This window comes from Copadichromis virginalis, linkage group LG5 (assembly GCF_057382275.1).
Source record: "Copadichromis virginalis isolate Kocher_CV1m ecotype Utaka linkage group LG5, C_Virginalis_male_GT1.1, whole genome shotgun sequence".
Classification (NCBI taxonomy): Eukaryota; Metazoa; Chordata; class Actinopteri; order Cichliformes; family Cichlidae; genus Copadichromis; species Copadichromis virginalis.
Genome location: NC_140622.1, coordinates 16766485 through 17006591, shown reverse-complemented (window position 1 = coordinate 17006591; position 240107 = coordinate 16766485). Strand labels below are relative to the sequence as shown.

At 41.8% G+C, this 240107-nt stretch overlaps 11 protein-coding genes and 2 long non-coding RNA genes across 26 annotated transcripts; 6 read left to right on the top strand and 7 right to left on the bottom strand.

The window, feature by feature from the left end:
* The first annotated feature begins 15331 nt into the window (after positions 1-15331).
* Positions 15332-22340, top strand: ddx19b (DEAD-box helicase 19b). Its single transcript, XM_085456264.1, has 12 exons — positions 15332-15550; positions 15936-15975; positions 16069-16143; positions 16263-16398; positions 17294-17386; positions 17510-17612; positions 17775-17889; positions 17994-18171; positions 18270-18507; positions 18801-18963; positions 19853-20044; positions 20151-22340. The coding sequence occupies exons 1-12, from the start codon at positions 15494-15496 to the stop codon at positions 20210-20212; spliced, it is 1452 nt and encodes a 483-aa protein (XP_085312390.1). The 5' UTR covers positions 15332-15493; the 3' UTR covers positions 20213-22340.
* A 93-nt stretch (positions 22341-22433) lies between these two features.
* On the bottom strand, positions 22434-36657 carry pusl1 (pseudouridine synthase like 1). The gene is made up of 8 exons (XM_085456265.1): positions 36156-36657; positions 36015-36075; positions 34306-34493; positions 28945-29094; positions 27297-27467; positions 24466-24520; positions 24111-24273; positions 22434-22568 (listed from the first exon to the last, which is right to left on the bottom strand). Exons 1-8 carry the CDS (start codon positions 36209-36211, stop codon positions 22510-22512), a joined length of 903 nt encoding a protein of 300 aa, XP_085312391.1. The 5' UTR covers positions 36212-36657; the 3' UTR covers positions 22434-22509.
* A 1350-nt stretch (positions 36658-38007) lies between these two features.
* LOC146709237 (arf-GAP with coiled-coil, ANK repeat and PH domain-containing protein 3-like) lies at positions 38008-99045 on the top strand. The gene is made up of 26 exons (XM_085456258.1): positions 38008-38263; positions 69939-69996; positions 74036-74155; positions 74512-74565; positions 77344-77402; positions 77694-77877; positions 78044-78088; positions 78201-78296; positions 78438-78512; positions 79853-79864; positions 84828-84940; positions 85251-85302; positions 85510-85610; positions 85732-85843; positions 85962-86194; positions 88965-89034; positions 89216-89310; positions 89393-89613; positions 89705-89798; positions 90026-90126; positions 90241-90464; positions 91849-91958; positions 93054-93164; positions 93581-93645; positions 96662-96711; positions 98233-99045. Exons 1-26 carry the CDS (start codon positions 38217-38219, stop codon positions 98299-98301), a joined length of 2571 nt encoding a protein of 856 aa, XP_085312384.1. The 5' UTR covers positions 38008-38216; the 3' UTR covers positions 98302-99045.
* Positions 97910-101358, bottom strand: LOC146709236 (uncharacterized). 2 transcript variants are annotated; one of them, XR_014920438.1, is made up of 3 exons: positions 101046-101358; positions 98374-98453; positions 97910-98289 (listed from the first exon to the last, which is right to left on the bottom strand). It is a non-coding gene; the product is annotated as an uncharacterized LOC146709236 (long non-coding RNA). The 2 variants fall into 2 exon arrangements; XR_014920437.1 differs by having other exon boundaries at positions 97910-98453.
* Positions 99351-106715, top strand: ube2j2 (ubiquitin-conjugating enzyme E2, J2 (UBC6 homolog, yeast)). Of its 4 annotated transcripts, none has more exons than XM_085456261.1 (7): positions 99351-99496; positions 101944-102074; positions 104950-104990; positions 105196-105298; positions 105407-105545; positions 105644-105724; positions 105837-106715. In XM_085456261.1, exons 2-7 carry the CDS (start codon positions 101944-101946, stop codon positions 106125-106127), a joined length of 786 nt encoding a protein of 261 aa, XP_085312387.1. In that variant the 5' UTR covers positions 99351-99496; the 3' UTR covers positions 106128-106715. The 4 variants fall into 4 exon arrangements, with proteins under 4 accessions (XP_085312387.1, XP_085312385.1, XP_085312386.1 ...); XM_085456259.1 differs by lacking the exon at positions 99351-99496 and adding an exon at positions 99519-99689; XM_085456260.1 differs by lacking the exon at positions 99351-99496 and adding an exon at positions 99521-99799.
* Positions 106716-108111: 1396 nt separating this feature from the next.
* On the top strand, positions 108112-110080 carry LOC146709234 (uncharacterized). Its single transcript, XM_085456263.1, has 3 exons — positions 108112-108710; positions 108868-109238; positions 109370-110080. Exons 2-3 carry the CDS (start codon positions 108916-108918, stop codon positions 109446-109448), a joined length of 402 nt encoding a protein of 133 aa, XP_085312389.1. The 5' UTR covers positions 108112-108710; positions 108868-108915; the 3' UTR covers positions 109449-110080.
* A 2106-nt stretch (positions 110081-112186) lies between these two features.
* Positions 112187-128532, bottom strand: LOC146709233 (homeodomain-interacting protein kinase 1-like). Its single transcript, XM_085457939.1, has 11 exons — positions 128527-128532; positions 128043-128229; positions 127713-127831; positions 126376-126510; positions 125139-125299; positions 124688-124753; positions 124147-124314; positions 123705-123919; positions 123499-123611; positions 113810-114139; positions 112187-113372 (listed from the first exon to the last, which is right to left on the bottom strand). The coding sequence occupies exons 1-11, from the start codon at positions 128530-128532 to the stop codon at positions 113256-113258; spliced, it is 1617 nt and encodes a 538-aa protein (XP_085314065.1). The 3' UTR covers positions 112187-113255.
* A 327-nt stretch (positions 128533-128859) lies between these two features.
* Positions 128860-130699, top strand: LOC146709232 (uncharacterized). The gene is made up of 3 exons (XM_085456257.1): positions 128860-129333; positions 129491-129861; positions 129989-130699. Exons 2-3 carry the CDS (start codon positions 129539-129541, stop codon positions 130065-130067), a joined length of 402 nt encoding a protein of 133 aa, XP_085312383.1. The 5' UTR covers positions 128860-129333; positions 129491-129538; the 3' UTR covers positions 130068-130699.
* A 2114-nt stretch (positions 130700-132813) lies between these two features.
* Positions 132814-151464, bottom strand: LOC146709231 (homeodomain-interacting protein kinase 1-like). Of its 6 annotated transcripts, XM_085456254.1 has the most exons (20): positions 151342-151464; positions 150308-150395; positions 143104-143837; positions 142751-142942; positions 142487-142668; positions 142237-142360; positions 141756-141875; positions 141513-141599; positions 141216-141400; positions 140985-141135; positions 140724-140910; positions 140394-140512; positions 139040-139174; positions 137806-137966; positions 137355-137420; positions 136814-136981; positions 136372-136586; positions 136166-136278; positions 134433-134762; positions 132814-133997 (listed from the first exon to the last, which is right to left on the bottom strand). In XM_085456254.1, the coding sequence occupies exons 3-20, from the start codon at positions 143833-143835 to the stop codon at positions 133881-133883; spliced, it is 3384 nt and encodes a 1127-aa protein (XP_085312380.1). In that variant the 5' UTR covers positions 143836-143837; positions 150308-150395; positions 151342-151464; the 3' UTR covers positions 132814-133880. The 6 variants fall into 6 exon arrangements, with proteins under 6 accessions (XP_085312380.1, XP_085312377.1, XP_085312379.1 ...); XM_085456251.1 differs by having other exon boundaries at positions 133930-134762; XM_085456253.1 differs by having other exon boundaries at positions 133930-134762; positions 137806-137963.
* Positions 151465-158732: 7268 nt separating this feature from the next.
* On the bottom strand, positions 158733-215476 carry LOC146709230 (calmodulin-binding transcription activator 1-like). Of its 4 annotated transcripts, none has more exons than XM_085456247.1 (21): positions 215120-215469; positions 212594-212689; positions 207465-207568; positions 179385-179452; positions 176584-176719; positions 174448-174519; positions 172384-172537; positions 169140-171004; positions 167704-167830; positions 167065-167199; positions 163904-164052; positions 163093-163277; positions 162928-163006; positions 162575-162842; positions 161426-161946; positions 160991-161139; positions 160637-160883; positions 160389-160457; positions 159726-159871; positions 159576-159647; positions 158733-158883 (listed from the first exon to the last, which is right to left on the bottom strand). In XM_085456247.1, the coding sequence occupies exons 1-21, from the start codon at positions 215142-215144 to the stop codon at positions 158808-158810; spliced, it is 4743 nt and encodes a 1580-aa protein (XP_085312373.1). In that variant the 5' UTR covers positions 215145-215469; the 3' UTR covers positions 158733-158807. The 4 variants fall into 4 exon arrangements, with proteins under 4 accessions (XP_085312373.1, XP_085312374.1, XP_085312371.1 ...); XM_085456248.1 differs by having other exon boundaries at positions 159576-159644; XM_085456245.1 differs by having other exon boundaries at positions 158808-159429; positions 215120-215476.
* Positions 215477-216839: 1363 nt separating this feature from the next.
* LOC146709229 (uncharacterized) lies at positions 216840-220479 on the bottom strand. 2 transcript variants are annotated; one of them, XR_014920436.1, is made up of 5 exons: positions 220214-220479; positions 219736-219771; positions 219210-219362; positions 218752-218839; positions 216840-218162 (listed from the first exon to the last, which is right to left on the bottom strand). It is a non-coding gene; the product is annotated as an uncharacterized LOC146709229 (long non-coding RNA). The 2 variants fall into 2 exon arrangements; XR_014920435.1 differs by having other exon boundaries at positions 216841-218162; positions 219736-220478.
* A 2442-nt stretch (positions 220480-222921) lies between these two features.
* On the top strand, positions 222922-231111 carry dnajc11b (DnaJ (Hsp40) homolog, subfamily C, member 11b). Its single transcript, XM_085456244.1, has 16 exons — positions 222922-223054; positions 223689-223818; positions 223913-223986; positions 224066-224167; positions 224291-224419; positions 224514-224636; positions 225104-225177; positions 225275-225464; positions 225601-225686; positions 226089-226205; positions 226303-226458; positions 226827-226896; positions 227105-227162; positions 227398-227540; positions 227624-227753; positions 227861-231111. Exons 1-16 carry the CDS (start codon positions 222980-222982, stop codon positions 227884-227886), a joined length of 1683 nt encoding a protein of 560 aa, XP_085312370.1. The 5' UTR covers positions 222922-222979; the 3' UTR covers positions 227887-231111.
* A 92-nt stretch (positions 231112-231203) lies between these two features.
* On the bottom strand, positions 231204-239697 carry phf13 (PHD finger protein 13). Its single transcript, XM_085456243.1, has 5 exons — positions 239229-239697; positions 238289-238390; positions 236643-236822; positions 233999-234410; positions 231204-233901 (listed from the first exon to the last, which is right to left on the bottom strand). Exons 1-5 carry the CDS (start codon positions 239271-239273, stop codon positions 233669-233671), a joined length of 972 nt encoding a protein of 323 aa, XP_085312369.1. The 5' UTR covers positions 239274-239697; the 3' UTR covers positions 231204-233668.
* Positions 239698-240107: the final 410 nt, after the last annotated feature.

The following is a 240107-nucleotide window of genomic DNA, read 5'->3' as shown; positions in this document are numbered from 1 at the left end:
TTTTACATTTGCCAGTTAGGTCAGATGACATGGTTTGGGGTGGCACAGTGGTGAACTGTGTTGCCTCACAGTAGCATGGTCCTAGGTTTGAATCCACAACAAACAGCTGGGATAGGCTCTAGTCCGACCCTGAATTGGGCAAGTATTAATTTTCTTTTTTATTAGCAACCTCGGTTGATTTCATAGAAATGTAACAAGACGTAGGGTCAGCTTGGCTGAACTTGATCTTAATTTAATTAACCAGGTCTGAATCTCGATGCAGGAATTTCTATGATTACAACTTTGGATAAAATTGGGCATTTTGTGTCCCAATATCAAGGATCAAGGTATTTCTTTCTAAGAAACAAGCAAGCTTTATTCGTCACCAGAGATGGGCAAGTAACGCGTTACTGTAATCTGATTACTGTTTTCAAGTAACGAGTATAGTAAGGGATTACTATTGCAAAAACGGTAATTAGATTACCGTTACTTTCCCGTAGGAACGCTGCGTTACTGCGTTACTAAAACCGTGATTTTTTTGCGAGAATGTCTCATGACAGTGACGTAAGCGAGTGCGACGTTCGTGGCAACAGCTGTGTGCAGATCAACAATGGATAATATATCGAGTGCAGGAGAGAGTATGAGCTTGCAGCGTTTAAAGCGTGGAAGTACTGACCTTACTTTGAGTTTGATTCCATAAAAAGTGACAAAAACATTAGCGTCCGTTGTGCGTGAGAAGAAAACTTCTTTTTACAGCGAAAAAAACCCCTAAACTTCCAAGCAAGCACCGAGTGCGCTACCATGTAATGGGAAACTCACAGAGAAACTCGCGGATTCTTCCACTGACCGCTGCGGCACACCTGCACCAGGGCAAACCTCTGCCTATCCCACTCCTGCTTTACAGTGAAAATAGAGCAACAGGACCGCTAGTCTTTGACTTTATTTATTTTCTACTGCGTTTTACTTGCATCTATTTGAAAGAGTGAGTGTAAACACAAAAAAATATTTTATTTTATGTGCTGGAATGTGCAGAAAATAGCTTTAAATATTAAACAAATTTCACATAATTACATTTTTGCTTCATGCATAAAGTTAAAAGATTAAAACTAATAAAACAAGTTTTAAAAAGAGACTTTTCCATTTAATTACATTTTGTATGACAGATTATGCAGAAAAAGTAGGATTGGGCTGAAAGATCTATTGCTTTATCACCTATTCAGGTTGTAAATCGTATAAAAGTAACTAAGTAATTAATTACTTTTGAAAATAAGTAATCAGTAAAGTAATGGGATTACTTATTGGGGGGAGTAATAAGTAATTAGTTACTGATTACTTTTTTCAAGTAACTTGACCAACACTGTTCGTCACATACACAGTCATACAGAGTACAACATGCAGTGAAATGTTTTGTGTCCGAGCTGGCTGCAGACGTAGCCGTGCCATTCAAGGGTTTGGTATTTAGCGGGCGGGGGGGGTCTAGCCAGTATCCTGGTCCTGGCTCACAAACTGTTCCCACTCAATCGAACTTGCAACTCCTGCTCCAAAGGTGTGTAGTCATACCCCTATCCAGCTGTGCATGTGGAGGGAAAGTTAAGGGGGATTTAACCAAAGAACAGGTTCAAAATGAATACAATCCATGTGCAGGAGGTTAAAAGGGAACCAGCCAATCCAGGTATACAAGGAACATAGCCTATATATTAGAGATATACAGTATCCCAGAATAGCATTTACAGAACACAGTCAAGCAAACAAAACTCTTATAGCTGCAACAAATGTCTCTCTTTCAGCATTAGAAGAAAACCTAGTTTTATCTTCTCGTTTCCCACAAGTTGTGAAGCTTAAAGATGAGCTGAATCTATGAAGTATTTCTGAAAAGAGAGGTTTTCCCTTCATTTGGACCAAAATGTTGAGCGAGTTCTTTCATCAGCATTAAAGACAAGTTTTGCAAGTCATGCAAAGCTTTGTGAACGGTGTCAAAGCTGAAAGGAAGTTCTGGGAGATTCCACATTCATGTGGGTGCAGAGCAATAAATAACAGATCTGTGTGCATAAAAATAGCTTTTAACTTCATTATGTATGGTGCAAGGTTAGAAATAGAAAGTGAGGTTGTATATGTGTTGGACTAAAACCAGATACATGATCAGAGTGAAAGGTAACTGCCCCGAGGCATTACCAAAGTGGTGAGACGGAGCTGTCACAGTTTAGCATTTTTATATTCGTTTTTATTTTGTATTTATATTGAGAAATTAATATTTAACGGTATTATTTATGAGATTTTTTTTAATAAAAAAAAGTTCAACACAGGTACCACAATAGAAACAGCACAAACTGTGAAGGTAGCTTACTCAGAGTCGTGTAAACATGAAGTCATCCCATAGAACAGGGGTGTCAAACATCAGGCCCGGGGGCCGGAAACAAAGCCTGGCCGCTGAAGGTGGGCAAGCTTTTGAAGTTTGTGTGTTTGACACGCTTTACAGCTTTTTGTATTGACCAAGACCCTGCTCTCAGTTGGCATTCATACCACACCAAAGTAATCAAGAAACAGATTCTTATATTCCTGTTTTTCCGCAATCTACAAGTTTGTTTTTCACAGTATAAAAAAAAAGAAGACATTTCTGAAAAAATGTCTGTCTTTCACCGTTTATTTCAGCTTTTCTCACCTGGTTTGGTTTTTAAGATCATATTAGTTGACTATAATTGTCACGGCTGGGGCAGCAGTCGTGTTGTGGAATGAATGAGGAGCCAAGATGCAGATGGCGGTGGAGATGCGAATGAAGATTTATTTACAGTGGAAAAGAACCAAAGCCAGGACAGAACTAAACATAAACCTAGACTAGGGAAACTAATAACAAACCAAACCTGAAACCATAACTCACAGAAAAACATAAGGAAATGACACTGGTGATGGCGAGCAGGAATAAAGGACAGAGAGACACTGGGATTAACAAGAAACACAGACGGCACAATGAGGGACACAGGCAGAAACACCCTATAAATACACAGAAGGTAATGAGGGAAAGGCACACAGGAGGGGAGCACAGCTGAACCTAATTCACCAGACAAGACACGAACCTTCAAAGTAAAACAGGAAACACACAGACTGTTTTACAACACAAACACGAGGACACGAACAGAGCAGCGAGGACAGACACAGGTAGGGCTGATAAAACACTAAACTCCAGGTTCAACCCTAAACTGATACAAAATCAGAATGAACACAAAATGAAATCCAAGGAAACACAAAACGCTGGGTCAAAATAACCCAGGATCATGACAATAATAAACTTACTCAGTTGTCATTCTGGAATATTTTAACGCATAGATCCAGCAAAACACTGGATAAATAGCACAACTTACAACTCTGGGGGCCTCATTGTGCATCGCAATAGAAATCCTTTAGCCATTTTATATTATACAGTTTATCGCTGCTAGCTTACGCAGCTAATACTTACTTACTTAGAACTTAGTTCCTCCTACGGCGGGTGGCGCATCGGGCAGCTAGTGATCTCCATCGATGTCGGTCAGCTTCAGCTTCATCCCAGGCAATGTCGACAGTTCTCAGATCGTCCATGAATGTTTGACGCCATGTGGTCTTTGGTTGGCCTTGCTTTCGGACACAGCTAATACACGCTCACAGATAAACGTGCAGTTTTGACTCACTCTGGGGATATATCTTTAGCCGGGGCTGAAATGTCTCTGTGCAGTTATTTGGGCAGTTACTATAAAATATTATATAAATTGTCAATGGCCACTGTGATATAAAAACGGCCTTTATAGAATCAGCCGGTCAAGCCTGATAAAGTTTGCTGGCTTTGCTCGCAAAATAAGGTTTTTAAATCTTTTTACCTCTGGAAATTGCATTTCAACCACCTTCTTTCTCTGCAGGACTCTCTCTCTCTCTCTTATGTTGTAGTTCAGCAGAACTAGAACTCCTGATGCAGAGAGGTGCAGGAGATGTTGCCCAGACTTTTCCTGTGTGGCCATCACTGTTAAAAGATGCTCAAAAGATGACACGTACGATTCAACAGATTCTTTATTATTGTCATTAACAGTTTAATATGCTTAGTTGCTTCTTGGATGATATTGTGGCAGTTGAGTTTTGTGATGAGCACTCATGAGAAAGTAATCACCAGTGCTGTGACGGGGGGGGGGGCAGATGAAAGTCAAACTCAGCGTAGCTGTTAGGTTACATAAGCTCCAACAGGTGAAGAAGACAAGGCAGAAAGAGTATGAAGAGGAGCACTGTGAAGGACAGGAAGAGACAATCCAGAGAGAATGAGAGAGAACATTCACAGGTCGCTGGCAGAAAGTGGAGGAAAAAAGAAACCACACCCTGCTAGCTGCGGCACACACACACACACACACACACACACACACACACACACACTCGGGCAGTTTCTCACACGGCTGTCCCCCTCGGAAATCCCAAACTATGCTGCTCTCCACTGCAACCCTGAATCTGACCTTTGTTTCTGCCAGGGAAATACCCAGTGTGACCTGACATGCTGAACCACTCCCTGGGAAAATCACCCGCTCTGTTGGTTTTGGCGTGAATCAGTGGGCGCTATATGGCTCAGCAATATAATGTGTGCGCATGCAAATGGCTGAGGCGACATTTGCATTTGGTTCCACTGCGTGTGTGCGGTTATACATGCATGTGTTGATGTTTCTTTTTATTTTGTGGTGTGTGTGTGTGTGTGTGTGTGTGTGTGTGTGTGTGTGTGTGTGTGTGTGTGTGTGTGTGTGTGTGGACGCAAAAAATATCAGTGGGCATTGGGGTCAGGTATTCTCTTGCTGATTGAGACTCTGCTGGGAAATCACAAGGACAACTGCTGATAAGAAGGAAAAGGGGGGAAATGCAGGCAGCTCTGGTTGGAAAAATAAAATAAATATCCCTTTAGACCACTCCAGAATATTCTGTTTGCTCCCGAGTGGAGTTACACGTCACATTTTTAAAGAGATCTATCCAAAAAAGCAACTCTCCTCAATGATATGATGGTAAAAACACGCTTTGTTTGCATCTAAATCGTGATTACAGATGACGTCAATCGTTCAAGCAAGTTTGCGCTTAGATATCAGTCCAGCTTCTGCTCAGCTCTTCTGGCTGTACGAATTGAGTTCTCCCCCCCCCCTTTTTTTTTTTTTTCTTTTTCTTTTTTTTGAAAAGGTCCAGGATTAACAGATGGGTCTGTCAGGGCAGGGTGATTAAAAAATGGACGGACAGCCAAAAGGACAGAGATGGAATGACCACTGCGCATTTAACATTAAACATTCTCCATCTCCGACTGCTTTGCAACAAAAGTGAGGAGAACCGGAGGAGAAAAGGGGAGGAGGAGGAAGCCAGGCAGCTTGGAAAGAGTGGGAGAGCGGCACGAGATGGGAATCAGGAGATAAGAGAGATGGAGGGGAAAAAAGAGAGGGATAAACAAAAGTGAGAGTAGACGTACAGAGAGAGAGAGAGAGCGGAGAGAGAGACAGGGGCTCGATATGATGAAATGAATGCCAGGGAGAAACAGTTCAGACCCACCAGATGGTTACTATAGCAACCACATACCCCAGTCTCTCTCCCTCTCTATCTCTCACTCTCCGTCTCTCTGTCTAGTTGCTTTGTTGCTGCTTTAAGTCTGTGGAGGGAAACCAACGGCTGAGAGAGACAGCTTTTTACATTTTGGTGCAGTGGCAACATCAGCTTTAAAACCAACTTTACATACTTTTGTAGCCACTTGTATACATTATTTTTCATACGGTAAAGGTGTTGGGTTTTTTTGTTGTTTTTTTTAAAGCTATGTAAAACAACACACCAGCCGATGCGTCCAAGGCACAAGCCTCCTACAAAGGCGTAGATGCTGGGAGCAGCAGTGCAGTGTCAGGCACAGTTTAAGAAATGACCTTCATAAATGTTTAGTCCATGACCCTTCCTCATGCAAAGAGGCATAGATACCTGCTGCACATGTAGAGGTATGAATGAAAAAGTGTGCATTGCTATAAAGGCCAAAGCCGGAGATGTGCTTTGAGCTCAGCAGCAGACCACTGAGTGGGGCATCGGATGTCTCCATCAGGATTGCATTTTCCTCTGCTCAGAGCAAAATCCCCCATTAAACACATTCTTAGACACACAGGCAATATGCACGCTCATGCACAGATGCAGCTCGCCGCCACGGATGCACGCCCTGCACGTGCACACTCCCAGCACACTCGCACAGACACCAACCGGGAAAATCCAAACTGGGATGCACAACAAAGGGAAGAGCTCGCGGGCCCCCCAGCTAATCTCATGCATGGAGATCATTTTCAAAACAGAACAAAATGGTGGACCATCTCTCTATGGCAGAGTGGGTCTCCGCAGGGCCCCCAGGGCGGGATGGCATGTAACTGTGTACGCATGACTCCTGAATAAAAGATGCTGACCTAGATGGAAATCCGCCATTGGTCACTTAATTTGTCCTACACGCGTGATTGGCTCATGCCCAAACCCACAGTATAGCTGCCCAATCGAAGACCAAGACAAGCGTCGAGGAAATGCACGCGTGCAAACTTTCTTTCTGCATGTATGGAGAGAAAGAGCGTGCAACAATATAAAGAATGTATATTATTACAGCATCACGCTTGTATCACTTTACACAGCGATTGCTTTGTCATTGTTCTTCATATCAGTGTCTTTGTAGTTGATCTGCTATTCTGTCCCAGCCCCCACATGAAAAGCTTAATTCTTCTTCTCCTCCTCCTCTGAGGTTTTATCCTGAAACATGAAAACATGAGAGGCCTTTTTTTTTAGATGCTCTATCATCAACTAGACTTACACAGCTCACAGAAACAGATTGTATTCATGCAACGTGCCAGCGCCGGACCACGTGGGACTAAACACGGTACATATGTCTGCAGGTCTGTGAGCATGAATGAGCCCAGCTGAAAGGGTATTTCGTATCAACATTGTACTGAGCCCTTGTACATTATTGATATGCAATTTGACTGCCCGCCATCAATAAATTATTAAGGAATTGAAAATTGTTGAGCCGGGGCTTGACAGCCTTGAAGCTCTTTGGCCCCGGTAGATGAATGAACATGGCCGCACGATTGTCAATGACTGTTGAACTCCAAACTGCATGAGCAAATTAGAAGTCTGCCTAATCTTTTCTCTCTTTTTTTTTTTCAGGTTTTTCAAAGAACTTGGGGCTATTAAGCCCTCGCCGTGTCTTATGTAATAATCCAGCTGTTTATTGAGTGAATTGGTTGGGTTTAGGGAGAGCTAGGTTTCCCCCTTGAGAAAGGAGGGAGGCTGGATCCAGATGCTTATTGCTGCCTGGCCGACGTTGGGGCTGAGACTGTGCCGTGTGCTGGAGGCTCAGCCCCGAACGCTGATTCTTTCGTCTTAACTCTCGTAAATCCCAATCATAAGTTCATCTGCCTAACTGATTTTTGTACATAAATTGGTGAAATACTCATACAGATCACTGCAAATCGCTTTCTTAACAGGACAGGAAAATGAAGATCAAAATCAATTGAAACAATAACAGCTGCAGAAGTGCTCGCCTCTTCTTGACTACAGGGCGACTCGTCTGTGCCCAAAAAAGTAGATTTGAAAAAACCAAACAAAACAGCTGCACTGACTCAAAAACACATTTGCCTCGTCGTCTTATAAAACTTGCTGTATAACAGGAAAATGCACAATGTGAAGTACGATTAATGTGTTAAAATGATATTTTATGCTGATGAGGTAATGAGGGACGATCTCATGTTGTTTAATGTTAACCACTTCAGTGTGTCGTTTGTAGACACTACTATAAAAGGTTTGAAAACTGCAAGCCATTGCATCCACATTGAAATTCCTTGTTGATGTCCACTCTGCACCATCAGCCTCTCTGGCTAAGCCTCAGGAATACCAACCAGCAGTCAGCCCCGAACTCTCTCGCTCTCTCCCTCTTCTTCTTGTGCTATCTCACTCTCTCTTTCTCGCTCTCTTTTTCAGTATGTTCACTCTTGTTGACAGAAAACAAGTGCTGCATCACCATTTTAATTCTGGCGTGGGCGTCCAGGTTCTGTCTAGTTTTTATTTTTTTTGCTTGCTAGAGATGCACGGTGCGAGCAGCGGAGGAGCCGCACAGAGTAAAGGATCAGGGGTATGAATCCTAATGACTTCTACCAGAAGAAAGTGGGAAGAAGACGTCTGGGGAGAATCCTTCCTTAATCTCCTTTTCTCCCCCTCTGCTTGTCTCTCTCTTACCTATGGACCCGCGCTCACAGCTCGTGTGTGTTTATGGGATTTGTCTCCCTTTGATTTTGATTAATTAGTTGTCAATGGACAACCAAGGACTTGAATTCCGTCGTGTTAAAGCAAACAGTAACAGAGAAGAGAGAGTCCTGCTGCTGCTCAGTCTCACACATGACCTTGCCTTTACTACACAGCAGAGTCATATTTGGCTCTTTTACATATTGGTAACCATATTGAGTGGGATGATTACTGTGCATTAATTAAAGGTGGCAATGTGTGTGCGACTATTACGAGTTCTCTGGGGAACGAGCACAGTGTGATATGGTGGTTCTTTCAGGTAAAGAAAGAAATTATATTAGCAGGGTAGCAGTTTAGTCTTCAACTCCACTGCTTCTGTTCTTTGCCTCATGTTAGGTAGTATGTGAAAGCCTATTCATAGTACTCATAGTTCATGCCAGACCACTCTGTACCATTTGACGATGTAACTTTAGTATTAAGATATAATATATTATAGACACCAGTCTACTTGGAACAGCAGTGCAGGGATACTGATTCCTGTTTCAAAGTGAAAACACTCAACTGCACAAAGCCAAATAAAGAAAAATGGTGTGAAAAGAAACACCGTAAACAGATCTTTGCTCTCAATAAAATTAAATAAAGGCCAGAAAGTCCTGATGATATGATAATAGATTGATCTGCACATTAACAGCTCCCATTAATGGATTTTACTGCCTCTTCCTCAGACTTTCTCAGACTTCATTATTGAGCTCCTGGGTCCTGTGTGATGATAAGTTTCAGTTTTATGATGTGGTGTTTTTTATTTCATTTCTGTCTTGATTTTATTATTCTTATAGTCGCGCCACTGTTTCCCTCTCTCTCTCTCTCTTTGTTACCATGTGACTTTGAACATGGCATTGCTGTTGGTTCCAGACGGGCTGGTCAAAGTGTTTCAGAAGCTGCAACAGTAAATCAAATAACCACTCATTGCAAGGAATGCAGAACCTTGATGCAGATGGGCTACAGCAGCAGAAGGCCACACTGGGTGCCATTCCTGTCAGCTAGGAACAGGAAACTGAGACTGCAGTTTGCTTGGGCTCACCCAACCTGCGCTATCATCACTATCATGTCAATGTATTAAGGCAGATATGAAGGCAAAAGGAGGGCCAACCCAGTGCTACCAAGGTGTACCAAATAATACAGTTCTGCCTTGCCTTTGTCATTTGTTCCTCCTTTTGACAATAAACCAATGTACATTAAAAAAATGTATACACACACACTTGATACCTATGTGTTTATACAGAATAGGAATGTCTCCAGCATTCCCACTCTGTACCCATCCAACAGCTGTCACTACAGAGTCTCGACCTCACATATCCCTTCATCTGTCACTGCAGCAGCTCCTCAGCCCCACTATGTATCAAGAAAAAGCCATTACTTATTTTCTCCCAGATCATCAGCCGAGTCGTCTAAGCCTGTTACCTCTTGTTCAGTTCTGCCTGTCTGTACTTGTTACGGCTTGAGGGCAGCCTGTTGTCTACTGTCAGTCTGCACTGCAGTCCTCAGTAAAAGGATATCTTTGTCTTTGCCGCCTGTAAGATTACCACGCGAAGCAAAAACCCCAAAAATACCAATATTATCGCACGTTTTCTGCTTCTTTACACTGTATTCGTTTGTTGTACGTTATAACGGATCTCTACCATCCGCTGTGGTCAGCCAATCACAAGACAGTGTAAAAACAGATCAGTCATTTTGTTTCATTTGTTTACTAATAGCGTCTTAGTGGTTATAGTTGCTCCATTTTATCCAACAGGGTCACATTTTTGCATTTGCTTTCGAAGCTGAAGTGGTGCCTGATCACCCGCGAGCCGCCTGTTTATCACTTCACAGTCCACGATGCACAACACAACATATAAATACATGATTCATAAAAAAAAACTCCCAGTGGTCGACGCTTGTTCTAAAAAAAGTAAATACTTCCTGCTCACTTTGCATTTTCCAAAAAAAGCAAAGAAAGTAAAGGAAGCAAACATATGCAAACACACTGGCTAACCTTACCAGCACTACACCCACGCAGTATATAGTCTCCTGTCAAAAAACCCCCAAAAGAAAATGAGAAAAAAAAAGCAATCTTAATATCGACATAATGTTCAGTTTGCAGATGAAGCGGTAAAACACAACACCTCTTGCAAAAGGAACTCTGAGGTTTGAATTTTCCCGTGCCTGGCGATGCTTTTGCATTTGCATCACTTGCATTTTTAAATAACGAAGGAAGAGGAGGAGGCAGATCCCTGTTTAACCCTAGAAGACAAGTTCCAGCTTGCGCCTTGCTGAAGTGTTGAAGTGTAATTTTATGGAGCATATATATTATACTTCCTACCTAAACACTGACACATTGTCAATGTGGGAGCATGGAGGAGCGTTTGAGTGATCTTACATTATGCATTTGTGGGCTGCGTGTTTATCTCTCCTCAGATCGCTCGCACCACGACCACTCTACTTTTCTACTTTCATATCCCTTCTGTCATATTCAGCTCTTGAAATGAGTGCTACATGGAAATACAAAGTCCTTCTCTCTGTCTCTTCCAAATCCTCTGGAGACCTCAAACCTTACTTTTACTCTTTCAGTTGCCATGGATACCTCTGCTAAGGCAGCTGATTGGAGGCAACAATAAACTCTACTCTATCAAGCCCCCGACAAAAATTTGTCTCCAAACTGAAGATCTGAGAGTCTCCCTGTATCCTTTCTCACATGCTAACACGCCCACTAACATACATATAAACTCAAACTGATGCACACGCAGGGGAATTAAGTGCTGGGTGTCAGAACAGAACAGAGATCAGTGCAATCTGCTCCAGCAAAGTCCAAAGCCACAGTCACCATCTAGCTATCCCAGCGGAGGAGACAAAATGTGCGAAATCCATTCTGCAATCAATTAAGGAGCAGTCAGCCACAGCACTCCTGCTCCAGATGTGACCCCCAGTGCTCCTGAATGATCCTTAGTGGAGTTCAACTCTGGTTAATAGCCTAGTTTCCACTAAAGCACTAAACTGGGATAACTTTGCCACAGCACTAATTGTGCAACAACAAAAAGTCTGCTCTGCAGGACCAGAAGAAAAGCAGAAATACTCTTTCTAACAACAGTCTTCCTATTGTGCTTTATGTTATTTGGTAAAAAAAAAAAAAACCTACAATAATACATAAATGATTACTAAATGATCACTGGCACTCATTAGAAACCTTTACTTGCATTTCAGGTTCAGATTTACTGAGTGACTCACTTTCACTTCACTGTGTTCCTGCTACTTTAAACAAATCTAGTTTAGAGGCTTTGGTTAATGCCAGTTCCAGAAATGCTGGCAACCCCCAGTGTTTCCACTCCGTCTCCTAGTCGAGACACTTAGTCCTAGGTCACCTTATTCTCAAATTATCACAAGATTTTCAGACTTACTTACTCTGATCTTGAGGTTACTGAGATCCAAACTCCTCTGAGATTTTTAATAGTTGTGCCTATGGTATCAATTTGAAAATCTTGGTTGACTTCCTTCTAGAGTTGTTTGCATAAAACTTTACCTTTGACCCTAACCTTGAGATCGACTTCACTGAGATTCAAACTCATCCATGCTTTTTTCAATTTGAAGCTCGTTGCCTCGTTCTTGAGTTATCACATTGACAAACTCAGGTGTCCACACCAACCATGCCAGCTCTTTAGGGCTGAGGGGTAAAAAATTTGGGACGCAGTTGATTTGAAAAATCTCACAAACCCAGATTTTCGTCACAGAAGAGCATAGAAAACATCAAATGTTCAAGCTGTGAAAATGCACACTTTGAGTAAGTCTAAGTCTGTAATGTGACTGGGTGTTTACATCTTTACTTTCAGATGTAAAGATTTGCAGAGGTTCACCAATCTGCATCTACAAATTATGGTAGAGCTACTTTTGGCAGCTTTCTTATTCACAAGGGGTCTATGCAGCAGGTAGCTCCATATGTTTGAGTTGGCAGATTTTTATGCTAGATGTCCTTCCCAAAGGGAGTTGCGTCTCCTCGTGGGACTGATTAAGGGATCTTTTGCTTGTTAGGTAAATGTGTAAAGCACGACACTATGGAGACACGCAAATTGAAATTATGGAAAAAGTTCATAAATATGTCTATTCAATGTAACATTGCAAGGACTTTGAATATCTCGTCATTTTCATTTCATATCATTATCAAATGTGAAGAAATCTCTGTGCGCACGGGACAAGGTCGAAAGTCAACACTGGATGCCTGATCTTCAGGCTCTTGGGTGGCACTGCATTAAAAACAGGCATGAATCGGTCATGGAAATCACTGCACTGGCTCAGGAACACTTCCAGAAATCTTAGTCGTGAGCACAGTTGGTGAACTGTGCTCAGCTCCATCCACACATGAAGGTTAAAGATTCTACATGCAAAGACGTAGTTGTAAGTGAGTATGATCCAATATGGTCCTTGGCCAAATCTCATTTAAAATACACTGAGATAAAGAGGAAAACTATTATGTGGGCAGATGAAAGAAAATTTAAAATTATTTTTGAAAAACACCAGCGCTGAATCTCTGAACTAAAGGGGAGAGACCACATCCAGCTTATTAAGTCCAAGTTCAAAAGCTGCATCTCTGATTGTATGGGGGTACATTAGTGCCTATAGAACTAGCACATCTGGAAAGACACCATCATTCCTAAAAGATATATGCAGATTTTAGAGTAACATCTGCTCCCATCCTGACGACATTGTTTTAAGGAAGGATTTGCTGAACTGGCCGGCCTGCAGTCAATTCATCTTTCAAAGGTCCAGCAGATGGACTCCTCAGTTCGCAGACATTTCAGACTGTTGTTGATGCTACTAAGTTGTGAACATTGCCCTGTCCTAATTTTTTTTCCAAAATGGAAAAAAACAGAAAGAAGATTGTACATTTTCTCAGTTAAAACATTTTATTTGTGTTCTTGTTCTACTGTGAATAAAAATTGGCCTTATGAGATTTTACAAATCATCGCTTTTTGTTTTTATTTAAATTCTACACAGTGTGCCAACTTTTTGGGAATTTGAATTGCACAGAAACTTGTGAAATGCAGTGATTTAAACTTTCAAAGGGATTTTGTTTAATCTTGGAATCCAGTCTCTCTCACTCACTCAGTACTGCTTCTTCCTCTTTAATGATACTGGTACAGTCACTGCACCACAGCAGAGGCTCATTCATGCTTCTGAGGTTCTTAATTTGGTGGTCTTGGTATCTGGGGCTTTCTCTTTGATTACTTCAGTGAGGCTGTCAATAACAACCCTGGACTCGGTTTTGATACACCAAAGTGAAATCAGTGGAGATGAGCGGTATTTTAGAATTTTAAAATCACTCGGACACTAATTTGGAAGAGAATGTCTATATTTATTAGCAAACCACAGCAGGTATATTGACATATGCATGCATGATTTACAGCACTAAAATCACTAATATAACTAATGATCGTTTAAGTCTAAAAATGGCATTTTCTCTACTGACCAGCAGGGGCAACTCCACTATATGGTGACGTTAGGCTGCAGAAACAAGTCAGTTTGAACAGAAGTTAACTCTCAATTTAGTTTAAACATCATTCTAAAAGGTTATTCATCTCAATTGTCAGTTTAAAAAATTCTTAAGATGTACTTTAGGATGTGGCCACAGAGATTATGACGGTACTGAAAAACACATATAGGGCTTGCCTGTTTATTAATTTTTACTGCTTTCACTTTGTCTTTTTTAATTCTATTTATTTATTTTCCCCAAGCCAACATTAGTCATTAAAATATCACAATTAAGGCTCATAAATGTTACTAATCTTGCTTCCCAGCCAAGTAGCAGTTTCCTTCTGAATAATAGTGAGGTTTCCAGCCACCATACAAAAAGAAAATTGGTCACTTGGCTATTTTCCTATTATTCCCATCAGTACACTGAATGCTCATTGGCTCAATGACTTGTGACTATCAATTTGTTAGCAGATGAGCATACTTTGGACAAAACCGCATTTGTGATTCTAACTACAATTAACTTCATAAGTTATTCAAATATGACTTGAAAGTAGTGATTTGATATTTTCTCATACACATCTGTGTAACTGGAAGTTTTTGCAAGATATTGGACGTTTCAGCCCCTGTAGGCTTTCAAAGGAATGGAAGTTCAGACCTGGAAGCAAAGTCAAAGTAGCTACCATGATGTCCTCCGTTGGTTTCTTAAGTCTCATATTGAAGATTAGCATTTCAAAGTCACCATCTTAGAAAACCACACACATACCTTTCTGGAGATCCAGAAGTCTTTGTGCAGCCACAGCTTTTGCCTTATGATGGCCTCCAGACAGGCTACAGTTTTCACCTTTCCAACCTTGAAAAGTGTCTTGAAGCTATGTCTATATTTTATATGCAGTCTATAGGCCCCATTAATTTTGGATTATTCAACATGCAATGAGACTGGAAATCCAGTGAACAGAGATGGGACAAAGTTAGTTTTACATGTTTTTCTGTAAGGCTGTCTAAGATTTGGGTAAGTTTTTAAGGCATTTTAATCCATGATCTTTCCCTCCACCTAACCAAATACTTGTGTTGCCTAAGCTGAACCCAACTGTGATTGAAAGCTAAAAACTGTCTAAAAGAAAAGAAGGCGCACGTCTCTCAAGAGCAACTTGGGCAGAGGAGGCTGGTAAAGTCTGGTAAACTTCACAAACAAACACACCCACTTTCCTTAATAATGCATTTAATTGAACAGCACGCACCCTGAGTCTGACCTTAATCTAACCCCATCGTAACGTCGACCTAACCTTTATAAAGCTAACCAAAGAATATTTTACCTGAGAATGTCATTTTTCACACAGATAAGGATGTTGCATACAAGGCCTACTGTGAATACATAGTAGCTGTGGGCCTATAGAGAGCAGTGTGGCACCCTCTAGAGGCTAAGAAGAGTATAGTGATTTTCTTTTTTTTCTTTTAGCAAATCCGATTCCAATCATCTGATTTTCAACAAGAGTTCATGACTTTTTTTTATTCCCAACATTTAATGTTTTTTCTTCACATTTTAACTATGAGAGCCCGTCATAGCTGAGGCTTCAGTGAGGTGTGTATGAAATTTCAGGAAGCTGGGAACTATTATTTCTTGGAGCTTGTGTTGTACCCGGTGACGTAATCAGTTGCGCATGTGTCCAGATTCAGGTTCTGCACGCCATTGTGGAAAATAGTTACTTACACATTATTGACTCTTAAGCCTGAGCTAGAATTCCTAGTTGACTTCCCCGAGTATAATAACTGAAGAAGAAACTGTCCCACAATGGCTACGGACTCCTGGGCTGAGGCAGTGGACAAGCAAGAAGCTGCGTTGGACTCGGTAAGGCTTAACTTACGCAACACGGGCTAACCTGTTGTTAGCCTGCTTGGTAAATGCTTTGGCCTGGTCTGGCACACTGTTGAAGAAATTCGGTAGTCTGTTTTTAACGTGGACAGCTGAAATTATTCAGTGAGAGCGCCATCAGTGAATAAAGTGGCTCCCGGTGACGCCCGTCTCTGTAGAGTTTCATTAGGTCGAAAACGAAACTACCGGCTTGGCTTCAGAGCTAAGTTGAATTAGCTCGTGAAGAGCTGCTGCGTGCTCAGCGGTTTGATAGCTTTAGCAGCTAACTGGCTAACCGGCATATGAAGGAGGGGGGCTTTGGAAAAGTCAGACTAATTATTTAGCCCCAGACGAACTCAGTTTATTTTGTTCTTCCTCGCAGATGGGAAAACTTCAATTAAAAGAGAAGCCAGAAGAAAATGGTAAGCATCCATGTGCAGCTGAATTGGGGTAAGAGCCAGTATCCATAAAACAAGGAAACCCAAGCATGTACATATTGGCATTATTTATTGCAGGCACAAACGCAAACGCAAAAGACTCAGCACCTGCAAAGTCAGAAGGAGAGAAGGCGGCAGATGATGACGAAATTGGTATGCGGTAAATTATCTACATGTGTTGAAAATATGTGTGCATTCATTATTGTCTTGTAGTTGGATGCTTGGTTGGCTCTTGTTCTAAAAGAGACATCTCCCCTATCTTGTTGTTTCAGAGGACGTAGGGGCACAGTCTTTGTTAAACAAACTGATTCGAAATAATCTGGTCAATACAACAAATCAAGTGGAAGTTCTTCAGAAGGATCCGAACTCTCCGCTTTACTCCGTCAAGTCTTTTGAAGAATTAAGGCTGTGAGTGAGATCTGTTTGTCTGTCTCGGTAGCCTAATCACTTAATATGTCATGTTTAACAGTATTGACACATGTATCTGTTGAGAGTTCCCAGCAAGGACCTGTGTTTAAAGATGCACCGATGCACCAGTCTTTTGGGCTGATTCAGATTTCTCACTTTTCTCTTTAAGTGTGACCTGCCTGTTTTTGCAGATTCCAGTTTTCTTTCTGAGAGCTAAAACTGACCGCACATACAAGTATTCATCAATTCAAAATAGTATTTTTTTAGGTACTATTTCAGTAGGTTTCTCATCTGAAATAACTGAAAGTAAAGTCCTCTGATACTGGAAAGAGGATAAAATAACTGAAAATAAGTTGTTGTTTTTTTTACCAAACAAAACCAGGTGCAACTGATTTATATAATAGAGCTACTGTCAGGTATTTACCCCTGTCTTTATAATGTCGCCAGATAATGTGACACAGACCCTTTTATTTTTCTCACTCATCTCCATAATTCACCTCTTAACTACGTTGATCCTTTGCTCATAAGAGGCTGCTGGTGCTCTGAGAACTGGATAGCTTCAGCTGTAGCCCTGTTTTTAGGGAAGTTTTTGCCCACACTTTACCTCAGAACTTTGTCTTCACTCACTTCCACACTAACACCGTAGCACGTGTCGTGAGTGTCATGCGCGACTGTCCGCGCTGCATGAAACAGGCTGGGTCATAATCGGTCAAACAGGAGGCTGATCAGCCGGTCACTGGTCCGGGCTGATTCCAGTCCCCGGCTGGTGAATCGGTGCATCTCTAGTTGTGGTGTCTCTTTTATGCCCATCTTCACCACGGTGAGTTTACACAGACTGATTGTGACTGATGCTTCACAATCCTGGCATTTATTTTATTTTTTCCTCTCTGTACAGTAAACCACAGCTGCTTCAGGGAGTGTATGGTATGGGTTTCAATCGGCCATCAAAAATCCAGGAAACTGCCTTACCGATGATGCTGGCTGAACCGTGAGTGTCCTTTAAATAATGATATGCAGACATTAGACTTACTGAATCACTTAACCCTGAATAACATTCTGATATCCATCATATTTATTACCACCCGTACATCTAATTTCCTGTTTCCTGTAGTCCACAGAATCTGATTGCTCAGTCTCAGTCAGGAACAGGGAAAACGGCTGCCTTTGTTTTGGCTATGCTCAGCCATGTCGATCCCAACAACAAATACCCCCAGGTGAGTGTCAACTTTCTTTACTGTACTATAAAGTCACCATTGAAATCCAAGTGATAAGCATGACTTGTCTTGGACAAAAACATTCCTCTTGTCTCTCATTGACGGACATGTGTTCTCTCTCAGTATTAATGTTTAATGTTTGCTCTCTTTTCTCGTCGTCAGTGCTTGTGCGTGTCACCCACCTATGAGCTGGCGCTTCAGACTGGCAAAGTGATTGAACAGATGGGCAAATATTACCCTGAAGTCAAACTAGTCTACGCCATTAGAGGAAATAAATGTAAGGCGCTTGTGCTTTCTGCTGTGCTGCATGTGTACTGTTATGTACCGAATTGTTGTTAGAACCTTTTGTGCGTGTATGAGCACGTCTGTCTTTTTTTCCAGTGCAGCGGGGCATGAAACTGCAGGAACAGATAGTTATTGGCACACCTGGTACCATGTTGGACTGGTGCAGTAAATTCAAGTTTATTGATCCCAAGAAAATTAAGGTGTTTGTGCTTGACGAGGCTGATGTTATGATCGCCACGCAGGGTCACCAGGACCAGAGTATACGCATCCAGAGGTCAGCCGAAGCAAATTAAAATAAGACTTGAGAACCATGTGGCTTTTTAAAATTTTTTAAATTGTGCATGTTTCATGCCTCATTTCTTTGCCACACAGGATGCTGCCCAAAAACTGCCAGATGTTGCTGTTCTCAGCCACATTTGAAGAGTCGGTGTGGAACTTTGCTCAGCGCATTGTGCCTGATCCCAACATAATCAAGCTGAAGAGAGAGGAGGAAACACTGGACACCATTAAACAGTACTATGTGTTGTGTAACAGCAAAGAAGAAAAATTCCAGGCTCTCTCTAACATCTACGGCGCCATCACCATCGCTCAGGCCATGATCTTCTGCCATGTGAGTTGATCTTTAATTTTAAAAAAAACAGCGACTCTGGCTGAATTTTATTTCTTCTTACATAAGCTTACACATTCTTTTGCTGTTTGTCATCATTTGTTGCCAAGCTGTTCCTCTTTAATCCAGAAGTGAAAAGAGAGCTCTGCAGCATGAGCTAACTTAAACAGAATAGTCTGTTTTTTATTTAACCAGGGAAGGGCCAAACTCAATCCTTTTATACTTGGACTCTTTGTATACACACCTGGCATGTTGGTTAACTGACTGAAGCGCACCCTTTCCTCTGTTCAATTCAGACAAGGAAGACAGCAGGCTGGCTGGCAGGGGAGCTGTCCAGAGAAGGCCACCAGGTAGCGCTGCTTAGTGGAGAAATGCAAGTGGAGCAGAGGGCTGCAGTCATTGAACGCTTTAGAGATGGAAAGGAGAAGGTCCTGGTCACCACAAATGTTTGCGCTCGAGGTAATGATGTTCAGATGTTTGTCATATGAGTTTTATCTGTTTACATTTGAAAACACTTTTTTTCCCCTTACTTTTGCAGTTACGTTAGCACAATATATATGTGGGTTTACAAAGTAAGTTGCAAAAAAATATGTTTGAGGTGTAAAGTTTGGTTTAAAAAGCTGTCTCAGCCTGAATGCAAGCTGCTAGAGATCAGCTTTAATGAATTTGGCTCACCACTTAGGATAACCATAGGTCACCAGGATACCATACTTGCATCTACTCACTCTGACCCATTGTATCAGAGGGAGGCAATTAATGGATTTTTGAAGGAATTGCAGATTTATTTTTTTTTTTTTGTCCTAGGTATTATAAAAAAGGCTTGGGGTTAGTTTCTGCCCACAATATCCTGAAATTGTTTTCATACTTATTTCAGTTTTCAGCAGTTTTTCTAAATTCTACACTGTACGGCCTAACATGCAATTTAGAGGAAGCCTTAATCCACCGCCAAAGATTATCATACACTGTATGTAAAAGATGGAAATAGCCTCCAGAGTCAATGTGTTACTGCCTTTAAACCTGCACAAAAAGGTCAGTTACTGACCATGTGACTCTTTTTGTTATGATATAGTCTCAGTGGATAGTTTTTTTGGATTGATTTAAGGTGGGGGTTTTTTTGTGATTGACAGGTTTATGCTTCATGAGTGTGCCGTGTACTCATTCATTCTGTGCTCAATATAAATAAATAAAAATCAAAGACACTTTTTACAGCAGTGCAAGTGTGAATGTGTTTGATGTCAGACTGTATGAAATTAATTGGATTTCTACAGTCAAATTAAAACATTGGTGTCCTGCACATGTACATTGTTTTCTAGTAACTCTTTATTCCTCCCATCTTCTTTACAAACAGGTATTGATGTAGAGCAGGTTTCTGTGGTGATTAACTTCGACCTGCCAATTGACAAGGATGGTAACCCTGACAACGAGACATACCTGCACAGGATTGGCCGCACAGGTCGATTTGGGAAAAGGGGACTGGCCATTAATATGGTGGACAGCAAGATGAGCATGAACATCCTCTACAGGATCCAGGAGCACTTCAGTAAGCAGCTGTTTAAAATAAAAACAAAACATGTACTTAGCCCTTCTTCCAGCCAAATCTCAGCCCCTCTCTGAACCCCTCTCTTCTGTGTGCTCTTCCTCTGCAGATAAAAAAATTGAAAAACTGGACACTGATGATCTGGATGAAATTGAGAAAATTGCCAGCTAAGAAGGTGTGTTCACGCGACGGACGCTCGCTTCCCTCCCCCACGTCTTTGCTCTCCAAGGACTGTACGCTCCTACAATTTTATTGCTTTTATTATTTTTTTTAGCTGTCGGAGAAAAGAGCAAAACCACACACAGCATATGTTTACATGTGGATATGTCTCCTCTCAGACACGTGTTTTGTAAGTCTCTGATACATACCCTATTTCACTCTTTGTACTCCTTTAAATAAAGTGTATGAGTTTAATGCTGTGTATTGTGATGCTGTAAAAGCAGGCATAGTCGACTCATTTATTATTATTTTTTAAATGGGGGGGGGGAGGGGCGGGACTAAATTTTAAGCCACTGGTGGCTGTAGTGGTGGCATGATACAAGCTATTCTGTAAAGAGATTCACAAAAACCCTAAGAGAAAAACAAAAATACTCATTTTATGTGCCGCAAATGTTTTAAAATATCACTGAATGTAACCGTATCATGTGGACTATTACAGCTTTTATCGTGCTTTGTTATGACTACCAAAATCAGTACAAAGGGTGAAGTTGGGTATGCTGCTCCGAGTTGTAGTTTTAATTGATTGTGTCATTGAAATGGTGATGGTTGGGGTTCAAGGGTCTATGCAAACTTATCAACCTGTGATAGCTACTATCGAACACTTATCAACCTGTATTCACGTGACACAAATTAATCCTGAAATAACCTCAGCTTTAGCATCAGGGTGTGTAGTCTAGTCAAATGCCAAAAAAAAAGGCTGCCTAGAGTGATAACGCATTACTAACTCCAAGTCATGGACATTTAGATGTTTCTGTGTTTAGTCTGTCATCGGCCAACCACACATCTCACACGCATGCTATTTATATCCTTTTTTTTTTTAAATTTAAACATGAGGACGAGCTTGGCGTCACTGCTGAGCATTAATCATTCGTCTTCTTCCTTCATCGCTCATAAAAATCAGATTTTTAACTGAAAATGTGACCATTACGGTGATGTTTCCTTTGTGTATCACTGTCCCCACTCAATCGTTACAATCAGGGTTTCAAGTTTGACTTTAGCTCAGCTACATTTCTTCACCCAGACTGTGCTGTTATTAAGGATTGTGAGTTTAAAAAAAAATTACGCAATGCCTTCCTCAAGTGCATTATATACATATGATTTTGTTATTAATATTTAAGCTATTGGGCTTACATTTCTGACTGACACTTGAAATTTTGATTATATATTGAATTATGGGCGTCTTTAGGATGTGTGAATTATCTTCTTGAAACCAAATGCTGAATTGACTTGAGGACCTATGCTAATCAGATTTACTATGTTGCTCTGACATGGTCGCCTGGATAGGAAATGTGTACTTGTGTACATATTTACAGAAAAATTGTTTAAAAAAAATAGTTACTGAATTTTTGAGATTGTCACTTCTAAGAAGTGCAGAAACATTCCTCACGAGGTTCGATTTTGACAGACGCAGCACTTCAAATCAGTTAAGCTTGCAACAGTTGGGTGACTGTACAAAAATCAAGAAAAACAAATGTGTGATGTTTGGTGTATTTGATCACTGCACTGGAAGATTAAGATCGGTGACTGGTCAATCTAAACCTTCTACAAACCTCATCTGGCTCCCAGCTGCACAGAGAAGACTGTCGGTGGTAGTGCGGATTTTATGGACTATTTATGGACAACTTGATGAAAAATCACTTAATGAACACATGCAGCCAAATTGGAAGGAACTGACCTCAAGCGTGAGAATCCGTAGGAATGGTCTGTGAAGACTTTTGGGTAAAGAATAAGTGTATGCAGTTTTATCGGACACTCGGATGTATACGTTATCAGTGAGTGTGTGCACTTTGTTGATCCATAATGTAACACCACTGTATGAGACCCATGGACACAAAGCAGTTTTGGCTATAGAACGTCACACTTTTGCCCACATGTATACCTTGTTAGATAATTTTCAATAACCTACAAAATTCATAATTGTACACATTGCCTAATCGGGTTTAGGGCAAGTAGCCTGTTGTAACCTAAAGATCTATGTAGACAATGACAGGTTCAAGGTGTGTGGTCTTCTGTAGCTGAGCTGCGTTCATGGACAGTTATGTACTCTTAATATGTTGAATTAAAAGAACATCTAGCTGTTCATATGTATGTCCCCTTAATGCTTATTCATATAGGTCGAACTAGAGTACAATCACTGTTTTTAGTACATGAGTGAACACACAGCATATTATACATTAAATCACAAACTTTATTATATTCGTTTTATAAGGACATTTGGAAATGCATACAAATAGAATATTCAAGTAGCATCAATCCTTCCTGGTGGAGGTGAGCAGTTCCTCTGACAGCTGTGGTGAAAGCTGCAGGTCTGAGGAGACAAACAGAACTTGAGACAGGAAGAATTCATAAAAATGTTCCTTTTGTTTTCTTTTCCCAAAAGATGAAAATATGAGTAAAAATATTTTCCTATCCATCAGTTTTCTGCTGCTTATCCAATTCCAACATTGCATGGAGGCTGGAGGGTATCCTAGTTACCATAGAGTACACATAATGGAAAAAATTTTGCTTTATAAGCTGGAATAGTTTCAAGTTACTTTTAACTCGAGGAGTTACTAAAGTGTGGTTAGTTGAAAATCGTGTGGCATGATTATGTATTTCATCTGGATACTGCAAATACAAGTAAGCCATAGTATAATTTAGCTTGTACAGAAAGCCAAGAAAGTTTATCGTGCATTTTATCAATACTTGTATAATATGAACACCTTAACACTAATCTGGCCGCCCTATTTTGGACTAACTGAAGTCTGTTCAGATCTGTCTTATTAGCTGCTGACCAAATGATTGAGCAGTACTCTAGATGAGATAATACTAGTGCATTAATGACATCTTTCATAATTGAAGAAGTGATATAAAAAGAGCATTTCCTAGCTATAGCTATGCCCTGTCCCATTTTCTTAATAACAGAGTTGATGTGCTGAGACCATGAAAGGTGGTGGTTTATGGTAACACCAAGTAATTTAATCTGGGTGACCTGTTCTAATACCGATCCAGCTATGGAAAGATTTAGTTGTGGGCTGTTGACTAAGCGTACTCTACTTCCTATTAACATGGATTTGGATTTCGACACGTTTAAAATCATGTTGTTTTTACTTATCCAATCAAACACGTTCAGCAAATCTAGTTGTAATACGCTTGTCAATTCAGAGTAGCTACTGGCTGAATAAAACATGGTGGAATCATCAGCATACATTACAAGATGAGATTTATCCAGGACATACGGCAAATCATTTGTAAAGACTGAGTAGAGAAGTGGACCGAGGCAGCTGCCTTGGGGTAGACCACAGTTCATTTCACAGCCCTCCGAGAAATAACCATTATAATAAACCTTTTGCCTTCTTCCAGACAAATAACTTTCCATCCAGCACAAAGCAGCTGGTGAAAATCCATAACATTTTAGTTTATCTATCAAAAGATCATGATTTATCAAATTAAATGCAGCACTAAAATCCAAAAATACCACCCCGGCCAGATTCCCATTATCTAGATATTTGTACCAGTTATCTGTCATGTGAATAAGAGCTGAACTGGTGGAATAACCAGGTTTGTAGGCATGTTGAAACTGAGTGAGTAACAGATTTTCTGTTAGGTAATGTTGAATTTGTTCATAGACAATCCTCTCCATAATTTTACTTAGAACGGGGAGTAGACTAACAGGTCTGCTATTGACACCATTAAAAACGTCATTCTTGTTTTTAGGAATGGGAATTATTTTCGATTCTTTCCACTGCAATGGAAATAAGCTGCATGCCAAAGATCTATTAAGTATGTGACATATAGAAAGGGACACAAACTTGGCTGCAACTTTGAGCAGTTTCCTGTCTATGTTATCAGAGTTGGTTTTTATTCTCACCTGTATCCCTGTAGTCCACTCTGGTGAGGAAAAGGCCGCGGGCTGGAGCAGCCATACCCTGTGGGTAGGCCAGAGAGTCTCTCGCTTCCAGTATTTTCTTCAGCTGGGGTACTGAGAGCAGCCCCTGGCCCACTGCCACCATTGCCCCCGTCATCCTCCGCACCTGGAGGAAAAGGCCAGATAAAGAGGTTTTACACAGAAGCATGCACAGCTTGCTTTAAGAGATTTAATGTTTACTTTATTCTAAATAAAGTTTCAGTCACCACCAGCAGATGTCGCTACTGGCTCGTAATCTCACACGCACAGAAATGGAAATATAACTTGAAAGAAAATCTGAAGAAGATTATCAACAAACCTGCTTATATAGAAAAGATTTACTTGTGAAAGTCAGCTCCCAGGATGGTATCTCTCTGGAAAAAGGAAATAAAATTTGTGTCTTAGCCACATTCAAAGCACTACACATGAAATGTTAGATTAATGAGACCAAGGCCAGCAGGCATGAAGTCTACATGGAATCACGGAGAAAATGTGTAAGGATAAAGAAAGGTTAAATGTTGCCACAGGAGTTGAAACATCGCACTGCTGTCTAAAGCACATTGTGAATGGTTGTCAGATGTAATGTAATATTATTTAGTCTGATAAAAACCACTAAGCAAGAGTGTGGATCCAAAGCACACCTACTCATTTATTCCTCTGAGTGAAAAAAATATTACTAATTAAATAAAAAATAAAAAAAAAATTTAAAAAAAGAAAATAATCCAGCCTCATATCTTTACATCTTAAGTCACTCTTGTGCAGCAGTGCTGTTCCCGCCTGTGTGAATATAACTGATGTGACATTCATGCCAGGCATCAAATGAAGCCTGGGTTTGTCATCATGCGCAGATTTGTTTAAATGTCACACACTAAATATGGCACTGCAGCTTAGCCCCAACAGGATTATGTGTGATGCCACATAAAATATTATTATTATTATTATTATTTTGCCCCTGCCCTCAAAAGGGAAAAAAGAAAGGAAGAAAAAAAACCTCTCCCTGATTCTTATTTTGGGAAGGACAGGGTGAACTAAGGAAACAGGCACATGGGAAGAATTGGGTCAAATGCAAATTTGACTCAGTGCTTGCTGTCTGATTACATTCGACATGTAGGAAATGTAGAGACAGATTTATAGAGCAGGGCTTTTAGCCCGTGGACTTGGAGGTCAGTATCTTCAGATGAGAATAAAGCACTGCTGGGCCTCTTGTTGCACATTTGCAGCGCTGTGTTATTATTATAAAGCCAGGCTGCTTTAAGCTGGTAGGAAGCCAACAGTAACTCACAGAAACACTCATTATAACCAAAGTTTGCAGAAGAGCACAAAGCATGTGGAACTGTGAAGCAGATGGGCTCCAGCAGCAGAAGACCGCACCAGGTGCCCCTCCTGTGAGCTAATTTTCATTTCACCCTGTTTACTGAACATGACAATGAGTTGAGTGTACTCAGATGATGTCCGCAGTCACCAGATCTCAACCCCAAAGAGACCCTTTGGGATGTGCTGGAAATGGAGAGCCACATCACGGATGTGCAGTCAGGAAATCTGCAGCGACTGTGTGATGCTGCGGTTTTCCGCTCAGTCTGAATTTTTAGTTGTTAATTTTGCTCAGATGGGCGGACAAGCTGGTAGCATTGACATGATAAGTCAGTTAACTATTTTATTATTTATTAATAGACTTAATCAAGCAGTAAGCGTTATGCTAGCTTTATGATGTCCTTTATGAACAACGGTGCTTTGTCCTTAACGCTAGCATGCTAATGATTATAACTGTAACAGGACAACAGCTAGGTGCTCTGTTAAGCTGTGCTTAATGTAATCATATGAATTTTTGTACACCTACCAAATTTTATGGGATTGTGGCAACACCTCTCGATTGGATTAGATGCTGGTGTGGCTTAAACTAATGGTAAACAAACAAATTAGGGATGTCACACTTCCTGCTGCGGCACGGTTTGAATTCTGCATATATTAATTTCAAAATGTGAAGACTTGTTTTAAAATGCACACCTACCAAATGTTAGCATGTTAACATGAAAACAGAGTCAAGGCTACACAAGGCCCTAAAATAAATAAATCTCTGTTCACTTATGCATGAAAATAAGATCAAATATTTCGGGAGGTTAGAAAAAAGCCCTTTTTTTCAACTTTGAATGGAGACCAAAGTAGTCAGCCTCACAGACCACATTTCCCCGTTTTAGGATCAAAACTTTAGTTGAACCTTAGACTCCTCAATAATTCATCAGTCAGTTTCTTTTCATTTTATCACCGTTTCTTAGAATAGTGACCCTCATGAAAAAATAAACACAGCTCAGCTGTAGGCTTTCAAAACCCGACAGAGACCAATGTGGGCCACATTGGATCATTCATGGGAATTCTGCAGAGGGTAGAAGAAGGGAAAACAAAATCCAGCAAAGACCTGACACAGCACCTGAGAGATGAATCTGGCCTGTCAGTTGATCCATTTACTGTTTACCAAAGCCTCATCAGAAATTTAATCCAAATTTGTCATTACTTGTTCAAATTGTTGGCAACATGTACGGAGGAGGAAGTCAGAAGTAAAGTACAACAGTGAGTGTCTAAAGCCATCTGCAAAATATAATGGAGGCTCTGTCATGGTTTGGGTCAACATTTCAGCCAGCAGTGTTGGAGATTTGTCAGAACTGATGGAAACATGACTGCAGAAAAGCGCCATCAGGCTTTGATCCACCGTGTAACAGCATCTGGAAAGCAAATGACTGGTGACAGCTTCATTTCTCAGGATGACAATTATCCCAAACACACCGCCAATGCAATAAAAGTGTACCTGAATAGAAAAATACACAATGAAACACAGTCTGACCAGAGCCTGGACCTCAACATTATTGAAGCAGTGTGGGATCATCTTGACAGAGAACAGAACACAATTCAACCAACATCCAAAGAAAAGCTTTGAATGTCCTTCAAGATGCCAGGAGAACTATTCCCGAAGACTACTTAAAGGAATTACAGGGATGTTTGCCTGAGAGAGGTAAAGGTGTTTGTACCAAGCATTGACTTTGTGGTTAAAAAGCTGCATAAAATTGTACAAACCTTGTTTTTTGCCTTACATAATGTATCCAATTCCACAATAACTTGGTCGTAGGTATTGTGGTCTCAATACATACTGTGGCCTACCTGTGGAAGTGAGCATATGCAAAGGAGTTTCCCTGCTGTATACTGATCACATCCATCGTCTTCACAGGATTTTTGAAAGGCAGATCAGAGTTGACGGCCCTAAAGCTGCTGAAATCGTGAGTCCCAAGCAGTAGGGAAGCTGCCTCGTGCATAGCGTCCACGTTTAGCTCTCTGATGAAAGACAGAATAAAGAAAAACGCTTTTTATACAAGTGACCATTTACAGTATTACAATGCATTTGAAAACCGGGAAAATGTGAAGATTCTGAGGTCATCAGAGCTCCTGAATCAAGATTCGAAAGCTAACTCTTGATATTGCAGCGTCACTCAAGAGTGACCTGGCTGAACAGCGAGGTCAGCCACAAATGTACACATGAAGTACATCTTTTCAGAACTCCATGAATAATTTAGTGGAAAACTTATGTAACAGAAAGATAATGCCACGTGAGCGAGCAGAGCATGCCCACGACCAGCTCATTTAAGGCAGAGAACCAGAGCGAGCCGGTGATTAGATTCTCTCCAGTCTCACGCTTCATTTGCTGCTTAAATATGATCTGACAAAGAGAGAGGGAGGAGAGAGAGTGAGCGGGAAAAGGGAGAAGTGTGCTGAGTAATAAAAATTTTAACATAAGAATCAGGAATGAATGAAGATGTGCAAAAAATATCTTAACGGTCTAATTAACAAATCATTAAGTCCTTACTTTTCGCTATGTTGGGAGGGGGGCAGCTGTGACCAGTTGGTAAGAGGGAAGGAAGACAGAACTGACTGATGACCAATGATAACGTGGTCACTGAATTCCAACATTCAAATAATCTTAAAAAATTGTTTAAAAAAAAAAAGTAACTTTTTTTTATTGCAGTGGGAGAAATGGAGCGAGTGTGATGACGCTGGAGAGGCGCATCAAAGAGAGGAAAAGAGAGACGCTGCTGAGGCTGAGACGCTCAGGGGTGTGAAGAGCAACATGAATGTTGAACATGAGAGAGCGATAACAAAGCAGAAGATCCAGAGAAAGAAGTTAGTGAAGGAAGGAAGGAGAAAAAGAAAGAGATTGAGAGAAAAAAATGGACAGAAGCAGAAAAGAAGGGAAAGAAAGGATGAAATGCGTGGGTGTTGTTCTGCACGTATAAAAGCCCGCAGCTTATCTTGCCCTACTTTTCCCCAAAAAAGTGAGGAGAAAAAAAGATACAAACGCTCAAACACAAACTAAAATGTTTCTCTTTGTGGCCAGTTTTTCCAATCACAGCTACAAGAACCTTGTGTAAGCTTCGAAGCCAACGCCATTTAATCTCTTTCCTACTTTTTACACTCTATGCATCCTCTCTCCTCTCCTTCCTCCTCCTTTGTTTGCATTTTGCGCATCAGCTCAGATAAAACACTTCGTTTGGCTGTCTCTAATGTGCACCTCCTGCATGGTGCATGTGGACTATTCATGTGTTCAATGTGCCATTTTTCTGGTCTGAGTCTCCATTACACAGAAAGAGTGTGTCTCTGCTTTTACACATATACACAGTCAGATTCAGCTTCAGACTGAGCCCTTATTTATTTCTTTTTTTAAGGCAGACATCATGCACATGCACACTAACACATGAAAAAGAAAAAGACATGACTGAGAAAAGGGAGGGGTGGTGCATAAACTGGGATAACTCACGTGTTGCGGAGGCTCCAGCACAGATCCCAGTCTGTGAGGGGAAGGAGAGAGTGGTGGGAGATTCCTAACGCTATTCGGTAGACGTAGGTCCGAGACTGGGCACGGAAACGGGCATGGAAGTCATGAGGAACACGGTGGGCACGGGTGATCCTGAAATAAAATGGACAAAGAGAAGTGAAACCTAGGATTTAGGATGAAGAAACTTGAAACATGCACATTCATAAATATTCTTATACATCTGCACTGAAGCCTGGAGGTGATCTTTAAACATTCAGTCTGGCTGTTCAGTGAGAACAAAACTATCTCTGATTCTTTCTTTGTAGAGGCAGTCCCATAGCAAAGATGGTGTCAATGCTCCTTTTTGTACTCCCAGCTAGAAAAACTGTGTACAAGCCATGCTCCAAAGTGCCAGCATTGCAGCTTTTAACACAAAGACACACCAACAGAGTCCTAAAAAGGCTGCCAAGAGCTTATTTTAACACAGTTAACATCAGAGCAGAATCTCAGGCTGAGCCTCTCTGATGCGATTCCAGCAGGATAACACGAGACACTTCCTGTGTTTTTGCGCGCAGAGGCAGGGACTGATGTAATAAGTAACAGACTGGATCAATTCCTGATTCTGCGAGACGTCTTAAAGTAGACTGAAGAATGACACTGGCATTTCTGGCTACAGGTTCTGCACGTACAATTGAATTACTCTGCTGTGTGCAGTGTCGTTACTAAAACAATGAACCAAACTGAGATTTACAGAGAGTTTGAACAAAAAGGGGATTCCCCCCCCCCTTTTTAGTAGTTTCAAGCTGTCCTCGTGCCTGATTGATGCTACAGCAGTAATGAAAATATCTGAATCATTTTTGATTAAGATCAAGAATTTATTGTCAGATTGCACAGAAATTCACTATTTCTATCGATTTAATGCAATGCAGGGCAAATCTTTCCTCCTTTGTCTCATCACAGTATTACAGTCAGTTATAACAACAGCTGCTATGCATACTATTACATTTAATCAATAGCCAAGCTTATAATCTGCACTGACACATACTCAAAAAGCCATGTTTTACCATTTAAGAGACGTAATACTTAACTCGCAACCACTGGCCATTTTATTAAGTACACATTGCGAGCATCAAGGTGGACCCACTTTTGTCTTTAGAGCTTCTTCATTCTGATGCTGTTTGAACTTCACGATGTCAGCAGCGCTGTGAAAAACGACTTCTCCTTGTTCCTGATTTCATGCTTGCTTCCCGATTTACACACTTACAAGTTTCAGATCATCAAACAGCTTTTATTATTTGACAAAGCTAACCTGAGTAAATGCAGTTTTTAAATGATGATTTCATTTATTGAGGGAAAAAAGCTATCCAAAGCTACCTGGCTCTATGCAGAAACAAGTCCAGCAAACCACGGCGAGAGCCATTATCCAGAAATGGGAACAACTTTCCCAGCCAACCAGTTATTATGTTTAGGAACCAATTTTTTCCCCACATAGGGCCTTTTTTTTTTTTTAATTAACAAACGAGGGTCATCATCTAAAAACTGCATTTTGTGTTTACTCTGTTATCTTTGTCTAATATTTAAATTTATTTGATGATCTGAAGCAAAATTAGCAAATCCCAGGGCAAATACTTTTTCACAGCACTTTATATGCTTAATTGCACGGAGTTTATGCCAGTTACTGATTAAACAAGCAGCTAAACAGGTGTGGCTAACAAAGTGCCCAATGAGTATTTATAGCTGTTACAGCGGTTCAGCTTGCTAAAATTTGCGATTTAGATGTAAAACCAAATAACACCTAAAGCTGATGTCAATGTTCGTCTTCAAGCTTTTGTTCATGTACCGAAAGCACCGCACAACAAATGTATTCTAATTCATGTTAATTCATCTTGTTCCACAACATATAAGAAGGCAAAGATGTAAAAATTTACACTAATAATGACAATAAAACAAGTGGCTCCATATTGCACAAGGTTTACACATTTGCCTGGTTCAATCCTGGTGACACAGATCCCGCTGGGCTTATCTCAAGGAGGGCACATGGCATACAAATCTGCCAAATCAAATATGTGGAGCTACCTGCTGTGGTGACCCCCTTGACCCCTTTTAATAATAAAACACTTATAATTACAATACTGTGACAGATGAGGTTCCTTAATTCATGTCTCTGTAACCTTCAAGAACAAAGAGCTGCATTCACCTGCATCAGTGTAAAAAGGACTGCACAAAGCACATTAGCACCCTATAGTGTTTGATCACATGTTTGTGCCAGCACACAGAGCACGCATTCAGTCACGCATGTGCTTGAGAATGTGTGCGACGGCAATCGGTATCTGCACATGTGTATGTCTATGTAAGCGTGTGTTTGTGCGCAACCGGGGAAACTAGGTTAGGTTTCCAGGGGAGGAGATTGGTTGTGACACGTGGCAGAGGAAACCCTTGCATCTGCCTTCAGCGGCCGCACCAATGTGAAGTGACAGCCTTTCGATGGCCTCCAAACCCCACACACACACACACACACACACACACACACACACACACACACACGTAAAATTTTCATTAGCAGTGTACAAAGCATGGTGTCACACATTTGGGAGCTGGGGCATTGTTTAGCATGGCACTATTTTGCTATTCAGCAGTTTCCTTTTATGCAAAAAGAGCCGGTAGTTTTAGGCTAATTGAGGCCAATTTTCACAGCAGCTCAGAAGACAAATGAAGCTGAAGGAGAAGAGAGATTTTTTACAGTGTGCAGGCTGTGCTCAAATCTCGCCTTGGCTCTCTGTCTCTGGAAGCAGCAGATGAGCCGTATCGTCATTGTAGCTGTAACAAAAGCTCTTCCCGCTGTGCAAGATGGGAAAAGATAGTTTGGGATGTCAGATCTGACACCACAAACTGCTTTTCTTTCACATCAACAGTAAAACGTTCTATCTAAAACATATGAAGTGTGTTTGTGTATGAAACACTTTTACATTTTAAGTGTCAGCTGAAAACAAAAAGTGTATATAGAGTGACGAATGATGCAGTGTGTATCCACGTGTGTGCATGTGCGTGCTAAACAGATGCTATACACCAAAAAAGCAGAGCAAAGATAATCCTTTCTAACCTTCTCTCTGCAGGTTTGGGGATTAGCAGTTTCTCTCTCCCCTCTTTCTTTCTCCCAGCGTGCGCTGTTCAAACTCACTCTCTTTATTCAGACTCATCTTTCCACGCCCTCTCTCACTGGCACTGACTGCATTTACCCAATACCATCTCTTTATCTATTGCTTTGTTCTGTACTTCTTCTCTCCAATCCTGACTAAGGAACAGAATGCCACAGCAGCCCAAACCAAAACAGCCTTAAGCAAACTATGGCTTTGAATAATGTAAATGTATGTAATGAAGGGATTACAAGGGGAGGAGATGAAGAAAACACAGGAAAAAAATGAGTCGGCAGATACTCGTTTGCAGCAGTATTTAAAGATGCCCTTTTCCATTACATATTCAACAGGTGAACTTATGGCATTTCACCACAGCTATGTATATCCCAACTGTTGAGGCAGATGTTTAAGTCAGTCATACTTCTTTCTGGGATTTATTTACCACTGTATGCCCCTCAGGATATGTATCTGTGTATCTACGCTCAACACGTACTGCTGCTCCCTGCTTGTTATCATAAATATCTAATCAGCCAATCAAATGGCAGCAAAAGGCATACAGACATGGTTGAGATGACCTTTTGAAGTTCAAGCATCATAATTGGGAGGGTAAGTGATTTATGTGACTTTGAAGGTAGTATGGTTGTTGGTGCCAGACAGGCTGGTCTGAGTATTTATGAAACTGCTGATCTGCTGAGATTTTCCTGCACATCCATCTCTCGGGTTTACAGTAAATGGTTCAGAAAAGATCAAATATCCAGGAAGCAGAGGTTCTCTGGGCAATATTGACTCAGTGATGTCAGAAAAGCATTGCCAGACTGCTTTAAACTGTCCGGAAGGCAACAGTAACCAATATAAACACTTGCTACAAGCAGAAAATGTATGAGCACAACCCTTTGAACCCTGCAGCAGATGGCCTACAGCAGCAGAAGACCACACCAGGTCTTACTACTCTGAGCTAAGAACAGGAAACTGAGACTACAACTCAAACAGCCTCCTCTGAATTGGACAACAGGTGACTGAAAAACATTGCCTGGTCTGATTTCCGCTTTGATTCAGATGGTAAGGTCAGAATTAGCCAGACACAGCATGAAAGAGTGGATCCTCTATGGTGGTTTAATGGTGTGGGGAATATTTTTGACAGACTTTTAATACCATCTGGGCATCATTTAAACACCACAGCCAACCTGAGTATCGTTGCTTTTATGCTTTCATGACCACAGTGAACTCTTCTTCAGATGGCACAAACCTCAAACCATCACAAACTGGTTTCTTTAGCATGACAATGTGTTCACTGTACACAAATAAGCCCCGCAGTCCCCAGATCTCAATCCAATAGAGCACCTTTGGGATGTGATGGACTGAGAAACTCTCATCATGGATGTGCAACTGATAAACTCTGCAATAACTGTGTGATGTTTACATATCAATATGGACCAAATTGCTTCCAGCACCTTGTTGAATCTACGCTTGAAGAATTAAAGCAGTTCTGAAGGCAAAAGGGACTCTAACCTGGTACTAGCAAGGTGTACCTAACGAAACAACCAGTGAATGTACGTCTGCATATGTTTGGCCATATCCTGTGTGTCTCCATAGTAAACATTTCTATTTTTATTTCTCATTGGTGTTATTTATGGAGCAGTCAATCAGGTTAAATTGTGCCAATTATAAAAATTCATAATAGCTTTTTGAAAACTATTTTGATCAGGCAAAAATAATGCCAGGAATGGTTTCTATTTATTAAAAAGTACAGTGCAGTTAATAAATAAAAATCCTGCTTGGTTTGACCACCTATTGCCAACAACAGAGAACACACTGGCACTTGCACACTGTTTGTCAAGCTACTTGACAGGTCAGTTGTTACAAGATGGCAACACCATCTATCAGAGAAAACACAAGGCTGCTGCTTCACCAGCTGACTAAACTGCATTCACTCAGTGTAAGAGGATTAAAAAAGAAAAGTCACATTTAGGTCAATTTCTTGGCGGGGGGGGGGGGGGGGGGGCGCAAGATCAAGTAGTGCTAAAGGAAACTACTTTAGCACTCATCCAGGTTATGTTCACATACCTTTTGATGTCTCACTGTTGCTATAATGTGTTCAGAGAAAACTGATCTCAGAGACAGAGAAATGTGTTTTTATTTGGCTTAAGTGGCTTAATTACATAACTCAGAGACTTACAAAGTCATAAAAGCACTCATGCACTCACCAAGATTTTCAAGACCCTTTACTCACCTGATCTGTTCTGTCCCGAGGTGGAAATTGAGCGCCTGAACAAGAACATCTTCAGTGAACGGCAGCTTGTCATTCTTGCGTTGCAGGTCAAAGTGTGCGGAGTTAGAGAGGGCGTGGACACCCGTGTCCGTCCTGCTGGAAACTGACAGGGATACAGGATTGACTGGCCTCAGTCGCTGGATTGCATCCTACACAAAGACGAAAAGATCTTTTTAGATATTAATAGCTTTGGGTTGATAGCCTAGAAAACAAATAACTTTTTTAAAGCTCACTTTCAAACTTCTGAAGCCACTCACAGCCTTGTCTGCCTCAAATAGTTATCAAACAGAGCTGTGAACAGAGGCATGATGTGACAAGAAAGACTGATCTTTTTTTTGCCCTGTAATCTGTGTTTCCTTCTCTCTGTGCTTATTTTTGGGCTTTTTATGCCTTTATTAGAAACAGTAGACAGTAGAGAGCTGACAAGAAAACAAGGAACAGACAGTGATCAAGAAAGACATGCAACAATCCACGAAGCAGCTGGATGTGAAACAGGAACCTTGTTTATGCGTCATATCATAAGTTTGGTGATTGTAGTGCTCAACCCAGGTGTGGAGTGCCACACCAATAAGCTGAACTTCATTATTCACCCTCTGGAGTCAATGGGCATGTTGGCACGTCCAAAACAAATGACTGATTTTTGACAACTTAGAAGCACGATGGAGCCTCGCTTAGTCCATGTTTGGAAAGAGCAGAAAGTACGGACTTCAAACTGTATGCCAGGTTTTATTCCTAACAGTGCAGTTATATGGATTTTTATGACAGTTTGATGCATATAAGTCCTACACCACAAAAACAGATTAAAGCCAACAAATTAACAGTGTTTCTGTTGTGAACACATCTTACTGTAAATAACACAGAAGCTATTTAGATATTTAATGATGTGATAACTATGAAAAATAACATATCCAAAAGCAAAAATGTTCTAAATCACATTTAATGGTATATTTTAGATCATCTCTAAAGATATTTGGGATTCAGGCATTTAGGGTTTGCGCTTATGATCCCAAGGGGTGGATGTAGCTCAGGAGGTAGAGCGGGTCATCTACCAATCTACCAATTGCCTTACCTTTTGCAAGATATTAACCCTAAGTTGCTCTTAGATGCATCCATCGGAGTGTGAATGTTACATAGAAAGGGTGTGAAAGGGAGAATGAGGCGTGTTGTATAAAGTGCTTTGACTGCTCAGGTAGAGTAGAAAAGGACCAGTCCATGACTTAGACCTCAGAGAGTTAGTTTTATTTCTTTATAAGCTTACTGCTGTGGCCCTTAACATTAGTCCCATTTTCTCATGTGGATCCTTGCTGCCTTTGAATCATTTATTGAAACCGCCTTTAATCATCAGACAGCAGTCTGATCATTCTCACTTTTTAGATTTTCAAAAGGCATCGACATAAAGTTGAGATTGTAAAGTTTTTTTATATATACGACAAACAAGCCCAGAAAAAAGGATCCAAGTCAAAGATTAATGAAATGCTTATGCATTACACCATATGACGCTGCTTTTGATGAGTGGATCAGAGACCTAGAGGATTTAAGGCCTATAATGAATTACTAAGCTAAGCAGACTCATAAAGTCATGACACAGCTTTTTAAGCCTAACTACATTTAATACTAGCAGCTCAAAGGCAACTTGTCACCTGATTAGCTTTAAGTGAGTTAAAACATACCTCCAAGTGGTCCTGGACCCCTTTCTTCCCCAGCTGATGTGGAGGGACTTTCACTGCTCCACTGCAATAATGATAACAGTAGTGGTATATTCAAAAATAATAATAATAAGATATAACATCTCAGTGTGCCCTGTAACCTACCGGTATTTTGTTCCGATGTACTGAAAAAATATGAGGTAACGAGCCCGGTTGTGCATGTTGACTCGAAATGTCACTGTGCATGTTCCTCGTTTACGAGAGTGGAAAAACTGCAATGCAGAATCATTTCATGGATCCAGCTGTGACTGATGTCCCTGCAGACTGAACCTCTGGTGAAACGTTCCTGTGCTAGCCAGACACGACCCCTCACCTCCAAGTACCACCGAGAACCCTCTGAAGTGTAGTCCGGAAGTCCACTGGAGACAACAGCTGTTAGAATTCTTCTGTTGACATATGAGAGCGCACGTTACTGTGTCACGAGGCCGTAGTACAGTGCAGACCCGATAAAAGAGCTGTTACAAGCGCCGCGTGATAACTAGCAGTGAGATGGCACGTGCACTGTATGACTCTATCCAAGCTGTGACACCTATGTTCAGTGCACGTTACTACACAGCAACATTTCTGGATGTTTGCCTCCTTCCACATTGTAGTACGTCGCATTTTGATTACGTCGCTCCAGCCGCAGAGCCTTCTTGCTCCAGTCATTGAAGCCAGATACTGTACTCACGTTTAAGATTGGTCGACAGCAAGTAGTCAATGTACCGCTAACAAGAGCAAACGGTCAAGCGGAGTCAAGCAAAAAAGAAAAAAGTTTAATGTTTAAGATAGATTGGCCATAATTAGTTATATCAAATCTACAATATTATTTTATTTATTAAGTTGTCCACTTTTTTAGGTGATTTGTAGGTGTCTAATTTATGATAAGGTTAATAAGGTTAGTAAATTTAAGCTCATTCAAAGGCTCATATGTTTACAAACCACTGTTGCTATTTTCTTTAAGTCTATTCTCTGTGCCCCCCAGAGAATACACATACCTACACATTTTCCACATAGATGATGTTTAAGCTGATGCTAATCATGAGTGAAATATCACATGCTTAAGCCAGTTTTTGTGTTTACAAACACTGTATAGACAAAAGTACAGGACCACCTACACATTACACCCACAGTAGCTTTTAATTCAGTTCAATTCGGTTTTATTTGTATAGCGCAAAATCACAACAGCAGTTGCCTCAAGGTGATTTGCGCTGTTAAGGTAAAGACTCTACAATAATATAGACAAATCCCAACAATGATGGGCATACGGAAAGGAAAAAATCACTTTTAACAGGAAGAAACCTCCTGGAGAACCAACAACCAGCCTAAGAGCACAGAGAAAGAAAGAGAGACACTTTAATGATCAAACACAAATTGATGTATAAATACAGAGAATGAAAACATGCCAGTGAAGAAAAAACTTTCAAAGCATCATGGGAAGCCCCCACCAGCTGCTACAATCTATTGCAGCATATACAAGGTTCAGAGTTCACCCGATACAGTCCGAGCTAAAAGTTTAATACAAAAAGTTTTAAGACTAATCTTAATATCACAGAGATTACCTGTCTCCTGAATCCTAACTGGGAGAATCCACAGGAGAGGGGCCTGGAAGCTGAAGGCTCAGCCTCCCATTCTACTTTAAAAAACTGCTACAACCATAAATAAGCATGCAGTTTGAAAGCAAAGTGCTCTGTTAGGATAAAATGGTACTGTGGGGTATTTAATATCTATCTATCTATCTATCTATCTATCTATCTATCTATCTATCTATCTATCTATCTATCTATCTATCTATCTATCTATCTATCTATCTATCTATCTATCTATCTATCTATCTATCTATCTATCTATCTATCTATCTATCTATCTATCTATCTCCCATGATTCCTTGTGCTCCTCCTGGGTTGTTACGGAAGCTTGTGTCTGCTCGGCGCTCTTCTCTCCTTCACCGGTGCTCACGGTGCAGCTACGCCTCCCGCCTGTCTGGGCAGCAGCGGCAGTAGTGTAGTAGTAATCTGCGTGCCGCGTACTCGGCTCGCATTTTGTGTCACCGTGCCACCAGAAGAGGGGCGACAGACTGCTGCGCGTCAAGGGGATACCAGTCATCATCCACACGGTTCAAGCTACATCCCGTTGGGGGCAATGACATTGGCAGCCTGACGTGGGAATTAACGAGAAAACGCAAAAATGACTGTGGACTTTGAAGAATGTATAAAAGATTCGCCCCGATTCAGGTAGGAGCTCCTCTCGGGCACATAGTAGCTTTGCGCAAAAAAAATGGCACACCTTATTTTAGGCTACGGGATTTCTTTTTTCTGAAGGGGGGATAGCACGCTTCGCCCATGCGGAATGTAACAGTGGTATCAACAGGGTAAAATGAAAGGACGTTGAAAGAGCTGGATGGCGATTCTCTATCCATATTTTCTTTATTGCATTTTTATTCATTGATTGTAATTTTCATATGGCATCTTTGTGATACATCAGCTGGATGTGTAATGGTGTGATTTTTATTTTATTTTTATTTTTTAACGTGGGCTGTCTATCAGCCCAGTGCAAATGAGGAGATGAGGGACACCCACTGCCACGCACAATGAGGATCCATATTGCCGAAATGTAAAATTACAAGTGGTTTTCTAGTGATCACATCATTCCCTTAACCTTCTTACAAGGGGCACACATACATTTTGAGGGTATAAGGGGAACACTGAAGTACAGTTTGGGTGCAGTCTTTTCTTTAGTCATACAGAAGGGCATGCAGTCCTCTAATGTGTGTCATTTTGCACAGTGGAGAGGAGAGACCCTTGCAGCAGCTGCAGCAGCACCAACAATAGTGGCCCTGGCTTGCAAAGAAGCAGCAGGGAGTGGAGTACACACTCTCTGCAAGAAGGGAGTTTGTATCCTGGGCACAAAGCCAGCTGTGCTTATCCGCTGGAGGTTTGTAGCCTCACTAGGTCCACGTGCCAATCTGGCTGCACTCCTGTACAGGCCAGTGGGGGAGAATAAAAGAAAGCAAGCAACATGTAGGCCAGGAATCCCCTGTTAAATATGCCAGTTAGAGGCGTTGCAGATATGTGGGCATGCCTTCTACTTAGTGTTTTCAACTTAAAGGACCAAATTATGAATTATTTAGTTTGTAGAGAAATAAAAAAATGCCACAGATCGGTTATTAAGTCATCCCCTCTGTATCTCCATGTCAGCATTGGTTGCGTGTTTAGTTGCAGTTCTCTATGTTTGTCATTTTGTTGCTTCCCTCTTGCTCTTCCCCTGTGTCTCCCTCTCACAGTCAGCTCATCTGGTTTCTTCACTGTTGTATATGTCCTCAGAATAATAGTTAGTAAATCAAATGAGAAGGCAGGCAGGGAAATGTAAGAAAGAGGGCGAGGGGAGACGGACATCCAGTTGGCTCCATAAATCTCATGCTGATTTATGGATGATAGATGGCTGAGAGAGAATGCCAGGAAGAGAAAGAGAAGCAGAACAGACTCAGAAACTTTCCCTTCTCTCTCCCAGTTCACTGGACGAGTTCCAGACCTGCTGTTTCCTTAGATCATAGGACACACGTCATGTGTATGACTGTAATTGTGATAAAGAAGATGGGGATCATTATTTTGTAAGTGCTGTTTGGACCATAGGATGCCTTCACTTTCATGTCCCTGTTCTCATTATCCATTCATCAGGATAATTTCAGCTGTACTCAGCACGGTTAGTTAAGTCACATGTGGAGCTCAGTTTTATATAACAATGATGCAACATATAGATACTAAAAGAACTACTGGATAAGGGCAGCAGTGCCCAAAGGGCAAATTCATGTGACAAAACTAACAGTGAAAGTGAGGGTGACCCGAGTGACAGTGAGAGGGAGAGACGCTCATCTTGAGGACATCAAGGTTGAGACAGTGTTGCTGTAAGAAGTTTTGAATGAAAACAATGTATGTGTGCTGGTGTTTCACTGAGTGTGTCATAACTTAATCCTAAAGACTGATTTGTTTGAAAAATAAAGTGACAGGTCAGAGTTGCGTGACTAAGCCATCCAATTAAAGATCATCACTGCAGAAATTTCCATTATATTGAAGCGTGTTGTGATCCAGCTGCCTGTCTCCCCCTCCTTGTTGGGTCATTCTGTAGAAACAGAGCAATCCTGTCTATCTTCCCACACACAGGCCTATAACAGCTCACACACACCCTCTCGCTGCAGGTCTTAACTTGTGCCAGCGCTGTCTCTGTGTAAGCATCACTGAGTGAGCAGGAAAGAATTTGGAAAGGTATTCGTGCCGGTGTATTTGTAACACATATTTTTGTTCAGCCTCTCTCTGTATACTGAACTCATCACCAGTGCCCTGCCTCCTATTCACCTGCTCTTTCATTCATTCTTCAACAAAGCATGTGTGGCGTGTAAATCTGCCTATAGTTGGTGGCAATGATTGTTTTAAATCAGATTTCCTGGAGCCACGGCCCTATTACATGTTTGTTTGCCTTCGTTTCAGTATTTCTAATCCCAGCACCACTACTGATTCTTTTATTGGTTGATTGGGGAGAAAAAAGTAGGCCTGCACAGGTTTTCAGTGTCACTGCAACAGATTTATTATCTGTGAGTCAGAGAACAGCGCGGAAAAAGAATAGAAAAAGATCTAAATGTGACTCGGGTGTTCAAAAGCTCCACTGCTAAGTGTTTGTTGTCACTGTATCGCAGGTTGGAACATTGAGAAAACATGCCGGTGTTAAAAAAGAAAAACGCTGATGAGCTTAGAGGTGAACAGTTTAGAACCTGCTACAGCTGAGAAGCATCATCTTGTGCTTGTGGTTTCATTTGATTCAGATGTTCAGTTGCTAAAACCAAGTGACATAAACATAAATGTTTCGAAACAGGTAAAATGACCGTGAATCGGCACTTGTTTTACATGTTCAGTCGCAAAAAGGATGCATAACTCGATCTATTTACAGCATGCATTTTGTCCTTTATTTTACTGTTCTGACAGTGTTGTTGTGATATAAGTGTTAATATTCATATGGGTGGGTGTTAGCTGTTGCCTAGCAACAGCTGCTGTAAGCCAGACAGCTGAGATCTGGGAGAAATGAGGACGGAAAATTTAAGAATGGACGAGGCGAGTGGGCACCGTGAAAGACGTCATCTTCATTTTGATTTTCAGTCACAGAGAATTTTTACTATCAAAGAAGTGTGTGTGAAAGTAAAAAAAAACACAGCAAATATTACTGGTGTACTTGAGTTTATTACAGTGGAATTGCTGTTGGATGCCTAAATCCAGTGTCAGAGCGCATTTAGGAATAATATTAAGCTCACGGGAGGTCTGTCTGTGTCATTTGTAAACTGTAAATCAAAATGAGAATACTGAATATGGACTAGTGTTTGTTGACTCCAGCAATGGACGTTTTAGGCCATCGTGTACTGAGAAGCGACTTCTATCCCACGCACAGCGTATACTCAGCATCAAGCTGTCCAGACAGGTTGAGAGAGGGAGTCAATGGCATTTGAAAAGTGGACGCAGCAGATCGAGATGTTCTTTTTGCAAATGTGTCGCACAGACCGAAACTTTATATTTTATTACACAAAACACAAAATACTTTTAGGACAGGGAAAAACCGAAACCTCGTCAAAGCTGCTCAGTCTATAATGTTTAAAACAAAACTAGGGTCCATGTATAATAATTTTCCCATAAGACTGGAGGGATTGTGCTACAGACTGTTGCCAAACCTGCGTGCAAGTTTACCTCATATTTAAATACTCTCTTCAGCTTTCAGGTAGCTGCATGTCATATCCCAGCGTAACAGCTGTTACACACATTCTTAACCTTATTTCAACAGCAGTGTTGCATGTTCAGAACTTAATTTTGGTGATGGCTTCTCGTGGTCTTGCACGTCGTTCTTTGGCTAGCCATCGGTTTGTGGCGTATTCTTTCAAAGCCTTGAACCACAAAGTAGATCCGGCCAGACACGGTGCTTCGGACCTCCCAGCCTACAGGTAAAGGCCCGAGTTCCTCACAGCTCACGCTGGCCAAATCCCGTGGTATTTCACTGACATCCTGGTATTTTGGATCCACAAGAGTCGACATTGAGATGAGAGGGTTGAGTTTCATCAGTTAAAACTTGCACTCTTTGTGACTTGGTTAACAAAGTGCATGCACATACTCTATGGATCTGTTATTTAAATTAATTGCACACTGAGTCATATTATTTTTCTGATAGTTGCAATAAAAAAATGATCTAAAAGGCACCAAAATCACAAAGTCAGACACAAATACCCTAGTTTTTTATGAACATGTGAAAGCTTTAAACAGTGTTATTTCTGCTCTATAGTTGGTTAAGTTGATATTACCTACAGTTTTGAGTGTTTCAGAGTTAACATGGGTAGTAAAAAAGTGTGTTTTTGAGACAACATGAAAACCCCATAGTCTGAGAAAAAGGGTGTGAATGTTTGCTTTAAGCTCCATGGCCATTACGTTATTATATGTCTGGCTGTTTAGAGCTGGAGGAGTTTTATTCAGAAATGAATGTTATTCTAAATCTGTATAGAGAGAGCCCACATGATAATAAATTGCAAAATCGTGGAAGTTCAAAAATATCTCAGGTTTATATAACCTGATGGTGAAGTGGATTTGATAAAAGATTTGATGTGTCTGTATAAAAAGAGGCTTTTAGCTGCCCTTATGTGTGATTTCCTACAATTATTTTTAAAAGCATGTCTCCATTTATTGGCAGATTAAAGTGCTTTTTGATGCTCTAGTTGTCTGTCTGGTGCCCTGGTTTCTTTAACTGTCTGGATTTTTATTCCCTACCTGCATCACCATTACCTCTAATCCTCTCTCTCTCTCTCTCTCTCGTTTTTTCTGACACATCTTGACTTTGCTGTCTATTTGAGATACTGGGTGCTTATTGTTAAGAGCCTGTGAAATGTGTAAATATGCGTCATGCTGTCTTTGCTAGTCAGAGGCGGGAAAATAGCTCTGCTGTTGCCAAGAGTGACCAGTAGGCATTGGCAGGTGTAGACAATACCCTTCTCATCTCGGTATCATGCGTGATGGCAGGAGAGATTCATATCTGTCCCCATCAATGGGAAAATACTCAGTAGTTGTTTGAAGAGTGTGCCAGCGGGCAGGTGTCCCAGCAGAGAAAACAGTCGCGTTATTTGCAGAGGTGAACATCACATGGTGACTAACAGCCCAGATGATTTCAGACTGGATGAGAAAATGCATTAAAGGGCTGAATAAGATTACATGTCGGTTCTCACTGGTTCTCACTGATAAACTGCACATGTGCAGATATGATGTTGTCTGGAAAATGTCCCAGGCTTGTACCTGTTTTTAGTTCTAAGCCCAAAAGGACCCTGTCTAACTGCTTGTAACCTATTTTGGAGAAAAACATCTTTGAGAGTCACCGTGACCGTTTGAACCATCAGGAATAAAGCCTCTTTACAACTTTCAGCTTTTGGCAAAATGTTTAAAAAGGCTCCAGACCGCTTGCATTAAGTAGCTGATGTCTAGACATTCGTTCCCAAACACTTTCTCTAATGCATCCGTGTACATGGGAGATGAGCAGAGGAAGAAAGGAAACAGCCTGGCTGGCCTGAATCACTATTCTATTATACACATGTTCTCCATTCATATTAAAATCTAAACGTTTTTCTTTTCCAGCAGTGTTTGCAACCAAATCTGTTGCATTTGAGCTATAATAAAAGGGATTTTCCCTCCAAGATGGTAGTTTGTCTTTTACAAGGTATAGGAAGGTCATGCAGTTACTAATGCTGGACTTGGTCCTACGTGTTGGGAATTTATGTATTTTAAATATCCCCTGTCACTAATCTGTGAGCATACGTTAAAGCTAAAGCACTTTTTAATCTGTACAATGGAGTCAAATGCAAAAAATATTAAAAACTGCTAAATCTGCTTCAGTTTATGTTATCTTTGCCACTGTGATAAAGGTATGAAGGAATATCAAGGCAGTAATAAATACTTTTCCTTCTTCTTGTGATACTTTATTAATACACTGCGTCCAGAACATGTATCTACTCTAGAGTTAGGCAGCCACCAGAGGATGAGCACACTGCAGTCATTAACGGATGGTCAGCAACAATATTCAGGTAAGCTGTAGTGTTTAAGTGATGTTCAGTTGGTACTAAGTGGTACAAAGTTTGACAAAATATCTATTACACCACCCCGCCCTGATCCTTTGATACGATAAAAGCCACAATGAATCCATATTATTCAAGCCCAGTTCTGACCTGAGCATCTGAAGGTTACAGCGGAAATTGAGACTCATCACATCAGGCAACGTTTTTTAATCTTCTGATGTCAAATTGGTGAGCCCGTGTCAGCTGCATCCACCGTTTCCTGTTCTAAACTAACAGGAGTGGCACCCGGTGTGGTCTGCTGCTGCTGTCGACTTCAAAGTTATACATGTTGTGCATTCAGAGATGTTCCTCTGCATCTGGTTATTCGAGTTATTCCTGCCTTCCTATCAGCTGGAAGCATTCCTTCGACTCTCTTCTGACCTCTGACCTCAGCGAGGCCTTTTCGCCTAGAGAACTGCCGCTCACTGGATAGTTTTTGTTTTTGGAGCATTCTCTGTAAACCCTAGAGATGAGTGGGAAAATCCCAGTAGCTCAGCACTGTCTGAAATGTGATTGGTGGAGTAGACTTTTGTGTTGACAGTTGGACAGATGTCACTAACATAGCGATGTTATGCAGTGTTGTTTAGAACAATAAATGTGAGTATTTTGATTTGAATACAGTTTTGAATATTTGATTAGCCCTGAAAGTGTAATAGGTACATGTGTTGTTGCGCACGTACTGCGTGATATAGCAGCTTTGCTAATACTTTCTTTGCTCTGAAAGGTTCGACTGCAGCAGGTTGAGGATGAAGCAGACGGTGCCATGATGATAAACTCCTAATGATGTTAGTGATTAGATCAGGAAACCCTCACCGGAAAGAAATCCCTTAGCTATATATTGACCTGTTAAACTATTTTAACCTGCAAGTGTTAACAGAAAAAACATGCAGACTGGCAGGGCCATAAAAATATCTCGTAACCCCTGTGAGTTTACATAAATATTTTAGTTCCCCCTGGGTGTGTAAAGGTAGCGTCGGCTGTGAACTGCAGAAAGCTGGCCGGTCTTGTCAGAAGCTTCACAAACTGTTGTTACAACTTAGGAGGAGTGCAGTTTGTGGCAGCGTGGTCTCGATGTATTGTCTAACCCTCTGACAGAGTGATATGAAGTGCTCTTTTTATTGCATCGAAAGACATCAGGTGAACGAAGAGGGCAACCCCGCCTCAGTTGTTTTGCATGTGCGCCTTGAATAGGTGCCCTTACGTGACTCCAGATTTAAAAAAGCGCACTGCGCATTGCATATGATGTGAAAAAGGCGATGCCCCCATTTGCCACCTGCAGATGTTTGCTGTGTTCAGAAATGTTGTAGCCAGTAATACTGTTCCTGTTTTTGTTTTAGGAACAGAGTTGTTGACATCCATCGACTTAGAAGCAGCGTTTCTGCTCTTGCAGCATTTTGTTTGTTTGCTTGGAAACATACTGTACACAGATCGCAGCTGCTGCTCTGCTCACAAATCTGGTATTCCCGCTCTGTTTTGCTCTTACACGAGACTCGGTGTTTGCAAACGTGCAGGATCCGATTCTTTATTTCAGAGGAGCATAGAAGGATGGAAATCAGTAGCGATAATGATAATGATAGGCACTTGAATGGCTTCTGTACTGTGTGGTTTTCATTCTTCTTATCGGATTTGCATTTGTGTCGCACGTGTGTGTCTGCCTCCCGGCCAGCATGTTGGCAAATCACATCATCTCATATTCCTCTTTCTGCCACCGTGCCAAGCACACAGAAGTTGGGCATGTTCATGAGAACATGGGCCCATCACGTGGACACATCCAGTGAATCCACGGAGTGCATGCGCTGCTGGGGGACCTATATGAAATAGGATTATCAGTAAACACACTCTGATTAAATCAGCTGGATAGCCTACAGACCCCGTTAAAGCTCACACACTATCAGCCTCATACCCTGAGAAGCTTTAATACAATTTTCCTTTCTGTAGTGTGAGGGATGAAGAATTACACAAGTACTGTTGACAAACTGCAGTTTAAAGGACTTGCAAGCCTTGGGTCAGAGTACTTCTATGTCCCACTGAAAACTTTTTATAAAACCAATTCACAATGCAGTGGCTTTCATTTTAAGAGGCGTCTCCATGGTTGCCGAGATCATAATGGATGTTGTACAGGAGGATGCTTTAACCGCAGCGCAGTCCTGAATATTCGCAATTCGAATCAAGCAGGTGCAAGGCAGCTCATTTTAGCTCACCGTCCTCAATTTTAAACTTTGTCAGTTATGTATTTTATCCCATAATATAACGTTATCGATTTTCGATTGAGGCGATTTTACAAGTTTGCTCGGCTAACGTAGCATGGTGGCGCATGAGATGAACCCTCTTGTTTGTAGTATTCCCAGAGTATTTTAATTTATTTAATAAAATATTGATATTTGTCCCTGTACCGATACAATATTGCCACATGAAATATCGTGATACTATGCTTTATTACTGTGTTTAACATACAGTACAACTCTGCACACAAATATCAGGAGAAAGAAAAGATCACATTAAGATCTCTTCGTGGTCCAGCTTACTTCTCCTGACATCTTTCATTTTCTAAATGCCCTCCTGACTCTCGTCTAAAACACAAATTTGACTGAGTTACAAACTGAACTCTAATCCTGATAAAACGCAGAGAAACACAGGCACTAACTATTGTAACCCCCGCATTGATTAAGCTGCATCTTAATTCCAGCTCAGTGGATGTGACAGTCAAACAGGCTTTTTCTATAAACTAGAATCCCAAAGTGTAATTATTAATTCTTTGTCTTTGGAAAATAATGCCAATCAAAGTCATAGTTTCATAATGACTGCGACTTGCAGTTTATTTTGGTCCAGAGAGTAATTACCCAGATCAGAGCCTGGGCAGCTGTGATTGAGCAAGTCGTGATTCATGGGAGAGCTTTAGCAGATTCTCATTTAATCTGGATGACTATAAAGCGCCACTTTAAGGTTTCAATTTTGCATTTATAGAGCGACTAAGTCTAACAGGCGGTTGATTTAAAGATGTGGCGATCAACAGCGTCAGCACAGACAACATGAATCATTTGAAAACATCCTTTTGACAAAGTCTGATTTGTGGCAGATGTGTTGGTCTCATCGGAGTCGAGGGTCACTCCTGTCGTGAGTAAGAAGAGTGAAAAATGTGGCACAAATCAGACCTTCTCACGTCTTTCATGCTGTGTCATGGTTTATTGTGAGTAACCTCTCTGTGTAATCATTCAGTCCCACTAAGATCAGCATTTGGTGTGGGAGTTTGTGCAAATGCTGCCAAGGCCTCTTGAAACTCAAATCAAAACTATTAAGTAAATTGGCGTCGTCTTGTTCCTGGGTTTCTTTCTTCATGTTGGTATTACAAGTTGTTTTCCCAGCAAGAAGCATTTGTCTATCCTTTGGCATCCCCCGCAGTTTAAACACATATTTTGCCTCACTTGAGATGTATTTTTTAGACTCTTCCAGAATCAAAACACAGCTTGCTAGTTTTATGTGTTATGGTAGTTACTTGGGGGGTGGAGTTGTTAACCAAACACACAGACTGACTTTTGGTTTAACTGGAAGTCATGTTTGAAGAGAGTTCACAATGCAGGAAGTCATTAAATCACATAAGGGGGAAACCAGCTTCACCGCTTATGTGTAGTTTCTGGAATGCATTTGTGTTTTCCAGACTTTTTGTGCAGAAAGCTACACATGAAACCTTGGGGCACTGTATATGTTTGGACAGACGCATGTAGCTGTACAAACATGCACATTAAAGACAGAATCTGGCACCACAATGTGACACGACAAGGTGATTTTCTGCAGGGTTAAAGGGTCAGTGGTTTCTCACACTTCAAATCAACATTTTGTCTCCAAGATACTTGAAATAATAAAAGTGGTCTTAAAATTGTGTTTTTTGTACAGAAAGAAATAAAACGTTTGACTTCGTGGTGGCTTTCTGTGTGCCAGGAGGTTTTATACACGGTTTTGCATTTTTTTTAATACACTGCAGTTGAAATAGCCATACATGTTTTTTTTTCCTCAACTTGAAAACATTTTTTAAGCCAGGATAAACCACTTAACAACTTCCATAGGATTTAAAGGCTAGTCTTCACTGTTTACATCCTGTTGAGGGGACTCGCATCGAAACCTAAGAGCCTGTTCCACAAGACTGTCGACGCAGTCGGTCTTCCGATGTTTATCCGTCTATAATTCTGGATCGTAGCTAGCCAAAGAAATCGACGCCTCTGACGTCGGCAAGACTAATTCTTGTGTTAAAAATAGAAATTTAAGCTACAAGTGCGTGTTTGTCGTCTACACGCAATGTGGGAATTATCTGGTGTCGCGGGGCTCCGTGCCTTCGATAAACAGCCCAACTGGTTCAACCAAGTGGTGGCCAAAAGACAGGAAGGGAGAGAAAAGAGTTGGGAAATCTTTGTGTGCACACCCACCAGTCGTCTTGTTGTGGTTGCACTCCTCTTCTTCACCTTTATCCATCTTTTTCCTCACTGTACTCTCTCCTCCAGCCTCCTATATTGGCAGTGTGCAGAGTGGATATGAATCAGTGACAGCGCAGCAGCAGCAACACTGACTGAGTTTCAGTATGCTGCCTAAGTCTGTTTTTGCTCTGGTTCTAGTTAAAAGATGGGAATGTAGCATGACTGGAAGGATGATCGATGACTAAACATACAGGGGCAATGACTGATGGGCGGATGTTTGTAGTGGAGGGGGAATATAGAGGAAGAAAGATGGTCCAAAGGGATGGAGTGCACCCAGAGGAAGAAAGACAAAAAAAAAATGGAGACAGATTAATGGCAGCACATACAGACACATAACCGTGTATAAAAACCCACTGTGGTAAAATTTCCCAGAAAAGTATCTTAAAGACACAGAGGACAGCTTCCTTAGGCTGACAAATGATACAGTCTCACAATCATCCTGTTCAAACTGGAATAGAAGGTGTTTGTGTTTGCACGTCTCGCTCTTACATCTGGGGTCCACTTGAGCAGCTGGTTCAGATTTGGCCCAACTTTCTCTGCCTTGGTTTTAATTGTACACACTTGGCTTTATGAACAGTAGTTTTCTTTTGCGTCAGATTATTAGTTTATACTTTGATAGGCTGTTTGTCCTTCCTGTTTACTCTCATGTCTTACTCAGCCCTCACGCTCTTCCTCCACCCACAATCCTGCTGTCCCTCACACCAAATGTGTCAAAATTTTAGACCACCGATACAAATTTCCGGTGCCTTTAGTAAATAGCACAATTCACATAGTTAAGATTTTTTTTTTCCTTCTTCTTACTCTTCAATCTCAGCTACAGTCTGTTGAGACATGCATATCTGACCATTTCTATCAGGTTGTTGATGCTGGCTTGCCGTGTGTTTGGCGCCCCACCAGCCCCAATCCTCGCTGAATCCGTACACCCCTGCAGTGCTGAAACCACAAGTGTGATTGACAAGCCAGTCTTGAGGGACATGAAAAGAAACCGGAACACCTTTTGCTCTTTCTTGGACACTGATGGATTCCCTAGTCATGTTTCCCATCTTTACATTCTTCAGCCTGCATCCGTGCCTGAAATCCCTGAGGAATTCCTCAGGGATTTCCAAATGAAAATATTCCCATCTGCCATGTCAGCAGTCCCACAGTTTCTTGGATTCATAAATCCCACTCCTACAAAGTCACATAAGCATGCACTCTTTCACGAACAGAGTGGTTCTTTCCATTTGTTCAGTGGTTTGCCCACCGCGTACAAGGGTCAAGAAAAAAAATCACAACAGCTGAACCACATTCATCAAATTATAATGGCAATTGATCTTAAAGCAGGCAGGAAGGAAGGAAGACCGTGTCATAGATTGCTTTGGTATGAGGGTGTAGGGATATGGTGGGTATGTGTGTGTGTGCATATGTCACATAGACAGATGTAGCTACCTGAACAGGGTGGTTCTGTCAGAGAGATCTGGCCTGGAGAGCAGGAAGATTAAGGTTCAGCTCGATATGAAACAAGCGTAACCAGAAGTTTCATGGTGACGGCAACTTGCAGTCTACTTTGTACTAGAGTGTAGAAAACCAGATTAGAGTAAAAGCTTCACTTTGACTGCAGCCAAGCACCGTTTTCTCCCACAGTTTCTGAAACCACATCACATAAAAACTAGCTTTGTTAAGTTAAAGTGTTCGATAATTACTGCTGACAATTTTTGAGGTCTAACTCGGGCCAGTCATATAATTAAATTTCATAAATGTTATGTCACCCTACTGCAGTCAAAATGCTCGCATCACAACAAGTCAGCTACATGGGAGCAGATAAGCGATGATCTTAGCTGATCTGTTCATTGTAAAATATTAAGCTCTGAACTGGAAGCATCAGCTGCGTCAGAAGTCCATGTGTATTTACTACCTCATTACCAACATGTTAACATTATGAATTATATTTTACAAATCAAAATCTTTCTAGCACTGAGCTTTATAGGTGAAACCACAACACTTCACTTGCATACTCACGCTGTCTGGCCCAGATTTGTTTCTCTTGCTGTCTCAATGAGCGAGGCTCTTGCGTAAGACCACCCCGAGCGTTAATGTAAACCTGTCTCTTCATTCTGTCTCACCCAGTGGACTTTCCCTCCACTTCATATCCTGCTGCACTTCAGCAATCGACGATTTAATAATGCAGTCGTGTGAGGTGTTGTAATCTTGTTTTCTCGACCGCCGTTGTAGTCTTGGATAAGGATAATGCTTTGGTAGTCCGGTATTAGCAACAACAACAACAACAACAAAAATCTGGCCTTGTGGTTTTGCTGTTGCTTCATTTGGAGATAATGGCTATAATTTGGAGTGAAAGAAAAACGCTGGCCATTTGGAATTACAGTGACAGAATTTGTTCAACAGTGTTCATTAGATGCATAAATGTTTACCCCAAACTAAATTTGTCTGGTCTGTGAGCTCACTTTGTCTGTGGTGCGCCTTCAGCGGATTCCATTCCCATCTTTACGTCGCACATACACACACGCGATTGTTTGTGTGCATGTGAGAGAGTTATTTAACAGCTTGTTGACTGGTCATTGGGAATTTGGAGAGTATGGCTGATTCAAGTTTCCGAGTGGGTAACCGTGGGTGCTTTCTCACATGTTAGCGCATGATAACGGATCCTCTGCCGCTTGTTTTAGGTGAGGGTGCAGGACCATCCAGTGGTAAATTTTCTACACATACCCTGTACCAGCTCTATTTTAATATGGGCTTATTTGGATATTGCGTGTGAAGGTTTGGACAGGTTAACCTGATCTATGTTTTAAGATTTACAGTCTCACATGCAGCTCCTTGCAGCGCACGTGTGAAACCAACTCATGACTTTGTCAAGACTGAGGTCATCAGTGTTTGCTGACAGGCTCCAGTGATGTAAGAAATAATAATCTCTGTAGGTAAACAAAACTCTGACAAGTCATTTCACAGTCAATTCAGCTTGAAAGCTGAAGGTCGATCAGATATAGCCAAACAATAAATGCTGACGTGCTTGGAATAGCAGCAGCAGCTACTCAAACTGCAGCAGACGAATGAGAACTCTGTCATTCAGTTACTTTTGCCATAAATAAACTTCTAATCTGTGCATGTTCTGTGAGCCCAATCGCACTTTATAATTACAGTATGCTGAAAGACATCCCAGCACAAATTGGTTTAAAAGCATAATATTTCCTGGACTGGTAGCCAATGTGTCACAGAGTTCATGTAGGGGAAGCCTGACTCCTGAGCGTGACCCCCTTCCATTTAACTGAACTGCTTTTGTTTTGTTTTTTTAGCACTATTGGCTCAGACCAAGAAGGTCCTGAGTTTGAATCCACCATCTGTTCAAGGCCTTTCAGTTTGCATGTTTGCTTTTTCTCTGTTGGTTCTCGAGCTTTCTCCCACAGTCCAAAGACATGCAGTGCGGTTCCGTTAATTGGTGATTCTAAATTGCCCTTAAGCAAATTAAGGGATGGTTGTTTGTCTCTCTGTGTTAGCCCTGCAACTGACTGGCGACCTGTCCAGAGTGAACCCCGCCTTTCACCCTATGCCAACTGGGATGGGCTCCAGCCCTGGATAAGAACTGGATAAGCAGAAGAAAATGGATGATTTTGTTTTTTAGGAATAATTAAAAATGCAAGCAGGTGGAGTAGAGTAACAACACGAAGATAACAGCATAACTTTAAAATGTTTTCTCTTCCAAAATATCTTTATGCATGACACTAGGATACAGTAACCTACCACAGGAGTCCTGTATATCCAGTCAGAGTACATCAATGTACTGTAGCTAAAGCAAGGAAACTAAAATCCGACCTGGCGGTATTTTTTTGGAAAAGATCGACTTGAGTGAGATGAACATTGTCAGATGATCATTGCCGACCTTCTTGGGGTGTTTGGCAGTGACAGACCGTTCTTAAATGGATAAAAGTGTAAATCTGTGGTTGTTTCCTCTTTGGCACATCTGACTTTTGTGTCAGCAGCAGCCTTATTCCGCTGATGTTCGGCCAGAGCTGCCAAAGATAACAGTGGGAAAGCAGTTTCTTGTGCAGAGCTGAGTTATTTCCTCTTTTGCACAACTGTTTCAAAGAGGCATCTCCTCTCTCTCACACATGGTCTCAATAAAATGCACACACGTGCATGCAGAGCCATAAATAAACACCTTAGCTTAGAGCATAAATGTGTTTCTGTAAGTGTGGGAAGCAAGATGTGATCAGATATTCCCACAAGTTATCACACTGCTTTACCTGACAGTGCTTTACCTGGTGATCAAGTGGGGAAAAACCTAAACATTGTGCTTGAAGGAATTCATGTACAAGTGAGCTTTTCTGGCAAAAGTGTGCTGGAGCTCGTTGATTCAGGCCCAAGACTGATACTGTATGTCTCACTGTGTGTTGTGATGATGTCACTCTACTAGCCAATAGATACAGAGTGCATAAGTGCAAACAAAAATATCAGCTAAGACCAAAATATTTTGAATGCTGAGTTCAGTTGCAATTGCCACACCCAGATCTGATTACTGCCAGACCTCTTCAATCAAGAAATCGCTCAAGCAGAACCTGTCTGACAAAGTGACTTGGCTAAAAGATCTTAAAAAGCAACAGATCATGCCATGATCAAAATAAACTGAACAACTGATGAGCCTTTGACAGCCTGTAAAGTGTTATAAAGCCATTTCTAAGGCTTTGGGACTTCAGTGAACCACAGCGAGAGCCATTATCCACAAATTGAGAAAATATGGATCAGCATTGAACCTTCCCTGGAGTGACCGGTCTACCAAAATTAGTCCAAGAGCACGTTGACGACTCACACAGGAGGTCACAAAAGAACCCAAAACAAGATCTAAAGTACTGCAGACCTCACTTGTCTCAGTTAAGGTCAGAGCTCATGATTGAACAATAAGAAAGAGATGGCATCCATGGGAGAGCTCCAAGGAGAAAACCACTGCTGACCAAAAACAGGACAAAGTTTCGTCTCACATTTGCCAAAAACCGTCTTGATGATAAAGACTTTTGGAGAAAAATTCTGTGAACTGACGAGACAAAAGCTGAACTTTTTGAAAGGGTTGAGTTCTGTTACATCTGGTGTAAAACTAACAGAGTATTTCATAAAAAGAGCATCGTACCAACAGTCAGACATGGTGGTGGTAGTGTGACGGTCTGGGGCTGTTGTGCTACTTCAGGACCTGACGACTTGCCATAATTGATGGAACCATGAAAGCTGCTCTCTGCCAGAAAATCCTGTCTGACCATCCGTTTGTCCCGTAATGCTAAAGCTCACTTGGCTTATGCAGCAAGACAACGATCGTTAAAAAATGGCTTAAGAAACAAAGAAACAAAAAAACCAAAGGTTTTGGAGTGGCCAGGTCAGACTGGACTGGAATTCTATCCAACATCCTTTGGCATGACCTTAAGCAGGCCTTTTGTGCTATGCGTGGCTTATCCATACATACCTACAAGCATGTGTGTGTGCATTTCTGGGGTGGAACAAAAAGCAAGCCTTATCAATGCCAAACATTCATTAAGAATGGAATTATCTGTTGCCCTGTGGAACAAAAACAGACTCTTTGTGTTTAACAAAGCCCAAGGAAGGAATGCACACTTAGCTTACCTGTAAGCCTCTCTGTATCCGTCAGTTAATATCTGTATTGTTTCTTCTACCGTTGAATATAAATATTATACAACCCAGATTAGCACAGTTAGGGCTGACTTTTTTTCTTTGTTACATAATAGTTTCTACATCCTGTGTATTTGATAACACAAACATCAAGCATTTTTTACATTTGCATTAACTTGCATTTACAGGAGTGGAGGCTTTTTCCACCATCTTAATGTACTCCATCTGTTTTGATTTACAGTAAAGTTCTAAATGTCAATGTCCACTTTCATTCTGATTTAGTTTCTTTTTTTGGACTTCAGCTCCAGGCAAGTGGGGGATGTGATACAGATCCTGGTTAGTCACTGGTTAGTCATCACAGCAGCATGATATCAGTTGATGCTGTAACTGTGCAGTGAAAATATGTTTTACAGTAGAAAAACTGGGGTTTCACAATTCATTAGTGTGTTTAGGCAACAGAAAGCTGTATTAGACAGGTAGGTTTAATGTTGTAGCTGAGCAGTAAGGCTAATGCAGGTGCCTGGTTTCAAGTCCTCCCCAGGCCATTTCATGGGTTTCATTCAAGTCGCTCTCTATTAGCAATAATGACTACACCCTAGAGCAGGGCGATATGACCAAAAATATTTATCACGATATACATTTAAAAATTTGCTATAACGATATAACTGACAATATAATTGACACCAGACAAAATACTTTACAACTCCACAACTTTATTAGTGCAAAAAAAACCCCATCAATGTATTTTCACTTAAACAAGCAGCTGTTTTTTATGTGCATTAAAGTCATATAAAAATTTAACAGTGCAAATTCCTCGCTGACAGTTTAACCAAAAGGCATTTCAGTGGAAACTGGCTGACATATCCTCAGCATAACCATGTATAATATGCACAAAACTTAAAAAGAGGTTATACACACACAATACGGTAATATTATGTTTAAGCGCAGTACGTATCACTCCGCCTACGATAGCCGTAATGCTCCGACAATCCATCAAGCGGTGCGGCTTCGTAGCTCAGCAAAGTCGTACTGAAACATTTGACAGATTTTCGAGCGCCGTGCACATAAAATCGTTTCGAGGTCAGTAAACACAACCAGAGTTCATACATAAGGCACACGGGATTATAAGGGGCTCTGTCGACTTTCAGAAAAATCAAAGGATTGATTTTAAGTGCGCCGTATTTTCCAAACAATACGGTAATACCGGCCCGCTAGCATGCGCTACCAAAAATAGTGCTTTGTTGTGTATCTGACGGACGAAAGCTAAACCAGTTCCACACCACTGAAGCTGCAGCATTTTTACAAACCAGTTTTGGTTCATCCGTTTCATTTTACGAAGCTTACTGGAAAAACGACTTAAACCTGTTGGTTAAATCTTTGACTTTAGTTAAAAAGAAAAAGGCTGCTTTTTTTGTTTCCTTTATGGGAGATTTTGATTTAGTGAGTTAATAACCTGTTAAATTATGTGACCCCATCTTTATATTTTATTTTCACTATGTATGAAAGTTGCTAATATGTAAGAAATATCTGTTCTCTGAATCTGTAATATATTGTGCATTTTGTTTGTATGTTTATATTACTAATAAAAAAATAAAATAAAAAAAGTTTCATTTTATGATCCGCTTTCGCTCTTCTCATTCTGCGTCGCCGCAATGTGCGTATGTAAACAAAGGCACTGCGCATGCGCTTTTTACCCATATTCTATCGCGATATTTCATTTTCCTATCGTTGCCCAAAATTACACCGGTATTACCGTGAACGGTATGATATAGCCCAGCCCTACTACACCCTGTGCTATCCTGTCAAAAAAGTCCTAAAGAAATATTGTGACTGGTATATGTATACAAGGCATTCAATATATAGAGGCACATTTGAAAGCGAGACGGCTCTATACGGACACTGTTCCTCTGTAGGAATGGCAGTCCAACTGAACTGTGTGTGTTTTTTTGCAGTGACTAATGGAGAGCCATGTTATGCACTGAATACTGTTTTTTGTGTCTGTCTGAGAAAAGAGGCTTTCCGAGACGTCCTTACATTTATCACACTTTGCCTGCATTCATTCCCTCCCGGACAAATGCACAGATGTAAATATTTAACTGTGGCCTTAACAAAAGACGCTCTGCAGGTCATTGCTGTCTGTTGCACGTTCTTCTCTAAAGAGGATAGCCAATATCTGTCTGCTCCTGTATTATCTTCAAGTGTGACTCCATTTCTGCTGTCTGCTACTTCCTCTGTCATCCCTCACTGTGAACTGGCTCTGGGTGGGATGGATGCAAAGAGCACAGAAGCAAAAGGAGCCCTGGGAACAAAGTGCTTTTAAACCACAGGGGTCTTCTTCCTCCTCTGCATTTCTCATGTAAGCTGCATCCGTGTGCGTGTCGCCCGCTGCTAACACCCTGCTGCGAGGTCAGCGAAGGTTAAAGAGTTTAGAGATTTGGATAAATGTGCAGTCCTGCTATTATACTGTCCTTTTAGGCTTCCTGCTGATTTCGGTCTGTGTTTGGAGAGCTCTGCTGTGTCTTTTTATGTTTTAACTTTTTGTTTTGTAGAGCAGTAGCATCATAGTTTTTCCGACTCCAATACCGCACTTCCTAGACTGTGCTGTATCTAAATTTCTTGGGAAGCTCTCGTGTATTCCTCTAACCCCATAATGTGAGAAGAATCTGTAGTTTAACATGTCCTGTCATGCAGGGGATTTCCACATAAGATAAAAGACACATTAACAGAATGTAGGGCAGGTAGAGGACAAGGCTAAAAGTGCATGCAAATAAATGTTTATTTCGTTTTTCCAGTGACTGGATATGGAAAAGAAAGACCAATTTAAATTATTGGACAAATCCAAACGTGATAGAAAGTCTGTCATGTGATATTACTGGAAAGTGAAACTGTGAGTTCAGATTCTTCTGGGTGTTAACAAAGTATGATCAGACTTTTCCTTCAGGCCCAGGGCACACCTCTCCTACACTTGGACAAAGGGCACATGGGTGTGCGTGTGACCGGGAAGTGTGTCGGATTTAAATTTGGTTGGGTTGCGTGTGTGTGTGCGCTGTGTGCAAATGCATTTCCATATATGTGTCATACCTAGATTGCATGTCATCAGCTTTGTGTTGTATTGTTTCTTCCTCTTCTTTTCTTCCTGTCTGCCAAAAATACAGGAATAACTGACTACCAAATCTAGACCACTTTTACTGATAAAGGCTCGGGCTCTCAGATATAGATTAACCCTAGTCACGGATGATGAACTTTTTTAAGTGGAGGTTTTCATTCATCTTTTTCAGTCTAGGACTAGCCTTATTCTCTCTCTTTGGGAAACCTGCTGGAAGAGTTAGGGTGAAGGTGCAGAAGGTTTGGCACCACTTTTGTGCACAGTGTGGATGCATATTATGATCAGCAGGCTCAAGGGAGACTTTCTTTCCTGCATCTCTTTAAATATGAAATGTAGTTTCGTAGAGCAGATCACGGTGTGTACTCTTTCTAGCTTTCGGCTTTGAGATTTTCTGGAAACAGTGGAAACCATTAGTGTCACTTGATGACGATGATGATGTAATTCAGGCTGCATTTTTCAGCAGAATGGCTTCCTGTGGAACTCAGTTTTCTGTTTCTTACCCGCTCTCCTCTTCTGTTGGCAAGAAAGGCAACAAAAGAAACGGAAAAAAAAAAGAACAATTGCACTTTTCAAGCAAAATCTGTTCCAGCTGGCACGAGTCTTGGATACAAGACATTAGAGAAAAATGATTTTTGTCTGCTTCACACTCGGTACAAGAGGTTTTCCAGCACACTTCCTGCCGGCCTTTAGCTGGAATGTACTCTGGAATGAGATAATGACGTTTCCACATCCCAGACAGCTTCGGCAGAAACATTTAGAAATGCAGTGTGTTTATAGTGTGAGGTGTACAGAATGATGGCTTATGAATAATCATAACAACGATACATTATATTTGGTTGAATGCTTTTTGGGGAATTGTTTTTATTGATGTTAGCACAGAGGTGGTCTGACAGCTGGTGGGAAACAGGGAAACTTCTCTTCTCTCCTTGAGTGAATTTGTGGAAGTCTTTATGTTGCGTTATACAGCTACTGCATGACTGCGAGAGGAACTGTTCTTCTCCATTAACAACTATTCCTCCCAATAATTCAAAGGCATAATCCAAAAGATGAATGATATACTGGTGAGACAGATGGTGAAAATCACACTAAATGAATAATAAAAGCTGCAATGTTAATGTTTCCTGTTTTAAAGGAAAGTGTGAGATTTTTTTGAAACACTACTTGTGCCACAGGCTCTTAACTCTTTTTACTATGAGCCCTGGGGTTGGCCTTGTATTGTAGCTGTAATGTCATGTTCTGTCTTAATAACCCTGCTCTTTGTTTATTCCAGTGTATTTATAATTTGTGATTTGCTCGTGTAATTTAGACGGCTGTGACACCATAGGTGCAGTGGGTTATTTTCTGTGTTAGCCATTTTTTCGCACTTCGACTTTTCTGACTTTTTTTTTTTTTTTTCTTACTAGTTTTGCATTTGGCTTGGGTCAGTGTAACTGGACCCTACAGAGGTTGCACAGGTAGTCCAAATCCTCCAGGACAGCACATCAATATGATGCCAGATGTTTTGCTGTATTTAAGCATGGAGGAGATTCCAGGTGACAGGCATTTACTGGACAGGTCCACAGAAGGTCCTTCTATCAGCCGGACCGCTATGTGCTTTGGACTTATCTCAGTTCCCTCGCTGATGTAGTGAGTCCTGGGTTCCTCCTGGTGTACAACAATGCCCAGCCTAATGTTGCATCAGTATCCAGTTCCTGGAGGATGAGGTAAATTGATACCATTGACTGGCCCCCACGCTTGCCTGAACTAAATCCAATAGCACACCTCTGGGACATTATTTGTTGGTCCATCAAGTTCCACCTCAGAGTCTCTGTGAGTCAGTGATGGCCTGGTCCGGATGTGGAAGGAGATCCCCCAGGACACCATACGTCTCATTAGGAGCATGCCCTGACATTCTCAGGCATGCATACAAGTACGTGGGGGCTATAAAAACCCTGAGTACTATTTTGAGTTTCAACAAAATGGATTACCTGCTGCATCATTTATTCACTTTGATTTTTGGGGTGTCTGAATAGCCAACTATGGACTGATAATTTTCATTTCCATCAAACGACGTGGCATCCTTTCCACTCCTAACACATTACCCAGCCCACATCAGTATAGATATCCAGAATGATTCTTTGCCAATAGGTTTGATGTGTTTTGCCTTTAGTTGTCTCGAGCAGTGTAAAAAATCTTCTGCAGTTATGATATGATCATTATTTAAGAAGGTGATTTGTTCACTGCACAGACATGAGAGAGGTATCAGTCTTTTCGTCTACCTCTCAGCAAGAGACCACTAAAGCATATTTCCAAATGTTGAACTCTTCCAAAATTTAAAATTAACATTAACAAAATGTATCCAAATGTTCGCTACCGCTGTTTTATGAGTGTTGCTTGAAATCATTTGTAATCCAGTTAAACTGAGGCTCAAGGTTACCCGCGAGGCTCGTCCTTTTTGTCTGCATCCTGTTTGGTCTCTTTGTCCGAACAGCCATCGGACCAGTCAAATGTTTTTTCAGGGAATGAGTGTGATGTTTGTTGTGTGTTGGGAGTGAGGGAGGGTTTTGGGAAGCACTGAAGGCATCTTTGTTCTCTGCACATAAGATAGTAGTGTTTGGCTTGGCTGGTTATTGGTGTGAAAAGACAGCCTGTTTAGGAAAATGTGTGAGGATCATTGACTGGAGGCTCTTTTAATGGACTCTGAACACGTGTTTGAGCAATTAGTGGCACAGAGCCTTGAATCGTGTTGTATTTTGTTGAATGTTGGACTGTATGGATCTTTAAACACTTTCTGCCATGAAACTGCAGATTTTGAGATTTATAAATATATAATTACACAGATTGTAAATGCATTTCAGGTTTATCTTTTTATGTATGCTCACGCAGACACACACACACAAAAAAAATAAACACACTGTCTTCGGCTTTGTGCCATCAGCAAACACGGGAGTGTTGCAGACAGGAAGCAGACAGATGGACAGACGCAAGCGTACGCAAATGAAACAAAGAGAGTAAGGAGACTGTGATTTGGGGGATCAGTAATCGACAAAAATTATAATTATTATCTCGGAATATTTATAAACAATACTGTTACTGAACAGTGAATATAAGATGTTTGTGCGATGGGATTGAAATTGATTTTTTAATTAGCTGAATGTGGTCTAGCATGGAAGAACAAAGAGATGACGGCTGGGGCTGCTGTTGCTGTCTCCACCCAAAAACCACCTGCTCCTGATCTCAATGATTTCCATTAGTGTGGACGATTTAAAAAAAACCCTACATCATTTCCTCCTCAAACAAAGTGACCTCGTTTTATATTTCCTTGCGTTTTTACAGCTATACCTTGCAGTTCATTAGTATAAAAGAAATGTAACATTAACTGGGAAATGATCTTGAAAGCTGTTATTCAGCAGAAAAAAAAATAAAAAAAATTTCCACGAACACGTACGACTTGAATAACAGAGCTCAGCTCACTGTGATGGGTGTGTTTGTATTGAGCAGGACTGACCACAGCTTAAAGCTCCTGTGGGATCCGCGTGCTACTCAAGGGCACTTTGCCTGTCACAGCGGGCGCTGCAGATGCATCACAAGCCACACTACAGCCACGAGCTCACCGCTGTAATGCACCGCCTCATCAGTGACAAAGATCGTATCAGCGGGTTGATATGTTTCATCAGGAGGAGAGGAGTCAGTGTAAGAGCACACGTCGATGAATAATGTGCTTTTTAGAAAAGGAAGAAGCTGAAAGGAGTGATGGAGGAGTGGTGGCGGGGGGCGCGCAGGGACAGACACATTAGACAAAGAGGAAATTGGTCAGTAAAAAAAAAAGAAAAAGGGGAGAGTAATGCTGATGCCTGTTGCCATGGTGATGTGGGTCAATGACTGGTTGCCATGGTGATCGCTACTTGGAATTCTGGGAAGGGATATTTTGGCGTGTGCGTGTGGATGAGGGGAGACGTTTATTCAATATAACTGAGAATGTGCAGCATGCGTCTGTGTGTACGGACGGGCACCTTTATAACAGCAAGTGTGGTAACGTGTGCTGCAGTAAGTCAGGCGCAGTGCTGCTCAAAATTCAAAATAAAGAAAGAATATCAAGATAACGGTGCAGCCTGTAACCTGTCATTACTTTGTGTAAGGATGATTTAGTCTCTAAGGTCTGCATATTTGAGACTTTGTGATCAAAGGTCAGAGGTCACTGTGACCTCACTCAAAGATGTACTTGGTATTTATGACCAGTGTTGGTCAACTTACTTGAAAATATTAATTAGTTACTAATTACTGATTACTTCCCAAGAAAGTAATCCCATTACTTTACTGATCACTTACACAACCTGAATACATTCTAAAGCAATAGACAATTCAATTTTTTCTGCATAATCCATCAGATGAAATTTGAATGAAAAAGACTCTTTCTAAAAAAATGTTTTATTAGTTTTCATCACTAACTTTATGCACTTTGCATCAAGCAAGAATTAAATTATATGCAACAGTCTTTGACTTGAAGAAATTTGTTCAAAATTTAAACCTTTTTTCTGCGTATTCCAGCATATAAAATAAAATAATTTTTTGTGTTTACACTCACTCTTTCAAATAGATGCAAGTAAAACACAGCAAAAAAGGAATAAAATCAAAGACTCCTGTCGCTCTTAAATCTATTGTCAACTGTTTAGGAGGAGTGGGGCCGGTGGTCGTACTTGCTCCCACACTCCATATTATCCATTGTTGTTCTACACATTTCTGTTACTACCACAGCGTCGCACGCTCGTACGTCATTGTCATGAGACACTGACAAACAAAATCACAGTTTAGTAACGCAGCGTGCTTATGGGAAAGTAACAGTAAGCTAATTTTTTTTTTTGCAATAGTAATGCCTTACTTGCAGCATTTTATATATATATATATATATATATATATATATATATATATATATATATATATATATATATATATATATATATATATATATGAAAAAGTGACTGATCAAATTCAATCAAAGTTAGATTTATATGCAAATAAATCCATTAATGCACTCGACATAAATCTGGACAAAAACAGCCAAGCTTTAAAATTTCAGAATTTCATATCAGAAACGTTGGTACAGGCATATGGAACGCCAGGACTGCCATAATGAATTAATTAAATACACCATTAAATAATTAATTAAATGTGGCAATAATTAATTAAAATTGGAATTAATTAATTAAATAAATAGTTATGATATATGTAATTAATTAATTATTGACACATTTAATTAATTATTTATGTATTTCACGTTTTAATTAATTATTGACACATTTAATTAATTAATTATTGACATATTTAATTAATTATTTATGTATTTCACATTTTAATTAATTATTGACACATTTAATTAATTATTGACACATTTAATTAATTATTGACACATTTAATTAATTATTTAATGATATATTTATTTATTTCATTTTGGCAGTCCTGACGCCTGGCTCTCATCATGAAATAATTTTATCTGTCAGCCTCACCCATCAAACTCAGGGGGCGGGGTTAACGCTGATCGAGTCAAAACCATTGCTTTGGCCTGGTGGCCATTGTTTCTAGCACACAACAGCATGTGGAAGCTAACAGAACTGAGCTTTGAAAAACCCTGTTTGTGTGTTACCAAATACCGTTTTAATATTTTTTTAGCCGAGAATGTAGTGGTTTAATCTTCATGTGTCTGGTCGGTTTGTCAAGATACAGCCTCTTTGCAAAAGTGTTTCGATGATTTCGGAGATGTCTGCCCAGTCTCACGGCAAAGCGTGGGATAGACCCGCTCGCCTCGCAAGCAATCCCACCGACAAAGCGCAGGCCCCGGTACACAGCTGTAGTAACCCCCGCTGACTTCTTTTACTGAGGTTATATTTATCGGTGTTTTATTTCCTGATGTTCTTATGTGTCCTACGTGTTTCAGTCGCCAATTCTGAATTATAACTAACATTAAAAACATGTTTAAGGAGGAGAGAGAGCAAATAAATCTGTTTAACATCTGATCTTTGGGTTTTTGTTCAGTAATCAGCGTGACCTGTGTATAAACACATAAAAGAGATAACGTTGGTGTTTCCGTCATGTAGTAACTGCTGGCTTTAACTGTACAAAGGTTGTTCGACACTATGAAACACATACAGACTTCATGATGTTCGGCTAATATTTTTATTGTGAATATTAATCATGCTGACCTCGCTCTGTACACCACGCAGCGAGGTCAGCATATCCACGATATCCTCAGCTCCATGAGTTAACACAAAGTTTCCCAGCTGACTATCTAACTGCCAACTATTCCAGAGACGTGAAAATATACAGCATAAAGAAAAGTGTAAGAGACTCAGCAGCAGATTAGAATAACAGTTTGTGGCGTGAATAAGACACGGCGGGACCACGGAGCAACGTTCAGAGTCATCTTTATTTACATCTCACCACACCACAACACCCCCAAACCCTTCAGTCCCCGTGTTTTTAACTAGGCGGGCGTGATTAAGGATGCCGTGCAGGTGCGTCCGCCCTCCCTGCACGGCACCGCAGACCACGCCCCACCACATACCCCCATCGCCCGATTGAGGCCGGGGAGCCATCCGGCCGAACCTACTCCCCCACCGCCAGTGGGAGAGGGAATCAGCCCGGACAGCTGGCACCCCCAGGCCCCGGCCAAGCGACGGGGAGGTTCAGGCGGCCGCCCGCGAATCCAGCGGCGCAGGCAAAGCTGGTTCGGAAGTCGGACACGTGACAGGTGCACCCGGCGCGGCCGGCACAAGCGTGAGCCCCAGCTCACAGGTGGCTGGGCAGAGGTGTGGCGTGTACAGGCCTCTGGTGGTGGTGAGGCCGGTCTGGCGAGCACGGCGATCTCAAGCGTGGCGCCCGCCTCGCTCGCCAGTTCCACTCGAGCAAGCTCCCCTGGCACTGGGACCTCCAGTTCCTTGCGCGGCCCCTCCGTCACCGCTGTCGCTCCCTGCTGGAGCAGCCCATAGCGCGACTCCTCCGTCACTACTGCTCCCTCCGCCGCCACTCCCGGCTCCTCTTTCTCCAACCGGCGCAGACCCTCGCGCACCTCGTCTGCCGCCTCCGGTTGGAGCGGCTCATCCACCACTCCCGGCAGGAGCAGCCCTTCACCTGGCTGTTCCCCCTCCTCCGGCAGGCGCAGATCCCCGCGCGCCTCGTCTGCCACCTCCGGCTGCTGAGGTGCCTCACGCGGCTCCTCCACCGCTTCACTGTCCTCGGGACACACCTGTGGGGGTGGCGCCCAGGCCCAGAGCAGCGCCGCCAGCTCCCCAATCCTTTCCAGGTGCCGCTCGGACTGGTCCTGCAGCTCTTCCTGCTGGCGACGCACCTCCGCCGCCTGCTCCCGCTGGGCGGCCGCCATTTCGGCCACCCTCTGGGCCAGCTCCTCCATTCCCTGGCTCCGATATGGACCCGCCGTGCTGCCTCCTGGGTTTCGGCACCAATGTGGCGTGAATAAGACACGGCGGGACCACGGAGCAACGTTCAGAGTCATCTTTATTTACATCTCACCACACCACAACACCTCCAAACCCCTCAGTCCCCGTGTTTTTAACTAGGCGGGCGTGATTAAGGATGCCGTGCAGGTGCGTCCGCCCTCCCTGCACGGCACCGCAGACCACGCCCCACCACACAGTTATACATTTAATAAATCACCAAATGAATCCAAGAAACGAGCAAACCTGTTCCGACAATTTGAATTTGTATTCCCTCAGCTGCAGACTCGCTGCTGTTTAAATGTTTGAAAAGGAAGATTAGATATAAACAAACGTCAAACATAGACTCAGTCTGCCTTCACATTTGATATGAGGCCAGCACGTATAGTGGCCTCAGCAGGCTATTACTGAAATACACGTGCTATATCATAAACTATGATATAAACAAGGAGGTCCTATTAACATGTTTAGTTTTAAAGAACACCTTCCTGCCTTTAGTCTCATTCATGAGCAGTATTAGTTTTCTTCTAACATCCAGAAGTCTGCACAATGTGTTTCATAGTTTGTAACAAGCCTTTGACAGGTAAACATAACATGACCGAAAAAGCAAAAAAAAAAAAAAAAAAAGAGAGAGAGAGAGAGAGTGTTGACATAAGAAGAGAAAATGCTCTCAATTATGGAGACAGGCAAATGGTTCATTTATGTTTGATGTGTGTTTATTCCTCCCTAAATATCGTCGGTGAAGTTTGCCATGCACGTCAGATTTTCCTGCGCATTTTTATACCTCTGCCAACAGAGAGAGAAAAAAAAATCACATTCTAACAGACAGCTGGTGCTTAGAATACAGTTGAATAACTATTAAAAAACAGATGATATTTAGATGATAGTTCAGTCTAACACATGTGCCAGTGGTTCATTAAACATCTGTGAAACTATGCAGTTATGAAACGTAACTTTAACCTCAGCCAAACCGATTTGCTCAGTTGTAAATAAAACAGCGAAGTAAACGTGACCCGACAGACAGAACCTGAGTGAATGAAGTCCAGCGTTTAACCACTGAGAGCTAAAACTCAGCTGAGGTTTGAAAGCTGTGTGCTGGTTATTGGACATCAGCCGCTGATAAAGCTGTTCGCCTATAAAGTGCTCTGTAAGGAAACGAGCTCCAGCAGCTCTGCGCTCGGGGAAAATACTATATTTACTTATCTTGTGCAGTTAAACTGTGACTATCACCAGGTAACTAGGCGTGTTTCTTGAATTAGCAGCAGGTGTTAAACAGCTGACAGATGAGGAGGAGGATGCATGCAGGTAAACTGAGGGTCTGCTGAGCTGATCGCTGGTTTCGTGAAAAAAATGTCAGCTCGTTCTTTATGTTACAGAAGCACAGAGACACAAGACCAGGCGGAAAGAGACGATCGTTCGGTGAAAATGAGAATCTGCGAATGCAACATGTGGAACACGGAGAGTGGAATATGTAAACAAACCGGTTAATGTACCCCCCTCGGTGCACTCTGCATGCTAACTGTTAGCAGAGCTAGTGAAATCTCTGAAAACATCTGAGCACTTTTGCAAACATGTTCTATGTTGACAACCTGACCAGACATACGTCGCGACATTCGCGGCTAAAACACTGTTAAAAGTGTAGCTGGTGACAGAAAAACGGCCTGTGATTTGATCTGCATTCTGGGATAACTGGCTGCCCCAAGTCTACACAAGCAATCGATTATCTAGGATCGACCTGTTTTGACTTACTTTGCACGGCAACCAATCAAATGTTAGAGAAGCTGCATGGGCAGCGTTAACCCCGCCCCCTGAGTTTGATGGGTGAGGCTGACAGATAAAATTATTTCATGACGAGAGCCAGGCGTCAGGACTGCCAAAATGAAATAAATAAATATATCATTAAATAATTAATTAAATGTGTCAATAATTAATTAAATGTGTCAATAATTAATTAAAATGTGAAATACATAAATAATTAATTAAATGTGTCAATAATTAATTAATTAAATGTGTCAATAATTAATTAAAATGTGAAATACATAAATAATTATTTAAATGTGTCAATAATTAATTAATTACATGTGTCATAACTATTTATTTAATTAATTAATTCCAATTTTAATTAATTATTGCCACATTTAATTAATTATTTAATGGTGTATTTAATTAATTCATTATGGCAGTCCTGGCGTTCCATATAATTTGAGCCTTCTGATGAAACCCTGTTGTTAATGGGTTTCTGGGTCAATGTGTGTCTTCTGTTTTTGTATCTTTGTTTGCATGTGTCTTTGTGTGTCTGTCCAGGTGCGTAATCAACTCCTCATTCATTTGGTGAGTCACACTTTTCTGTATGTATCAGTGAGGGGTGGGAGTGCACTCTCCACATGAAATAGTGAATATGTAGTGAAAACAGGAGTATGCCATTCAGCCCCCACAGCTGCCTGGCTTGATGAGTCATCTGGTAAACAATAAAAAATGTGATACAACAAACTGTTGTAAGAACAGCATGCTCGTTCAGTGAGAAAAATGCTCGCTATGCATGCATTTACAACCCTGCTCACAGTAAAGTTCATGTTCTGATGTAAAGCAAATTTAATTGAAATTCAAAATGAGATTGGTTACTTGGTTTCAACATTAAAACAGTGTTGCCTTCATACTATTTTCTACTAAATTAAGGCATTTAATTAAGGTATTTTAGCTCTTAGGTCTGGGCTTGCCTACTATCAGCAGACGTGATTCCTTTACTTCTGTCCTCCAGGTCCTTGAAGTGATGCTGATGTGAATGCGATGCTGTGTGACAAGCTGAGTCTGGAAGACATGAGGGAAAGCTCAGGGCATTGAAGTGTGTGTGTGTGTGTGTGTGGGGGGCATGAGAAGAGATGTGAGATGACGTAGCGTGCAGGCTGCATGCTACAGTACACCAACAGCATGGGGAACAAGAATAGACTCAGCACACTCGTAGGTTGTAGTTGAGGCTGATGGATGTGCACATGGTGGTAGTGCACGTGAGCCCCCCCCCCCTTCACTAGTGATGTCAGCCCATGTACACCCTGCTAAAACTGGCAGTGCATATAAGCCCATCCCCCTTCTAAATGGCCTGCATTATTGTTGGAGCTACTTTGGGGTGTTTTTGCTACTTTGTCTGTTTACACAAACTGAACACGCACATTGGAAACAAATATATATATATATATATATATATATATATATATATATATATATATATATATAATTTATTTATTTATTCTTTTAAAAAAAATTATTATACATTACATTTCATCAGTCTGTTCTTCCTGTCATAAACATGCAGACATCCACCATTGCAGGATTACCCATAATCGTCCATGGAAGTCTGTCTTACTTGATTCCACTACAATCCCTTGTGGTAAAGGGAAAAATAAGGACAAACCTACATTAACACACACACATGCTTGCTCTCTGTCTCTTGCATACACACATAATTAGCTTGTTAATGCTGTTTATTTACTTAACCTTCACAGAGCTGACAACTTTCTCAGTGAACTGATTTTCAGCGCGTCACCATTATAACCCTACAGGCATGTGTATCGATGCAGAAAACATCCATGCCAAATGCATGCTGCAAAAACCTCTACATGCATCAAACCTGTAACATAAAACAACGGTCCCGCCACACACAAGTGATGTTGTGCTGAACTCGAAAGCTTTGATCAATAGCATATCGACTGCTGCCGCTGTATTATATGTCATCTGAGTCACCCTTGAATCAAATGCCAGTCAATGTTTATTAGGCACACGCCACCAGAGACACAACACCCTTGTAATGAGCTTATCCTCTAAACTGAACAGCTGCTTGACATTGGTGGTGTTCAGTACAGAGTGACTTAATTGAGAAGATGATACTGTTGGATAAACACACAGCTTGGAAGACAAAAAAGCAGAAATTGAACCATTCCTGAGCACATGCAACAAATTACAAAGTCAGCTTAATGAACGATCTGTGCTAACACCTTTTTTTCATCGCTCTCTCTGTGAAACGATAAATACCTGCCATCTTGCAGACCACACACATGCACACATGCTCTGTCAGTGTGATGTTGTGGTAGAGAAAAATTCAGTCTGTCTAAACAGAATGGGTCGTGGGTGAGAGAAAAAGAAATGGGCAAGTGGAAGACAGATGCAAGTCAAGAATCGGCAGCTCGTGGCTTTTTTGGAACTTTCAGGACCAGCATATTCCCAGAAAGTAATCCTGGGATTGCTTTTTTTCTGGATCAGCTGCTAACTGACTAAACTGTCTCGTCCTGTCCCTCCCACTGCGTTTCATCCCTTGTACAACACACATGAGCAAGCCTAAACCTTAATCACATTAACTAGCTGGGCAGCTGCTGGTGCTTTTTTCCCTCTTCTGTGACGTATAAAACCAGCTGCAGGGTGTAAAAGGGCTGAAGGAGCGGGTGGGGTTGAGATTATATGATGAGGTCATCATCTCCTGTGATTTATGGTTTCAGCACGTGATGGGTGGGACGCTGGCTTCTGCGCAAATGCTCCTGATGATCTTTGAAGACTGAACATGGGAAAATGAGATTAAAAGTATTAATTGAAAAATATTATCCTATGAATCTGGGCCAATACCATGTAATTCTAAAATGCTGGTACCAAATATAAGCTCCTCTGTATTGTTGCTGCCTCTTTTATCACCTCACCTCTTTCATACTTAAGTGCGGGCCGATATGTGATCTTACATTGATTTAGTTTGGCTTTTTTCATTGATTTTACAGCTCAGCAGTGGTTACTAATCTTCCAGAGTGATGCCTTTGTCAATCTGATTATCAGGATTAATGTTTAAGTGTGTGAGACTGATATATGGTGACCGATTGCAGCATGGTACAGCTTTACACTGTGATTTTTAAGCCATGTCTTCACATCTGACCTTCCTCTGTTCTGTTTCTTTTAGGTGTTTTCTTTTAGAGCCACAGCCAGTTTAAACTTTTCACCGATATATATGTTTTTTGGGGTTTTTTCTTATTATTCACTCTGATAATGTGGCTTACCGCTAATCCAAGAATCTCTCTGAAACAAGAGTTTAAATCATCCGATTGTGGCTGTAATATTTGTTTTTAGGTTAAGCTGTGGCTCCTTTTCTCAGAAATGGCATTAGTGAAAATCATTTCTGAGTAACCGCCTGACTTTGTGTTCTCTCTACAGGGCTGGAATTGATGATGTGGAGACAGATGTGGTAGAAATTGAAGCGAAGCTCGATAAGGTATGAATCCTTCTAACATGTGGACTGTGCTTCTCATTAAAAGATAAAGTCAGCTGATCCATAAGGGAAAAAAAATCACGTGTCCATTTCTTTCAGTGGTTAGAACACTTTAAACAGGGCATTAGTGGAATTCATTGGCTTTGTTTGAATGCTAAACGCCACCAGATGGGGAGGTTTTCTATGAGTAGTACTTTAGAGTCTACGCTGTAATCAGTTTTCTGTATCGCTGTCTTTCTCGCTCTGCATGTCTGCAGTTCACACACTTGTTATTTAAATGTCAGAGCTATTTAAATAATGAAAACACTCCAGACAGTTAATTAAATGCAGTGGGTTCATGCACCGAACAAGAGGCTGCCCGTTTACAGGGAGAAAAGACTGATTAATGCCAGCGAGGTTGCAAGTAGTAGAAAAGGCTCACATAGTGCAGTTTATTACATTAGTGTGCGCTGAATTTCCCTTTTTTTTTATACAACAATTTATGAGACATGAATTAAAGCACTTTACTTTATTCCATCTCATTTGTTGCTTATGCCTGACAACAAGAAGGTCCTGGGTTTGAATCCTCCCGCTGGCTGGGGCCTTTCTGTTTGGATTTTGCATGTTGTCTCCATGTCTGCCTGGGTACTCGCCGGGTACTCTGACTTCTCCCCACATACCAAAGATGTGCTTGGATTAAGTTAACTGGAGATTCTAAATTAGCTGTAGGTGTGAATGTGAGCGTGTCACAGGGTGCCCACAAAGATGGGCTCCAGTCCCCCTGTGACTATGAATTGGTCAAGCAGAAGAAAATGGATGGATGGATCACTCTGCCCTGAAGTGCAATTTGCCTGAACACAGGAGGTGTTAATTTTAAAGCTGCCGTAGAGACCAAAACTAGGAGGTATATTTATTTTATACATATATTACAGTTCATACTCATGCAGCATTTCATAGTACTATCAGTCAGGTAGCTATATTTGTTTGCCAGAATGAGCCCAGCAAACATACACTATTTGGACAAAAGTACTGCACCTCTTAATCTCTGAATTCAGATGTTTTCGGTTCTATTGCCACATGTGTCTAAAATCAATCAGCTAGCCAATGAAAGAATGGGACGTTCACTGTATTTGAGTGTGGTACTGTAATAGGAGGCAACTACTGGAACAAGTCAAGTATTTTCCCTCCTTGATATTCCACAATCAGCTGTAAGTGGTATTACTTGCAAAGTTGATCTCTTTAGGGATGACAGACACTCAAAAAAGTGGCAGAACACATCAACTTACAGGGTAGGGCCACCGAGTGTGAGGCATAAAAGTTGCCAGCTCTCTTTTGACTCAAGATCTGCAGAGTTCAAACCTCCTCTGGCATCAACATCAGCACAAACACCGATGTTAATACCAAACATGTATCAGCTCCTGTATGTGGCCCAGTACTTTTCTCCACATAGTATATAACAGAATAATTTAGAAAAAGAAGCTTAAGGTAACTCCATAAGTGTAGGCATTCGCATCAGCATCACTGTGATCAGGCTCTGTTCTCTATGGTATTAGTGAGAGGTTAAAGGTTTAAAGGCAAATGGAACGACTGGAATAAATTTTATAGCTGTATCAAACCTAATTAGCTACAGAGATAACTCTTGATGGACCGGATGACTGTCTTGAGGAAGTGAGCTGAAAGGCTTCTTCAGATAAACTAATAGACGTGGAAGTCAAAGAGAATTTAGAGTGGGAGATTGTGTTACTGCAGCTTCTTTCTTCTTCTCTCTGAAGGTGAATCTGAGACAGTTCTTCAAACATCAAACAGCCTGCAGACATAATGAAATGTGGATTAACAAACCTCAGTGTGAACACCTAAGTTTGTTTAAATAATAAAGTTATTATTTAGATGGTTTTGACTTACTTAATATTAAAGTTCATCATTAAGGAGTAATGTGAATAGAGCCCCTTGCTCTCTACACATATAAACATTCCTGCCACCAACTGATAATGCAGGACCTTATGAACTCTGAACTCCAGTTCAGCCTCACTGAAAACTGAAAAGCGTCAGAGGAGATATATTTCCACCAGGGAGGTTTGTTCTGTTCAGCAGGAGTCCTCCACCTGCCCTGAAGCTATCTGTGGTGACAGCAAAGGCTTTCAGGCAAGGACATGGACATGACTGATGAAAGCTGAATCTCTCTGACAAGTGTGAAAACATTTAGTGCTGTCCGTCGGCTAACTGGAATACTGAAATGTTGCTGTTATTGAGAGAACACTAACAGTACTCAGAAACATTTCTAATTAGTTAAAATATTAAAATTCACATTCTTCACCTCATTGCTCAGCAATTCTGCAGTTACGCTGCAAATACAGTATACTGTTATTGTTTGGGTCAATTAACACAGCAAGGTCTGTCGTGTGGCACCAGATGTGGCATTTTGGCTCCAACTCATTTATTATATCCAGACACACAGCTTGTCCCTCTAATGGCCATCCTCAGACCCCTGGGGGGTTCAGGCCTGCACTCAATGAGATCACATTCCCTACATCAACCAATTTGTTGACATATATGTTGTCAGACCAGCCTGGGAGGAGCAGCAGCATCGTGCTTCTTTGGAGTTTCTACAGATTCCTAAAAATGCTGTTAAAATTTGGACTGCATTATGCATCTTAGAAAACATACTGTGTGAACATGAGTGTGAACATTTGGCAACTGATGCTTTTGATCCCAGCAGCCTGTTTTAGCAGCGTTCATGCGGCTGCAGCCCTTACTGTCAGCCACCCAGTAAACCACAGTCACATACAGACAACCTTGGGAACGCTTGCACCAAATGTGATAATTAAAGGTTTACTACACTCTCTCTTAAGCAACCCCCAACCCCACCCCTTTCCAGCAGACACAAACACACACATGTTGTGTTTCGGCATAAGTGCATTGGTAATGACAGTGTAACTTTCTGCACCTTATCATATTACTTGCAAAACGGGAAAGCAGTCACAGTGAAAGTCATGATGTGGCATTCTACTGTCTGCGCTTGTTAATTTACATTTTGTTTAGAATTTCAGTTTACCCTGACATGACTTTGGCTGCATACTATATTATACAATATACTATATTATTTAATTCTCAATGTTGTGTATTGACTCCCAAAGCTTTTTAATACCTAAAGTCTGCTTATCAAGGTTGTATCAACGCTAGTGCCTTGGCTCTGAGGTTAGTCACATTTCTATGAAATTTGGTACTTGAATACATTTGTCTTTGGAGATTCCCCTTCTAGCGCCAACTTAAACTTTAGTAAAAACATCCGTAAAAACATTAACGAGCAGTAAGTTTGCTAATTGCATCTGTCTTTATATTGCTTGCATTAAGCTTTTTTTTTTGCAACAATGTATATTTCAGATATTTCACAGGAAAATGTTTATTTCTTATTTTTTTCAGCAGTAGATTTAAATTGTTTCCAATTCTGTCATAATGCTTAGCAAAAAGGTGATCCAGCCATAAATAAACATTGAGGCACCTCAGAATGCCATGATGACCTCTTCATGCTGTGTAGTGCCATCAAGTGTGTTTTGCAAGAGCTTGCACTCTACTTTTGGAAAATATTGCAGTCACGCAACCTTGCATCTGTCAGTAGAGTTGCACAACACAGAGCTAATTAGAGGAAATTTCAAACACTTGCTATTTATTATGTACCAAGTTGTAAGTAAGTTGGTGTGTGGGATTTGGGACGCCGCTTTAATCATAGTTATGCAATACAGTCAGTGGCCTTTGATCATCTTCTTCATTTCCATCTTTTCATTTGCTCATTTAGTTACTTTCTTAATAAATACATGCTTCTCAGTTGGATTCCTGACACAGCAGCTTCAGTAAGGCCTGCGCTGGCCTCCAAAATTAATATTATTCCAAATTTGAGCATCCTCTTGCATTCAGCATGTGAGCAAAAGATTCTTATAGGCTTTGTTTGATTTACGTCATCATTTTGACTATTAATATCCTCACATCTCATTGTATAAAAAGTCTTTAAATAGAAAGTGTTCTTGTTTTGGGGGCATTAAAGTGATGTTTTTACACCTCCCATTAGTTGGTGAAGCTATGCAGCGGGATGATCGAGGCCGGCAGGGCCTATGTCAGCGCTAACAAGCTCTTTGTTAACGGCATCAGAGACCTGTCCCAGCAGTGCAAGAAAGAGGAGATGATATCGGTGAGTAGAAGCAAGGATATCTTCAACACGGAGTTCAGATTCACTGAGTAATATTTGAGTGCCAGCTTCTTAGCAACTGACTTCTCCTCTGTCTTTGACTTGGACATTCCTGCATGCATTCCTCCAGTTGTTGTGTGCATGGAAGAGGTGACCTGATTTGAACAGGAGACGTTTACACTAAAACTTTACATGCCTGCAAGCATATAGACCTGAAACTGACTTTATAGTTTTTTAGGAAGGCATTTGGTCTCTGTTTCCTGTGTAATGTGTACTCATGTATAGATAAGTTGTTATGTGAGAAAGATTTTGACGTTCATATGGAAATCCATGCTTACACTGTGCACTCTACATCACAGGAATGCCTTGAAAAGTGTGGCGAAAGCCTCCAAGAAATGGTCAATTACCACACGGTAAGACACATCTGCACACACACGCGCACAGACATACTGTATGTTGTAGCCACAGGTGAGAGGTTGAGGTACAGCCCAGGTCTTCTGACATAAATGTAACAGATCTGAAGCTTTCTGTTTTTTATTCCACAGAGTGTGAGTTATCTCTTAGATAAATCTTCTTCAGTTGCACGGTTCTGTTATGATCTCCAACTTCACCTTTTTAAAGTCAAATCAAATCAAATCTCTGCTTATTACATAGGATCCATTAGCCACATCAGACCAATAATTTCCTCTTTTTTTTATAGACGCGGTGTACTCTTTTCCTTTCTATCCATTACAAGTTATGTAATGTCTGCAGTCCTTGCTTATATTACATAGAGCACCAATTTTATGAACGCTGTTTCTTTTCCACTGCCCTTTCACACCATCTCAATGCATCCTCTGTGACGCCTTTTTTCTTGCTTTCCTTTCATTCACCCTTCTAAAGAGTGTTTGTTTAGCAGATTTTGTGAATAAACAAGGGAAGGAAAAAATAAAGGTTAAATTTCTTTGCTAACTTACACTTCCCTGCATCTTATCTACTAACATAGTCCCACGGTTTGCTGTGCCGTCACCCTCATGGAGAAGCTTCAGTTCCCTGAAATATGAGAAGAGGACCAACAGCCATCTCTCTTACACATCCATCATGATGAGGATGATGTGAGGAAGAGATATGAGAAAGAGAATCAAGGAGATGTGTTAGCCTAATAAAAAGCAGCCTTAGTGTCTTTACTTAACCAATCAGTGCCTGTTCCTAAGGCTTTTCAGCTGTCGAGCATAAACAAGGGCATTCAAAAGAAAAACGGATCTCTCAGTAAATTATATAAGCAAATGTGTTTACATTCAAACATGGATCAGTCTCAGCAACAGATTAGGAAGCTTAAAAAAGTGAAACTGAGCAGATTTCTTTTTTTTTTAAAATATTGTCATTTGAGTACCTGTTGACAGCATTGTGCGATTTTCTATACTGTGATATATTTCTGTTGATGATCACTGTTCTTATTTGGCCACAAGCAAAAAAGAGCTTTGGCTTTCCATCCCAGGTACAAGAGGGATGGCTGATGGGGCACGGAGACACGGAGGATCTCTGAATTTCAAGAGAATTGCATGAGGAAATTGAGTGCTGACATCATGTAGGTTGGGCTGGGTGGAGCCCAAGGCATTATAATCAAGTGCAGGCCTGAGTGGAACATTTGGATTAGTTTCTATCAGATGTACAGAAATTGTTTTGGGTTTCATTTCTTACACCCCGTTTTGGAGACTGTCACTATTTTGCTCAACACAATTCAGCGTTGTGCCAGTGCAGTCTGATGACACATCATTTATTAAAAATGTTCTCAGGTAGTTTTCCATTTTCAGCATTTTAATGATGAATGCATGGTAGTACCTCCAAACAATCCCTGGTTCTGTCAAGGGCAGGAGACACAAATCCCCTTTGGGATTGCTTCAGAAAGGGCATTCGGCGTACATCCGGCCAAATCAAACATGCGCCCCCGCAGTGATGACCTCTTGTTAATAAGGGAGCAGGTGAAAGTAGCTTTCTTAAGCATGAATCCATGGTGTGAAAGGATTATACTTCATTTTATTGGGATTATGGGTTATTTCCTCACAATTTCTTAATGATTTATTTTAAATTGTTTATTAGTCACAGAGGGGAACTAGAGGATAATAGATTAATTTCAGTTTAGATTTCAGTTTAGTTAGTTGAGCTGAGTTTAAGGTAAATATTCTCAAAATATCTCGTCATTCTTAGAACAAACGTAATACTTTTATACATTATCTGCTGACTAAAATAATGTAGTCATTTAATTGTGGCTATTTATTGTTGCACTAATTAAACATTGATTGAAGTGTTTCCAGTGAAAGGAGACATGGGAGGAGTTGCAAAGTCTTTCCTCCTTATTTTAAGAATCCATTGCACAATACTTAAAAGACAGGCTCTGCGGGAAGTTCACACATGCTTATGAAGGAATAAATCATTCTATTGCTTGACGTTGTCCACTTCAAATTTCCACACTGAGCGTGCTCTACATTTGCAGAATGACAAGCCACCTCAAGCAAAAAATCGGAGTCTCATCCGCCGTGTGTTATCAGGCCCTGCAGAGATGTCATGTGGTTGGAGGCTTACATGTACACTAAGCCCATAATCCTCAATGTGTATGCTTGCAAACTAGGGATTGCTATAGAAAGTTTAATCCATAGGATACCAAAAGTGATTGTTGTGTACACTGTCCGCATGCGCGTGATTATAAAGCAATTACTGTAAGTCTCTGCGTCTGCGTGAGCTTGTGTGCACGTGTGTTGCACAAAGATAAATCAACAAGGCACACGGTTTCCTTAATATAGTCTAGGATAATATCAACAGCAGTGGCTGGAATATAAAAATGGAAACAAACTCACTTCCTATAGTGGAGAGAAGAGTTGGTTAAAATGCATGAGAAGTGGAGGAAAGAGAGCATGAGACAGTCAGGAAATGGAATCCCATACTTAACAGGAAGTAAAATGTGGGCTCAAATATTGCTAAAAATCTACTGAGGCGGTAGCTGAGTGTGTTCACGTGTGTGCTCGCTTTTCTCATTTCCTTCAGCTCCTCTCTGCTTGTGGCTGAAGCCGTTAAAGTAGTCACATGAAAGGGATCATAATGCCATCTTGTGCCCAGATCGGAGAACTACAGATTTTCAGCTGTATTCATTGCTTGCTCTTTAACTGCTGTGCACTGTATCTCACATGATATCTCTTCCTTCCATCTGCTCGCAGATTTTGTTTGACCAGGCTCAGAGGTCCATCAAACAGCAGCTTCACACCTTCATTAAAGAGTGAGTATCACATCACATTTGAGTAGATTTAAGCACTTAAGAGAGGTGAGGACAAGTGAACAAGATGTTAAACCACTAGCTATATGAAGACTAGATGTCTGTTTTTATAAGTAACTTCATGTTTTAAGATTTCTATCTAGTCCCTTAATTGTTGTGTTAAGTGTGCATTTTTGTACTCACGTGCAGAAATCTCCCAATAATAACAGAAATTAAGAATTTCGATCTCACCGTTTCTGATTTGGCCAAAAATCTGTGAATTCTTACCTTTGTGCTTCATGGTGCTTGTACCAGGGATATACGGAAGTTCAAGGATACCAAGAAGCAGTTTGATCGAGTGCGTGAGGACATGGAGCTGGCGCAGGTGAAGAACGCGCAGGCACCCAGGAACAAGGTGCATGAGGCGGAGGAGGCGACGCAGGCTCTCATCCTCAGCCGCAAAGCTTTTCGGCACCTGGCCCTGGACTATGTGCTACAGGTGAGGCACACAGAACATAGACTCTACTTGTTATTACTAGTGTTTTCCAATAGGTGGCACTGTGAGTCAACTTCTGTTGAACCCATGCACAGACTCTTGATCTGCTCTCAGATCTCTCCTGTACGTCTAAAATGTAGAATTTTCTTTTTCTCTTCGTTTCTGGCAGATTAATGTGCTTCAAGCCAAGAAGAAGTTTGAAATCCTGGATGCAGTGAGTGACTCGGATCCATCTGTATCGTCACATAATTATACATATACAACATATATGTATACCTGTGCAGTGTGTTTTAACTTTGTCATTTGACTTCCTTTGTCTGCTACAGATGCTGTCATTCATGCGAGCCCAGTATACTTTGTTCCAACAAGGCTTTAACATCTTGGATGAGATTGACCCCTATATGAAAAAACTGGCTGCACAGGTAAACAAAACAAGCAAACCTAAAACATAATAACGAAACCATACCATGTGATTTCTAGTTTCATTGTCCTTTAATTTTACAAACATATTTTATTTTTCACTCACTGCTCCTGCTGCATATGTGATCTTGTCTTCTATGCAGCTAGATCAGCTGGTCATTGACTCGGCTGTGGAGAAGAGGGAGCTGGAGCACAAACACGCCCTCATCCAGCAGAGAGTGAGACACCATCACAGCTCTTATCTTTGAGCCCACATTGCCATAACAGTTCATCCCTGTGTCGTTTTCTTCCAAGGAAAACTAGGGCAACCTTACCGTCCACTTCTTATGCTTACTTTTCCCTGGACCAGCATCATTATGATGAAATAGGAGCAACACCAGCACAGGGATGTTAGATACACCGACTCAGGGACAAGCAGCCATCCACCGAGACCGCTTGAGGGTGATGAGACAAGAAACAAACTACTGGAGAGAGATCATTCGTAATGATGCTAATAGATCAGAATACAAAATAAACAGAATGCGTGGAGACTCTACATCATCTGTATTTTCATAAATACTAAAGCTTAGCCTTTTCACGACTATTTCCAGCTTCTCTTTTTGCAGCCACTGCACAGGTCTGTGCAGATTCTCCTGTAGGAGCATAGGAGGACTTGCACTGATAGTGAAATCTGAAGTGCTCATCAGATATTGTCTATGCTGACCAGAATGTTAGATATGTTTCCTTAAAGGTTGCTGAAAGGAATTTCTTTTTGTCATTTAGCATGACAGTCACCACCTAATTCAGTAGAAGTTCAATAAAAGAAAAGTGGTATGTAACTGGCAGCATTAAAATAACAAAGCGAAACAGATCTTACAGAGACCACAGATGCCTTCATGAGGAAAACAAAGCCTTGAACTATTTATGTTTGTTTAGTAAATGCCACTGTCCTGTTTACTGTCTAAGGTTTGCGAGACACTGATAGACGGCATTCTGCGTTTTGCGTTCAGGATTACAGTAAGAACAAGTCCCCTAAACATGCACGGCTCACTCCGCTGGAAGAAAAGCAACTCTTTAACCATCCCCACCCCCGCAGTAGCCACACACATGCACAGATGCATAAAAAAAATCATCCATCTGTTGCCAGAAGAAATGCCAAAAGCATGCCTGTTTTTCTGCCAGAGGCCCTTCCCTCCAGTCAATTTAGTTGCCCAGGGAAGGCATCCTGCCAGACTCGACGAACAGCTTTGTGCATGGATTAATGACCTTTCAGCAACTCGTCCTTTTTAATCCATAAAACGTGCATTGAATTGTGCCACTGGGCTTCATTTCTGATGGTTTTAGAAAAATAACGCTTCACGTGTAACATGCTGTAGTAGATCAAGAACAGCTGTTTTATGTGTATTTCTCAGGAGCTCTCTGATGTCGCCCGCTTGTGACACTCATCAGTTGCACATATTTATTCTTATTTAGTTTGTTCTGGTGAAATTAACGCAGTCATGTTCCTCCTCTAATGCATTTCTTCCCCCTCTCTCACTCTCTCTCTTCGCTGTGTCCTTGCTTGGCCTCTTCCTCACAGACTCTGATGCAGGTGAGTTTGTTTTTTGTTTTTTTTCTCTCGTCTGTACCTTAACCTTGGCTTACTGGTTAAAATGAACCACATATATGTTACATTTTTTTTTGATTTGGGTTTTAAAAGAAAAAAAATGTGTGGAACATTGCAGTAATGGACGGTTCAAGAAACACAGACCTGCTTTGCAATTGTTAGCCCGTATTTTGACCGGGCCTGTTTGGCTCTAGGTGTCAGGTTTCTTGTGTCGACTGGTATAGGTTTTCAGCTGATCCTTGAAGTTTGTACTCTAGCTCTCAAGGGCACATTGTCTGGAAATTAAAAATAAAATGAAAGTAATCTCACTTTCCTGAAAACCTGTAAATTTTCCTGCCCCAGAAGATCTTTGTCTACCAGTCATTGTGTATGTGTAGCAGTGGTAGTAGTTGTTTCACCAGCTCGACTGATGCATAAATCAGTGTGCCTTTTTGTAAGCATAAAGCGAGACTGTGTTTGCGTGGGAGAGACGTTAACGTCAGTATTTGTCTGAAGGCGCTGACGCGTGTCACACCGATGTGCCCTTCTTGAAATTTCTAGCACAGACTTCCTCTTAAACAGTTTTTATAAGAGTGTAAGACTCTAAAATAAGTCACCAAAACAACACAGATTATTATATTCAATTGTTAAATAAATCATTACAGTCTGTGTGTAAAAATATCAAAGCGAAGTGGTGATGATCTGATGATCAAACATCTGTCTATCACCAACACAGTGCCAGCACTGTTTTTTGGAGCCAGCTCTGCCTTTTTGGTGTCTTTGCAGAACCAATCCTCATTCTGACAGGTCAGAAAACCTAAAGTTACAACTGCCAGCTTACAGCCAAAGTCAACAGATGGCATTAAGATGCACAGCCGGGTCTTGAATGTGAAGGCAAGCAATGGAAAAAGATGAAGAGAGAAAAAAAGTGAAAGATCCAGACAACAGGGCGAGACAGATGACGGAGGCCGTCTCTCTCAAAGAGGGAAAAACTCAAAGCTCTTTCAAATCAGATGTCTGGTCTTTCTCAGGAAGTGCTTTTATCAAGAAAAAAACCTGTAGTTACACGAAGACAGAAAAAGCATCACTGCATCAAGAATTTAAAGAGAAAACACTGCCACGAGCCATTTCAATTTATTTTTCCCCACTGAACACTGACGTCTGTTGTTTCTGATATTCCTTCCATATGCAAATGTAGTAGTGTGGGAAGGGGCGCTATGAGACGGCAGAAGCTGTGAATTATAGATGCAATGCATTCTTTATTAACAGTAACTTCAGCACTCAGGGTAAAAATAAGACCGATTCATGGAAGTAGTTAAGCCTGCCTGCTTTATTTGCAGAGAAGTTAATAAGGGATGAGCACAGATAAATATATTAGTGTGGGGTTATGTGAAAGGGGCATTGTTGGCATTAGGATGAAGCAGAAACAGTAATCAGGTGATGAGTGAGAGACCATTTTAGCCATTGCATACTTACACAGTGGGTTCTTCTTCATTACCTCGCGCTTCCTTTGATTGCCCCGGCGGCTCCCTCCCCATCTCAGCCCGTCCTCCTGCACAGATCACACGCTCCCTCGTGCCTTTCTTTCACAGCAGCTCTTTTTTGTGTGTGTGCAGAACATCATTGTGGCTCCCTGGGGAACCAGGGCCTCAACTCTCTCCTCCTTCATTGTCACCACTTTTAACTGTACAACATTTTTAAATCAAGCAAACGCAAAAACACCAGAAAAAAACTAGGGTGTTTACTAAACATTTCCTTAACCGCCTTTATCAATAAATTGCCCAAACTATATCCATTTGTAACACATGTTTGCTTGCAGCGTATTAGGATGAGGTATTTTTTCGTAATAATTTTCTGCTGACTGGTGACAACTGCCGAGGTGTCCCTGTGGTTGATGGTCCCAAACAGGCTCACGACCTTCCTGACAGAAAAGGCAGTTAAAAAAAACATATCTTCAGACTTCGTTTATCTAGTGACTGCTCAGGCTGGGCACCTGTAAAAGCAGTACTTTTCTGTAGGAGCTGCGTTACACAGGTGTTGTTTCAGCTCAGTGTGCGTTGCGTGTCTGTGGTGTGATGTGTTATTACTTAACATGAAGACAATTGCCTGGAATGTTATTCACTATATGCAAATTATCACATGCAGTTTACCTCCAAATGTATGGAAATGTTTCAACATGTCTTACACAGCCTTACTGGTATGTTGCCAAAATTGCATGTTCAGGGTCTCTTTTGTTATGCAGCCTCCTGTTCCTTTAAGCTACTTGTGCACTGCATTCTTGAACAGTCCTGGCTAATTGAAGGTTGTAAGACAGGAGGGGGCATAAATATTTGTATAAAGCTACGCATTATTCTGTGTGTTAGAATTAAGGGCTTCCTTTTGACTCGTAACACTTGTGACTTGTGACAGCTGCAGTGCTTCCAAACAAAAGGTGCTTTTAGGGGGGGAAAAGAGCTGTGTTGTTATTGTTATTGCACATCTTCAGTTTGTATAGCGACTGCTCAGGCTTGGCACCTTTAAAAAAAAAAGTAAAAACTTCTTTGTAGGAATTGTTGTTAGACAGGTGCCGTTCCACTTCAGTGGGTGCCTTATTAAAGGGCTTTACCTGGAATTCACTATATGCAAATACTTGTATTTGTAATATACATATACATATGGAACTGGTTCAACATGTCTCATACAGCCTCACTGCTATGTTTTGGGCCCACTGTTTGACTCAGTGCCATTATGCAGCTCGATGAGTCTTTGGGCTACTTGTGCGCTACATTCTTGCATTACCCATTATCCTCAGCACATTTCCTGTTGTTTTATGATTTAAAACTAAATGCAAAAGCTGATGAATGAGCTCTTTTTAGTCTTCAAAGAGACACGTGGAGTAACATACAAAGTCTGACCAGCACAGGCCCATGGGCTCAGTGTCCTCCTAAGTCATGCTGGGTGCCGCAATTGCTGCAGAATCACTAAACTACTGTGAATGTAATAATAAAACTGAGCTTGCACTGCAATAACTTATCAGTGATTCAATTCAGATTATACTGTAAGGTAAAAACCCTAAAATATTAGAAAGAACAATCACACATTCCCCATGAGCAAGTACTTGGCGACCTTGGGAAGGAAAAGCTCCCTTTTAGCAGGAAGAAACCACTGATGGAACCACAGGAGCAGGGACTGGTTGGGTGTGAGAGGAAAGAGAAGAGCACAGAGGGAGGCAGCACAAAAGGCAAACTACTGGAGAGTCAGAGTTTAAGAATTGCTAATGATTAAATGCTGTAGTTAAAAGACAGAGTGACCAAGTGCATCATGGGAAGCCCCCAGCAGCAGAAGCTTATGTGTGTTTAAGTTTTTCATTACTAAATTGTATCAATTAGTGTAACTTATAATTGAAGCGTATCAGTAGAATTCAGCTGCGGGGTTCACAGTGACTTAATAGGGCAGTTTGGCTCAGTGGCGCTATGCAGCCTCCAGCGCCTTTGGGCTAGTCGCTGCATTCTTGCGCGGTCCCGGCTGATTTAAGGTGGGAAGAGGGTGCTCCGGGCTGGTGTTTGGGGAGCAATAATGTCAGCTTGATTAAGCAGGAAAAAGTTTTAGAGCTGCAGACAGATGGAAAACTAACTCCCACAGAAGACGCTGAAAGGGCAGCCTTAAATCGCGGGTGGGGCGGGGATGAGGTATGGCTACGTTTAGGGCCTCACATGCAGCAGGAAAATGAAACGTTTGATCTTCAGCAGGCGCTGCAGGGGTCATCCCCGCGGGGCGCGAGGACACGGTGACAGCTGTATGCTAATGTGCGCCCGCGCCGGGTCCACGCGGCCGGAGGAGCGGCACGAGCCTGTCGCTGTTCCTCTTTGACAGTGTGTGTCTGGACTCGCATGAGGAGCACATTTGTCTCCTTTATCATCATTTATTTATGAATTTAAGCTTTTATTTTCCTGTCGACATCGTAATGCTGCTGGATGTCAATGTGATAAAGATGAAGATACTTGGCATGCTGAGCTACACGCTGGTGAGCTTTTATTTATTTATTTAACCTGAAGTTTTGATGAGAGCTTCTGTTCGACTCTTGTACGCTGTGTTCCTTTTTCCATTGGTGAACAGACAACAGGTTTAAAAGTTTAAAATGCAACAATTAGCTGCATGAGGGAAAACTGGAGTTAAGGGAAATGCCAACACGGGTGTTCCTCCAAATGTTCTTCTGTCTTTTATTCTGTAAAGTTGGTGCAAAAACGCCCAGTTGGAGAGCCTACAACTAGCCTGCTGCTCTCCAGCAAATGTTGCGCATAAGTGGCTCTTGAATCACTTGGAAACACCTCCAGGTGTTTGGCCGGTGGAGAACCAAGCTGTTGTACCACATCACATCATGTTTTTGCTTTCTAGGGCCTGCATGTTTTGGAAGAATTGTTGCTGAAGAATTTTGTGTTATTATAGTACCTCCGTGTCACATGGCAGTTCACCTACTTATCTTATGTCTGAATCCGTTCGTTTCAGTGAATGGGAGGTGACTTTGTGGCAAGGAATCAGTGAAAAGGCTTTTATGCTTTTAACAAAGCTAAAGGAAAGTGGAAAATTACAGGGTTTCCCTGAGTAGAAAGTATGTGTGCCTACTAGTCTGCCATATGTTTAGTACTCCCTCAGATCAAAGTGTCACCTAAGATAAGCAAACCTGAGCCTCGGCTCTCATTTCACAATCTGTGTGCTTTTGTTCTTCACTTCGCTGAACAGGTGGCATCTGACTTTAGAGACCCTTCTTGGCTAATCTTAGATATACAAATAGGTACAAAAGGTTTAGCTGAATGGTCGAGAAATCCTGACACAATCTTTAAATGTAAACTAATCGTGTTGTAGAGAGGACACTGATTATTGAGGAGGCACGGCTATTGTATGAGCCCGCGATAAGGTTACGCAGACATTTGTTGTGGACTTTACGCTCATTGTTTCACACAAATAATTACTTCATATGTTCTCTTCACAGGATTTTTCCTATGATGACCCTAAGCTGGAATTCAATGTGGATGCACCCAATGGTGTGGTTATGGAGGGCTACCTCTTTAAGAGGGCCAGCAATGCATTCAAGACCTGGAATAGGTAAAATGGAAAGTTACGATATATAACAAAATAGAATCGAGGTTAGCTTACAAATCAGCCATAACCTGTTCATATGGAAAATACACTAATGTGACAAGATGGGGGTAAAAAGCTCATCTTTCTAACTTTATTGCCTGTGAGCTCTCAGATTTCTATGTAGAATAACTGAAGAAGGAATGTGCTTTGTTGAGCTCTACTAAGTTAGTCGATTTCATTCCATTGGTTCAGTACTGAAAGTAGACTTCAGCATTTGAGTCAGCCTATCTCTGTCACTCTAACAATCTGATTTCATACCTTCAACCCCCTCCAGGCGGTGGTTTTCTATACAAAACAGCCAGCTGGTCTACCAAAAGAAACTCAAGGTACACTCTAATTTTGTAAATGTAAATCTACCGTTTTGGGGTCCTTATGCTAGGATTTTGTCACCACTCCAGCTAACCTACACAGTTTAGAGTTCTGAATTCTATTTGCCACCATTTGTATAATAGCAGGTCAACCAGTGTCTTGTCTTTCCTGTCGATCCTGTCACTAAGCTTTGTTTTTCTGGCACTCCCCTTTTTCAATGGCAGGATTCTTTGACAGTGGTTGTTGAGGATTTGAGGTTGTGCTCAGTCAAACCATGTGAAGATAATGAGAGGCGGTTCTGCTTTGAGGTGGTTTCACCCACTAAGTAAGTGTGTGTATTTCACTCCAGAATAAGCTCAACTTTATTTTTTTTCAGATTGCAACAGACTTAAGCTAAAATATTAAACAGATAAAGATGTTTATAACTAGTTTCTATAAACCTTTAGGAGCTGCATGCTGCAGGCTGAGTCTGAGAAGCTGAGGCAGGCATGGATCCAGGCTGTCCAGGCAAGCATCGCTTCTGCTTACAAGGACATCACCGACAACTATTACATCGAGGTGAAAACAAACACATAACCCAATACAATAACACTTACACAATCCTGTAATGCAAGCCTTTATTTTTCCTTAGATTTGATCAAGTCTCCATCGCTAACTTGTAACTCCATCTTCACAGCGATTGGACCGGACTGCCTCACCCTCCACCAGCAGCATTGACTCTGCCAGTGAACCCAGAGAGAGAGGAGAGAGGGCTGATAAGGGAGTTCGGGGAGGAGGAGAAAGCCTCCTCCAGCGGGTGCAGAGCCTGCCAGGCAATGAGCTGTGCAGTGACTGTGGCCAAACGGCTCCCTGCTGGGCTTCTATCAACCTGGGAGTGCTGCTCTGCATTGAGTGCTCAGGGATCCACAGGTGACTGTACACTAAGGGCTGCAGTTATTGTGCAACAATCACACAGACCCTGTGGACTGTAAATCTTTTAAAGACACCGAAATACATGATGTAGGAGGCAGTCAAAATAAACAAGAAGTGAGCCATTTATTTTGGCTGACTTCCAACAGGTGAAGCCACAAAGGGGAGCTCACGCAAGCAAACAAACTGAATACACAGACAGCATGACAAAGAACATAGATGAGACTAAGGCTATAAGTAAACAGAAATTCAAACATATAATGAAGGTCTAAAAAGAAATTAGGAGCTCAGAAGTATACTAACACAATCTAAATGATTGACCCCATCCTCATTCCCCTGCTAGGTTGCACTCACACAGCCCTCAATAACCTTATACAGAGCATTACATTCATAACTTTTTTCTAGTTTGTGACTACATTGTAGAAGTGGTGACACACGTCTGCTCACATATTTATTTGATTACTTAACTTGTTATTGAGGAAGCGTTGGAGAACGGTTTTGAGCATGGGTGACAATCATACCACATGCATACGTGGTCAAATCAAACTGAATGCCTGCAGTGAACAAACTGGACTTTAAACCTGCTTTGTCAGTTTGTTTTCTCTGGTGAGTTTTTCTTGATTGCCCAACCTTAAAATGAAACTGTCCTAGTTTAGTAAGGCTATTTACAAAAAAAAGGTGTTCCTTTCCAGAGAAGAGAACAACACGTCACATGTGACTGACATTTGCCCTGCTTCTGCTTGTTTTTAACACATGCCTGTTTAATCTTCTGCATTCAAGCATCCCGTTACATTCACGTCCACACAAGTGTATCAGTTCTTTTTTGATATGTCAAACTTTCCATCATGTACAGTGGGGCAAAAAAGTATTTAGTCAGCCACCGATTGTGCAAGTTCCCCCACTTAAAATGATGACAGAGGTCAGTAATTTGCACCAGAGGTACACTTCAACTGTGAGAGACAGAATGTGAAAAAAAAATCCATGAATCCACATGGTAGGATTTGTAAAGAATTTATTCGTAAATCAGGGTGGAAAATAAGTATTTGGTCAATAACAAAAATACAACTCAATACTTTGTAACATAACCTTTGTTGGCAATAACAGAGGTCAAACGTTTACTATAGGTCTTTACCAGGTTTGCACACACAGTAGCTGGTATTTTGGCCCATTCCTCCATGCAGATCTTCTCGAGAGCAGTGATGTTTTGGGGCTGTCGCCGAGCAACACGGACTTTCAACTCCCGCCACAGATTTTCTATGGGGTTGAGGTCTGGAGACTGGCTAGGCCACTCCAGGACTTTCAAATGCTTCTTACGGAGCCACTCCTTTGTTGCCCGGGCGGTGTGTTTTGGATCATTGTCATGTTGGAAGACCCAGCCTCGTTTCATCTTCAAAGTTCTCACTGATGGAAGGAGGTTTTGGCTCAAAATCTCACGATACATGGCCCCATTCATTCTGTCCTTAACACGGATCAGTCGTCCTGTCCCCTTGGCAGAAAAACAGCCCCATAGCATGATGTTTCCACCCCCATGCTTCACAGTAGGTATGGTGTTCTTGGGATGCAACTCAGTATTCTTCTTCCTCCAAACACGACGAGTTGAGTTTATACCAAAAAGTTCTACTTTGGTTTCATCTGACCACATGACATTCTCCCAATCCTCTGCTGTATCATCCATGTGCTCTCTGGCAAACTTCAGACGGGCCTGGACATGCACTGGCTTCAGCAGCGGAACACGTCTGGCACTGCGGGATTTGATTCCCTGCCGTTGTAGTGTGTTACTGATGGTGACCTTTGTTACTTTGGTCCCAGCTCTCTGCAGGTCATTCACCAGGTCCCCCCGTGTGGTTCTGGGATCTTTGCTCACCGTTCTCATGATCATTTTGACCCCACGGGATGAGATCTTGCGTGGAGCCCCAGATCGAGGGAGATTATCAGTGGTCTTGTATGTCTTCCATTTTCTGATGATTGCTCCCACTGTTGATTTTTTCACACCAAGCTGCTTGCCTATTGTAGATTCACTCTTCCCAGTCTGGTGCAGGTCTACAATACTTTTCCTGGTGTCCTTCGAAAGCTCTTTGGTCTTGGCCATGGCGGAGTTTGGAGTCTGACTGTTTGAGGCTGTGGACAGGTGTCTTTTATACAGATGATGAGTTCAAACAGGTGCCATTCATACAGGTAACGAGTGGGGGACAGAAAAGCGTCTTACAGAAGACGTTACAGGTCTGTGAGAGTCAGAGATTTTCCTTGTTTGAGGTGACCAAATACTTATTTTCCACCCTGATTTACGAATAAATTCTTTACAAATCCTACCATGTGGATTCATGGATTTTTTTTTTTTTTTTCCACATTCTGTCTCTCACAGTTGAAGTGTACCTCTGGTGCAAATTACTGACCTCTGTCATCATTTTAAGTGGGGGAACTTGCACAATCGGTGGCTGACTAAATACTTTTTTGCCCCACTGTAGCCTTATCAGTCAAAACTGTATCCATAAAAAGGCTGGCTGCACTAGAATTAAAATTAAATAAATGTATATGTAATACTAATAAGAAAAAAAGCACAAATCTATGGTTTTTCATACTGGATTTGTCGCGTTTGTGTATATTTTAAGTAATAAGACAATACTGTTTTTACTCCAGGGTCTTATGAGCATAGCTTCAGACATCTGCCGCCCCAAGCAGTTTAAATAAAAGTAGCAAAAGTAAGATTGTGCTAAGTTCTTCCAGTTGGATAAAAACTCTTTTTAAAGTCTCTTTTTCTTGTTTCTTTCAGGAGTTTAGGGGTCCATTTCTCTAAAGTGCGTTCACTGACGTTAGACTCGTGGGAGCCAGAATTACTTAAGGTGCGCCTTCTTAACGCTTTGCCTACAGCTCATCTTCCCTCTGCCATGCTTTTTCCTCCCAGCAGAGTTACACGTCTTATTCCTTTAGTTCATTGCTAATGCAATTTTAATTAGCCCTTTTAAAAAAATGTTCACTTTCCGTGTTGTCTCTCTCATGTTTGTTCTCTCATCTTATATTTAGCTGATGTGTGAATTGGGGAATACTGTGATCAACCAGATTTATGAGGGATCCTGTGAAGAACTCGGAGCAAAAAAACCAGGCCCCTCCAGTTCAAGGTCAGTTTCTATCCAGCAGAGTAATTTTTCCAAGACTCTAAAGATACCTTTTACCTTCTTTCTTATGATCATTTACCTCCAGACAGGAGAAAGAGGCCTGGATCAAATCTAAATACGTGGAGAAACGCTTCCTGAAGAAGATGAGTGGCAGCGAAGCGCTCGTGCAAGGTGAAAGGAAGTCCCGCCCTTGGACAGTGAAGAAATGCCAGCGACACAACAGCTCTGTTCGGGCACCCAACAAGGCTCGTAGGAAATATCACCGATATGAACCTGGCAGCGCCTCGCCAGCAAACCTCTCAGCAGGTCAGTGTGGGGACTTGTGATGTGGTGATAAAACCAAACACACTGTGAAGCCCAGACTGAGCTCTTGTTCTGATCTTTTATTCTCCTGCAGCAGCTGCAGCAAAGTTTCGCCGGGACTCGCTGTTCTGTCCAGATGAGTTGGACTCATTATTTTCCTACTTTGACACTGGCTCTGGTCCTCGCAGTAAGTCCACTGCACAATGTGTTGATACAGTGCATTGTTATTGTAGACTTTAGAGAAGATTTTAGGTAAAGGCTCCACAGTGAAACAAAATAACTCAGAAACTGAAGTTCTTATAGCAGTTTTCCACATATTTGTGATTTCCTGAGCAATCCAACCAATAACGTGTCTTTATGTAATGCAGTTTGTGCCAAGTAATGATTAACGTGTCCGTGGCTTGGCAATGCTTGGCCCTGCAGGTCTCAGTAGCGACAGCGGCCTGGGAGGAAGTACTGACGGGAGCACAGACGTCCTGGCCTTTGGCTCAGTGGTGGACAGTGTAACAGAGGAAGGTACGTGTGCTTGTGGGCTCTGTGCCACCAGTGTAAGTAGCTACAATTTAAATTAAATCGTGTTACATGTACTTATATTGTCGCTCATTCTCATGTTAAATTATTCACACACAGAAGAGGAGTCAGAGGAGTCCTCCAGTGGTGAGGTGGAAATTGAACAGGAAGTATCCTCAGACCCTGAAGACCCAAGAGAACTCCACCCTGGCGCGCTCCTATACCGATCCTCCCGACTCCACAACTTGCCGCTCATGGCGGAGGCTTTGGCACACGGTGCTGACGTACACGCCGCTTGCGAGGAAGAGGAGGGAAAAACGCCACTCATTCAGGCTGTGATAGGGGTGAGACGCTCTGTAATAAACATGTGTGGGTGTTTTGGTTTGGATAAAGTGATGTGGATGTAAATGAATAATTTCATTTATTAAATTAAGTTTATCTGTTTAATTGTTAAGTGACTTCAGACCAGTGCCCTTGATGTCAAATGTCATGAAGGTGCTGGAGAAACTGGTTCTTGCCGACTTTGCTTGCAGGTGACACATGCTCTCCACCCTTTTAAGCCAGTTTCTGTTGAGGGTGGATATCTACATGCTGCTGCATGTCTTTCCCACCTGGATAGTATGGATGGTACTATTGGCATTATGAGAGAATTGTGGGGTTTGGGGGATTTGTTTTTTTTCCCTCCACATCTTTAATACCATCCAACCACTTCTAAGTGAGAAGCTGCTCAGAATGGGTGTCACCACTTCTACTGTTCTGTCAGAGTGGCTTCAGTTTGCACAGCTGGTGTGGTGGTTTGTAATACTCAGGCATCACAGGGGACAGTCCTGTCTCCATTCCTGTTTACTTTGTTCACCGCAGGTTTCTAGTACAACAGTGAAACATGCCACATGCAGAAGCTTTCTGACACTGCAGTAGTTGGAAATCACCTCCTCCTTCTCAATGTTAGCAAGACAAAAGAAATGGTGTTTGACTTCCGGAGGGAAAAAAAATTGTAATTAGGCCCATTAACATCATGGGTGGAGAGTTAATTCACATCATTGGCCAGAATCTGGAGGGCATTTGAGTCATCAGCTCTCCTCCACACTACAGAGGCAGCACAGCTCCTTCTCCCTCAGACTTATTCAACCCCTTCATATGCGCCTTTTCAGGCAATCATTCCTACCGTTCTCAGTGAAACTGTAGAATAACTCTTCTTGACAGGTGAACATGTTTGTCAGGCACAAGATACTGCACACATATTTCTGCATTATACCTTCTTGAAGGTGTTTCTTGAGTTTAAAATATCCATATTATTTATTAATGCAATTTATACTGCTCCATTACACTCTTTAAAAAAAAAAAAAAAAAACCTTCTTTAAATTAACCTCATTTTTATTTCACTTTTTTATTTGTGTTGTTTTTTTGTTTTTTTTTATCACTGTTGGGTGTGTATATAGTGCAAACTTTCTATCTCACAATATAAGACCCTCACTATGCGGCAGTGGCACTTTTACTATGTTGTGTATTTATTATAGATTGTGCTTTTATTGTAATTTTTTATCCTGCTGCTGTAACACAATAATTTCTCTGTTGGGATAAAGAAAATCTTTTTTATCTGGACTGTCTACATTAAAAAAACATCTGCAGTCATAAACGATTAAAAACAAGAAAGACTCTCCACGTAAATGCATCGTCTGCCATTATGAACACTGTAGACTTGAAATTCTCCATCTGTCTCTTTGTTAGGGCTCCTTGATAGCTTGTGAGTTCTTGCTACAGAATGGGGCCGATGTGAACCAGAGGGACATGAGAGGCAGAGGCCCACTGCACCATGCAACCGACCTGGGGCACACTGGGTAAGAGAGACATGGAAGTAATAAGCTGTGTCTGATAATCATTGTGTTCTAGCCTGTGTATAATGTCATGAAATGTGGAAATTATTAGGTAAAAGCTACTTTCAGCTGCTCCCTTCCCACAAAGTGGTTACCACAGCAGGTGGCTCCCTGTGTTTGAGTTTTGCGCCAGACGTAGTCCAAAGGGGATTTATGTCTCCAGCTAGAATTGAACCACCTTTTCTCTTGCCAGGCGAATGTGTAAACCATTGTTGGTACACCTAATATTAATGTACCAACAGCAGTGAATACCTTTTGTTTTGAATGTTAAGGAATGCATGAAGTAATCTTTCCCTATAACAAAACTGCCTAACCAGTTTTGATAATCATATTATTCTTTGACACTCTATGTTGTTTTAACCAGGAAAAACTACAGGAAGTGTCACTGTTAAAAAAAAAAAAACGCACACAAAAGTCTTCCTCTGGTATGCAGTATAATCCCACGTGATACTTGCCATCACGAGTAACTCATTGCTTTAAAGTATTTGAAGTATTCACATTTGAAACTGCTTAAACTGGAGCTATACGTTCAGACTAAAGTATGGAGCACAGAGATAAACTAAAAGGCATCAGTGAATACCACATCAGTAAGTCATCATGTGTGCATTCCACAAAATCTGCCATGTCACTATTGCTATTGTGGACCATATTTTATTTTTTGACTCTGCTAGGGTGGCATTAAAAACAATCCTTCTTTATTGTACTGCCTGAAACAAGCTGTTATAGCTTCTCTTCTTTTAAGCCAAGCTTCTTGTCATTGGTTACCCTTAATAAACAGATGTTTTGAACAGCAAATAGGTGGAGATATTCCTAACATGATGTGCTTGACATGATCATAATGGGGATATCCACTTTATGATACCATTCAGAGCCTTTGGTGATGTCTTATATAAGAATCAGACAGGAAACGAGGGAATGGGGCGCAGCAAATGCCCACAAGTGAGACTGGGACCCAGGCTGCTACACTTTAGCCTTATAGCATGTGGTCAACCAGTCAGCAAAACTGGGACCCTGTAGGGTAAAGAAATTTTTTTTGTCTTCCCATCTTTGTTTGTACAGCCAGGTGTGTCTGTTCCTGAAAAGAGGAGCATCACAAACAGAGGTGGATGAACAGGGCCATGATCCTTTAAGCATCGCTGTCCAGGCTGCCAATGCAGACATCGTCACCCTGTAAGACACTCTGTGTAATAGTAGCTGATCTGGAAGAACATGTATTACTTCATGGTTTTGCTGAACAAGCAACTAACCTGGCAAAACTTTAACAATTTAAATGCAGTCAGCTGAATTTTTTCTCTCTGTGGACCATATGTTTGTCTTTTGTGGTATTGATCCATGCTTTAATCCATGTGACTAAAAGAATTACTTGCACCAGATTGTTATTCCACTTGTAAGCACTGCGGATAAACAGTTAAAAAATAGTTTAAATCTTTATAATGTTATTATGAAAGCTTGTGTATCCATCATTGGTGGCAAAGTCATAACAGTTCTTTTCTTACCTTCCTCCCTCCTCTCACCCTTACATTATTTTCTCACCTTCTATCATCTCCCTTTGTCCTGCCTCGCTCCTTCCCACTCCTGTCCTCCAGGTTGCGTCTAGCTCGGATGAATGAAGAGATGCGAGCGGCAGAGGCGGCTCCGCTGGGTCAACCAGGTCAATACCCCACAAGCAGTCCCACTGAGCAGCAGTATAGGAAGTGCATCCAGGAATTCATCTGTCTCAACATAGACGAATGCTAGTGGTCACTTCTGTACCGTGGAGCAAAGCCTGTGCTCTATTTATAAATCTTCCTCCTGACTGAGAAAATAACATATTCATGTAAAAGCTGCCCCTACACCCTGATCACAAGTCTGTTACTTCCCCTAGATCTAAGCCTGCAGGCAACTTCTGATAAGCTGGGTGTCTGAATACAGAGTGACTATTGGTTGCTTCGAGTCATAGGGAGCATCCCCGTGATGGACCTTTCTAACTCTACTGACTATCCAGTTACCTTCACCATCTTCCTGCTTCGCCACTATGTTTCTGCTTACCATTACTTGGCACTACCAATCCTAGCTACACAACACAGCCAGTAAAATGACATCAGCTTTCTTGGTGTTTCGCTAACAGGGTTATGCTCTAACTTCATTACATGGTGTGACCTCCTGTATGAGGGTGTGGGTGTTTTTATTTTTGTTGCCTAACAGCTCTTACCTCAGAAGAATCTCGCTGCATTAATCCTGTACACTTTATATCTATCCAGACCATCTGTGTGACATCCAATGTACCCATCTCTCCTTCATCAGAGATGTAAATATGCATATTTAGAAGTTTAGAAACTGTGTACTGTGGCATGAGGTAAAACAATATGGTATTTGTTCCAGTAACTTAAAAGAAAAAGAGTAACTGACAAGCTGCAGTAGAGGTGGGCAGGATAGTTTTACTGTGTATAAAAAGGGGGGTCGGGAAGGAAGAAGTGAAACTGTGACAAAAATGTTGAAGGGCTTGTGGGGAAGAGACCCTCGCCTGCTTTGTAAGATACTTTGTGTCGTCATGAGTGAGTGAGTGAACAGGAGAGTGCATGTGTTAAAGAATACTGAGAGACAGTTAAATAATATGTAAAGGAAAAAAAAGACTCTGCACTTTTCCCATATACAGAATTATCATTTAGCTTTTACATTGTTCTTGTCTAGTCAAGTTGTTGTCGATTTATTGTCTATTTTAATGATGTCTTTTTTATTTATCTTTCCAGAGGACCAGTGCAATGCATTATTGAATGCAGTTTTATATCAGCATTTCTGTTAATGATTGTCATTTCAATCTAAAATCCTTATTCAGAATTTATGATGGAGGTCTTTAGATATATTTTACATTAACAGCAGTCAGAAAACTTTCAAATGGCCTTAGATTACAGAGTACTTTTGTCTTGGCAGTAAAACGTGCCACTTCTCATTAGGTTATGCAAACACATCAATGGAACTTCTGATTTCTCTGAGGAAATTCTGAATTGACAGTGACTCATTATTTGAGCAATAACTGCCAATAGTTCAGAGCAGTGAGAACATGCAGAAATGTAAAATTGCATCATGTTATTCACTTCCATTTATAGAACATAAAACTAAAAAGCTCTTCAGCTTCCTGGCAATGGTAATATTACAGGAAAGTATTCGTGTTATGTTGAAATTATGGAGTATATTTAATCTTTTAAAAACTCGTGTCGTGACAGGACTAGCATATCTACGTCAATGCTAAGAATATCCTCTGTATGCTTTGCTAGATTTTTGGGAAGTTTGACCTTTGCATCTTGAGCATGATGAATATTTTTTCTATAATTTGATCACTTTGTGCAGTGCAGTCCTGTCAAAAAAAGCATGTACCGATATGACCTCTCTGGTGTCAGAAGTTTCTTCCTTTTTCCACCTCTGTGCCATTGTTTCATCCACACACGAATCTGTGGTGACTTTTCTTCTTTTCATTTCTTTCATTTTTTTATACTGTGCTTTTATTTTCCTCTGCCAAAGACTTTTTTTTTTTTTAAGGGAAAGTGTCTGACACTGTTGTATAACATCATGTTAAAAAAAGGAAAAAAAGAAGAATTGTTTTGGGTATATACAGGATACTCTTACCATCCTTTCTGAGTTGTGAGAGTGGTAGAAACACTGTTGGTGCTCACATGTTCAGAAGATGTGACTTACCTGATAGATACAATAGTTCAATGTACTGCAAGTAGAACCAGTCTCGGGGGGTGATGTGAAGCTACTGTGACCAAACTGTTAAGAGCTGTCGCCCTCGCGGAAGTATTAAATGTTGTGTCCATTTGTGTGTAGTATTGGCTTAAGAGTGGTTAAAGGCGCAAACATGCTGTATATAGTACACTTGCATATTTTAACTTAATGCTAACTTCCTGCCTCTCGGCATTCGGTCACAGATTCTGTTTAATGTTTGTTTTTTCATTGTCTTTGAAAAACAGCCGGTCGGGTAGAACTGTGACACGGTTCTGAATTACTTGCGGGGGTTCTTCTGTTTACTGGCATTTGGATATCTTTGGAATACTCCCTTCCATGTCTTTAGAAGCACTAAGGGGAAAAACAAAATACATACAATAAAACTGAGAAACTGAAATGGATCTGTTAACCCAGCTACCTGCTTCTTATTCTCATTGCTGTTCCCTCTCTCATCTTTTCTGTCTAACATTCTCCCAGCATTCTTTTTCCAGATGATAGCTGCTCTAATTATTGAATAATAATATTTACGGCAGTGGTTGTAATCCATAGATATAGCCAGATGCTGGGAGAGTGCTATTTTACAGAATACTCTGGTGTGTCTTTGGTGATTCACAAACTTTTGGTAGCACTTGGCTTATTCAAAGCAATAAACCAATTAGTCTCATGTTGTGAAATATCACTGAGGTGTACACAGACTCTACTATTTAAGAATAACTTAAGCATTCAGAGTCTTATGGGTATTAAAACAGTGCTTCATCTGCTTGCCCGCAGCAGCAACACCGTGCCTTGAATAATTCAGTGTCTCCAGTGTGTAAAACATGTATGTGCTCTCACAAGCATATGTCACACCATCCCTGAATAAAATGTCCTCTCTAATTCCTTTAATTTAACACTAAAGACAAATGACACATGTCCACTTGAGGAAATAACCACTGACTGACATATCATTGCTTCTGTTACCACAGGACATACCCCGAGCAGCAGGAGAGTAAAACCTAAGGATGTTCGGGATAGAGTGAGTGAAGCATCCTGGGCTGTCTTGCTGTGGCACACTAGCGTGATACTATGATTTTTCCTGCTCTGGTGGTTGCGCTTTAACTTGAGGTTCTTGCTCTGTGGCCCTCCCCCCTCCTATTTTTATGGATAAGCTTGGAAAACATTTGCTGTGATAATGCTGCCAGTCTTTTCCCTTTCTTATAAATGAGGCACAGGAACATTGCCTTAAGGAGGATGTGCCAAGATGGCTACAATACAGTATTTATACAGTTAAACTGTAATTTTGACTGAATTCAATGAGAGTTGGTAAGTTTAAAAAAAATGAATGAACAGGATGCTCACCACTACTTCCCTTTAAATTCCACACTTGCTATTAAGTATCCAGGAATCCCATTTAAGAGGAAATAAGGTTTTTTACTTGTACGCCCCATGAGGCTTAGGAGCAACGCAAAAATATGAGGCTGCGGGCACTTTTCTCTTTCGTGGGTATGCAAAGCAAACATTGATCTGATCTTTCTTCCTTATAATCTTGCTTATATACAGTACTGTACAAAAGGCTTGAGTCACCAATTGTTTCTTAATTTGCTTCTAATAAGCCAGACTTTTGTTATTTTAAAAAATGTGGTCAATAGTTCAAAGTTTATCAGCTGCTTTTTCACTGAACTTTACTCCAGTCTTTGTGCCTCACAATTTCCATTCATTCAAGTATAAAAATGCTTCTGACTTCAGGGATGTGCCAGGCTCGTCTTAACAAACAACTTGCCAAACAACTGGTTTTAAATGTTATTTTTAGTCACCGTGTTTCTGATAAATGGTCAACAGCATTTGTTGTAGATAAAACATTATTTTTGTACCAATGAGTTGATTCCTAAATATTAGCTGAAAACTTAACATATGTCCACGTGGCTTTCAGCATGCGCTTAAAATGTTGAGGAAAGGGGACAAGAAAGGATTTGAAAAAAACAGATGAACAGGATCTGAAAGTCATGTGCTTAAGAAACCGGTTAGAAATACAGCATAGACCTGGCACAGGCTCTGAGATATGCACCTGACCCTTCATTTGATCCCTCTACTGTTGACTGAAGCCTCACAGAAATTGTCTCAGTGCAAGGGTAGCTAGATTCTTAGGAAAGGGAAACGGCTAAAGAAGAATGACATACGCCAAATATACAAGAATTGGACTAAAAATCAGTGGCGACATTTTTGAAGGAGTAATGAATTCAAATTTTATATTTTTAGTTGGTGTCAGTGAGTGTCTACAGCATTGTCATGGTTGGATTTTGACCCACCATATAATGATGACAGCTTCATTTTTAATGATTACAATGATCCCGACCACACTTCCAAAGCATTGCTAGATAGAAAAACTCACAATGAAACAGTATCAGGCATAGATTCGTGTTACCAAAAGAAAAAGAAATGAGTGGTGTCTCAAGAGTTTTTTCACAGTAGTGTATCGCATATTCTAAAAGAAGGTTGGTAATTCTCCATGGTGCCCTGCAGTGGGACAAATCCTTGACTTCAGTGTCCACTGTTTCAGGTGACATCTCCTGCACTGATGTCTTTCGCGAGTTTTCTCTCCTCGCGTCTCTCCAGCCTGAAAAGTTGAGAAGAAGGAGCTTACAGTTCAGCAGCTGTAAGAAGCCAAAGTGATCACTGCTGACCCCTCACTTCATCCGACCTCTCTTCAGTCACTTTGGAATCAGGCAGGAGACTGCTGCATTCGATTAGAAGACACGTTGGTCCGCCGAAGTGAATGCTCTGGGAATGAAAAAAGAAAAGTCAAATTCCAGTAGGCACAAGTTAAAACTACAGCAGACTTGTAATAGTTGTAATATTCTCTCGTAAATAAACTTGGTCAAAGACAAACAGTTCTATTGCACTGATGTTTTAGCTGACTTACTCCAGTTTTGATAATGTTAGTCATCCAGCAGAGCTGACATTAACATTTGATGACCTTTAGACATATAACAACAAAACAATTCTCAACCTGTCCAACTAATATTGCATAGGGCCCCATTACAAAGTAAACTCAACCTTGGACCTGTCTGAGCATGAACAATGGGACCTGGAGCTTGAGTTGGATAGGACATCATGTAGATGCATCATCAGATTGGAATCTGGGGAGCCTGGAGGTTCGATCACTGTTCCTATTTCGGTTAACGGGAAGTACAATTTCTTTATGTGCAACAGTTTTTGGACAGATGGTCATATGTGCAAGGAATGTCCTCATGACTCTCAGGACCCGAGTTCTCCCCGGAGAACAGTGCAATGTAAGAGGTGATTATTGTTATTTACTGTAATTTTGAAAAAAAAAAAAAAAAAATCTCAGGAAGCAGTTGAGCTTCCCAAACTGTGGGTCTCACACCCACACCAACAAAATTAAAAAAAAAAAAAAAAAAACACAGATAAAATAATCCGGGTTTGACTGTGTTTACTAATGCTTATGCAAATATTTCCACGGGCTTAATGACGCTCTCTATGATGAGTAAATGAAACTTGACCTTTAAATTAAGTGAAGTAATCCTTTAACATTTCTTCAGCATTTGTGATGAAATTTCTGATAAAATGATTTTAAGTGTTTTGTAACTGATGGCAGAAGTCAAATAAAAAAATCTACTGAAATTATTAAAGGTCTTGTGGAATGTTTTAGCGGACTAAACAATGGTTGTTGTTTAGTCCGTGTTTTGTTGCAAATCCAAATTTAAGCACCAGCATAAAGTACCGGGAGGCCCTCTGAGCCCCTGGCATCAGACAGACCGCTGTGTAGTGTGTCAAGTGCTACTTGGCGATTGACTATAAATGTAAGTACGGATGTTATGATTAAAAGACAGTTACTGAAGGGTGACCATGTTTGTTAGACGGTACTGGACTTCCAGGAGGATCGCGATTGGGCAGCTAGCGACAGTAAAGCACTTGCTAAGTAACGTTTCGACTGCTACAGCAGCGATGAAGAAGAAAACCGGAAGTGTAATTTTTCCTCCTGCTGGCGATAGCGTAAGCTACTTTGGTGTCATCGTCTTATCGGATTGGGGTTGGCAACAGAAATAACAACCTTATTTCGTGTCCAGCCACGAATACATATTTTCGTTGGGGTTTCTGGAGAGGTATGTGTATACTGCACATCCCGTAGTTACTAATAAAAGCGAGAGATGTCGCGGTCAGCTGTCGTTATACAATATACAATACAACTGTTCCTGCTAGTAGCTGCTAACATTAGCCGGTTAGCAGTGGCCTACGTTGGCTAACGTTAGCCACTTGTTCTAAAATGCACTCAAACAGGAACCGACACCGGTTAGCATTAGCAAAGCCACCGTGCCAAGCTAGCTTTCCTGAACTGGCTTTACTGATTAAAGTGTGGTGTGATTAAAGAGTGGTCAGACACATGCAGTCATTCTGTAGCTGAAGCTTGGTCCGTAATAGTTGTTTATTATTTAATTATCAGGCTTTATGACAGGCACTGAATGTGCCAGAAATGTAACGTTAGCCGCTAAGTAGCGGATTAGCCTCAGTCACATAAGTTGCGTTAAGAAGCCTTCCTCTTTATTAGGAAGTGATAATGACATAATTCTAGCACTGTTGCGGTCCACGTACTGCTTATTACATGTCAGCGTTTGTCCCCGTGACACCAGGTCAGTTGACAGTGTTTGTTATTGTCGTAATTTTCAATTACATGGGTTGACAGGGGAAGAAAGTTTAAAGTACAATTATATCCGTTGTGTAAGTATTTGGAACACGATGCGTATTTTAACTTGAACGCAATACATACTATATTCCACTCTCTGCTAAATGCTTACTTTTTCACTTGGCGAGGCAGTGTTGTATGCATATAGCATTAAAGCACCACAGCAGTGCTGTGCATGAGTTACAAAACAAACAGTCACAGCGCCATTAGAGAACAATGAGAGATTGGATAAATTGTTTTTAAAATTCGGTGCTTTTTGTAAGATGTACTAATTGGACAACTTCATCTTTTAGGAAAACAGAGGCGAAGTAATCACTTGATATTTAAACTTCACTCTGCAGCCAGAGTTGAGCTATTTCTGCCTGTTTCTCCAGTTAGCGTTAGCATTTGCTAATAAATAAACAGAAGCCTGACCTGGTTACGTGTTGTTCAGTGTGAGATTTTACTGCCCTTCTCTGCTTTTGTTGTTGTTGTTAATTAACACACTGTTAGTCTTTTCAACCCGATTTCACTCTAGTTGAAACACATTGAACATGTTAGGAACCTTGGCCTTATTTTAGACAGTGGTCTTAGCATTCATAATCATACTAATAAGGCCAACACAACTGCATATGCAGCTTTCTAACAGTATAACCATATGTCAAAAAAAATTCTTATCTCAAACTGACTGGGAAATGGTCCATCCATTCATATCAACCAGGTTACTGCTGTATTTGCAAGATTATCCAAATCATCAGCTAGATAACTTCAGCTTGTTTGAAATTAATTGGCTGCCACTGCAATACAGAAATGCCTTTAAAATGCTTCTATTTGTTCCTAAAGCACTCAGTGGTTTGACCCCCAGTACATCTCGGACTCTGAGACCTCTCAGGTCATCAGGTGCAGGTCTGTAAACTGTTACCAGAATGAGATGAAAGTTTGCTGAGGGTACATTTTGTTATAATGGTTCTCTTCTTTGGAACAACCTTCCCACTGACCTGATGTCAGTTCCAACTGTGTCTACATTCAAAAACAAACTTGGAGCCTCTTTATTCTTGCAGGCATATGATTAATAACTTTGTGTTTGTGTGTGACTGTTAACGTATCTCTCTTATGTTGTTTTTATTGCCTTAAGAGATTGTAGAGCTACATAGTTTTAAAAATATTTTTATCTTTTGTGGCAAGCACATTTAACCTACGTGTAATGAAATGTACTATATAAATAATATTTGCAGTGATATGTTTAAGAGTTTATTAAATATTTAATAGTATTGATATTTAATAGGTCAGGTGACAGTGCTGGATGCAATGTTTTTTGATCTGCTCTAGTTGAAGCTGCAGTTACCTTTCACAGGCATATTAGGGTTAAAGCCTTCCGCTACCCAGAATGATTCATTCATTCAGAGTTCTTCATTCATTCAATCATTCAAATCTATGCAGTCCAGAGTTCAGATCCATAGTAAAACAGGATATGCTTTGATTTCCTAATGTAAAGGAATACATCTGGACAGTGATGTCAGTGTAAATCCAGATTTATGCAATTCACTGTTTTTGTTTTCTCACTGTTTATGTTCTCTCAATCATCAGATGAACAACAACGGGAACAAAAGAGCTCCAACTACAGCCACTCAGAGACTTAAGCAGGATTACCTCAGGATAAAGAAAGACCCCGTGCCTTACATTTGTGCAGAGCCCCTTCCCTCCAACATCCTAGAATGGTAAGTTCCTCATTAGTCAGGAAATATTGGGACTTTTTGACTCTTGAGGTCCAGCCAGGGAAGGGTGTTTAGGGCCATCGACAAAGTTTAAAACCTGTGAATATTCTGTAGAAAAATAATAAACTAAACATTTCATGTGTAAAATCAGGCTAGTGTTTTACACCAACAAAATTGAATCGTGGTTTCCAAGATGAACAGATGAAGAGAATTAAAACTGCATCCACTGCTATATACAAGTGAGTATTTAGCAGTGGATGCAGTTTTAATTCTGTTTTCAGAGCTTTAAAAAATTTACAGTGCTGTGTAAAAGTCTGGAGGCAGTCCTCATTTCTTTATATTTTGCTAAAAAAAAGTGACATTGGTGCAGCAATTTCTGAAACATGTGCAAACTTAAATGGAAATACAGTGTACAAGGCAAAAGTTTGCACAGTTCTGAGTTGAAAGGCTGAAAGTCATTATCCTTCACTATGTCTTGAATTCTTAGGCAAGCTTTTGTGTGCTTTCTTTTTCTTTAGGAATAGTTCTCAGTGCTTCTTGAAGGACATGGTGCAAAACTACTATTTTTATGACTTTTAAATTATGTTATTGTTGTTTTTTGTGTATTTGACTTAAGAAATTGGAAGAAATTGTTCATTGTTGCAACAGGCTTCTACAGAAAGTAGTGAGTCAACTAAAGAAGGGGGAACAAAATATGTTTTTCCAACAGGCTGCTAATAAGAAAGTCATTTCTTTGAAACCATGTGTGTACACAATACTGAGTCATCCCTTTTTATACTGGAATGAATCCTAGGACAGTGTTAAGTAACTTGACAAAAAAGAAAGCAAAAGTTAAAGTGAGTGGAAAAAGCAACCAATGTTCAAACATTTAAAAACACGTCTGTAGAACTATTGCGTCAAGACCACTTTGGTCACGTCAGAAAGACTGGTTCCTTGGAAAGATTTATATTTTTTAGAAGGAAAATGTATAGAAATGAGTGATGAGTAAAGACTGCACACTACTGCACCTCAATAGTGGCAAATACAGGCTTAGATTTGAATGATAATACTGTTAGCTCTATTTCTGCGGTAGAAGGAAACCCATATGAAGAGTGACACTGTACAAATTGTATATATCCCACAGACTATCCTAATGATGATCAGGTATCGTTTCCTGTAAAGCTACGAACAGGTTTTTGTTTTTGTTAATTTTGTTTATACTCATTTTCTTTCTATTGGGAGATGTCTTAAAAATCTAAACCAGTACAAAAAAGACGTATAGATATTGGAGAAAAAGTGCAATTGACCAAAAATGTTCTGAATACGTGACATTTAAATAATGAAAGAAATATGTAATTGAGCACTTTTAGCACTTAGCTAAATATTAGCCATATAATTTGATTAGCATTTCTTGAATGGATGTTTATTAAAGAAATTAATGGTTTTAAATAAAGTCATAATGAGCGCTGGAATGTGACATGGCCCTCAGTAGTGTGTTTAACTCTTAAAAGAAAAAATATATATATATGATATTAAAAAAATATGATATTTTTATTGTAATTATTTAGACATTTGAGCGTGAGTTTAACATGATCAGTGCAGTACTGTGCAAAACTCTAAATTCACCTCTTGGTTTTTATATTTTGCTTCCAAGGAGCCAGACTTTCTTAACATTTTCAAAGTGGTCTGGAGCAGTAGTTCTCAAGACTTTCTGAACATTTTAAAATCTTTAGACACTCGTTGCTTTTTCACTTATTTTCAGTCCAGTTCTTGTTCTTTGTTTTGTTTTGTTTGTTTTCTTGTTTGCCTTTGTGTTAGACCAGCAGTCCCCAACCCCCGGGCCTCGGACTGTGAGTCGTTTGGTACTGGGCAGCGAGAGTTGAGGCTCAGGTGTGAAATGTATGGTTTTCAGGGTTTTTATCGGTTTTCAGCGTTATTTTGTTATCGTTTTTATCGTTAACTCTGTTTTCCTGGGTCTTTTCACGTGTGTTATGAATAAATCTTCTTTTTTTTGGTACCGGTACTAGTTTTATTTTGTTGTATTTATACGCGACACCTTAAAGGCCGGTCCGTGAAAATATTGTCGGGCATAAACAGGTCCGTGGCGCAAAAAAGGTTGGAGACCTCTGTGTTAGACCACTGAGTTAATGCAGCTTGCAGTTAATGTGTATTGTTGAGCCCTCCTGTGCATTTCTTCACTGTAGTTTTTGAATGGAACAGTGAGAGAATAAAAATCACCACCTGATATAAAGAGTAATAAGAGTAGCCTCAATACAAGGATTCACAAAGGTCAGCAAATTCCAGGTGGGAGACAAAACTGTTGGAATTGATGTGAGGGAAGGTGCGGAGAGGTAGAAACGTGAGGAAAAAATTAATTTGGCTCAAAAAATAAAAACAAACAAGACAACAACAAGTAAGGGAGCTAGGAGGGGGCAAAAGTCCCAGCAGTTTGTTTCTTTTGTATCTTGCATCATGTATGAAACACAGGCACACTAATTAACACGTAATTACCTTGTGGCTGCCATTGCCAGCAGCTGCCACTGTGTGCATTCGAGCATGAATGCTGGCGGCGGTGTTGGTTACTAGTGTCGGTTATGTTGAAAGGTCTACAAAGATTCATTGCAGAATAGACAACTTGGCAAAGTAGGCATTTTAAATCATATCTTAGGCGCTTTGTGACTAGCAGCCTGTCATTCATTCATATATCTATCTGTCTGTCTGTCTGTCTGTCTATCTATAAATTTAGATCTTAGATCACAGGATGTGAAAGATCTAAATTTTTAAAAAAAAATTGGAGGAGAAACAGAGTTTGATTCTGGGCCATGCCAGCAAGTCTAGAGATGACTTGTTTAGTCAAATCTGAAATAAGTGATTAACTTTTTTTGTTCCTCTTTTTCAGGCACTATGTAGTCAGAGGTCCTGAGAAAACCCCGTATGAAGGTAAGAAATGCTAAACACTAGAAAAAAACTTGTGTAATGTGTGAGTTTAGATGAGTTAATAACTGATAACATCACCGGAATGATCAGGTGAGTCTTTCTCAGGTTAGCTTCATACAGGTATGACTAATCCTTTGGGGGTCTGTTGCTTTTGATATATCACAGTGTTGTATAACATATATTTATATATGTCATGTCTAATTTATAGGTGGATATTACCATGGAAAACTTATATTTCCCAGAGAATTCCCCTTTAAACCACCAAGTATCTACATGATAACGCCAAACGGGAGATTTAAGTGCAACACAAGGTAGGACTGTAGCTTCTTATTGCGCAGTTAATTTAAGCGTTAAAGCTTTGAAAATGATTTAGGCTGCGTTTTTAGAACTTGGTCATAAATGTTCCCGTTTCTCCACAGGTTATGTTTGTCCATCACAGACTTCCACCCGGATACGTGGAACCCAGCGTGGTCCGTCTCGACAATCCTCACGGGTTTGCTCAGCTTCATGGTGGAAAAAGGACCCACTCTTGGCAGCATTGAGACCTCTGATTACACAGTAATTAAAACAGACTATCCTATTTGCAACATAATGACATAAATGACCTGTTATGTCTCAGGTATTTCATGTCTTCTTTCTTTTCTTTTTTTTTCTAGAAAAGACAACTATCAGCCCAAAGCCTGGCTTTCAACCTCAAAGACAAAGTATTCTGTGAGCTGTTTCCTGATGTAGTTGACGTAAGTATGAGGGCCTTTTTTTTGGGGGGGGGGGGGGGGGGTGGGTTTGGGGAGGGGGGACGTTCATCAGGGACTGATTCCATCCTAACCTTCTCCTCCTCCTTTCTGCCAGGAGATGAAGCAGAAGCAGAAGGCCCAGGAGGAGCTTAACGCCCGTACACAGCCTCTCCCCTTACCTGATGTGGTGCCTGATGGAGACCCCCAGCAAGCCCACTATGGCCTCCCAGCCCTCAACGGTGGTCCTGCCCCACTAGGGGGTGCCAACCCCGCCCCTGGCCAGCAGCAGGCCAATCGTAACCATGGACTACTAGGTGGGGCTCTAGCCAACCTCTTTGTGATTGTAGGCTTTGCAGCGTTTGCCTACACAGTGAAGTACGTGCTGAGGAGCATAGCGCAGGAGTGAGAGGAGCCGGTGTTTTAGGGCAGCGCTCCCCTCCCCCTGCAGGTGAGCCAACTAGTGGACTCGATATTCTACAAACACACTACGTGGGGTGGGGAGGGATGTTCATTCCCGATCAAACCCCTCCACAACCACAACCTCCACCACCACCACTACTACCACTACCAACATGGACTTTGGAAGAAAAAAACTCAAAGCCCACCTAGCCAGGAAGGACTGAGGGGAGGAGGAGGAGGTGGGGGATGGACGGGAGTGGCTGTAGAGCCGGGGCCGGGGAGACTGGAGGGGTTTATTAAAACGGTTGTGATCTACTCTGTGCTTCTGTGGTTTATATCACTTCTAGAAACAAACTTGGCTCATGGGTTGTGGGAGAGTGTAGCTCTGTGGGTCACTTTGTTGCAGACTTTACAGCAGACATATTGATTTCCTTTGTGAAAATGAACTTTGCATAACTGGAAAACTTGTTTGTTGATTCTAAATTGTTTGCCTCTGCCAATCACTTCTTTAGAAAGCATTCCCATCTGCATTGTTTCCTGCTAATTCATTAGAGGAAATAAAATCCTCAGGGGATGAAGAGATGATTTGATCCAGCTCCAAGACTTTTTTTTTTTTTTTTTTTTTAAGAGTGACGTGAAGAGACCAAATACATACAGGTCAAGTTTCATGTAATCAATTTCCTCGGAAAAACCTCAAAGTAGTAGTTATGGTTTCCACTTTCTGTGTCAGGGGTGTTACCGTACGTCTTCTACTTTCTGTTTCCTATGAATGGGTTTGAATGCATTCCTGGTATACCATTCAAAGGCTGCCAGGCTACAGTGCTGGGATACATGCCAAGAATACATTAGTGTAATTTAGTAAAGGTTGGACATGATAATAAGGACTTGCAAGATGAGTCTGTGGCCAAAATAATGATGAATCCATTAATTCCCATCCAAGGAAGTATAAAAGGCAGATTCTGTGAATAGTGTAAGATCAGTAACTTTTAATAATCAGACACAATATGATAAAGAAGCGTATAGCAGCAAAACTATACGTGCACTTATATGAAAATGGGTGTTATAAAAGAAAGCTCATGCTTGTCAGTACTTGTCAGTTTATCTCACTGTCTGAGATTAAGCACCGGTGATGCGTCACTGACTAAGAGACTAGACAAAACTCCAGCCTTGATTTCTATTCATATATGAAGGCAGAGAGCATGAAGAAAACAAAAGTTGGCCTTTGATCCTGTGAAGCAGCTAAAGCTACACGGTCAGAGTTAGATGTTAGTGCAGATGGTCTCTCCAGTCAACCCATGAGCCAAGCATTGTCTGCACAAAAATAAACGGAGACAAGGACCTTTTAATTTGGCTTAGCCAATCAGTATAGCAGCAATCTACATAGGATTAAATGAGGAGACCCATGCAGAGAACCATTTTTTTTTTTTTTTTGTTTCTGTATATTCCTTTTATTTCTTTCTTTCTTTCTTCTTTTTTTTTTTTTTTTAAATCATTTTTTCTCTTTGTGTTTTTGTTCTCTTTTATTTATAGAAATGTCCAGCTTGTCTGTCGTGGCTCTAAGGAAAACACCCAGTGATTTTTCTTAGGGCTGTGCAGTCAAACACGCGGTCGTGTTAGTGGTGCTGGCTCACGCAATTGCTGATGATTTACTGTTGTGCATTGCATTTAGTAAAAGCTGGTTCTACTGTACTGCATCTAATCCTTCCACAGGAAGAAAACTCCGAAAGCAGAAGATTCTCTTGTTCGTTGCTCTTTTCTCGGCGCCATCTCAAAATCAGACCAACATGATGATTATGATGAGAGTGCGTTTGTGTGATTATACAGCAAATGCCCAAATTACCATGCTTCAATTAATCTTGTGTGGCATTGTCTCTGTTTTCATAGTAAAATGCAAATAAATTACCCTGCTCAGTGGGGCATTTAATAATAATATCTCCATTTGCTTAATGATGACGCAGTGGTTCAGTGGTCAGCGCCTCACAGCCAGAAGCTTCTGGGTTTTTGCAACTTCCTGGTGTCTTTCTGTGGGACGTGCCTGTTGTGTTTTCCCCTGAGTGGTTCGGTTTTTCTGCCAGCATAAACAAACGCATGCATGTCAGGTTTTCTTTTTTTTTTAAAATTGGAAGTAAATGCTTATGAAGACCTCAAAGTTTGTAGAGTGAAAAATGTGACTTCCATGTAAAGTTTTTTGAGGGTTTAGACTAAAAATAATACATAGGTGGAAGTCCATTCTCTGACAACATCACATGCTGTTTTTATCTGCTGCACAGATAAAATCAGCTTAACAGTTCAACAAAACTCAAGTTTATTTTCTCTTTAAAAAAAGAAGTCAAATTTAGGTCCTCGTAAAGTTTTAATAGTCAACAAATGGTTAATAAAACAACTATGAAAGATACGTGGACTTGCATGCCCGCACACCCTTTCTATAGAGTGAAGTTCCACAGAATATTATTTACCTGAGGGCAAGACTTCCTTGGAAATGACACGGCCTCGTGATCAGGGAGGGCTTTAAAAAGTGTTCAACCAGTCAAACTGGCACAATACACCTCTTCTACACTCAGAGACGCAACGCTCAGCAGCAAACAAGCAAGTAAGTATTTCAAATGATTCTTAGATGATTTTGTTACTGAGCACCTGTTAAAGAAAAGCTGAATTTCTTCACGTTTCAGTTTTACATTTGTGAATATTTTATATTGTGTCTATTTTTCCCCTCCACTCACCTATTTTGTGTTTTTTCTGTATCGCAGAAAAAGCAGCCTTCCACGCATTGCTTATTCTGCATATCTGATACGAGCATGGTCACCGCCGAGGAGCTCGAGTGCTGCGTGTGCTGCTACGAGTATTCACGCAGCAACAGGATACCGCGGGTCCTCCACTGCAACCACACCTTCTGCGCCCCTTGTCTGGAGAGAATGTCCAAGCTGGAGGGTGCCATCTACACCGTCTCCTGCCCTCTCTGTCGTTGGATTACCTGCACCAGAGCCAGCTTGACTTTGCCAGGGGCTCTGTGGGTCAACACAGAAATCTGGGACCAGATTTCCACGGAGCAAAATCAGAATGAGAACCATTCAATGGAGGATTTAAAAGACCCAAAGTCGCTACTCATCGAGCACTCACTGTAAGTATAAGCTTCAGAACTGCGGTCCAGTTCCTCTGGGGTTTTTTTTTTTTTTTTTTTTTTGAGAGAAGTTATAGTCTGTATCTTACCTAGAGATCTCAATAAATAAAATTTCTCCTCTTTCCTTTTAGACCCGTTTCACAGCATTCACGTTTGAAGTCCACACTCTTGAGGGTTTTCAGCTGCATGCCTCTGCAGAGCAGACACTAAGTGATTAACAGCAGGATTTGTACCTCTTACATGTTGTTTAATCGTAGACTGAAGTGTGCAAGACCGTAAAGTTTGCATGATCTGAGCTCCACGTAATGGACCTGCACACAGGGCTTCAGTGAGAGTTTGCGTCTTGTGAAGAGTGAAGGCCTGAAAGTCTTCCGTGCGGCTTGACTTTGTGTGAACTTGACTGTGATTTGGAAGGCACTGAATCTGCCTCCATTTAAAGTTGTGACTGTGAACCTTTTTGTTGTTTTATATCAGCAACAGCAAATGTACTAATGAAAAAATAAATCAGATCAGCACTGTTTATCTGAACAACGAAGATGATTTAAAGCATGATTTTTATAATATGATTTATTTTATAATGAAACTTTTTTGTCACTTTACCTGTTTTATACATTTTTAAGAAAACAGTGTCATTTTTGTTAATTTTTTTCTATTATAAGAATCACAAAAATGAAGGGTTTTAACTAAATACAGTGAAATGCAAACTGTCTACTATGTATGTAAATAGCCGTCTGTGATACAAACATGTTAATGAACATCATCTGTGAATAAAGTGTTTGGAACTGAAGGAGCACATGTTCAGTTTTCAAATATGGGAACCGTTTAATAAATGTTCAAAAGTATCCAGCACTCATTGTTTTCTTTGAGACTCTACTGTACTCTGCTGTGTTTATTGACACCAAGAGCCAGCTATCTCTGCACATATGTTACTATGTTTCACAATCGTATAAAAACCTTAAATCATTGACCGGTTCTTCAAATTTACCTGTAAAATGGGCCCGCCGGTGGGCCCATGGTCAATAAAGGGTTAACCATCGTAAAAATGTATCACCCTTCTATGCTGTATTCTTTCACACATGTACAGGTCACACTGCTTGTGAGCTTCCTGTTAAAATTAAAGCTCTCATCTCCCCTATTGTCTCCGCTCATGTCAGTTCCTTACTAATAACCAGAGATGGGCAGTAATGCGTTACTTGTAACAAACGTAGCAAACCTCCGCCTACCCCTCTCCTGCTTTACAGGTAAAAATAGAGCACATAATTAAATTTTTGCTTGATGCATAAAGTTAAAAGATTAAAACTGATAAAACAAGTTTTAAAAAGAGACTTCCATTTGATTACATTTTGTATGATGGATTATTCAGAAAAAGTAGAATTGGGCTGAAAGATCTATCGCTTTATCACCTATTCAGGTTGTAAATCGTGTTTTTAAAAAGTAACTAAGTAATTAATTACTTTTGAAATTAAGTAATCTGTAAAGTAATGGGATTACCCTTTGGGGAAGTAATTAGTTACTGATTACTTTTTCAAGTAACTTGACCAACACTGCTAATAACAATCCAGACCTGATAAGACTTACACATGGGGAAAGAATTTACTGATCATTTTACCATTTTTTCAAGTTACTATGAATTTCTCCTCGGTAGTTTCAGTTTAGGAGGAATTTAGATACATGTAGGTAGTTAAATTCATGAATATGGCCGTTACGCCAGGCTGCTCTTTGTTGACTTTAGCTCTGCTTTCAATACGATACTCCCGGACAGACTAATAGTTAAACTGCTGGAAATCGGCCTTCCTTCTACCACCTGCCGCTGGATCAGAGACTTCCTCTCAAACCGTGCACAGAGAGTTAGAGTGGGCCTCATCTTTCCTCACCCCTCAGCCTCAACACTGGCTCTCCACAAGGCTGTGTACTGAGTCCCCTACTGTACACACATGACTGTGTTAGTACCCACCCAGACAACGCAGTCATCAAGTTTGCAGATGATACCACCGTGGTGGGGCTCATCTCTGGGGGAGATGAGACGGCGTACAGAGCTGAAGTTCAGAGGCTGACAGATTGGTGTGTAGATAACAACCTGGACCTCAATACCACCAAGACAAAAGAACTGGTAGTTGACTTCAGAAGGAGGAAGTCTGAGCTGCAGCCTGTCAGCATCAACGGGGAGTGCTTTAAAAGGGTCTCCAGTTTCAAGTTCCTGGGTGTGCACATAGACACAGACCTCCAATGGCGCTCTAACACCTCTGCGGTTTTAATGAAGGCCCAGCAGCATCTCCACTTTCTAAGAATCCTCAGAAGAATGGACCTGAAGAAGGAGCTGCTGACCGTCTTCTACCGCTGCTCCATTGAAAGTGTGCTGACATATTGCATCGGTGTGTGGTTCTCCAGCTGCACCACAGCACACAGAAAGGCACTCCAGAGGGTCATCAATATGGCCCAAAAAAATCATTGGACATCGACTTCCCTCCTTGAAGGACCTGTACAGCACTCGCTGTCTCAAGAGGGCACGCAGCATCCTACGGGACGGTACACACCCAGGACACCGGGTGTTTAAGCTGCTGCCGTCTGGCAGGAGGTTCAGGCTGCTGAGGTCCCGAACAAATAGACTCAAGGACAGCTTTTACAACAGAGCAATAGGCCTGATCAATGCAAATAGCTGACCTGACTGGACTTTTTTTTGGGGGGGAGGTAACAACAGTAAAAACATTAACAATAATAATATTTATATTTATAACAAGGTGCAATAATGACTAATGTGCAATACAAATATACTTATTCTTTTTTTATTACTAAGTTAATATAGTGTGTGTCATATTATATGTAGTGCTGACGTAGGACAGTTTTCCAATTTCATTGTACTATGTATGACTGCGCAATGACAATAAAGAGTTATCTTAGAGAGAAAAAAAAAAAAAAAGAAAAGGAATGAATGAGGAAACGAGTCGCTGTGAATTTGAGGTTATTTTATTGGAAAACAATGAAATTGGATTACTTAGCTGAAACCTTTGTCCCTGAATTAGATCTAACAGCCTCTTTACTATACTATGTTAGGATTAAACACAGACGTTACAACACAAAACTGATGCAAACAAGGGGAAAGGAATTACTTTGGGGGAAAAAAAAAAAGCTGATAATCCAAAGAAACCAAAGATTCACCTCCTTTAAAAATTCAAAAACACAGTGACTGCTGTTCTCCAAACTTTAGTATAGAAAACCTTTCTGAGACGAAGTAAGCTGTACATGTAAAGGACAGCTGCACCTCTGGGCGAGACATAGCAGTATAAAGATCTCTCTTTGAGACACGGGATAATTCATGAGAACGCTAAACTGAGACAGTTTGCATACATTTAATCAGTCAGTCCTTGTGTAGCACAGTGTGCAAGTTTGTTACAACTTCCTAGCAAGCATTTTCAGAGCGTCACAGGGAGAAAAAAGGAAAATCTCCTTTGTTATGGAGAGGCGTGGGAATTTGGGGTGAAATTTGTGTGTTTCATCTTCCCCCCTCTCCCCAGCCCATGTGAGTTTTTTTTTTAAAAATATTTATTTCAAGGACATTTGATTTCCCCGCTCTTACAATTTAAAAACAGTTTTTCACATCATTTCTCAGACTGGGCATCCACTCTGAATTTCATAAATACATTCAGCACTCAGTTATTGTAGGTTTTTTTGTTGTTGTTGTTGTTTTTAAAGAGATTCTATTGCATAAGGACAATCAATCCTGGCTAAAAAACACTGTCACTACATTAACAGACTATCACATGTGCACTTAAATTAACACATATCCATCAGTTTTCACCGTATCTCTTCTTTTAATCCACATCTTCGTGGACCTCGCTCTTCCTACCTCGCACAGACATTAAAACTTAATTTAATAAACAGAAGACATATATGAGTAAACAAACATAAGGTACAGTCATTATTATATCACTAAAAACACAGGGCCTCAGTGGATTAGTGTGAAAACTTTATAATAAGGTTCACAGGAAGGAACAAGAGAAAAAAAAAACTAAAATAAAACTAAAAACTGTCAGCTTCATCAGTCTGGCAAGTCAGCGTCTTGAAGCTCCTCAAGTTTCGTTGCAGCTTGTGATAGGAGGAAAATCTCTCTTCACAGATAACCTCGAGATAAAACAGCTGTAAAATATGTTTCAACAACACCATATTAATACATCAGGATGCAATGGGGATAAAATGTGGACCATAAACAATTTAAAAGGGAAAAAAAGATAAATAATACAGAAGATCATTTCAATAACACTAAGAGTCCGTAAGAGCATATAAATGTGCTAGAGGTGAAACGCTGTCTTGTAGTTCAAAGCAGCAAACAATAAGTGACCAACAGTTACTCTACAGTTTAAAATGTCCCTTTGTGATATCATATGGGGAAGTGACCCCCCCCCCCCCAATTCTTTGTGCGAGATTTCCTACAAATATGGATACTGCGCGAGGCGCCTAGGGCTTAGCTGGTAGGCACTGTAAACCTCGGTTCGGGGCGTCACACTAACATAAGGAGAACCAGTGGCGAACTGATGCTGGTAGGCTGCAGGGAGGCCGTGCAGCAGGCTGCTCACCGAGTCCTTGCGACTGGCCGAGTCTCTCCTGGAGGAGGATGAGGTGTACGTTGCTGCATAAGCGGAGGGGGAGTGTCCGTGGGTGCTGTGACCACGGCCCAGCAGCTGCTCCGTGGCCTGAGAGGCTGAGGAGAGGGCAGTAGAGGCCGGGTAGGTATATAGGCTGGGGGGGGCGGCAGCAGCGGCCGAGCCGGACGCCAGGGCTGCCACCTCGGGGAAGCTGTAGTGAGAGGCTGAGACGGCCTGGTGGAACGTCTGCTGGCGACGTAACGATGAGTCGCTGTGGGAGAGCCCCGAACGCTCCTGAGATGAAGAAACTACTGTGTGAACCTTTGAAAATAAATACATACACTCAATCAGACGCTGGGTACAACATGCAAGAAGATTATAGTCTGCATCTACATCTTTGGTATCGTCAGTTTTTTGTGCCAAATGGGGAGGAACAAACAAACAAACCCCCACTTGTTTTTCCCCTCCCTTTTTTTGTGTTATATAACTGCCAGATAACAGATGAAGGTGCGCGCTTGAATGTTACCTACACCGCAGACAGCTTTGGGCTTATTAAAAGGGCTGCAATTATTCATCGAGTAACTCAATTATAAAAAAAGCGTTACCGTAACTGCCACAACTGTCAAACCACCTACTGAACTTGCTCCAACATGAAGAAAAGCAAACTCTGGATTTGCTCCCATCTACCGCACTTTGTTTTGCACAGTGAAAAATCTTAACAGCTACAGAAGTTAAAATAAACGCATGTGTGTGCAGATGACCTGTTAACATAGTCTGAGTGGGTGGGTCTAAAGGGGGGCATAGGGTGCCCTAGTGCACATTTGACTTTACTAATATTATTTTTAAGATTTACGTTAATATAAAATCTAATGCATGCACAAAACACACATAAAAACACATTAAATCTACCTCAGGAGATAGAATACTGTCACAACCCTTTTGCTCTCTTCTAATGTAAGAAAGCCTTCCAAGAAGCCTGAAAACAAGATTAACTTGGCATGTAAATACAATGAACAAAACAAAAAATATATATATAATCTATCTATATGTGGCACTATGTTAAAGACAGAGACATGAAAATAGTAGCCCCCCATTTTATTTGATGCTCAGAGACATTTTCTTTTAGTAAGGCCACTGCAATGTAAGTTTTACTGTTGTATAAGTTCCGCCAGCAGAGGGCGCTCGGTCCTGTACGCATCGGTAGCTGACGCTACAGTAGAAGAAGTAGTGTCAGTGATGAAGAGGCAGCGTACGGCCTGCGCGCCAAAGATAACTGATTGCCTTATTTTTCTGTTTTTACAGGTAAGCTGGGTGGTTGATAATATAAACAGATGTTATAAAAGTGACAGACAGCAGTGGCGATTAATGATAAATGTCTTGTTTGTGGCGAATGTTAAGCTAAAGAGCTAATTTCCAAGTTGGTCCAGTTGTTAGCCTGTGCCGATCAAAGTGTTAGACTGTACCGAAACTCTGTGAGCTCGGTGCAGGTGTATTGTTGGGTTAAAGCCACAAGATATATATTTTGCACAATAAGAGAAAGTGTGAATTGCTTTATGTTTAGTTCATGAAGAGTGAATGCTATAGAAATATGTTAAGAAAAACATTTATTTGAAAGAGATCTAGTTTATTAAATACAGTTAAGAAGACAGGTCGATAAATAGATTAAAACAGTAGCAAAAACAAGATAAAACTGTAACGAGTTCACTATGTTGTTCATGTGCATAGTAAAATGTATTTGTGTAATTTAACCAGTTTACAAAGGTGGTGCATGTGAATGTGAAACTGTATAAGTTACTTGTATAAAGTAATGTCGGCTACAGTAGAAGAAGTAGTGTCAGTGATGAAGAGGCAGCGTACGGCCTGCGCGCCAAAGATAACTGATTGCCTTATTTTTCTGTTTTTACAGTTTTCTGTAAAAATAAATATGTTGCACGGGAGATGAGTTGGCCCATCATTTCAACAGTGTAACATATTTTGGCGAGCCAGCCAGGAGGTGGCGCTAGTGAGTCAACACCATCACCAACCACCTTCTTTCCCAAGAGACGAACCTTCAACCAAAAGAAATGGAATCTCTGCAACCTCTGCGTGACGAAGTGAGTGCAGCCTTGTGGCAGTTGGAGAGAGAGCATCTTGTGGATGTCTGCAGGCGACTGAAATGTTCCGGCCTGGACAGCGCAGAGTCTCACAGCAAGACCAAGAGGACACTCATCAGGTTGGCAGAGGGCATGTTTGATGATGTGGAGAAAAGTGAGGAAGAGGATCAAGTGAAACAGTTTTATAAAGACATTGCTGTATACATCCAGAGACTAAGCAAAGGGGAGAGTCAGTCAGAAAGGGAACCCCAAGGCATAGAGTCTATGCAAAAGGAAGATCTTGAGAACACCGCATGTGCTACTCCAGTACATATTGCACATTACTCACCCAGAGCCCGACCAGAGGCAACGCGAACTCTTCAAGAGGTAACACTGAAGAGGGAGTTTAAAATCTGTGGGCAGATTGGAGAGCATGGGCAGAAGGACAAGCTATCCTATCTCAGCTTGATTCGCCAGATTGAGAATGGGAGTGAAAAAGGGCACTCGGAGACTGAAATTGTGGAAGCGGTAATTAGGGCCATTAGTCCAGGAACACCCCTAAGAGACATGTTGGAGATTAAACGTGGGTTAACACTTAGCAAACTGCTCACCATATTAAAGGGACACTATAGGGTAGACAGCCCCACTGAGCTTTACCATCAGCTCCTCAATATCTCCCAAGAGCCCAAAGAAACTGCTTTAAACTTTGTATTTCGTGCCATTGAACTTAAAGATAAGTTGTTATGGAAAGCGGCAAATGAGGAGACAGATGAACTGTATAGCAGAGCCACCATCCAGCGCAAATTCCTCCGCTCCATTGAAACTGGGCTGCTCAGTGACTCTATCAAGTATCAGCTACTGCCCCCCCTAAACGACATAACCATAACAGATGAAGAACTGATTGAGAAAGTCAATGAAGCTTCAAAGCTAGAAAATGAAAGATTTGAGAAACGGAAAAGGTCCACTGCAGCCAAGATTCCCAGGGTCCAAGAGCTCCAAACAGAATGCCAAACAGCCCTGACATCTGCTCAGAGCCCCTCCAAACCCAGAGAATCCCCCGCTACAGTGGCCATGACAACAGTGAAAAATAAAGAGACTAAGCCAGACACGCAGCAGATTATAGAAGAACTACGTAAAGAGATGAAACAAATGTTTATGGCTGTTATGGAAACCAGTCCCCGCCCCATGGCACCAAAGCAACGAGAAAAAGGCTGTAAAAAGTGCAAAGAAGAGGGGAAAGGAGAGAACTGCCTGCACTGTTTCAAATGTGGGCGAGAGGGCCACTACTCCCGTGGATGCCGAGCACCGAGACTGCCATCGGGAAACGGGGAGGGACTACTGAGACGGGACCAACAGTAGTCCAAAGCCCATGGTCCCATAATGAACAGTCAAGACCACCAACATCCTCCAAAGAAACTGCAACTGGTGTCCCATCAGCGATAACTGAGGTTCACTATCTACCCCCTCAACGGAAGTCACGGTTAGTAAGCCTGGTGGGAAACAGATGTACTGTGAACTGTTTTATGGACAATCACCCAGCTAAGGTGTTGTGGGATTCAGGGGCACAGTCCAGCATAGTAAATGAAAACTGGCGGCAAAACCACCTCCCTCACACAGTCGTCAGACCTGTTTCAGAACTGTTAGACAATGAGACGCTCACAGTGTTTGCTGCAAATGACACACCCATTCCCTACATTGGTTGGATAGAAGTCAGCTTCAGACTAGGCAGTGATTTGTCCCCAACCAGTGAGCTGCAAGTTCCAATATTGGTATCCAGTGACCCGGCTGTGGCCAGTGATCCCATCATTGGCTACAATGTCATTGAAGCTATCGTGAACCAGGAAGAAGTAAAGACCAAAGGAGGAAGAAAACAGCTAGCACACTATGTGAGTAAAGCATTTGAAATAACTGTACGCACTGCACATAATGTTGTCAAGCTTGTGCAGAACAGCAGTGAAGGCCCAGAGACAGGTGTGGTAAGGACTGGTGTAAGAAGAGTGCCTTTGTCAGCGAACCAAGTCACTACAGTTTATGTACGGGCACACGTTAGTTCACATGCCCGGGGCCAAGACATGCTCTTTCTACCTGATGGAGCTGACCCACAACCAGAGGGCATAATATTCAGTGATGTACTGGTGAAAATCCCAGACAGAAAAGTACCATATGTGCCCATCCCTGTGACTAACACCACAGACCACACCGTTTATCTGGAGAGCCGTAAAGTGATTGGATACCTTGAACCAGTAAAGACTGTATACACAGCTGGCATCCAGACTAAAGTAAATGAGCTGACACAAGAGAACAAAAATGGTACGGAGCTAAAGTCACACAACCCGAGTAACACACAGACACGAGAGAACCCACAGAGACCAAAGTCATGGGACCCACCAGTGGATCTCCAGCATCTGGATGAAAATCAGCGAGCGGCTGCGAGGAAGATGTTGCGAGAGGAATGTGAGGCGTTTGCATATGACAGTGACGATGTCGGCTGCATACCATCCCTGAGGATGCATATAAGCCTCCATGACACAAATCCTGTGAAAAAGACTTACATGTCCATCCCAAAACCCCTGCACAACGAAGTGAAAGAGTATTTGCAAGACCTGCTTAACAAAGGCTGGATCACACCATCACGGTCCCCCTACTCATCACCTGTGGTGTGTGTCCGCAAGAAAGACGGCACTCTCCGCCTTTGTTGTGACTTTAGGGAGCTCAACCGCAAGTCAGTCCCAGATCGCCATCCAATCCCAAGGATCCAAGACATGTTGGATGCTCTGGGCGGGAGCTCCTGGTTTTCTGTGTTAGACCAGGGTAAGGCGTACCACCAGGGTTTCTTGGATGAAGAAAGCCGCCCCTTAACCGCCTTCATCACACCCTGGGGGCTCTATCAGTGGGTACGCATTCCCTTTGGCCTGAGCTCCGCACCCGCCGAGTTCCAGAGAAGCATGGAGCACTGTATGGCAGGCCTCAGAGACACTATCTGCCTCCCATACCTGGACGACAACCTGGTGCACAGCAGCAGCTTTGATGAACACTTGGAACATATCCGCCTTGTCCTCCAGCGTTACAGAGAGCATGGTGTTAAGCTGACCCCAAAGAAATGTGAACTGTTCAGGCGAAGTGTGAAGTTTCTGGGAAAGCTGGTAACAGGTGAAGGCTACACAATGGACCCGGCAGAGTTGGCCCCGGTAATGGCGTTAAAGGAAAAGACACCTGCAACCGTCGGAGAGGTACGTCAAATGCTTGGTTTCCTCTCTTATTACAGGCCTTTCATCCCCAACTTCTCCCGTGTAGCCCATCCACTCTACAGCCTGCTCAGCCCTCCATCTTCTGAGAACTCTGGTCCAGTCTCAGCCGACAAGTGCAAAAAGGAAGTGAAGAAAAGTAAAGGCCACTTACCATCACGGGCGCCCGTCCAGTGGACAACCTCCCACCAGGAGACATTGAACCAGCTTGTAGATGCACTTACAAGACCCCCCATTCTTGGGTACCCCGACTTCACAGAGCCTTTTGTGTTACATTGTGATGCATCACAGGTTGGGCTAGGTGCTGTTTTGTATCAGCGGCAGCAAGGCAAGATGAGAGTCGTAGCATATGGCTCCCGCACCCTGAGTCCAGCAGAGAAAAAGTACCACCTGCACTCTGGCAAATTAGAGTTTTTGGCTATGAAGTGGGCGATTTGTGAACGTTTCCGGGATTATCTGTACCATGCCCCATCGTTCGTGGTGTACACTGATAATAACCCACTAACATATGTGCTCACTACTGCGAAGCTTAACGCCACAGGTCACAGATGGGTCGCGGAGCTGGCCAGCTACAACTTCACCATCCGCTACCGTCCAGGCAAGACCAACGCAGATGCTGATGGGCTGTCGCGAATGCCGCTGGACATTGACAGCTACATGAAGAGCTGTACAGCTGAAGTTGGACAGGAAGCCATAAGCGCATCAATGGAGTCTGTAACGGTGGAGGAGAGAGACCCTTGCCAAGGCGTTGGAGTTATCCAGGTGAGTGCTCTGAAATTAATCAAAGATTCTGACACTACCCAGTCTTTTACACCAGACCAGATACGCAGAGCCCAGGAAGCAGATGAAGTTCTGGCAAGAGTGCTCTGGTATAAGTCGCTGGGTAGAAGACCAAGTAGAACTGAGGTGAAGTCAGAGCATCCTGCAGTAGCTGCACTACTCAAGCAGTGGTTGAAGCTTCACGTCGACCAGAATGGTGTCCTGCGTCGCCAAACATCACGCCGAGAGCAGCTACTGGTCCCTAAAGCCTATCGTCCCCTGGTTTTTAAAGAACTCCACCAAGACATGGGCCATTTAGGGGTGGAAAGAACGCTCGACCTGATTCGAGACAGGTTCTACTGGCCGCAAATGGCGAAAGAGGTTGAACACTTTGTTACAGAAGAATGTGAGTGTCTTAAGAAGAAGAAACCGAGTAAGCAGACCCGTGCACCTTTGTCCTTGATCCAGTCCACTTACCCATTCCAGCTGGTGTCCATAGACTTCCTTCACCTGGAAAAGTGTAAGCAGGGCTACGAGTATATACTTGTTATCATGGATCACTTCACGAGGTTTGCCCAAGCCTATGCAACGAAGAACAAAGCAGCTAAAACAGTCGCTGACAAGCTCTTCAATGACTTTGCACTCAAGTTTGGCTTCCCGACCAGACTACACCACGACATGGGCAAGGAGTTTGAAAACAAACTCATGGCAAGACTGAAAGAACTCTCTGGTATCCAGGGCTCCCACACGACACCCTACCACCCACAGGGTAATGGACAGGTGGAGAGATTCAACCGCACCCTGCTGTCCATGTTGCGGACCCTGGAGGACAAGGAGAAGGATGATTGGAAAGAGTCGCTAGCTAAAGTCGTCCACGCGTACAACTGTACGAAGAATGAGGCAACAGGCTACGCCCCATATTACCTCATCTTCGGACGTTCCCCACGCCTGCCCATCGACTTGCTCTTCAACCTAAAAAGGGATGAAGCTCATGTGGACTATGATGACTATGTTAGCTGCTGGAAAAAGAGAATGCAGGAGGCGTACACAGTGGCTTCTCAAACTGCTACCAAGGAAGCTGCTCGAGGCAAAGCGTACTACGACAAGAAAGTTAAAGGGAGAGATCTTCAGCCTGGGGATAGAGTGCTCCTCCGAAATCTCACTCCTCGTGGTGGTCCCGCGAAGATCCAGTCCTTTTGGGAAAACCAAGTCTACAAAGTGAAGGAGAGGAAAGCAGATGACAGTCCAGTGTATGTCATCAGCCCTGAAAATGGCCAAGGCAGAGATAAAGTGGTGCACAGAAATCTCCTACTGCCCTGTGACTTCCTACCAAGTGAGAAGCCATCAACACAGACTGTTCAGCCCCAAAAAGACTCTCCGACTGTGACAAGGAAGAAGTTCAGACCTCCGCGTAGACAGCAGCAGCCAGGGAATGGCGACACATCGGATGATGACGACAGTGGCACCTTCCAGTGGTACCTCAGGCCGGTTCCAGGGAGACGACAGAGGCAGACTCCGCTTAACCCTTTGGCAGAGTCCTTCCAGCCTCATCTGAGTCTCCACTGTCAAGAAGAGGATTTGCCACTACAGAGCGAAGAGGATTTGCCACTACAGAGCGAAGAGGATTTGCCACTACAGAGCGAAGAGGATTTGCCACTACAAACTGAAGAGACTGGGCCTGGGCAGATCCAAGGCCCTGACTCTGACAATGACAGGCCATTGAGTGGTGATGCTATGACTGACATTCTAGCTGCAACTGGTGGTGAGACTGACTCTGTGAGGCAGCGGCCTCAAAGACAAAGACAGCAACCAACGGTACTGAGCTATGACACTTTAGGTCAGCCAACTTTGGTTCAGAGGAACTGTACAGTGACTATGGCTCAGGTTATTGACTGTAATGGCTTCTGGAGACCATGGGCTGTGGGAGTGTGTTAAAACTATGGTTGAATAGATGATGCACACAGAAATGTCAGGTGACATTTAATTTTGTGGGGGAGAGTGTGGCACTATGTTAAAGACAGAGACATGAAAATAGTAGCCCCCCATTTTATTTGATGCTCAGAGACATTTTCTTTTAGTAAGGCCACTGCAATGTAAGTTTTACTGTTGTATAAGTTCCGCCAGCAGAGGGCGCTCGGTCCTGTACGCATCGGTAGCTGACGCTACAGTAGAAGAAGTAGTGTCAGTGATGAAGAGGCAGCGTACGGCCTGCGCGCCAAAGATAACTGATTGCCTTATTTTTCTGTTTTTACAGGTAAGCTGGGTGGTTGATAATATAAACAGATGTTATAAAAGTGACAGACAGCAGTGGCGATTAATGATAAATGTCTTGTTTGTGGCGAATGTTAAGCTAAAGAGCTAATTTCCAAGTTGGTCCAGTTGTTAGCCTGTGCCGATCAAAGTGTTAGACTGTACCGAAACTCTGTGAGCTCGGTGCAGGTGTATTGTTGGGTTAAAGCCACAAGATATATATTTTGCACAATAAGAGAAAGTGTGAATTGCTTTATGTTTAGTTCATGAAGAGTGAATGCTATAGAAATATGTTAAGAAAAACATTTATTTGAAAGAGATCTAGTTTATTAAATACAGTTAAGAAGACAGGTCGATAAATAGATTAAAACAGTAGCAAAAACAAGATAAAACTGTAACGAGTTCACTATGTTGTTCATGTGCATAGTAAAATGTATTTGTGTAATTTAACCAGTTTACAAAGGTGGTGCATGTGAATGTGAAACTGTATAAGTTACTTGTATAAAGTAATGTCGGCTACAGTAGAAGAAGTAGTGTCAGTGATGAAGAGGCAGCGTACGGCCTGCGCGCCAAAGATAACTGATTGCCTTATTTTTCTGTTTTTACAGTTTTCTGTAAAAATAAATATGTTGCACGGGAGATGAGTTGGCCCATCATTTCAACAGTGTAACATATACACTGTATTATTTTTATTTTTAAATTGTTACAATTTCTAAAATTTATTATTAATTTAATATTTTTATTTACAAAAGTAATTCTGATTACTCAATTGATGGAATAATTAAATTACTAAAAAAACAAACAAACAAAAAAAACCAGCTGCAGCACTAATTGTGTTGTAAAAATAACAGCCGGAGCCTTAAGAGGAAAAAAACGAGGGGAAACTCCTGGTGCTTGACATAATGTGCATATAAAGCAAAACTAATGCTAAAATTAGATACTTTTAGATGTTCAGCTGTCCAATCACTGCATATGGTACAAATGCAAACCTCACCGAAAAAGTTTCAATACACGTTTCCCCCAGCAGAGGGCAGTAAATACACGTAGGCCTTTAATAACAGGATATTAAGAATCCTTGGGAAAAAATGTTTTATACCTTTGCTGGTAAAAGGTGCTAATGTCATAACTTATGACAGATCCTGACCTTTTCACTCAATCACATGATGACATGGTGCACTCTGATGTAGCTTACCTATAACCTTTACTCTCCTCATATTGCTACAATCAAAATAAGGGCCCAGCCTCCTGTAGTTGATTAGTTGCGTGGTTATGGACAAGGATTCTCACAAAACAATGTCCCATTAACACACATTAATTACTTAATGTAAAACCAACAAGATAAAACAAGCCTCACCTGGCTGAGGTTTAAAGGGTGCGACTGGCTTGGCACCAGTCCATGGCGCTCCACACTTTCCCCTGAACTGCACGGCTGTCTGTTAGAGGATCTCTTGGGCTTGATGTAATTCACTGAGAATTCAAAGCAGTAAGACATACTTAATTATGCTTTCACACTTCAGTTAAATACACTGCTAAAACTACAGCAGCACACGGGTGACTCACCAGTCTCCAAGCGTCCTCGGGACTCTGCTCCTCTCTCAGATGCCTGTGTTTTGACTGAAGGTGCCACTACTGCCAGAGACTTGGCCTGGCGAGATGACATAGTGCTTGCTGGGTTAAGAGTGCGTGGAAGGGGAGTCAGGGGGCTGGCGGTAGAGGAGTCCGAGTCGTGTACGGTCACACAGCTGATAACGTTGGTGCGCTGGCTCAGTTCAAGACTGTGGAGGAAGTAAGTAATTTCCCGGGTCATATCAGGCAAACGAGTACGTCAACAGCTTTCATTCTACATGAATTGGGTCCCAGTGCTGTCTATGAGCTCAAAGAAGCCTTGCTTTGCATTTCTCTCATTTACCTTGACATTCTGAAATTTCAACTTAGGAATGAAAGTGATCTGAGAAAGAAACACCACACCACTGTTCAGTGCAGAAGAGCATCCTGTTCTCACCTAGCAGGGTGGAACTTATGCTCATCCTCCGTGTCTGTGTCACTGTGAATCGTAATGATGCTGACCGCTGGGCTCGGCGTGTCCGAGATCACGATCGGCTGTGACAAGGCTGCGCTGGAGCTGGGTGGAGTCACGCCACTACTGACCACTGATGCAGTAGATACACCCCTACGGGAAAGAAAAACACCACCATCACCAACCATTGACTGTGTGTTCAACCCATCAGCTGCGGTACCACGAAGAAGACTTTAAATAAAAATTTAAAAATAACGCCATTTTCTTTGCTTCTAGTTTCAACTAGTTTTTACTCCCATAAGAAGGCTTTTTGTCTGAGTGGCAACACGTATCGTTTAGCAGAATACAGCAGTGGATGCTGTGCCCTCAGTGCAGGTATAAAAAGTGTCCTGTCACTGTTTGCAAGCGAAAGAACCAGTGTGGCAACCGTCACAGGCCCTTTAGCCATCTCTCCCTCGGTATGGTAGCTTAAACCCCAATGAGGACTCTTAAAATTAAACTGGAAGAAGAGCAGAGCTGTACCAACCTGTTTCTGTTCTCTCCACGTCTGGCTTTCACCTTCTTCCTCTCCTGCTGAGTCTTGGTAATGCTCCTATAAGGTCAAAGGTCAGACTAGTTTAGCCTTCATATTTGCCATTTTACTTCACCTTTCAATGCAGTATTTCTCATGTAGTATGAAATTAACCAGTTCTAGTGTTGCTACTCAACTAAACAAAACCCCCAAAAGATTTGTAGCATCTTATTAACTTATCTGAAATGAGTTAATTGGAGGCCAAAGTGTTTGCGTATGAAATAACAATAACATAGCATTTCAGATACTAGTTATGAAAAGCGATAGAAAGTTATTTAATATTTAATCGATTTCATTATTTTTATTCTAATTTAACCTGAAAGAAATAACATTGAAAATGATTCAGCTTTAAATTTGAGAAGCCCATCAGTCTACATGCATCTTTAACAGTTGTTGGTTGACCCACCGCCAGCTGTGTCCCTGCTGCGTGGCAGCATCTGAGTGAATCGTTTCCACAGGTGATTCGGTGACATTTGACTGATGGGCAGAGCCGTGGATGGCTACGCCTGGGACCTGCTGCCATGATGATGGTATGAGGATCTGTTGGGTACCAGTGGGCCAGGCCTGCTGAGAAAAAACAAACAGAAAAGAAAAAAAAAAACACAACAACCAACACTTGAGTACATGTAATATGGAAGACAAATTGTGTATGGATGAAAACAAATTATCTGATTGTTGGAATGGGCCAGACAAACTGAGCCATGCGGACATATAAATTCCAAAGACTGAATACAAAGAGGCAAGCCAATGGCCAATCTCTTCTACAGGCAAGAGCGCAAAGCTAGATAAGCGAGCAACCTTTCCCAAGCCATTCCTTAATTATAACATTGCCCTGCAACAAATCCACAAGATGATAATCATGCAAAGCACAAACAATGAAGCACTGTAAAATGTCAGATCAGGTATAAAGACAAGTAGGCAGAACCATGGTGCCTGTTAAAGAAGAAACACTAAGAGATTAGTTGAGTTCCCTGCTGCTAAACAGTCTGCTGATGATATGTCTTGGGAAAAGGCATGCCACATGTTCTGGGGCTGAAACAAAAACCAAACAAACACAAAAAAGAAAAAAGTATGTGTCAGAGTCAGACAGGCTGTCAGGACAGTTTAGAAGACTTTGTTGCTGCAGCCCCCTCTGCTGAAACCAAGGAAGGACATGACAAGAGAAGCTGCAAGCAAAGCGCAGACCAACTCAGCAACACATGCGCTCCATGCCCTCAGCAGACCTATGGGGAAAGACTGGGGAATGAAACTGTGAATGGTGTGGGGCGAGCATGAGTAAAAACGCAGTGTAAATTTGGTCAATTTTGCACTGTGGAGGGGGTTTATAAAATAAAGTAGTAATATAAAATGTGATGCCAGAACACACACAAAAACGTTTGATTTTCCTATAAAAATTTGCATCAAACGACCATAATTATGAAAGGTGACAAATCCACATGTGAAGAGGAACGATGCTGAAATACGATGTGTAAAACAAAGATGGGCCCCTTACAACGCGTGGCAGAGAGGGAGCGGAACACTTGCAAAGAAAACAAAAAAAAAAGAAAAGAAAAAAAAAGGAGAGCAGGGCAGGAGAGAGATGGCATTGTTAGTGGTAGAGGGAGTGTGCATGTCTTTCTTCGGGTATGTCATCGTTGCTTTACCAGCACTGTGGCTGTGTGTTCCAGGAGGGTAGGCCGACCCACCCCAGTGCCCAGCCCAAGGGGCAGAGAATACTGCGGGGCTAGGCCTGCTGGGGGTGGGTGCAGGGTGGCCACCATCAGGGGTGTGCAGGAACCCTGGAGGAGGGAGGGGCAGTGTTAAGTCATGACGAAAAGTAGCGCCCTTCAAGACTGATACAGATTTTTCTCTTTTTTAAAATAAAAACAGGCAGAGCAGATACACCCAGCTGCACAAGAGATGCACACTGGCACCGCTGGCCATCTGGAGACCTGGTCTCTGCAGAGTGCAGCAATTATTCCTCAATTTAGCAAACAGCAATTAACCAGCTTTTGGAGCCAGATGAGTCTCACTACACATGTGGCCTTTCTCCCACATAAAAAGACTGGGAATAAGAGGCCTGGCCAAAAGTGGTGATCCAGTCAGCTCTTAAAGCAAATTCAAGTGGAGACACACAGTCAACAGAAAAAGAAAAACAAACAGAATACAGTAAAGCCCAGGCCCTCGACTTATTTCAACAATTGCATTTAAGTAGCTAACATCTTATGCCCTAAATTCCTTAGAAGAACCCGATCTGCCTTCCTCCTGGCAGTAAGACCAACAAAAGCAGGGAGAATTTTTAGATGCACTCAGTATATCCACAAAGGAGCAAAACAAGGCATCAGTGCTCCGCAAACTGGTGCAAGTAACAGCGGGATGTTTCCAGATTTTTTACAGTAACCCCTGAGCTGAAATTATTGAATGACAGATTATTCAGAAAAAAAGAAAGAAAAAAAGGTGTATTTATGTACGTTTAAGTTACATCAGATAATAAAGAAAACCCAAATACACCAGACCCCAGTTACAACTTAACCTCATCTCTTCTTCCAGGAAATGTGAATATAACCTCCATCTATGTTCAGTGTTGGACCCATGGTCACAATAAAGACTGAATCCATTCACGGCACAGAAGCATAGAATTACAAATAAAACGGTGAAAAGTGAGCAAATCAGTCAAAGCCGCGGCACTTCTTTCTGCCTGCCCGTGTGTGCACTCCCACTCTCTTGCCAAGTGTGTGGCACGTCTAAAAGCGGAAAAGTTCTCAGGTAAAGGTTGCAAACAGTCACACACAACGCTTTTTTTTTTTTTTTTTTAAACAGTCATAACATCACCCACTGTAAATCCACAATCAAACTCACCCAAAAATAACTAGGGAACAGAAAAGGTTAAAAAAAACAAAAACAAGATGCTGTGTCTCTTGATAGAAAATTCATAAATTAAAAAAAACAACAACACAAAACTCAAGAATTCCTTCAAACGCTGGACCTTCCAAACTCTTACCTGTGTCAGCATACTTGGCTGTATCTGCAAGGACTGAGTAGACTGGTTCTGAGGTACTATCGGTACAGAGTTCTCCACCCTCACCGGGAAACTGGAACTCTTACTGGATGACTGCAGCCCTAGAAAACAAACGATGACAAACATCTCAATTATTAAAGGATTAAAAGGATCTACCATCTACTACAACATCTACAAATATTGTAGTAGATGGTAAAAAAAACAAAAACAAGACTTTGTTGGTACAGAAAGCCTGACACAAACCAGCACAGAGGATTCATACCTTTAATACTGAAATCAAAGTGAATGTTTGTAATCAACTTTATGACTTACCTTGGATAGTGGAGGGTGGACAGACGATGAGTGTCTGCTGGAAGGGTTCCGTCTGGCTACACAGCCCAGCAGGACGCGTTGGGATCGGGACACTCTGCTGAGTCAGCCCGGGAATGTTGATGGTCGCCTGCTGGTACAAAGCTGGCTGGTAGTTCAGCAAAGGCACCGCACCCGCTGCAGAAGGCACCTGTTAAACAACAAACTCTTTGTGTTTTTGTTCTCTTTTATTTATAGAAATGTCCAGCTTGTCTGTCGTGGCTCTAAGGAAAACACCCAGTGATTTTTCTTAGGGCTGTGCAGTCAAACACGCGGTCGTGTTAGTGGTGCTGGCTCACGCAATTGCTGATGATTTACTGTTGTGCATTGCATTTAGTAAAAGCTGGTTCTACTGTACTGCATCTAATCCTTCCACAGGAAGAAAACTCCGAAAGCAGAAGATTCTCTTGTTCGTTGCTCTTTTCTCGGCGCCATCTCAAAATCAGACCAACATGATGATTATGATGAGAGTGCGTTTGTGTGATTATACAGCAAATGCCCAAATTACCATGCTTCAATTAATCTTGTGTGGCATTGTCTCTGTTTTCATAGTAAAATGCAAATAAATTACCCTGCTCAGTGGGGCATTTAATAATAATATCTCCATTTGCTTAATGATGACGCAGTGGTTCAGTGGTCAGCGCCTCACAGCCAGAAGCTTCTGGGTTTTTGCAACTTCCTGGTGTCTTTCTGTGGGACGTGCCTGTTGTGTTTTCCCCTGAGTGGTTCGGTTTTTCTGCCAGCATAAACAAACGCATGCATGTCAGGTTTTCTTTTTTTTTTTTAAATTGGAAGTAAATGCTTATGAAGACCTCAAAGTTTGTAGAGTGAAAAATGTGACTTCCATGTAAAGTTTTTTGAGGGTTTAGACTAAAAATAATACATAGGTGGAAGTCCATTCTCTGACAACATCACATGCTGTTTTTATCTGCTGCACAGATAAAATCAGCTTAACAGTTCAACAAAACTCAAGTTTATTTTCTCTTTAAAAAAAGAAGTCAAATTTAGGTCCTCGTAAAGTTTTAATAGTCAACAAATGGTTAATAAAACAACTATGAAAGATACGTGGACTTGCATGCACGCACACCCTTTCTATAGAGTGAAGTTCCACAGAATGTTATTTACCTGAGGGCAAGACTTCCTTGGAAATGACACGGCCTCGTGATCAGGGAGGGCTTTAAAAAGCGTTCAACCAAACTGGCACAATACACCTCTTCTACACTCAGAGACGCAACGCTCAGCAGCAAACAAGCAAGTAAGTATTTCAAATGATTCTTAGATGATTTTGTTACTGAGCACCTGTTAAAGAAAAGCTGAATTTCTTCACGTTTCAGTTTTACATTTGTGAATATTTTATATTGTGTCTATTTTTCCCCTCCACTCACCTATTTTGTGTTTTTTCTGTATCGCAGAAAAAGCAGCCTTCCACGCATTGCTTATTCTGCATATCTGATACGAGCATGGTCACCGCCGAGGAGCTCGAGTGCTGCGTGTGCTGCTACGAGTATTCACGCAGCAACAGGATACCGCGGGTCCTCCACTGCAACCACACCTTCTGCGCCCCTTGTCTGGAGAGAATGTCCAAGCTGGAGGGTGCCATCTACACCGTCTCCTGCCCTCTCTGTCGTTGGATTACCTGCACCAGAGCCAGCTTGACTTTGCCAGGGGCTCTGTGGGTCAACACAGAAATCTGGGACCAGATTTCCACGGAGCAAAATCAGAATGAGAACCATTCAATGGAGGATTTAAAAGACCCAAAGTCGCTACTCATCGAGCACTCACTGTAAGTATAAGCTTCAGAACTGCGGTCCAGTTCCTCTGGGTTTTTTTGTTTTTTTTTTTGAGAGAAGTTGTAGTCTGTATCTTACCTAGAGATCTCAATAAATAAAATTTCTCCTCTTTCCTTTTAGACCCGTTTCACAGCATTCACGTTTGAAGTCCACACTCTTGAGGGTTTTCAGCTGCATGCCTCTGCAGAGCAGACACTAAGTGATTAACAGCAGGATTTGTACCTCTTACATGTTGTTTAATCGTAGACTGAAGTGTGCAAGACCGTAAAGTTTGCATGATCTGAGCTCCACGTAATGGACCTGCACACAGGGCTTCAGTGAGAGTTTGCGTCTTGTGAAGAGTGAAGGCCTGAAAGTCTTCCGTGCGGCTTGACTTTGTGTGAACTTGACTGTGATTTGGAAGGCACTGAATCTGCCTCCATTTAAAGTTGTGACTGTGAACCTTTTTGTTGTTTTATATCAGCAACAGCAAATGTACTAATGAAAAAATAAATCAGATCAGCACTGTTTATCTGAACAACGAAGATGATTTAAAGCATGATTTTTATAATATGATTTATTTTATAATGAAACTTTTTTGTCACTTTACCTGTTTTATACATTTTTAAGAAAACAGTGTCATTTTTGTTAATTTTTTTCTATTATAAGAATCACAAAAATGAAGGGTTTTAACTAAATACAGTGAAATGCAAACTGTCTACTATGTATGTAAATAGCCGTCTGTGATACAAACATGTTAATGAACATCATCTGTGAATAAAGTGTTTGGAACTGAAGGAGCACATGTTCAGTTTTCAAATATGGGAACCGTTTAATAAATGTTCAAAAGTATCCAGCACTCATTGTTTTCTTTGAGACTCTACTGTACTCTGCTGTGTTTATTGACACCAAGAGCCAGCTATCTCTGCACATATGTTACTATGTTTCACAATCGTATAAAAACCTTAAATCATTGACCGGTTCTTCAAATTTACCTGTAAAATGGGCCCGCCGGTGGGCCCATGGTCAATAAAGGGTTAACCATCGTAAAAATGTATCACCCTTCTATGCTGTATTCTTTCACACATGTACAGGTCACACTGCTTGTGAGCTTCCTGTTAAAATTAAAGCTCTCATCTCCCCTATTGTCTCCGCTCATGTCAGTTCCTTACTAATAACCAGAGATGGGCAGTAATGCGTTACTTGTAACAAACGTAGCAAACCTCCGCCTACCCCTCTCCTGCTTTACAGGTAAAAATAGAGCATATAATTAAATTTTTGCTTGATGCATAAAGTTAAAAGATTAAAACTGATAAAACAAGTTTTAAAAAGAGACTTCCATTTGATTACATTTTGTATGATGGATTATTCAGAAAAAGTAGAATTGGGCTGAAAGATCTATCGCTTTATCACCTATTCAGGTTGTAAATCGTGTTTTTAAAAAGTAACTAAGTAATTAATTACTTTTGAAATTAAGTAATCTGTAAAGTAATGGGATTACCCTTTGGGGAAGTAATTAGTTACTGATTACTTTTTCAAGTAACTTGACCAACACTGCTAATAACAATCCAGACCTGATAAGACTTACACATGGGGAAAGAATTTACTGATCATTTTACCATTTTTTCAAGTTACTATGAATTTCTCCTCGGTAGTTTCAGTTTAGGAGGAATTTAGATACATGTAGGTAGTTAAATTCATGAATATGGCCGTTACGCCAGGCTGCTCTTTGTTGACTTTAGCTCTGCTTTCAATACGATACTCCCGGACAGACTAATAGTTAAACTGCTGGAAATCGGACTTCCTTCTACCACCTGCCGCTGGATCAGAGACTTCCTCTCAAACCGTGCACAGAGAGTTAGAGTGGGCCTCATCTTTCCTCACCCCTCAGCCTCAACACTGGCTCTCCACAAGGCTGTGTACTGAGTCCCCTACTGTACACACATGACTGTGTTAGTACCCACCCAGACAACGCAGTCATCAAGTTTGCAGATGATACCACCGTGGTGGGGCTCATCTCTGGGGGAGATGAGACGGCGTACAGAGCTGAAGTTCAGAGGCTGACAGATTGGTGTGTAGATAACAACCTGGACCTCAATACCACCAAGACAAAAGAACTGGTAGTTGACTTCAGAAGGAGGAAGTCTGAGCTGCAGCCTGTCAGCATCAACGGGGAGTGCTTTAAAAGGGTCTCCAGTTTCAAGTTCCTGGGTGTGCACATAGACACAGACCTCCAATGGCGCTCTAACACCTCTGCGGTTTTAATGAAGGCCCAGCAGCATCTCCACTTTCTAAGAATCCTCAGAAGAATGGACCTGAAGAAGGAGCTGCTGACCGTCTTCTACCGCTGCTCCATTGAAAGTGTGCTGACATATTGCATCGGTGTGTGGTTCTCCAGCTGCACCACAGCACACAGAAAGGCACTCCAGAGGGTCATCAATATGGCCCAAAAAAATCATTGGACATCGACTTCCCTCCTTGAAGGACCTGTACAGCACTCGCTGTCTCAAGAGGGCACGCAGCATCCTACGGGACTGCACACACCCAGGACACCGGGTGTTTAAGCTGCTGCCGTCTGGCAGGAGGTTCAGGCTGCTGAGGTCCCGAACAAATAGACTCAAGGACAGCTTTTACAACAGAGCAATAGGCCTGATCAATGCAAATAGCTGACCTGACTGGCTACCTCCTTGGACTTTTTTTTGGGGGGGGAGGTAACAACAGTAAAAACATTAACAATAATAATATTTATATTTATAACAAGGTGCAATAATGACTAATGTGCAATACAAATATACTTATTCTTTTTTTATTACTAAGTTAATATAGTGTGTGTCATATTATATGTAGTGCTGACGTAGGACAGTTTTCCAATTTCATTGTACTATGTATGACTGCGCAATGACAATAAAGAGTTATCTTAGAGAGAAAAAAAAAAAAAAAGGAATGAATGAGGAAACGAGTCGCTGTGAATTTGAGGTTATTTTATTGGAAAACAATGAAATTGGATTACTTAGCTGAAACCTTTGTCCCTGAATTAGATCTAACAGCCTCTTTACTATACTATGTTAGGATTAAACACAGACGTTACAACACAAAACTGATGCAAACAAGGGGAAAGGAATTACTTTGGGGGAAAAAAAAAAAGCTGATAATCCAAAGAAACCAAAGATTCACCTCCTTTAAAAATTCAAAAACACAGTGACTGCTGTTCTCCAAACTTTAGTATAGAAAACCTTTCTGAGACGAAGTAAGCTGTACATGTAAAGGACAGCTGCACCTCTGGGCGAGACATAGCAGTATAAAGATCTCTCTTTGAGACACGGGATAATTCATGAGAACGCTAAACTGAGACAGTTTGCATACATTTAATCAGTCAGTCCTTGTGTAGCACAGTGTGCAAGTTTGTTACAACTTCCTAGCAAGCATTTTCAGAGCGTCACAGGGAGAAAAAAAGGAAAATCTCCTTTGTTATGGAGAGGCGTGGGAATTTGGGGTGAAATTTGTGTGTTTCATCTTCCCCCCTCTCCCCAGCCCATGTGAGGTTTTTTTTTAAAAAATATTTATTTCAAGGACATTTGATTTCCCCGCTCTTACAATTTAAAAACAGTTTTTCACATCATTTCTCAGACTGGGCATCCACTCTGAATTTCATAAATACATTCAGCACTCAGTTATTGTAGGTTTTTTGTTGTTGTTGTTTTTAAAGAGATTCTATTGCATAAGGACAATCAATCCTGGCTAAAAAACACTGTCACTACATTAACAGACTATCACATGTGCACTTAAATTAACACATATCCATCAGTTTTCACCGTATCTCTTCTTTTAATCCACATCTTCGTGGACCTCGCTCTTCCTACCTCGCACAGACATTAAAACTTAATTTAATAAACAGAAGACATATATGAGTAAACAAACATAAGGTACAGTCATTATTATATCACTAAAAACACAGGGCCTCAGTGGATTAGTGTGAAAACTTTATAATAAGGTTCACAGGAAGGAACAAGAGAAAAAAAAAACTAAAATAAAACTAAAAACTGTCAGCTTCATCAGTCTGGCAAGTCAGCGTCTTGAAGCTCCTCAAGTTTCGTTGCAGCTTGTGATAGGAGGAAAATCTCTCTTCACAGATAACCTCGAGATAAAACAGCTGTAAAATATGTTTCAACAACACCATATTAATACATCAGGATGCAATGGGGATAAAATGTGGACCATAAACAATTTAAAAGGGAAAAAAAGATAAATAATACAGAAGATCATTTCAATAACACTAAGAGTCCGTAAGAGCATATAAATGTGCTAGAGGTGAAACGCTGTCTTGTAGTTCAAAGCAGCAAACAATAAGTGACCAACAGTTACTCTACAGTTTAAAATGTCCCTTTGTGATATCATATGGGGAAGTGACCCCCCCCCCCAATTCTTTGTGCGAGATTTCCTACAAATATGGATACTGCGCGAGGCGCCTAGGGCTTAGCTGGTAGGCACTGTAAACCTCGGTTCGGGGCGTCACACTAACATAAGGAGAACCAGTGGCGAACTGATGCTGGTAGGCTGCAGGGAGGCCGTGCAGCAGGCTGCTCACCGAGTCCTTGCGACTGGCCGAGTCTCTCCTGGAGGAGGATGAGGTGTACGTTGCTGCATAAGCGGAGGGGGAGTGTCCGTGGGTGCTGTGACCACGGCCCAGCAGCTGCTCCGTGGCCTGAGAGGCTGAGGAGAGGGCAGTAGAGGCCGGGTAGGTATATAGGCTGGGGGGGGCGGCAGCAGCGGCCGAGCCGGACGCCAGGGCTGCCACCTCGGGGAAGCTGTAGTGAGAGGCTGAGACGGCCTGGTGGAACGTCTGCTGGCGACGTAACGATGAGTCGCTGTGGGAGAGCCCCGAACGCTCCTGAGATGAAGAAACTACTGTGTGAACCTTTGAAAATAAATACATACACTCAATCAGACGCTGGGTACAACATGCAAGAAGATTATAGTCTGCATCTACATCTTTGGTATCGTCAGTTTTTTGTGCCAAATGGGGAGGAACAAACAAACAAACCCCCACTTGTTTTTCCCCTCCCTTTTTTTGTGTTATATAACTGCCAGATAACAGATGAAGGTGCGCGCTTGAATGTTACCTACACCGCAGACAGCTTTGGGCTTATTAAAAGGGCTGCAATTATTCATCGAGTAACTCAATTATAAAAAAAGCGTTACCGTAACTGCCACAACTGTCAAACCACCTACTGAACTTGCTCCAACATGAAGAAAAGCAAACTCTGGATTTGCTCCCATCTACCGCACTTTGTTTTGCACAGTGAAAAATCTTAACAGCTACAGAAGTTAAAATAAACGCATGTGTGTGCAGATGACCTGTTAACATAGTCTGAGTGGGTGGGTCTAAAGGGGGGCATAGGGTGCCCTAGTGCACATTTGACTTTACTAATATTATTTTTAAGATTTACGTTAATATAAAATCTAATGCATGCACAAAACACACATAAAAACACATTAAATCTACCTCAGGAGATAGAATACTGTCACAACCCTTTTGCTCTCTTCTAATGTAAGAAAGCCTTCCAAGAAGCCTGAAAACAAGATTAACTTGGCATGTAAATACAATGAACAAAACAAAAAATATATATATAATCTATCTATACACTGTATTATTTTTATTTTTAAATTGTTACAATTTCTAAAATTTATTATTAATTTAATATTTTTATTTACAAAAGTAATTCTGATTACTCAATTGATGGAATAATTCAATTACTAAAAAAACAAACAAACAAAAAAACCAGCTGCAGCACTAATTGTGTTGTAAAAATAACAGCCGGAGCCTTAAGAGGAAAAAAACGAGGGGAAACTCCTGGTGCTTGACATAATGTGCATATAAAGCAAAACTAATGCTAAAATTAGATACTTTTAGATGTTCAGCTGTCCAATCGCTGCATATGGTACAAATGCAAACCTCACCGAAAAAGTTTCAATACACGTTTCCCCCAGCAGAGGGCAGTAAATACACGTAGGCCTTTAATAACAGGATATTAAGAATCCTTGGGAAAAAATGTTTTATACCTTTGCTGGTAAAAGGTGCTAATGTCATAACTTATGACAGATCCTGACCTTTTCACTCAATCACATGATGACATGGTGCACTCTGATGTAGCTTACCTATAACCTTTACTCTCCTCATATTGCTACAATCAAAATAAGGGCCCAGCCTCCTGTAGTTGATTAGTTGCGTGGTTATGGACAAGGATTCTCACAAAACAATGTCCCATTAACACACATTAATTACTTAATGTAAAACCAACAAGATAAAACAAGCCTCACCTGGCTGAGGTTTAAAGGGTGCGACTGGCTTGGCACCAGTCCATGGCGCTCCACACTTTCCCCTGAACTGCACGGCTGTCTGTTAGAGGATCTCTTGGGCTTGATGTAATTCACTGAGAATTCAAAGCAGTAAGACATACTTAATTATGCTTTCACACTTCAGTTAAATACACTGCTAAAACTACAGCAGCACACGGGTGACTCACCAGTCTCCAAGCGTCCTCGGGACTCTGCTCCTCTCTCAGATGCCTGTGTTTTGACTGAAGGTGCCACTACTGCCAGAGACTTGGCCTGGCGAGATGACATAGTGCTTGCTGGGTTAAGAGTGCGTGGAAGGGGAGTCAGGGGGCTGGCGGTAGAGGAGTCCGAGTCGTGTACGGTCACACAGCTGATAACGTTGGTGCGCTGGCTCAGTTCAAGACTGTGGAGGAAGTAAGTAATTTCCCGGGTCATATCAGGCAAACGAGTACGTCAACAGCTTTCATTCTACATGAATTGGGTCCCAGTGCTGTCTATGAGCTCAAAGAAGCCTTGCTTTGCATTTCTCTCATTTACCTTGACATTCTGAAATTTCAACTTAGGAATGAAAGTGATCTGAGAAAGAAACACCACACCACTGTTCAGTGCAGAAGAGCATCCTGTTCTCACCTAGCAGGGTGGAACTTATGCTCATCCTCCGTGTCTGTGTCACTGTGAATCGTAATGATGCTGACCGCTGGGCTCGGCGTGTCCGAGATCACGATCGGCTGTGACAAGGCTGCGCTGGAGCTGGGTGGAGTCACGCCACTACTGACCACTGATGCAGTAGATACACCCCTACGGGAAAGAAAAACACCACCATCACCAACCATTGACTGTGTGTTCAACCCATCAGCTGCGGTACCACGAAGAAGACTTTAAATAAAAATTTAAAAATAACGCCATTTTCTTTGCTTCTAGTTTCAACTAGTTTTTACTCCCATAAGAAGGCTTTTTGTCTGAGTGGCAACACGTATCGTTTAGCAGAATACAGCAGTGGATGCTGTGCCCTCAGTGCAGGTATAAAAAGTGTCCTGTCACTGTTTGCAAGCGAAAGAACCAGTGTGGCAACCGTCACAGGCCCTTTAGCCATCTCTCCCTCGGTATGGTAGCTTAAACCCCAATGAGGACTCTTAAAATTAAACTGGAAGAAGAGCAGAGCTGTACCAACCTGTTTCTGTTCTCTCCACGTCTGGCTTTCACCTTCTTCCTCTCCTGCTGAGTCTTGGTAATGCTCCTATAAGGTCAAAGGTCAGACTAGTTTAGCCTTCATATTTGCCATTTTACTTCACCTTTCAATGCAGTATTTCTCATGTAGTATGAAATTAACCAGTTCTAGTGTTGCTACTCAACTAAACAAAACCCCCAAAAGATTTGTAGCATCTTATTAACTTATCTGAAATGAGTTAATTGGAGGCCAAAGTGTTTGCGTATGAAATAACAATAACATAGCATTTCAGATACTAGTTATGAAAAGCGATAGAAAGTTATTTAATATTTAATCGATTTCATTATTTTTATTCTAATTTAACCTGAAAGAAATAACATTGAAAATGATTCAGCTTTAAATTTGAGAAGCCCATCAGTCTACATGCATCTTTAACAGTTGTTGGTTGACCCACCGCCAGCTGTGTCCCTGCTGCGTGGCAGCATCTGAGTGAATCGTTTCCACAGGTGATTCGGTGACATTTGACTGATGGGCAGAGCCGTGGATGGCTACGCCTGGGACCTGCTGCCATGATGATGGTATGAGGATCTGTTGGGTACCAGTGGGCCAGGCCTGCTGAGAAAAAACAAACAGAAAAGAAAAAAAAAACACAACAACCAACACTTGAGTACATGTAATATGGAAGACAAATTGTGTATGGATGAAAACAAATTATCTGATTGTTGGAATGGGCCAGACAAACTGAGCCATGCGGACATATAAATTCCAAAGACTGAATACAAAGAGGCAAGCCAATGGCCAATCTCTTCTACAGGCAAGAGCGCAAAGCTAGATAAGCGAGCAACCTTTCCCAAGCCATTCCTTAATTATAACATTGCCCTGCAACAAATCCACAAGATGATAATCATGCAAAGCACAAACAATGAAGCACTGTAAAATGTCAGATCAGGTATAAAGACAAGTAGGCAGAACCATGGTGCCTGTTAAAGAAGAAACACTAAGAGATTAGTTGAGTTCCCTGCTGCTAAACAGTCTGCTGATGATATGTCTTGGGAAAAGGCATGCCACATGTTCTGGGGCTGAAACAAAAACCAAACAAACACAAAAAAGAAAAAAGTATGTGTCAGAGTCAGACAGGCTGTCAGGACAGTTTAGAAGACTTTGTTGCTGCAGCCCCCTCTGCTGAAACCAAGGAAGGACATGACAAGAGAAGCTGCAAGCAAAGCGCAGACCAACTCAGCAACACATGCGCTCCATGCCCTCAGCAGACCTATGGGGAAAGACTGGGGAATGAAACTGTGAATGGTGTGGGGCGAGCATGAGTAAAAACGCAGTGTAAATTTGGTCAATTTTGCACTGTGGAGGGGGTTTATAAAATAAAGTAGTAATATAAAATGTGATGCCAGAACACACACAAAAACGTTTGATTTTCCTATAAAAATTTGCATCAAACGACCATAATTATGAAAGGTGACAAATCCACATGTGAAGAGGAACGATGCTGAAATACGATGTGTAAAACAAAGATGGGCCCCTTACAACGCGTGGCAGAGAGGGAGCGGAACACTTGCAAAGAAAACAAAAAAAAGAAAAGAAAAAAAAAGGAGAGCAGGGCAGGAGAGAGATGGCATTGTTAGTGGTAGAGGGAGTGTGCATGTCTTTCTTCGGGTATGTCATCGTTGCTTTACCAGCACTGTGGCTGTGTGTTCCAGGAGGGTAGGCCGACCCACCCCAGTGCCCAGCCCAAGGGGCAGAGAATACTGCGGGGCTAGGCCTGCTGGGGGTGGGTGCAGGGTGGCCACCATCAGGGGTGTGCAGGAACCCTGGAGGAGGGAGGGGCAGTGTTAAGTCATGACGAAAAGTAGCGCCCTTCAAGACTGATACAGATTTTTCTCTTTTTTAAAATAAAAACAGGCAGAGCAGATACACCCAGCTGCACAAGAGATGCACACTGGCACCGCTGGCCATCTGGAGACCTGGTCTCTGCAGAGTGCAGCAATTATTCCTCAATTTAGCAAACAGCAATTAACCAGCTTTTGGAGCCAGATGAGTCTCACTACACATGTGGCCTTTCTCCCACATAAAAAGACTGGGAATAAGAGGCCTGGCCAAAAGTGGTGATCCAGTCAGCTCTTAAAGCAAATTCAAGTGGAGACACACAGTCAACAGAAAAACAAACAGAATACAGTAAAGCCCAGGCCCTCGACTTATTTCAACAATTGCATTTAAGTAGCTAACATCTTATGCCCTAAATTCCTTAGAAGAACCCGATCTGCCTTCCTCCTGGCAGTAAGACCAACAAAAGCAGGGAGAATTTTTAGATGCACTCAGTATATCCACAAAGGAGCAAAACAAGGCATCAGTGCTCCACAAACTGGTGCAAGTAACAGCGGGATGTTTCCAGATTTTTTACAGTAACCCCTGAGCTGAAATTATTGAATGACAGATTATTCAGAAAAAAAGAAAGAAAAAAAGGTGTATTTATGTACGTTTAAGTTACATCAGATAATAAAGAAAACCCAAATACACCAGACCCCAGTTACAACTTAACCTCATCTCTTCTTCCAGGAAATGTGAATATAACCTCCATCTATGTTCAGTGTTGGACCCATTCAGAATGCACAGCTGTCACTCGAATGGTCACAATAAAGACTGAATCCATTCACGGCACAGAAGCATAGAATTACAAATAAAACGGTGAAAAGTGAGCAAATCAGTCAAAGCCGCGGCACTTCTTTCTGCCTGCCCGTGTGTGCACTCCCACTCTCTTGCCAAGTGTGTGGCACGTCTAAAAGCGGAAAAGTTCTCAGGTAAAGGTTGCAAACAGTCACACACAACGCTTTTTTTTTTTTTTTAAACAGTCATAACATCACCCACTGTAAATCCACAATCAAACTCACCCAAAAATAACTAGGGAACAGAAAAGGTTAAAAAAAACAAAAACAAGATGCTGTGTCTCTTGATAGAAAATTCATAAATTAAAAAAAACAACAACACAAAACTCAAGAATTCCTTCAAACGCTGGACCTTCCAAACTCTTACCTGTGTCAGCATACTTGGCTGTATCTGCAAGGACTGAGTAGACTGGTTCTGAGGTACTATCGGTACAGAGTTCTCCACCCTCACCGGGAAACTGGAACTCTTACTGGATGACTGCAGCCCTAGAAAACAAACGATGACAAACATCTCAATTATTAAAGGATTAAAAGGATCTACCATCTACTACAACATCTACAAATATTGTAGTAGATGGTAAAAAAACCAAAAACAAGACTTTGTTGGTACAGAAAGCCTGACACAAACCAGCACAGAGGATTCATACCTTTAATACTGAAATCAAAGTGAATGTTTGTAATCAACTTTATGACTTACCTTGGATAGTGGAGGGTGGACAGACGATGAGTGTCTGCTGGAAGGGTTCCGTCTGGCTACACAGCCCAGCAGGACGCGTTGGGATCGGGACACTCTGCTGAGTCAGCCCGGGAATGTTGATGGTCGCCTGCTGGTACAAAGCTGGCTGGTAGTTCAGCAAAGGCACCGCACCCGCTGCAGAAGGCACCTGTTAAACAACAAAGCCCATTAATACCAGCAAAGACTACAGGTTGACAGAAGAGTAAAAATTTAGCATCATACCTGGTTATGCTGGTTTAGTTGGCTACTGAAGGTCACGGTGAGGTTGCCCGCTGCAGCACTGGGGACTGCATTGGTCGAGTAGAGGGATTTGCTGCTTTCATAGGAGCTCCGGCGCTTGCAGATCTCCATATTCTGGAAGCACGACTTCACACTGAAGAGGAATTAATACCATTGCATCAGCAAATGCATTTAAATAGACCAATAACTCTTCATCCTGCTACACACACTTACTGGGAGCTATGGGGATAGTCCATGAGGTGGCTCATCGTGACAAAGGGGTGACCCAGAGTTTTTGTAGGTGTGATCCTTTTGTCAGCATCCAGACGAAGCATTCGCTTCAGGAGGTCTATAAACTCTCTCCTGTCAGCTTTCTCAGCCAACATGTCAGTTCCCTCCAAGTGAGAGGAAAGGTTGACCTGGTAGGTTAATGACAAGAAGGGAAGGACAAAAAAGGAAAAACCTGGTCAGGCAATCACTACATGCCATATTTAAAGCCATTTCCTGGGTTATGCACTTATTTGGATATACCTGCATCATGTCATCCAGACAGTTAAAGATGTACTTTCTAGCCTCCTTAGATTTGATGCCCATCTCCATTTCATGTTCTGACGGGGTCTAAAAAAAGAAGCACAATATCCATTTATGTTTCATAACACTACCATTTACAAACATTAAATCGGTTGAATGGGGACAACCAAAATAAAGGAACCAAATCAAAACGAGCATCAAGTCCCTTTACAGCTTATTCAAGAAGATACTCGTAATATTAACCTTAAGCCTCCAGAGCGGGTAGCTAGAGTCAGGGCCTCGATTGAAGAAGCGGCTAGTCTTTGTGCCGGCACTCAGAAGATACTCAGCAGGTAGGCCTTGAGTCTGGGAAATGTAACGGATCTGGACACAGAAGAAAATATAGAGATAAAGCAATCACTGCAGAACTGCGATGTTTCAAGTAGTGTGTAGTTAAGAGTACTATAACTGACTTATTAAATACGTATACCTGGATTTAGAGCGGCATGGCATTTTAGAACCCTCTCTTGGTTAATAGGTCAATTATAATTTGCCAAAAACACTCAATCTGATGTGAGAAAAACTAAATACCATTCTCTTACAAAGCAGGGTGGTGGCACATTCATGTAGTCATGCTTACTTGAAGAAAAATGTGACCTTTATTCGAAAGGAAGACTTTCCTAGTCTTTCTTTGAGCACTGTTTTTGCTAACTTGTAAGTCCTTGGGACCATGAACATGACTGACCTGGTCATACTCAGAGGCTCCAGGGTACAAAGGCCAACCCAGAAACAGCTCCGCAATCACACACCCTAGAGACCACATGTCAATGGCCTCACAGAAGGGCAGCCCCAAAATGATCTCTGGAGCTCTAAACAAGAAAGATGAGATTTATACATTAATGTGGGGACAGAACTGGGCTACACAACTGAATCACATTAACACAACTCTTACGCATAACACTGCAAACTAAAAAGCACTTAAACGCTCCACTTGCCTGTAGTAACGGGACTGTAAGTAGGTTGAGCACACTGCTTTGGATACATGACTTGCAGAGCCGAAGTCGATGACCTTCACCCTGTAGGGCTGTCTAATGGGGTCCACCAACATGATGTTTTCAGGCTTCAAGTCTGCATGAATTAAACCCAGGCTCTTCAGTTTCATTAGTGCTGTAGCCACCTAAAGACATGAACACATGAGAGTTAGTCTGGGTGAAAAAAAAGAGGAATCAACTTTTTTTCTGCATTCACAGTTTGCCAACCTGCTGCAAAATGGGGCGGATGTGCCGTAGGGGAAGTGGGCTGAACTTGCTCTGCTTGAGAAAGTCGTACAAGTTCTGTTCAAGCATCTCAAAAACCAAGCAGGTGTGACCCTTGTGTTGGAAGCATTCGTACGAACGCACAAAGTTGTACTCATCTGCGTTCTCTGCACTTAGCCGGTTCAGAATGCCCACCTATTAGGAAAGGAAAAAAAAAAAACAACCAAATATGATGAGAAAGACAAACGCTAGTACACCCCTATGAAGGGAATGCAAGTGTAGTGAACAGCAATTTGTGTATGTAACGTAAACTTTTAGAAGAAACTGGTACATCGAACAAAATCCTGTTTACTTACCTCAATTTGGCCCTGCCGAGCATATGAAGGGTGGTTTTTCAGAATTTTGATTGCTACAATCTCATTGGTTCCCCTCTTCCAGCACTTAGCCACTTGTCCAAATGTGCCCCTCCCCAGGAACTCCAGCACTTCATAGCCGCTGGACACGGAGCAGAGGATCTCATGCTGCACAAGCTGATAATCCCCTTCACCATTGGAGCTGCTGCTCTTGGTGGTTGGAGCAGAGTGAGGTATGGACTGGCCTGTGCCCCCGCCTCCACCGCCGCCTGTACGCGTGGAGTAAGTTGCCGCAGGAGCTGAGAGCTCTTCTAATATCTGGACGCTTCCACATCCGCTTCCGCTACAGTCGCTGGCTGCCTCCATCTTTCTCTTCTGCCCATGCCTGTGCCCCCTAGTTTCAGAGGACGTCTCGTGAGCATAAGAGGAGGATGTAGCCTGCTCAGTGACGCGTCGACTGGATCCACGAGGAAGACTGCCGGTGCTATCAGCTGCTCGCACCACCACTTGACCCCTGGAGCCGGGCGCTGTAGGGGGGAAGACCAGAGATGGCGCAAATGGTGGCACAGCCATGGCTGGGGTGAATGTGTATGCGGACTGGCCCGCTATGGATCCGTAAGCCTCAGTGGTGGACACGTCCCAAACGTTGCTTTCCACCTTGAGCTTCTTGACGCGGCAAAAGGCACTGGAGGAGATTGACGGAGGGGAGAACACCTGCAGCTGCTGGGAACTCATAGCTGTAAAGAAATTGAAGAGTGTTAGCCACATGGCCTACCAAACAAAACAAAACAACCCAAACAAATACAGTTGTGTGTCTTACAATAACTGTGATACATTATTGTACTGTGTAAATTTCTCCAGCCAAACCTCATTTCTTTATATTTTGGTACCAAAATGGAAATAGATGCAGTAATTTAATGAAGCATGTACAAACATAAATAGAAATAAAGCATATAAAACAAAAAGAAGTCAGTATTTGGAAGGACCACATTTATTCCTCAGCACAGCCTGAACTCTTAGCCAAGCTTCTTGCCATTTTAAGTAGCCTTCAGGGATAGTTCTCCAGGCATCTTGAAGGACATTCAAAGTTGTTCTCTGGATGTTCACTACCCTTTGTTTTGGTCCGTCAATACGACTTCTTGAGTTACCACATTCACAAGTCAGGAAAAGATTTACCTCTGACCTTAACCTTGAAGTCAATGTCACCAAGATTCAAACTCGTCTGAGATTTTCAGTAAACTCACCTATGGCATTAATTTAAAATCCTACACCGCCATGTTCTCGAGTCATCACATTCACAAACTTGTGTCTATGCTGTCTAGCAGCATTATGACAATGTCCCATCATCCTTTTATGGCTGGAAAAAGCCAATTTTCAAGGGAGAACTCTGAAAGACATTCAGCAAGCCTGTAGAACTATTGCTTAACAAAAAACAAACAAAGAAAAACAAAACACCAAAACCCACAAAGAAATGAGAGATGCCTCAAGAATTTTGCACAGTTCTGTTTTGTTGCAAGTTTATTAGGTGCAGTGAGATAGTGCAGTGCATCAGGCTGCATATTAAATATAAGTCGACACCTCACAGTTTGATCAAATTCAACCCATATCTATATGCCTGCATATTAAGCAATTTCAGGAAGTATGCCTGATGAATGAAAACTGCATGAAACACTTATTTAGCTTTACAACTAGGCAGGATCTTGCGCAAGGGGTAGCTGCATTTCCAAATCCATGCATACCTATTGAGGCATGAGGGGCACCCATGATTAAAATCATATTCTTTTGGAAAGTGGTAAATCATCAAACAAAAACAAAGGGCGGGGGGTGTCTAATGGGTTTTTGAGATTCCAAGTGAACTGAACAATAAGTCTTCTGTAATGCCAGTTTGAATCACATGGTGGTGTAGTGAGTCAATATGGAGTCCAGACTGCAAGAGCCCAGTGTGGAAAGAAGAGGAAATGTAGCTCAAGAGGCAAATGTGAAAGGATGCGTACTGGAGCTAACAATACAGCAATCAGTTCCTTAAGCACCCAGAAAGAGTCATTCCCCTTGTAAAGAAAGGGAATTTAGAAAGAAAAAACAAAAATAGTAAACATCTGAGTGGTACAGGTGGTGGCAGCAATGAAAACTTTTGGTTTTTAACTCTCCCACTTTAACCTTCTGTACGCCACAACTTTGTTCTTCTTCTTGGTTGGGTGACGGACAGCACAAATAAGAGTAGCTTACAGACCGGTTGTACCATATACTTTGGACACAGGGTTGCGACAACTGCACAGACCCTCACGCTTCCTGCCTGATGATGACATTTACTGGAATGCTAGTGGATTCATGGATATGTTAAGTGTAATGCAATCTTAATAATGTTTGTTATTAATTTGCTATAATGCCAAATGTGTGGCATAAAGAAAATACCCATGCAAGTGTAGGCAGCAGCTCTTGCTACTTCTGTGCAAATACAGTTGGCAGTAGCCCAAAAAACCACATGACTGAACAGTGGGAAAACAAATGCCAGACAAAGGCCCCAGCTACAAGACTCCGAGGATGCACGTGCAAACAACCTGAGAACGCTATGCAAAAGATTTTACAGATGCACAATAAAATTTAGCATTATATCTAATACACTTACAGAAGTTACTAAAATAAAATATACATGTGCTGTACTTTGTACTATTCTCAATGTGGTCAGACTAAACTTTTGATGTTTTTGTGACTGGAATATCTACACAGCAGTCCTTCAATTATGTCACTGGCATGATCACGTGACAGTTTAAAAATAATAAAATAAAGTTTAAAAAAGAAAATTATATCGGATATAAAAGTAAAAAAAATTCTGAACAGTTGGGAAAATTTGTGTTACAGCATCCAGAACATATGAAAAACAACTTATATTTGATGTTTTGCAAAGAAAACAACAAAAACAAAGCAAGCTAACAAACAAAAAAACAAACAAACACTAAAATGAAAGCAGCTATTACTGTATGAGGTGGTTTTTTTGTATCTGTCATTCTGGGAAGGGAGCCAGAAGTGCTCAGCTGCATGTCCAGTAAGAGGTGAAGAGGGTAGTTAGGATCCATTCAATAACCACAGCCATTTAAGTGACCTGTTCCAGCTGATTGAAGAATCCGGAAAGTATGTTGACCGAAACTGGATTCAGACAGCAACAGCAATGATGAATTCCTTCAGCAAGTAATATAGATGGATTTTGCAGCTGCCAGTTCAATATTCAGGCCACAGAAATACTATCCTGGAGTAAAGGGTCCGTAATCATACAACTTTTCCATCTCTCTATATTTCTTCCTGCAGCTCAGGTTAATGTCACCATCGACTCGAAACATCCTGAAGTCTGATACCATCCGACAGTGGTCCAGGAAGTATGAGTGTGTCACTTCGTTGCTGCAATGCTCCACGAAGCACATCAAGCTCCAATCACTATCTTAATCAGTTATGACAAGCGATCGCTAGAACAACGACCGCTCTGAAACACCCATTGTTTCCTCAGTAGCTCCTCCAAGATTACAGGCCTCGCTTCTGCCAGTAGAACTGTCACCACAATGAGCTGATGGAAGACTTCCCAATAACTAAAATATGATGCACAAAAAACCCCACTAACAGAGTGGTAAAATGCACCTGGTAAAAGTCATGTTGAAGCAGGGGGTGGGAACTTGTCTGATAAAGTAATTAAAATTGGGGGATCTGCTGTTACTCACCAGAAATAAAAATAAAAATCTTAAGTGAAAAAACAACAACAAACCAGTGATTTTAAAAAAGGAGAGAGAGAGAGAAAAAGCCCTATAACAAATCTACTGCACCACTTATGGCAAATACTGTTATTAATATGGGGACAACTACGGTACATTAAAACTTTCTGGTAAAACACTGCGCCCTAGTGGTGAAACCTTTAGTTAAATTTAGCAAATTCTGATTTTCATTTACTTTTAAGGGAATAAGCCAAAGATTTTTTTTAAAAAAATCTGTTATTTCCATTTTTTAAATTTATGAATGGACCTGTAAAAGCAGTAGCAATGGCCAAATGTATATTCTGAGTAGCCCAATTTTTATAACTGACCTATTTGTATACATTAGAGCCATTCCACATAATAAAATAAATTACTTTTTAATTTCTTGTATCTTTTATTTGTAAGTTGTATCTTATATAATTTATTTCAGTCTGTTACTGTTCTTATTTTCTTGGAGCAACGGTAACCACATAATTTCCTCAGGGATTAATAAGGTATTCTGATTTAAGTTATTCTGTTCAATTAAAAACTTTCCATAAAAAAATAATGTTTCTTCTATAAAATAAATATTATTTTAAAGATTTAAGCCTAAATTATCCGATAAAATAGCTTCAGATCTGCTTTTAAACAATGTCCACGATCTACTTCTTAGTGGAGAGGGAAAAAGTGAACACGCTTGTGTTAATTTAAGTTTATATAGTCATGCGTGTTGCTCATCTAACTGTAGGCAACGCTACCTGGAACTTGAGAGTGAATTTCACTGTAAATAACTGCGAGCTGTGTGTGTGTTTCTGTGCAAGTCAGTAAGCTGGTTTAGGTAAACCGACAAAAGAAACGAAACAGCAAGCAAGCATAGTGACAACATTAAAGGACGGACGTGCTTACGGAAAAGTTTCATAACGGCGTTAACAGGCAGAGACAACACGGAGGACATGACAAACACACCGCCCGGCAGTAGTGATCTGCTCTTTGATATCAGAAGTGTTTGTCGGTTAAATTAAGCTACTGGTCTTGCAAACGAAAACCCGTATTTAACACAAACCTATTGTCAGGCTCTTACACAGACCCACTTCTACTGCAATCTCGATTAATAACCTGCACGACTCGTCCCCGTGTTCTGAAGCTAGTTTTCAATGCTGCATTTACCTCCTAAAAAATCTGACTGACCCCTCACTCGTTTTTCAGTCGACCCTTTGTTACAACAAAAACCCCTCGAACTGCCCTGCTAAGGGTGGAGGGTGGAGATCTTCGACGGATCGGCTCAACCAAATTCTTTAGCTACAGTTTACCATTCACGACTGAAGTTTATAGACAACTGCTGTGTTCAAGCCACTGATGACACATCTCCATATCGCTACTAAAAAAACTAAAATCCTTCATATTTCTGGTAGTTGTTTTTCCTGCTAAAGTAAGAGACTTAAGATCAAATCAACAAGGCAACGATACTTAACTCGCTAATGCTAACATGCTAACGCAGCCACTTTTTTTACAATATGGTGCTTAAAAAACATCTCATCCAAGCAAGCGGGGTCAAATCATTCTCAAGGTGCCCAGAACAGATGGTGAATGTAGAGTGACTTGGAACATACCGGATTTGATGTTAGGACAGCTTGGAAACACAGGCTTCGTCCGAGGTTTAAATCCCACTGCAGTCTGCTGCCAATCCGATTAGCTTCCGCTAGTTAACCTTAAATGCTAGCTAGGCCTGCATTGTGTCTTCAGTCAATGGTGAGCCCGACAGCGAGAGAAGGCCTTACAGCGCAGAACCCCCAGAGGGGAAAAGTTCTCATGGTATCAATAAATGAATTCATCTAATCTTAAAATTTATACAGCAGTTAGTTATAACATGATTTATCCTTCTCTAAAATCGACTGCCTTAAAGCAGCGAAAACCACTTTTCACCGGAACTAACCACGTCCTTATACAGCTACGAATCCGACGTCATTTCCGCGCATTACCGTAATTAGCAGGAATTCTTCATATTTTATCATTAATGAGATATATATATTTGTTAAACAATATGAATAAATAAAAAACATGTACAGACAACAAAGTACCCAACGCTGTTATGATCTCTCTATTGTCAAAAATATAATCAGCCATATTTGGAATCATGTTACACAGCAAGTGAAACAAGAGGGGGAAAAAAGACATGTTACGGTAAAAAAAAAAAAAAAAAAAAAAAAGACATTGCCGTGACGTAACCAGAATATACCAGTAATTTTCCAGCTGTTGTGCTAAACTTTGTTAAACGAAAATTAAAGTTTGATCCGTTTTGGTGTTAGTAAAAATGATGATGACGATAATAACGATAACAACAACAATAATAGCAGTGGTAGTAACAGGGCAAAGAGTGTTATGGGCACATGACAGGGCCTAAACCAGCTAGAGTACAGCAGGGGTGTCAAACATAGGGCTTTGGGCCAAAATTCCCCTGGCAAACCCTCCAACCCAGACCACAGGACAGGTTTGGAAAATGTGAAGGTAGGAATAAACATTAACTTATAACTTTACTTTCAGAAGTTTTACAGCTTTTCCTACTGATGATGACTTTGGCCATGACCATTCATGTTACAAAATAAAAAGGAATGAGATAATGAGATAGGCATGGAGAACACAACAGCAAGCATGTTTTGTTTGAGTTTGCGGCAGTGTGTGGAATTACCAAAATTAAAGAGGAGATAGCCTAACATATGAAACAGGAAAAGACCACTGTGTAATTCATTTATTTCAGCAAAGTAACTATATTCTAATTATCACCTATGTTTATGTGGTAACTGTAACGCAATAGAGATACTCATATTTTGTATTTTAATTACATAATTCTGGTACATATATTCAGTTACTCCCCAACACTGTGTATTGGGTAAGGTTCAAGTACATCATTCTCCAAAATGTTGTCCAGGTGATTTTGTTTTTGGTGCCTGCACTGCATCAGTTCTTCCAATGTCTGTATTGGCTTTGACTATGAGGTCTAACCAGTGTTTTATGTATTGATATGTGTCGCTGAGGCTGGACACTCAAAATCAGAACCCGGAAGAAGTCCAAGTCCTAATTAAACTTCTTAACAGGCTCTGAAATGTACTCAAATGTCACAGTCTGTAGATGTGACAAAGAAAACAGGTGAGCTGTTTATTGAAACGCTTGGAAAAAGTTCAGACAACAAAATAAAGTCCAAATGGGGGGAAATGAAATACTGTGTCCAACTAACTATCAGAATAAAGCAGTAAGTGAGAGGATTGATGAGTGATATTAGATTTACTGGATGCAACTTCAATAATAAATGATTGTTGTTGTTGTTTTTTACATGTTAATAGCATTTCACACTTTCACACTGTTCAGCAAACAAGTAACTTAGAAGAGCAACACATGTAGAGGTCCACACTGTGTTTAGAAAAGTTAAACTTAACATGGACATATACCCTTAAAATGTCCACTTTAGCAACTGTCACTTGCCCAGTGATGCTTACCTTAGAAATTAATCTCTTCTTCCTTTTCTGTCTTCTCTTTTTTTCCCGCTGTAATCCACTGCAAGTGTGTGTAAAATCTGTCAGCACCCTGCAAAATGTTTTCTTCTATTAATGTTATGACAACATTCATTTGAACGAAAAGCATTCTAAAGGCCTCTGATACATTTGCTATGCTCCACCCTGGTTACTGTTGAGTAGCAATAATCAACCTGGCTTGTATATTTTAAAATGTCATCTTTTTGTAACATAACAAATTTTCCAGGAGCGTCTGGAAAGCCACAAATCTCTTTTTTTTTTCCAGGAAAAAGAAGCATTAAGCAGCCAGTCTGTTTTTTTTTACTGATGGACGACCATAGCATGAAATAAAATTAACACACACACACACACACACACACACACACACACACACACACACACACACACACACACACACACACACACGCACGCACGCATAGTTTCCCTAGCTAAACAGCAAAAGATACCAGATCCTAAATTCAAACATTTTCATTCCTCTTTGTTAGATTTTAGTAGTTAGCCTGGAAGATTTTCAAACATGGTTGGTGTAAGAATGGGCTGTAAGAAAGTACTTGCTTTGTTATATCACACTAAAGGAATTACAAAATGTGAGTACCCATGTACAAATGCCTCATTCTCCTAAGCCTAGTCTGACAAAACAAATAAAGAGGGATGCCCATCTGAAACAGTCTTTCATGTCCTTGAGCAGTCAAAGGAGAATTTATTTACTTCAGTAAAAATGATCAATAATCCAATAAGATAATACACCATTGCAATGCAAAAACTTACTGAAGTGGTATATACATGATTCAACTTCTCTTTTGTAACCATAATGCAAAAATTGCATGCACAGTTGTACTCTTAAAAGCATTTCACACTATGCAGCAAGAAGGTACCTTAGAAGAGCAACACATGTACAGGTCCATACTGTGTTTAGAAAAGTTAAACATTAATGTGGACACTGCATGTCACCTTTAAATTTCCACTTTAGCAACTGTCACTTGCCCAGTGGTTCTTACCTTAGAAAATAATCTCTTCTTCCTTTTCTGTCTTCTCCTTTTTTCAACTGTAATCCACTGCAAGTGTGTGTAAAATCTGCCAGCACTCTGCAAAATGTTTTCTTCAGTTAATGCTATGACAACATTCATTTGAACATAAAGCACTCTAAAGGCCTCTGACACATTTGCTAAGCTCCGCCCCCAGTTACTGTTGAGTAGCAATAATCAATCTGGTTTCTATATTTTAAAATGTCATGTTTTTGTAACATAAAAATTTCCCAAGTTTCCAGGAGCCTCTGAGATGGCACAAATCTCACTTTTTTCAGCAGAGAGAAGCCAGTCTGTTTTGTTTTAGTGATGGATGACACAAATTCAAGTGTGCTTACAAGCATGAAATAAAATTAAACAATTTCCCCAAGTCTTGTCCTGAAATGCCATGGTTCACTTTTTTCACAGAAGAGAAGCATCAATCTTTCTTTTTTCTTTTCTTTCCTTTTTTTTAAACTCATGATGACACTGATCCAGAAACGCTGTTAAAAAACAGACTGTACCCTTATGTCATGTCAAACACAGCAGGCAAACGAACCTGTCACCACCTTGCATTGATTCATAAATATCCAATCATATCTAATCAAGTTGCGACTAACTTTAAGTTGTGTAACGGTCAAGCAACTTGACAGCATAGCAAGTCCCTTGTTGTAAAGTACTCATAAAGTTTTCACAAGTATTTATACTTTATATTTAAAAAGTATAAAATAATAAAGATAAATATAATACTCGTGATAATACGCAAAATTTTACTTAAGTAGGATTTTATATGTCAGATTCTTAATTAAAATTATTACATTAGTATTATCCTAATGTACTGTTAATAGTTTTGCTGAAGTAACTATGTTCTCCTGTCATCTTATAAGGACGTGCAGTCGTGTAGGAAAAGACAACAAGGCTGTGGTGTGCTGGGAAAGTACAGCTGAAGTGGTGAGGGAAACTGCCAAGAAGGTGTTTGTTGATTTCTCTGGACAGAGGAGAGAAGGGAAGGGAACTTGGTGGTGGAAGTACAGTAAAGGGTTTAAAGGAAGAGCATGGAAAAGAAGAAAGTCGACAGTACTACTGGGAGACTGGGCAATGAGATGGCAAAGGAAAATCCTTATAGTGAATGTGATGTGCACTAAGGAAGGAAAGAAAGGACTTGTATCAACCGACTAGGCAGCGAGACTGAACCTGAAAGGATGTGCAGCAGATTAGGGTGATTAAATATAGAGATGTAAGTATTCAGTTAGTATATTTGTTCAGTTAGTATATAGTGTTGGAAAGAGTACTTTGATGAGCTGATGAGTCAAGAAAATTATAGAAAGAGGATATAGGAAATTAGTGAATTAGTAAAAAGGGAGTTAGGACAGCTATGAAGAGCATGAAGAGTAGAGAGGATGAAGAGTGGACAGGTAGTTGGTCCAGATGACATACCTGTAGAGGTATGGATATGTGTCCACTCCTTTTGACCACCAGCCGGGTCCTTTGGGGCACTCTGATTGGCTGCTACTTAGCAATACATTTAGGCTAGTGTAACATTCATTGATGTGAAACACCTTGATATAATTATGACCAGAGCATTATGTGTTAAGATTAATTTGGAAATATTTGTTCATTTTATTTTCATAATTATTTGTATTGCTAAGGAACGCTTAGCAGCAGACCACATCATGAAAGATCACTGATGCCACTACAGAGTCACAGAAAGTCTTCAGGACTGATAAATCCATCATCATGAATAAGCAGATTAAAATTTTTAACGCAGTTAACCCATCTGAAGTGCAGAATGACTCAAAATCCCTGACGCGTCTCTGTCAACGCATTTCGGGCAGTTTGTCCAAGGAGAGTTACCTTCGCACATGAGCAAACAGGCAGTTGATCTGGTAGTGACAGGCAGCAGAATTAGTCAACTAAATATGGAAGATGATTGGTCCTCTCGATGGGAAATTTGAGTATAAAAAAACAAAAACAAGACGGAACAGTTGACCGACACAAAGTATTATGCAATTGTGCAAGAAGGAATCTTCTTTTCACCGAAGCACTTCCAGCTTAAAATATCACATTTTAATGCAAAGCATTACTTGAAAGACTGCTGCATGATGAGTCCTCACCTCGACAGACTTGTAATGAGTGAGTCTGTTACAGATGGGCTCAGATTCAGAATCAGATGAGGAGTTTCTGCCTGTATAGAGCAGAGCCGATCATTAGGACTGTCCCTCGGAGTGGTGGTCAGCTCCTTCAGGAGCTCATGACAAGCTGGCACTGCTGGCTTGCAAATATCTGCCCACTCCTGCAACCGCTGTTCTGTGTGAGAGACCGTTCACAGTTGCAAGCAACATTGTAAATAAGAAGCGGTCAGCTCTCCTCTCGGGCAATGTCAAAAAGTTAGTTTGTCTTAGGACCACATTAATGTGGATACATGTTTACAGTTTTTTGTTAACATGAATGTTCAAGGTGCTCAATAAACATTTTAGGTGTGTATATATTCCCTTTTTTCTTGAGTCTGTTTGCTCATGCAAAATGAAATGTGATTAATATAGATTAAAAATGAATGATATTTAATCGTGATTAATCAAAATTAATCCACAGCAACCCTGTGATTAATCCAATTAAAAATTTTAATCGTTTGACAGCAATAGAATAAACATGAACTTTTAACTGTATTTTCATAAGTTTTACAGCTTTTCCTACTGACGAGGATTTCAGCCATGGCCATTCATGTTACACCAAAGTAACAGATAATTAAATGACAGAAACCTTCCTGCTTTTTCTACTATATAAACTTCTATTTTTGATTGTTTTTTTTATAATAGGTCCACGGTATTTAAAAAAAAGAAAGAACATATTCTGTAAATAAACTAAAAACTCTGTTTTTTAATCACAAGACAATCTGGGCAAAGAGCTGGAATGTTAAAATCAATTCTTTTTCTAATACTTATCCCAGCGATCAAGTGTGTAGGTAAACCTGTTTACACTGATAGGAGAGAGAGGAGAGTTTCACTGGTCTGGCCTGCTATATGTCGCCCACAGTGTAAAATGAGTTTGACATCCCTTCAGTAGAGCATCTGCAAGTTTCTCATTAGGGACCCAGTGAGGGATAAATACGAGCCAGGAAATGTGTTAAAGTGCAAATTTTCTTTTTTATTCTGATATCATTTTACAGCAGAAATTATGTAAAGCATTCAGAAGACATTTTCCACATATAAGGGCAATATTCAAAACACTTTGCATGGCCTCAGCAACAAAATATTCTTTTTAAAACATCAACAATTTAGTGATGCTTGTGCATGCATGTTCGTAAAACAAAAGAAGTTAAAAACTAGGCTACAAAATAAAAAGGAATGAGAGACTGAGATAGGCATGGAGAACACAACAGCAGGCAAGGTGGGAATACAGCAGGAGATGAGAGCGGGAGAAAAGCGGGGAGGGCCAGGGGGGAGTGAAAGAAGAGGAAGGCAAGGAGAGGTCTAGCCATAGATTATCTATGAGGGACTACCATTCTAGCATGCAATGTGGTGTTTGGCCACGCCCTCTCAAAACAAGGCCTGAAAGGTTATATACCATTCATTTCTAGGCGGACTTAAGAGAACAGAGGCCATCTCTGCACATGTTAACCAGCTGTTTACTATGGCAACATTTCTTATTTTTATTTATGTATTTATTTCTTTATTTTATTTTTTATTTTTTTACTTCTTCTACTCTACATAATCTTTTTACAGTCACCATCCTCTCCAAAAACGTGAGCATATTGATGGATTTTCTGCAATCTGTGTGTTCAGTTTCGCGTGTGCGTGTAGTCTGTAAGCTTGAGCATTTAGAAGTTGTTGTGTATGTGCGTATGTTCATGTTCATTATAAAAGCAGTGTCCTTTAGTTGTGCTGATGTGAGAGGAAGGGCAGTTTAAGAAGTTATTCATGTGATACCGTATGAACGCTCCTAACAGCACTGTCCAAACCATGGCTGCCTCTCAGTATGATGAAACCTCAGAAAACATATGGAACACAATCGATATCTTCCAGCTGTTAATCTCACAATCTGCTATCTCTTTTCACTTTGTTTTGTTTTTCAGGTGTTCAGGGGCCATTACCTATTTTTTGTATCACTTATGAATTTCTTATATTAAGAATCTTGTGCGTTTAAGACTACAGCAAATGCATAAGTATTTTTTTCCTACCCTATTACTTGCTTTGAATGGAATTCATATTTAAGCGTGTTTTTCACTCTCTTCTCAGATAAGGCAAACAGATCACATTTGCTGCTTCTAGACTATTATAAAGAGTGTGGATACAAGTGGAAGACGTATCCCCGACACATTCAAATATGTACACATACACACCCAAATGTACACAACCTGTCACCTGCAGTGTTACAACTCTGTGCCAGCAGTCATTGCACTCCACATACCATCTCCCTGTTCTTCAACCCTGAGTAAAATCTAAGGGAGAGATTTCATTGTTCCCGAAGACATAAGCACAGAGAGAAAGCGTGTGGCCGTTTTATTTTTGCACCTGTGTGTACATTTGCGTTTATGTGTCTATGCACATCCTTGTGAGACAGGGAGAAAGACAAAGAAAGGAAGTGAGTGAAAGATATTTTTGTCCTCTATGAGGAAAAAAAAGCCCAGTTATGATTTTGTTTAAATGTTGTAAAATATTTTTTTTGTAGGGGAAAAGCAGACAAAGTGAAAGAAAACACAGCTTCCTCTTGGAGGGCGAACATACTCGTGACTGTGCCTTTCATACTTTAGTACACGGAGGCTGAATTCAGCGGTTTTCTCCCTTCTAATTACTGAAAAACGCACACAAAAAGTAGGACTTAACGGCAATAGGGTAATTAATCGCCCGAGCAAGCGACACACAGCGTCAATCAGGCCATGAGCATTCATTCACACCACATTCCCAATTACAGCTTCCAGCTTAGACTAAGGTCAAGTTTAACACTGTCAGATTCATTTGAAAACACACAATTTAGGAAAAAACAAACAGGTTAACTGGAAACCTTTCAGAGGACACACAATAAGATACTTCCTGATATTATTTTGCACTTTTCTGTTATTGAGCAGGCACTTTCTAAACAGAGCTTTCCATAAGTCTAAAGTACATGTAGTATAATTATGGCAGTGACAATGAGGAGAAAATGATATGTCAAAACCAAAACGGGGAAGGACATTCTGTTTGAGGATGGAAAGCTTAGACTGGAGGCCAGGTTGGATCCGCTGTAGGTGTGATAAATGATCTTAATAAAAGCTAGTATGCTGCTGAAGCACAACCACATTGTGAAGAATGTAGCGCCCTCTTCCCTTTTTTTTCTTTTCTTTTGCATCGTCAGTCGTTGCACTCACATTTAAACGATCATCATCGCCATTGGCATCATTTCCCCACGTGCATCGTCACCTATACGTAAGCCTGCCTTGGGCAAACTTCAGAACTTGTAGGAGGTCTACGGCTGCGCTGGCACTACATCTCTTCTGCGGTTTATTGTCTGCGTGTTGCTTCGGTAGATCTTACCGATATCTTTTGGGTGTTGGTTTCGCCAACGTAACATACTGTTAGGCAAAATAGCATTCATAATAATTGGCACTACTGGCAAAAGGAGTTTAATTTTTGCTAGCCAAGAAACGAAAAGCACAAAGTGTAAATGTTTTGTCTGAAAGATCGTTGTTTCAGCTAACTTTGTTTTTCCCACTTATAATTCTAACATTAGAGTTTTCAAGTTGCATGCTTTTTAACAAAATGTTCTTTTCAGTAACACTTATAACTGGATACTCTTAAAGTGAAGCAGTTAAAATCCTCTCACAGTCCATAGCCACTAACATGTTCTTTTTGCTGTTTCTTTGTCTTAAATCTCATGCACGTTAATCCGTTTGTATTATCTACATTATTTACAAGCAATACAGCCATCCTGTGTACCCAGGTTTCTGTCTTAAGTTCTCATTATGGGAGTAAAATAATTTATAATCTTAAATACAGTCCTCTTATGAAAAAGTTTCAGGGTCCTCATATCCCCTTACCTCGTCAGTTTATATACAGGAATATGCAATAGTCCAAAATATGGATTTGATTGCCCGTATGGGCTAATATGGGGACCAGTGCCCTGTATAGGGGCAGGTATAGGACCCATGTCCTGTACAGAGCAAGCATAGAGACCTCTCAGACTCAAGAAGAAGTCAAGGCAATGGTATGTGACTCTCTCCTCAAAACCACAGGTAGGATTTAGAGGTTCACGCAAAGAACAAACTAACAGAGACATTTAACCATTGGAACATGTCGCATTTCATCACATGGGGGGGAAAAAACCAGCCTCGAGCTACAACCACTCTTGAGCCAATTAAATAAATAATCAGACCCTTAAATAAATAAAGTTTTTTTTTTTCCCTTTAAAAAAACAAACAAAACAAAAGCACCCAAAATAAGTAAGTTGTCCTTACACAGTTCACATTACACAGGGCAAGGATAAGTTGATGAGGACGTAAGTGAGACACAATTACACAGAAATACAAAAGAAACAACACTAAAGCAGTTTTGGCAAGCATGCAGGAGCTCGTAGCTCAAACACATGCATTGAATTGAACAAACACGGACACACCACATCGGGCGGGCAAAATGCCGCCTCTGAGAACGACTCCATACAAAGTCCATGTAACAAATTAAGACATCGTTATTCAGACCCCATCCCTTTATCTAACAATGCCCCTCTTACATTCAAGTGCAGTTCCTCCCCTTTTTGATTGGGTGACTGAGTAATAGGTTTGCACGCCTGCGAGTCAGAGTGGTTGGTGATACTGTGGTATACTAAATCGGCAGAATGATTTGCGACTGTAGCTCTTCGGGATTGATGGAGAGGAGGAATAAGCGAAAAACCTTGCATGCAAATGCAACACAGAAGTGAGTTTTTTGGTTTATGTTTTTCTTATTCTTTCATGGATTTTTGTTCGGACACAAAACGCAGCAAGCTTTGTGTGTTTTCTGCATGTCAAAGTAGCCTTTCTCTCGAGCGAGCTGTTCATTACGGGAGCCTTTCGGTGCATCCGGCCACCGCCGTGAACAGCGGTATCCCGTTGTCGGGCGCTTCCTCGTTTTCTCTGGTTTGACTCGTCGACTTGCTCTTGCAAAGAAACATACCCATGAAGAGTGCAAAGAATGCCATGAGGTTAATGTGATGGCCTCCCAGTGAAACTGGGGAGGAGGATCAGTGCTGTGGGCAGAGCCAGGTCCCTGGGCTCTGCCCAGCAGTCTGTCTGTCTGAGCTGCCATGATGGACACCTATCCTGTCCTCAGTCTGTCTGGGAAAAGTTTTTTTTTTTCATCTTGAGAGAAGAGGGGAGAGGGAGTGAGAGAAAAGAGGGGAGACGAGGAAAGAAGAAAGCAAGGGAAAAGGGTCAGGAAAGGGAAGGGAGTTTAGAGAGGGCAGAAGAGAAGAGACAGAAAAAGGAGAAGATGGAGGGGGACATAGATTGCTCACAGGCTGAGGGGGCTCTGTGCGGGGCCTGGTGGTGGGCTCTCAGGACCCCTGGCCTTTCTCTGCTCTCTGGCCCTGAAGAAGAGCAAACACATATTAGTCTCAGAGTCGGAGATTTGTGTAAGTGTGCGTGCAACTGCATGTCTTGTTTTTTCATTTTCATATCCAAAGGCCGCATGTAATTCAGCAAATTCCCAGCAACTCCTTCCAACAGACGCACACATTCTCCCTTCTGCTACTCTCCCCACCCATCAAGGCACAAAAAATAAGACTTGCAGGCCAAGCAATACACTTAAAGTCCCCTTGCAATTACAGTCAGAACATGCCCCTAGGAAAACCATACGCAGGGATCGCTCCTCTAACTATGTCAGTCATGCACAAGTCCTGACATCATTTGGCAGAGAGAGAGAGAGGGAGAGAGAGACAGAGAGAGAGAGAGACAAGGTGATAGGGAGGGAAGAAGAGAGAGAGAGAGCGAGATGGAAGGATGATAATCCAGGATCTCCTCTCCCCCTCCCTCTGCTGACATGCAAACAGGCATCAGCCACCAGGAGAGAGGGAGTGAGAGAAGAGAGCAAGAGAAGACTCACCCGCTTCAGAGGCCTATGGTCCATCAAGGGGCTTCACGTGAACAGTAAAACAACACCAACTATTAGCAATAGTGTAGTGTGTGTATGTGTGGCAGTGGGTTTGTTAAGCGTCAAGCATGTGTCTTTGGATGTGCGTGCGCTTGTGTTTGAATCAGCATTAAGAGTTTTAGGTCTTACCTGTGGCGGCATCGGAGCAGGAACCTCAGGATCTTGCGAGCAGCCTGGTTCTGTTTTTTAGTTAGGAGGCTGCTGCAGGCAAAGATGAGGGGTAAGAGATTATACATAAGATAATTATTCCCTTTGTGTGTGTGCATGTGTGAGACGTGCCTGAGAGAGTGTCTGTAGGAGCGGTAGTATTGCTGGATGAGGACCGCTGCTCTACGACTCTGCTGGAATTTCCTCTGTTCATGGAAACTCCGGAAACGACTCTGGATCAAGATGGCTGCCAGGGTCATCCTCTTATAAAGTGCATACTGGAAGAGAGGACAACAGTGCTGTAAAACTCACTGGGATCAGAAAAGACATACTTTTGCAATATGCAACATGTCTGCACATGATAAGACCCACAGATGCACTACAGACCTGTGAGCTTACTTTTTGCTATATTACATAATGACCAGGAAGCAAGTGAATAAAAATCTCAAGAATACACAAAATCCATCATGTGAACATCTTTTCTTTCAGTTCATGACAGCATTAAGTTACATATATTCCTCTCAGATTGCTATATTAGAACAACAAGGTAAAAAAAAAACCCACAAGAAGTGCATACGTGTACATGCAAGATTTGCTTTTTCAAGTGGACTGAAATCTGTTGTTCTTTACTACAGATTTAGCCACGTATGAGAGAGAATCAAAGTGAAAATTCACCTGATAATTTAGCTTACATCTATGAAGGAAACAACTACAACTGCTGTGTCACTACTTCACTATTGAACTGCAGAGCGACATGTTAGAGGCTAATCTTGGCTACATGTTGTTAACTCTTACCTGCTTGTATCTCTTATAACAGCGCTGAATCACTGCTGCAATCTCTTTGCGTTGTTCCTGAATGGGACCCTGTGGTAGTGACAAGAGTTTGTCTAAATTTTGTATATGTAAAATGGTTTGCAATCATATTGAGCTTGTTTTTTTCAAATGTGGATTATACAACTGAGGATAATACATTGAGTCACTGTAGGCTGAGCATAAAGACAAATTCAGTTTTTTTTTTCTAAAGGAGTTTAGGTTACACTGGCCTTGTGTTTTCTGAGGGAGTGCAGAGCATGCCTGATGGTCTCATACAGCTCTCCCTGCTCTGCCTCAGTCATGGCTAGACAGGAGGAATCTGTTTTCAACCTCTCCTCCTTCATAGCTGCACAAAGAAAGGAGGTCCACTCAGAGGGGGAGGATGGGGCTTGCTTAGCCTGAGGACTTTGCTGATCCTCTGGCCCTGAGAGAGAATTTGGCTTGGGGCTGGGAGTCTGAGGTTTGGAGTTTAGAAACCTGAGGAAAAGAAATATTACTTTTAAAGTATAATAAGATTGAGAATGGTTGTTTGTTAAAAAAACAAAAAAGCAATGCAATAACTTATGCAAATATGTCAACCTCACCTTTCCACCTCACCAAGGTAACCAGACAGTAATCTGACATCACTGCTGATCCCAACCTTCCTGGATTCAATTTCTGCTTCAATAACCTCCTGCTTGAGTCTGCCAGTTGAAGCCTCCACAATGTGATCAGCTAGCATTGTGATGTCCATCTGCAAATCATGAAAAGGAAAGGTTACCTAAATATTTATAAAACCTACTTCCTCTTAGTTTTTTGGGTAAGTTTTGAATAGCTCTTTAAAGTCTCACATAACACTCTATACTTAAATGACTCATCGCAAAGACTTTGAAATCTTATACTTACAGCTTCCTCCTGCACAGTAATACATGATTTACCACTTCCATTTTGAGTACTTTTTGACTTTGCATCAGCTACTCAGTTCATGCATGAATGCTTGGTTAGAGATCGAACTCAACACTGCACATAAAAATCTGTACCTGCAAGTCATCTGCGTTATCCTGATAGGTCAACAGCTCTGTTTCCTCTCCCCTGTCAGACAACACTCTTTGACGCAGGTGAACGGCCAATCGCTCCTTTCCTAGAATCTTCCTGGCGAGGCTACGCTGCCCCAGAGTCTGTCTCAGACTCCACCTGCTGCCCCCTCCAGCTCCCCCTATCCTGGCCTGCAGGTGGGAGAATGGGGCACTAGGAAGCTGAGGCTGGCTGGGGCTGGACCTGGTAAGTGGTGCCTTCTGACAGCTGAGGTTCGTGGGTTGCGTCTGTAGCGGCTTAGAGAGAGGAGACCGTTGAGGATTAGGACCTGGAGAGGAGTTGAGGGGGGTGGTACCAGAGATCGAGTTAGCTAGCTGTTGCTGTGAATCTGGGTTGGGTTTGAGCCTCTTGGCTGGGGGTGGACCTCCCTGTTCTCCCTGGGTTCCCTTGTGGGGTCTGTGTTCTGTTTGGCTCCAGCTCTGGCTCTGGTTGTCTGGCTTGCTTCCTGCCCTGGTTCTCCTCAGCTCTGGGGAAACAAAGATGGTGGAAAAACAGCGACAATAACACTTACACTTACAGCTAAAATCAGAAATAGTGGTGATCATTTACAGTTTTCTGTGTAATGATTTACTGTTGGATTGTCAAACAAAATTTTCAGAATCAGTTTGTATATAAATAAAGTCAGCAGTAGGATAGCTTAGCTCAGGAAAAGAAAGTCTGACTGCCTACCAACACCTTTAAAGCTCCCTCTATACAAACGGAACAAAAACCTAACGTGTAAAACAAAAACTATGAAGTCATAGTTTTTGGGTTATGTTTAAACGATTCCTGGTGCAATTTCTACAAAACCAGTAAAGAGGAAGTTACTACCATCCAAAAAACACCTCACTACATTTTTAAACACTAATGCTAATGAGGAGGGCTTAAGTCATGCTGGGAGGTGGCTCATGTTATCTAGGTACATTTTCTATTCTCTCTATATTAAGTTAAACTAACCAGCTATATATCAGTGAAAATCCATACACTTTCATAATTAAAGGTTGGTGGCTGAAGTTAGTAAATAGAATCTCCACAATAAAAGACAGAGGATAAATAGAACTTTGTTATTTATGAGGGTGAAACAAAACTTTTCCTGTTGTTGAGAAACCACAAACCTGAGTTTGGGTTAGGGCTGGGGCTGTTGTTCATCCCACCCGTCTGTGACTCTCCTCTCCATCTATCCATCCAAGTGTCCGCAGGCTGGCCCTGAGTTTGAGGACTATGTTGCAGTTGCTCTAGGAGCTCAGCCAATCGAGTGTGGCCCCGGGATCGGGCAATGTTTAGCGGCAAGCGTCCCAGTGAATCAGGAATAGCTAGAGCTCTTGGATCCCACTGGTAAAGCACCAATGCCGCCTCAGTATGGCCCAGAGCACAAGCCCACATCTATGGAAGTCCAAGGAAAACAACTGTCACACACACAGAGGAATGGAAAGAAAGCAATATGCACAAAAAAGCACTGGTTGCTCACCAATGGAGTGCAAGAGAAGTGGTCTACGTTCAGAGGATCTACTTCCAGCTCGAGGTCAATACTGTCAGCATGCTTTGTGCTGCGAAGAAACACAAATAGCATTAAAATTACTGGCATTCCAGTTTGTGCCGTCAAGATGGCATGTTGTAATTGTGTGTTCCTCACCGCCAGCGAATGAGTGTCTGAATGAGTCCCGCATAACCCTGAGCTGCAGCCAGATGCAGTAAAGTCATTCCTCTGGAGTTCTTACTGTGGACGAGCTGATTAGAAGAAGCCCAGCACGGCTGAGACATCATCTTCTCACACACCACCACCACACGACCTTCGAATGACCCCTGATCAGGAGAGATCTAGAAGATTGTAAAATAAAACAATAGACTAGGTCAACCTCTTTTCCAAATGCTAAAAATATATTTCAAGGTGTCACTAACTTTTCTGCCATACTGCAACACCTTTGCAATATAAGGAAAACCAGTAAAAAGCCTTGCAACTAATACTGCTTTTGAGCACTTCACTAAAGAATGATCAGTTTTGTATGTGGACAGGGCCAGATTCTTGTATTTGTGTTGTTAAGTAGGCTTTGTAAGTTTGTCTTGTAAATTCAGCTCATTATCAGTCAAGGAAAAACAACTTGTTTTTGTTCCTTTAATTGGCTGACACTTGCAAACAGAAGGTTTGAAGAGCACTCCGAATTGTCACAGCTGCCCCAAGATGACCACATATTAGGGATATCCCCTCTCTTTGACATCATCTAGAGCTCAAAGTAGAAAAATATATGTGAAACAGTGTGTTAGAGGAGTCTGAGCTTTTGGCTTACATGTATTGCTTGTGCATACGATGACTTCACATGGTGCTGCTTTTAAATTTAAACAGTTGAATTTGGTTTCACATGTTTTTCAGCACTTCTCTTATGGTGCGCCTTCACATTTTAAAGCTCTAAAGGGAACTTTCATCGTAAGAGGCACAACAGCCTTACTTGAGACTGCTGATCAGTAGCTCCTCCTCCCTCCACTCCTCCTCCCTTTGTTGCCATGGCTTCTGAGCTGGGATTTTGATTGGTTATCTCAGCCATCCTCTGTTCCATCTGCTCCAAACGCTCCAAGATAGACATCCTGAACTGGGTATCTACAGAAATGAAGGTGGGACATTTAAAGCTGTAAGCACCACCAAACTGTGGCATTAGGGAAATCCATGTGAGAGTTCAATAAATGCTATAGAGAAGCTTAAAAGCAGAAGGGATTCAATACTGGCTGAAATCTAATGACTCCCATTATTATCAACAAGAGTGTAAGAGTGTAAATAAGCATGTATGCAATGCAGATTTATGTCTGTAGCAGGGTTGCATGTGACCCTTTGTTTCAGGGCTGCTGCGGTTTTTGCTGCAGTGCACATTATGTCATTCCACCTGCTGCTCTCTCACAGAGTCTCTATTTCTGCTCTGCTCTCATTTCACTCCTATTTTTCTTTCTGCTGCCTGAAGCACAAAGACTGAACCAGAGGTGGGTGGGGCCATGACAGTGACAGAAGGGCTCAGGCTCCTCCCACTCCACTCTGCCAATCCCAGAGCAAAACAGCTCAGCTGACTACAAGGCAAAAACACTCCAATAGTTTTAGCAGCCAAACACATCAGAAACACCTGTCCTCACCTATTATCACCAACGCATCAGCATGTAAACACTCTCACACACACACAGAAAAAGAATAGACCCTGATATCTGCTACAGTATTAATTTCTGGTTAATAGAAAAAGCTAATACAATAAAATCCCATAATTGAAGATATTAATTGAAAATATGCAGTTAAATGGGTCATTTTATTCCCCTTTTTAACTGTTCAATAAAATCTTGAATTTATTATTTTGTAATTAATTTTCTACTTGGCCTTATAATTACTGCTGCTAATATTAGTCTTATTTCGCACAGTTATTACATTATCTTATAAACAAGAAGCAAGACATAAGCAAGAAACCGCATTTTCATTATATCGACACATTTTCACCTGTTGAACTCTTTTCTTCTCTGATTTTTAAGAGTTTGCTTGACAATAATTATCCCTGGTACCTGTGAATTTACTGTGCTGTTCAGACTTCCTGATTTCCTTTGAGATTTGGCCAAAGTGACAAACAAAAACACCAAATTTGAAAGTCTCCAGTGTTATAGCACATCGCTAAATATGCTTTTGATGATCAAACTTGTGCCAAAACTCTACCAAAAAGTAAAATGCTTTCGGGGTTTTTTATTGTTACACACAGGTCACTGAGAATTCTTGTCATCCAAACATGCCCAAATGTTCCACAAACAACACATCTGCACATCAGCATCCCCACACTCTTCTATATGCTTGTTTTGATCAGGGCCTCTCTACATGAGCTTCTTAGTGTTCAGAGGCTCTGTCCACTCCTGGTGGTGCTGAAACCGAACAGGTCAACCAGACAAGCTTCATCCACAATTCTACAACTCAACTCAAATAGGCTGGGAGCCAGCGTGACGGCATCGTGTGGCAGCTTCACCTGCATTTGTTTAAAATCGACTGGCAGGGCAACCACATGGAAACTACTGAAATTAAAAAAAGAAACTGACAGAAAACGTGGGATGGAAACCTAGCAAAGGCTCCACAGCTCTGAATTAAACTGAAAAATTGGGACGTTTATGTCCATCTACAACACAAGAAAAAAAACTCAGCTGAGCTACAAAGACCAGTGAAAAAACATCAACAAATCAAATAAGCTACGAACCCAAACAGCGAGTCTCTCTCTATCTGCTTCTCTCTTTGTTCTTGTTCCCGCTTCAACCCCGTTAGTTTGAAGTGTGCGACTCACACGTTGCTACTCCAGCCGTGCAAAAAAACACAGCTAAGTGCAGGGAGAGAGCAAGAGAGCGAGCGAGCGACAGAGCAAGAGAGAAGGAGAGAGGGAGCGAGCAGTCTCCACTTTATGTCTGGCAAAACAGCGCGCTTCAAATCCGCCCGCCAGACTCGGAGCTGCAGGAGGCTCGGTCGTCAGCATGTCTGCACACACTGGAGCAACGGCGTGTGACAAAGCCGGGTGCTACGGGTGTTTGATTGTAGTTATTTATCTGTATGCTTCACATACTTTGAGCCTCTGCCAAACAAAGGACAAGAGAGGGGGAAACGCGCCAAGCCCGCTATCTCCGCTCACAGTCAGTCGCAGAGTCTAAATATAGCACGGGCTGCACAGCGCCACTGCCAGCGGTGCCCAGCATTTTGTCTGTCAAATGGTCCGCGATTGTGCCTTTATGTCCTTGCCCTTCATTCTAGCAAGGCAAAAAAAAAAAAAAAAAAAAAAAAAAAAAAAAAAAAAAAGAAATCAGCCAGCCTGCTGCGGGGAGCCGCATTGCCGCATTGCGCAAGGCAGAGACGGGGGCGAACGCAGACCCAGGACATGCCTTTACCGAGGAGACCCGTGCGTTTCCGGACTGCATTTGTATCAAGAGATATATTTTGCACACAAAAGCGCCCCCCCCCCCTTCCTCCAGATCACTCAAAGAAAGTTTCATTTTTCTCTATCACCTTTAAAGTACTTTTTTTTTTTAACTCACAGAGAACATCTACAGCTCAAACAAAACAATCCTTTATGCAAACAAGACTCAGTAATAAGCGACTCTGCCCAAAACAAAGCCAACCAGGCAAAGCCGAACATCTCTATGAATGCTGTCAGTGAAGATGAAAGAGCCTGGTACATGCCTGCGCTATTGAAACAACAGGCATCAAAACAGTTTACTGCTAGATACAATTTGCATGCAGGCGGAGGGTTACGGAAAAAACAGCTGCTTGCTAGAAGAGACGCACTAAAGAAAAGCAGCGGGAAAAACTGGTCAGGATTACACTGAGTACAGAAAAACAAACAAACAAAAAGCATCTCACACCAGGATGTGAGAATCAGGGAATAGAACAGAGTAGCAAAGTGGCAGCATCACACACACACACACACACACACACACACACACACACACACACACACACACACACACACACACACACACACACACACACACACACACCTGAGTTTTTACAAAACTCAGGTTTATATCAGCACTCTGTGTATACAATAAGCCAGTTACATGCTAAAGTCACTGAAACAAGTGCAGCCGTCAGTACACAGAAAATTGTGGTCCTCACCATCCAGGGACAGCCAGTCATGCTGAGAAGATGGGAGGGCTGGAAGGTCACGTGCCTTGTATTCAAACACCACAGAGGAAGAGATGACCTCACCGCCCATAGCTACCTGCAGCATCACTAGTCCTGTGTCATGGGCTGGAAATAGACGGATATCAAAAAGGTGTTGGAGCGTGGAGCAGTGGATGAACTGCAGTGGTAAATGTCAAAGGCTAACTTAAGGAAAGTTTGTTAGTCAATCACAGATTATATATTGTGAATGTTATGCTTATGCAAGTCAGTATTTCCTTGAACTTTACCCCAATCACACTGATCAAACAGCCTGATAGTCAAGTATCATTTACTTAATCCTAAAAAAATAAACAAATAAAAAAACCCCCGTTGTGTTCATTTGTATCATCTTGTAATATTAAAATGATTGCATCTCCTGAAAAGCAACCCTGTCAGGGTCTTCCTTTCTTCAAAAGTTGCTTATTATCAAGGTCAGACCAAGGTTTGAATTTATAAATAAAGGAAAGTGTGAGTTGTGAGAGACTAAAGTAAGTAAAGCTCACAAAGTGCTTTGCAAAGAAATACCAAGGCATTCAAAACAAAAACAAACAAACAGACAAAACAGAGTCTTCACAAGCACAAGTGTGTTACCTGGACAATAGCAGCGCAGCACCCCGGGCTGAATGAGGGCAGCGGGGACGCTGATATGGTCGAAAAGACAGCTGTACTCACTGCTTGACTCCAACCATGGACCTGTTATGAGCACCTTCACTCCACCCTGCAGCAGACAGGTAAATGTCTCAGAGTAATATCACACAGTGTAGCTTTTTGTGTGTGTGTGTTTACAGTACACTGCTACAGAGTATAAGTTTAAACAACAGTCTTAGAGAAATGAGACACTTCACTCGATGTGTGTATGTGTGTTAGTATGCAGAATGCCTTATTTCTATCAAAACCCCCATCTGTGACTAAGACAAATGTCCGGGACCCAGGCGCCTAAATATTTGCTTTCGTCTTCATTCTTCTTCATTCACAAAGTAGGCTACCTGCTACTTTGGCAATGACAGATCCGTGACTGCTAGCAGCCCCTAGAGGCTGTGCTACGCCTTACATCAAAGCAAAGCAAATTAGCTTGAACTGTCTGAATGAAGCTGTTCTGTGTTCCTGCCAGTGTAGCTAAAAATAATGCAATACATAAAGATCATTATTGCCGGCAAATTAAGGAGGCATTTAGTGCAAAAATGGATCACTGGCCTTTGGAGAAAACTGTTGTTGTTTCTTTAGGAAACCTAAACCTGAAAAGGATGTATTGGTGATGATTCAAATGAAAGCTGTAAAAACACAGTAGCAGACTTTTATGGATGATTAAAACTGCCAAAATAATAAATAGTTAAATAAAGGAGTTATTAAATAAATACAAATATGCTTTTAAATGTATGAAAAGTAATATTAAAAGTGCACACAATAAGTCATTAATAAAATGTAAACTGAATTGATTTGCTTTGCCTTTTGTATTTATTTACCTTTGTACAATATTCCTAATTTTAAAATGTACATAAATAAACTGTGATGTCTGTAGTAGATGAGAAAAATACAAATATAGAGAGATGAAAATAAAGGTAAAACTAAAATATCAATTTATGTTACAAAGTCGTTTATGTGGTATTTAACTCAGTTTCTTTATTTCTGATATTTCTTTAATTTAAATTTTGGCAGTTTCAATCTGCCATAAAATTCGGTACACCATAGCTTTTGGAAATGATGGCGGTAAGATGCAGTCTTATCTTAAGTATTTGTGGTAATTATATCACAGACTGGTGTCTGGAATATTAGAAATGGTACATGGGTAAATTAATGAGGCTATCCTGAAGAATCAGTTAAATATTGAAATTTCATCAAAATCCAGTCAGCTGAGTCTGAAATATTCTGTCTCCTTAATGACCACACAAGCAAGCTGGCGGTACAAATTGTGCTCAGCATGATTTCAGTACTTAACGTTCATATGAGCCACCTTCAGTCATGTGCTGCAAAGACTAATTTCACTGTAGGGAATAATTATGAATGACAATCAAGTTGGGTTTACTAACCTCTGGATAAGACCACTCTGGGGAGTAGTCTGTCACGCCAAACAGCCTCCCAGTCTCCTGGAGCAATCCCAAAGCTCCCTGCTCCACCTCAGAGCCTTGCAAGTGGCCTGCTGCTGTGCCCTGCTCCTCTCCTGCTGCCCCCTCCTGGGGCATCAGAACCCCATTGACAGCTGCCCCGACCCCGTTCCCAGACCCTTCAACTGAGATAAAATCATTGATGAGATCAGAAAACTGGCTTCCAAAAGAAGCCTCAAAGCCTTCCAGACTGATGGCTGTTCCTGCTCCAGCTGTTGCAGCTGACACCCCCCCACCTTGCTGAGGAAGTGGAGAGCTGTAGAGCGCCCCCTCAATGGTTGCGCCTGTAGCCATTGACTGAGGACTGGCCACCACTGAGCTGCTTGCCCCTGACAAGCTCACACCATTACAAAGGATCTCATTTTCCCCTCCTCCTCCTCCGCCACCTCCTCCGCCTTCCTCTCCTCCGTTGTCATCTGTGTGTTGGAGGTAGTGCTCTGTGTCAACACTGGCATAAGCTTCACGAGGATCTCCGGTCTTGAGGAGTAACGCTCCCCCATTCTCAGCAGGCTTGTCTAGGCCTCCGACCTCCTGGTGTCCTCTGCTGCCTGACTGGTCGACAGTGGTATCCTGCGGTGTCAGGGGAAAGGAACCCACTGCTGATCCTTTCCCATTCCTTGCACACAGGGCCTGCTGGTCTGTCCTGGGTTGATGGAGGTGTGTATGTGAGTCTCCATTGGCAACTGAAGAGTCTGTTGGCACCGTGGGCAGGCCTATGTAAGCCTGGGCCTCGCCAGATTCCTGGGTTGCCTCAGTACTGTTGGTCTGCAGCTGGGAGGGCTGGCTTGTTTGAGGGGAGGCCTGGAGGAAGAGGCTCGGGGAAGGGTGGTGTGAAGGCTGGGTCAGGGTTGGGACACAGGCTGATGACATGACGGCACTGAAATCCATTTGCTCCAGCGTGGTGCTGGGGCTGAGGCCAGCTCCTTCTCCTACGTAGCTACTCTGAGTGGACAGGGGTTGTTCTAGGGGTGTAGCTTCCGTCTTGATGTTGTTGACGAGGGTTGGGCTGTAGACAAAGCCATTAGAGGAACAGTGGAGGCCTCCATCATCACCGTTACAGCCCTCAGTCTTCCCTCCACCTCCTCCGTATGTCTGGCCCTGCTTGGGATTGTTGAGGAAGCAATCGGGGTCAAAGGTCATGGTGGTTTCAGGAAGGCTGACTGCTCCACCAGAGTCTAAAGAGCTGGACAGAACCAACTCTCCTCCCTCGCCCAATCCTACTCCACCAGGAAACGATGCAAATCTCTGGTTTTCAGGGGCAACAGCTAACAGAATCCCAGCGGTGGCACTGTCGTGGGTAGCTGCCAGCAGGTGGGTGTGGCCGGCGGAATAAACCGAATCCCCAGTGAGCGTGGTGACCTCAGACATGAACACAGCTGTGCTCTGTGATAAGCCCGCTCCAATTGCAAGAGCAGGACTGTCAGCCATGTCACTGGTGATTGACAGCGGGGAGCTCTGTGTGGTGTCAGGGACCTCTACCTGGTTGGTGGAAGTAGAAGAAGACACCTCCATGCTGCTCTGTGGGAGTAAGGAGGGTTTGGTTATCCTGCCATTCCTCCTCTCTCCTCCACCTGCTCTGCTCCTCCCCCCTCCAGGATTGGGCTCTGTCTGGCCCTCTGACACGTCGCTGTTCTGGACCTCGGTGCCATCTGCTTCCTCAGCTCTCTGGCCTGCTGCTACATTGGTACTGACTGCAGTTCCCCCTCCTGCTGCTGCTCCTGACTCCTGCTTGGAGGAGATGATGCGCTGCTTGACACTGGAACATTTCTGATGCAGGCTGCTTCCAGCACCTGGCAGAAAACAAAACAAAACATCAACAAAGAACCAAACATCTGTCATCATTTTCTGTCCTTTCATACTTTCAGGTCAAATTTTCCAGTAACATATTGTAGTATTAACTCATATACATCTAAGAGTGTGTAATGGCACCCTCTAGTGTTCAGAATCTACACTGAAAACTGACTTCATGAAGACTGATACAACTGCTGCAACAACTTTAAGTAAATACCCCTTGAATGTACAATTTGCTTACTTTGCAAGATATTTACTACTCAAAGATATTTCTAAACTTTAAACTAGCTGTATTCATTTACAGGTTCAGTATGTAGCCGGCTCATTTTTTCAGAGAGGATAACAAACGCCAAACACCAGTCTAAGTGTCAGAGGTCTAATGCCAATAAAAACCCCTTTGACCATTGAGGGATCAAGTCAGTGATCAAACCAGAAGTGCTGGGAGGGGGAAAAGGCAGAGAGCTGTGTGAACAAATTAGGACATGTGGAGAAGCGAGAAGAAGAAATGAAGCAGTACTTAAGTCAACAAGCCACTTAGTTTTGGGCAGCTGTCCTTATTTGCCCCTCCAATGCAGATCAAAAGATGGGTGCGATTAGATCTGTGTGTGTGTATATGTGCGCTAGTGTGTGTACTGGAGTTATCTACTCCCTGATGCTCATTTATGAATAATACATGATGGATATTTCAGGCATCCCTGTCTTCTTTCCCTCAATCCCTCAATTTAGTGGTTGCAATTTGTATCTGCCTCTAGGTGGCAGCATGGCGTTGACTGTTGGAGCCATCAAAAACTATATATGTATATAAATAACTGCATAAAGCCTGATAATATGTAGCAGATATCTCTTACTACAATGGATTTTTAAAGAACAAGATTCTTTTTAATGACAGTACATATCATTTATTCACATGTTAATCAACGTACGGTGTTTTGGCACATCCACTCTTCTTTTTTGGATCACTGACTTACAACGAGGAACTAAACAGTAAGCTGCTGCAGTTACATCACATATTTCTTTTCAGTGCAACAGCGAACCCCTCATAGGATCAACAATGAACCACTGCAACACCTGTTGTCTCTTTTGATAAATGATGGCACAGCTCCAGACGGGGCTCCATTCTGCTGCCAAAGATAAAAACAAGCCAGTGAACCAAATGATCTTTGCTTTAGATGTTCCACACTAACTGTCTACTGATTCATTTTCATGCTTGTCTGGGTTCTTCAGCATCTTTGCCAGTGTTACTTGAACACGACAAGTGGAATGATACTGACCCGGGGTTAGCCGCACTCCCGAATTTAGTAAAAGCGCGAGGGCTAAAAACCTGAGTGCTTGAGAGTAGGAGGAAGGTCGTGTAAGTGCTGATGCACAGAGAACTCACACATGGGCTTGAGTTGTCCAATGAGCTCCTCCTTGCTCCACTTTGCCCACTCTTTCCTGTCGGTGTTGATGGAGCAGAGGACAGGGCCGCATGGCTTCCCGCTGTCGTCCACCGCCGGTACATTCAGGTAGTGCACCAGCACAATGTCTGGGTTCTAGCAAACAGTAAGGACACACAAACAAAGACATGTACACATGTGGCATAAGCTCATCATTTCAGCGATTTCACTGTTTTCCCACCTATGGGAGAGAAAAAGAAAAAAATCTTAAAAAAAGATATCAACATCAGGACTGATGGAAGGAGAAGTGCATAAGGAAAGTGAAAGAGAAAGCGGAGGATACGGAGGAGGTCGAACATTGCGTGTCAGATAAGATTCTCTCACCTGCCCATAAAAGATTTATCAGCCTGAGCCCACTCATCACTCTCTCTAACCCTGCAGTGCCTACATGTGTGTTTGTGCATGTATGTGTGTATTACATTTATATATAGAGAGAAACAAAGGACGAGAACAATTCTCACTATATTGCAGGTCACCAGCAGACCTATGGAATTTCTACCCCATGAATGATTCAACAAGTGCATTCACTTGCATGTGTGTATGTGTATGTGTGTGTGTTGGAGAGAGAGTGAGAGAGAGAGAGAGAAGCTCCTCTTGATGAAAGATTCAGTAGACAGACTCAGGTGAGGGGAGGACCTGCTGAGGTGGAACACTTTTCTCTCCGAAAGAGGATAGCACAGTAGGCTGCTACAGCACTTCACTGTGCAATGCAACAGCATTCGTAGACTGATTTATGACCATTTCCACTGATGTGTTTTGATATATGTGTAAAGAGCAGAAAATGGCACATTAAAGATAAAAAAAGTCAAATTTCCCTTCAAAGCCAGAGACCACGAGAGTCTAACTAGTGGGGCGTGTTGCAAAAAAATGTATTGGGTAAGGGCATGTTCGATTTATGCTGATGGCTGAAATTTTCTTGTAAATTTAATGTGACAAATTATGCAAGAAATTCTGGAAATGAATGAATAAATAAGTATACATTTCCATATTTTACATTTCCATAGCCTGGTATTCAATCATTATTTTCTTTCAAATGGACAGAGAGACAGAGGATGAGTATATAAATGTATGCAGGCATGTTATGATGAATCATGTAGCCTGCCATCTGAAGATGATGAGGTCCTGGTGACTATATGTCCCAAAAGAGCGAGTGAGACCTGTATGGGTGTGCGTGGGGAGCGTGCACACAAATGCTGCTCTGTGCTGTCTCTCACATGAGCAGCAGAGTGAGTCCAACGTCTCTGTTGAAAAGCAACACGCTTTCATACACAGTAGACATCTGTACGTGAGTCTGTGTGTGCGCGCGAGTTCGTGAGAGCAGGTTGTGTGTGTGTTGTTTGTAGCTTCGGGGTGTTTTCTTGGAGAGGACCACATGGAGACTAGTGGCTGAGTCCTTCATGCTCGCCATGAGCATCGAGTCTCAGTGTTAGGCATCACACTGTGCTCGAGGAAGTTACAGTCAACTTCTGGAGAAGAAATGCTTTTCCCGCTCTGCAAGGCATGGCATTGTATATGACCCGCTATAGATGCCGAGCCTATTCTAGGTGTAGTCCAGTGGTCTAATTGTGTGTGCAGGAAACTCCTTTTGGCCAAACAACATTAAGTTTTATTGGGAGCCCAGTTTTGTGACAGTATTTCCAGCAGTCCGAGTCTGCCTCATTAATTCAGAAGAGGAGGACTTTTATTGCTGCTTTATGGTTTAGCTTAGTGTTTTGTTTTGAAAATTTAACAGGTGAAGCTCTGTGTAAAACTAATGATATACTAGATAATTTCTAGCAGTCCTTTTTAGGTAGAATGTTAAATAAAAACTAACACAGCTGAAATAAATGCCATGGAGTGGCCATAATGGGAGGGGGAATAGCCCCAAAATGACAAATCTATGGTGCTTTAAATGACAAGTAATAACAAGTCATCACAACACTATGAAATCTTTTTTTAAAGTTTTTTTTAAAAATGTGTATAAATGCTGTGCGATAAGGAAAGGCGGGAAAGGGCAGTGGGCTTACCTGCAGCAGCCAATAGCATCTACGATGGAAGGTGGGGATGATGGAGGAGTGGACGTAGCAGCCATACAGACACTAGAGAGAGGAGAGGAGAGGCGAGGAGAGGAAAAGAGATTACATTGGTTAACGAGAGAAGAAGGGGGATGGCGGAAGCAAGACAAAAACAAAAAAGGAGAAGAGAGGGGGAGAAGACATTGAAGGACAGAACAAGAGAGGAGAACTTAGGTTATACCCACTTAGGTTGTATTGATTGCGGTGCTAAAACTAAATTGCAAACATGCTGTATGCGTTTTTTCCTAATGTCTTTTCTAAAATACCATAAATCTGATGCTGACAATTATAGCACAAGAGATTGTGAAATTTACTGCCTCTGCAAGACTAGGAATTCACAAAAAGTTACAATGTTGTCGTCTTACAGACGTTGCAAGACAGATCAGCAACAGTAAAGGGGACAAAGAAGACGAGGAGGAGGAGGAGAGCAAAGCATAAAGTGTGAGTGGAGCCTCAGCGTGGAAAGTATGACGAAAAGCGGGGTTTGGTATGGACTTCCTCCAGGGCGGGATGCTGACATAGTGCATGTACAAAATAGTGCAAACTGGTGCCAGTAAAACAGTTGAGATTTCTTAAACCCCCCGAAACAAACTGCAATATGATTTTGTAATACCTGAAGTTAAAGAATATGAAATTGTTTTTCAACAGAGCAGTCACAAAAATATGACTTGCACCAGTAAACATCTTATCTTAGAGAATACGTGAACAAGATATAGAGTCTGACCGTGGATTAAGTCAGACTCCAGTTTGGAGCTTTTGACAGCTTTTGATCATCTGCGCAGTGGAAACCTTTTAGTCAATACTCAAAATGTATCGAGGAATCAATACCCGGCCTTAATGAAGTGAGCTTTTCTTTTTGACAGAAGAAGGATGAAATGATGGCAGAAAAGCCTTCTATCAAGGTCAACGCACACAGTACAATCAAGAATCACACACCCACACGATCACACCCACATGCAGCACATAAAGTGGTTGTTTTTGCAGACAATATTGCACACAAACGCAAATATTCAGCAATCTGGCAGTATATAATCCACAGTTAAAACTTGCCCTGTTTTCTTTCTCATATACACACACACTTGTATTTTCTCGCCATTTTGCCTCTTCTCAGAAGTAGCCAGCCCTCTATCTAAAGTGTGTTTTGCCAAAGGCAGAGTGCATTTCCATATATTTCCATTCGATATGAGGAGGCTCTCCATCCAGGGTTATGTTTTTCCTCTCATGCTTCCTGCCGCTCCCCATCCTCCTGCTCCTCTCCCTCTGCTCATCTCGCTGCTTTCCTTGTTCCCTCATTCCCGTGCTCAACACACTGCTTACTTACTTACTTGCTTGAGGGGTCACGGGAAACAGTGACATAAACAATTACTGACCAAGTACCAGGGAGAGAAGTGGCTGCCTTGTGTATGTGTTTGAGCATGTGCATCCATGAACATTTGCAGGGAAATGCATGTGAAATGGGACGTGAGCGTGGAGCTGTGAGTTGCAAAAGGGAATACTTGATCTCAATTATTCCTTTTACGTCTGTGTCTCCAGCTCTCCTTTAATGCAAAACTACTGAGCCCTCCACAAGGATCCATGTGCCTTCTCCTTCGCTCCCCATTCCAAATCATTCTTTCTGTTTCTGACACATGCATGCTCACTCCTCTCACCTCTTGGTATATTCCTGCTGAATAATCAATTTTTGAGCTAGCTGATGTGACTCAAACACACACTCACTCGCACACACACAGACGCTGCCTTGAGACTGGATCGATACCCCTCTCTGTTCTGCTGAAGGAGGCATTGACATCATTCCTGGCCTCAGGCCAAACACACTCTTATCCTTCACAGAGAGAGAGAGGGAGAGAGAGGGGAGACAGAGGGAGGGATTGAGACAGGGACAGGAGGAGGAAGGGAGAGAAAGAAAGATTGGCACCACTTGCTCCCAGGTCACAAAGTGGCCTGTAGCTTCGGCATGTGTGTTCGTTTGTGCTACACGTATGCAGCCCCTCCAAGTGAAGGAGAGTGAGTTAGAGACAAGATTGGCAGTGAAACCACACTCAGCGGCAAACAAGATCATCGACTTGTTTTTCCACTGCAGCCTCTCACCTCTACTCCCTGGACTTTCAGCTTCATGTGATCCTCTCGGGTGGTCTTGCCGTCTTTCCTTTTCTTCCAACAGTACCCATCCTTCCTGTACTTCACCTTTTTACGGTTGTAGAGGATCATAGAGCCATTCTGAGGTCTGACAGGATACAGGATAAAGACGTAGTCAGGTATTAGGTTGGTCATTCAGAATAAATGTCTTTGAAGCTAGCAGCAATGCAGCTCTCTGGGATACTGAACAGAACATGAGTTTTGTGCTGCATTCCTAAAACTTCCCGTAGTACCCAAAAACTTCTGGATTGCTCAACTCAAACAAGAAAAAAAAAAACATGTTCTTGGTGTACACAGTGACATCAGCGTTACTCTCCCACAGTCAAGTGAGCTGGTCTCATGTGCTCCCTCCCCACTCATACATAGACTCCGGCTCCTACATGTTAATATTTTAGTAGGGTGATTTATTGGCACGGCAGGAACATTGGCCTCTAAGCTCCCATTCCATATACACCTATCAGGATGCTCACACACAAACACACAGGCGCACACCAGGAGCCATGCATGTACACGTACACGTGAGACACCGAGGCTATAACGATATCAAAGGTGGCAGGACCCACCGCCGTGCGTTCTTTGGGCTCAATGTCAAACCTGCTACCCAGCAATCAATCATTACACTTTCAAACATTAAGGACAGGTGTGTGTGTGTGTGTGTGTGTGTGTGTGTGTGTGTGTGTGTGTGTGTGTGTGTAGGACGCTGAAAAATGCTTTCTCTGCCTTATCTCACCGCAACAGAGAGAGAACAGACGCATTAACAATCAATAAACTAACATATACTCACAAATGCTCTCTCGCTCTTTCTCTGGCAGTCACATGCACACAAACACACGTTCATACACTTCCTCTTACTGTCCTCGTCTTCATCAACCTCTAGTCTTTATCCCTGTTATCACACCATCTCTTCATTTTCTCTTTTAAGGCTTGTTTGGTTCCCCCATTCTCCCCTCCACTTTTTCTGATCTGCTCATCTCATCTGTTCCCTCTGCTGCTATCTTAACCTGTGCTTCTCCTTTCATCTAATCTCTTTTCCTTTCCTTTCCTTTCCTTTCCTTCCCTTCTCATATATGTATATGGATTTAGATGATTGCAATTTACTCAGAACACTGTGAGCAGTGAAATTGAATTTACTTTGAGCTGATTTTCTTTGACACCTTAAATCTGTTCTGTTTTGGGGGGTGAGCCTGCCAGTTTCTTAGTGGAGTGGAGACCCCCACCCTCCCATCAAAGCCGAGTTTAGTCTCTGTCTCGAGCAGCGTGAGTCATCTTAGAGCTGCTGATTCTAATTATGTTATGGAGAAGATGGATGATTTCAGATGTGTGTGTGCATGTGTGTGTGTGTGGGCGGCACATGCGCACGGGTTCATACGTATGTGTGCATGTGTGTGTGTGTGTGTGTGTGGCGACAGGGGCGCGTGGATGGTGCCCGTACTGCTCACGAACCCTCTGATTCAAGCAGATATAAATGCTATTGATTGTAACTAGGCTGTGATGTGTGGGATATAAAAAGCTTTTCCACTGTTCCACGGTGTAGCAGAGCAAAAACAGCGATTGCGAGGAAAGTGGGAAAAAAAGAAACAAAACAAAAACGCCACAATAAAGAGACAGAGTGGGTAAATCCGGTAAGGGAGGAGAGAAGGAGGAGTTCATTACACTGAACAAATGAGGTATTTCAGTCAAGGGGAAGAAATGAAGGTCATTGATTGTTATCTTAATATCGACCCCCCACAAGTGTGCAAACACATGCACACTTATGAATGCAAACGCACAAGCGTGCACGTGCACGCACGCACAAAAATGTATGCGCTGCACGTAAATGTCACGGGCCCTGTTAGCTGATCTTTCCATCTGATGGGATTAGGTGTAATCTGTTCTAATCGTGCCTCATGTCATGTGTAAATGGGATTATATTTAACTGCTGCTCAATAACACCAATATGACTGCTGCTGCTGCTGCTGCTGGGAGACTGAGGCTATCCGGCAGCACAACCAATCAATGAGAAATCCATCCACAACATAAACTGTGCTGCTGGCCTCCGGCTGCTCCCGAGAAGAGTCCTTTAGCTGGCACAATAGGAGCGCAGAGGCATATCCTGGGGCTCTCAGCGGTGTCAGTAATCAGAAATGGGGCCACGGGGGTGACCATTTCACTTCCTTAACTTTACTTTCTTCTTTCCTTTCTTGCTTCCCCGTCTCTGTCATTTTTCATTCTCTTTCAGTCCTCTACTTACATCTGTATTAACTAGAGTAAATGTCAATAAGGTGATTTATCAATAATTCACACTGCCCTTTCCTTCAGTCTTTTATTTTCTCTTCCTCTTTTTCCTACCCACTTTCCTAGCTATAACCTCTCTCCATTCTAGGAAAAGAGCTGCTTATGTCTCATTCGGATCGATGAATATTCAGTTCTGGCATGTGAATCCCCGTTCACACCCCATCTTATATACACAAACCCCCCTCACCCTCACTCATCTGAATTATACATCACTTATCCTAATACATTTACATTCATTAATACTCCATTTCCAGCTGACTAGGTGCTTTACAGTCCAAGCATGTTCTGGCGCATTCTCTACATGTAGAGCAGGTCGGCTAGAAGGACCCTTTGGAGACAGTCGACGTACATCACTAATGTTTTAATCAAACAGAGGCGCTCAGTCATTGAGATTAAACCAACGTGAGCCACTGACTGATTGAGCAATACTGTGTTTTTGTACGTGTGTGGAAATCATTGTCTGCTCTCTCTCCCCTCACCTGGTTTTCGGCGACGTCGTCAGCCACTCATCGTGTTTCTCAAAAGTGATGAGATATGCAGCAATTTCCTAGAGAGACAGAGACAAGGCAGAAAGGTTATATTGGTATGTGTGCGTGTGTGTATCAGTGTGTGTGTCACAGAGAGATAAAACATAACAGGTATTTCCAGATGACCTGCTGATGCCCACAGAGAGCGTGTCACTATCTTGATTGCCACGGTGAGGTCTGGGCGTCTGATTGGTCACAGTGCAGCCAGTCAGAAGACAGATATAGAGGACAGACCCTCAGGGCCAACAACCAATCACACTCACTGACACACTGATGTTTCCCTCCACTGGGGAGGAAAAGCTATCTCCTAAACACACACACATGCTACATAAACACACACACATGCACAGGGGGTGTGTGTGTGTGTGTGCAGACCTATACACTAGCTGAGAGAGTGCGCTGATAGGAAAAGTTTTCTTGTACTTGGCAGTTTCACAGTTTCCCGGCAGATAAAGCTCGCTCCTAACTCGATTCTTAATTCCTCTGGCTCTCTTTTCATCTCCTCAGCTCTCCTCTCCACATAACTTCTATTCTTCTTCCACACTCAAATGAATCCAATAAGGAAAAAGAAAGTTCAAATCGTACAGGTGCATTCTACCAAGAGTAAGGAAAAACAAAACGCCCGTACACACACACACACACACATACACGGAGACACAGAGATGCAGCCAAAAGAAACTCTTGTTTATACCTCCTGCTTTTTAGTCGCTCACGCAGCATCGCCTTTTCCTTTCTCTCGGTGAACCCTGTAACCCCTGACTTCCTCCTTGAAACATTGTTCTTTCCCCGACTCCCATCTCACCCACTTGCTGTGAAAGACTGTGAAATGTAAATTGTCCTCTTAAGGCAATCAGTGTTTGAAATGTGGCACAAAGCAATAGTGAAGAAGACATCAACACTCCAGCACTCCTTCATCTGCCCCCTCAGCTCAACAGTCTCCTCTCCAGACCTCCTCTGCCTCTTTCTCCGTGTGTGTGTGTGTGTTTAGGTATTTGTCCCAGTTTGGCAAGAGAGTACTCCAGCTCCATACCGATCAGACGAGATGAAGGGAGGGGTGGGGGGTGGGGTAGGGATGGGGATGGGGGGAACAGCTGAAGGGTGCTTGCACTTAACTGGATTGTTTTTATTTTTTTATGTACCCTCCATTCGTTCCTCTCATTCCAACCCCTTACTGCCTCATCCTACATTTATGTGTGTTTATGTGTGCGTGTGTATGTGTAGGCTGGGCTGTTATCACACCCTTAATAATTATCACTCTCAAGCTGGCCACTATTAATGTCTGTCTGTCTGTCTCGGGCACATAAAACTGCTCCGAGTCATGGTTGGGTTGGATGCACACAGGCACATTTTCAGCCAAAGCTCGGCACAAACAACAGACACACACACACACACACACACGCATGCACACGCGCGCGCACACACACACACAAACGCAAAAGGAGTGCCTCATTCATTTATGCATCTATTCATTAGCTGTGACAGGCAGCCACCTCTCCTCCTCCCAAACCACTCCGCAGCAAGTCAATATCCTATACGGCCTCCACAGCTCCGGCCAGGCACTTGTGCCCCCCTAGTGACTGTCAGCCAGTGGGAGGCGGGAGGAGAGAGGAGAAGAAGAGAGGAGACAAGGGGCTGGGAGAGGCAGAAGGATGGGAGGATTAAGAAGGAGGGAGAGAGATTTGCAATTAAAGGCCTGCCCCATAAGAGCCATTAAAAAAGCTAGAAACAGAAGAGTCAGCTGAAACGGCCGCCTGACACACTCTAAAACACACCCACCCACACACACACACACACACACACACACACACACACACACACACACACACACACACACACACTGCTGCTCACTCCCTCAACAGCACTCACGCTCACCCGTGTGAGGAGTGACAGAAGTGAGACGGTGAAGGTCGAACCTCAGGAAGTCACTGTTATTGTCCCAGTAGAAAGCAGTGATGGAGTGCTTTGAGCATGCCTAGTGATGGTGACACACTGACCCTTTAGGAATACTGTGTGTGCATGTGTGTGTGTGTGTGTGTCTGTGTGTGTGTACATGCACACGCACGCGTGCGTGCATAATAGCTATGCCAGACACACGGACAGGGACGAGTATCTTCCTCAAGGGATCTACTCTAGAAACCCAGACATTCTGCATGTCTCTGTGAGTCTACGTAATAATACATCACGACAGGCCTGCCTGAATGCACACACACGCGCACTATTCCCAACACACACCTATTCCTGTCTGTCTGCGTGTGAGAGAAACTGAGAAAGAGACAGAGTTACTTAAGAAGTATCTAACAAAGCAGAGAGCATAAGTGGGAAGTTAGATTGGAGCGAGTGATGCAGTTAGGGAAATCAGCCTCCCACCCATGCATCACTGAGACCATCTCCCTCCAAGAAACTGGCATGTACAGAACAGCAGACAGACAGCCATACACACACACACACACACACACACACACACACACACTCACAGACCTCGGGGAGATTTCCACAGGAGGGAGGATGGGGAAGTTGGGGGGGGGGGGGGTCGCCTACACAGCAACAGACTTATACAGGAGCTTTCCCCAGGGAGATTCCGTTATAGGGTCTAGCTACAGGCTAGCATGTGTGTGTGTGTGTGTGTGTGTGTGTGTGTGTGTGTGTTTGTGAGAGCATGTGTGTGTGTGTGTGTGTGTGTGTGTGTGAATGTGTGAGAGCATGTGTGTGCGCATGTCTGAAGTCTAATGATGAGCATCACCCCGACAGAGATCGGGGGAAAACAGAGCTGTCTATAAACTGGAACTGTCACATCCATTTGAAGTGCCTCAAATGAAGGCTGCTGCTGGTTCTCACCAAAGCAATCATCTGGCATTGAGCAGTTTATTTTGGCAGTACAGGAGGTAACAAACTGAAGGTCCTTTTCAACTACAGAATTTTGTCTCTGCCTTGCTCCTTGAGTCTTGTATACATACCATATGAAGGGGGTGAAACAAACCGCATTAGTATTACAAGTGCCTGATGTTCACAAGCATTCTATTCATAGAGTTCATTTTGCTTTCTTTTAGCAAGCATAAAGCATTTCTGTTATTTATGTTATACATCATTTATTGGTCTGTTTCACCATATAAAACACACATTACAGTGGCTGTCTCACGCTAAATCCACACGTAACACTATTTGATTTGTGATCTGAAATGTGACACGGCTCATCTCTCAGCATCCCTTTGTGTAACGCTCATTGCTGACCTCTAAAAATCATCAATGTCATGGAGCAACGGTGGCTTTTTTGAGCAGACTCGAGCTGCAGCAAAGATTATGTTGCAAAGAGAAAGCCGAATGCAGACTAAGTTAGGCTTTGCCTTAAGCTGACATTAATGATGTGAAGTCTATTGTAAACCAGACCAATAATGTCTTGTTTGCACTGTGTTCTCTAACCTGGCTAATTAAAATGTGTGGCTCGAACAGAGAGACAGACAATGACTTATGACGAGGATAATTTTGTTCTGTTCTAGCCACACAATAAAATTTCATCAAGTCTATTGTAAACCGGAGCAATAATGTGTAGTTTGTATTATATTCCCAAACTGCCTCTCTCCCCACAGTGTGTTACTTTCAACAGCCTTTATATTACCTCCACTGGCTAATACAACTGCTTAATGCTGTTTCCATAACAACTGTTGCAAAGCCCCTGATCAGAATTCCTCTCAAGCTTGCCTTGTGTTTATCATATAAACACCTCATCACACACTGAGTAACAAACACATGCACGGCCATGGACATAAAAGACTTATGCACACACATGCATACAAATGGGCCGTTAATACACAAAGTCTCTTGTATACAAAAATAAATATATAAAAACAAAACTAGTCCTGGCTTTGTCTGCCTATCCTCCTGTTCTCTCAGTGACACACTGCGAGACAAACAAACAGCTGCACACATACACACACAGACACACAAGTTTATGCTGCTATCCTGTAAGTCTAACCAAAACCCTAAACTTAACCTCGATCCCATTAAAAGCTGGCCTCCTGTTCCCAAAAAAGAACAGTGGTGCCAACAAGGTTGGTGTGTATAATGGTGAAGGTCATAAAGATGAACCAAACTGGGTGCACACACACACACACACACACACACACACACACACACACACACACACACACACACGTTATCCTCAAAGTCTAACCCAAACTCTAAAGGTAACCAGGATCCCATAAAATACTGTTCCCAAAAAGACCAGTAGCTTCAAAAAGGTTGGTGTGCATGCTGATAAAGGTCCTAAACATGGAACAAAACTACGTGCTCACACACACACACACACACACACACACACACACACACACACACACACACACACACACACACACACACACACACATATACATATTTAATGTTGGGCTATCATTGAGGGATAAGGTCTGACCTTCAGTGGGGGCCCGCCTCTGTCACCTGGTTGGGAAAGAGACATGTGCATCACATTCATCTCTGTCTCACCCCAGCTCTCGCAGCATTCACGCGCAGGCGCATACGCTCACACTCAGACATGCGTGCACCCAAAAATATCCCCCATGTCAAAAATATACATGGAAGGATGCACAAGCATGAACAAGTGTATACACATACACACAACGCGGAGGCTTAGTCTCTGAAGAGTCTGAGAGTATGTAGTGGCTGCTGCGCATGTGAGTGATGGCTTTGTAATGAAAAAATCTCTCTGCCCTCTCCTTCACTCCATCTCCTTTTTGGTTTGACCTCTTTACTTTCCTCCCACCTCTCCCATTCCCACAGCTCACCTTCTTCTGCCTTTTTTCCCCCCTGATTTTCTCATCTCCCTCTCATCACCCTCCCTTCCAAATTTACAGAGGTCCAAACGGTGAAAGTGGCGACACACACACACACACACACACACACACACACACACACACACACACACACTGACGGTATTGAAAGTAGCACAAACTCTTTTAGCGGAGACCTGAGAGCGAAGAAGAGACAGCCTCAATCCACTGGGGGAACATCAATCATATTTTTCTAAGACTTCCCCTCTCTTGCGCACCTTACCTGTCCTCTTCCTCTTCCCTTGCATTTGCATTTGAGGAGACGGCCCCCACTCTCTCAGCAGGGGGGGTGAGCACATCAAAGACAGCAACAGGTGTGTGGTGTCAAACACAATGCCAGGAACCCCGCCGCGTTAGGGCGTCTTGGATAAAGCTTGTCAGAGTCCTCAAAAACTCCCGCAAAGTTAACCAGGAAAGGGTGCTCAGACACATACACACTTGCACACACAGACGGATATTTGAAATTTCAAATGATGAAAGCGCATTTAGCAGTGGCTTTTTTTTTTTTTTAAGAAGAGAAAGCGACTTGGTGGCAGCAGTGGCTCGGTGGGGGGTGAGGGTGTCTCACTGAAGGAGTCCCCAGTGGTTGTGTTAACCCCTGATGCCTCTTCTCGTTGTGAGTCACTCTTCCCTCAGAGGGTGATCTCTGCTCTGCTATTGTTGATGTTATTGTTGTTGAGGAGGTTTAGTATGATAAGGAAGGAGAGAAAGAGAGACAGAGAGAGAAACTGAGAGACGGGGAGCGAGAGAGAGAGTGAAAGAAAGTGTGTGCCACCTCTCATTGGCATAAATACTTGTTTACAACAAGACATAAATTGGCACCCTGTCAGTCAGCCTCTCTATTTCTCTTTCGTCTTACTCCCTTACTCTATTTCCTTCCCTGTCTCTCCCCCCCCCTCTCCTCTTCTCTCCCTCTGTGCTGCTAAGCGTATTATAACACTCCCTGGTTCAGCCCTCTCTCATTACCATATTCTAATTACATTCGTTAAGGGGAGCATTTGGGAGTTTAATGAATAAATTTGAAAGATGGGTCTCTGTGGCGATCTTTAGGTTTGTCTCCTTCTCAACCGACTAAAGATGGGAGCATACGTGTGTGCATGTGTGTCTGCATGCACGTGTGTTTGCGCACCTGTTCAGTACGTGTGTGTGCGCGCACGCACGCTCGGTAAATATGACTGTAGCTGCATTTCAGAAAAAACAAACAAATCTAGTTAGCTCCTGGAGCTCACGTGGAGATCAAAATCTAAATCTAAATCAATTCAGAATTCTGTTTGTTTCTAACAAATAAAGATTTCATGTCATTTGGTTGTTGTTTTGGAGAAGAAGAAGAAAAGAAAACTTGGGAGCCACCCATGTTGAAGTCATGCATATTTAACTCTCCTCAAAAACAAGCTGCCAAAGACAAGCATCAATTTACAGATGTACAAATTGCTTGCAATCTCGAGTTTATCTTTTCTACTGACAATAGAGCTGGAGGCTTCAATCTGGGAGACGGGCAGGTGGAGTCATAACAATCATAAGCAAAAGTAAACATGAAAGGTTATCAACCCAGCTCCGCTCACTGGCTTCTATTGTTGTGCAGTTTGATCTGTCTCTGCCTAGGACGAAGCCCAGGGCTGTGGATCTGCGCTCACTCTTTCAGGGTATTGCAAAATGTAATGTACCTTTCACATGGTTTAATAAAACAGTCCCCAATGTGTTCCCAGTTCTGATGATTGCCAGCTCGCGCTTCAAAGAGTGAGGGAGAGAGAGAGCAAAACTCACTTCTTGCTAAGAAATCAAACTTTTTTTCAAATGTAACCAAATTATGTGCTTTCACTTGGACAACTGCTTTGATTACTCACAATTAAGCAATACCACAAGCAATAGAATCAAGATGGAGAATTTAATTTAACCAACGTCCCCACAGAATTCATTTTTTACTGCAACTTCAATTTAATAAAATGAACATTTTCTTCTTTGGCTAAATAAATTATTATTGCTTATTTTTTTTAAAAGATCTCAGACAGTGAATCAGTTTCCTGTTGAACTGAGCAAAGGTATAAACACAAATCTGGAGTCAGCAGAATTTGGGCAGCGTCTTTTGGTAAAAAGTATGGATTTGTATCATTGTGAATTCAGCTTGATGTGGACCGATCCATCCTGATTTTTTTCCAGCACTTCAATTTGTATTAAACTATAGCACCAGGGACAGAGTATGCATATCTCGAACAAATTACGTGAACTGCAGAATGCTGTAGAAGTTAATAGTTTGCAGTACAGTGTAACACTGGATTCAAAGGGGCTCCTCTTCACACTATACTTACAGTAAAGATACATAATGCAAGGTAGAGCCCAGAGTCATCACCTTCTCTTCAAGTACTGTGATTCATGCAGTGGGCGCCAAAGAAGGTGTGCTATCTTTAACTCTTACCACTATAACACACACATATACATATATATATATACATATATATACACATATACATATATATACACATATAAAACACCCAGCACGCCCCTGCGGGCGGTTTATCCTTCAAGCTCGGGTCCTCTACCAGAGGCCTGGGAGCTTGAGGGTCCTGCGCAGTATCTTAGCTGTTCCCAGGACTGCGCTCTTCTGGACAGAGATCTCCGATGTTGTTCCCGGGATCTGCTGGAGCCACTCGCCTATCTTGGGAGTCACCGCACCTAGTGCTCCGATTACCACGGGGACCACCGTTACCTTCACCCTCCACATCCTCTCGAGCTCTTCTCTGAGCCCTTGGTATTTCTCCAGCTTCTCGTGTTCCTTCTTCCTGATATTGCTGTCATTCGGAACCGCTACATCGATCACTACGGCCGTCTTCTTCTGTTTGTCTACCACCACTATGTCCGGTTGGTTAGCCACCACCATTTTGTCCGTCTGTATCTGGAAGTCCCACAGGATCTTAGCTCGGTCATTCTCCACCACCCTTGGGGGCATCTCCCATTTTGACCTCGGGACTTCCAGGTTATACTCGGCACAGATGTTCCTGTACACTATGCCGGCCACTTGGTTATGGCGTTCCATGTATGCCTTGCCTGCTAGCATCTTGCACCCTGCTGTTATGTGCTGGATTGTCTCTGGGGCATCTTTACACAGCCTGCACCTGGGGTCTTGCCTGGTGTGATAGACCCCAGCCTCTATGGATCTTGTGCTCAGAGCTTGTTCTTGTGCTGCCATGATTAGTGCCTCTGTGCTGTCTTTCAGTCCAGCTTTGTCCAGCCACTGGTAGGATTTCTGGATATCAGCCACCTCCTCTATCTGCCGGTGGTACATACCGGGCAGGGGCCTGTCCTTCCATGATGGTTCCTCGTCTCCCTCCTCTTTCTTGGGTTTCTGCTGCCTGAGGTATTCACTGAGCACTCGGTCAGTTGGGGCCATCTTCCCAATGTATTCTTGGATGTTCCTTGTCTCATCCTGGACTGTGGTGCTGACACTCACCAGTCCCCGGCCCCCTTCCTTCCGCTTAGCGTACAGCCTCAGGGTGCTGGACTTGGGGTGAAACCCTCCATGCATGGTCAGGAGCTTTCTTGTCTTTATGTCAGTGGCTTCTATCTCCTCCTTTGGCCAGCTTATTACCCCCAATATATATATATATATATATATTAGGGCTGCCACAAACGATTATTTTGATAGTCGACTAGTCACCAATTATTTATGCGATTAGTCGACTAATCAGATCATCATCCACTGGACGTAAAACTACAGCTTATTGCACCAGCAGCATCTGCTCTTATATAACTATCATTAGCTTACAGCTTTAATCTTTTAAGGTGCTAACTAAAAATAAAGACAAGATGATAGTTTATTCAATTTTAATGAAATTTGCAGATTGTTTCGGTGAAGTTTAATAAACTCCTTGCTATCTAAAATATAACAGGACACCGGAGTATATTCTCCAGCATCTCACACTTCTGATAATCAGCTGTCTGCTTGACGTTTATTCAGCTGTGTAAAAACTATAACTTTAATCTCAGACAAACCGATTTACTCAGGAACAAATAAAATACAAAAAAAAAAAAAAAGCCAAACAACAACATTTTTAATTTATCTAAGTGACTCATATATATTTAACCTGAGTAGCGAAAGACGGCGGTGGGTTTGAAAACAATTTGCCGGGAGTCCGGTGTTCTCACCGCGCTAGTGACCTAGCCCCCGGCTAGCTATCGAGCTAGTGGGTAACAGACGTCTCCGAAAACGTCGGAGCGCTTTTGAAAATATGTGGTGTCCTGATAAACTGAGCCGATATTTGAGGTTTACACAGCTACATTCTCGGCTGAAAATATGTTAAACGTTTATTTTGTGACCCAGAAAGAATAATAAGAGTAACATTAAAACTAACTAGCTGCCGCCATTGTTGGAAACTGAGCTGGGCCGCGCTATGAATTCTGGGACACAGCTGCTTCTTCTTCTTCTTCTTCGGGGTTTAACGGCAGCTGGCATCCTTGTACATGCAGTGCTGCCATCTTCTGTTTCAGTCCGTTATTACACTCTTAAATCCTGCTACTTATTCCTGCGTCTTTTGGGATCTTACAAAGCTTCAAACGACGCGTCGACTATTAAATCAGTCGTCGACGATTTTGATAGTCGACGTAATCGTGACTAGTCGACAAATCGTGGCAGCCCTAATATATATATATATATATATATATATATATATATATATAAGCATATATATATATATGTGTGTGTGTGTGTGTGTGTGTGTGTGTGTGTGTGTATATATCAGGAAGAGAAACTTCAGCAAATACTTTATGGTTTATATCTGACAGCAAGCATATTTTTTTGTCTATGGAGACACTGAGTTTACTTAAGTTTGGTTGCCTTTGTTGCAAATACTTCTGCCAAAGCTATATAATATTTGCTAATTTAATGCACTTTTAGAGATTCAAAGGCACACAGACATCAGTCATTGCCTTCCAGGCTGTCCTGGTAGCTTTCCACCTCATATGAACTGTAATGGGGTGTGACTTTCTAGTTCAACATGCAATAACACCTAAGAGCAGGCAGAAATTGTAGCTTAGAGTCTCACAGAAAAAAAAGGAGGCTGAAGTTGTGTGTTGAACATAGTTAAAACTTGCTAAACCTATAGCCATACTGCCAGAACATATATACTTCCAACAATAGGTAATTGTGCACCTAGGCTAAGTAATACCTGTTTTGTGGGTGGGAAATCTTGCTGCCGCCATGTTTGCAGCAGTCATGAGCGATTACTTCCACTCTGTAATCATCTCATTTTTGTAAGAGAGTGATTTTGCCTCGAGTGTTAGGGTTGATTTCAAATAAGCAAACAATATTGTTATTGTGAGTGTCTGAGTCAGACACACAATCCAGAAAGCAAGACTTTTAATCTCTGTGACTTGGTCAAGATGCAGCTGAGACAAGTGAGATGCTCTGCCTTGAGGTGTTTATAATGCCCCCTTCAACCGCTTTATACTGCATATTGAATCAATTAAAACACAGTATATGCTCTGCCGGTATGCAAATGCAGCATTGCTATCCCATATATAGTTGTCTCCTTGGAGTACAAGATGATGGATGATATATTACAGCTGAGCTGGTCTTAGAGTAATGACACAGCTGCACTACAATACACAACTTAGTGCACAGCTAATAGTGTATATGCAGAGCGACAGAACGCACTCGCACACACATACACACAAATGCCACCTTGTTTAATCCCCCGGGAATCAGTGAAATTTGATTACCATGACTTTTACAAACACACTCCATATGAGAGTAGACATTCCATACATCAGCGAGGGGGGCGAGGCAGGAGAGGGAGGAAGAAGCGGACCGAATTGGGGAGATGGAGGAATATGTAGTGCTAGATCGAAGTGCAGTTGGAGAGGAAAAGACTGGACTCCTGCTGTGAGCCCCTGAATGGAACAGCTCAGATATCATAACTCACACTGAAAGTGCAAAACACACACACACACACACACACACACACACACACAGACACTGAAAAAATCTCTATATATTACGGTAGATGTTGGGAACAGCATATTTACCAGTAAATGTATATGTTTCCCTGGGTAACTCTTGTAAATGTTTACATTTCCAGAATAATGTTAGTGGAAAATGCTAGACACAACACCATGGGATTCACACCTCTCTCACTATGTTTTGTTGTGGATATGATGTTGTGGGCGGCCAATTAACCCCTTTTGCCAACCTCCTCTGAAAAACTGAGAAATAAATTGAGCATACAAACATAAATACAAACAAAGCAGAAATTAATGCTTTGTAGGTTTTAAAACACGCAATCATAATTGACCTACAGTCATGTGAAAAAAAGTTTTCAGAAGTCTCTCTGTAATCCTGTGAAAAATGATGTAAAGTCTTGCTGCTTCCATAGAGATATGGAAGGTGCTCGTAATCAAGTTCCCTTGATTAAATGATCATCAACAAGTGTGAGCAGATTTTGGCAGTTTGCTGGTCCAGAGCATTCAGGTTTGGGTGAACACAGTGCAACAATCTTTCTAGCAGTGGATGTCCCTGCAAATCCACTTCAAGGTCAGATCAGCGAATGCTCAGAAAAACTGGAAAAAAAAAACCCCAAGATCTATAGCTCAGACTTTACAGGCCTCAGTTAGCTCATTAAAGGTTGAAGTACATGACAGTGCAATTAGAAAAAGATCAAGTATGGCTTGTTTTCTAGGGCTGGCAGGAGAAAGCTCATGGTAGCAGGACTTTTTGTAATGTTGTAACGTTGGATCTGTAAAAACCACAAGACTTCTGGAACAATGTGCTCTGGAAAGACGAGACCAAAAGTGGAGATGTCTGGCCATAATGCACCAAACACAGCATATTAGCACAAACACCTCATCCAGGTTTTCAAAGGACTCCATAGATTCCTCTATGGAGGAATACACCACATTAGAGCCATTGCATGATATTGAAACATAATATTATTCGGTTTTAAAAGCAGATGTTGTGCATCAAGACTCTTTTTTCCACATTTGTTAGAGCCATCCAGTGCACTTTCATTAATGTATAAAAATCATAGAAATTTTTGTGTTACAGTTTAGGTTTTTAATTGTGATTTTAAAGAGTTTTCTGAAACAACTCTGCACCAGGAGAAACATTGCTCACAGTGAGAGTGTAGTACACACCGCAGGAGTGTTAAACTGTTTGTCTTCTTAACTCATTAACAAGTGAAAAACACATTACCATCCATAAAAACATCTACCAATGAATGTTAATCAATTCACTGCTATAGACATTTACCACCGTAACATGGATCTGCTTTATAAAATCATAAAGTAATGAGCAAACAGATGATAAGAGGAAATAAATGAGAGTGTTCTGAATCTACCGCAGCAATCTGACATTTCTTTATTATTACCTTGTATTTTTGGTCTGGAGCGAATGCAGTTGATCTAACCCTGGAAATGCAATTTAACAACGACATGATCTTACCAGTTTTAATTAGAAATAAACCTACGGACTCCAAGTGGCCATTAGATGATGGAAGCTTATGAGGCCAACACACTTAGATCCAGTGCGATATCACATTAACAAAACTGACAATTTAACCCCACAGCAACTTTACGCAGCAAAAACAAATGTGGTCGGATAAATTTGCATCCCCTTTGCAAATACGTATGAACTTTGATTGCGTTAGTAAAAAATATTTGAGCTGGGATGTTTTTATTGACAATTCTATTCATCTTGGATTAGCTACAACAGAGGCAGTTAATAGTGCCATGTACAAAATTAACTGAGGCAACTTTGATGGAATAGACAACAAACTGGAAAGTAAATTGAGGTCTCTTCACTCCAGAAAAATAAATATTCGGTGATGTATTAAAAAAAGACAGGCACAACCATAATCTGTGTCTTTCCAAGAATGCAGCGAGAAAAGAATTTGTAGAGACCAAATTAGCATCATGCCAGAAACTGCAAATTTGTAGACAGACAGACGCAGAAATAAAAACCATAAACACTCCAATCATGTCTAGAGGAATAAAATTAAAGACTAGGTTACCATTAATAGGTTATAAATATATGTACTCATAGGCCACTTGGTCAGGTACACCTGTTCAACAGCTCGCTAACACAAATATTTCATCAGCTGTCTGTGTATTTAGTAGGGGTGCAACGATATTCGTATCGATATTGAACGGTTCGATACAGTGCTTTCGGTTCGGTATGCATATGTATCGAACAATACAACATTTGTAATTTATTTTATCAACTTTCCTTCTGACGATGCTGTCTGTGTTGAGCGCTCAGTGAATCTGTGTTCGACTACTCTGCCTAGGCTGCACTGTCGAGCGCAGATCCACTGAGCGCTCAACACAGACAGCATAGTCAGAAGGAAGAGCGCAGGGCAAGCTAGCGAGACAGAAGTTAAGCTCTCCTTGCAACAGGCATTGAACCTCATTCAGATCTGGCGTTTGGAATTATTTTGGTTTTCATGTGACGTATGACCCTGAAGGTAAGCGAGTCATGGACTAAAGTAAAACAGTATGTTGAATGTGCCACGCAATGCTCAATTACATGGGTGGGAGCTAGTGTGTTAGCGCAGTTAGCTCGTTAACGTGTTGGCCGTCTAGCCCCATGCACGGAGCGATCGGCGGTAGCTCGTTAACGGAGATTTGCCGTGTTGTGGCGTTAAGGTCATTTCAACGAGATTAACCTGAAAGCACTAGTGGGAACACAACGAATATGACTGCACATTTACGCCGACATCATCCTAGTGCAAAGACAAGTGGAAGCAGACAAAAAAAAGCAAGCATGCTACTAACTTTAGCCGAGTCATTTAGACAGCTGTTAGCACATGATTCTCCTTATGCTGCTGAGAATATAGCCCAGAAGAAGCGGATAGTATAGCTTTTATTTTGGAAAGAGCCATTTCTCTGTAATAAACTCTCTTTTCCAAAGATGAGTGATTCCTCAATCAGATACAGGGCTTGCAATATCGCTAGCCCGACGTCCCGGAGCTAGCGATTTTTTTCAGTCGGGCTACCAAAATCGATCTCTTCCCTGCCCGTCGGGCTATTGTAGGAAGGAAAAATATATGTCAATGCTTTTGCATTCTTTCAGAAATGTAGCTGGGTAATTATGTCATTGGCATCGGTGAGCCACTGTCAATATGTGACATATTGAAGTCGCGTTTGAATTTGCGCTTGTTTTTTTGCTTTCACTTTGCAATCGTGCGAACTGTGTATAGAGAGCGACAGCACTGATCTGTGAGTGATGATAATTTGTGCACCAATTCCTCTGACATCGTCTTATTAATCGTTAGCTTACTATGCAAACATGACAAGTGAAATCTCCCGCAGCAAGCTTAAACATGTGAGAGGTTGATCGCGCAGAGAATCGCTGAGCTTATGTGAGTGCGTGTGTAAAAGCATTTCAGTTCTGCTGAGCCAAATAAGACAGGTCAGGGTGAAGAAGTGACAGCCAAAGAAAAGCTTACCACAAAACGGAGAAGTTATGACAAATCAGACTATAAGGCAAAAAGAAAGTGCAGCTTTATGGTTTCATGGACAAAAGAATTTCTGTGGCTGCAATATGACGAGCTAAATAACCAGGGCTGCACATAAGTGGTCCGCAGGTGCGCATTCGCTGTCAAAATAAAAAACACGCACAAGGGTTAGGGTTAAATTTAAAAACTGTACTTTTGAGTTAAAATATATAATTTATAATTTTAATAATTTTATATAATTTTAATAAATGACAAATTAAAAATGCATGAACATTTTTTGTATCGAAAAAATATCGAACCGTGACACCAAAGTATCGAACCGAACCGAACCGTGAATTTTGTGTATCGTTGCACCCCTAGTATTTAGGCATGTAGACATAGTCAAGATGATCACATGCAGTTCAAAATGAGCATCAGAGAGGAAAAGAAGAGTGACTTAATTTAGAATGGTCTGAGTATTTCTGAAACCGCTGTCCTATTGGGATTTTCCCATGCAACTATCTCTATTTAGATAGAGGCATTTAGAGGCACCACCTTTTCACAGAATGCTCTGTCATATCAGGGAGTGAGCTTCTGGAATAGTCTTCCACTGTCAGTGAGGGAAAGTACAAATCTCCCTTTAAGAGTCACTTAAAAGGGTGACTGAGGGACACACAAACACGTGATCATGTTTAATTAATCATGCTTTATATTGGACATGAAAAAGAGTTAGTGTATTACAAAAAGGGAAATAACTATTAGTGTAATGCGTCAGTGCAATATCAAGACAGTCAGGGCATGTGTAACACTGGGGTTTGTGCAATATAACTGATGTGTTTCCGTTATTGTTATCTATACTGTCCTCTTTTGTCCACTCTTCTTGTAATTGTTTGTTCTAATATAATGTGAGCACGGTTTTTGTCCTTGTCACATGATCTATAAATAGTGTCTCTGTATGTTTTTCCTAACTTGTGTGTAACACCAACCTGCCAGAGGGTCTGCAGATGGAAACCAGCCCAAGGCTATAATCTGGCATATTTACATTAGTTAAAGTGTTCATTAATATGTATTGCACCTCTTTCTAAATAAAATAAATAAATACATAACTAAATAAATATTTCTTACAGAGAATGGCCCAAAAAAGAGGAAATATCCAGCAAGCAAAAATGTCTTGCTGATGACAGAGGTCAGAGGAGAATCGGCAAAAAGCTTTGAACTGATAGGAAGGCAAAAGTAACTCAAATAGACACTGTTTGCAATCAAGATATGCAGAAGAGTATCTCTGAAGGCACAACACATTGAGCCTTGAAGCAGATGGCCTACAGCAGCAGAAGACCACACCTGGTACCACCCTGCACTGTATCAACAGTTCAGGCTGCTGCTGGTAGTGTAATGGTATGAGATATTTTCTCAGCACACTTTGGGTCCTTTAGTACCGAGCAATGCGACAACCTGCCTGAGTACTGCTGCTGACTATGTGCATCCCTTTATGAACACCTTTATGTATCCATCTTTTGATGGCTGCTTCGAGCAGAATAACGCGCCATGTCGAAAAGCTCAGATCAACTGAAAATGGTTTCTTGTACATGACAATGAGTTTACCGCACTCAAATGGCCTCCACAGTCACCAAATCTCAATCCAATTCACTTCATAGATTCACTTCATACTGCTGAGTAGACAACTCCATAATCCTTTATCAGTGATAAAGCAGTGTGAAATGTCAATATAAGAACCTCTCTGATGACTCAAGTTACGCTCATGCAGACCCAGATGTTCATCGATATGCTCAGTGTATATTTGTCATATGAATTTACAAACAATATTGCTAAATACTTTGGAACTGGAGACTGCAACCTGGTTGGGCATGAGTAAAAGTAAGCTGTGTTTCAGATCAGCAGACCATATAGATATGACTCTACACCCATACATCGAATAAAAAAGTGTACAAGACTTACACATATCTTTATATGATTTATTTATTTGTTTTATTATTTATGCATTGTTGGACTTTGCAGCACTATTTACATCAAAGCTAAGAGTATGTTAGACTGAAACCTACCTTTGTAAACATGAGCAGAGAGTATGAAATATGCATTGACTTCAGAAATCCTGAACCAGGCATATTCTCTACAAGTCCCTAAGCTTCAGCTACTAAGTCAAGAAGAGAAGATGCTTAAGAAAAAGCTCTGTACAAAAGAAAGCCTTCCAACACTTGTTGTTCCTAATTTGTACTCTAATGTCATGTGTAAGTCACAGTTATTTGGCAATATACAAAAGGCAAATTGTTGTTAACATATGCAGTATTTGACTTCTAAAGGCCCAGCAAAGCACATAGTTATGAAAGTTAAATAAAGTTATCTAGACAAAACTCTACAGATGCAGTTCTCAAAATAGGAGCAGAAGGACCAGCTGTCTGTGCACGCACATGAACACACATACACATTTATATGCTTTATCTGTCTCCAATGAATTCAATCTAATTTACACAAGAATCAGATATTACAGAGGTTTTATGTGGGGACATTTAAAGATACAAAAAATATTGTCTCCACTGCACAGCCCAGCTTCTTATTACAGCAGACACTCTGGGTCATTCAGTACTTGGTCGGGTTTGGAATCTAACAGGAAGTTAAAACTCAAAGGCGCACACACACACACACACACACACACACACACACACACACACACACACACACACACACACACACACACAGAAGCACACACAAATGCACTCGGGCACATACACAACACCCCCACACTCACAGTCGCACATTCCCACTGTTTAATATATTTCTGTGTCTCCAGTTAACAATATTTTGTGTCAAATTATAGTGGGCAAGATAAATAGTGGGTCTGTGCAACATGGAGAAAATAGAACAGGAGGAAAATGTGGGGCTTCCAGATGGGTAGGAGGAGAGGAGAGGAGAGAAGAAGAGAAGAGAGCAGAGGAGACCTTTGACTTTTAACAAAGCCTTTAATGAATCAATTCCTTATTTACAGTCATACAAAGAAAAACACAATATAACTGCACATTTTCACAATCTTACCCTACCCCACAGTAAACCATTACCCAAGAAACTGAGACCACGCAATTCATTATTCACTGTGTACAGAACATTTCCTTCACCCCCCCTAAAAAGAGATGAAATGATCCAAGTCTGCAACCATTTCATAGTAGGTGAACTCTATTCTGATACGAGCAGACACCAGACTTTTGAAGTTTAACATCTGCAGACCCTGTTCCTTTCATTTTATTCCTCCTGGTTAACACAATCCCAGTTTTTGCCTGACCTATAAGAAAACTGACTAGATATGTCTCCACTATGTTGCACTATCTGTCTGGGTTTACAAATGAGAATGTTGTCGTCCCTCACCTGTCCGAACGCAGCCAGAGGAACTAGCCTAGGACAGGTTACCCACAGAATTTGCAGGGTCTCCTGTTATGTGGTCTATATGTGCCACATATCTGTTTGTGGCCCCAGCCCCCATGTGCCACTCTCCACTGGAGAACCGCACTGTGCTTCTTTATAGGTTTGTCCAGCTGCCTATAGGAGAAGAAAACTAGAACAAGAAGTAATGAAGCTCCGTTGAGAGCTTTCATACTCGCAGCATACAGGAAATACATATATCTTTGAGGCTTTAGGAAGATCAGTGAGCTGCAGTGTTTCAAAAGATACAAGAGCCACGTCTTCTTCATGTTGCTCTACTACAGCGTTGATGGCAAAGGAGTTCAAACCAATGGCTGCGCTTCTGCGGAGCCTACAAATAATGCTCACGGAGACCAGGAAGGGCAAAGCACAAAACCAGTTTAAGAGCTGATGGCAACAGTTTTACACTGCTCTCCTGATCTCAACCCTTCGAACTTTGTCAGGCCAGCTGTTGTAAGGATTCTTTGTATGCCAGCAGAGTTAAGCATCCGGAAACTGAGTAAGTGGGCTACAGAACAGAGGCTCTTCCCTCATGTTCCCATATACGTCTGCAGTACGGGGGCCCCACAGGGAACGGTTCTGGCTCCGTTCCTCTTCACCATCTACACTGCAGACTTCTCCCACAATTCCACCCAGTGCTTCCTGCAGAAGTTCTCTGATGACTCTGCAATAGTCGGCCTCATCACTGATGGGGACGACAAGGAGTACAGAGGACTGACTCAAGACTTTGTGGACTGGTGCCAGCTGAACTACCTCCAGATCAATGCCAGTAAAACCAAGGAACTGGTGGTAGACTTCCGCAGGCACAAGCATTCTCCACTGCAACCACTGAACATCCAGGGTATGGACATTGAGGCTGTGGACAGCTACAGGTACCTTGGTGTTCATCTGAACAACAGACTGGACTGGACTCATAACTCAGACGCCCTCTACAGGAAAGGGCAGAGCAGGCTGTACCTGCTGCGGAGACTCAGGTCGTTTGGGGTGGAGGGCCCACTCCTGAAGACCTTCTATGACTCTGTGGTGGCTTCTGCTATCTTTTATGGTGTGGTCTGCTGGGGCGGCAGCATCTCTGCTGGGGACAGGAAGAGACTGAACAGGGTGATCCGAAGGGCCAGTTCTGTTCTAGGATGCCCTAGTCTGGACCCAGTGGAGGTGGTGAGTGACAGGAGAATGGCGGCTAAGCTGTCATCCCTGTTGGACAACGTCTCCCACCCCATGCAGCAGACTGTGACAGCACTGAGCAGCTCCTTTAGTGGCAGACTGCGGCACCCACGGTGTGGGACGGAGAGATTTCGCAGGTCTTTCCTCCCCACTGCTGTCAGACTCCACAACAAAGACTTTAACTGAACAAACACACACATCCACACATGTGCAATAACACTAAGTGCAATAATCTTTTCTGGCATCGTTGTATTTTTACTCAGTTGTATATAGCATTCGTATTCTATTTTTATCTTATTGTATATTTTTATTCTATTTTATTCTACTGTATATAGTATATTATTTTATTCTATTCTGTACAGCTGTGTACTGTATTTATTCTTATTGTATTCTAATTTTTGCGTCATAACTTTTGCACTGTCCACTTCCTGCTGTGACAAAACAAATTTCCCACGTGTGGGACTAATAAAGGTTATCTTATCTTATCTTATCTTACTTTTGAGCACTCTTAAGCCAGTGGTCTTTAGCATGTCTTTAGCACAGAGGTAGAATGATGAAGTTCCTAATATGTCCATACTGGTAAGTTAAGTTAAGTTAATCAGTCTCTTCTGAATGTCCTGCACCAGTGCATTTGAAGGCTCAAGAAGATTATTCACAACCGGTCACCGCTGTCCTATAGGGGGCTATAAGACAGCTGTGACTGGGCCCGCATTCATTTAAACAATCGGGCACTAATTTTCTCCACTACACCCTCCCAGTTTTTCCTCTGCAAATCATCATTGCCAAGAAAAACCCCAAGGCATTTCATCCCCTGTCTGCTCCACTGCAGCCCAGCTGGAAGTAATGGCTGCTTGTTTGCTTTTCCACTCTCCTAACAGTAAACCTTCACACTTTTGCCAGTTAACTCTCACAGAGGATACACACTTACACAGTGGTAACTTTTGTTCCAATATGTGAGCATCATTTTTGACTAGCAGACAAACTAACTGGCATCTGCATCAAAGTTTAACCCGGTGAGATCCTGTCTTAATTGGTTCAAGAGGGGCTCAATGGTGAGAGCATACAACATAGCAGACATTAGCCTAATGCCTCTCTGTACAGGGACTGGTCTGCTGAGTCCCCCTCGTATCTTCAGCAAAACAGACACATTTGAATAGGGAAACTTAATTCATGAAATACTTTTTATTCCAAACCTAAAAGCTTCAAGCATCCTAAACAAATAAAAATGATCCACTATGTCAAAAGGATTTTCTTGATTTATAGAAAAAAGGCGTACATCCAGACCCTGACATTTTGATAGGTCATTTCATGACTCAAAAACAGATTGTCTATTTTTGTGCTTTCAAGAATGTAATATGACTGATTGTTATTGATAACAGAAACCAAAGTATCAAACAGTCCTTCAGTCTATTTGAGAGACATTTTGTAATTATTTTATAATCTATGCAAAGGAGAAACACTGGACTAAAGTTTCTAAGCAAACCTAGATCTCTCTCTTTTTTTGTAAATGTTGGCAAAATTGCTCTGAAGCAGCTGAGCAGCATTGTTGCAGAATCTAATAAGTCTCTAAAATGTTTATACAAATCTTTTCCCAACACAAACCAAAACAGTTTATAGGACTCTGCAGGGAGTCCATCGATTTCTGATGCTCAGCCACATGTAAGCTGCTGAACGGCAGTAGACAACTTGTCAAAAGAAAGGGGTGTCTCAGTCGAAGTTTTCTGTCTGTATCTAGTGTTGGCAGTCCTTCCATTACCATATCCATGCATCTAGGATCACAACTGTCATCAAAAAGTTCACTAGATTAGCTGCTGTGGTCCTGTCAGGAAGCTTCAGGTGTCATCAAATTATGATACCTAACTTCTGTTTTCTAATTTAAAAAAGCTTGTTGTTGGCACATTAATGGAAGATATTCCATTTCTGACTGAAGTCCCCTTTTTTTTGCTCTTGCTTTACTCCCAAGTTTTGCTGTAGCTCTGCTTCCCGATTAATGAATGTATCCTCAGATAATCAAATTTGGCTTTCTAATACCTGTAAATAGGCGGTTTTGCTGACAAAAGGTTCCAGTTTGAGTTTTCCCCAATTCACACCATTGAGTTACTGATTGGAAGTGATTTTTTTTTTCTTAAACCCAAATGACTCGAAAGTGACTGACAGATGATCGTTTTTATGAATTAACTGAATATTTAAATGCCAATAATGAAAATGATGAATAATGAAACTACCCTTATTCTTCTTTAGGGAAATAGTCCAAAACCACCACCCCAAAACCAATTCCACACACTCACTGGCCACCTTACACTCCATCACTCCCAGCACACAATGTAAAGAGGAAAGGAGGGACAGTTCTAACTCCAACCACAGACACCTGACCTGTAAAACCCAGTTAATCTCGTCTTCTTGTGAACTTGTGCGGGCTAAAATACCAGCATGGCTAAAACTTGCAGAATTTACCATGCACGTCCCTGTTTGCAAAAGCTTGCTGAATAATTACATTTATCAACAGGGATATTAATCTTTGAGTAGAATGGATGCAATTACTTTTTTGTGTTTCTTTACATTTTGGTTAATTTTTCCGGTCGGGTCAGCAGGACAGTATGGAAGTGGAAAATGGAAGTCACAGCAGACACAAAGTGACGCTGGGTGTAATTGGGCTATGCTTGGCTCAGAGAGAGATGGGAAGAAAGCAGGGTGGTGGGGTGGGGGTTGGGGGGATGAAGCGAGAGAGCCTGGAGGACTAATTAGTGATTATAACTTGGCGCTCTCCAAACATAAAATATTTCTCAACCCAAAAGACAGAGGAATGATTAAAAATAAAAGAATGGGAATCAAACACAAGGAGCTGTGAAACACCCCTCTGGTCCTGCGTGTGCATGTCTGCGAGTGTAGACGTATGTAGCATGCATGAGTGTGCATGTGTGAGTGTGTGTACTGGCTTCTTTGCCCCCTCATTAAACTATGCTTTACTCTGGTAAACGGCAACAGCACAGAGCTCAATGTCAACTGGAGAGGTTACAGCCATAGGCAGGCTCTGGGACACACACACACACTGACACGGATAAAGTTTCTCACCAACATGTTATCTAACAAATACTTAGGCAGCACACCCATTTTGTTTAAAAATAAAACTTTCTATAAGTTTCCAAAACCCTTATACTTCTGTCTATGTACTGACACGGCCAAAAGGAGGAAAGGAGGAGTTTGAGCCTTTCACGACCTGTGCCAGGTTGTGTTGCACTTTGGCAGTTTGCACATCAATGTCAAAAATCAAGGGCACAACTTTGGAAAGAAAATGGGGTCAAAAGGACTGTAGCTGCGCATCACCAAATCTGAAAATGAAAAAGAATAGTTTGGGCTTTTTGTTTTGAGGACTGTGCCTGTAACAGTGCCTGACAATTCAAAACAAATGACTAAGATTTGCACAAATAGTCCCTGATTTTTTTTAAAAAGGTTTGGAGTTACACATGTGTGGTATTGTGTGGGTGCAGCTGTCAGAAGAACACATTTCTCTGGAGGGGAGAGAATCAACATTAAATCATTCTGATAAGCTCCAACACTGACATGGAACGATTTCAATTATAAATAGTTTAAAAAGTTAAATAGTGACTAAACTACTACTTGTATATTTAATAGCTGCATTAATTAATTAATAACAAAGTATCAGTCAATATCACCATAATATATAATGCAAGCGTGCCAGATTTATACAAAAGGTTCAGGATAATTCCCATCAGCTGTTCCTGGATAGAAAACAAGATGACAGGCTAACAGAAAATCAGTATCTTTTTTTGTTATAGTGAATTAAACTATTTTGTATTTTACTGTCCACCCCAGTGGCTTGTATGACTGAACAGCTGGAGTACCCCCACTGGAAAAAATAAGTGTGCTAGAATGGATCTGCTGGGATTGGCTCCAGAGCCACCTCTACCAGGAATTGGATAAATGGAAGAAATTGATAGATGGAATAATGGATGGATGATTGTTTTTGTTTTTTTGTTGCCAGACAACGATGACACTGAGGCCTGGAGATGGTTACATAACAACAAAATGGGTCAATTATTGGTTCAAAATCCTCAGAGTGGTACTCGCCTAAATGAAAAGTAAAAATGCGTACATTTACATATTTTAAATTAAAATATTTAATTAAAAAACATATTGACAAATATTTCAGCTCTACTACTATGTATGACAGTTTGGGGGGAATTTATTCAGACACCCAAAGCTCCAAGTCAGAGTAACATGGAGTGAAAGAGCCCAAACCATCGAAATTGTGATGTTTAAATTGTGCATACAAAGGGGAAACTCACTGTGAAATGATGTGCTGATAGGATATATATTTCTGAACTGTAAAAGTGTTTTCAAGGATATTTCCCTACACCGCCTGTCTCCCTGGTGGGAGGTCGGTATGTGCCTGCTCATATAAGGCTAATGATGTAATAACCATGCCTCCGACTGATCCAATCAAGCTTCAGCTGAAACTATAACCTTTCAGCCACTTGGGACCGTTCTAGTTAAATAAAGACTATTGTAGCCATCTGCAGTAATTTTTATTTAGTGGAATAGGTCTGTGGGGTGGGGAGGTCAGACAGTTCAGACACAAAAAGAAGGAGCTGGGGTGAATGTGGGTTGCAAAGCAGCTTGCAGGAATAACTGAAGGGATGGTAAAGAGCTCAGGCGGCTCTGTGTAATCAACTTATCTGTTAGGACAGCTGCTGATTTTGACTATATGATCTTCCCAATTAATGCAAAATTAGTGCTTGAATATTTAATTTGGACTTTTGGATTTTACTCTAGGTTTAGCTGTAAAATTTTAGTTCTGTGTGAATTTTTTTTCCACCCACAAGAGCACTGTATGACTGCAAATCTTTATGCAAATATTCCACTATGAAAATCTGTTTTTCCTTGTACTTTTTCACACAGCATGTAACAAATTAAAACATTAGATCTACTTGGTGCTTATTCAAACATTTAAATTAATTTTATCTAACCATTCCAACACATTCACAAATATGAATGCAGGGATGAACAGCTGTAATACTCACAACACCTATTTCCCTACACCACAGTCTGAATGGAACAGAGAGGCCTGCAATAATCACTCAGGGTTTCCATAATGGATTCATCGTCTAGTAACTGACAACTGCCAATCTCCCCCAAGTGTAACTTGTTTTTCAGACATTCCTGCCTGATGTTTTAGCCACATTGGAAAAACAGGAAATATCTCCACAAACAGCGGAGTGCTGTGTATGTGCATATTTAATCCAATGTATCTGTTTAATGGCTCACAAACAACAGTAATGGCATTAATAATAAATTAAACATGCACACGTACTCACACACCAGCAACCCAAGCTTTGTTTGGTCTAGAAATTGTAGCTCCCATAAGCTGAGACACTACAGCACGCACGTGTGAGTGGGTTACTGACAGTTTTCCCTGAGATGTCTGCTCTTTACCTATTATTATTGTTGTTGCTATTATTTTTTTTAATTATCATGTCTGGTTGACATGATCGGCAACTCATTGATACCACTTGCAATCCCTCTCCTATCACCTTAAGTGTGCCGCAAAATCATGAATGGTGCACATGCATCATCAATCATATAATTAACACAAATATAAATGCGTGCGTGCACACACACACACACACACACACACACACACACACACACATACACACGCACACATTCACACACTCATGCACAATCGGTTACCATGAGAACAACTATGCACAAAAAGAGATACACACCCACACACAGGAGGCAGATGATGGTGTGGAACATATATGATTTTTGATCCACTTCTTATCACGTTATTGTCATGCAGCAACACAACCAGACAACGGGCGTGTGAGCGCCGGTAATGAGCCTCTCATCACACCACACAGCTACGTACACATCTCTGCACGATGAGAACAGCGCATTACGGCAAAAACACTGCCTGTTTCAGAGCATTTTGTTTCATATCATTAAGGACAAAATAGTACCGCTCTCACATTTGCTTTTTCCCCCCACTCGTACAGTCGAGCGACATGTGGAGCAGAGTCACATGCAGACGCGTTGTGGCACAGGCAACTGTCATCTGTGTGATGCACTGAAGTCTGTACCAACACATTTGACAGTTGCATCATTTGAATTATAGTGGGGGAGAAGCTCTGAAGTAGAAGCCTTTAAAATGCACATTAGACCACACAATGACATGCACATTTGCACAGCGTGTGTGTGCATGTCTCATATTGAACTGGAGCTTTAAAAAGAATTTTTTAACTTAGTATTCATCTCAGTCTGGCTTCTTAATATACGAGCCAGGATGTCAAGGGTCCCCACAAGAGTAATCATATCTTTTCATGAGCTTGAGTCACACGATGAAACTCTAAAGTTGGTCTTTGTCTACATTTCAAAAGTTTGATAGCCTCCTCGTGGTGGTGCTCCGAAGAATTTGCTGAAACCAAACAACGAGTAATTCCAGATGGATAGATAACACAGGCTTCACCATCAGTCTGCCCACCTGAGTGTGGTTTGTTATCTAAAACTAGTCCATAGTCTATTACCATGGACAGATACACATACACCCCCAATCTATTATTGAACAAAAGGCTCACGCCTCCGCTCAGCCCTTCAGGGAGGAATCCATCCCTCCATCCCAGAATAATTTCACACATCAGTAGATACACAAAAGAGGGAGAGAGAGCGAGAGAGAGAGAGAGAAAAGGGAAGGAAGAGAGGAAAGGACAGAGAGCAGGAGGAACGGCCTGGGTAAAAAATGTATGGGGTCACAGCTCAGTGCTTGTGGGAGACCAAGGTGTCAGGGGGAGCCATGCGTGACAAAACAGAGATCCTTTTGCGCACAGGGAAACAAACGCACATGCACACACAGTCACACACACACACACACACACACACACACACACACACACACACACACACACACACACACACACTTGCAAAGTGATGCACATGCCAAGAAAAAGGTGAGACTAAGGACATATCAGATGAAGACATGTAAAGATTGAATCTGACTTAATAAGAGGCATTCTCGCTCAAACGAAGTCTTAATCTCTTTATCTATCACGCTCGTTTTTCGTAGCCTCACACACACACACACGCACACACACACACAAACTAAGGATAATCCTGATTCTGCATGGCTTTTATAAACAGCATGTAAAAACCCAAAAGCCATTGACGATGAGGACACCCAAAGCCAATTCTTGATTTGCTTATGTACAGACATATGGAAACAAAGAATTATATAGAAACACACACAAATGGATCTACACAGTAAATAATTACACACACACATGCATACAAATATTGAAGAGATGTGCCCAAGTAAATAAAATCTCCAAATTTAACAGCTGGCTTGACAGCTGATTGGTCCAGAAACCCCGCATCTAAAAATGTTTTGCATTACAATCTATTGTGGACATTCAACAGTACACGCAGATAAAATTTCAGGAAAATGCTAATTTAATATCCTATACGCTGATGACAAAAACTGGTAGATTTCTTTGAATGTCTGCAATTCAGACAGATTAAAAAAAAGTCAACAGACAGGGGAAAAAATCAATTCTTTTGTCGCAGCAGCTTCAAAATAATCAATGGCAATAATCTAGGGTTCCTTGCGCCGGATGCACAGGCTGAAATACATACATGCACTAAACGCACAGTGAGCATACACATGTCTCCCACTAAGAAAGCACTAAGCAAGAGGAGCAGCAGACACAATGGACTGTTTAAGTATGCGGAAAACTTTATGCCTGGGTGGAAGAGGAGCTTTGAAGAAATCCGCTGAGGGACAACCAACCTCCCCCTGAACTGAGCCTGCACCTCCTCATCAGAGAGGGAGAGAGAGGCATGGGGAGTGGTGTGTGTGTGGAGGAGGGGCAGTGGTACTGGGGGTGTAGAGACAGAAAGAGATGGAGAGAGAAGAGTTGGAAGGGAGACTTAGGGAGACAAGAAGGGAGTAAGGCCAGGAAAAGGGGCAGAAACAAGGTGTGCTCGTCTAATTCAGAGCATTGTCCACAATTGCTTGTGGTTGGCTGATGTGTGGAAGTCCCTAACCGGTAGCAGTCACGTTGCTCTGAAACACACCGCAAACACACACACACCGCACATGCACACTGCTTATTCATACAAACACACTGTTCAGTAGGCACCGTGCTTAACTATGACCTTCATTGAGATGGATTGCATGAAAAATGTAATGACTTTCCTGAGAGAAAAACCACAGGCCAAATCAGCTTTGCATTGCATAATAATGCTGGACTTGGTAATCAATAACACAAACACACATCCATAATGGAGTGCACAGTCTGCACATGGAGAAAATGTCTCAGCAGAGGCCAACCACATCACAATGGATGGAGGAAACCACCAGTGGAGGGGCTGTGCGATGCATAAACAAGGAGGTATTGACGATAAATGCCTGCAACCATTTCCACCCATCAGACACTTTTCTAAGCTAACAGCTTAAGTCTGGAAACAACATGCAACTCTGAAAAGCTTTTCGCACGCCCAAAATGTTCATCTCAGGGTTATCCTTGGCCCTAAGTAAATAGCTGTCCCGAACCTAACTTGACCCAATTTTACATTCTTGGCTAAGTTATCTATTGTTCACACAGCAAAGATGATGCTAATTTTGGCCTAGAGCAAAGCGATCTCTGCTCTTTATGAATGAATGGTAGCTGTGTTTGCTTTGGAGCCAAAAACATACAACAGTTTTATCAACTTTCTCTGGTTCCATAGCAAAAAATGTATCTTACTGACCAGACCTTCTTTGAACCTAGTAAAACGCAGCACTAGAAACAATCATATCTGTACCCTCATTCCTTGTTTTTTCAGCCTATAAGCCTTATTGTTTCAGACCTCAAATCCGCTGTTTCCTATGCCCTACCCCAGAATGGTTTTGGGTTACAAAGAAAAACAGACAGCAACATGCCAAATGGAATCTATACTCTGTCAGATTTTCGCTGTGAGTTCAGGTTGCTGATGGTTGTTTTTTGGGCTTTTTTTTTGTTACTTCCCAGTGTCACAGTTTTAGGATCCCATAATGAAAAGCTGCCATTGTGTTTGTTTACCTCCTCTTCATCTCTCAATGTGACATTAGTTAGAGATGAGTCATCAGCCAGGAAAAAAACAAAAACACTGTTCATCTTTCTGTCACAGATATTTCCCTCTTGAGTGTGTCTCATTCTCACCTCGTTGGTGTTCCAGCGATGGCGCTCCTTGGGCAGAGAGGAACATTTGGGTAGACACTCTAGCAGCTTCTTAGGAAGGTAAATCTTCAACTGGCCGGGCTCATCTGAGGTAGGGAAGAAAAAAAAGAAGAAGATTAAACAGGATAAATGACAGACGAGTAGAAAGAGAGGACTAATTGCACATTAGACACAAAGACACCTTGAGCAGAATAGCAGAATTCTTGGATATGGCAAAGGAAAATTATGAGTTAAAATTATAAGTACAATTTTAAAGGTTTGATGTGAGAGATGTGTTCTGTCCATCTTGTACTTGAGTGGGATATTTGAGATTTATCAGGAATATTTTTGGCATAGCAGTGGAAAGAGATGTCTGCAAGGAAGTCTGAATGAGAAACCGATGAAGTTGGGTTTAATATTTCCACATCATCTTTATGTCACTGGGCCTTAATATAGCTTATTATCTATGTGTGATTCAAAGTGCTACACATGAAAAGGAGAACAGAAGTCCTCCAGTCGAGGTAATCAAGTTAACAATAGCTAAGCTTGCAGAGGGAGTGGCGGCTGGGTTACTTTTGGACCGCAAGTGAAGATGCACCTGGGGCCCACCCACAAACAGATTTAGATAAAGAAGAATCCATTATCATACATTATCAGTGCATTTGGGGTTGATAACAATCACAGCTAATCACAGGGGCATTACTTATCCCCATTAAAAGCAATACTTTTCCCACAGTGTTACACACACAGTTTGGTAATGAAGTGGAGAACCCAGAATAGCTCTCCCTGTGATTTAACTAATATTCTTGTACAGGAGGCAGAGTGACGCGCGAGTAAGCAGGATCAGACCATGTACATACACATAGGGTAATGCGTCTATGTTAATCTGTTCAATAGAAATCTCCGTATTTCTAGTGTTACTAAACACTAGATAAACAAAATGCCCACTATTGAAATTTAGACCTTATTTTACTATAGTGCACATAATCTCTGTCTGTCTGTCTGCAAACTCCTACAGTCAGGACAGGAGCAATCACACTTGACACATATAGGTCCCTGAAGGGTTCACTAACCAACAGCTAGTCATTACAATAAAACCACTGTATTATTTTAATTTCACAATAAATTCTACGTTATCAATATTGAATATATTCATTACTAATATCCCCAAATTGTGACAGTATCAATAAACTGAAACAGTAAGTTTTGAAGTCAAGTTTACTATACTCTGTGATTGTATGAACTGGGATATACTAGTTAAAAGGTGCCAAAATTGATTTTTATTAAAATGCTAGCCAGATTTCTTCGCCTCTGGTTACAACCTCTTTGAGAAAATGTGTAAAAACTCTCGACAAAAAAAACATTGCAGGTTAATTTTGTTGTGTGTTTATTTATTCATCATCCACCACCCTTACATGAGTGAAAATTCAGAAATACAAGCTTCTAAACCCAAGTGCCTTTTTAAAAGGAATTATGGATGCTACCTTCTTTGCTGATTGGCGGATGGCAGTCAACGAGGTGAATATCAGGCTATATTTGTGTTAGGCTGATGAATCTTTACTGAATTCAAAATAGACACTGTAGTTTATTTTGAGTCAGTCCCACATACATTGTTTTTCTGAGCAAAAATAGCCTCCAAATGTTCACTGTTTTCTCCTGACTAATGTTTTCTAAAAACTACAGGGCCAAGCTTTTTTTTTTTTAGAAAATTGCTCTGCTTTTTTTTTTTTTACATAACAATATAATTGTGGCTCGTTTTCAAACATTTACGTAATTAGCAGAGGAACCAAAGGGCTGAGAGCCACAGACAGTTATACCTTATGCAGTATACAGTATAATTAATGTTGTGGAGGGCACTATATGAGATCGCCACGGCAGAAATATAGTCATACTTGACAGCAAAGCTGATTGTTGGTGTTGAATTACCAGTGAAACTACCCCTACTGTGCTTCTCTTCCTACTGCTGTGCGCGGAGAATCACCAAAATACCGAATAGGTGCAGGGAAGGTAAAAAAATAAATAAATAAATAAAATAAAATCCACCAAGTCTCAGCCTCAGGAAAATACCACCTCACCAGTGTGTCCACACAAAGACAGACCCCCTGTTATGTGTTTGTGAGTGTGTTCCCAACGGGTGTGCTTCTCAGAAGTCAAAGCGAGCAAGCACTCAAAGGTTATTGATAAGCATTTGAGTAGAGGGCGTCCATTCATGACTCCCCTGGGAAGATAGGAATTATACTCTACCTGAGGGAAGATGACAGAGCAAGAGAAAAAAGACAGATAGGTAAGGTGGGAGGGTCAGCATGGGAGACAGAGAGAGGCAAGATGACAAGGAGCCAGAAAGATGCTGTTAATGAAGAAAAAAAAAGAAATTTGGGAGACTGGAACAAACTAACACAAAGATGCAAAGAAGAAGAATAATTGCTGTAGCAGGACAGGGGAAGGGGCTATATGTGTGTGTGTGAGTGTGTGTGTGAGTGTAAGTAGCTATCTGAGCATGTGTGTGTGTGTGTTTGTGTCAGTAGGAAGTGTGTTCAGGCACGTATGCTCCCCCTAATCAATTATGCATTTATTAATAGAAGGCCTGAGAAGACAGAATTTCAAACAGCTGAACTGTGCAGCAGCTTAGTTAAACAGCTGAATGGTGCAGCTTAGTTAAAGCCTAATTTCTTTTTTAGCAGCACTCCAGCCTCTCTGCTATGAATGCCAATCAGCGTTTAGACCCCACCCCTCCTGGCTATAACCCCCTCCCTTCCTCTGCTGTTCTGAAGAATTCTCATCAGAGCCTCGCCTTTGAAATGTACCAGAACCACCACATCAAACAAGCCCGTTGCACATGCGCAGGCACGCATACACACACAAACACGCACGCATGCATACACATATGCATGCTCATACATACAAACAGACACATACAGCAGTGCCTGCTGATCAAAGAACACACATCACAGTATTTGTCCCAGAGTGACTTCTTCTTTTTTTTTTTAAACGAGTGACCTTGGTGCCCAAACCCCTTTCAAAGCACACCTTCATGGACACAACCATCATCTTAACCTGTCCTCGCATTTACTCTCCCTGCTAACGAGGAACGGAGGACCAACTTTGCAGATTTGTTGAAAGCTGATGAGCTTTTACACCCCAAAGAGTTGTATCTTGTATTTCTAACAATCCTGAACTAGAGAATGCGTCCCTGTTTTGAAAAGATTCAGCCTCAGTGCTGTTGCAATCGTCCTTTCCATCTGCTCCAAATGACTCTCGGTGGAGCCATACTATTGTGTGACATGGGGTAAAAACTTGTCTTTTGTTTTCTGGCTACCCAGGAAAATGAAGCATCCTGGGACCCAAGGAATGCACATCTAAATATGAAAATCCGACGCTGTTCGCCTTTACATTTGTATTTAAAATCATAAAACACTTTCAATACCTGCATTGCTTCGTGCGAGTCCCTCAGCAGCACGCCACAAATTCTGGGTGTACACAGATCACTCACTCACTTGCTAATCTAGTAAAAACGAGTCCAAAAGAGTGACAATGCCTGAATGCTAATGTGAAACTGATGGCTCATTAAGTCATATAGAGGTATGTGAGCTAAAGACCGAAAATGTTCGACCAAAGTGAAACATTGCTTTGGGTACACTATCAAATGCCACCATTTAGACTGGAATCACACAGAAGAGCGGCCTCCGACTGATGAATATTTTACCTCATAAAACTGTCATCTCCATATTTAACACAGAAACAAGCCAATGCCCTTGTGAGATGGCTGTCAGTTAATTATAAAACTCTCCTCAGTAAAGAGAGAGAAAAACGCTCCAAATGCAACTCTTAACTCTCCCCCTACTGATATTAGGAGGCGTCAGGGGAAATTTTCACATTTTCCCCCTTTTCGGGATAAAATTAATGTGACAGAAAGAAAGGCTCATTGCACAGCAGCTAGATAGAGGGATGGCAGGGAGGAGGGTGAGAGGAGGGCAGCAGGGAGAGCCAGGGCACGGAGAAGATGGTTTGGGGGGTGGGGGTGGCATGGAATGAGTGAGAGTGCAGGAAGAGGGGAGGAGAGACGAGAAAAAGAGGGAGAGCAGGGGGCGGAGGGGGGGGAGATAGAGAGATGGGCGTGCATGCTAATTTTATCATTCTGCTGATAAACTTTTCCTCCAGTAATCCTCCAGCTGGGACGTGAGAACAGATAGGAGACAGGGATAGGCTCGGGAAGCCTTGGTTTTTATTAAACAGTCATCAGAAATAGAACCCTCTATTCTATTCTATTCTATTCAGTCCAGCTTTCATTCCCTGTTCAGCATGGTCTGGTGCAGAAATGAATAAGGGGTTGAAGTAAGGGGTGGACAGGGTTGTTGTTGGGGTGGGTGGTGTTTAAATATACCCCCCAACACCACCACCACAACCACCACACTCCTAACCCCCTCCACTGCTAGCCATCACTTCACTAAATGTCCGTCTGCTCCTCCTCGCATCTGTTTATTTTCCTCCAATTTGTCCCTCTAACACACATGCACACAGAGGCACACACATGCATTTGCTCCATGTCCTCTGGAATCAATAGCCAATCAAAGCAATCATTGCCTTTATAGTCTGTCTAACAGACAAAAGCAATCGCACACATGCTTGCTACACACTCACACACATCCGCGGCCATGCACCGACCCCAGATTACACACTCCATCTCACTTCTAGTTTAACAAGGCCCATTGAGGATTATAGATACATAATGCCATGTGTACAGATTAGGTGTGACAATAAACTACTGACAGCCAAAGTAAGCCCTGCCTTCTGTATGGCTATGTGCAGGAGTGTGTGCGTGTGCCCACTAATACTGTACTGGCATGCATGAATAAACATGATGTGTAACAGGGCTGAATTGGAATGACGTCTCAGCAGAGAGAAATAGAGATAGTGTGTGTATGTGTGTTTGTGCGTATGCGTAAGAGTGATCAGTTACAGGGCAGATGAGGAGGAGACCTCAGTTCCCGCATCGCATCATTCTGCCAGAAGGCTTTTATGCTTGCTCCCAGAGTCACCCTGTGCTACAGACAAATGTGCGGGTGGCACTTAAACACCCTCACAGACAGACATGCACACACAAACTGCGCCAAGAGTGTTTGTGTGACTCTTACTGTTGGCTTCAGTGTCGTCACTCTTGGGAGGGGTGTGTCCAGTGTAGCCAACAGCAATCCTGACCATTCGCTCTGGATTTCTTATCTTCTTCAGTCCTACAAAAAGAGAAAAAGAAGAAGAAGAAAAAAAAAACAGGGACATATTTAGGAGACACTTCAGGCTTTGGTTTCCTTGGCAGTCGTACACCTCACCTCAATCTTTCTCCTCTAAAGCCCAGAAACAAAACTCCAAGTGATATGCATGTGGGCTGATCCATTTTCTGATCCACTAACTTGCATCCATCGTGTCCCCTGATCGATTGGCCACAGAAGATACACTGCCTCTGTGTGTGTGACTAACTTGTTCCCAGCTTTAGTTTCTCTTCACTCTCATCATTTCTCTGTTTCCCTGACCACTGTTGCTATGATACAAAGTAGACCAACCAGCACAGAGGGAGATGGTCTTCCAGGCTATATGGTGGATGTTGTTCTGATGCCCACTGGTGCCATCCACATCTACCAGGCAGGGGGAAGAGTGGAAGGCTGTCTCCTGCCTTCGTCGCCACAATTCATTTGGCTTTCATTCAGCAAGGCTCAGACTTTTAAATCATTATACCCAGACTACACGCAACACTGAAGGGGCAATGGATAAAACTCCAACACACTGTGAATCTGTTTGCGTGAGTAGGTAGGGTATAGTATGGGCAGGGGGGAAGGTTTAATATTTATGTGGTACACTGCCTGCTGATCTGCCCATGGGCCTTTTGTCTCATCAACAGTTCTAGTCTTTTCACGCAACGGGACTCTCAACCCACGGCCTTCCTTTCGCCTTTGGCAACACTCTGCATGCTTGCTTGCACGACTTTGCGTGCCTGACTTTAAGTGCTGTACACACGATGTACTGCAGAAATGCATGACGGTAGTTCAAGTGTTGCCAAAAATTGCCCCTTTGAGAAATCGTGCTCAGTGTTGCTCCCTAGTGGAGAGAGTGCTGAAAGCTCTCGCTGACAATTTTACTACAGCTTTGATTATTTACCCCCCCCCCCCCCCCCCCCCCAAAAAAAGAGTTTTCCATTAATTAATTAATTAATTTTAATTGCTAAGGAACTGTGGTGTCTGTAGCAAGGGTTCTCAAACTTTTTGAGGCGAGGGAGAAGATATTCTCAGGACTGCCTCACAAAAACTAAAAACAATTTAGATGGTTTAGGTGTAACATCACTTTTCAGAGCAAGCTGATAATGAAAGGTATGCAACAGCAAGAACTGTCTATTAGACACTGAGAGAAATGACTGGTTTCATGACAGATTGACAGGATGTGTCATAGCCATATCAGGGTTTATATTGGGCCAACACAAAGGGAGGGAGTAATGTACACAATATGCTTGTTTTGTTGGCATAAATGGTCCCCCATCTGTGTATATATATATCCACTTTTTAATGAAACAACACAATTTTATGATCTACTATAAATTAATTTGGGACACCTGAGGGGGACAGACCCCGTTTAGAGAGCCATTGATCATTTACAACACAGTCTGCTGCTAAGTTTGCTGCCCTCTTTTGTAAATTTAACCCTTCGTGGCATCAGCAGTGCTTTAAAGACACAAAACGAAAGAGGCGCTGTGAACAGAGTAACAACCAGGGGGTATTTATAAAGAAATGTCAAACACCACGAGTAAAGAACTCACAAGTTGACACAGAGATAACATTGCAACCCTTAAATAATTCATGAATGAATAAATAGTAGTCTCAATGAAATGGTGACTGTGTGTGAGAGATGATAACGACCTCAAGAGTTTACTTAAGGGAGTAAAAACACAAACAAACAACGACCACAAATGGGGGGGGGGGGGCTGGAATCATTATGACCTAAAACTGACACACATACACACCAACCCCTCCCAAACCTATATGCAGCCAAATTCTCACCTTCAGCGCCTTAGCAACCATAAGGACACATTAACACTGAAGGGACAAAACACACTCACACACACCGAAACACACACCGATTGTGATTAAATAAATACACAGCTGGTCGAGGAGGTTGCGTGCCTGTCAGGAAAGAAATTAGCAATTCAGTGGTCTACTTTATGCTTAAAGAGAGACACGGACACACACACACGCACACACACACACACACACACACACAGAGCAGCATCTGAATTCCTTCAGCGTGAACCACTCTTCTCTTTTCCTCTCATCCTCCATCCCCTTAATGCTAAATGCTTAAAAAGCATTCATAAGCCAGCTACTCGAGGGGGAAACGCTGGCAAGCATCGGACGGTGAAAAACTACCGTATCCCGAATCAGCCAGAGCCCACCGACAGGACAACTCTCCTCCTGTTATTTATTTGCTTTCGGTTAACCGTGCTCCACACAGTCGCTGGTTCAGCACCAGCCTCGGTGTTTTCGGGACGGGCTAAAGGAGAGGGAAAGCCCCGCCGCTATCTCTGCCCTCCTCTATCCCTCCGTCCCTTCCTAGCCTCGCATGAAACCCGAAGAGCGGGACTCCGGCACCTTAAATAAAAACCGTTATTTCTCTCTTACCTTCCGGCTTGTTTTCGGCAGCCATTTCCCCTCCGCCGCGCGCCTCATCCCTCCTCCTCCTCCTCTTCCTCCTCCTCCTCGACTCGACCTAGTGGTAGTGGGAGGGGGGGGTGGTGATGGTGCCGGTGAGGGAGGTGGGGGGGAGGACCACGCGCGTGCACAACGAGGACAGCTCAAGGAGGGGGGCGGGGCTGAGAAGAAGGGGTGGGGAGGGTGAGCCTGCCGCGTTCAGCGCGGCTATTGGTCCAAACAGAGAGGACTGACAGCGGGGATCCGTGATGGTGACTCGCGGAATTCACCATCCCTCCGCTTGTTCCCCTTGACCACGCCCCCTCCTCGCCGTTCACGCGCACTCTTTCTCTCTCTCTCTCTCCCTCTTACCCCTCTCACGTCACTGAACGACGTCTGTATTCGAGGACACCTTGACAGCCTCCCACAGCATCATCATCATGCTCATCATCATCTTCTCTCCCTCACACACACACGCGCACACACACACTCGCACGCGCACAACAGGCCTACACACATATACGTTACGCGCGCACAGAAACTCTCGCTAGCGAGCGCGCGCTCATTTCTTCACACGCAAACCCAGTGGACTGTTGAGAAAATGCGATGTAAGGTCGCGTCTCGCCATAAATTATGAACCCCTCTTGAATCTAAATGAAAAGAACTGCCTGAAAGAGAGTTTTTTGACGCGCGTGGGCTGCCGGGTGCTGTCATTCGCCGTGGTGCTGAAGCTCGCGGTGCTGAAAGGACAGCTCCACACGCGCCTACACAGAGCTGCGTGCACTCACTACCTGCTTTCTTTGAGCCATGTTATTAAATGGGAGCCATGGCAGGTCAGATGAAAACTTGTGGGGTGGAAGGAAAAAAAAACATGCCCTCCTCCATACTCGTCCTCCTGCTCAGCGTGCGGGATGAAATGTCGCTGCTGATATCTTTGCGTAAAGTTTAGTTTATAACGAGCCTATCACAATATCCTCACTGACAGGCTATTTATAATTCTGCCGTTTTATGCGATGCTATCCTTTTCTAAATAGTAGGGCTTAACTGGGATCATTATGTTCTCGTTTCCAGCCCACACTGTCACTCTGTGCCTCGGGGTAGAATATCGCCTTTGCACCAAAGCCTTGTGTTTGACAGAGACAATCCTCTCCACAGACACGCTTCACGGAAAACAGAGGTTTTGAATGGTTCGTCCTCGGCTACGTGTGCTTTGCGCAGCCTCGGGGTGCAGAGACACACTAGGTACTCGAGATCAGCGGAATTCAGAGATGGTGAACGACAACGACAAACGTGTAGCGGTGTAATAAGAAAGAAAGCAAATGTTTAATGTTGCATTTATGTTATTTATGTCAGGGTGGAGCTCACTGTTCATACCAACACAGTATGGCACTTTCTATTCAGCCAAAGATGAGATTACTTTTTAACCAAAAATATATAGTACTTCAAGAGTACTGGATACATGAGTAATCACTGGCACTTGTCCAGTGTTATGGTGAAGAACACTGAAAAAAATATGTTGTTGGATTTACTTAATTCAATGGTGGACATTTGTTGCACACAGATGTTTTGCTTTGGCAGCAACTTAAACAATTGAGTTAAATTAACACAATTTATTCATGTTCAATAAACCTGTGCAATTTGTGTTGATAAAATGTGACTTAAACATGTTTTGATGAAGTAATTTGAGCTCTTGAAATATTTTAATCCTTCACAATTTTCTCACTTTATCCCAACACCATTCAATAACTTTTACCCAATACTACTTGGTCACTTAAATACTACATGTTATCTTCAAATTACATTTTGCTATTATATTCTAGTATCAAATACACAATTTTCAAATGGAGGCCTTATAACAGATTGTATTGTTCTCTTCCAAGATGGTTGCTGGCATCCACCAGTAACCTTTAAAAACAAAATGTCTAATTTCACTGCAGTAGGTAAAGAATTAAACTGACATTACTCCTCTACTGAATCTATATAAATCAACAGTTAAATAATGTCAGTTCTTCCGTGTTCTCTGGAATCAATCACAGCAAAGAAATTAGACTCTTTCTTTTGAAAAATGTTGGGAAAGAACAAATCAAAACATTCTATTTAAGGCCTCTGACATCAAGATTCAGTTAAACAACAATTATAACTAAACAATTTGAGGTAATGTTAGTTTCCATTAACATTAAATTAGGTTACTGAATTGGCAAACACCTTCCTATTAACATTACCCATTTTACCCCAATAACTAAAGAAATTAGCACTTGCAGGTCAAAAACTTTATTCAAGAGATGCAAAAATAACATTGATACAGTGACTGTCAAAAAATACAGCACTGATCATACTGTGACATCTTGGTTCAAAACAGCACACTTAGAAATATTCAACGTTCTTTACTTCAACTGAATGAAACTGAAAATACCATTTCACACGACCCATATGGGATATTTAGACTGTATAACTGTTCATGCTACATCTCTTCACTAGTAAAAGAAAGAAAAAATACAAAGAGAAATTTAAAAATGCTGCCAAACAGACAAACAGAGAACTTGTACAGAGCAAAAGGAAAAACAAACAACAACAACAAAAACAGCTCGTCCTCATGGCAGTTGCAGAGTATATAAAAATGAACCCTGCGATCTGCTCCTGGAATTGAGCTTCAAAAATGCAGCAGAACAAGTGTGAGATTTAAATGTCCTCTCACCTAGAGCTGATCACCTCACATGCATAACAGTGAGCTTCGTTGCAGGAGCAGTTTTGTCTTAGTTGTGAGCTTTTCTTGAGAGCTGAGTTGCATCCAACTCCATTACCACCCATTGAATCACCTCAAAAGTGTAGCAGAGCTGTGATGGGTAACTCATATTGAAGGAATAAAAAAGGTCCAAACAGCATGGCTACTGCAAAGGTCACGTTATCCAGATCTTGAAGAACTACTATACCCTCGATGATGATGCCAACATCAGAAAAGTCATTGCCTGGCGCATCTCTGGAGACAGATGTTCATTGTGGTTTTCTCAATCTGTGCAGTGGCCTCAGTCAAGTCCTGGTTAAACACAAAACATTTTTTTAAGATTCCCTTTTAAACTCATCTCTTTTGAATCTACCAGTTCTAATGTTAGAGTAATTTAAACCATAGTAAATAGCTATAGCCAAAGAGTGGCCTGCCATGCTGCCATTCATGGTCTAACAGAGTTTCTAAGACAGAGTGAAAAACATAATAATTTCAAATGCTTTACATTAGTTTTTGTTAGAAAGACACCGGCCCATCAGAAATCCAGGTTATGTCACTCAGAAGATGTTAGAATTTAGACTTTCAGCCCCACAATTTGGTTAGCTGTTGGTCAGTTGGTCTTTTTTTTTTTTTTCAAACAAAAGCTAATGTAAATACTGGTGGGATTTTTCTTTGTTCACTAGAATGACAAATTTAAAGTTTTTTCACACTGATGTGACCCCTAATACAGGGGTGGGGGTGGGGCCTCAAGGGCCGGCGGCCGAGTTCACTACTAGGCCTCATGTGAACTTCAAATTATTAAAGAGGACTACTGGTCCTAACTGGTCCAATGAGGATCAAGTGGATAACTAAATGCATTTTAAAATGTTGCAAAGCCACAATCTACTCATAAAACACTCACCATGAACTCCTGCACCAAGATGTTGCAATTGTCTTTCACACAGATGCGGAGCACTTTGATGAGACTCCCTTTGAGCATTAATGTCATCCTAAAGTATTATAACAAAGAAAACAGAGATTTGTGAACTTTTCAGTAGCACAGAAGAAAATGATCCCAGACAAAAACTTGACTTTTTAAACCAGTCAACATGCAACACCAGCATCTACAAAGCAATATCAAAAATTCCTGTTTGACATCAACTTTATGGATATATAGTTTCCAGAACATTTATTTTTAAAAAAAGATCAATTTTTCTCAGTGGGCCAGTAAATGCATGACAAAAAAGAATGGCATCCTTTTAGTGGAATCAGTACTCACAGGTAATAGTTGACTGTTTCAATGGATGCAGCATAAAAATCTTTTACTGACCTAATGCAATACATATACACTTTGTAGTTAAAGAATTTTAAAGTTCTTACTGTCATCATGGCAGCTACATCCTTTAGCTTTGTGCCCTGTTCCCCCGATCACTTTGCAAACACTTTCAGCAGACTGTCAGAGAGAAACTCAGCTCCGTCAGAAACCTTGACTGTAAAGGCATGGTTGGGATGCACTGGAATGCTGCATTTTATCTGAAATAACATTTTGAAATTTTGAAATAACAGCAGGCACTGTGCTTGGTTAATCAGTAATGTTTTGTTGAATAAAAACTGTGTTTCCAGATCTTATGGGATTAAAAAAATCCAAAGATGTTTGTTTCTGATTTGCAACCCAAGAACCCACAAGTTACAACCTCATTTTAGTTCAAGTGTGCATTAATGTGAGTCCAGTAATCACCTTTCTGACAATACATACAGGTATAAGTTAAACCTATGGCAGATTTTGGATTTCTCAGTTGTTTTAATAGGGTGGTCTATTTGTGTATGCATGCACCTAATAATTATAAAAAACCTATTATAATTAAGTTACAGAAACCTTAAGCGAAAATAGAATATACTTTCTTACCATAACACCTTGAACCCACAATCCATCAGCTGACTCCTGGTGAAATGCAGAATAGATGTGGTCTCTCAATGCGCAGCAAAAAAAACAAAAAGAAAAGGACAGCAGGTGAGGGCAGGAGGGGTAGGGATGTAAGCTAGCATAATGCCGCTAATGATATTAGCTAAAGCTGTTCAATGTCCAAAATCTCACTAACACCACGGTGCAGTAAATACACAATGTAACTGAAGAGTCAGTTGACAAATCTATTCACACAGAAAACCAAATTATGTTATGAGTTCCTCGTAATTAGGTTTAATGTGATATTACGGCTCTTGTGCCAAAGACAAATTCAAATGAAAAAGCGCCAATTCTTTGATAACAGATAAAACAGCAAATAAGCTAATGGCTCTTTTTTAGCATGTTACATGGCGACACTCTAGACGTTTAACTACATTTGGCTGAAATATGGTAAATATTAATTAAAAAAATCAAGACATACCAAAAACGTAGAGTTGGCTGCTCGACTTGACTGAGATGGATGCCTTTTTTGAACCACGATCCAAAGCCCGCGAGATGAAATCACGCGTGGTTTCACGAGATTTAACGTTGCTATCTTATTGACTTACTTCACCTGAACATGATATGAACAATTTAATACACCCTTTCTGCATATCATGTAGTTTTTACACTATATAGTTACATTTATCTTTAAAACATGAGGTAATTGTGTTAAATACATGCAAGATGCTTACATAAATCCAAGAGATGGCCAGTCCCTTTTTTTCAGTGAACAGGGGTGTTAAACATATGGCCTGGGGCCTGGAAGCGGCCCACTAGAGGGTCCAATTGGCCCACTGGATGACTTTGCAAAGTGTGATCAAGTCATTATTAACTCAATGTGTTTTTTTCTTTCATGAGAGATTTATATTGTTCCTGGTGTGATGCCAGCGTTATTATACAAGAGTGAAAATGTACAGAAAATAACAAATGTTAGATCCCGGTAGGTTGTTTGGATCATAAAGACATAAAACACTCACAAAAAACTTTTATTTCCCCACAAAAACTCCACATGTGGAGGTTTTGTGAGTTTATAGCCTCACTATGATCTTTAAATTGTAATGCACATGCAATGACGGTGTAATGACCATGTCAGATGTACTTTTCTTAAGAAATTTCAGACTTTTCACCTTTTTTGTAAAGCAATGGCTGGTTAAATGCGACTTTTAGAAAGAAATGTTTTCAAAGTGTTTTGTAGAGAAATTAACTGGGGTGTTTGTTTTTTCATATGTTATTATGCAAAGGTTTTGGTAGTCCCAGCCTACTTAAGATCAAACTGGGCTGACATGAAGTAAAATGAATTTGTCAGCCCTGGTTTAGAGAGTGAATCACATGATGGTCTTAGGTTTTTTTCATGTAATATCACCTGTTTCATGTTAATATATACTCACTTATTAACATGAGCTAATCCAGGGGGTAAATGTTTTATATATGTTTTAATTGGTGTGTGGAAGTGTATACGCACTTCTATAAATGAGATGAGAAATAGGTTATCCCATATTTGGGAAATTCTTTCATTGCAACAGTTGAAATTCACAGGGCAAGAGGTGGGGTACAGCCAGAACAGGTAGCCAGTCTGTTACATGGCCAGTTGATCAATAATAATAATAATAATAATAATAATAATAATAATAATAATGATGATAATAATAATAATAATAATAATAATAATAATAATAATAATAATAATGTGTGGTCTTTCTGGAAGCTGAATAATTCGGTTAAGGATGTTGCTCTGTTGCCTGTCTAGTGAGTGGTGCAGAGGGTGGTTAAGGTTTTTCTGTGATTTTAGCTTCAAAAATATTCCGGGTTGCAGACAATAACAGAGCCAGCTTTCCTAAACAATTATACAGTCTATCCGTGTCACCAGCTCTGATGCTTCTCATCCCGCAGCAGCACGCTGTGCTCACCACAACTGAGTGAGAAAAAACTCCAAGATTCTGCTGCACACATTGAAGGATCTCAGCTTCCTTAGCAAAACAGAGCCTGAACAGTCTGTGTTGACTTTCCATTTGAGCTTTTTGTCAATGCAGGTGCCCAGGTACTTGTACTCCTCCACATTAACATCCTGTCCCACACGGGTCGTGTAACTGTCTGTTTCCTTCTTAAATTGATCACCATCTCTCTTCTGAGCTATTAACATTCAGAAACAGAGGATTCCTGTTAGACCACTCTACAAAACCGTCCACTAGCGCTCTGCAAACCTCGTCCTGCCCATCACTAATACATCCAACCACTGCAGAACTGTCAGAGTATTTCTGTAGGTGGCATGACCTGGAGTTGTGCTGAGAGTCTGAGGTGTACAAGGTGAACAGGAATGAAGACAGCACTGTCCCCTGTGGAGCTCCTGTACCGCATATCACCTGATCTCAAAGAGCACTGCACATTTTCACATACTGCAGCTGGTCTTTTTGGTTGTCAGTAATTCATGAGTTGTTGAATGTGTGCATTTACTGACATTTCCTGTAGTTTCTTTCTCAGCAGCAGCGGCTGAATCATGTTATATGCACTATGGAAATCAAAGAGGGTGATCTTCACCATGTCGCTCTCTGTAGTATGTAGATGACTGCAGATTTAATCTGTATTCAAACTGCAGAGGGTCAAGAGATGTCTTCACCCATGTCTTAGTTGGCAACTAGCCTGTAGTCATTGAGCTCTGAGGGTATCAACAGTGATTTGGTTGTAAAATCTGATTCTGGTCTTTTATCTAAGGATAAATGTAGTGGAGTACATAGTACTCAGTTCTCCTTCTAAATATAGTGTAGAAATATAAGGCTGCAAAATGAAATGTCCAAGGAAAGGAAGTAGTAGACTCAAAGAGGCTATTATTAGCGATGCACAGATTGTGAAATGTTTAAATTACTAGAAGGCCAAGAACCAATGCCAGTAACAAGATTTTATTTACTTATTTGTTTATTTATTTATTATTTCTTCCACTGTACTTCTTTTTAGATAGTACATAATTTGTTAAACACCCCGAAATCTGTCATAGCCAATCACAGTTGAGTGTTTGGCGCACATTCAAATTGAAGGATGACAAAAAAAAAGTCATAAACTGACAACATACATTTTATAAAAAGCCCTTTTCTCCTTGTATGTATACAGCCAGCAGAGGACGACAGAAAGACAGCGGCTCCTCCTGTGACTGACCAATGAGCTCCCAGAACACTGAACGAGTGGGCGGGACCGAACCGGACCAAACGCAAACATGGCGGCTCCCTTAGATGATGATATTGAGTCTAACAATCAGGACTTCTATTCACTGCTCAACGTTAGGAAAGAGGTAAGGTTAGCTTCGTGTTTATCAGTGATGTCCGACGTCAGCGGACTTTTTGCTGTGACCTCTGTGTTGGGTTTTAATGAGAAAGCCTTCTGCAGCCCGTGTGCTCTCATCCTCCAACCGAATAACGCTTCTCTCAGTCGGCACCATCGTCGTTAGAGGTTGAGACCGGTCGAACACCGGCAGGCTGTCTATCTACTTTACATGGAAGTAGGCGCTGGCAGAAATGCTACGATCGTCTTGAAGAACATCCTCTGAAATCTGAGTTTTCCTAAAAACTGGGGCGAATATGAGCTGTGTGGATTGTAGTTGCTCATCTAAGTAACATTAGATAGCATTAGGTACACAGGGGCAGACTCCTTAGCTTAACGCGTAGTGCATTATTACGCTTTTTGTTAATGGCTTTTTAATGTAAACGCCTGCTGACTGTTTTTCACTCTTGAATTTGGACGCACTAATGCAGCAGTGGTGTTTCAGCTCTCAATTAACTGATTAGTCAGTTAATTGATTGAACAGACATTAATTCAGGAGGCTGTGGCAATTATTTTCAGGCAAAAATACCCAACAGTTGCTGTTTTAATCAGTTTAATTAGTCAGCCATTCTCAGGGGTGACTCTTGTCCTGTCTCCTGCCACAGGCCACAGCTGAGGAGCTAAAGGCATCATATCGGAGGCTATGTATGCTCTACCATCCAGACAAACACAGAGACCCAGAGCTGAAAAGACAAGCTGAGCAACTTTTCAACCAGGTTCACCAAGCTTATGAAGGTGAGGAATCTCATAGTTGTAAGGCATTTAGTAGGTATAGTTGAACTTGTGAAATGAATTGTCTGTCTTCGGGATCTGCTTTCCCTCTGCTCAGTGCTGAGTGATGCTCATTCCAGAGCTATCTATGACATCTTTGGGAAGAAAGGGCTGGAGGTGGAAGGCTGGGAGGTATGTTTCCAAACATAATCTACTTTTCTTGCATTTGAGTGCTGTGTCTGCGTCACCTGCACTTTGTGATTCTGTGTAGGTGGTGGAGAGGAAGAGGACACCGGCAGAAATTCGAGAGGAATATGAAAGGCTACAGAGAGAGAGAGAGGAGAGGAGACTGCAGCAAAGAACAAACCCTAAGGTTTGCAGCATCATAACAGCACGAAACAGCCCTGTTTCCACGTTCATTGCATTATGTCTCCCACTCTTTTCCTTTTTTCTTAATTAATCCTGTCAATCTGTTTGTCACGGCATCATTATTCAGGGCACCATCAGCGTTGGTGTGGATGCAACGGACCTGTTTGACCGCTATGATGAAGACTTTGAAGAGATGCCAGGAGGAGGCTTTCCTCATATTGAAATCAACAAGATGCATATTTCTCAGTCTATAGAGGTACAACAAACATTCACTTAGCCATTACCGTCCACCCACGTGCTAGCCTGAGCCAAGATCACATCGGTATTCTGTGCTGTCTGTCTTTTTGCAGGCTCCTTTGACGAACTCTGACACAGCAGTGCTGTCTGGTTCGCTCTCCACGCATAATGGGAACGGAGGAGGAAACATTAACATGACCGTGCGCAGGGTTATGTCAGCCAAGGGCTGGGGGGAGGTACGCACAAGCAGACACATTTACAGAGAGAAGCACATTAACGTTTTGTTTTAATGAGTAGGAACTTGTCCATCCATCTCATTATACCTCTGAGGAAGTCTGTGTGCCTATCCAGGTGTTTGGGCACATTGTCTCAGGAATGCTTTAAAGGAATTTTTTAAAAATGTAGCACAGATGTCCACCTGGATTTGAGGAGAATCTGGGTAGAATGTGGTGGCCAATGATCAAGGTCATTGTGACCTTAAATACATGCACCTTTAAGCTGAAGTGATTGTACAGATCTTCCTTGGTTGAAGACCAAATGGAAACTTTGATGTAACTTGCACTTTAACTAGTTGGGAATCATACACCTGCAAGCTGGTAATTCTTGCAGACATGATGTATGTAATGCGTAAGGCGGTAGGTTCAGTTTTTGTAGCCTTCTACAATCTCTTCTTTCCGTGCACTTGCATCTGCATTTGTTGCAGGTGGAGTTTGGTGCGGGAGACATACTGGGACCTCTTATTGGGTTAAAGGTGTTTCGCAATGTCACACCACGGTGGTAAGACCCAACTTTTTGTCAATAATGCGTCAAACTGCAAAACTGCATTCTCCTTTCATATCTCCTTTCTGTATGATTTTTTTTTTTTTCTGTTCAGTTTCATGACAGCCCAGTGCGGTTTACAGTTCTCACCTCGAGGTTTGCGACCGAGTTGTTCTCTGATGACAGCGCGGCACCTGGATCAGAACACCATGGGTTATCTTCAGTGGCGCTGGGGGCCCAACAGCGCCATGACTACCAGCCTTGTCCGAGACACCAAGAGCAGCCACTTTACTCTAGCTCTGCAGGTACATTCAAAGATAAGCATGCACACAAAGGCTGCAGCAGTACTACGTCATTACTTTTATTAATTTGATCATTTTTTTCCTTATTATTTCTATTCTTTATTGCTGTTCTCCTGGCTTTCCAACCTGCATTGTCCAGCTGGGCGTGCCACACTCCTACCTGATGATGAGCTACCAGTACAAGTTCCAGGATGAAGACCAGACCAAAGTTAAAGGATCTGTGAAGTATGTGTGTAAAAAGTGTCCTATACATGCAAAAAATAGTTTGCTGATATTGTGTTTGGGGTCATTGCCCAGTTGCATGTTTATGCTGTGTTTGGTTTTATTCAAACATACAATGAAAGTTATAGAAATATAATTTTACTTTTTCTTCTTGTTAGCATATTCAATATCATAACAATAGCTTATTCACAGAGCTAATACAGATTAAGACATGATCTGTAGTTGTTGCATTAATGGAGACATTATTTTAAAAGGTAATGTAACATTTAAAACATGCTGTTTTCTCACAACAGTGATCACCACTTATAGTAGCTCTAAAAGTCCAATTGTGGCCATGCTATTCTCTTTACTAGCTGCCTAGTTTCATTTATCTCCCTGTTCACTTTTGTATCCCCGTGTTTCTAGGACAGGCTGGTTTGGCACTGTGGTAGAATATGGAGCAGAGAGAAAGATCAGCCGACACAGTATACTGTCAGCCACTGTCAGCATTGGGGTCCCGCAGGGAGTTACACTCAAGATCAAGTACGGGCCATCTACAGTGTGGTCTCACTCTACTGTGTGTCTTTGCCTCACTGCATGATTATCTTATAAGAGTGTGCTTACATTTGGGCTTATGTAGGCTGGCACGTGCAAATCAAACATACCTGTTCCCAGTCCATCTGACTGATCAACTGCTGCCCAGCGCCGTCTTCTATGCCACTGTGGGACCTCTGCTGGTCTACATGGCCGTCCACAGGCTGATCGTTATCCCGTACACACAAGCACAGAAAGAACAGTGAGTAAATGTCCTCTGCCTCAAACAGCATCTCACATTGTCCCAGCAGAAGAAACTCTTGGTTCCAGGCTTGTTCTCAAAAACTCGTAAATAAGAAAAGATAATTTTCTATTAATCATCACCTGGTTCTCCTCTACTTTTCTGTATTTGATCTATGTTTTTTTTTTACACTTAATGAATAGCATGATGGCCAAACTTTACACATCAGATAAAGGTGATCAACTCTGCTGTAGGGGGGAAAAAGAGCAGCATTTCTATTGCGGGTGTTGTTAATACTAGAGGGATTTCTTTCATGCTTACACTGTCATCACAGACGCCTCCAATGTGAATCCCAGCGGGTGATTGTTGTCTGTCTCTGTGCCTCTCAGAGAGCTGGAGCTGCAGAGGAAGAGCTCTGCCACAGACATCGCCAAGAAGAAGCAGGAGGCAGAGTCTGCTGTGAGTACTCGCATGCTGAAACACAGTTCTTTATTGTGTGTGGGGGATAATTGATCATTGTTTCTGAGTTCAGCTCTCCTCATTATGAACTCATGACTGAATCTCGCCAGAAAAGCTCGCTACAATCCTATCCTGATTTTGCTCTCTTTCTAACCCCCCTCTCCCCTCCTGCCTTCCCTATTTTTTTTCTCCCTCGGCTCCTCTGCAGGTTCTGCTGATGCAGGAGTCTGTGAGGAGAATCATAGAAGCAGAAGAATCCAAGATGGGTGAGAGTATATACACACACACGCACACACAATAAAATCATTGCACAGTGTGGAAAAACTGATATTTCTTTAAGTTTGTATCCACTCAAAACTTGGTAAGAATCCATATAATTGAAACACATGTCAAAGTAGCTGTCACACTACATAATGCACTGTAACTTTAGATCCTGTCTGTCTGACTCCCATAACGTCATTGCTGTGAAGCCAATCATGATGGATGTATATTACCTTTTAGGCTTGATCATCCTGAATGCTTGGTATGGGACGTTTGTGTCAGACACCAGCCAGAAGCAGGAGAAAGCCAAAGTCATCGATGTGACCGTGCCTCTACAGTGCCTCGTCAAAGACTCCAAACTCATCCTCACTGAGGCCTCTAAGGTGCGTCAAACCAAACGAAAGTTTCTTTCCGCATCTGATGTACATCTGCATGCATTTCTTTTAAACTGTTTCTCTGTGTGCAGTCAGGGTTGCCCGGTTTCTACGACCCTTGTGTAGGCGAAGAGAAGAGTCTAAAATTACTCTACCAGTTCAGGGGTGTCTTGCACCAAGTCATCTCTGCAGACACAGAGTCGCTACGGATACCCAAGCAATGTTAGTATGCGAGACTATTAAGAGTAACATTATTTACCATAGTATTCAACAGCACAGCATCTGCTTGCATCCGTGTTCAGATTACTAGTGTGTTTTTGTCTCATCAGCTCACAGAATTGAGTCCGAGTCCTAGAGGGCAGCGCTGTCGGAGTACGGCGAGGCAAACGGACTGTGTGAACAGAAGAACCCAAGAATGGAGGGGGTCACATCGAAAATAAGCTGGCCTCTCTCCTCTGGCCTTCTTCTGTTGTGACGTTAGCAAATCCGATAGTTCCTCCACTCATGTTTTCCTGTGGGCCAGCAGAATTCAGTCAGCACTGACAAGGTGTTGCCCTTTGTGTCCCCACACCTGAGAGAGCTGCTCAAATACCTGCCTTCTGCAGGGGAGAAGACCCTACAACCCTACAGACCTACAACATAGATTTATATATGCACTACACAAGAGGGCCTGACACTCCCTAAATGATGAGCTAAAAGTGGGGGCTCTACTTTACCCCATATCATTGTAGTCTTTGTCCTATATGTGTATCACATTGATAGTTTTGATCTAATATTGGTATGGCATAGTCATTGCAATAATTCATGTAAATGTTTCTGGTCGCAGATCACGTCTCACTAACCCCGAGGCTAGCCACGACTGAGGAATGACTAAACTCGAGTTTTTTGTTTTTTGTTTTTTTTTAATTTCTCATCATCCGCTCAAAAAAAAAATCATCCTAATTTATTTATGATTTTAGTGCCGCTATCTGCTGCTCACTGCGGTGCCGGTCGGCAGGTGTTAACTGGTGCTCTGAACTTGTATCTGTGAAGGCTGAGATGTAGAAGAAAGGGGAGGGCTTGCTCGGGGAGGGAACGCGGCAGTTGCCCTTTAATGGTAGAGTTCCAACTGAAGAGAGGGAGAGAAGCTCAAATTCCACATATTGATTTTTAATATCTATTCTAGACTGCAATTTAAAGGCAGAAATTCAGCTTGGATTTGATTTGCGTCAGTGTTTATTGATTGACTGTGTAGCTGCAGCCAAAACAGAATTTTCTATAAGGACTTTAAATACAGTGAAGGTTATAGTTTGTACTTCTCTGATGTATATCTGGAACAAATCCAGTGGTAGCAGTAAAATACTGGCATGGATTTGAAACATTTGGATTATTTTGTAATTGGTTGGATGCAAATTGGAGAAGATCAGCACTTTTGCCACATGTAGCTCATTTGCTGCTGATGTAATTTATTGAGCTTAACACGTTGGCTATGAAATCAAGCCCAGCTGCAGTCACAGATCAGATGATTCCCCCTTTACACTCCACAATTGCCATATCTGTAATAGGGCTGTGCATATGCAAGCCACTTTACAATCCACCTCTACCTTTCATGGTTTGTATTGATCTGAATTGATCATTCTTATACACTATATTGCCAAAAGTATTTGCTTGTCTGGCTTCACACACTTTTGAACAACCCGTTTTTAATCCACAGAATTTAATATGATGTCGGTCCACCCTTTGCAGCTATAACCGCTTCAACTCTTCTGGGAAGGCTTTCCACAAGGTTTAAGAGTGTGTTTATGGGAATTTGTACATTTGTGAGGTCAGACATGATGTTGGATGAAAAGGCCTGGCTCACAGTCTCCGCTCGAATTCATCCCAAGTGTTCCGTCAGGTTGAGGTCAGGACTCTGTGCAGGCCAGTCAAGTTCTTCCACACCAAACTTGCTCAACCGTGTCTTTATGGACCTTGCCCTCCCCTCCCCACACTGTTCCCACAGAGCCCTCCACCAAACTTTACACTTGGCTTGATGCAGTCAGACAAGTACTGTTTTCCTGGCAACTGCCAAACTCAGACTCGTCCAGTGGATTGCCACATATAGAAGCCTGATTCATCATTCCAGAGAACACGCCTCCACTGCTTTAGAGTCCAGTGGCAACATACTATACACCACTGCATCTGAAGGTTTGTATTGTACTTGGTGATGTAAGGTTTGGATGCAGTTGCTCTACCATGGAAACGCAATCTGTAAAGCTCTCTACACACTATTCTCTAGCTAATCTGAAGGTCGTGAAATTTGCAGATCTGTAGCTATTAACTCTGCGGAAAGTTGGCCGTCTCTGTGCACTACACACCTCAGCATCTACTGACCCTGATCTGTGATTTTTATGTAGCCTACCACTTTCTGGCCGAGTTACTGTCATTGCCAAATGCTTCCACTTTATTATAATAACAACTATGACAGTACCACGCTTGAATTCACTGAGCTTCTGAGAGCGACCTGTACTTTCACAAATGTTTGTAGAAGAAGTCTGTATGCCTAGGTGCTTGATTTTATACGCCTGTGGTCATGGAAGTGATTGGAACACCTAAATTCAATGATTTGAGTGGGTCAGTGAACACTTTTGGCAATATAGTTGTCAATAATATCTACTCTATTTTGTGTCGGGGTCCTTCTGCTGCTCTCTGAGGTGGAGAGACCGTAGAACAGAGGCACATGTTTCCATTGACTCTAGAGGTTTTGGGCAACTGAACCGTAGCCTCACCAAAACCACAAAGCTATATTGTCTAAATTAGGTGTTACAGTGTTTTAGTTTGTCATATTTTAATTTAATACTATTCTCCCTGATGCTTTCATTGAAAACAAATCAGACTCACACTCATTTTAAGCGACACGCCACTCTATAGTTGCAGAGGGCTTGTATTACTATCGTTTAGATGATAAAAATAATATTTTTCTCCCTTATTCACAAAGCGTCGCCACTGCAGGTAGCACCACAAAGTTAATTTGGCAGATTTTCACACCACCTCAATTCCTCGGGGAATTCCGACACATTCCCCAAGGGATTTGTCTTCTCTTAGGACTGAACCCGGGATCTTTTGCTTGCAAGGCGAATGTGTTCTGAAGCCACTTTATGTGGTCATACATGCACTAATTCTCCTTGGCTGTTATTTGCTCCTCTTAATGGTGAGGGAAAGGCAAAATATCCTATGATACACTTAACTGTTGAGAAATTGGTAGGTGATGTAGCACAAAAGTCCCAAAGATTTTAAGATTAGTTGCACCCTGCTCCTGTTTATTTTGGTGTATTGAAAGGGAGAGCTGTTATACTGCTCTTTGGTTGGGATTACTCTTTCAGCGTCCATTTTGCACTAATTGTTTGTAGTATTTGTCTTATGTTGTTTTAAGTGTGATGTAAAGGTTTCTTGGTCAAGTCATCTGTCACCTCTGCTCTGGTGCCACCCTGAGGCCTGCAGAAAGAGTGCTCCCTGCTGTTACATTCCAACCCATCATCCAAACTGACTGGCCGTAGTATTTAAATGTTATGAATGGTTTCAGGAGCCCGTTTGTGTGTCCTGTAAAGACAATAAACATGATTAAAAGATGTTTGGCATTTGATTACACCCTCCAGAGTCACAGAATACACTGAAGTTTTATACCTCACCCCGCTAAAAAGAAAAAAAATCAAGTTAAAATGGTAACTCTTTATTTACAGTAGTTTACAATAGTTTCACAGAAACAGTGTGCACCACAGAACAAACGCTTTCTCAGTAAGAGGATAGAACAACCCAGGTTCAGATTAAACAAGCTGTATCACAATGAGCTTCCCCCCCCCTCCAACATTAATTTACACTAATGTCTTTAAGACGCACACTCAGAATTATGAGCTTGTGTCTGAAGGAGTCTTCAGATTCTCTTCAAGACAAGCATGTCCTGAGAAACAGCAAAAGTGATTTTAGTTCTTCAAATGTCTTAAAAACATAACTTAGGCGACTGCTGGGTACAAACCAGTTAACCCACATTTGTAAATACCAGGAGAGTGCACAGATGAGTTTAATCGTTCAAACTCTTGGAAATTCTTGTTCTTTACACAAAAAAACCCCCAAACAAACATTCTTCGTCTGTTTTAGTCGTTCCCTGGTCAACTCTTTGATTCTGCATTATAAAACCCCATCACCGACAAGTATCCAAGAATCTGAGTCTAAAATCTGTCACTCTACAGTATGGCTTTTATGCATTTATTTATATATATATATATATATATATATATATATATATATATATATATATATATATATATATATATATATATATATATATATATATATGTTCAGAAACACACAAGTCCCAACAGCAGATGGCACATGAATAACAAAGCTTAAAGTTCTTTTAATCCAAATGGGAGCAAGTTTTCCATCAATGGTACTCCACATAGAACCGAATACTGCAATGCAAAAGTTAACGGGAGGCGATTACTCACTGAGATCTGACCTTCTGCTCTGACCTTCCAGAGACAAACCACCACTACCATGGTACTAGGGGTGCACTGATTTGAAAATTCAGAATCAATACAGAATAAAAATCTGACTTCCATTTTTTTTATGTTTTTTTTTATTTTTATTATTATTATTATTATTATTATTATTATTATTATTATTATTATTATTAAGCATTACTCACTTTGGGCCAGGATGACAAATGAATCGTTATAACAGGGGAAGAAGAAAAAAAAAAAATCTGTATGCTACATGTCAGACGGCAAGTGTAGACAACAGCCCCGATTCTCACAACGTTGTGCAGAGTTAAAAGTGTAAAAACAACTCAACAGGGCCAACATGGGCCAGTACCGGTGTGTTGCTGACACATCAGTGCATCCCTACTTGATGCTTTGCAAAAGACTTGAAACCCCCTCCCCCCCCCAAAAAACAAAAAAAACATGGAGATTGGTTCAGACAACTCATAGCAGCAGATGCATCGCCAACACCCTTATTTAAACGCTTGCGTGCATAATTTCAACCGGAAATCTTCATTGAAAACTGAAGATTTCTGGTCTGACACCATTCCAGTTACAGATACCTTTTTTTCACCTGTCAGTACTGCAAACAGGACTGTGGTTCCCTTCTATAAATATATTTGTCTCTGAAAACTTAGTCAAGCGCATCAAGTGGTTAACTAAAATCATACTGACCAGATATAACAGGATATACTGAAAACCTGACTTTTGTCATTTGCCCAATTTTTCTTTTTTTCTAAACTGTTATATAACAATTTCTTTATTAGGAACAAATGTGGTCAGCGAAGAACACTGTTTAAACACGTTGAGAAACAAAGTGTGAAAGCTTCTGTGTATGGCTGAGTAACGTGTTGATTCAGAGGAATACCAGTGTCTGGAAGACAAGATCTTGGTTCAGCTGTATGAGCTAATGGCCTCAATGATATTCTTGAAAATGTCTTAAACAAGAAAAGCAGAACAACAAACTGATGATGCAGATGCAGACTCTAGCCTCTTATCCTACATCTTTGTTCTATTCGATTATACCTCAGCTTAATACTATAGCACCATCTGAAGCAATTGACACCAGCCTCAACTTGTTTTCCTGTTTTAAATGGTTAATTATGTAACATCAATAGAGGCATCATAGAGAAATTAAATCCAGTTTAACCAGATCAGAAAGACACACCCGTCTCTGAAAGAAAGGTTAGGTGGATTTTTTTTTTTTTTTTAAAGTGCAAACCATTTTTCCCACAAATCCCAGCATGCACCATAGTGGGTGGCAGTTGTGAGAATTCTCTCAATATGGCAGTTCAAAATGCTTCCAGTGTTCACGAGACACCAAGCCCCAAAAGTAGCGGTTTGTTGCTATGCTAATGTCATCTACAGACAGACATCCATTCAGTGATTGCCTTACGCGCAGAGTCTGTAGGAAGCAGAAACAAACCTTAGTAAATCTAAAATAGCACTCAAATTGTTCTCAAATGGGATAAGGGCTCGGGATAGGTCCACTAAAATGTTTGTAGAAAATATGGGTTCATGGTTGAACCTTGAAGGAGAGAGACTGAAGGGTGCGAGACCTGAATCTGAGGAGGAGGGGCCAGTCCAGTAGAGGGTTAAAGTAGGAGCGGTACGGGTCAGAGTTCAGGATGTGGCCTGGGGTCAGTCCAGCATGTGTTTGCGTGGGCCTACACGCGAGCGGTGGGAACGTCGAGTGTCTGGAGGTCCGTGTGTCTCTCGGCAGCTTTGGCACACGTATGTCTCTGGCACGTGACTCTTGCGGATCTTAGCGCATGACAGGTGGATCCAGGTGTTGCACTTGTTACATTCGATCATGGCGCGTCCCGCGAAAGGCTTCATGCAGAAACATGTCACCAGGTCCCACGAGTCATCATCTGAAAAGAAAGGAGACAGAATACACTGAGCTTCCACTTTATTCATTCATCAGTTTTTTAAAAACATTTAAGCATTTCTGACCCCAAAATCTCTTACCAGAGTCTACCATTATATCCTCATCCTCCCCTGAGCCATCTTCGTCTCGGAACACCACCTGCTTTCCCTGGCGGAACACCGTTCTGTTTCCTGAAAAGCCCTCCACCTTCTGTATCTTTACCACCCCTTCCTCAAGGTCTCGTCCGTCCCAGTATCGACGCTCTTCCTTGGGTTCCTCTTTGCAAGGGGACGGGCTAGGCACGCACTGGGGGTGGAGGGGAATGCTGATGTCATCTTCTGGCTCTTCTTTGATTGTTCGGCCGCCAAAGGAAAGCGGGCACTGCAGCTCTGGGACTGCTAAGTGAGCCCCACGTTCTTCAACAGACTGATGCTCCCTCTCCTTCCTCCTCTTCTTCTTCTTCAGCTTGTCAGCTTTCCTGCGATCATCTGGATGCAGGGTAGTGATTGTGTGCTGCAGAGGAGAAAATTTAATATCCATTTGAAAATTATAACAAAACTTTTACCTGGTCAGATTATATAAGGTTGATGATGTGACATACAGTGGGGCAAAAAAAGTATTTAGTCAGCCACCGATTGTGCAAGTTCCCCCACCTAAAATGATGACAGAGGTCAGTAATTTGCACCAGAGGTACACTTCAACTGTGAGAGACAGAATGTGAAAAAAAAATCCATGAATCCACATGGTAGGATTTGTAAAGAATTTATTCGTAAATCAGGGTGGAAAATAAGTATTTGGTCAATAACAAAAATACAACTCAATACTTTGTAACATAACTGTTAGGGAAAATGTTCTAAAACACTTCTTCAGTAAAGACTCAGAGAAGAGAAACACACAGAACTTCTTGCTAGCAAGGGCAGCCTCCACTCTAAGAGACTCCAGTGAGAGAACTGCCCCGGTCTTTATTTATACTCCATTGAGCGTATGTGTGTGTGTGTGTGTGTGTGTGTGTGTGTGTGTGTGTGTGTGTGTGTGTGTGTGTGTGTTGATCAAAGGGTCATATAACATGAAAGCACAAAAGGTACATCCTTGATCATAAAGAGGGTAGTCTCCCCCACCCTAGATGGCACGGTGAGGAAGTCCAGCAGTTAAAGCACTTAGACTAAAACAGACATAGCTACGTTAAAACAATAAAACAAGGTACGACCTCTCCCACGCTCCCAGGATGTGGGGGTGAACCAAGCCTGCTAAAAATCACACATCCTGTCACTACCAAATAACTACAAACAGCATCCTACCATAAGCAAACTTATATCACTAAAAGATTATACTGACTACTAAATACAATTTTCCATTGACAATAACCTTTGTTGGCAATAACAGAGGTCAAACTTTTACTATAGGTCTTTACCAGGTTTGCACACACAGTAGCTGGTATTTTGGCCCATTCCTCCATGCAGATCTCGAGAGCAGGGATGTTTTGGGGCTGTCGCCGAGCAACACGGACTTTCAACTCCCGCCACAGATTTTCTATGGGGTTGAGGTCTGGAGACTGGCTAGGCCACTCCAGGACTTTCAAATGCTTCTTACGGAGCCACTCCTTTGTTGCCCGGGCGGTGTGTTTTGGATCATTGTCATGTTGGAAGACCCAGCCTCGTTTCATCTTCAAAGTTCTCACTGATGGAAGGAGGTTTTGGCTCAAAATCTCACGATACATGGCCCCATTCATTCTGTCCTTAACACGGATCAGTCGTCCTGTCCCCTTGGCAGAAAAACAGCCCCATAGCATGATGTTTCCACCCCCATGCTTCACAGTAGGTATGGTGTTCTTGGGATGCAACTCAGTATTCTTCTTCCTCCAAACACGACGAGTTGAGTTTATACCAAAAAGTTCTACTTTGGTTTCATCTGACCACATGACATTCTCCCAATCCTCTGCTGTATCATCCATGTGCTCTCTGGCAAACTTCAGACGGGCCTGGACATGCACTGGCTTCAGCAGCGGAACACGTCTGGCACTGCGGGATTTGATTCCCTGCCGTTGTAGTGTGTTACTGATGGTGACCTTTGTTACTTTGGTCCCAGCTCTCTGCAGGTCATTCACCAGGTCCCCCCGTGTGGTTCTGGGATCTTTGCTCACCGTTCTCATGATCATTTTGACCCCACGGGATGAGATCTTGCGTGGAGCCCCAGATCGAGGGAGATTATCAGTGGTCTTGTATGTCTTCCATTTTCTGATGATTGCTCCCACAGTTGATTTTTTCACACCAAGCTGCTTGCCTATTGTAGATTCACTCTTCCCAGTCTGGTGCAGGTCTACAATACTTTTCCTGGTGTCCTTCGAAAGCTCTTTGGTCTTGGCCATGGCGGAGTTTGGAGTCTGACTGTTTGAGGCTGTGGACAGGTGTCTTTTATACAGATGATGAGTTCAAACAGGTGCCATTCATACAGGTAACGAGTGGGGGACAGAAAAGCTTCTTACAGAAGACGTTACAGGTCTGTGAGAGCCAGAGATTTTCCTTGTTTGAGGTGACCAAATACTTATTTTCCACCCTAATTTACGAATAAATTCTTTACAAATCCTACCATGTGGATTCATGGATTTTTTTTTTCACATTCTGTCTCTCACAGTTGAAGTGTACCTCTGGTGCAAATTACTGACCTCTGTCATCATTTTAAGTGGGGGAACTTGCACAATCGGTGGCTGACTAAATACTTTTTTGCCCCACTGTAAATCTGTCTTACATCTTTCTTGGCGTGGCTGGACAGAATGGATCCTGGCTGTGGACGCTTCCTGCTCCTATCCTGGGGGCCCTTCAGGGGGCGTTGGGGGCAGGAAGATGCTGGTCCTGGGGTCCAGCCATCACTGTCGGCTGTGCTGCCTGTACTGTTCGGGGGGCTTGAGCTACTGCGCAGTGGAGAGTCCTAAAATAATAAATGGAAGTGCAGGGGTTAATTCACTAACATAAGGAGATGAAGTAGGCTACTAACAGGTAAAAAATTAATACATTTGCAATCACATGACCATAAAAATAAATCCCTGAAAGGAAAGCGAACAAGTCATCTGTTGATGGTGAAGAAAAGGAAACTAAGTCATCCAACGTTAGTTATGATAAAAGAAACTTCACATAAACCAGAGAGAGGGATGTCACATTTTATTTTGGTTTTACAGAAAATAGCACTAAAAACAATGCTCTACTTTAGTTGCAGCAGTGGAGAATAACAGAACATTTGATGCTATCAAGGGTGTGTGTCACTTTACAGGAACATCTCTACCACCTGGTGCTTCTTATCTAGTCTGAATAAAAAAACCAAACAACAACAACAACAAACCCCCCCCCCCCCCCCCATTGCGTAACAAAAGATACACTGTTATCAAAGGATGCAGCTCTACATCCTTTGATAACAGGACATGGCTTCCATGTTCTAGACAGTGGAGGAGCATGTGTTAAAAAACAAAAAACAAACAAACTGTAATTAGACTAAAATGAATGTTTTCAACAAGTTAAATGCATATAAATCTGAATGAATGACCAGCATGAACAAGGCTACTTTCCATACAACCGATTCAGTTAACCTAGTACATAGTAACATCATAGATGGCTGTATGTGTGAGAGAATAATAAAAAAAAAAGATATATATAAAAAAAAAACCAGACAAGGGCAAAAGAGACCCATGTATTAAGCCAAGAGTCCATGTAAGTGCAAAAAGAAAAAAAGAAGATAAAGTTCTTAGTTGAGTATGTGTAAAACTAAAATAAACACAGGCAGAGAAACTATAAAGCCAAAAGAATCTGTTAAAGTAATCTCCCTGTCTGGCCATCTCCTTTTTGGTCCCCAAGATTAGCAGAAGACAATAAAGTCTCATGTCCGATTTAGCGAGTGAATAAAATTCAAGAAGATAATAATAATAAAAAAACAATAATGAGTGGCAGCAGTTGCATTAAGTCATATTATAACTGACAAATAGACCACAGGTTTAGATTACTTAAAGTTAATCCACAGTGGATATGCAAGATCATCTGTAACTGATCCAAATAATTTTGTCAAAGAGTAGCTCCGGTTTTAGAATAAAGCTCATGATTAAAACAGTCCCCCCCCCCCCCCCCCACACACACACACTCAGATAACCTCAGTGACAGGCTTTGGGTCTTGATTATTTATCATTTTTACAAACATTTTGATTCTGTGTAGATTTCACTTCTGCTGGTCAAGACTAAATATTTTCCTACTTTGTATGGTTGTTTGTTTACATGCGGAAATATAATGCAACTATGTATAACACAGGCGATGCTCCTGATTAAAACATTTAAGAGACACCGTTATAGCCCAACTAGACAGATGCTGATGTGAAGAAGAGTGCACAGCCACCGACCGCCTGGTTTTCTTACCTCTTGAGGGTATGGGATGTAACCGGCATATGCCAGAACAAAAGTGCAAAACTTGTTAAAATCCTCCACTGTCCTCCTCCTCCTGTACGGCGGACTGAAACCCTGAAACACAATCATGTTACTGAAGCATTAGCTGCAATAAACCTGCACTGCCAGATATGGCGTTGATATGAACGACGAGTGATCGCGCCACACATCCTCTATTGTACACGGTGGGAGAAACGGCGACTAACACAGGCAAAAGTTTGATTCACTACGCCCACGCACACACATATTTATCTATAGACATGAAAGTGAACCTTCCTGCCAACCCCCACCGACAAACCCAACTAAAAACGACAGCTAATGTTAGCTTGGTCGGCTAGCGGTAGACCGCAAATAACTCACTAGCTACTGCTAACCAGCTAGTGTCACTATAGTTCAATTAACGGACAAAACAACGAAGCCGCGCGGTAATACATATTACAGACTATCAAGGAATAACAAAGTGCAACAAAAGCATCATTGTCCGCCAGCTGTTACACTGCGAAAAATCCAGATGGCGTGAATATGATGGTTAGTCAGCTAGCTTTAATGTTAGCATGCTCCGTAATGATGATGGAATGTTTTATTCTCCATGAAGCATACAGTAAGGCTAACTCGCAGGTTTCGTGAAGTACCGTTTAAAGTGGCATTAATGACTCATTTTCATGCGACATGTAAAGTTTTATTTATAGAAAGCTGACAGCTTGTTCTAATACCGCGGGAATGTTTGGTGTGTATAACTTGTCAAATTTTTCCACTGGCTAATATTATATGTCAACATTAGCAGCAGCAAGCTAACGCTAACTAATCAGCAGCTGCTAGTCACAGTGACAACCTCAAATAAGTTGACATTTGCTAACGTCGCTAGCCGTGACTGCAAACTACTCACTGTCAAACAATTATATAAAACACTCACCTCCGACTGAAATGCATGGGATGTCGATGGGTTTATGTCACCCATCTTTACCGAGTAGCCGACAACCTGACGGCTTTGGCGATAACCTGGCAGACTGTCGAAGCTGGCAATCCGATGGGACCGTAAACACTGAAGTTATTTAGCTTTTGCTTGCTAGACAGCTAACGGTAACGTTACCTATGCTAAAAGCTCGAAGCAACAGTGTTAACTCAGTTTGCCACAAGCAGCAACGATAACACTACTTGGACTCGCCTACAAACGCTAGTCCTATCCGCTCAAAGTTATAAAATGTAATCGCCGACTATCAGCAAACGTTACTATTGTATTTCCATCGAGCTGTCCGGCAATTTCTCCGTTTGATCCAGTTAACAGAGTGCTGAGGAGGGTGGGGGAACGGTACACTTCGGCTGTCACCAGCTGCCTGCCCCTTGCTGCTTCTTTTTCTTCTTCTACTCATTCAAAGTTATTTATTTAAGGGAACGACGTTGTGGATTGGCGCCATCTTTGGTCAGTAGTGTGAAGGGATAAAAGCAGGCCTGCTTTAAAGGTCTCCTACATTTTAACAAATTCTCTGCTTTGGAAAATATGCATGGAAACTCGAAGGCCCTAAACTAATCGATCAATACTGACAAACAGTTTCATAAAAGCGAGGCTTCATTATTTATTGAGAAACATAACAGATAAAAGCTCAGGGGTCGATTCCAAATGCTGGACTTGCATTTCGATCTTTTCACTGGAACTGTCAGTATGTCGTCTACAGATATGTTGATGTAAGTAATGGGATGTCATCATTAGGGCCAAAATAAACTGATCACAGACAAAGCATACATTTTTTTGGAGTGACAAAATCAACAATCTGGCAACACTCTTAAAAAGAAG

Excerpts from the sequence above, each read along its gene's own strand:
- ddx19b (XM_085456264.1), top strand. The coding sequence starts at position 15,494 with ATGGCTACGGACTCCTGGGCTGAGGCAGTGGACAAGCAAGAAGCTGCG. Across the intron at positions 16,399-17,293 it reads TCTTTTGAAGAATTAAGGCT|TAAACCACAGCTGCTTCAGG; the intron begins GTGAGTGAGATC and ends CTCTCTGTACAG. Across the intron at positions 18,172-18,269 it reads CAGAGTATACGCATCCAGAG|GATGCTGCCCAAAAACTGCC; the intron begins GTCAGCCGAAGC and ends TTTGCCACACAG.
- pusl1 (XM_085456265.1), bottom strand. The coding sequence starts at position 36,211 with ATGCACAACCGGGCTCGTTACCTCATATTTTTTCAGTACATCGGAACA. Across the intron at positions 34,494-36,014 it reads GGGTCCAGGACCACTTGGAG|GATGCAATCCAGCGACTGAG; the intron begins GTATGTTTTAAC and ends GTCTTTGTGTAG. Across the intron at positions 29,095-34,305 it reads CTCGGGACAGAACAGATCAG|GATCACCCGTGCCCACCGTG; the intron begins GTGAGTAAAGGG and ends ATTTTATTTCAG.
- LOC146709237 (XM_085456258.1), top strand. The coding sequence starts at position 38,217 with ATGACTGTGGACTTTGAAGAATGTATAAAAGATTCGCCCCGATTCAG. Across the intron at positions 77,403-77,693 it reads CTTCACACCTTCATTAAAGA|GGATATACGGAAGTTCAAGG; the intron begins GTGAGTATCACA and ends TGCTTGTACCAG. Across the intron at positions 89,614-89,704 it reads GCCAGCAAACCTCTCAGCAG|CAGCTGCAGCAAAGTTTCGC; the intron begins GTCAGTGTGGGG and ends ATTCTCCTGCAG.
- ube2j2 (XM_085456259.1), top strand. The coding sequence starts at position 99,543 with ATGTTTGTTAGACGGTACTGGACTTCCAGGAGGATCGCGATTGGGCAG. Across the intron at positions 104,991-105,195 it reads TGAGAAAACCCCGTATGAAG|GTGGATATTACCATGGAAAA; the intron begins GTAAGAAATGCT and ends TCTAATTTATAG. Across the intron at positions 105,725-105,836 it reads TGTTTCCTGATGTAGTTGAC|GAGATGAAGCAGAAGCAGAA; the intron begins GTAAGTATGAGG and ends CCTTTCTGCCAG.
- LOC146709234 (XM_085456263.1), top strand. The coding sequence starts at position 108,916 with ATGGTCACCGCCGAGGAGCTCGAGTGCTGCGTGTGCTGCTACGAGTAT. Across the intron at positions 109,239-109,369 it reads CTACTCATCGAGCACTCACT|ACCCGTTTCACAGCATTCAC; the intron begins GTAAGTATAAGC and ends CTTTCCTTTTAG.
- LOC146709233 (XM_085457939.1), bottom strand. Across the intron at positions 127,832-128,042 it reads TCCACCCTCCACTATCCAAG|GGCTGCAGTCATCCAGTAAG; the intron begins GTAAGTCATAAA and ends TTTGTTTTCTAG. Across the intron at positions 125,300-126,375 it reads AACACACAGCCACAGTGCTG|CAGGCCTGGCCCACTGGTAC; the intron begins GTAAAGCAACGA and ends GTTTTTTCTCAG.
- LOC146709232 (XM_085456257.1), top strand. The coding sequence starts at position 129,539 with ATGGTCACCGCCGAGGAGCTCGAGTGCTGCGTGTGCTGCTACGAGTAT. Across the intron at positions 129,862-129,988 it reads CTACTCATCGAGCACTCACT|ACCCGTTTCACAGCATTCAC; the intron begins GTAAGTATAAGC and ends CTTTCCTTTTAG.
- LOC146709231 (XM_085456251.1), bottom strand. The coding sequence starts at position 143,835 with ATGAGTTCCCAGCAGCTGCAGGTGTTCTCCCCTCCGTCAATCTCCTCC. Across the intron at positions 141,401-141,512 it reads GTCTGGATGACATGATGCAG|GTCAACCTTTCCTCTCACTT; the intron begins GTATATCCAAAT and ends TTAACCTACCAG. Across the intron at positions 139,175-140,393 it reads AGCCAAGTATGCTGACACAG|GGTTCCTGCACACCCCTGAT; the intron begins GTAAGAGTTTGG and ends TCCCTCCTCCAG.
- LOC146709230 (XM_085456245.1), bottom strand. The coding sequence starts at position 215,144 with ATGGCTGCCGAAAACAAGCCGGAAG. Across the intron at positions 207,569-212,593 it reads TGACGACACTGAAGCCAACA|ATGAGCCCGGCCAGTTGAAG; the intron begins GTAAGAGTCACA and ends TCCCTACCTCAG. Across the intron at positions 163,278-163,903 it reads CTACTGATCAGCAGTCTCAA|ATCTCTCCTGATCAGGGGTC; the intron begins GTAAGGCTGTTG and ends ACAATCTTCTAG.
- dnajc11b (XM_085456244.1), top strand. The coding sequence starts at position 222,980 with ATGGCGGCTCCCTTAGATGATGATATTGAGTCTAACAATCAGGACTTC. Across the intron at positions 225,178-225,274 it reads CGCAATGTCACACCACGGTG|TTTCATGACAGCCCAGTGCG; the intron begins GTAAGACCCAAC and ends TTTTCTGTTCAG. Across the intron at positions 226,459-226,826 it reads ACACAAGCACAGAAAGAACA|AGAGCTGGAGCTGCAGAGGA; the intron begins GTGAGTAAATGT and ends TGTGCCTCTCAG.
- phf13 (XM_085456243.1), bottom strand. The coding sequence starts at position 239,273 with ATGGGTGACATAAACCCATCGACATCCCATGCATTTCAGTCGGAG. Across the intron at positions 238,391-239,228 it reads CCCATGCATTTCAGTCGGAG|GGTTTCAGTCCGCCGTACAG; the intron begins GTGAGTGTTTTA and ends ATTGTGTTTCAG. Across the intron at positions 236,823-238,288 it reads ACATCCCATACCCTCAAGAG|GACTCTCCACTGCGCAGTAG; the intron begins GTAAGAAAACCA and ends TTATTATTTTAG.